Raw genomic sequence first — 288,358 nt, 5'->3', positions numbered from 1 at the left:
CAAACACACACTCACACACACTCACAAGCCCTCACAAATAAAAACAAGAAATCAATGTAACCTGTAATTTTTACAGGGCTGATTTGAGTGTGTGTGACAGGCCAAATCCAATAGCTGCAGCCGGGCTGACAGGCCTGACATGAGTCTTGCCTGGCTGGCCCCTCAATTATGCATGGCCCAATGTTTCCCCGGATCTTAATTGAATCACACTGTCTCAAACTTGTTATTTCTAATTTGTTGCATTTGATTTCTGACATCAGCGCTGCTGTGTCATGAATTATGCAAACAGGAGGACCTTTAATTGTGAGTGTTATTAAAACAAAACTAATTGCAGATGATTAAAATGTGACTAGGAAGCAGGATGTTGGGGCCTTCACCCTGACATGGTTTTGCTACTGCTGCCAACTAATGATTAGGTCTCGCGGCTGTCTGAGCTGTTGGTGTTTTGTGGTTGTGACTGTAACCTTGGGTGGAACATGGTTTAATGGAGGGACATGATAGAGTCTGCTGCTGGACTGCCTGCTGTAGTGATAGAATGCACGATGATGAGACACTGCATATGCTCATTTAACAACACACTCTGTATGTGAATGATGGAAGGTGGAAACACACATGCAGGATTATGCAGTATCCACACAATGGGAGAAAACTGAATTGGTACAATTTATCATTCTGGTCGTATCACACAAGTTCTCTCGTTTTTATTGATTATAGCCCATGCATTCTGATAAGTTCTTCTTCCAGAAATCGGTTGACTGGCCCCTAAATACAAGGAAAATTGCTTTCAATATTGCCATCTTTAAGGCTGACACCATACAGGCATTGGCATAAAATGAGAACCCCTTGGAATTCATTCTTTTAAGTGTATTTTCGGGTAAAAGTAAAAAGGCTTTTTGATTTGATACATGAAGGCGTAATGGAAAAAGCCACATAAAAGTCAAATAAGTCAATAAGGCGTTTGCCTGTAGCATTCCTGTATGATTACCAAATAATGAGCACTTGGTGTAAACAAACAAAGAATTTAAAATAGTCAGTTACCTTCTCCGGGGCGAGCAAGAACCTTTTTTTTTCTTACAATAAAATAATCTTTCTCGTTTATCCCCTGTTTATGCAACTATGAGCGGTTTAAGCAGAGCGTGATTACAAAGTGAGACGCCGTGTAAAATAATTGTGCAATTATTCCAATAAAGTCAAAAACATGCATGTGTGAGATTGTAAGTGGTAAGTTGAACCCTCCTGCTCGACTCATAAGAGATTTAACAATTGAATTGTGCCTGCAGGGCAACAGCTCAGCACCTGACTGTAAGGTAGGGATCCTCACGGCTGTGTTCCACACGGGACGCTGGAGATGTCTGGAAGTCATTTCCACATGTGAGGAGGCGGGAGGAAGGGCACACTTTAGTTTCATGAATGTTCAATCAATTCAATAGGACAGCTTAACTTTCTCTTTCCCTCTCAGAGCACATTTATAGGGCCACAGGCGTTCGCAGGCTGCATTCAAAGGCTGACTGTGCCTCATACAAAAGAAGGGTAATTTCACCTCTGGGGGGGCAACAGCTGAAATCTGTAGTAAAGGGAGAGGAATGAAAGCAGCAAAGCGAGTCAAAAGGTGCAGTATAACTACAGGGATCGTACTTCATTCTGATAGGTGAGCCATACATCACATAGGTTTTATCTAAAGCTGTTTGAGGAGATCAGTGTCGGTCTGTCCAACACAATTTTATTCACACATTCGTGGTCCCCAGAGGATGGAGCCCCCCGAGTGGTACTCTGACTTTTCCCCCCAAGTGCCACCATGAGTTTGACATTTTATGTTTTTAATGACATGTCTCATCAACTATATAATGGATTGCTATGAGATTAAGTTGACGTTCATGTTCTCCGCAGGATGAATCACATTCACTTTGGTGAATACCTGTTTTTTTCTCTTGTAGCTTCATCAGGTAAATATGTTGTATTTTTATATTATCTAGAATATTTGTGCAATACCATACCACCTGTAAAGCTAATGGGATTCCCATCAGATGGGATTTCTTTGTTGTTATTATCACCAAATGTTGGCGCCATGGCCAGGGTGTACCCAGCCTCTCGCCCAAGGTCACCTGGGTTTGGCTCCAGCCGACCTTTGACCCTCAAGTGGAAACCCACCTTGATGTCACTCATTGGTTTTGGTTTTGTTTTAAAGCCTCAAATTTGATATTTGGTCTAGTGTTATCATTTTTTGAAACCAGAAGTAACCAGATCTGGATGAGCAGGCGGGGGAGCCTGACTGAGAGCTTGAGGACACAACACACATGTTATATTGAAGAAGATAGAAACCATAAACTTCTTTGGAAAATATTTACTAAAGTAGTAAATTGAGACGTTGGGTCATTTCCTCAGAGTTCTTTATAGAATTCTTTTTGCAGCGAATGTAGTGGCCCTCTACTGGTCATTTGAGAGAACACAGGTTTCAGGCACGTCTGGCTTCACTTTACGGTACTGGGGTCTAGGTCCATTTTTAAAAACAGTCTATGCCCCTAACAGATACATGTTATTGATAATGGATAGCTGGATAGTAATTTGCTTTACATCGAGAAATTAAATGGGTTTTTTTGTACGTTAGCACGCCTTATTAGATACCATGTCGTGGTTTGCTCATAACGCCCTCTTTTCCGTGACAAAACAGACATTGAGCTCCGATAGGCTCCATTAGCAGAGAGCTGTGTACAATACCATTAAAATGACACAGCATCAGCCTTAAACTAATGCCATCCAGCACTGAACATTTGGTAAAAAGCTCCACTCCGAGCTAACACAATCATCTCTAACCAGCCCAGGTTCAGAAGATGAGGCAGGGAATACACACTTTTCCTTGAACTCTCCAAACCCTACCTGTCAGATGCTTGCGTCTCAGCCAGGGCCTAAAAAGCTTTGCTCTCATTATGTATGCATGCTAAGCAGTGGGTGACGTGACCTGCCAATTCAAAAATTCTATCTTTGCATAAAAGTCTATGTCAATAAGCTGCCTCCGTGGTTGGGTTCTGTCTATATGATAAAGTAGCTAAGTATATTTTGCCCGTGCCTCCAGGATGGCTGCAGAACCTTGTCTGCGGAGATGACAATTAGAGTCACTTTCCACCCAGGTTAGGCCAGACAGGCCCTGTCAACCACCAGAGGAAGAGAATGGAGGGAGACAGAGAGTAATATGTGTACCACTCTGATTCTGCTTCACCTCTGCTTCATCCTTGCGCTGACCACCGAGGGGAGGGCGGAGGCTGAGTCTGGGAGACGGGAGGAAAACACAGGAAAATAGAAGCAAATACACCTCAGCAGTTGCTATGGATCTATTTCCAGTTTTAAAATGGTTATGAGCTGTCAGTGAGTCATTCTTATATTTCTCCGTTGCCATGTTTCTCATATCAGCTTTCATGGACTCTCAACGTCCTCTGACCAATAAAAGTCCCACAGGAATAATCTCTGAGATTTTAAGCACCCCTAATAAATGATACACTAGAAAATGATCTGGTGCGGTGTGTGAGAGACACACTCTGATGCACGCTGTGTAAATTAAACATCCAATGGGCAAAAGAGCTTTTTACTGCCGTGCAGTCCAGCCAATCAGCCTCTGCAGTTGATGTGCAAGACACATGGCAATGATCTCAGATCAGCTTTTGAATACGACTCACACTCACCCCAATGTCTCCTTAACAAATCATAAGTAGAGCAGGCTGTCAAACGTTTTGGCACAGCAGTACAACTGTCAGGTTGGAGTGTGTACGAGATGTGCTGCATGCCTCTGTGTTGCAACTTCCCCCTGAAAGAATTAATAATTTACATGGGATTGCTCTAAAATTCCACCATTTGCCACAAACCTGTGTAACATTGATTTGTTGAACTGTCATAATAGCACATCACTCAAAGTAAACAATCATCGCCTCGCCAAGAGCTGGATGTAAATGTCTCTTTCTCAGTGAGTGCGATGGAAGAGGGGCGGTTTTCATTCCTTTCTGGTGGTTTTTCCCATCAAGTGGCTCTCTCCTCTCGCTGAGAGGGAGAGGGGGAAAGAGAGAGGAAGCTGTAATTGCTGTCAGTCTCTCCTGAGCACAGCCTTAAAGGCAGCTGCTGTTTCACAGCTGAGGAGTGAAAGGAGTTTGGGCTGTGTGGCATCCAGGCCTCTGGAGGATTTGGTGAGTTCGCTCCCCCTTCTTGTTTACCTCTCATTGTCAACAGCGTCACACCGGTTGTTTCGGGTGCGGGGGGGAATCAGAAGGCTAAGAGCCGATCACGCTCAGAAACACAGAGACGGGTAATTGAAAAGATTATCCTCAACGTGCCAGCTGTGATTTAGGACGTTTTCAAGTGGTGAAAGTTTCCCCCTCAAAATATTGCACACAAATATCAAAACAACAAAAGGCTTTCCCAAAAACATCAGTGCACAGAGTTTGACATGTCTGTGTTTACTCCAGATGCCTTGTCAACCACTTTGGCAGATATATATTCATCCAAGCTCCTCCACTTTTCCAGAATGGAGCTTCCAACCTGACAGACAGTATCATCACTTTATGTGCATTTAGAACATGTCCCATATACGAGGACTGAGCCGTCCCAACCTCCCAACTGCACCCAGACTTCCATAAATGCTTTTATATCTCTCTTTTTATCTATTAATACATTTTTATATAAGTAATGAGCTTCTACATAATAATGACTTATTCATCAACAACCATGTTTATGATTCTTAATTCAAAAAGAACACATTCACATTCTCGCCTGCACTCTCTGGCTGACTTAATCCCTGCTTATTGGCAAACATTAGAATTCGTTTTAAGTGTTGCCCACAGAGGTCAAATTCCCTCTTAAGGTGAAAAGCTGCAGGAAATTGCCTGCATTAGGGAGATGTATTGGTGTGAAAAGATCCCATGACATGCTGCCGAACAGGTCAGCCCTGTGCTATTTGTTCCGCCCTGCATTCCCCTGCATGGTCTGCTATGGAAGAATAGAATATTGTCTAATTTGTATTTTTATATGAAACCATACTTTATCGATTGGGGACATTTACCAAGTTCCTACAAAATGCTGTCTCAGATCAGGGTGTTGGTGCTGTCATGGTCTGGAGATACCTGAAAGAGGATGGATCTATGGGTCATCTGTTTTTTACTACAGATTAGAATTATTTCAAGCATTGACCAGTTTTAGTAATAACTTTGCTGTTGTTTTGTCTGTGGTTGGCATGCACGTTTAACATGATGCTGTGACATTTTAGTTTAGAGCATCTATGGTATAGTTATGCACCTTTAAAGGTCCACTGTTCTCATCCCACAGGACCTTCTCATCAGTGTCTGCGCTGTTGTCTGCACCAAAGTTGAATGGCTTCCTTCCTGACCCATAAGGCATCCCCTCCACCAAGTTTCATGCTAATCAGTCAAGTAGTGTTTGCATGATCCTGCCAACCAACAAAGAAACTGAGGTTATAAGTTAGTTATTACCTCACTTAGGATAAAATAGAGAAATTTTACTAACGTAAGCAACTATTACATATGTATAGTTATTTTCTCCAGTGTCAAATTAGCTCTGGGTTTGTTGATTTAAGTTTTCTGGCTTAGTGTTTCAAAACAATGTCCATGATCCATCCCGATGATAACAAATCTATAAAGCACTGTAACACACTGTTGGCGCTCAGTGATGCCAGGATCCTTGGTGATGTGCATTTTTTATGGTAAATAACTAAATATCTTTACGTTTAAGTGAAATTGCTGAGGTTAAATAATATATGTAGTTACTGCACTTCAATGCAAAGATGATTCATCCTTCCATTCCATTCCATAAATATTATTATAACCAGTATTAATGTGATTTTGTGTTTGACATACATGTAAAGCAAAAATCCTAATACAATCCTGGACAACCCACTCGTCCGGTACAGCCGTACATTTCAGGTGAGTTGGTGTGATTTTGACCATGAGCTTGCATTCTAAATACTAAATACCTTTGACGTTTGGGAAGTTGATGATTTGGCAGAAGTTTGTAACCAAGACAACTGGTTCTGTTCTACCTGCTGTTTGCACTCAGCTCTTGATGTTTCTGAACCACGCATCATTCTGCCGAGCCCTGGATCCATCCAGCATCCCCTGCATCAGTATTTACAGTAACTCAGTGCAGCAGAATGTTAAGGTTTATTCGTCTGACAATTCAAAGAAATGTTATTTTTTTGTATCTGAAAAAGGAAGGACTAGATACAAGATACAGCAGAATACAGTTCAATATCTGTGTCTTTGGCGAATATCGTGCGAGACGTCTCCTTAATTTGACATTTTAGACAGCTCAGATACAGAGGTTGGGATGTGGCAAATCAAAATCATATTTAAAACAGCTTTTCTAAGCAGACAGTACGTCTGCAAATCCAAAAACACTGGACCAAAAAAAAAAATCATTAATAGACAGTAAGATAAAAAAAAAAAACTCCTCAGATGTTAATCAGAGCGTTTGAATTAGTTTTGAAAGTTAATGAGTTTTTAAGGCGCCTCTGGGACTTCCCGTCAATAAACTACAAGCTCATTTCATTTTCTCTTTCAAATTCCAATAAAGAGTACTTCCCCTCCAATCGCCGCAACGCTTAACTTTGAAATGCCTTCACTTTGATAAGAAATGAATTAACGCTCTGGAGAAAGGCACAGTGGTAGCGGGATGTGATGGGCTCCTCTGCCTCTTCGTCTGATACATATTCTAATTGCTGAGTGCTGACCCCTACTCCCGCTGATGAGCAGCCGGAGAGATTTTGACCTTGTGGTGTGTGTGAATCGATGGGAAGTTGATAAAGCCAAGTTCATTGCTGCCTAACATAAAACAAAGCTGATTTGTTTACCTAGCTAAGCCTGCGCGTGTCAATCCCATTACGGAATGATTTATAGACCAGCACCCAATGAAATTGTTTAAAGCAGATTAGGTAGAGCCAACGATCACCACTAATATGACAAGCTGATATGCTGTGACAGGTAACCAAGCAAACAAGTTCCTGAAATTCAGATTGAATTAGAAATCTAATAATCCTACAGGGAGCAGCAGATTTAATCAGGAGAGGAGGAGGAGGAGGAGGAGGAGGAAGAAGAAAAGAAAAGAGAAGAGGTGTGGGATGAAGAATGCTGGTTCTTCAGCCACATGGGGGAACACCACCTCTTATGTGATTTACTTGTCAGGCAGCATCATTCAGCACGTGTGAAAGGGAGCGAGCGAGTAGAAAGCGGGAGATATTAAGTGAGGAAGAGCTGTCTCCATATCGATAAAGGAGATTATTACCTTAAATTCCCACAATCCCTCACTCCCACTGTATACATCCATCTGTTTGAGTGCGTTTCAGAAATTAATTCAGTTAAAGATTGTATCACGCTATCAAATATCCCGAGAGAAGATATGTGTTTTTAAGCGTTATGCATGTGCAGTATTGTGTTACATACGAACGTGGTGCCATAAATAGAGATATTCATGTAATTCAATGTAACGAGTCTCCACTCAGGGATCCGAGGACCCGGTGTCCCTCTCAGAATGATAAAAGACTCCCTTAATGGTATGGATATTGTGCTCCAATAAAATCTCGTTTAAGGTCACAGTACAACTGGAGCGTCAAGTATTTACAAGCAGAAAAGTAATCACAGGATGTAGTTTAAACCCCACTAATATCCCTGAGACTTTCTGCATATTCATCATGTGTCGGCCGCAGTCCCCTCCTCTCCACACACACTGTCCTGTTTATTTGAAAATAATGAGAGCAAAATGAGGAATAATGCATCTTTTCTTGGACACATTAAACCGATTGTATCTAGATTACGGTATTAATGTTTAACTAAGGTGTATTGTTTGGACATTTGAATATGCATGATAATCATTACGATTTGGGGGGACAGAGATTCTCCAGATCTTGCCGCAGATATATATATTATGCATGTTTAATAATATCTGGTTGCTCGCAGAACGCAATTAAAAACTTTTGATAGATATTATTCTCTCAGTTGAATATTGGTTACCACGACGCGGCCGGATTAATGTGCTCTGCAGCTCCTGTGTGTTTTAATGCGAGCGTGATAATGATTGCAGAGCGAGAAGAGGGACGAATCAAATGGAGAATTTCCTGCAGCTGAGTTCTTGAGACATTTGCAACGGAATTTTCATAAAAGCGCCAAATCTGGACGGGACAAAAGAGGCATCGCTCCATCTCTTTCAGAAATGCTAAAAGGGATGCGTTCCCTTTGCACAGACATATCACAGACACAACGTGTTATCAAAACTTTCCCTTATATCCCCCCGCCACATACAGCTGATTAAACTTGCTTCCATAAATGTCATCATTCGCTTTTTGTTTCCCCCTGTGATGAAGGGACACGGAGGTGGGGCGGGGGGGGGGGGGGGGGGGGCGGAGGGAAAGATAGGAAAGTTTCAGATTGGGACCTAATTAGGGAGCACATAGCCCAGTTCTCTCTCCCCACTCCTAATGAGGGGTTTGTTATGGCGCGGGTGAGCACTCCGTGTCACAGCGAGGCCGAAGAGGAAGAGTGCGGAAGAGCGCGGGCGCGACCGGCAAGTCGATCCCCCCCCCGCCACCCCCCCCGCGCCCGCAGTGTGATTCTACACCTGCAAATCCCCAACACATTGAAACCAGGCCTTCGTTTGATGTGCTATTCTTTTCATGTTTAGAAACAGGAGGGACCGAGGAGCCGGGACCTAGTTGAAAAGAGGCAGGGGGCCTGTGAGGAGTAGCAGGGTCTATTAGACGTTTTAATAATGTTAATTAATGAATAATAGGGTTTGTAATGAGCTACCGGCTGCATTTTATTCATGTGATTATCTCACCCGCGCTCTCTAATTCTCTCTATGAGCACTGTCAAGGGAAAGGCAGCGATCAAGCGAAACACAAACAGACACGCACACTTTTTTTTTCACACACACACAAAGTTGCGCGGGAAATACCCAAGAGTTCACCGGCAAAAATCCACATTTTACCACATGGGCCAAAACGAAAACTCTTTTCACGCAGAGATGTGGAGGTTTGGTTCAGATTAGAGAGGTAGTGGTTTGGTCAAGCGGCGTTTGAAGCCCCAGAGGGAGCCAGCCGCTCCCCGGTGACTTATGGACCTCCTCCACAGGAAATGAGAGCATTATCAGCCACCAATTAGGCCAAGGGGGTGATTTACACACGCACACACACACACACACACATGCACACACATACACACACACCAGCTCACACGTGCATGGAGAGATACAAATACATGCAGATGCTCACAACACCCACAGACTGACACGTGTGACTTATAGGAGTTAAACAGGTGGGTCTGACTTTTTTCACCATTATCTCTCCTCCCTGTGGTGTGAGATTTGTCCAGAGTGAGGGAGGAAGCACTGTGAGCATGTGGATCTACTCACTCTCTCCCTCTCTCTCTCTCTCTCTCTCTCTCTCTCTCTCTCTCTCTCTCTCTCTCTCTCTCTCTCTCTCTCGCTCTCTTCCTCTCTCTCTCACCGAGTCTTTAATCTGTCTTTTCTCCTTGTGGTTGTTCTCGGCCTCATCCGTCAGCCGGAGTGGCTGAAGAGGCGAGGAGCAACCACTAGTGGGCCCCGCAAAGTAATTTTCACTCCTCCCCATTATCTCACTATAGCACATCCACAGATCTCCTGCCACCTCCACATCCCTCTCTCTCTCTTGGTGGTGGAAGGTGCAGACGGGGCCTGTTGCCAGCGACGATTGAATACAAACGCAAGCGGATGACAAGTCAGAAATTAGAAAGATTTTGGGAAAACATAACAAAGGTTTTGGACCGAATCAGTATTTATTGATCTTTAAGTCTGGAGGAATGAATCTAAGGAAATAAAAGAGAAGAACACGTTGAGATTTCAGAAATGAGTAAATATTTCATCCATGAAAACCCAAAATGCTTATGATCATAAAACTTTGACGTTGACATTTGACACAAAACATGATACACACACACACTCACACACACACACACACACTCACACACACCTGCAGCACCTGACACTTTCCTGGCCGACCCAATTCCAAGCCATTTCCACTCCATCTCCTTTAACTTTCTATTGATTTTAAAATCAATAGCTGCTCCACCGGAGCTGTCTGTATGAAATAGCGTTGCACGGGAGTTTCTCTTTGTGGTGGGAAGAATCTCAAACTACACCTGGGTTTCTGGATCCTCGTACTTCCAGCTATGCAATGATGGAAATAAATTAATGAGGTGAGTCTGGAAACATCATCTGCGGTGACTAAGAAAGGAAATCAAGTGAGAACTAAAAGCAATCACAGAGCTCTTCCTTCAGATGGAAGATTCCCAACGCCGGCTCCATCTGTTTTTTTCTCGTGGTCGTAATGAACTTATCAGTGGGCGTCGGACTTCTATAAACCCCCATCCAGGTCTGTAAAGATTCTCATTAGGCCCATCCTCATTGTCAGCTTCAACACAAAGTCGGCCAACATTGTTTCCGCTCCTTTCTTCCTCGTCTACTCTTTCCCTCTCCTCCTCTTTCCGGGACAGTAGAACAAAAGGCGGCCCGCGTCCCAATCAGTGCCTCATGAAGGGGGATCCCACTCAGGTCTTAATCAGTGCTCCGCTTAATAGAGCAACACTTCCCAAATATTATTAACCTCATCTGTCTGCATTAGGCCCTAATGGCCTCCCTCCCTGTGTATTGTCTTTGCAGCAGCTGGTAATGTACATATATATTAATCCACTTTCTCCTCTCCTCCGCCGAGAGATTGCGCGGCGCTCTCAGAACAAACGGTGCCCTTCAGAGAGCGAGGCAGACACAGGTTAGGAAGCCACTAATTAAATGTCAGACTTGACAGATTAAAATTATGAAATTTAAAATCTGCAAGTGGCTCTTTGTCATTGTCAAATTAAGGGGTGCACTGTGTGATGAAGGGGAAGGGGACGGTGAGCTCTAATGGATTGAAAGGGAATGTGCTTGAGCAGCAAGCAGCTCCCAGTGAATAAAGATTCGCCCGCTTTTGCCTTAGGTAGCATGGCTGCATGTTCAATTCCTCCATATTCTCCAAAGTGTGGCGGTGGAGAGGTCACCGCAATGCTGCCAAGCCCATCCTGACCACTCCATTTAGATTTTTCATTCCTCTGGCAACACGAATAACTGGCCGCGAAGCCAACGCTCCAGAAAAAGCTATTCCACCTTTAGCTTCACCGCATCACAGCGTTAAGCACAACGTATGGGGACGTCAGCGCTCATTGTTATCTCCTTCGTGACCCATCAAATCAATGAGTTCTGTGAGAAAATAGCCGAGAGGAAGTGGAAAACATGCTTTTAAAAAGTCATTAAAACCAGGCCTCGGGGATTCATATGCAGCAGTCACAAACATTTTTGAAATTATCGAAATGCAACGTATTTGTCAAAAGCAGTAATAATGCAAATGCTCACAGCGCGTTTGATTTAACCACCTACTCACAGACAAAGTGCACCATTGATTTGATAATGTCTTTATTTCAACCTGTTTCCAACTCCTCCACTGTGAAGCCCAGCACATGATCGGGGCAGCGGTATTTACAGATATGAACGAGACACGCTGACGAAATAGAAATAATGATCTACTGTCAAATTACTTCTTCACACCGATCAGGGTTCAAAGCATTTCTCAGCTTTGACCGGGTCTGAAAGAATTTGGTCTGGAAGAGGCTGAGGCCACGGACTGTAATAAAGCTCGGTACAAAGCGGAGGCAGCAACCACTCAACGAGGATCAAAACACCGCCAGCACACGAAGTGACAAGATCCAATTAAATTTAATTACTCAAGCTGTAGTTTCATTTTAAGTGACAATTTTGATTAAGGTAGCTACGCGCACTTAAAACTAAAAGCAGAGGCCTAATTGTATCAGAGTAACAGTATTAGTGTGCACACAACCTTGACTAGCTAATTGGATTTAATTAAAGCAGGGCCGAGATGACGAGGACAAGTTCAACAAGACAGGAGAACAGGTCGGAGTCATGGCTCAGTTCTGGTTTGAGTTGGTGCTCGTCGTCAACTAACAAACTAAGTAAACCATTAATAACTTAATATTTAACTTTATGTATAAGTTCAAGTTATTAATTTGAACTTAAATTGTCTTTTCTTTGTACGTTTGTTGTATACTTTCCTCCTGTCTGGCAAGAAATATGATTATTAACACTGTGTGTAATCATGTTTTTCGTTCATCCCTTCCAAAAATCTGTAGAGATTTAATTTGATCAGTTTAATCATTGACACAAGTAGATTCATTATAATTACAATAAATAAGTCTGCATCATCTGAAGCACCTGGCTTTATAAACATACTTCTCAGATACAAACCGCCGCTGCTCAGAAGAAGGATCTTGAATGAGATCTATCCAGATTGAGCTCGGGTCAAACAGAGGCAGATTTCAAATCTCTGGATGCACCTGAAACGTTTCTCAAGTGAGCGTTCATGATCAGATTTTCCTTCCCACTAATTTGATTTATTCTGTTGGGAAACTACGACCACTTCTAAACAGGAAAAATAAAGATTTGTTTTCAACCACATGCCTGAGAACTGGATTGTGGCAGCTGTTTGGTTTAGGTACCTCAAGTATTAAACATGGTCCCATGACCTCAAATAAATTGGATCCTGGTGCGTCCCGTCTGGTACGGTGGCCCTGAGAGTAGAATAGATCGCACTACAATTTAAGAAAGCACATGCAAATAGACTAAACACGTGCAAATGGAGAAAACATCAATTTGACAACACGTGCACGGAACAACAATGAAAAGCCCAATGTACACCTTCAGAAATAGGGTGGACAGGTGCAAAGGAGAAAAAGCACATGAAGGTGAGAGAAGAGGAATACCGCACACTGTCCTGTACAGGAAAGTATAGAAAAACTGCACGCAAATAGTCAACACTACTAGATACTCTCTACACAACTTAATTCCAACAACGCAAATGGAAGTATTTCCAGGGGACACAAACAAATTATAAACACAGCAAAATACACTTTTACAATAAATACACATATTTAATTAAGATTTTATTTAGAATCTGATAAACAGGTGATATATTAATAATGTAAATGTTAAATATATTCTATTTAAAAACTAAGTCTTATTGAAAAGGTTCAAATGAATGATAAAATGTCAAAGAATTGATTTACACGGTTTAAAAGCTTAAAAATAAAATACCTGTCAAGAATTGCCTGTGATCTGTGATCTACCTGTTCAGCCTTAGCTCGTGGTTGATTGGTGATGCCTGCAGAGTCCGGAAGGGGGAGCTCTCGGTCACACTGTTTCTCGGTGGGACCACAGAGGAAGTGTCGTGTTTTCAGATACGTTATGAAGATATTAGCGGTTGAACTTGTGAACATATTCTCCATGTTGATTTATCTGTGTTGTATTGAAACACTGACTGAGTGTTGAGGTTGTTTTGAGGCGGTATTTTACTTTGTTATTTGTTAAATAGCATTTAGTTAAGCAGCTAGCTAAAACTCCTCCCTATAGCTGCCACAGAAAGTTAGCATGTTTTGTGTATTTTGATCGTGTTCATCCCAGTAAGAGACACACACACGCAATAGACTTATGCTGTGTTTGTTTGTTAAATAACAGCCGATGACAAGAAACAGGTAATAGGAAATGTTTTAAACCACATTGTTGATTGTTTACAGTACATGTTACCTTCTCAATTTGAGTTTATTTATTAATTGATTGATTGAGGAAAAAGTGAGAAATTACAATGTTTACTCACCTGTGAAAGAAAAAGATCTGAAATTGAACATTTATTTTTATTGTGTACTGTATCCTGAAGGTAGAGTATCGTGAACGGGGTATAACAGGCTAATGCCACATTTTCTGGCAGTATAACTGAACTACATTAATATCAGATCAGCACGTGTGGTTGTTACTGTTGCGTTCTTTTTGTTGGCCTAATTTGTCCTCCATTGTCCGAGGAACCTTTCACACCTGTTTCCGTTCAGGTGTGGAAGCGCACCCCCTCACTAAAAAGTTGAGCCCCCTAGCAGCCGCAAAAGAAAATCTCTGGCCCCTCCACTGACTCAGTTATTCTGCACTAACATCCCGTGACTCTGCTTGTTTGCTTTGGGGTTAGAGGTTTTGCCCCTGCTTCTGAACTACTTCAACATACCATTATAGAAACATATGTACTGTGGTGGGGTTCTACATTGGTGTCTGTGCTATGAGGCTCTTTAGCGCAAAGTGCTACTTGATCGTGCAATGCTACTTCATTGCTTTTCTAATTTTAGAAAGTACAGGAGACATCACCAAGAGACTGAAAATGGCAGCATGTTTAAAAACTGGCGTGAAATGGTAATTTTTTCAATAATAACATTAGATCACGTTTCAAATTTCATACACTATTTAGCTGTAAAGCTTTACATGTGGTATGGAGTGAGATAACGTGTGAGGTTAAAGGGAAATCAAAAGCAAAAGTGTTCACTCTCTGCTGACCCTACACCCGAAGCCTCTCATATCAAAGATTGTTCAAAAGGTATCAACATAGTATGAGTTTTCATTACCCAGAGTTTTTTTTATTGGTGGATTCCCCGGCACGTCTCGAAATTCTCAATCCAAATATAATTTAACGAAAAAAGACAAAACATCTGCATTTACAACAGGATGTTTCATGAATAATTTTGAAAAAACTACTTTTTGAAAGTAACGGTGTAGGAACTGATTTCCTCTTCCTTCCTGTAAACTGAGGGTTTCAGATCTACAGTTCTGTGAAATTTTTTTCTGTTTTAAGACATGAACTCCAAAAGATATTAGCATTCTTCCAGTTTCCTGTCCTTCACGTGTTATAAATGTCAACAACACGCCCACTTGCTTGAATTTTAAGGACAGGTTACAGTTGTATTCTCACATGGGATCAACCAAATGTTTTCAGAACCTTTAGGATAGATCTGGCTGGAAAAGTTTCAATAAACGTACTATTTTGAAAAAATTAGAATTATTAAAATATAAGAAATTTGAATTAGCTGTACTACTCATCATCAAGCTGAATTACCCCCAAATGTGAGATGACACCTTTAAGACTGGATGGTGTGTGTGTTTGAGGGGTTACTGCGGAGTGTGAGTGGCAGGAACAGTAGTTGGCCTAGGGTGCTTCACTTTTATAGTCACATGCTCTGCTCCAAGCGCAGACGCACACTCTCACCTTTACACAAAGAGAGACACGTCCTCCTCGGGGATGAGGCTCATCTGCCTGCCCTCTGGTGCTGCACACAGTTTTCAAAGCACCCGCAGCATTTGTTTTCTTACTGTGTGTCTGTCAATGAAAGATGCTCCAGCCTATTTGTCAACTTACCCTTGAGCGGGTTTGTTCTTCTGGTTGAGAGTTTTCCTGTCATAAAGATTCCTGAAATGAAGACGACTGACTCCGCTCGAACATTAAAGACTCTTACTCAAGGAAATAATCATGTCAATAAGTCAGGTATAATATGTAACAATTTTTCATTTAAATGTCTAGAACGACTTGACCTATGTTATATTTATTTCCTGGACTCGTGTAGTTACATTATCCAAATTTTAACAACCATTATCCAGACCTAGATAAATCCACAATTACATCCAAGGTAGCAGGGCGTTTCAGTTTTGGGTTTCCTATGTCTTTGCCCGTCTCTACAGTGAATTCTGGGCTAAACGCTCTATGGCGAGGGAGAAACACGCTGCTAGCCAGTTAGCACGTCAGCTGGTTTCCCCTCCACTGTTTGTATTGGTCACTCAAAATGCAACACGATTACTCATCGCTGTTTTCTGCATAACGTGAATAAAACTTTAATACATGACCTCATCCATGAACACGATTTGCACCTGTGTCACTTCCGATAGATTTTTCATATACAAGATACAACAACTACCAGGATCCCACGCTGCCTCACGAATATATTAAGTTAGTTATTTTATTATTGTTTTGTTTGAGAGACCCCTAGTGGCCAAAGTTACATTTTGTAAATTTAAATCTTCTGTAACAGCTGCTCTAAAATCTGCCCAAAAGGCTAAAAATATGAATAAAAATCTCTTTGTTTCATGGGTTTCTAGAAGATTCATAAAAAGGAGGAACTTGGATGTCACAGAAAATATTGTTAATTTCTTTGCATGGGCACAATAACCTCTACTCGTGGAAATGAAGTACTTTAGTATTGAAAGGCCAGATATACTGACACTGATGTTTTTACATCATATCCATGTGTCTGAATGTGTCTATCAGAGAGTCCTTGCTCGTATGTGTGAATGTAAATGTTGTTAATCTATGTGTTAATCCCTTCCCATCTGTGCAAGCTCCACTACTGCTCTGTGGCAGTGGTGTGTGTCTGTGTGTGTGTGTGTGTCTGTGTGTGTGTGTGTAGGAGGGTCAGCCAGGTCAGGCCTGACACCATCTTTAACTGTTATTTACTGTGATTCCACGACAAGACAGATACCAGCTCCTACGACTCCACTGATGTATGTTAAGCGCGCTCCAAATTACCCGCCTGATGGATCTATTGATGGCCCATTCCAACCTGTCACCTAGTCTCCATCAGCCTCTCAGTTATCCCCCTGCTCCTCCTCCTCTCCCCCCCTTCCTCCCCCTCACCCTCCTCACCCTCTGTCCCTGTGGGTCGGAATAAGAAATGAGGAAGCAGGCAGATAGAGACCTTTGTAACCCATCGTTGCAGCCCGCTACAAGACAATGGCCACCGCTGACGCCATAGCAAAAGTTAAGCGTGGTCTGTGTGAGAGCACAGCTGGAGCACACACACACACACACACACGCACACACACATACATTGATGCATGCACAAAGACACGCGCATGCTCACGTCCCTGGAGAGACAAGAGGGGCAATGTAGACCATGACCGTGCCTGCTAACAGCCTCGTCTTATCACACCCTGTCATTTATTATTCTCTGTACAGGCTCCTGCTCCAGATAGCAGATCCTGTCATAGGGGAGATGAAGATCCCAGAGGTATCTGTTACAGGTCCTGTAATATGCTGTCACCTGCGTGCTACACTGATAATATCCTGCCAGCATTGATTGAGGCAAATCCAGATTAACTCGCTCATAACATCACAAACTGAAATGATCAGGGCAGGGAAAAATTGACTCTTAAAAGACTTGTTAGTTGTGCAAATCAACAGCTACTCAATTTCAAAACTCCCTACAGGCTTTTCAACAAAAAAAAAGAAAAGATACTAACGCTGTATTTTAGAGCGGAGTTGATGATGGGCCCTGTGGTCCCATTAGCCGAAAGATAAGATGAAGATGGTCAATATGGTGTGTGTGTGTGTGTGTGTGTGTGTGTGTATGTGTGTGTTCTGGTGTGTGTAGTTGCTCTATCAGATAAATACCACACTGAATCTAGTTGCGCTAATTGACTCTCGCAGGCATTACTGGGATTAAGTTAGCTAGCGTCCAAAGTTCATTACACAGATAAATGCATCTCTTAGTCTGCTAAAGAGCCTGGATGCAAACTCCCACACAATGCAGGCTACAGAGAACAGGTTTCTGATGCCGTGGTGTTTTATTCAAATAAAGTACTTTAATATAGCATTGTCATTTGGATTGGGGTTATCTTATAAAATATGATTCATTACGAATATAATAATTATTATTAGTAAAAGTAGTCGTAGTGTTAGTATTATTTATAGCATCTTTCATGACACAGTTGCACGGTGCTTTACAAGTTAAAAATTAGGTATTAAAGGTAACCATGAGTAAACAAAATTTAAAGAATATAAGATAACTCAACATAGGAAAAAATAAAAGAATAAAATGTTACAGATTAACAAGATTATTATTATTATACCTACCTTGACTTTGCCATTTTTAAATCATGTTTACAAGTAAATTATTTCACAATAATAACCCACAGAAACTAGAAAACAGTTTTACATTACATCCCACTATATGTGTGTGCTAATAATACTGTATGCCCACCACAGCAAAGCATATAGAATTCCCACTTGTGTATTCTAAATCACAATGTACACTTGCTTAATGCACAGATTGTTGTGGGAAAGAAACAGAGATGTCTCACACCCCTCTATAGCTGTTGAATATCTTGATGTTATTATACATCCATGACAAAAGCCACTGCAATGACATCTTAGTTTGTTATGGCAAAGCAGTTTAGCATGTGATCCTCCATAGTAGGTGAAACACTTGCTCTCTCTCTCACTCTCTCTCTCCCTCCGTCTCGCTCTCAGTATCTGCAGTGATGAGTGACACAACAGCAGGTGCTCAGAGAACCGTGGAGAGTGCTTTCATTTTGCCACTTATACGACAAATTACCCAGACAATGGACCTGGCGAGCCGGGACCCTAATTCAATTCCAACTGTTGACTCTGGGCATTCGCCTGCCCGCATTCACCAGCCTTGGGAAAGGAGATTCCCCCCTTTACAGAAAGAAAGAAGGAAGGGGGCGGGGGGGGAAGCCAGCGTGAACACAGTCAAAGAAAATGAAAGGTAATATTCTTTATCTGGCCAAAGATAGCAGCAGATGAACTGCCCTAATATGAGCACAAATATGATTTAGGGATTCCATGCTTCAGACCGCCTTCAACTCAAAGTGATTTGGATCGATAGTGTTTGCTAGGCACAGCAGAAACCGAGAGAAAGAGAGGACAAGAGAAAGGTAGAAAAGGGATGGAAAGAGGAGAAGCAGATGCAGCTCACGACGGAGGGGAGCAGGAGAGCCGAGGACCGGGGCTGTAGTCAAATTTCGCTGGTGTCAAATTAATTTCCGTGTTATCTGGGAATTCAATTAGAAAGGGCCACCCCCCCCTCTCCCTCCTCCCTCCTCTCCTCCTTTGTGAGTAAGAGAGTGTCGGACATCCCGGCGTGACAGATTACACTGCTCAGAGTGCATATCAGGCCGAAGTGTTGAGGCCCACTAATCCGCCCTCTAATTCTCAATTAGTGTAAAATGAGGCCATAAATCACGCAGACAGGCCGATCGATGGAAACGTTGTTTTAGGAGTGATTGGCAGCCTCCCCAAAGGTTACTGTTTAAGTTGGTTTAAGGTTACAGCTCTCTCCAGGCTGAAGGCGGGCTGGGCGTGTGTGTGTGTGTGTGTGTGTGTGGGTGGGTGTGTGCACGTGTTGGCTTGGCTTGTGGTTGGGAGGGCTGGGGGGGTCGAACTCAATCTATATGATGCAGGGCCTTGGTCCTCTGGGGATACAGCAGAGGGACAGCACCAATTTTTAGCCCATCAGCCGTCCAATTTTTCTCCTTTTCATACCTGCTGTAGTAAATGAGAAACAAATTAAATTTCACCCCACTATCTCCACAGAAACCATTTAAATCCTTTATGGAAACCAAATTGTCCCCAGACAAATCGCCCCTGGTTCTGTGGAAATACACTATGGCGCTGCAACCGAAATAAATTTGTGTCACTCTGGATATGGCATTGTCTGTAATGCCATTCATTGGAAGATACTGTTGAAAGAGAGAGGGGAATAAAATAAGGGGGGCACTTTTGGAGGAACAAAAAGGTTGAAAAGGGCCCCGGCTCTGCATTCTCTTTCTTACTCTCCTCTCCATCTCTCTGTCTTTCCATCCCCTCTCTCCCTTTGCGCCCACTTTTCCCTGGCGCGGTGTTATTAATTTTCGGCCAGAGTTTTTTGCATTCATGAGGTTGAGATTGAAATGGAAATGAGGGCTGGCTGAGTGAGCAGCCTCAGCAGTGGCCACAGCCAAACGAGGCCCCCAGCGCGGCACGGCGCACCGGCACTCAGCCGACACGTGTCAGAGACAGAGGGGACTCGACTGCCACCATCCAGCCTCTCATTCCCCCAGATTACCAGCCCCTGACATCAATCACTGCATCAGGGAAACAATGCATAAAACGGCCCCAACAAGGGCGATGAAAAATCACTGACAGTGCAGGAGTGGAGCGTGCGGAGGGAGGGAGGGGAGGGAGGGAGGAGATCAAGTGCCATTTTACCTTCACCGAGCGAGATGATTAGTCACATTCACAAGGGAGAAAGGAAAGAAAGGCGCAGAGAATGGAACAGCGAAAAACGGACATTAAGCTATAATGAAAACTAAAAAAATATTAAAAAAAACAGTAGAAAACAAATATGAGGGAGAGAAATTATTGCAAATAAGTGCCTCATATGGTTAAAATTTCTGAAATGTAGAGATTACGATTTGTTGCCTCTTAGCAATGGTTAATCTCATTTATGCAACAGAAGGAAACATTGTTGGAAAGGATGACGGTTTTTTTTCAACCATATCAGCTTCCAGATAGATTAACATGTGTAATATGAGAGTATTTTGTAGTTAATCCTGCATTTACCACATAAAACTGGTCAAACATTTTTTCTCAAAAGATTACTGTTAACCCCGAAATTCACACGTTACCTTAAACCTTTAAAGAGTTGTTGGGGAGGTGTATAGCTTAACTTGTAGAGCTGCTATGCCTCACCCGTATAGACCCAGGTTCGATCAGGACCCGCGGCCCTGTACTGCTTGTCTTCCTCCACTCTCTGTTTGCCCACTTTACAGCTTGCTCTCTGTCCTCTCCAGTAAAAACTATTTAAAAAAAATATATATATATATAAATATATAAATATTTTTTAAAAATTGCTAAAATAAAATGTTTTGTGAATTACCAGTTGCCTATCCACTTCTTAACTGTGACGTCGCTCATGCTGTCGCTAACGTTTGCATAGATCTGCAAGAGACAAACTTTGTTTCCACAATCTGAGATCCACAATGACAGTTGTGCTGCATCTTGAAAATACGAGAGCTAGGACCCACAAACGGATAAATCCAGTCACAACTTAACAACCACATTAACAGTCCAAAGCACTCTTCATTATTTTCATTAGTTTAAAGTCTTGTTTCTGGCCACCAAACAAATAGGACTAATATTAATCTAATTGTACCCCTGTTTGGTCTCTACCTGCTCCTGAGGGAAAGATCTGGCTCCACTCTGTCCACCTGCTGGTTACAAACCTTCCTTCCATTTGTGCAGTGAATTATCTGATTTATTTTACTTTAAACAACTTCCTATATCTAAAAATTCTACAAAACTCAACCAAATTGTTAAAGCTGTGGCCCAGAAATCCAAAGGAGTGATCTGAAAGACAATAAAAAGCTTCATGAGGCTGAAGGGAACTTCAGAGAACTTTTTTGTTGGTTCAACATCACAGACAACATCTCTCACATTGCTGTTGGATCTATTGTTAATAGAAAAATGAATTTCCGAATTTTTTAACAAAAAACTTAAATCCCAGACCAGTTGAAAATATCAGCTGCTTCATTGAAAACTGTATTGAAAGATCATTTAATTGGGGTTAGGTTGTCAGCAGGGTCCATGTCTTTGAATATTGGTAATGAGAAGAGACTGGAGACCCGTTTGTTTACATTTGGATCCTGGATTTTGGTTTTCAACAAAGCTTTAAGGCTGCCCTGTCACATGTGTGTTGACTTTATCCAGTTAACTCTTTTCATGGCTTTTCCCTGAAAGGCCAAGACTCTGGCTTTGCCACGGGGGGGGTCACCTCTTTACGACAGCATCACCTCAGGTTCACGTCTAACCCAATCAGGGCCATTATTGATGACATCACCACTTCAGGGGCCATTTTGGGGGCAGTGGAATTCCATTTCAGCGGTGCCAGACTGGTCTATTATTATGATCCTTATTAACTGTGTGTTCTTTTCTTTCTTTCTCTCCCCCCGCAGTGGCTCGGTGTCTGCTTTGTGTCCTCTGCAGCAGAAAAGCTAATGTGCTGAAAGGCTGGTTCTTGTCTCCCCGAGCTTATTGAAATCATGTGAATGCCATTTGTGCTTAATCCTTCTGGGTGTGCCATAAAGAGAAGAGAGTCGGCAGCTCCTGAAGAGAGATGAGAGGACCTCAGGGGATTCACTTTGCTTCGCCTCGTCTGCGGAGGAAGAGGGAGAGAGGTAGACAGAGCCTTAGACAACTGACAGCCCAACCAAAATACGTCTCATAATTTGATTAGGGTACAATGACAATCTTTATTTATAGTCGGTCTCAGATGCAGGTAGGGGGGTGGGTTTTTTTTGTGGCGTCAAATTCGTAGTAAGTGGTGCTGGTTTCATGGCGGCAATCTAAATAAAAACAAGCAATGCTCATGTAGCTAGAGGCTATTAACAGACAATAGCGTGTCCATCCGACGCCGGCTCCGAATGCTCGTTTGCCTCATTAGGTTTGTGATAGCTCGTTTTATTTAGTGAGCGGTTGGGTCACCTTCTCCTCAAAACCAGGGAATCAAGTCACTGGAACACCTTCCATATGCATGAGAATTACATCAGAGACGGAGCTGTTGTCAGAGCTTTTGAAATAATAATGCGGCAAATGATAACGCCTCAGGACGCTACAACACCTCATTACAGCTCAGAGTCGTTCTTGTGAGGGAGAAAACAGGCTGGAAATGAATAGGCAACATGGCGGCGCTTGAACAACAGTGGTATTTATATTCATACGTTTACATCAAATTGTTGCTTCCCCACAAAAGCCTGAAACAGCAGCGGGGTTTGAACTCGGGGTTAATGAAAAAGTCCCCGGCGTCAAGTTACCTGCTCGTCTGCAGGCGAACCCGTCTGTCGAAACAAACATTTCATTTGTGCGCCACATGTTTCTCAGACAAGACCCTAGTAAAAGTTGTTCAATAAATTTCACCGTCTGTTTCACAGACCTCCCCTTTCCCCCCTTGTGTCATTTTTTAATTGAAAGTAGATTCTAACTCGGCTATAAACATCATTCCACCCAATCAGAGCTGGTTTAGATCAAATGGTTGTTTCAGTGGGCCGCGTGCTTACAGATGCCTTCAACCTCGCCTTGTCTCCCAGGCTCTCATACTGTTAAACACTCTGGCACTCTTTTAAGGCTGGGAGATGGCTGTCACTGTATTTTGTCAGCAAAGCATAATATTTCTTCAGGAGTTCTGAACCTGGCACTCAGCGGGGTGGAAATGAAAATAAGGCAGTACATAAACGGAGGGAGTCAGCCGTAAATCACCTAACACGCCGAGGAGGCAGCAGGTAGAGGCGCTGCTGGCTGTCACAGCGCTCCCCTGGAAAGCAGATTGGACACCAGCCATCATGCTTTAATCAAACTGCACATAATAGACATGTCCCTGCTCTTTATGACACGCACAATGCGGCACACACACACAGACACACACACACAGACACACACACACAAAGACACACACACACGCACTGAGCGAGCTTTCAGATTTTTCCAGCTTGTGCTATTTAAATGTGGCTTATGTTTATTTGTTTGGGGGTCAGAGGTTATTCTTTTGTGGTATCCTAAAAGCAATCTTTGAAGCTTTAAAATCAGCAGTTGACACACACACATGCACACGCAAACACACAGAGACACACACATTCTTCAAAGGTCGGTTCTCTTTGCTGTGATATGAAGCTGGCGTTTTTTTGACATGCTGCGTGTCAAACGATAATGTTATTGTTGGCAAAACTCTTTTATAGCCGCATAATTTTATTCTGACTTTTCTTTTCTTTTTCTTTTTTTTAATTAAACAGTAGATGTCTCGCATGGCTGTGGGTTTGTAGCTAAGTGCGGTTTGCGAGCTAACGCCAAACAGATGGGGATGTATTCATATTCTTATGAGAGCACAATTACGCCGACCACTGAAACAACAGAGAAGCTTATCATAAACCGAATAATAAATTGTCCCATGGAGCAGAGACACTATGGAGTAAGACAGAGGGAAGTCTGATGGACTCCTTTCAGGTCATTATGTTGCTCTAAATTCTTTTTTAGTTACATGTTTCAAAAAAGTCTAAATTAACATCCTAAATCATGAGCATTATTGTTTTTATTATAAAATCTGCTTTTTAGATTAAGCCAGTGCTTGTATTCCTCCACTGAATGATATGATTCAAAACTAGCTGCCAATGAAATGGTGTGATATTTCAGTTAATTCAAACCAGGTTATATTTAAGACAGGATTCAAAAAGGGGTTCGGGTTCAGTAACATGTCTCATAACAGATAGGGTTTCAAAATCATCACCCATTATGTGCATTATTATTATTTAAAAAATCTGCTTTTAACTTAAATCACTGTTCATATTCCTCCACTGGATGACACAACTTTAAAAATGTCCAAAAATAATAGCATCCTATAACAAGGTATGGTAAAGTCTAATTTGGTAATATTTAAGATGAGAAATATGATTTAAACGAAGGTTATAAACGGTTTGGTTAGGAGGTTATGGGCGGGGCTAGGTAGGTTTGGGTTAGTTACATGTTTCATAATTGATAAGGTTTAGAAGTCATCACACATCTTGTTTACCATTATAATTATCATAGAATCAGAATCGGGTGTTCAGCTCCTAAACCAGAGCTCGTGTTCCTCCACTGAAAGATAGGAAAGAAATATAAAGAGACCAGCAGCTAATGAAAAGAAATATTATTATAGACAAAAATAGTGTTATAAAAAAAAGGTGAAGGGTTTGTCATGAGTTGCCTGTTTCATAACTGATCTCACAGTGCATTGTTATTATTGCTACATATTGAATCTGCATTTCAGCTTCTAAACCTCATATATTCCTTCACTGGATGATATGACTTTAAAAGCTGTCAAAAACTAGCAGCCTATAAAAAGGTCTGACATTTCCCTTGTAAAGTCAAACAAGGCAATATCATTTTAGTCAAAAATAGGATTCAAAAAAAAATTCCTGATCTGCGACACCTCCTGACTTTTCTGACTCCGGCAAATCATGTAGGGACGTGACTAATGATGCTCTCATTATGTGGGTGGTTCACTCCAAGGCACTCGAAGGTTGTCAAGCAAATGATTATTGTATTCACTTCAAAAAAGCAGCGTTGATTGTGCGGCGGCTCTTCAGGAGCAGCGAGTGTGCTCAGAGGCCCCACAGGTCAAACCATCACGTCTGACTTTGAACCGCCTGGTTTTGTTCTTCCTTGTTTCAAATCCTCCACCTGCTTCCACTTTTCCTGCTGCATCTACTTGACTGTAAGAGCCTGAGATCAGATTGAGAGGACAGCGCAATTACGAGGGAAGCGAAGGAAACAAAATGAAATCAGATCAACTAATCCGGCTTTTTTTTCACCCCGACGCTTGTTAATGAAGTGCTATTGTGATGTCGCGTCACCTGAAAAGTGACAATGGCTCGGCGGGCGATGCAATGGTTCCCGAGGGGAGGGGGAGACAGATGCAAGCCGATTTGAGAGCCGGCACCGGGGGGACGGTAAACCAAAGCCAATTGAATTACAGCTTCATTACATAAAGCCGGGCGAAGGTGGTTTAAAGTGTATGAATGATAACCCAATATATTGGACATTAGCGGCACAGATTGACATGTGACAGAGGGAGCGTGGTGGAGAGAGGAGCAGATGGCTCGCCCTCTCCGTGCCTCCGCTGTAACATGGTATATCTTGTCGAGGGTTGAACTTTTATTGATTGAATTCCTCCTCCTCAGACGCGGGTCCTATAGCGGAACGTCTCGGCGCTGCCACTGGCTGTCGGGGAACCCAACACCGGAGCACAGGTTGTGCAGCAGGGCCCGGGAGTGGCCCATTACAAGAGTCACACAGTCAGTCCCATCTGTCATCTGAAATAGTGCTTTCCTGTTGTCAGGGTCCCGCGGAACAGGGCCTCATTATCGCTAACAAATAAAGGGTGGGTGGAGGATATTAGCAAAAACAAAAACAAAAAAAACATCTCCCCAAAATCGTCTTTGTACTCGTGAGCTTCTTGAATTTTGTTTTGTAGCTTTCATCAAATTACAATCGCGATTTATTTATTTATTTTTTCATGATTCGGCGTCTTAAAAAGGAATTCAAAGCCTCATAAGATGAAGAGGTGGTCGTGTTGTTTGTGTTTGTGTTTTGTTTTTCCTGATAGGAGGGTAATTGCTGCGGTTGCGATAGATTAAGGCGCCACGAGAGAACAGGAGCATTGAGTGGACGCAGTTATGCAGCTGACCGCGGTTTAATCACACGCTGACCCCCCCTCTGACCCCCCCACTCGCTGCAAACACCCTACACTTAATTGCATACAGAAGGCGGCTCGTCACTCGGTGCAAACTATGAAACGATGTTATATAATGATAACCATCGCCGGTGATCCAGTGCACCCAAAGACCTTTCTCATCAATTATCTGTTATTGGAGCCTCTGTATCCTGTGTATTGTGATATTCGTTTACGTTTGATGAATGTTGCGCTCGGCGGGTGTTTTGGTCCCCGGGATATCTTTCTCCCACTGATGTACTTATTAATAATAAATTGAGCGAGGAATGTGTGAGTTCTGCCTCCCTCCTCTGTGATTATAGAGACAAAAGAGCGTTTGAAGTATCCATCTTAATACAAAGACACTTTATTAGATAAAGCTAACTCGCCCAAGACAAATAGTGACGCCTAGACACTGGAGTAACAGCGGCGCTCTCATTCTTTCTTTGCCTTTCCGCCGTCTCTTTTTTCTGCCTCTCACCTTTTTTTTCACCCCCACCCCCCCCCGACAAATGATTTTTTTCAGCAGTAATTTCATCATAGAGTGATCGTTGTGAGGCGGACATGAAGGTGGGATGTGGTCTGAGGAGGGATAAATACGCTTCTGGCTGAGGTTGTCCGCACAGTCATATATGTCATTCATTCATATTACCACGCTTGCCACTGCCCGTCCCTAATTCCCCCACACCCCCCCCACCCCCCACCCCCCTTGCCGCTCTAACACTAACAATATATAATCTTCACGTGTCACACATTCAAATGAAAACACAGAGAGTGTTATTTATGCCTTCATCGCACCCTCTTGGATATGTGTTTTTTCTCTCCCGCTCTATCAAAGAGCAGTCAGTCACCTCGGCCTTATAAATCACCCTCAACCTGCACTTTGTGAAAACATGCCGATTAAGTTTGTGCAGCGTGGTCGGCCGGGGAGGCAGTAAATTTCCCTGGTAACAAAGTTAACATTGATTCAGATATAAGCACTTGTCCGCGTGTAACAACGATAACCTTTTAGTAGATTTGGAAAACATATTTGACACCCATTAAAGTAACGAATGATTTTTCTCCTCCCCAGAGGAAAGCAGAGAAGGTGTGTTTGGACAGGAACGGAGGCGGGGGGGTGGGGGGGGGGGGTGACAGGCGGACTTCTACGTCCTCTGCCGCAGCCTGGAGTAAACCGCCCGTTAAATTGAAAAATCGTGTTGGTATTTCACGTTATTGGGAAGCAATTAGGTAGACAAAGTGATCCCTCTCGTTTACTTGTAAATAAACATCTGCTTCTCAGTTTATGATGCATGTAGCTCAGCAATAACTCAACAGAGTTCAAACTTTGAACATTAGTTACCTCTGCCAAGGAGGTTGTGTTTGCATTGCTGTTTGTCTGTTTGTTTGTGTGCAGCAACTTGACACTGACCTTAGCCCTTTGGTGTTCTCTTCATGTGTGGCTCCTCATTTTCATCCCATCCGAGATATTAGTATTTTTTTTGTTAGTTTCAGTTTTGTATCCCTCACATGTTAGAAACGTCACCAACAGGACGTCTTTGTGTTGCATTCTCACTTGGACTCAGTCAGACTTTATCCTGACAATATACTGGGGGGGAGATTTTGTAAATTTTGGGGAAGATGAAGGGCTTCAGTTCATGTCTATGGGCGGCTTTTTGTTCGTCTGTCTTTTAGCAGGATTACGTAACTGACTGGATTTTATTGAAACTTGGTGTAAGAGTTGGGTTATGGGCCAAGGAAGTACACATTGACTTTTGGAGCAGAATCAAGAAAAAATCCAAAGTTCCACTTTCTTTTACTCTCGCCATTACAGAATTAATTTGCTTTCAAAGTGCTCTTCTGGATGTCTTTTTTTTCTGCATTCCTATAGGTTTGTTAAATACAGGAAAATGTTCAACCTTATAACAGAAACATATGATACAAAATCCCAGTTGGACAAGAAAAATGAATTCCATCAGACTTGTCATGTTGGATTCATTACTCAGCACAGTTTCTTCATGGTGCCTTTAGACAACTGCAATGCTGCAAATGATGTGTCTTCTGATATTTACACATACAAATAGAAAATTATACATTGCAGCAGCCAACAAACTGTTAAAAGATATTTACTGACCATCAACGAATAGTTTAACATGAACCTTGGTGATAATTAAGGTTGGGGTTACTGTGAAATGCATGTCTTCTCTGCTCTGACTCCACAGAGAGCCTCTGGCAAGACAGCACTGAATCCTTAAACAAGGAAAACAGATGTTTAACTCTCAATCAAACTTCATGTAAAAAGCAAAGAAGCTGATCTTCTATCTGACAGCTGCAGTATTTACTACAGAAGCACAGTCGTGAGTACTGCATTACTGTGGTTCTACTTCCACATTAATAAAATGCACTGTTGCTTCCCAAGTTGGCTCCTCACCACCATGATTTATGGCAGCTTCAAAATAAACTCTAAATAAAGCTCTGATTAACAGGAACCTTATTAACCGCAGCAATTTACACTTCATGGGTTTAATTAGACACACCTGAGCTCTGTTTTTTCACACTGCACTGCCTTTGTGTGTGTGTGTGTGTGTGTGTGTGTGTGTGTGCGTGTGTGTGTGTGTGTGTGTGTCTGTCTGTCTGACGTAGCTTTAAACATTTTTTAATTATTTCCCCGAGCAGAGAAACCAAACTCGATTGAAACTTCTTTTCATGATTCAGGTATTCAGTCAGTAGTTTTCCATTTTAAGTGTATACATAAGAGAATATGTACGCGTGTCCATTCTTTTAGAGTTGATTTAGTAAGGAATGTATTTTCATAATGTCACATTCAGGTTAGTTTCGACTTCAATGAGTTATGACAAGTAAAGCTCATAGTCTTGAATTTGTAAAAGTATCAAAGAACAAAAGAAAGAACAAGTATGCCTCTCTTATTTTCTCTCTCCCAAAAAGCAGGAACACATGTCAGCTGGTTGTGTGTTCTTCCCAAGGTAAAATATTTTTCTTAGCAAAAGCACCAAAGTGACAACTCCATCACTGAAAGTAGTTTGTCCTCTGCAGTTCAGTGAAAATATTATGAGAAGCTGAAGAAGCAGAACTAAGGAGGAGGGGGCTGGGATGAGTGACGGACAGCTTTGACACACCGGAGCACTTAGACAATTACTAACAGTTTCTGCCAGTCACCACATCTGACACAACACAAACACGGCGAGGATAATTTTACATTACACTCCCAGGCATGGGTCACTTTAAAGGAACACAGGGAAGCCCGTTTCAGCTTGCATTTCAAGGCCAATCATCCAAATTGGCCCCACAACAGAACCGGCTGCCTGAGACTCTCTCTACTCGCCACACAACTCCCATAACAGATGATAACCAGGAGGAGGGGGCAGATCTTTGAAGTGCAGCTGTCAGTCAACGGCTTTCCAGAGTGGGAACCAGGAGGGTGAAATGGTGTACAGGTGTGGGAGCAGACACAGCTGGACCCCACCGGGTCAGAGGCGTGCAGAGAGGAGGGACCAGGGAGCTGGTGGTTATGGTGGGAACGAGATTGTAGAGCAAGAGAGGAATTATATATATATATATATATATATATATTTTTTTTTTTTTTGTCATATATGTTTATTAGTTTTCCAACAGGTAATACAACACAAAACAAAACAAAATCAAGACAAACATTTGGCTCACACACATATTCAAATCCATACAGGCAGAAGATTCAGGGGTCACGTCCTATACAAGTAAGAAAAAATTAAAAACAGATAAGTAAAATAAAAGTATACAGAAATAAAAGTAAATCGATTAAATGGTAAAACAGAGTGCCTCTTTTGAGGCAGAGCATTCTGAGCTATGATACAAACCCTCTTGTGAGAATGGTGGAAACATTCAGACCAACATATGGAATTATATATATTTAAAAATATATATTGCATATATATAAGCAAACTTAGATTTGACTAGAATGGCACTCCGAGCACAACTTCATCATTTTATTTCTTTTTCATCAACATCCTTAAAATATTCCTTGGGAAAATTATGAAAAACATCCTGACTCATAATGTGAAAGAGAGTGAAAAAAAATAATCCTGACCCATAACGCATCCTTCTACCAAGTTTGGTGGGAATCCATTCAGTTGTTTTTGTGTGATCGCGTGCTTGAAAACAAACAAACCAACAACAGACACCGTAAGTATTCCCCTGAACACGTCAGGTTAAAACAACAGTTTGACATTTTTGGAAATAGCCCACACCGGATTCTTTACATGAGAAGATTGATACGGTAACTTCCAACAACTACTTAGCTTTTTTAATCTGATGTAATGTGTTAATTAGGGAGCTTTAGTGTTATAAGGGGATTTTGTATTAGCTTTGAAAAGAGCCAGACTCGCTTTTTCCCACCATGTCCACTCCGTATGCTAAGCTAAGATGCTAAGGGCTACATCTTTATGTTTACTGGGCAGATATGAGTGTAGCAGCAATCTACTCAGCTGACTCCTGGCAACAAAGAAAAGAAGAAAATATTCCAATTTGTCAAACTTTTGCTTAAAGTTGTGGTCACTATGGACAGTTTTGTACACGCTGACTTGTTTTTTTGCAACAGGCTGGTGAGCAAATATTTATTTGTTTCATAACCCAAGAGCTAAGAGACTAAAACATCTGTCTCTTTAGCCCGTCTCTAAGTGTCTGCCTGTGGTCTGCTGCTGAGCCGATGGTGTACACAGGGTTCATCAGAGCGTGTTCCTTTAAACAAAGTGGTGGAAATGAATGAAAAGAGAACAGTTGCTGGTTCTAAAACCAAAACAATAAGCTATAGATAGTAAAAACGTCACTAAACAGCTTTTGAGAGCTAAAGGGAACCGCTGAGTTTGGTGGATTTGTTTTTCCAAGTTGACCCTTTCACATCATATGAACTCATTTCCTCCATTGTTAAATGAAGCATCTTTAAAATAGCCGCCTCATTTCCATCTTAGAGAAGGATCTGCTGACAAAAACTATGTGGACAGAAATAGAGTTGAGGAGTCACATATGTTAATTCTTATTGTTGGATGTGCTTGAAAGACAATACTGGCATTTTCTCCTCTTTCATTAATTCACTATCTCTCATCCACAGCATGTTTGTGAAGTTACGCACTTCAAAAAGTGTTTTGCTTTCCAGCGCTCTCGGCCTCTCATTCAGTTCGAGCCCGCATCAAACGTCCAATTGACAGACGTCCTCGTCATTTCATCACCGGCAATTCACTGGTGTCCACTTTCTGCAGAGCAACGATTTCCTTTCAATTTGCACACTACAGCTTTGATAACAAGTAGTAAGTCTTAAAAAGAGAGGCCATTAAATCAGTGTATGCAAGAAGCCATATCATTTCTGGAGGATATTTTACCCACAGTAGGAACTGGTGCAAATGATGCCAGGGGGTTTCAGGTGAAACTTTTCTTGCCCATCCCCTTCAGTAAATGTCAGTCAGCCCATGTGGGAAGATGTCCGGAAAAGTCACAGTGAGCGAGAAGTCGTGCTGATGACGTTTCCAACTGTGGTACTGGAAGAACAGGAGGTGCCATGAACTTAGAGGACGCCAACGACTATAAGATTCAAAAGTTTATGGGGAAACAGACCAACGCTGGTGTTGCTGTGCTGTAAACAAAAAAACACGGTGGAAGTTATACGTGGGGTCCTGCTTCCTGCTGCTCTTTCCAGGTGACATCCGTCTCCAGAGTGTTCTGGAAATGGTCCTGCTCTTATGAACGCGTCTGACCAGAACAATCTCCTTCTTCACTCTTCATTTGTGAAAGGCAAACTGGAAAACAACTCGAGTCCACCTTCCCCAGGCCTTTTCAGACTGAGCGTGCCTAGACTGAATCCAAGTGCCGTATGTGGTGGGAATTTTGTATTTAATTCCCTGGTGAGGAAATAAACAATCAGACTGAGTGATCAATTCAATGATCTCAAAGTATTTAATTAATGGTGAAGAAACAATTTACACAGAATAGATTTGAACACAGACAGAGTTACTGAGCAAACACCACTGCAGGTATCAAGGATCTGACAAAGGGCGAGATTAGATGTGCCGGCTTTTATGCACAGCTCAAGGTTTCCACGTCATCCTTTGATATCATGCATGCAGGACGTGTCCAGTGGTCAGACTTTGTCAGAGAAGGGGCAAAATACCCCCCCTCTCTCCTGAGTGTAATTAGACACTGGGCAGAACATCAAATAGTCACAAGGACATTTAGTCCAAACTAACTAACATTTCCTGATATCAGGCGGATGCAAACATTAGTAGAATTTATAGAATGATGTTTCTTCAGGTCAATCCATCTGAAGTTTGAGCAAAGCTATGTCAGGACAGGAGGATCTGTTACATTTCAGAAGTGGACAGTTAGATTCAATAATTTCCATGACACCGTACATCCAGAATTACAGTAAGCCTTTCCTGTAACTACATAGGAGTTGCATAAGGGTCACACCTAGGGTTGCAAAGGGGCAGAAAGTTTCCGGTAAATTTCCGGAAACTTTCCGGAAACTTTCCGTGGGAAGTTTAGCTCGGGAATTTTGGGAAAAAAATTAAATATGCAAATTGAAACGCTGAGCAATAAAAACATCATTCAAAACTCTATTTTAAAGATGTATAGAAAACAGCACACGCTGCACATTGAGTTTCAACCCTCCACTGTGCATTCTTCCATCACATGCACAGATAACTCCCAGCATCCTTCACTCTACAGCAGGGCTATTGAGACCTGCTGTAGTGTGCAGGACTAGTCAGGTAAGTTGCGATGATATTACTGGGGAAAACATATTAGCATGCTGATTGAGGATTGTTCATCTGTTCATCTAGCCTATTTCCATTCATTTATCCATCAATTGTAAAATATGTTTACAGAAGATTCCAATTGTTTGGCTAACTATTTATATCTCTGGCATTGCATTAGTGTTTTTTTACAAACTTTTTTTGACATTTAACCCTAAACAATGTAGAAGGAAAGGCTGTGTACATTTGCAAATACTGTGCAAAGACCTATGTTAAGAATGCCACAACGATTTAGAAGCATATAGTCAAGTGCACAAAGTTTCCTCAGGGCTCAAATCAGCCTTTAACAAAACAAAATGTTTAAATTTATGTCTGTATATGACAAGGTAAATACAGTTAGTATAAATTACCCACAACATTTCCAGTTTATTCCCGTTAATTCCCGTTAATTCCCGTATATTCCCGTATATTCCCGTTTATTGCCGTTTATTCCCGTATATTCCCGTTAATTCCCGTTAATTCCCATGGCAAGTTTCCAACTTTGAATATTCCCGGCACACCAACTGGACACTATGGAATCAGCATCCTCCTACAGAGTTGGTGTAAGTCTATGACAAATTTGTGAGTATCATCATTCATTAGTCATGTATTAGCAAAATTCACACCAACCAGGAGCTTTCTTGAATATGTACAGGGTCCAAACGAGAATGCGATTTACATTTATTACAGCTCGTTTACGTGTTCTTGTGAGGTGACGGAGGTTCCAAAGACAGAGTGACCCTCTTCACTATGCATTTCTTTGACCCCATTTCACCCCCCCCCCCCCCGTGTAACTTCAATGGCTCTAAATTTGGAACAACTCAAGTCACTTGTCAAAATATGACAACGCTGTCACTTTTGTTCACTCCAGCTCGGCCGTGCATCCGGGCTAATCGTTCCCCTGATGTGAACATCCGCCGCCATCTAATCACACTCCATTGTGATGCGTGTGTCGGAGTCCAGGTTAATCTGAACTGAGCGTGAATTTCATGAAAAATCAAAAACATCCTGATTGGCTGACAGTCCCGGTTAGCTGTGTGATTTCAGAGTGACTACACCATCTCCAATGGACCTGGACCTCCTACTGATGACTGCTCAATGGGAATTTGTTTGAAAGACACTCCTGAGAGATCTTAGACACACACAAACACACACACACACACAAATGCATGCACAGAGAGAGAGAGAGAGTCCAAACTCATAACTGTCAATGATGGACAGGTTGATGCTGAGACTTTTTGAAGTGACAGCACGGGCTAGGTTTCCGCTGCAGACCCCTTTCAGATTGTTTTGCATTTTTTTCCTCTGTTTGGATAAACTCGGATGTTCACTGGGAAATCACAATATATTTTCTATTGTTGGTATTTTTACACAGTGTCTGTCTGGATTGTGTGGCTGGGCAAATTAACAGATCTGATGGTTGGAATAATTAGGAGGGGGCAATGTTTTGTTCCAACAAGCACTCTGCCAAACAGCTGAAAGGAAAAGGTAAGAAGCAATTCCCTCCCCGCGTACACATGCCAACACATGAAAGTCATTTAGCCGCACTTATCTGTCGAAAAACAATTAGGGCAAAGCATAACAACATCTGCATGCTCGACTCCTGTAACACGTTTCCCTGCATCCTCCCTCTTTGCCGGCAGAACAAGTATTGGCAATCCTCAAATGCTAGGTACACTTCATGAATTTTACATTACTCCCTGATCATTACCATAACGATGCTATCAAAGATATTAGGAGCCTTCATCGCTGTTTTTTCTCTTACACAGGGATCTCTCTCAGATCTCTTGTCAGGAAGGTATCATCCAGCATCATCCAGCCCGGGCGCCACGCACGAGCCCCCTCCGCTAATGAGCGTGCGTGCATGTCTGAGTGTAAAGTATGTAAATCCTTGCATTGAGTGATAGAGAGGAGGATTGACACCGTCTGTGGGTGTGCGAGCATGTGTGTCATAAATCTTTATAAAAGAGGCAGCATTGTCTCCGCCGCCGTGTTGTCTGATTTATCTCGAAATCAGCGACTGCTTTTCTTGCTATTACCACTTATTTTTTCCCCGACGCTGTTCAGTCTAACAAAAATTTGCTTCTTGTTTCTTTTTTTTTATTAGTTTGGACAAAACACATCATTCCAGACGTGTGGGAGCAAGAAACTCTGAGACGTAACGTACCTGTGCGAGCCCACTTGTGAAGTGTGGGTTACAGTAAGAACAGAACATTTGGATTTATTATGAGAAGTGGGCGGTGTGACAGACGTGCAAAAGGAGGTGGAGTAATTAGCATTCTCAAGTTATGGTCTCCTCTCTCTCTCTCTCTCTCTCTCTCTCTCTCTCTCTCTCTCTCTCTGTCTCTCTCTCTTCTGCTATTGTCTCCCCCTCTCCTCGCCCCTTCCTGGGCGACGTGGCGTCCTCTGAAGCGGTGACACGAGGCAGGTTTCTGTGTTGTCCCCCCCCCCACCGACTCAGCGGCTCACAAACACGACTGTAATTATTTTCTGCTGGGGACAGGATCAGTGTGGAGAACAAAGTGCACGCAAAACACCCTTGTGACAATTGGACTGGTTTGTTCAAAAATATGAGCCGCACACACACACACACACACACACACACACACACGCCGATGGATAAACGAACACATGATCACAAGCGGACAGGCGTGTTTCCTCCGACACGTAAACACACAAACATAGCAGATGAACACACACGTTGAACCAGCCCAACATTCTCCCCCTAGTTGTCTTGTTATGCTGTGATTTTTTTTCCCAGAGAGAAACAGATTTGCTTATTAATGCAACAAATGCCACCGGTTTCCTGGTGATATTCAAAATGTTGTTTACATCGAAACCACATGTTCTGCTGATATTAACAACCGCAGAGCGAGACGTGCACGTGCAGAGTCCCACACACACACACACGTGCACAGAAACCAGCTATCTAACAATCCCTTCCTTCTATCTGCTGGCAGCAAATTGGATGATCTCCTATACATATTTTCATATGCTGATGGTCACACTACTGGTGCAGGCCTCCCGCTGAAGTGATTTGTGGTGCTCATTTGAAAGTGATAGGACGCAGGCAGCCACTGAACTCCTACTCAGCGGTGGCTCGGATCAGGCTGTCTTTATTGCTTTACAGCCAGCGCAGTAACCTGGGCACACTGATAATGGGCTGTTGTGCTAATAGGCAGATAACACATCCAATCCATCAGCAACTTCTCGGGGAATGTCTGTGTGTTGTTTGCTTTTAAGTAACAAACACGGGGCCTGTAGCCACTGAAATAGAGCCGGCCATTTGTAAGGAGCCGTCGGTAAGTGAACAATGGATCCATTAGATTGTGCCAAGTTCGTTTTAACTACGGGTAACAGTCGTTTTAAAAAAGCAAGAGCACACAGCTGCTATACTGACAAATGATGCAGCACATAAAGTCACGAGTGCTATGCACAAAGTTGCTCATTATTCACTCTGAACTCTTTCTCTTATCAAACTGTCAGACTCTGTGGTTGTTATACAATGTGATTACCTCCCTGTCTCTCCTTACCCCCCCCCCCCCCCATATCCCCCCCTATGCTGCCTTTCCCCTGCTCTCCTCCATGATTACCACACCGCCTCGAGCTAGTGAATTTGAATTGGGGCCACCTATTATTTTCCCCACCCATGTGATAGTAATTATTTACAAATTTGTGAGTGTTCATTTGAAATACAGGATGTTCTATTAGAAGTTGTGTGTAACAGTGGGGGGAAGGTGGCACGGTCCTGATATTTTTTTTTTTAATATGCTATTAGTGCAATCGGATTAAAACACAGCCACAGGTAGTTGAGGAGTCAGGGTGGAGGAGCCCTGAGACACAGTTAACCCAATCAGATTAATATTACAGATTGTCGTGACTGCCTTTGTTTTCCATTTGGGAGAAGCTCAGGCTCTCAGGGCCTGGAACTTGGTGAATGTGATTAGCCGCAACATACAATAGGGTACAAAGAGCGCATCGCTTTGGGCGCTGCTGTATTCAATAACCAGGAGAACGGGCCGGATTCTCGCCCATTATATTTCTCAATTTGGCGAATCTTCACGCAAATTACTCAGGCTGGTCTCATTTGGGTGGAAGTACAGATTACAGAGGGAGGATGTAATTGCAGGAGACGTGGGGCCGCTCTCTGGGAAAGTGGAGAGGCTGATTGCACAGGAAGAAGTATTATTGGCCGTGCATAAGGAGCCGCACTAATGTGGGACTGCTGACGTTTCTGCAGGAATCAACCAATGAATCTTCGCAGATCTAATCTCATCAATAAATACTGTCAAGCGTGTGAACTTTTGAGGGATGCACCACTTCAGTGTATGTCCTATAACCCCTATGTAGCTTTTACTGCTCTGTGGAACCCAGCAGTGAAGATTGTGGCCTGATGGACGTCACACGACAAACTCTTATTCTTTGATTTATTTTCCTAAAATCAAAATCCATGTTGCATTTCCTGGGAAATCTGTGAAAATGTTTGAAAACACTGCATCACGGAATATTGAAGGAAGTGATAGAATAAATTCCTCGATCTGCCCCTTTGTCCAGATCCACATCAGAGGTCAATGGCTTCTTTCCTGGCCCATTTCTCATCCTTCCACTAAGTTCCATGTCATGTTTGAGAAGTAAAATGATGTCATGTGATCCAGAAAATGTGTTGCCCTTACTCCAGATCATCAGATCTACAGATTCTACTTTGGTTTTACAGAAGAAATACGTCCTACCAAATATTAAAGCACATTCTAGAATTTATCTAGAATAAGGTGGACATTGTGTCAAATGAAATTCAGTGGAAATCAGTTTAAACAAACAAAAAAACTAACGGACAGGGGTGGAAACAAAACCCATTTGATGGTGGTAAGAATAATGGCAGATGCATAGGATCAAACAATGGAGAAACCAAAAGCCAAAAATATCCATCACTGCACCATTCTGGATAGATTGATAGAGATCAGGAGTCTTTGACGCTCTTCACAGAAATCCCTTCCTGGTCAGTATTTACGTGGATTGATGTAGAGCGTCCTAAGATCACCCCGACATCCATCCATCCTTCATCTAAACTGCTTCTCTACCACTTCTCCTTTGAGGGTCGCAGGGGAGTTAGCTGGAGTCAATCCCAGCGGACATTTGGCGAGCGTAGAGAGACAATCAAGTGTCACTCACATTGTCGAATTAATCTAACCTCAATCTGCATGTCATTGGACTGTGGGAGGAATCCGGGGTCCCTGCCGAAAACCCACTTACTAACTTACTTCACAAATTCTCAAACTACTCCTTTAATCATCCTGTGGGAGAATTTTTTTTAGGATGTACAAGCACACAGTTCCTTTCCATTCGGCCCCTTCTTATTAAATCTCTAACATCTCTCTGCTCTCTCTGTCGCTCTCTCTCTCTCATATACAGTAATAAATGCATATTTACACCAATGAAACCTTTTTTAATTGAATAATTGTACCCAATCCACCATAAGGAAGAAACACTACTTTGCTCTGAATGAAAGTTGTGATTCAGGGCCGGCATATCCTCCTCTTTCTGACTCTTATTTATCCATCTCTTTTTCCTCCAGCGTATGTAAGCAGCAGCTGCTGTGGCCAACATGCTGAAGGGTGTAGAAAGGGCTTGTGTGAAGTCGATTCGATATCACACACACTACACCTTAAAACAAAGCCAAAAAAAAGCACATTGTTATTGCCTGAAAACATCCAATAATAGCCAATTAGATCTTCAAAACTCCTATTCCCAGCAATACAACCTCACAAATACACACAGCCGGGGATAGAGAGAGAGAAAAAACCGCAGAGGAACCCTACGGCTGTTCAACTTTAAAGCTCCTGCTTCAAAAAGTACATAAAATAAATAATCTGACTAAAACCATAACCCTGGGAGACCTCGCTCACTGCCTGATAATTGTCTCCTTTCATGACACCATCCATCCAGAACATTAGGCCTCTGTTCTCAGGCCTGCTGGGTCCTATCACATAGGGCAATCGCAAATGATGGAGGGGGGGGGGGCTTCAGCGAGGCCGACCTCCGCAGGGAGCTCTACAGCCCCGTGCTCATCCGACCGTAGGGATGTGGGCCCACATAAACAATTTCAAAGACGAGGCGAGCAAACAGCCCGGTTTCCCGGCTGGGGCACGGTACTGTACACACACACACACATGATGAACCGTGCGCACACAAACACGCAAGCGAGCGAACGCACACACACTGTGACTTTGGTTCCTGCTCTTTGGTTCTTCACTCAGTCTTTCTTTGAGGCAATTGCTGCTTTCAAACCGGATCTATAAAAGATGAAACAACCTTTGCACTCGTCTCCCTCTGATGTTGGGAGACATACCTGCAGCCGGGCGTTATTAGCCGCTGCTCGTATTGATATGCACCATGCCAAGTGCAGCGTGTTGGCGGGTGAGACCACTGTGCGTTTCTCCCACGCCTCTTCCCTTCGGACAAAAACCGACGCACTCTGGCCTCCAGCCGCAGCCTTGTTTGGGATATGTACGTCTAATTGGGTCTCAGAACAGCAGCAGAGAGGAGGCAGGGTTTGCCAAGTTTCGCATCCCGAACAACACGGATTCAAAGTGTGGACAAACATGCATTTGATTGAATATACGCATTAGAGAGTATATATAACCACTTAGTTGCTGTATCTAAAGTGCCCGGGTGTGATGATAAAGTCGACCCAAACTGATATGCTGCCGAGCATTCATCACAACGAGCACAACTCAATTTAGCACGGGGCCAATTTCCTGCCTCCCATTGAAAGTCGTCTGGTGTGGGTGGCGCTATTACAGTCCCAATTGAATTCATCTTTCATGGCTTCATCTAATAGACGTTCTCTAGTCAAATCCAACTCTGTTAATTTGCTCATCAATATAGCATATGCACGCCTGTAGGGACAGACGCTACAGTAACTTAACAGGGACGATTGTTTTTCATCAGCGTTATGTACCTGCGACAGTTATTTTCTGTGCACAGAGGAGCAGTCTTCAAGCTCAGCCGGGCGGAAATAAAACACTTTCTAAAGATGATTACAACGGCACATTCATTTTTCTCGGGCGCATTAATGTGTGTATGTGTCGTCCCTGTGGGTTTGCAGGCGTCAATAACACTCTATAAGTTCCTCCGACACATCCATAATAACTCTCGATAGGGTTCTCTGCCCTTTACTTGAAAGATGTATTTGTGTGCGTGGATATCTGATTGCCGGCGGAAATCAGCGATATCCACGAGGCGAAGCTGCAGAAGTGAAAGTCCTAATGATCATATCTATTAGGCAAGTGAAGCTGTCACAGCGAGATAATATGATGCTTTACTCAGAAGCATCCTGTAAATAAGGGTAATTAGGTACTCTGTTCTCTTCAAAGCAAACAGCAGCCTTGCTGGATTTACTGATGTATCTTTCACTGGTAGATAATCATCACTGCAGTGTCTGAAATCCAGGGTGTCCACACAAACGCCTGTAAACACCTGGAGAATAGTGTTGTTCAAAGCTGACAAGCCTGGCTTCATGTTTTACACTGCAATGGTTCTATTTTCATTCACTAGTATGGCTTTCTATTTCGATGTAATCTATAGTTTTATAAATGTTTAATGTTTACGTCCTCATTGATCAGTTATGAGCGAATCAGACATATTTTAAGTAAGTAAACAAACGCTCTAAATGGGTCAATAGTCAGGTGCCCAGATGAAGACTGAAGTCAGTTTAACTTACTACAACTCTTCTTTTCATCAAATCAGGTGGACATCTTCCAAGGTTACAGCCTTTTTTAATACAATTTTGGACATCCGAGTATTGTTTTTAGACCTGACAAATAGCAAATCTGTCCTAGTTTTTATTTTCCCCAAGCTATTTTTCGGCATAGGACAATACAAGCATGAAATGGAGAGAAAGAGTGGGGGGTGGACATGCAGCAAAGGGCCGGGTGAGAACCAAATCCACAGCGGCTGCAGGAGGACTCAAGCGTCTACTTATACAGGCACCTGTGCCACCATGTGAACCAGCATCCTTGCTTATTTAAGATTACGTGTCTCAATATCTCTAGAAAAAAGAAAGTAGATAAGTAAAAAAAGACAGGATGATAATGTAAAACCCATCTTTAAAACAATTTTCAGAAGCAATCATCAGTGAAAGGCAGCATTTATACTCTTGGTGATATTTATCCTTTAATTTTTTCATTTTTTTTGTTGTTTTTTTGTAACCAGCTCTTTACTGCATCAGGATGACACAGTCCAAGACACCTTTCTTCATTGGCCTTAGACTAGAGTATCCTTAGAGGACCAAATTATGTAATCGGTGGTGAGGTGTCTGATGTCAGATGGTACTGTTGATGATGATAATAACAAAAAAAATACTTTATTTATATTTATGACTTGGCGTGGTTGTACCAGGATCAAAACATTTCACCGTGCCATTAAAATAACAACTATAATAGAATTATATGTTAGACGTTCACCTAACCCGCAAAAGACCATTTGACTAAATAACTATAAAGTGGCTGCCAATAATCCAAATCTCTCTATTATTAATTTTACATTACCTATTGTAAAAACCCTTGCTTAATTGTTTAAAAACGTATATATAACTGTAGACATAATAACCAGCTAAATTGAAATAAATATTATTATTATTAATTGCCTAAAGGGATAGTTCATCCAAAAAACACCACACGAGCAGTATGGAGGCACGTCGTGTTTTTTATGTTGTTGTTTGATTAGATAAGTCACTAATCAGCTACACTGTTACAGGCCCCCCCCCCCCCCCCCCATCGGCATAGGGGTGAGAAGATAATGAGTGAATCTTCATTTCTTGGTGAACTATTCCTTTAACTCTACAGTAAATGACTTATTGACCATTGATGCATCAATTAGTCTCAACTGTATAAAGAAATGAATCTTTATAAAAACGTATCTACAAAGCAGTATAATCCATACGATTTCTTACATGGCACATTTCTACAACCCACAACAGAAGAGTGAAACAAGATGGCTATTTGGTCTTTGGCGTTTCACAATTGACAGGAAGAGCATCCATCTGTCCACATGTAGCCTCAGTCTATTTATAAGGCTGCCATTGACTGACAACTACTCCTTAGGCCTACTATAAAAGGCCAGTGCTGGCTGAGAGGCTGCATGTGTAGCTATTGATTACCAGTCAGAGGAGCATAAAACATTTGGGAAACTGCGAGATGAGTAGCAATCAGAAAAGCTAGCTTTCCTTCGGGCAATTTATAGACCCATTTGCCTTTAACGTATGAAAGATTCTCCTCTTCTTCACCTTGAGGGAAGAGGATAAGTAACCCATTGAGCGGTGAGTTTATGTGCTGGAAGCCCCGGTGCCCCCCTGAAGGCGTTGCTGTTTGCCTGATAGAATCCTCGCAGGTTGAGAGGTCAGATGTGTTTGGATGACATATTGCTATTTCACATGGCTGATAATGACCCCGGTGGGCCCTCCATGGGAATTGTTTGGTTGTCTTGAATGTATTTTGTCCCATTTGTATTCATATTTACCTCATTATGCTGCATACTATAAGCTGCATTCAGCCGTAAACCAGAGATAGGACTGAGGCACTATAGTGTTAAGGGCCTTGATTCATCTGTGAGGTCACAAAGTCATGTGGAAGTGTGTGATGTGCATGTGGTGCGATATGCATACACAGCACTGATTATCTCCAATGCATATTTATTGATTTTTAATTTCAATTTCATTAGTATTTAACTTTTAATTATGCAGGATCATTCCAACATGCATATGAAACCAAAGATCATCTCATAGACCAACTAATCATTATTTACGTCAATATAATTCAAGTGTGGTATTGTCAGTTTAGTAGAATATGCATCTCAATATAGCCTAAGTTGCATGAAATCATTATCTGACGCAAACTGTCTGAGTTAATTCAGCTCCCCAAGAGGGAAAATCTGCATATTTTCCTAATCTTAATTATCTTTCATTTATAACGTCATCTATCTTCATTTACTCCGACCTGGTAACATCAAAACCGATGCTTACACCTCTGCAGAAATCTCACAAGTGTTACGTCTATATAGATACTAGGATTATTCATATAGACTTTGTAGCTGTAGATATATTCATATATCTACAGCATATATGTAAATATTCAAGCAGGGGGCCAGATTTATAAGAGGTTAAAACACAAACTGGTTGTCAAACAACATAGGTTCATCTAAGAAGTTGAGCTTTAACACGTGGATATTTTGACAGTGAAGTCACTGCTCTTATTTTGGTAACGACCACGACAGAGATGACGAGTCACTGTGTTGAACTTTGATATGATTAGAGAGGAGCACCGACCCGTCTGCTCAAATGAGATCATTTTTCCAGAGCGGGCCCTGGGCCAAGCCTGATTAATTTGCTACACATTGTGTTGGCTTATTGTACCAGTTGCATTACTTGCTCTCATTTTGTTGTTGATCATGATGGATCACCGGGAAAGTGACCAAAGAAGGGAGATTTCTCAACCAAAGTCTATAAAATAACTATATGTTTTTCCTCAAATAAAATGTTTGATTTGTCCAGATCTAGGTATTTGGCGAGTGTATTTAAATTACATGGGTGAATTGGGTGAGGGAAAAGTGTGGGACATGTATTTATTTTTTCTTTCTGACGAAAAGAGGCTACTTGCTTGTGTTTTGTCAATTCTCATGGTTTCTTGAGTTCAGAGCGTTGAGTTCTCACGGCCACCGTACTTCCAAAGAAAATATTAACAACAATGGAGTGGGTAGATTCCCCTGATATATCTGCTTGATTTTCACATTGGTGCATTTTGAGCTAAACTGCAGCTGAATATTAGTTAAACATTTAGGATAATTGTTCAGACGTTGCCATTCACCCTGAAGGTCACTCTTTGTAAAGTGATACAGTTGATTCTGTCAGTGAGGCCCATTGTACAGACAATGTTTGTCTATGTCTCAGTGTTTAAAGTAGAACTGAAAATTATTGGCGCAGCTTTCTCAAATTTCAGCAATTTCTGTCACAGGCGCAGTTGATGGAAAGGGAATAATTTTATTATTAAAAACAGAGATTTCTTCAAGTCCCACAGTTTTTTAGATATTAATACCAATAACCAGATCAGGCTGATGTGCACGCCTGGAAGCTACGGTACGATATGATACTATACGATATGATACGATATGATACGATTCAAGACAATACAATATGAGATGATACGATATGATACGATATGATTCGAGACATACCACAACGCAATAAGATGAGATGATACAATACGATATTATTCAAGACGATACAAAATATAACTTAGCGATTCAAGACGGTGCAATATGATACAATAAATGAGACAAGGTAACAAGATGAGACATGACGCACCATAACAAGACAAGGCAATAAGAGACTATACGATACAAGACTATATCATATCAAACAAGATGATACGATGTGATCAAGGAGAAACAAGTTTTTTCTCCAGAAATAACCGTAACATTAAAACGTGTACTCTGGTAATCAAGGTAGATAATGGAGATACAAGGCACTTTGACTCCAGATAGCAGATTCACATTCTAAAAACTTTCGTGTGGTTTGGTTTAGGCAACAAAAAACTCTGAGGTTAAGCGGAACCGGAAAAGATTGTGGTTTTTCCAAAACAAACTTCACGATGGTTACTGTGCGTATCAAGACTGTAATTATGCAAAGAGAAGTAAAAAAACAATGTAAGGTTGAAAGAGGACACAAAACCATAATTTCATGCAACATTAACGGCAGGAGTAAACCCAAACCAGTTTTTTATAGTTCACTAGACAGGCACACTAATAATATTGCTTACAGCCGGGGCAAGGGTAGCCAAGGTAATTAAGAAAAAACAATCTGAACCAAAGTATGAGAGGTGTGATCCGTTATTTTGTGGGATTACATGAAATATCCTCACACTCACAGCCCAGAACGGCCATCAGCAGTGTAATCCTTTCACAAGGTGCACAGACTCTTTATCTGTCTCTGGAAACGTATCAGAGCCCCCTCTCTGCCAAACAGATGTTTCGCTGCGCCACATCAAAACAAAGAGCTTCTGAGAGATCTCCGAGCCGAGTGTTGAAAAGGAGAAATCATTGCGATGACCTTTGCTCCGCTTTGGTCCAGATTAGCATAAACCACTCTGGGTGACTGACTGTGAAGGCAAGCTGCAAAATAAAGACGTGGAAAAAGTTGTTCTCCGCCGGCGAGCGTTCACACTGAAGTTTGGAACCTTTTTAAAGGGGAAGTCCTGCATCATATGTTTACTCAAGAGCTCGGTTTTCCTTTGCTTTGGATTCTCTCTCGCCGCGAGTGTTTAATGGCTAACGTCAGCGCTCCTCTTGATCCACTCGCTGTGACAAATGCCATTAAGACATCACTGCGGACCACCTGCTTCTCCACTGTACGACTCAGCGAACATGCACTAAGACGGGGAATGTGAATTTGAGACCTCCTGGCAATCGGAGCTAACTAAAGCTAATAGCCCAGGAATTTACTCTGATGGTCTGTGGGGATGTTTCGCAAACGTTTACTGTTGACATCTGTTTCAATTTCTTAATTTAATCACATTTGCGTTCCCATTCAGATCCATTTTTTTGTAAATAAGAACACAACCTTAAAAATGTTTGCACTCACAAGGCCGGCAGCGTCGACTACGTGTGTGTCTGTGTGTGTCTGTGTGTGTGTGTGTGTGTCTGTGTGTCTGTGTGTCTGTTTCTGCATTGAAGTGCAGCTCAGATAAACAGGCAGCCCGGCTGGAAATAAAACTGCTGTTTGGTTGAGATTATTGATCACATTAATATGCAATGATTATTTTCTCAGGGTGAATTTGTTGTCTAAACACTGGTTTGAAGTTGTGTAATTAAAAAAAATAAGTACGACTTTGAAGAAAACTCCAGTAAAGAGATTTGACATTTTGAGAAACATATTTTTGAAAACAGCTCTAAGTGAAGTGTTTGTTACTCAGCACTTCAATGGAGGACGTTTCAAAATGAATTATGGTTTTAAGCCGCTGCTGAATGTTTATTCGCAGCAAACGCATGTAGCAGTCAAAAAAGAAGGAAAAAACACCAAGAGAAAAAAGTGAAAGAAAAACAATGATGCATCATTTATCAAGGATGGGATTTTTTTCTTCTCTTCAAAATGAAGCGGTTTTATTCTTGAAGGAAAAGTCACTTGACAATAAAGTTCATGTGTTGTCAAGTGACTGTGGGCAGTTCAAAGAGGTGAGGAACATGAATAACTGTCAGTGAGAACAATACAGACTCACATGTTCAATGTTATTGCACCGAATCCCACACCACCCACACAATAAAGATATTTTCATTTGAACTATATGTGAATCAAAATGTCCTTTACTTCTTATTCTTTATAACTAAAATCACGTCAGGAAGTTTGTATGGGCTGTTTGCTTGGCCTGCAGTGATGCTCCAGAGCTACGACAGAATTAGTCCTTGTCATTAGCGAGTCATCCTTAAAAGGTTCTACAATATACTGTCAGTTTTTATTGTTTCTGTGCCGGACGTTCTGTGCAGAGCTTTTTATGAACAGTCTAAGTGAAGTTAGAAAAACTGTGTTCATCCTACCTGGTTTGTCTGCAGTGAAGATTGTACAGATTGTCAAATGTTTCTAATTAAATGAAACAGAATATTCAGATCCAAGTTCATAACTTTTAGAGTCAGGGGTCTGATTCCATTTAGAAATAAATATAAGCTATTTATCTGTTTAGTTAAATAATGAGTGTATTTGTATGATCTTAATGTCAACAGAGCAAAATAAAACAGGAAGAATACATTTTATTTTTACCTCCACTATAGGGCAAATTTTTTCATCCGTTTTATTTTGTTATTTTGAAGGATTATGCTAAAACTCATTGCATGAAAAGATATCTATGAAATTAAGTGGAAGGATGTGAGGTATGGGCAAAGGACAAAACACATATTTTGGTGCAGATCAGGATCGGGGTGAATTTCTATTTCACTTTCTTTTACATTGCGAGTTTTTGTGGATTTCTAAAGAAATAATGCCTTTATGAAAAATAATGTGGACATGTATAGTGAGTTCTACTCAGTGACATTCTCGTTGCTTAAAATAATCAAGTCACAGTAGTTGTGTAAAGCAAAGTACAGATTTTGTATTTCAGCACTAAAATACAATGATGTTAACAACATGTCGACTTTATCCTTTTCAGTTCAAACGTTCTTAAAATGTGGATAATAATACAAGCTGCGTATTAGATGTATTTTGAATCATTTCAATGAACCTTGGAAGTCAGCCATGGTTAACTGTTTTTCCTTGTGCTTTCCCTACTGTGATATTTTAAAATGTCTTCTACATAAAAAGGCTTATTCACATCTGAAATTTCCTCACGTGACTGTTTTATTCAGCCTTCTTTCATAAGTACGACTTAAATAAATCCATTGTTGACACAGATACTTTACATGAACCTGTCTGATCATTTTTCGAGTGATTACATGTGGAACAACTTTGACTTGGCTGCTATGTGACACTGCGTCTCGAATATCGTGGCTGTATCTTCCAGGCAGAGAGAGAAAGAGAGATGAAAATGAAAAAGAAAAAGAAGAAAAAAAAGGTTATGGTCAGAATTACTGTGAGCCCACTGGATGGAGCTGCAACGACACTCGGCAACAGAGAAACCCACTTTAACTAGAACAAACCAGAAGATTGAAGAACAAACCGAGACAAGTTAAACACAGCCGCCATGCACCGTTTCCATATCTCATGCTACATCTGTCTTTTAAGTGACTACTGTTAGTGCAAAAGTTAAATAAATGTGTGTGTGTGTGTGTGTGTGTGTGTGTGTGTGTGTGTGTGTGTGTGTGTGTGTGTGTGTGTGTGTGTGTGTGTGTGTGTGTGTGTGTGTGTGTGTGTGTGTGTGTGTTATCCTGACCTGAGCAAGATCAAGCCTCAACTTAAATAATTATATTAGTCACATTTTACTTTTCTTTTTTTTTTCTGGCTGCAGTATTAACAGATTGAGCTGATTCTTTTCCACTAATGACTCCAAATTGATGGGACATTACGCTGCAACAGGACAGAAAATATTGTGTTTTTTATCAACTGATAACTGACTTGGATTAGAACAACACAAGCCAAAACATTGAACTGAATATAAACTGCTAATGACTGCAACATAAACGGCTGAACGCGACGTGAACTTAATGCTCTTCTATTTTTCTTTCTTTCCTCAATTTTCCAAAGTTTCATTTCTTGACACTCTCCACCTCTTCTGCTGAAAAAAAAAAAGAAATCTTGAGTGTTGACCCAGACTTAAAATGTTAGTTTTAATATAGTTTTGCACTGTTGATGACTCCAGATACATTTATGAGCATTAGCCAACAAAGCAAACCCAAGTCTAGCCCAAACAAACTGGGATGAAAGGCGTCCTTTGATCCGCTGCCGACCGTAGTGACTTCAGCACTTCAGCTCAATTGTTTTCAGCTGAGGTTTCTCTGGGTGGCTTCACTTCAAGCTCCAAACTGAAGCTGCCGGAACAGAACCCCGAAAGAAAAAAAGAACTCTCAGCTAAACCAAACACAAGACAGTTATTTTCAGAGCTGTTGCAAGTAGCTCCTCGAGGTATTGTGATACAGTTACAACGACTAAACGCTCCGGCTCCGTGTCTTTGAGCTAAATATTCACTGTCTTCTCAGGCCTATAAGCTCTGTCGTGTCATTTCACACCACTGCCAGATTTGCGTTAAGGCTGCGACAGCTCACATTCCGTCTGATCATAGTTGTGTGTGACATTTCAAAGAGGATTATGAGAATGAAATGTGATAAAAACTATTTCCACGTGACCCCTGAGCACTTGACCGCTGATGAGCTGTAGCGCAGCAGCATACCACCGCGGCTCAGACCTCTGGGACTCGCATGTTTTGTAGAATGGGACATTTTCCGGAGATCAAAACAGTCACTGTTACAGTTTAGTAGGTACTCATTGAACTCCATCCCATAATACAGAGCATGTCAGTTGTTTTATAATAAATGTTTCAACGAATTCGGGCTCAGCTGCACACTTCTCTTAAAACAACAAGGAAATTCAGACACAAGAAAAAGTGAAGCTCATTAACGATTATCCAGATGTAAATTTAATAGTGAGCACAGCTGTCCACTAATTTCCACACACACACACACACACACACACTTTCCTCCCCCTCTCTATTAATATATTATTGTGTATTGGTTACCTGTGGCCAACATAAATAGCTTTATGTGCCTGAACATGTTGACAAAGCAGCCATGGCTCATTGGTGTTTGATGGATGGCCGAGTGTGCCTTTGCTAATTATTAGTACACATAAAAGGATGCTGTTATTTCCAGAGCCGGCCCAGCAGGCCCCAGCCGGAGGGGTCACTGGGTAAATACGGAGCCATCAGTCTGCGACTATATCACTCAATCTTGATGTATGAGCAAAGAGGTACAAATTAAACGCGCGGCGACCTTCTAGGGGGTACCGCACTCAACAGGACGCCATTTGGACTAATTCCTGTATGGGGTTCAGACAATAGGCCACTATTCCACATGGTCTAATTACTCTGTGTACACACATCTGGAATTAAGGTCCCGGGGGAAGCTGATATACTTATAAAAAGGCAGACCCATGATTTGAGCATTTTAGATGTGCAAAATTGAGGATGTGTGGGTCGGACAAATGGAGGGAGAGAGCAATAATCCATAAAAGTGTGTGTGTGTGTGTGTCGTGGGGAGTCTGAATTCCAATGCAGACGCTGATGAACACATGGCCACTCCTGACCTTCACACATCATCTGCTCAAAGTTAATCAACGCCGTTGGAGCAAGGAGGAAAAGATCCCGTCTGAGCTCAGAGCACATTACAAGTCACGTGTCCACTATCCCACACGTCTCTCGTTTGCTGTCTATTTCCCTACGCTGCACTTCCAGGCTCCGGTTACAGCCATCTTGCTTCTATTTGACGACGTCCCAGCGCCGCTTTTTCCACGCACAAACGCTATCTATGTCATTTTGACGATCACAGGCAGAGAGTCGTCCCCGGCACGAGGCTCCACGCTCGTGGGGGTGCATCTGGGTTTTATAGCAGCTCAATTTTCTCTGTCGCTGTGAGGCTCATATTGGATGTGATGAGCTGGGCCGGCTAACGCGGAGTCTGTGTGAATGCCAACTTTTGAACGATATTGATATTGATCCACAGGTTGAGACAGTTGATGAGCATCAGCTCCAACACGGTGTGAGGCGTGGAGAGAGCAGGAACGTGCATGAGGGTCGAGAATATTTGAGATGTTAAAGGAGAGGGGATCATCTGGAGACTTGTTGCCATCTTTAAAATGTGATCAGTTGTGTCTTTAATTTATGATTTTGTCTTTTTTGTGTTCTTGTACACAAAGTACGTTGCTGAGTGAAACCGGATGTTTCTTGTGCAGTTTAACAAGTCAAATTTTAAAGCTTGAGTACAAATATTTATAACTTTATTGATAGTTTACTTGTACAAGATGTACATTCATAATTTGTGAATCAAACGGGGGAAAAAAACAAACTGTACGATGATTCATGTTTAGGCATGCTTGCATATGAAATGATGAATCATTTAAATGGGTACAACAAATTCCATGGAGTATTATTAAATTCAACCATCCCTGAAATGTTTGTAAACTTGGACACGCTACATTTTTTTAGGCAAACAATGCACTACAGCCACACCTCCTAATTCAAACACTTAAAAAAAAAGGAAAAAAACATACAAAAATAAATGCAAAGCCATGTAAAAATGTACACTTGTAGTTCAACTATTTCATCTTTCATAAACCTTTTTGACAAAATAATAAATAAAACACCCATATGTTTAATTTAAAAATGGAGACATAGATAAAACGATTCTAAATGGAGGTCTGTGAACAGAGAGAATCTGGTTTGGAGACTGTTCGAGGTACGCAGGCCGTAAGCGGGTCTGCACGTGTGTCGCCGCTCTGACCGCAGCGTTGAAAAGGTTGTCAAAATAATCTTTGAGTTTTCAAAAACAATCCACATGTCGCGATTTTGTCCGGAGGAATTTGTGAAATACAGTCTGGATTAGGTGGAAATCAACGATGAAATGTCACATATAACATGCAGAATTAAGCGAATCATATTGTAAACAACTGCTTGGTTTTGGATTACAATGCTGATTTGTTGATTCTAGTATGAACATTTTTCCAAAAATCCATCAGTAAGTGGATTTTTTCTCTCGTGTTAGTAGAGTAGCGAAGATCATTTTTTTTAATTCACCCCTTATTTCTGCAGCTTAGAAAAATGTGCTCATGTCTTCCTCAACAAGTGACAACTGTACCTGATGTATACAAAACCGCTTGGATACATAAGAGGGTCGGCGGGATATGGCACCTGGTTTTTCGAGTGACTTTTCTTCAACTCAACAAAATATACACTGCCGTAGAAGAGACTGGTGTGTTTTGGCAAAGAAATTCAAAACTCCAACAGTGCACGGAAAGCAACAGAAAATCATTGGGTCTCTTTATCGTTGAGAGCTAACTCGCTAGCTGTTTTTACTTCTTTTTTTCTTTTTTTTTGCTATTTACAGTATTGCACTTAAACTGCACACCATTGCATTTCAGTTAGACTGATGCTTTCTTCATATTTTCAGAATTTCAAAAGAAAAGAAGAAAAAGATCGCATTTATACCCTTTGTCCAAGATGATGTCCATTTTGCTGATCACATGACGATATCAAATTCCCCTCCCCCCCCTTTTTAATTAGTAAAGTAGTATCTGCTTGTAAGTGCCATTTGTCAACACCCACATACAAGACCCGAAGTGCAAAGGCATATCACCACTTCTTTACCCAGGATACAACACAATAAACAGAAAAAAAGAAGGACAGAGGGAGCACGCTGTGAGGAGAAAAGCAAACCGAACCTCGCCGACACATGCCCGGCGACACAGAGAAAATGTCTCTCCCCTCTGCGGCCAAGGAAAAAGGAGTTGTTGCTTTTTTTTTGCTATAGCACAAGTCCAGAAGAAGAGGGATATCAAACCGTAATGGAGACCTTTCACTTTGTAGATGTGGGGGGGGGGGCTGCCGGCGTGTTGAATGGCAGTGTTAAAAACAGTTGTCGAGCGATTGTGTCAGGTGTGGATGGAGGCCAGTCCCAGAATGGTCCTCCATTAGAGCTCATGCACTCGGCAGCAGCATGGAACACAGTGGTTGGAGACAAATATGGCCTTTTTTTTAAAGTTTTTTTTTCCTTCATTTTTTCTATGGGGGTTGGGGGTGGGGGGGTGTAAAGGTGAGAGCTTGTTCCAATGCTTCGGTGAGGTGGTGTGTGAGTCTGTTTCCCACATGCTCAACCTGTTCGCATTGTCAACAGCCAGCGTCAGCGAGGCTCTGCGTTAGGCCCTGCCGCTGCCTGCCCAGTTTGCTTTGTTCTAACGTCCTCTGGTCTGACGGGCGCCGGCCCGAACCTCAGACCGACATCCACATGTGTTTGTACGGTCCTTGGGATGTGATCTGTGCCTGGAGTGGACTGAGCCACTGGCCCCGCAGAAGTCCTGCCTGTTGGGGCGAAAAGTAAAAGGTGATTTCATTGGTATTTAATTACCGTTCTCTACAAGTGGTTTGTTTTGGCAGCTGGTTTTGTGACAATTTTCTCACTCCCTCCTCCTTTTTTTTATTTTCCTCCTCCACTGTTCTCCCCCCTTTCTCTCCCACACACACTCTCTCTCCCCCTCTCTGTATGTGTTCCTCTCTTTTTCATTCTCACTCAGTGTTTTTGTTTAGTTTAGTTTTAGCTGTGAGTGTCACGGCCCCCCTTTCACAAGCCCAGTCTTGTGTGAGAGGCGATTATGGGCATCAGGCGAGCGGAGGGGCAGCCCGGTGGGGTCAGAGTCCCAGAGCCTCGGTGTGTTTTCTTGCCTTGAGTCGCAGGTCGGCGATGCTCGAGTTCTTGCTGTTGCTTTTGGCAGCCGCCGCCACTGCCGCCGCTGCAGAGGCTGAATCGGCGAGAGATGCGATTGGTAGTCCGAAGGGAGGGGGCGGGAACATCAGGTAGGGAGCGTGAGCGGCCAGGTGAGGGTGCAGGTGGGGGTGTGAGTGGGCGACGCCGTCCAACTGGAGCTGGGCTTGGACCTGCAGGATAGCGAAATATAAAATTAGTCGGCATCGGAGCCTCGGGCCGTGTGTCTGTGTGTGTGTGTGTGTGTGTGAAGAGGGTCTAGGATTCGGGTTTCACATTCTGACACTATTAAATACCCCCTCAGATTTGACCCCCTCAAAGCTGTTGCTTACACTGTGTTTTCTAAGAAAATATTTAAGGGCTGCACTCTCCACTTGAGCCCTTTCTTCATGTCAGCTATTCAAAAAGTTAATGAATCATACACTGCTCTCAGACACCACATCCAATTTAATCATCCAGAATCAAAGTCTTTCTAGGACCCAGAACAGATTTGTTTAATTCAGACTGAGGACGCCGTTATACCCTTGGAAATATGCGAGTCTTGTTATCCTGATTATGTATTCAATTGCATAAATAAACAATTTTGCACTAAAAAGACATTCACATATTTGGAGTTATAAATATTTATCCAGACATATTCCTGAGTCAAGGGAAAAAAAGAAACCATAAGGAGCATAGAATATCAGTTTTCACATTCTTGGCAATTATTTTATAAGAAGTAGGTGAAAATTAAGCATCCGCTCACTTCAGAGGGAGCGAACTGAGCCTGTTGCCATTTCTCATGTGTTTCAAACACCACAGGAAGAAGTGGGAAAACTCAACTATTTCATGCTTTCTTCTCCAACCAAAATAGAATGATATAAAGTCAGAGTTTGAACTTGACAAAAAAATTATTTTTCGCCGCTTTGCTGCCTTTCATATTTGGCCCTAAAAATACTGAGAATGACTGGAGCTGAAGTTGGTTAATGAAAGGGGAAACTCAATAGAACCACAGATTTATCGTTGCTCGGCAGCTCGGCGATCGTATCCAAACAAAACCTCCCGCACACTGCGTCTCCACGAATCTCATTTACCAACAACCAGGTAACAAACTGCAGCTGGGACCGATAATTCCCAGACTTCGGATGAAATCGCAGAAGGACTCGTGGAAAACTGAGACTGGATTTTCTGGAGGAGACGACAGAGACAAATGCAACCCTAACAAAACAGGTGGTGGAGGTTTGACGTGTGTGTTCACTGATATATCTTCACACACACACGTGAATGTACATGTGTCACCCACTCCCGGCTTGCATAAGTATTTTAGCTTATTTTATGTGAGATGATTGTGGCAGTTTTTCTTCCTGGATCCTGAGGATGGATGCAAAGGTTTCCGGCCTCATTTAACCCTCACACCTTGCAATGTCAAGTCATCACCCAACCCCACACCAAGACTGTCCATTCAGTTGTTTTATATGTGTATGCTGCATTGTAAAATAAAAACTGTGCAGCCTGTGTGCACTGCCTGTTTCACCCTCATACAGTGCGCCTCTCTCTCAGTATGCAGGCCTCAAGCCTCCACCCCTGCCAGTGCAGCTCAACGCCAATATCCATAAGAGCCCGACTCCATTCCCCCTGCTTTCATCCTCTCTTTTATGTGCCACGCTGTTGGCTTAATTAGGCCGCTGCTTTTTTCACCGGGGTCAAGCAGACAACAAAGCAGCCAGGACACAGAAGCAGATAGCAGCAGATCAAATGTCCGTCCACCTAGCTCCCCTCTGCCTGCACAGGCCGAGCCTCTCCACGCAGCCACGAGGTGAAAGGTGCACTGAGGTCTGAGCTGCCCCCCCCCCCCCCCCCTCCAACACACATCCCTTCCATCTAATAGCTATACTCGTGGCCTAGATTCATGCGGATGTACAAATATAGAAAAGCCTACTTTGACTCTGAGAATCCCACACGTAGCTCCATTACAGATTCCTCAGTCGCCACCCCTGCATCACAAGATGCTGAGTAATCATCTTTTTTTAATTTTACTGCAACCCTGCCTGCTTCTTTTTGACTTTTCTAAATTTAATTCAACCTGAGCTCGATTTTAATTTTTCAAGCTTCGTCAGCTAATAAGGAGAAGGAGGCCTACCTGCTGGAAGGGCATCCGGAGAGCGCCCATGTTGACGTAGGGTGCTACTCTGCAGGCGTCCAGGTGACTGCCGCCGCCCAGAATAACACCTGGAGAGAAGGGAAAGATGTCTGTCAGACGGCCAGACAGTCGTTGTTATGTGAGATGAGAAAGTCAGAGTTTTTTTTTTTCACGTGCAGTGAAAAAGAAATATTGAAATAGTGTCAAAGAGTTAAAGTAAAATAACCAAAAAAAAAGGAGTATACAAATTAGAAGAAGAGATATTTACCTTTGTGCATCTGATTTTCTTGTTTTCGACATTTCGCTCTTCTGTTCTGAAACCAAACCTGCGAATGAAAAAGTAAATCATATGGTTAAGACAAAGACATCAAAACAAAAATGTATTTTTTATTTTATGTCAGATGTTATTTTAATAAAGTTGCAATATGTAGACAGGCCACTCATTTTAACAAATAAAGGAAAAGCACATCTAGTTTATATCAGTTAAAATGAAATCTTATGTCAGTTGGTAAAAAATAAACTATGAAATACTCCTATAATAAAAACATTTATGGGACACTAATAAGATTTATGGAGGCAAGTGGAAAATAACCCACACTAAAAAAATGATATAGGTGAATAAAAAAAACGTTATAAACTTATTATTGGGCTTCACAGTTCATTATTATGAGAACACAGTGGTTTTATAGGTCATAAAAAACAACTAAGTTCACTGTAAACTCAGCAGTGAATAATCCACCACAGGCTCACAGAGGCTGGGGGAACATTATGGGAATTATACTGTGACATTTGGTTTAAAAGGATATTTTTTTTGAAATGAGAAATAATCCTCGTTAAGCACCCTGCAGTGTGCCGAGTGTCTGTGGAGCTGCAGGCTTCAGGCTCCGGCCTATTGTTAATCATCATCAGCCTAATTTGCCTCCGTGAATAACATTATCCCCCCTCCCTCCTCCCCCCCACCCACCGACCCCGCACTGATTATCATTTACAGATGCGAAATTACACAAAGGGCACAGACTGACGAGGAGGACGAGGATGAAGATAATGAGGAGGAGGAGGATGAGTCAAGGTGCCGTGGAGCCATTTTAAGTTTGCGTGGCGCGACGATCGACGTCGTGTGGATGAGGCAGCAGCAGCAGCAGCAACGCGGTCGATAGCGTTTTCCAATAATGAAAAAGTGAAGTGAAAATAGAAATATATTGTTTCGCTCTTTATAATTAAATCTAAAGATTGTACGTCCACACATTACAGGGACGTTAAAGTAATATGTTCCAGCCTAAGATTTAATAAGCATAAATATATTATACTAATTTAATTAAATTATTATAATTATTATTACTACTATTGTTGTTGTTATCATTATGATTAGTGTTGTTGTTGTCATCATTACAGTGGTTGTTATTATGATAGTGGCCCACACTGCATTGTGATGGATGTGTTGGGGCGCTGAGCTGTGAGCTGCTCAGCGGTTAAATGATGGTAGAAAAGGTGTTTATGAAAATCCCAGGTGATTTTGCATAGACGCACAGTAAACCCCTCAGATAAATCAAGGCTAATATTAGACGGGCACCGAGATCAATTCCAATTACGCGCCAGTATGTTAAGCAAAGTGAACTACACTGGTTCAGACAGTTATTTCTTCATTAAGGACCACTCAATGATGCGCTTCACAAATACCCTAATCTCATTTCCTTTTTGATTTTTTATTAGAGACAGTGAATAATGACATTTAATTTAGCAGCGCGCCAGAAACCCAAAGATATTAGTCCTAACCGAATTACTGCCTGCTCCTCACCAAGCTCTCATAACTTTCAATTAGATTCATTGACAGCTGCTCGGAGCGCAGGTTCTCATGGCTGCAATTCACTCGAACACACAGGGAGTGTGTGTGTGTGCGAGCGAGTGTGAGGAGGGAGCGTGTCCCCAAAAGTGTCCAAAACATGGAGGGTTTTAAAAAAATGCTTTATTTTCCAATAAGAGACGAACGACGTCTCCTGTGCGTCCAAATCCACTTTACGCACAGGAAACGCAAACTTGGGCTCTTTACCAAGCAAATTTACACCATCAATTATTTTTAATTCACACTTTATTAGTGATAACTGCAAGTGTGGCCCTGCAAGTCCGACCGTGTTTGACTCAAACCGGTAGTCGACGGGCTTATAAAGCTCCGTGATGGCTTTTTATTCATCCGATTAGATGGTGAACAGCAGCGAGAGTTGGGCCAGAATCGAGTTATTTCTAATGTGTTTTTATGGCGACACTACATCAAGCCTATGGCAGATATTACAAAGAAAATGAGGAGGGATACGAGTTGACATAAGAGCGCGTCCCCTGAAGCAGCCATTCAGGCTCTTCATTCATTTTAATCATTGCTGGGGATTTTTTTCTTCCTCACTGCTCCTCATCCTCCTCTTCCTCCTCCAAGGATCGTAGGAGTGGAGGCTGCAGGCCTGCTGATGGACGCCCTTACATCCCGGGTGATTTACAGCAGATTACACTTGTTTGATATCTATAATAACAAACCACTGCCTTTATAAATACTGAATTTCTGTTTCTGTTTTTTTTTTTTGCTATTTAGCTCCTTGTTAATTACATCACAGGAAACACATGCTGGACAAATATGGTTAAATATTCAGCCTAAATTTGAATTATTTGAATCCCAAAGCATCCAGTCAATGATTTGCAGAATTTTACACAAATGTCAGAGTAGCAGAGTTAAAAGTCTCTGCAGGAATATTGTAAAAAATATTTCAGACTTGGAGCTTTTGTGGGGAACAGAGGCTGCGTCATTAATCTCAGAGGTCTGTGGGGTCAACCAGCCTGGAGACTGATGGGCTTTTAATTTTATTGCATGTTGCAGGACACGTGGTGTATTGACATCACAGAAGATACAGGAGAAAAACGCTGCACTATTTTGTTTTGTAATTTTTAACACATTTTATAATTATTGAAACAAGACCTGAGGCTCACCCATTATTTCGTTTTGTAGCATTTTTTGCAAGGTTGAAAACATGATCAACATGAACTCGAACCCGGCTAACTGAATTATTTAGAATGAAAGAGGAGAGAAAAATGGCAACAAACTTCCCCTCTAGCCTTTTCTTTTTACAACATTAATTATTATACGGGTAAATAAGTTTAAGAGGAAACCATGGAATTTATTGTTTCCCATATGGGGAGCAATATTTTGATTTCTTCTCAATTGTTTTGGAACGATGGCTGTATTTTGGGCGGTAGAATAAAATGTGATCATGAATACAACGCCTAGAACATCTCACTCACATATTGTAAGAAATATATCAGCCAATGCATCGTCTTACAATAATATCCCTCAAAGCAGCAATACCACTGTCTCTAGTGGAGCAGGAGGCTGTGATCGCTGCAGATGAACGTGGTTTCCTGTGTTGTGGCTCGGTCTGCACCTCCGTGTTTTAACAGACACATGGGACAGATAGAAAAAAGGGGGAAGCATCAGGCCGAGGGGTCCTCACCTGCACCCGGGCCTCGGACAGCCCCAGCCGCTGACTCAGCTCCTCTCTCATGAACGCGTCCGGGTAGTGCGTCTCGTCGAAGAGCCGCTCCAGCTCGTTCAGCTGCTCCAGGGTGAAGTTCGTGCGACTCCTCCGCTGCTTCAGTTTGCCTTGTGCGTCCTCGTCCTCCGACTTCACGTCCTCCTTCTTCTCCTTGCACTCGTATATCCCTGTTACGCGACCAAGGGGTTAAGGGGGGAAGAGGGGAAGAGGAGAGGACGCGTTCAGTACTGGACATTACAGCCTCCTGAGGGAGACGCGTAAATGCGCACTCATCACCGGCCTTTCTCTTACTGTTACGCACACATAGCTTACAGAACTGGCCCCCCATAGCCAACATTGGGCCCCCTGCTTTAGGCATGGTTGGCTGTAACACACACACACACACACATATACATATACACTCTAATTCTTCCAGAGAGGGCCCTGTGGCTGCACATTTCCAGCCTCCATAAGTCAGTGAGCTGTGTCAGTGCAGTTGTAAAGGTAAATCAGTCAATACATGCCATGTCACATTAATAAGCCATTTAAAGTCCAGACTGAAGCTGAGAAAGATTTAGGCCCATTACCTGCGTCAGTGAAACACAAGAGGAGTTACTCCAGACTATAAATAAAAAATATGTGGAGCAATTTATTCTTTTTTTTTCATTTAAACTTTAAATACTCGTGTTTTTTGTAGGTTGTCAGTATATAGGCTTTATTGTATTTTAATTGGACTATATACTGCACCATTAGCTGTTATGTGTGTCGTTATTATTAGTAACAGACTTGTCAACTGCTGCAATTACTTCAATGTTCTTGTCGCGTTTTGTTGTTTGTAGTTTGTTGACGTGAAAGTGTGTTTTTTTTTCCCCCACAGCTGAGAAACATTTGATTTTATATAAATATCAAATGAAGCACACACACTCACACACACATTCACACTCTCTCACACACACTCACTCACTCAAGCACACAGAGCGAAGCAGACTTCCTCTCTGTGGTCTGGATTTAATGAAAAAGTAAAAGGGAAGAATAGAGAGAAGTGCAGAGACTTATTTGCACTTCTGCTACATGATAAATATAGAAACAAGTTAAAGAACACTTACTAAATGTCTGAAAGTCTCTTCACTGCACATCGGCCTGTCTAACTGTCTCAATGCACTTAAATATTTCATAAATGTGAGGGGTTTTTAAAGGTGAATCCATTTTTCATTTGTTTAGTGGCAGGTTGATCAAATTATAAATAGCTGAAATTAGATTTTGGGTACATATTGTAATAAATATTGCACGTCATAAAAAAGGGAAACTACAACAAAACAGCATTGCAGTTATACTTTTAAATAAAGCCACATTTAATATAGAGGCTTTGTTAAATACTAACAGAGAAACAAGTTAAGTAAATTGGAAATGTTGAGGGTTTATTTTGGATTATTGACAGATGTTTATTTGTTTTGGCAAACAATGTTAAATTTGTCATTACATAAGGTTAAATATAATTTATAAACACCACGGAAAAAACGGGTAATAATTATTTTGTTAGAATTATAAGAAAAACCAGGGTATTTTTTTTTTTCGTTTGACCCGAGGCTGAATGTCTGAAAACAATCCTCAAATAGTTAAAACGACGGTCAGACCATGGGCCCGCCTCCTGCTCTGTGAAAATAACGGTTTTAATAAAGAGAATAATACGTAAACTTTATCCGTGTGCGAAGTGAAGGCGCACGACGGTGGAATTAAAAACCGTTTTTACGCACGGATTCGCAATGGGTTGTAAAAGAACGAAAAGAAACCGCCTCGCTGCCGATTCTAGACAACTGAACTTGAGACATTTTCCCCGACACAATCGGTTTGTTCAAATGACAAAAAAAACAAAACCAGATCTTACCATCTGTCCCTCTGGAAACATTAAAGTCCTTGAGCTTCTCCTTCTCCAGCTCGACGTGGTCCTTGAACAGATGCACCGGGCAGTGGGTGCCCTCCGCTAGGTCCTGCAGGTTTGTCTCCGGGCTGCCCAGCTCCCTCGCCCGGTTCAAGCCGCTCTCCAAAACTTCCCTGTACGTGATACTCTCTTTGGTGCTCTCCTTGGTCTTCTGATCGAACGACTTCGACACGAATGCCGTGAGCTCTTCCATGGTGGCTGCCGTCGCTCAGGATATAGTGGGGTCCTGGTCAGGGAAGAAGGGGAGAAATCCACCGTGGACCGCCAGGAATCGAACAAGGCACCGGTCTCTCTGTCTCTGTCTCCTGTCTCTGTGCGCACACGCCACCACACACCACACCAGCGGAACACACCACTGCTCCCGGGAACGTAGCGCTGTGTGTGTGTGTGTGTGTTTTTTTTGGGGGGGGGTGGGGGGTGCTGAGGCTGGCAGCAGCAGCAGCGGCAGATAGGAAAGGGGTGGAGAGGAGGTGAGATCACTCCTGCTGTTGTGACTGTGTATTTGAGAGCTCACTATTTATACACGGCCACCTCAGCCCGGCCCCCCCCCCCACCCCTACCCCACCCACCCACCCCCCTCTTTCTCTCCGATCTGTGTCTTGAGCAATTACAGGCCGCCTCGACTTTGCAGAATTCAACTTTCAGCAGCTTCTTTTTTTTTTTCTTCTTCTTCTTCCTCCTTCTCTCTCTCTCTCTTTCTCCTTCTTCCTCCACAAATCAATGACGGAGCTGATGGATGCGGTTAATTGAATTACGGGGTCATTAAAAATGCCCACGGTGGATCGGCCCCATGCGTGGAGGCTGTGTATGGCTGCTGGCCTCTGCGTGTCTAATTAATTCGACGAAAAATTTAATTAACGCGATTATGGGAGGTATAAATGTTTGTGAGGGGGAGGGAGGTGGGGGTTGTTCCGTCACTTGATTTCTTTTTTTTTTTTTTTTTTTGCGTTTGTTGAGTTGGCAAATTAGTTTGAAAGATATATAATCTGAGCAGAACTCCACCTATAACCTGTGGTGCGTCAGCTGATGGGATTTATATAGTCTCTTTATGTGGGGTCTGCATGGTGCGGATTTAAAATAATGTCAGAGCTTAAAAGTGATAAATTAATTTTAAATTATTTTTTTAAGAGACATACGTTCGGCTCTGTTAATTTTAGAAAAAAATATTAGGCCTCAAACTTTTATTTCCCCCCTAATTTTACTGCAGGAGAATTCACGTTTTTATTGTGTGAAGTTATTTACCAGCTGCAAACAAGTGCATTACCAGGACTGTAGATCAAAATGAAAAGAGAGAGAGAAGCCAACGATCCACACGCAACACATATTTAATTACGGGATAATGTTGTAATTAATATTTGGCTGCTTGTAAACTCGCCTCCCATCTGAGTATTCACTCGTGATCCTCTGTGGTTTACGGTTACAAATATGGGCTGCGAATCAATAGGAATCAGCAGTGGGGAAAAAAAAAAAGATGTTCCCTCTATTTACAGGCTTTTCATGGGAATAAGTGAGCCCATAATGGCTTAACGTTATCTAAGTCGTTCATCAGTCCAGCACACAAACACAAAAGGCCGGGAGAGGAGTGGGATCCCCTGGGTGCGCCGCCCAGAGCGGCCCGCCACTGTGAAAGTCTCATATCTCAGCTCCATAATGACTCGGTTTGATGTCTCTCCATTTATCAGCGCGCCGGCTCCACATCAGTGCGCCTGACGCACACGTCGAGGTCTCTCCCTGGTGCCATGAACTGCGCCTTTTGTTGTTAATAGACCTAAATCCTCTTTAAGACGCAAATCTGCGCTCCCAGTCGCGTGCCCCGTTGTACCATCCCACAATAAAGTGGCGTTTACAAAAAAGGCGCTTCTTAATGTGCGTGCGTGCGTGTGTGTTTGTGTGTGTGTGTGTGTGCGTGTGAAACGAAATAATTCACCAACAGGGGCTTCCTTAAAAAATCAAAAAAATCAAGGTGTTATAAGATATTTACGCACAGGGGGTTCAGAGTGGGCCAAATGAACTGTGAAAGATGTAAAAGATAACAGATGGGATATTTCTGTTCACTGGTCATTTTAATGCGTAATGTAATGTAATATAGAGTGGATGAGACCACGTGCACGTACATACAAAATCTAAAAAAATGTCAGCCAATCAGTGGGAATGAAGATGCAACTATATTTATTGTTAAGATTAAAAATGTCCACAGCAAAATAATGAAGGAAATCATAAAGACGTACAGGCAGTGTGTGTTTATTATGGCGATCACAGTGGTAGGTTAATTAATCAGTGTTTATGTTTTTGTTTATAAAGGCAATAATTGTATCCATTTTACTCTGTTTTTCAGGACATCACACAGCAGATGCAGTATAAGAGCAGAGCTTCTCCATAAAGATTAAAAATCTCGACGCGTGTAATCTCGTTGACTGGAGGCTGGTGTTGTCCAATGAGCGGCCGCCTGCAGGACTACAGAGTGGATCCAGGAGGGAAGCTCCTCGCTGTCGCTTCACTTCCAGTGGCCACAAACTCTTAAAGGGGCCTCCATCATATTTCCACCGCGCGTTCATTTCCCCCCCACGAACCCAGCGCCCCGCCTTTCCTGCTGCACGTGAACAATTACAACACACACACACACACACACACACGTCGTGTTATTTTTGAATTATTCACTAACTTATTTATCATCAGTGTTACGGTTGTTATTCTATCCAGTGTGGACGACCACAGCACAAAGTGTGTGGTGTCAGCTCCATAGATATGTGGCCTGAGAGTACACTAGTAATCACTACAGCTATCATTTTTATTCTTATTAATAGTCACAATATTATTATTTATAATAATAACATTATTATTATTATTCAGAACGAGTGTTGTTGTTTTTTTCTTCATTGTATTCAAATTGTAAAAGTTAAATGTATTTCCTATAAAAAAAAATCAGGGCAAATGTCATTTTTTTGAATTTTCTAATTTAAATGTTTTTTATTCATCACTGTTGATCTTAGTCCCAGTCTACATTATAAGTCACCTTATAATATTAATTATATATATTTATATATATATATATATATAACATTTTACATTTAATATTTTCATTTAGGCTACTTAGATCCATTGTACAGAGATAGATAGATAGATAGATAGATAGATAGATAGATAGATAGATAGATAGATAGATAGATAGATAGATAGATAGATAGATAGATAGATAGATAGATAGATAGATAGATAGATAGATAGATAGATAGATAGATAGATAGATAGATAGATAGATAGATAGATAGATAGATAGCTAGATAGATAGATAGAAAGAAAGAAAGATAGATAGATATTCCTCTGTTAAGTAAGGTTTTACGCAAACAACACAAAAAAATAAGTAAAGTAAAAAAATATGTAAAATATAATATCAAAACTACAACCTATAAAGAATTAAAAAAAAATGTATATATAGATATAGATATATAAGAATATATGTATATGTGTATATATTTAAGTATATTTGTATATATGTATAAGTGTGTATATGTGTATATATTTAAGTATATTTGTATATATGTATATATATATTTAATTGATCAGTCCAGTCTTTGTCACCTAATTTGTCTTTGAAAATACAGTGTTGAATCCTCCTCACGTGTTCCTCTGTAGGTACCAGTGAAATATAGTCGTCACCGAGTTGCAGCGGGTGCCAAGCACCCAAGCACTTTCTTTTACTGTCCACAAAGCTACTCATGTCGTGATCGTCCATTTACTGCTCATTAGCCAGCTGAGGAATTCCTCCTCTACCTGCTAGTGATGGCTTTGGAACATTATCAAGACATCAGCAGACTTAAATGAGTCTGTGCCGGCTGGATGAGAGCAGAGAGAGAGAGGGGGAGAGAGAGAGAGGGAGAGGGAGGGAGAGGGAGGGAGGGAGAGGGAGAGGGAGACAGAGAGAGAGAGGGAGGGAGGTAGGAGGAGGGAGAAAGAGACAGTGTGGAAGAGTGGGAGAGAGGAAGTGGGGGACGTACTGGAGCAATGCAAAGCAGTCAACAGAGTGGGGTTGTGTTGCTCTTCCTGACTGAACATCACGATTTACACTGAAGGTTTAATATCATTAATGAGCTGTAGGCCTATGAGTGTGAATACTGAGAGATGAGGGTGAAGATACACAGGAAGAGTCTGAGCCTGGACACAAGACCTCACTCCAACAAATACCACAACGCTGGTTCGACCTGTTCCCTTTTCCAGACTAATCCCTCATGTGAGACCGGGAAGGATCATCCCAAATACAGGTCTCAGCTTCTGGAAGATTGCCAACATTTCTCCCTCTCTCTTTTTTTCCACTCATGAGGGAAGTTATTGACTAAATGGTTTACTAACTCCAAATATGGGAATTAAAAACAAAGACAGAGTGAGAGTACAAACTTCTCTCTGCGAGTAAAAGAGACAGAAAGATATCAGAATATGTTTCTAACGCGCACCAGTGCTCATCTCTCTGCACCACACTTCACTAGAATCATAATGGATGACAGATGTGATTGTCTAAATGTTTTACTCGCCCCCGAGACAGTGAAGGAGTGAGTTTTGAGAATTCAACTTAAAAAGCAACTACTGCACCTCCGTCTTCTAATATCATTTCCATGACCATAAAAGCTTATTTTCTTAGAGCGGCGCTTATCTCCAAATATCATCATCTCATTCTATAGGGAACAGTGGAGCAGCAGTAAAATGCAATAAAGCGGTGCACTTGAATCTGATTCAGCTTCGCCGAGATGCTGTACAGATGTGGTGCCGAGCAGAAAGCGGAAAATTGGATTCTTCCCCCCTGGTACGGAAAAAAATTGAAACCTTTTTCTTTGTGAGGAAGAGGAGGATTATGACTCACAGTCGCGTTAATGATGGCGGCTGTGTGTTTGTTTATTAGAGTCCTCTGGCTTGTCTGTGGGGTGCAGGGACCTCTTGGTTTGTTGCATTGTCTGGTGCCTTCATTTACGTCCTCCTTCCAGAGCTGCAGCGGTCCACAGAGACTTCAGGCTGCTCTGCGCTCAAAAGACTCGTCTGCCATCTAAATGAGGCTTTCAGGGCAAGAAAATAAGAAAGAAAAGAAAGAAAAAAAAATTCAACATGAAAATACCACAATGTGCTGAACATTAGCTCGCACTCAACTGGGATGTTTTGGGAATATGTTGGTTCTCCGCTCTGGAGTGTTATTATTTTTCCCTGTGTATTCTCTAACTGCGATCTACCCACAGGGCACCGGGGGCCTCTTGTTGAAGAAAGAGAAAAAGGCATGAAATTGACATTATACCCTTAAATGCAGAGCAGATTTGCAGGGAAAACACAGTAATCCACTGACAATGCTGGAGAATCAAACATATTCTTCTTCTCTCTCGTTCCCTTTCTCTTCTTAACAAGGCACCGTTTGCTCTTCGCGTTAAATCTACTCGGTAATTATACAAGCGGTTTGCTTCAAATCGTTTCCTTTCATTCGTGCCAAAAATAAAATGAGAGTATTTTTCCTCAAAGTCCCCCCGCGAAGATACTGTTGTTCTCGGTCAAACGCTCTGGGGAAATGCAACGATTTATACAAATCAATACTGCTCAAATAATTCATGACTGATCACATGGTGTTTTAGCTCCTTATTTGCAGTAGAAACCCCATGTTTTGTTTGGCTCCCAGAGGGCAACATGAAAGACCTGGGGAGAGGCGGGGGGGGAGAGTTGGGGATGGAGCTGCAGAGAGTGCATGAGGATAATAGGAGGACATTGATCATTTGGTGCACGAGAAGACAACTGAACCTGCGAGTCCGAGCTAACAAGACGTATCATTTATACATTATTTAGATGTGTCTGGGCGCCTCGTTCACATTGTGTTACAACAGGTTTGCATCACCAGCGTCACAGGGGACACTGAAACGAGAACAAGAAAACGCCACTTACGTAATTTTATAATCACTATGATACGTCCAGCAGAAGTGGAGAAAAGGATGAACTGTTACAGAAAGCAAGAACCAGCCCAGCAATCAGTTTGATGGGGATTTCAGTGCAATCTCTCAGTGCTGTCCATCTGAAATTCCTGTTACCGTTTGGACAGCGTGAGTCAGTCACAGCTTGTTATAGAAATTAATTTTTTGCAAATGTGGATCAAGTTGCCTCTTGGCAGGGGAACCATCCCACAGACATGTTAACAATGTCTTCGGAGACCAATGAGGCCCATTTACAATAAGTGTCTGTTTTATGTCGCTCGCTTTGTGTGCCAATGTGCGCGTCTCGCCACAGCAGGCGATAAGGGGTCCCTCATGGTGTCCGCCGGATTGTGGCCATTTGAGGCAGAGCAGCTTTTAAGGAGTGAAGCTGCGCGTTCTCAATCACACAATTAAAGGCTGGTCTGGAGAGAGAGAGAGAGAGGGAGAGAGAGAGAGAAAGAGAGAGAGAGAGAGGGTCTGTCTTCTTCTGTTCACAGGGCGATGGACAAAGAGGGATCGTCTCTTTTACAGAGAGTGATTTATGTTGTGGTGTTGAGAAAAGAGGAGTCCTTGATAGATGACTTCATTAGAATTAATTAACAGAACCGAAGGGCCCCGACGCAGACAGAGGACGGAGGTGAGACAGGAGGGGAGAGGGTGGATTTGAGGGTATCAAAAAAAAGTGAAGACAACACAGAGAAGGGGTCCACTCCAAAAAACTGAGCCGAGGGAGACAAGGGGTGGACGGGTGAATGGAGGACAGATGCCAAAAGATTAGGAAGGAGAATGGTGATGCATGAAGAAGAGGATCAGAGTTTAATGTGTCATCAGACGGGTTCAACCCTCCACGAATAAAGCTCTTCGGCCTGATTGGGAGACGAAGCACATAGCTCGTACACGCCGCGGCTGTGACACAACCGCAAACCCACGTGTACGTGTATGTGGGAGTGTTGGTGTGTCAGAAGCGGGTTCGACGTCAGACCGACTCCGGCATGTGCCGCAGGCTGTGTCTGTTGGCTGAAGGCAAGTTACGAACGAGCTCAAATCACTGCCTCTCTCCCATCAGACGTGTCTATCATCTCATCCCTTTGAATTCCTCGGCTCTCCTCCGCAGAGACAGAGGCCACAACTCCAGTGACTGCAATCAAACTCAAGTCCACTTACTGTCGGCCTGGAAGCCAGTTTGACGTCTTTAAATGTGGCGTTTAGATGCCAAGCACAGGTAAGAGCGGGGTGCAATATTTTTGACTTTTCTCAGCTTTGAGATTTTGAGGCGTTGGGTCACGACATAAGACTTTTTAGCAGTGAAATAAAAGGAATTAATAGAAAGGAATTAAGGCATCCGAAATGTCATCTTTTCATGCTCCATCACTTAATATACTCCAATGATACTTTGTACATAGGTGTTAAGATCATAGTTAATGAGAAAGCCACAGATAGGACATCATTAGTAATACCCTGTGTTCTAAGTATTCTACTACATTTTTAATTGTGTGTTTCTCAAATGTTGTTTCATATGTTAATGAAGTGGGCAGTGGTATGCCCCATCTCCAGACAGTCATTATGAGCTGCTGGTTGATAGCTCAGCGAGCTGCTGTAGGCAGGGAGCACCTGTCACTGCTCATCCATCCATCCTGGTCTGCTCCAACTCAGGTCGGATGGAAGGAAGACCACAGCCGCCCCACGAGCAAGCAGAGACAGCTAATTCATTAAAAACCTAATCTATAGGTGCCAATGCAGATGTTACACTGAAAGAATGTTGAATCCAATATAAAATATACCAACTTTGCAAATTAATTTTTTCTCTTCATAACATCACATCCCTCCTTCCCTTCCTTCTATCCCCTCATCCAGTCCATCCATCCACCTCAGCTCAGATGATTTTAGGGCAACAAACACGTGGGCACATTACATGAAGGTCTAATCAGTAGGTATTAGTGCGTGTTAACAACCCCTGAGCTGGAAGACGATTCCCCTCTCGATATTAAAGAGATAACACAGCAGAGGAGCAAAAAGCAAATGGCCCAAAGCCTCCAGCTATACTCCCCTCCAAAGTTGTTTTCCTGGAAAATTAGGCGATTGACTAATGGCGTAAATGCTGTTAATTACCAGCACCAGCACCCCAAACAGTCGTCTGTGCCTGTAACTAATAAGAAATCAATTAGCTAATGAATTGGTCATTAAGTGAAAAGCTAATCTTGGCCGAGGTATTTTTTAATGATTATTTTTCGCCTATGATCCTGGCTAATTGCCGTTGTCATACGGCGCTCTCCGCTTTCAGCATGCCTAATGAAGCTTCATTAGATCATAACTGGCACTCTTGGAAGATTCACAGGCAAACCTGCTTCCCAATTATTTTTAATTGCCAGACATTCTGCACAAACAAGTGCTGCAGCACCTTTTGGAACAGGAGAGCTCGGGCTGGCTGTGCCGCGGTTCCTTCATGACTTCATTTGAAGCGATTAGAGCATGGAGCAGGATCGTCAACCGGGCTGCTGTTGTCTGTGGTGGATTTAAAGAGCCCATCAGCTCAAACCGCTGGGTTCATTGTTACGCTCCCGTCCTCGCTTTGATTTGGACCGTGGAGAAAAGCGTCTGCTTCCAACCAGGCTGAATGGCTCCGTGTCGCCTACGTGCACGGACGCTGATGGACACGTTCTGTCTGCTTCAAAACCCACACTGATGCATTTAACTGGCATTTCAGTGCAATTACAAAAACACAGACAGAGACAAACACAAATATATTAACACAAACACACACACACACAGACACACACACAGACAAACTGCCTGCACCACCGTACCTGTACATGTGTCAGCTGACAAAAACAAAGGAGAGAGAGCATCCCTCCCGGGCATGAATAATTACGAAAAGACAAAAGAGCCTTGTTTTTTTTTTTTCCTCCTGTATCTCCTTCTTTTGTGTGTCTAGTAAACCCCAGTGTAGTGTACTCTGAGTTCTCCACTAATAAGATGGAGGATCATTCTCTCTATGGTGCTCACACAACACATGTTTCCATTCTGACCCCGTGCAAGGATCTCTCTCTAACGTGGAGAGGCTTGCGGTGAAAACAGAACTGTTCGAAACTCTGTCAATCCCGCTGATGCGTTTCGACAGCTTATCCTGAATTTGCCTTTCGCTCAAACATCAGGTCTCTTCCTCTCTCATTGCTCCTGATGACAAACACAAACAATGCAGCTTCAATGGAGCAGGACCGAGACGCTGTTGTGTTTTTTCGCTGGAAGCAGCGAGGAGACAAAGGAAAATGGATCCGAAATCAATCGCTCGGTCTCAAAACAATATTTGTGAAGCTTAGACTCACTTTACTTAAGCAAGGAGCAAAACAATCTTATTACCACCTGCGTGTGTCAGGATTCTGTGACGAATACAGTTGTCAAGCACAGACACATTCACCCAATCACAGTAGCGATTCTTTTGGCCTTTGAGAAGGAAGCCAATCTTTTTAAATTCCAGGGGCTTGATTTTGTGGCCAAGGCCTTTGATTTGCCACGAAGCCAAACACTTCACCCCAGGTGCCTTTGTGTACACGCGTGTCTGCCCGCACATGTGTGTGTATGACACGTTGAGAGGAGGGCTGTGCCTACTTCACTGGCACGCTGAAGTTTGATGGTGGATGAATAGCACCCCAGATGTCTATCAATATTTAGCAGTAAACATCGCAGGCAGGCGGGGAAGCGTGGCAGCTGAGAACATGAGGTGGTGCAGAGATGAACTGTTGACTTTTAGTTTAACTGGTTAACTGTTCGGTTTTTTCCCTTTCCTGATTTGCACAGAGAAATATGCTGAAATATGGATTTGTAAAAGGTGCAAGTTTTCTTGAAGCTAATTGAATTTTAAATTAATTTAACCTTTAAGTTGTCTTCCCTTTTATGCAAGATATTTTTTGGCATTACAAATTTAATAATAGGAAAGAGTCAAAAGTGAAAGAGAGCAGGGAAGACATGAAGCAAAGGGCCGGGTCGGAATCGAACCTGCAGCCACTGCAGGACTTAAGTCGTAAATGGAGCCGCTCAAGTTGAGGGATTATATACTGTGGTCCTTTGTTTAACCATTGATCAGGACAAGCAAATATACTTTTGGGAATAAAGATAAGTCGGAATTTGTGATTATGGTTTTTCCAATGTATAATTTTTTCCCATCAAACTTTTATTTTCATGTTTTTTGGTTATCAAAATAAACACAGACACATTTCTTGTGTGTTAATTAACCTCCTTCAAATGAGGCACGAAACTAAGTGAGTGCAAAAGGTCCCGAAATTGCAATCTACATTTATGTCATTAATCTCCATCCCGTCCTCGTCCTGCATTTATTTAAAGTTTCAATCTATAAATGTGTGAAAATGTCATAAACTAACCAGGTAGTGTTAATGTTAACAATTTCATGAAATCAGTACTGAATCGTCACCTTGGACCAAACAGGTGCAACCTGACAAACCTGATCAATGATTCTCAATAGGAGAGCACCAGTTTTAATATTTCACCACATGGGGATGAAGATATTGACTTTACACTGAATTTAGATTCACCATGAAATAAAAAAAATTCACCAAGATATTTAGGGGACATTAAACTTTCATTTCCTGAAGATTTATTTAGTCTGTTGTTGAATATTGTTTGTATTCCTGTTTGGTCTGTTGTTATTGTTGGTTATCTGTTTTTATTTTGATTATTTCTACATGTAGGGGGTCCTTGAGTGTCGTGAAAGGCATTATAGATTAAATGTATTTTTATTATTATTAATATTATTTAAATCTAGGCTTAAACTAGGCTACACATTGCCAACCTTATCTTAATCGTAACCTTAGATTAAGATTAAAACTTTAAACTTGTCTTCATCTTGAAATTGAATTAGTTGTGTTATGTTCCCCTTGAGGAAGATGTGTAAACAGATACAGGTCCCTGGAACATGAGAACTACCTTGACCGCACTCACACACACTCACACACTCAATTACATTACAACACATCTAATTGAACTTTATGATGCAGTGGAGAGCATATGCTCATTCAGCCAATTGAATCATTAGAAAAGCACACAGTAGGCCGAGGACCTGCCAGAACTGCAGCTGAGGAGAATATGTGAGGGCCTGGGCTCCTTGTCCAAGAACGTTACCGAGATGAAACATGTAAACGCATTGACACACACGCACACACACACACACACACATTTCACATCAGTGTGACATGTCTCCCGTTATGCAAATCTAACACTAGCTTGTTGTGCAGGCTGCATCGAGGTCCGTGCCTCGGTTTCTCCTCACTCCACACTCGCCCCTCTCCCTGAGCTCTCTGACATGCACACACACGTCCACACGTTCTGTCTGACATCGGGCCCTGTGGTGAGAAGCTCCTTGACCGGCCTTGATCCGCCGAGGAGAGGGTAAGTGGAGGGGAAGTTAGAGAGACAGGAGCAAAGACAACCCGTCAGATTTAAAGGCAAACAGACATTAGGCTTTCCACAGCTGCAGTTGCTCTCTGTGTCTCTTCCCCCCCCGCTCCGCGCTTTATAAAATTTACATGACGCATCAGAAAGGCCACAAGAGCCTCTTTGATTGTGGAACTATGCCTGAAAAATACATCAGTCGCCATCTTTTCTGCGGCGGAGAAGCCGGGAGACAAAATGAAAAATACGCACTTGGCATGTCCACCGATCTCTGACGTTCACATTTCTTCTGCGTACAACACAGTGCAGACAAAGGCGAACGATGGAGAGAGAGTCCTAGGCGCAGCACACAGAGAGACACATTGACTCTCACGCAGACTTCACCCTGAGCGTCTCTGAAACAGCGGGATGTAGCTCCTCAGTGTCACCTCCAATCGCTGTGATCTAAATGTATAAGAATTGATGGTGCCTTCCACCAAATGCTGTTAAGGGGGACCTGGTTTGTTTATTTAATGAAGCCGGTGTCAGAGTGGATCTGCGTCCTTGCCTTTGGAAGCGGTGGCAGGTGTTGGTGGCAGATTTCCCTCAAACAGGGCCACTGAATTAACAAATCAAATTAACATAACACTGGCGTCAAATCTGGGGGCCTGCTTCTCTGGCACTGCTGTCCCTGTAGTTTGCCTGTGCGGACGCTCCCCTCTTGTGACCAGATGTCCCCCACAGTGCCAGCTTCCTCTGCCCAGAATCCACTGAACTGGGCCCAGCCTGGAACTGAAACAAACCCACGGACAAGGACAGAGCACTTCACTCGCGACGTGAACAAAAGTTTTTTCCTGTCTGACAGCTTAACGGCCACACAACCCATCACCAAACGCTTCACTTGTTGAGGTTAACCATATGTTTTCTGTGTGTGTGTTTATAACACACAGATGGCGTGTGGTGGGTTTTAGGGGTGATAATGTTCGCGCCATTAGAAGTGAGAATGCTGGCTAACCACTGAGAGAACGAGGGATGTCGAATGATTACTCGATTGGATTTGGTTTCATTGACAAACTTCCCAGTGGCTCCGCGGACGTTGGACTGTGAGAATGTAAGATTACATGGAGTCACTTCTCTAAAAAGGGATATGTGGATTTAAATGCAATAGAATAAACAAGTAGAAACTGTAATTGAATGAAAAGCAGTGGGATTAGAGCAACAAATGCACCAATCTGAATGGAGGTGAATGGAGAGTTTGAAATTACACTGGGATACAGTTTTAACGCACACTATTTCCTGGAAACGCAGCTCAGTTATTCTTATTTCCTACGATAACAGAAAATAACATGAAATCATAGAATAACATGTCATTCAGGATGGTACCTATCGTTGCTGTTTGTCTCTCAGGTCAAGGTCAGGGTGAATGAAACACCGACGTAGCTATCACATGTCATCACAGAAAAGCATCATGGCGACTGTCAATAAAACGACGCAGAACGTTGTGTTAAAGAGAAGCCAGTGAGTCTCATTTGCAGATACGCACTTGTAGTGATGATGAAGGCCATTCTGGAACATCATTACAGCTGGAAACATGCAGCTAAACAAGATCAGTTTCAAGGACAAACGCATTTGGACAAAGTTATCGCTCTTCAGCAGAGTTTGGGAGCCAAGTTTTCACAAGACTCCATGACAGGGACGCTGTTATGCAGGCAAGTTTGTGGAGAGCGAGCTATAAGTTTGTAGCAACCACAAATACAATCTTGCCTTTACATTAACTATATCAACCCAGTCTCATCAGGAAACGTTCAGTGGGAACGTTGGTCCACTTGGACAAACGTTTCCATCTCACAATCTGGCCTATCAGATTGTGAGATGGAAACGTTTGGTCCGCCCATTGTTTTGCATTGACGTGTTTTCACGTCACGTGACTCCCGAGTTCCCGTCTACGGAAAGGAAAACATGGCGGACAGTCCTTGTTTTTTCAGATAAAAATATGATTTTGTAACTTAGTCTGGGCATAAAAATACATTCTGACACCATTTCTAGCGAGAAATGTGGTCTTTGCTTCCACAGTCTTCAGCCAGTTCGTGCTTATGATATATATTTTAATAGTTGTCACGAATTTTTTTTTCATTGCTATGATGGTTGCTATGGACGCTGCCATGCCGAGAACCACGTCGTAGTGTGCTGTTTAAATCACCGTCCCTGCGTGGTGTCGTTCAGTGCTCGTGAATGTTATTCATGTTAAATAATATTAATATTTGAGGCTAGATTACACCTCTAATGCGAAGGATCTTGCGAGTCTGTTCAGAGGCGGACATGAGTGTGACACCGGACCGAGTCCGCCACCGGACCGAGTCCGCCACCGGAAATAACGTGTGGCTGTCAACATCCGCTCCCTTTAACTAGAAGCTGCGTCATACACACGGAGCATTTGGGAGACCACGATGTCGTCTTCCTTCTGTCAGGTAAGTAGTTTATTGTTTTTAAAGATCGTTACGATCTAGGTTCACAGTCCGAGTGCTGAGACAGCGGATGTGGAGTCCGTCGATACCCACAATGGATGCTTTTCTTCAGCTAATATGCCATTGTTAGCCACATGCTTCAGCCCACGGTAGCATGTGATTACCTGGGAGGTGAAAACATGGTTATTCAAACAAGTTCAAGATGCTTAGCTCATCATTGAGGGACGCTACAATATAAATATAAACATGAATTTGATTTATGAATGCTTTAGATTAATAAGGAGCGTATTTCTCTACCAATACTTCACAATAACAGATCAATTTGGTTTAATGTATAGAATGTAATATGACAATAATGTTTTCATGTTATGGAGTTGCGATTCATTTTATAAAACAATTCCTATGTTCTGTTTTTTAATCAAGGAGGATCCAAGTGAAGCTACAGGAGTATGATGAAGAGCAAGAAGGGCAGCCTGGAGAGAAAGAGGAGCCGGGTTGAGCCCACTACTCTCATCCACGTACCACGAGGAAGATGAGGGAGAGAAATTATCCTACCATTAAAGAGGTACTTTTAAGTTACATACCAGAAACACCATTTTATATAATGTGCCAAATATACATTTTTATTAAATCCCCAAAGTACGCTGGCTGAAATACAAGTTAATATCACACTGAAAGAGTTTTGATCAATCATGCTTCCCTGCTGTGGTTGTTCAACTGGGAAAACAACTTTTTCCACAGGAAGGCAAGTAAATTTAAGGAATGCTTGTGCAAAGTTTTCCTCTGTTATGTATAATGATGACCCCCATCAGACATTATGTTAGCAATATTTACACCTTTTCATTTATACTGTTTATTTCTGTCTACATGTGTGAATTTGCCTTCATTAGTTTCAGAAAAGAGCGATCATGTATCGGTCAGTGGGCGGCAGCCCAAGACTCCGCAAACTAGTCTTTAAGCAAAGTAGACGAAGGCATTGAGGTTGCGGCCTGCCATCATTATTATTTTGCTTAAGGGACTGAATATGTTTCATGCAGAAATATTAGCATTTCCCTTATATCTACCAAAACTGCTTGTTTCACAGACTGCAGATTTGTTTTGATCCGATGTGGTGTGCAAATACCAACTGTATCTGCAATGGGTTGTTGGGCATTAATATTTGTAACTCTAATTTTGTTTTGACAGACTGTGCAAAGAATGTTGAGAACATCACCACTCTACAGGAATACACAGTCCAGTAATGTGTGTCAGAAGTTCAGTAGTGAACGACAAGTACTGTGGAAAAATGTGTGTCATTGTTGTACAATGTCCTTTGACTCTGTTTACACAAGGTCAACACAAAAAGGTTTGATTGTAAACTGATATTGGTATGAATTCATGTTATACTCCTCTTCACAAGAAACAAACAATTTACAAAAAAAAACACTAGAATTACCGCACTGCGTTGTATGACTCCGCTAACCAGTGCAGTGTCCGTCTACATATTTCTACATATTTTCTCTCATATAAATGTCACTGTAACCTCTTGACAACTGAAACCATAACATGAGGTCAGTGTGGCCTTGACCTTTTGACTTTAAGACAAATACACAGTTAGACAACCCGAAAACATGCAGTAATGCCTCCGGCGACTCGCTATTACAGAGGCATTAAAATGTTAAGTGTAGTAGACTGGATTTTATTGGTGTTACATTGGACATCTTGTATTGGTACACAAAAAATATATTTGGTTTCACATTTTAGATGGCATAAGCAGAGACATCAACTCAGGAAATGGATTTCTGCAGAAAATTAAGCCTTGTATGTGTGTATATATACATACAAACGCACTTTTAAAACGTTTTGTTTTTTATCATATATTCTCAGGTAGTACTGACGCATTTACGGAGATGGGACATGAGGGCCTTGTCTGCGTGCCCAAGAGAAGATTCCACAGAGTTCAAGCTGAGCAGGCTGCAGCAGGTTTGGAGGAATCCTCCTCTGAAGAGGAAACATGGCGAGGTTCTTCTCCACTGATGAAGAAATGTGAGTGCTGTGATTAGGTCAAATCTGCTAAAATGCTACTGTGGCTCCTGGGCCCTGCTATTAGCTTGGTGTATGGTAGCTGTTAGCTTTAGCATATTTATTTTTTAGGGGCCTGTCTGACGTTTATGTTTTAAAAAAAAAATCAGAGGGAACCATCTTCATAATTTAACACTATGGTTTCTTTGTGTCCTTCAGATCTTCTCAAGAGAAGCTGCCTCAGCTCCACGGTCCCTCCTGCAGCCTCCACTCCTGATGCTAACCCCCGGTCTCCATCACACCATCCGGGCAGACCTGGAGTCACAGAACTTTGTCCAGAGCTGCCGTCTGAGAATTGTTGATCATATAATTTTCAGCAGATGCCTTAATGTAATGTTTGTGCACAATAAATGACATTGATCATAACATATTGGTATTTCCTTGCAGTTATACACCATGATATTGGCAGATAAGATGTTGATTACATTAAAGCAGTGAATGCTCTGCTTTAAGCAACATAAACACACAATGATCCAATGGATTTGAAGTAGAATGGGCACGTTACATTCTGTAGAGAGTAACTCAGTAACGGAAGTCAGAAAATAACTTTATCTGAGGTTCAGTCAGTAATAGTAACAGCAAAGCACACAGGTCTTGTTGTCTAAGTGGCAACCATATCATATTGTTTAAGATGTGTAACATCAAGCTTGTGTATCAGTGCTAAATACATCCAGTCATAAGTAAGTTCACCCTCTTGTTAACACTAAAAGTAGGTGACCCAGATGTTTCACAATGCAATCTGATAAGGTCTTATGAGAAAAATTCTTAACATTAAAGAAATGAACACAGAGGATAGCAATAGATGTTTCACTTTAAATCAGTAGCTGGTAATCGGCAGACTGACTTATTCAAACACATTAATACTACAATGAATGAGGCAGGTGCTTCCTATCAGAAATCAACTATATCGTCACATTAGGTTTCTCTTGAGCTCATGGAAATGACCTTCACCTTCCACTTACTGTCACCTGAACCATACTGTTGTTTCTGTATCTACAATGACTTAGGAAAACATATACTAGAGGGCAATGTATAAACAATAATACATCTTATTTATATAGAGCTTTTCAAGAAGTGCAAGTACTTCACTGAGGGACAGCTAATACAAACAATATATATATCTTAAATCCATGAGATGGGACAGCCTCTCACTTGGATGTAAACCAATTTTAGAACACATTTGCTTATACTGGAGATCTTTTAAATTAATGTCCCAGAAATAATTTCTGATAGCAAACCCCTGCCTCATTCATTGTAGTATTAATGTGTTTGAATAAGTCAGTCTGCCGATTACCAGCTACTGATTTAAAGTGAAACATCTATTGCTATCCTCTGTGTTCATTTCTTTAATGTTAAGAATGTTTCTCATAAGACCTTATCAGATTGCATTGTGAAACATCTGGGTCACCTACTTTTAGTGTTAACAAGAGGGTGAACTTACTTATGACTGGATGTATTTAGCCCTGATACACAAGCTTGATGTTACACATCTTAAACAATATGATATGGTTGCCACTTAGACAACAAGACCTGTGTGCTTTGCTGTGACTATAACTGACTGAACCTCAGATAAAGTTATTTTCTGACTTCCGTTACTGAGTTACTCTCTACAGAATGTAACGTGCCCATTCTACTTCAAATCCATTGGATCATTGTGTGTTTATGTTGCTTAAAGCAGAGCATTCACTGCTTTAATGTAATCAACATCTTATCTGCCAATATCATGGTGTATGACTGCAAGGAAATACCAATATGTTATGATCAATGTCATTTATTGTCCACAAACATTACATTAAGGCATCTGCTGAAAATTATATGATCAACAATTCTCAGACGGCAGCTCTGGACAAAGTTCTGTGACTCCAGGTCTGCCCGGATGGTGTGATGGAGACCGGGGGTTAGCATCAGGAGTGGAGGCTGCAGGAGGGACCGTGGAGCTGAGGCAGCTTCTCTTGAGAAGATCTGAAGGACACAAAGAAACCATAGTGTTAAATTATGAAGATGGTTCCCTCTGATTTTTTTTTTAAAACATAAACGTCAGACAGGCCCCTAAAAAATAAATATGCTAAAGCTAACAGCTACCATACACCAAGCTAATAGCAGGGCCCAGGAGCCACAGTAGCATTTTAGCAGATTTGACCTAATCACAGCACTCACATTTCTTCATCAGTGGAGAAGAACCTCGCCATGTTTCCTCTTCAGAGGAGGATTCCTCCAAACCTGCTGCAGCCTGCTCAGCTTGAACTCTGTGGAATCTTCTCTTGGGCACGCAGACAAGGCCCTCATGTCCCATCTCCGTAAATGCGTCAGTACTACCTGAGAATATATGATAAAAAACAAAACGTTTTAAAAGTGCGTTTGTATGTATATATACACACATACAAGGCTTAATTTTCTGCAGAAATCCATTTCCTGAGTTGATGTCTCTGCTTATGCCATCTAAAATGTGAAACCAAATATATTTTTTGTGTACCAATACAAGATGTCCAATGTAACACCAATAAAATCCAGTCTACTACACTTAACATTTTAATGCCTCTGTAATAGCGAGTCGCCGGAGGCATTACTGCATGTTTTCGGGTTGTCTAACTGTGTATTTGTCTTAAAGTCAAAAGGTCAAGGCCACACTGACCTCATGTTATGGTTTCAGTTGTCAAGAGGCTACAGTGACATTTATATGAGAGAAAATATGTAGAAATATGTAGACGGACACTGCACTGGTTAGCGGAGTCATACAACGCAGTGCGGTAATTCTAGTGTTTTTTTTTGTAAATTGTTTGTTTCTTGTGAAGAGGAGTATAACATGAATTCATACCAATATCAGTTTACAATCAAACCTTTTTGTGTTGACCTTGTGTAAACAGAGTCAAAGGACATTGTACAACAATGACACACATTTTTCCACAGTACCTGTCGTTCACTACTGAACTTCTGACACACATTACTGGACTGTGTATTCCTGTAGAGTGGTGATGTTCTCAACATTCTTTGCACAGTCTGTCAAAACAAAATTAGAGTTACAAATATTAATGCCCAACAACCCATTGCAGATACAGTTGGTATTTGCACACCACATCGGATCAAAACAACACTGCAGTCTGTGAAACAAGCAGTTTTGGTAGATATAAGGGAAATGCTAATATTTCTGCATGAAACATATTCAGTCCCTTAAGCAAAATAATAATGATGGCAGGCCGCAACCTCAATGCCTTCGTCTACTTTGCTTAAAGACTAGTTTGCGGAGTCTTGGGCTGCCGCCCACTGACCGATACATGATCGCTCTTTTCTGAAACTAATGAAGGCAAATTCACACATGTAGACAGAAATAAACAGTATAAATGAAAAGGTGTAAATATTGCTAACATAATGTCTGATGGGGGTCATCATTATACATAACAGAGGAAAACTTTGCACAAGCATTCCTTAAATTTACTTGCCTTCCTGTGGAAAAAGTTGTTTTCCCAGTTGAACAACCACAGCAGGGAAGCATGATTGATCAAAACTCTTTCAGTGTGATATTAACTTGTATTTCAGCCAGCGTACTTTGGGGATTTAATAAAAATGTATATTTGGCACATTATATAAAATGGTGTTTCTGGTATGTAACTTAAAAGTACCTCTTTAATGGTAGGATAATTTCTCTCCCTCATCTTCCTCGTGGTACGTGGATGAGAGTAGTGGGCTCAACCCGGCTCCTCTTTCTCTCCAGGCTGCCCTTCTTGCTCTTCATCATACTCCTGTAGCTTCACTTGGATCCTCCTTGATTAAAAAACAGAACATAGGAATTGTTTTATAAAATGAATCGCAACTCCATAACATGAAAACATTATTGTCATATTACATTCTATACATTAAACCAAATTGATCTGTTATTGTGAAGTATTGGTAGAGAAATACGCTCCTTATTAATCTAAAGCATTCATAAATCAAATTCATGTTTATATTTATATTGTAGCGTCCCTCAATGATGAGCTAAGCATCTTGAACTGGTTTGAATAACCATGTTTTCACCTCCCAGGAAATCACGTGCTACCGTGGGCTGAAGCATGTGGCTAACAATGGCATATTAGCTGAAGAAAAGCATCCATTGTGGGTATCGACGGACTCCACATCCGCTGTCTCAGCACTCGGACTGTGAACCTAGATCGTAACGATCTTTAAAAACAATAAACTACTTACCTGACAGAAGGAAGACGACATCGTGGTCTCCCAAATGCTCCGTGTGTATGACGCAGCTTCTAGTTAAAGGGAGCGGATGTTGACAGCCACACGTTATTTCCGGTGGCGGACTCGGTCCGGTGGCGGACTCGGTCCGGTGTCACACTCATGTCCGCCTCTGAACAGACTCGCAAGATCCTTCGCATTAGAGGTGTAATCTAGCCTCAAATATTAATATTATTTAACATGAATAACATTCACGAGCCCTGAACGACACCACGCAGGGACGGTGATTTAAACAGCACGCTACGACGTGGTTCTCGGCATGGCAGCGTCCATAGCAACCATCATAGCAACAAAAAAAAAATTCGTGATAACTATTAAAATATATATCATAAGCACGAACTGGCTGAAGACTGTGGAAGCAAAGACCACATTTCTCGCTAGAAATGGTGTCAGAATGTATTTTTATGCCCAGACTAAGTTACAAAATCATATTTTTATCTGAAAAAACAAGGACTGTCCGCCATGTTTTCCTTTCCGTAGACGGGAACTCGGGAGTCACGTGACGTGAAAACACGTCAATGCAAAACAATGGGCGGACCAAACGTTTCCATCTCACAATCTGATAGGCCAGATTGTGAGATGGAAACGTTTGTCCAAGTGGACCAACGTTCCCACTGAACGTTTCCTGATGAGACTGGGTTGACTATATAGTGGTTGCCACACGCCGCTACTGAAAGTATTTTAAAAACATAAGCATTGGATATATAAAATTTGACATTAAATTACTTTATAGAATTGGCGAGACCAGATTAGAATTAGGGTTAGAGTTAGGGGATAGGGTTAACCCTAACCCCTAACCCAGACTGAATTGTCATTTTGTTTTCACTGTATTATTCATTTTCATTCTGAGGCCAGTTTCTGTTTCAGAAGGGTTTGTTATTTTGCTCTCACCGATCAGCAGGGCCAGAAAAACAGTATTACTTCTGTCAACTCCATTTTCAAATTTCGTTGAGACTGAAGGAACTGTCACACATGCAGGAGTGAACTTTATGTTTGTCACGTCGGTAAAAGACATGACAAAATAACCATCCTGCTTCTTGTCAGGTTTGTGATTGATCAACTGGTATTATAAAAACCGATAAGAGCAGCATCACTTCCAATTAAATGTAAGAGGTTTTCAAGAAAAAATAGCCTACTATTAAGAATGTTAATTATTGATGCGTTTAAGTGTAAGTAGCCTTTAAAAATTGTAGTTGGTTTATGGTGCTTAATCTATATGTTTTATTAACTGTTGGGTAATTTAATCCAGAGCAATGCATCATCTTTTAAAAGCAAAAGTCTGCAAAGTAACAATCCCCCTGAATGTATTGTGAAGCAAAACACACTGTTGGGCAAGGCCCAGTGATCCGACTTAGAACAAAGGGTCGTAAAACCTTAGGCCAGGCTCGGGTAACCCCTTACATTTAAAAACCCAGCATGGACCCTTATCTCCATGTGGCAAAAGATCACGTCCTGGTCCCCCACGGTAAGCCCGCCCCTGGGGGCCAAATCCTGACAACTCAATTGGCTGGAGGGCCACACTGACCCCTGACCCCTCCTCCCAGGGGGGAGTCACCTGAGACATGACTTAAAAGGGCCGAACTCACAGACTGACCTCTCTCTTCACTCAGATGCCCAAGCGACAACAGAACCCCTCCGGGGTTCTACTAGTTAACTCGGTATTTTTAAGAGACTCTCTTTGTCATCTTCCTTTCCACGCTGCTCAAGTTGTTTTCTGACCTCAAGAGGTCTAACCACACGACTCAGTAACTAAGGAGGCGACTAGACGTTTGTTTTATTCATTTCAATTCATTTCATTCATTCATTCTTTTATCTTAGTTGACGTTTTTATTTTGAAAAGGACTTTTCCTGTTTTTAACTTGGAAAGATCAAAACAGGAAATTGCTCGCTGGACGATCTCAGACTGTTTCCTTATCCACACGGACTTTACTTTATTCTTTCTCCACACGATCTACAACGGCTACAAGCAGCCGAACGTCCCTGTGAGGCAGCACGATCTCCGCTGCTGCAGAAGAAGACGAAACCTCATCTCGCCACGGAGCACAACGGATCGGCTCCGGCCCAGCTGCGGTGCTCACGAGAGCCCGTCTGAGAAACTTCAAGCGATTCACTGAACCTCCGGGGATTCGCGCCAAGTCGCATGCAACCCACGAAATCACGGTCACAGTAAGAGGCTTATGTTGTCTGGGCAGATGTTAGTTTTAATATGTAGCATATTATTTAATACTTGAGTGTATTTTGTTGATGGAACTTCCGTGTTCCATTGTTTTAGCCGGCCACTACTCCGAGCCGCTACTTCCGGTTTCCGGTTGGATCGCAATGTTTTGTGTTGCAGTAAATAGGGCCGCGAGAAGCGCCTCCGCCCGCACTGTTAACGTCTGTGTGCGTCTGCAGTGATTTCACCGATCAGAACCTCGGCCCACAACGCTCGCTTGAGGGCTGAGGGGTGAATCACTGTTAACTCATCTCAGACGTATTTTTAAGAGCTTCTTTGGACTCTCCTTACATGTTTTCTCATGTTCTCTCTCTCTCTCTCTCTCTCTCCTTCTAAACCGACCTATACACACTCCTGACCTGTATTTATAATACAGGTCATGTCACATAGTTAAATCTATGCTTAGAGAGGCTGAACACATCTGGAAACCATTCGGCCCCAAAGCCAAGCAGAGATAAGAATTCTCTTTGTCTAAAATTTCCTTGGTGTAATTCATGTGACGACCACCAGTGTGCGCTCCGGCCACATGGTGTCATTAACATATTCTCCATTTTGGATAACGTTAAGTTAAACCCACCATTTTGAGTCTATTATTGCCACGCCTCCGCTCTCTCTCTCCTCCCATCCTGGCTCTAAATTCATAACGGCTCCGCCATCTTGTTTTGTAGTCAATCCGCCATTTTGAGAGTTTTTAGGCCTTGATTCCACGAATCATGATCGGCCTCCATCTTAGATGTGATGTCACTACGCGTCATCGCCACCCCCCTTCTTTTTCTCTCTCTCGCACACACACACACACACACACACACACACACACACACATTGATAGACACAGACAGACACACACACACACAGAGACACATAGATGGACCAGAGGTTACATGCGTGTTCTAAATTGTGATAAGCTGCTGTTGTTATCTTTGAAATATGGGAGTTTGTTAAGATGATGAATCATTAAATAACACTAACTTTATTTCACACACACACACATAGACACACACACACAGAGAGACACTTTGACACAGACACACACACACATAGAGACAGACATACATAGGTAGACCGCAGGTTGTCCATGTATTTTCTGAATTGTGATAAGTGCTGCTGCTGTGTTTACCTTTGAAATATTGGAGCTTGTTAAAATGATAAATCATTGAATAACATTATAACTTTATTTCCCCTTTTTAATAAATACTTTTGTAATTAAAGTATCTGTAGTCTGTGATTATTTGTGCATATGTATGTGATTGCAGCTGGATTATGATCGCCTGTGCTCGAACTTAGAAGCCTTCACTGTTTATTAAGTAATCGTTAATATTAAAATATTGACATTATTAATTTGACATTTATCATTATGAGACTGATAATTATAGCTTGACATCGTTGGTCCCTGGTAACCAGGGTGGTGCCCCCCTTTCTCAATTATTAATATAGATAGTATTATTCTTAAATTGATAATTTTATTGTTTTAGACTAATTATTTTCATTATTCTTGGTTGATAACCTTATCATTGTTAATTGACAGCTTGTACTTTCTAATTGATAATTCCTATTTTCTCATTAGTGGTTTTATTGTTATTTGATTACTGATCATCTTCAATTAATAATTTAATTATTTTTGATAGATAATTTTTATTATTTTAATAATCCTATTTCATGATTATTAATAATTAGCCAACGTCAAGTCTACTCCTATTGCACAACATAAATGGTGCCCCCTGTGAGGCGATCTAACTCCAGCTGTATCATAATACTGTGTACAATAATCCAGATTCTTTTTTTTTTTCCAGAAATTTAATTTTTTTGAAAAATCTAAATTTTTTTGAAAATTTGATTTTTTCAAAACTTTTCCTTTCTCTCATTTGGTATTGATCATGATTCGTTGTTGAAGAAGAAAATAATTTTGGAAATTTATTCTTCTTTGCAAAGTTTTATTTTTAATTCATTTGAACTTTTACCAAACCGGTATACCGGTGCCTGGTGTATCCGTAATTGGCTGCAGATTGCAATCGGTGGTTGTGTTCTCGAGGCACAAGAATCATAAATAATTTAAGAAAAGAGAAAAATGATTCTAGGAATTTATTTCTCTTTGAAAATTTTTATTGTAATCCCTTTGCACCTGTCCCAAGCAGGTATACTAGTGCCTTGTGTATCCGTGGGTGGTTGCTTCTAGCATATAAGTGGTTGTGTCATCTCAATGCACAATAATTATGATTACATTTTTGAAGAGAGACATAGGTTCGAAACTAATTTCTCTTTGAATTTTCTTTATTCTTAATTCCCTTTGCTAAGCAGACTTTTGTGTAACTTTGGTTGGTTGCTGACTGCGTTTCAGTAGTTGGTAATTTTTATTGGAGATTTTCTGCATGCTTTTTGATCTTAAGGAGACAAACTAGATTTGAGAGACTAGTTTTGAGAAGACTAGTTGTTGAACAACTAGGTCTTAAGGATTGAGCCACCGAGCTATCCTTCATTGACACTTTATAGACACAGGGTGAAGCTCACCTGTGCATCTTGTTGTGTAGTTTTTTTAATTAAGTGTTTTACCCACTTTTTCTAAGCAAGCGTGAGCAGTCCACCAGGTGCCTTTTCGCACTCAGAACATGAGTAGCATGTACCACCATGGGGCAAGCGCTCCCTCAGGACCAGACGTCCTATTAGAGACTGTAGCCAGTCTGATTAATTTTTTCTAATGATGCGGTGAGTGAATTGAGTGAGTATGATTAAAGTACCTGCGATCGAAAGATCAAGAACTGTCCATGCACTCATCAACCCCACTGGCCCGCATCTGAAAATACCCCATGCTCTGGGTCAACTGACACTCCTCTACCAGCAGAGAGCCGAGCTGCAGACCCAAGAACATGCGAAGGCGCTCAGAGCCATGCAAGCAGCATGTCGAGCGGAGCAGGAGAAAAACTCCTACCTGCGGCATATCGAGACCCGCAAAGAACAGGACCAGGCGGTGCAGGAGCACACGCAGGTCAAAGGTCAGCAGAAAGGGGGGCACAGTCAAACAGAGCTGTCCCCCCCTCCAGCTGAGATCCCTGATGACAGGGCCAGGAGCTGACGTCATTCCCGGTGGAGCCAGCAGAGCAGAGACACTGGGAGAACAGCTGCGAGCACAGCTCCACAACCCTCATGCAGAGGGAGCTTTGCTCTGGAGAGCCAGACACCCCCAGCAGTCAACCGCTCCGACCCACTCAACACCAAAGGGGGAGCAGGACTCAACCCCTAGACGTGCAGTGACCTGGGACCGCTATGAGGCAACATCAAATGCCTGTCCAGCGGACACACAGCATCCACTCCAGCCAGAAGGAACACATCCTGCGCGGAGCCATGCTGATCCACATCACGACGACGGAAGGAATCCGTCCTGGAGGGCTGAAAGAGATTCCCAGTCTGTCACTCAGGCAGAGGCGCACCATGACTCACGGTCGCGTCCTGGATGGTCCTCCAACCCCGGTGCAAGAGATGGTGGCCACGAAGATGAGTACCGTGGCACATTCGAGTCAAAAGACACTGATGACTCAGCACCCCCTCAAAGAGAGGAAATCCGCAACCGGCGGCAAGAGCCCCTTGAAAAGACATTTATCGCTTCGACCCAGACAACCGAGGGTGTAACGAAGACGACACCGTGGTTCTGGCAGTTCAAGTCCAACTCAATGTGGACCCGGCGCTGGAAGATGACAACTTTCCCCACGCCAGGATGAACCCCAGCAAAGAGAACCAGAAACAACGACCCTTCCAACAGGGTGCCCCTCAAAACCAAGGGGGTGAGGATTTCAACCAGCCCCACAAACAGTTTCGACCTCAGCACCTGAATCCCTCTCAACAGAGAAGTAGGGGCTGTAACCAAAGGAAACCCCATCAATACCAGGAGTATAGATATGGTGACCGAAATCCAACACATGGGATGCATCCTGGCACAGAGGAATTAATACGGAGATGTGTGGATGAAGCAATGAGAGACATTGTGCCACGTGTTCCTCCAGGCTCCCCTAAGAGACCAGACACTGAACCCCGTTGGCGAAACTAGAAGCAGTTGCCCTCCTTCTCCACTCCTAAAGATGACTTCAATGACTGGGAAGGACCGAGGCGCTGCCAGAAACCCCCTCTCACCTCCACACCTGAAAGGGGGGGGGGAAGAAATCCCAATTTTAAAACAAAGACCGCTCAAACCACTCACTCCATCAATAGCTGCATGTTTTAGACCCTCTGTCAGTAAATTGTATAACGTATGTTCAGGTAGTGAACTCCTTAGACCTCGTTGAGGATTTTGAAGTCGTTACCACTACGGTTGTGCAGCCCTCACGGGTACAGTTGGCAATTCAGTCTTGGCAGAAAAATCTCAATATCTGTAGATTTGCAAACCTAGAAATAGGATTTACCATATATTCACAGGTTAGCGAACAACAGAACGTGACTCGCCGTTCTAAATGTTTTGGTTTGACAGAATAACACACATGATTACCTCAAAACACCAGCACCTACTCAAACATTTTCTTCTGTTCCTTTTTCCACTTTTCTTTCATTTCACTCTTCACCGAAATTCATCAGTATGTTAACAATAACTGCCGATAAGCATTATGTGAAATTGAAATGTGCGCCGTGTTTTAGAATATATGTTGTTTAGCCTCTGTCTGCCCAGACAATTACCTCTCTCTGTTTAGACTCATGCCTCAAAGACATTTATGCCTCATGATGAACTAACTTTCAATGCTTCAACTCCACTCAAGGATTACCTCTCATGGATTATCACTGGACTCTCGACCCTAGCGTGCCCTGGAAACTGGGTAACGACCCACTTCCCAGGTCAAAGGGGGACTGTTGGGCAAGGCCCAGTGATCCGACTTAGAACAAAGGGTCGTAAAACCTTAGGCCAGGCTCGGGTAACCCCTTACATTTAAAAACCCAGCATGGACCCTTATCTCCATGTGGCAAAAGATCACGTCCTGGTCCCCCACGGTAAGCCCGCCCCTGGGGGCCAAATCCTGACAACTCAATTGGCTGGAGGGCCACACTGACCCCTGACCCCTCCTCCCAGGGGGGAGTCACCTGAGACATGACTTAAAAGGGCCGAACTCACAGACTGACCTCTCTCTTCACTCAGATGCCCAAGCGACAACAGAACCCCTCCGGGGTTCTACTAGTTAACTCGGTATTTTTAAGAGACTCTCTTTGTCATCTTCCTTTCCACGCTGCTCAAGTTGTTTTCTGACCTCAAGAGGTCTAACCACACGACTCAGTAACTAAGGAGGCGACTAGACGTTTGTTTTATTCATTTCAATTCATTTCATTCATTCATTCTTTTATCTTAGTTGACGTTTTTATTTTGAAAAGGACTTTTCCTGTTTTTAACTTGGAAAGATCAAAACAGGAAATTGCTCGCTGGACGATCTCAGACTGTTTCCTTATCCACACGGACTTTACTTTATTCTTTCTCCACACGATCTACAACGGCTACAAGCAGCCGAACGTCCCTGTGAGGCAGCACGATCTCCGCTGCTGCAGAAGAAGACGAAACCTCATCTCGCCACGGAGCACAACGGATCGGCTCCGGCCCAGCTGCGGTGCTCACGAGAGCCCGTCTGAGAAACTTCAAGCGATTCACTGAACCTCCGGGGATTCGCGCCAAGTCGCATGCAACCCACGAAATCACGGTCACAGTAAGAGGCTTATGTTGTCTGGGCAGATGTTAGTTTTAATATGTAGCATATTATTTAATACTTGAGTGTATTTTGTTGATGGAACTTCCGTGTTCCATTGTTTTAGCCGGCCACTACTCCGAGCCGCTACTTCCGGTTTCCGGTTGGATCGCAATGTTTTGTGTTGCAGTAAATAGGGCCGCGAGAAGCGCCTCCGCCCGCACTGTTAACGTCTGTGTGCGTCTGCAGTGATTTCACCGATCAGAACCTCGGCCCACAACGCTCGCTTGAGGGCTGAGGGGTGAATCACTGTTAACTCATCTCAGACGTATTTTTAAGAGCTTCTTTGGACTCTCCTTACATGTTTTCTCATGTTCTCTCTCTCTCTCTCTCTCTCTCCTTCTAAACCGACCTATACACACTCCTGACCTGTATTTATAATACAGGTCATGTCACATAGTTAAATCTATGCTTAGAGAGGCTGAACACATCTGGAAACCATTCGGCCCCAAAGCCAAGCAGAGATAAGAATTCTCTTTGTCTAAAATTTCCTTGGTGTAATTCATGTGACGACCACCAGTGTGCGCTCCGGCCACATGGTGTCATTAACATATTCTCCATTTTGGATAACGTTAAGTTAAACCCACCATTTTGAGTCTATTATTGCCACGCCTCCGCTCTCTCTCTCCTCCCATCCTGGCTCTAAATTCATAACGGCTCCGCCATCTTGTTTTGTAGTCAATCCGCCATTTTGAGAGTTTTTAGGCCTTGATTCCACGAATCATGATCGGCCTCCATCTTAGATGTGATGTCACTACGCGTCATCGCCACCCCCCTTCTTTTTCTCTCTCTCGCACACACACACACACACACACACACACACACACACACATTGATAGACACAGACAGACACACACACACACAGAGACACATAGATGGACCAGAGGTTACATGCGTGTTCTAAATTGTGATAAGCTGCTGTTGTTATCTTTGAAATATGGGAGTTTGTTAAGATGATGAATCATTAAATAACACTAACTTTATTTCACACACACACACATAGACACACACACACAGAGAGACACTTTGACACAGACACACACACACATAGAGACAGACATACATAGGTAGACCGCAGGTTGTCCATGTATTTTCTGAATTGTGATAAGTGCTGCTGCTGTGTTTACCTTTGAAATATTGGAGCTTGTTAAAATGATAAATCATTGAATAACATTATAACTTTATTTCCCCTTTTTAATAAATACTTTTGTAATTAAAGTATCTGTAGTCTGTGATTATTTGTGCATATGTATGTGATTGCAGCTGGATTATGATCGCCTGTGCTCGAACTTAGAAGCCTTCACTGTTTATTAAGTAATCGTTAATATTAAAATATTGACATTATTAATTTGACATTTATCATTATGAGACTGATAATTATAGCTTGACATCGTTGGTCCCTGGTAACCAGGGTGGTGCCCCCCTTTCTCAATTATTAATATAGATAGTATTATTCTTAAATTGATAATTTTATTGTTTTAGACTAATTATTTTCATTATTCTTGGTTGATAACCTTATCATTGTTAATTGACAGCTTGTACTTTCTAATTGATAATTCCTATTTTCTCATTAGTGGTTTTATTGTTATTTGATTACTGATCATCTTCAATTAATAATTTAATTATTTTTGATAGATAATTTTTATTATTTTAATAATCCTATTTCATGATTATTAATAATTAGCCAACGTCAAGTCTACTCCTATTGCACAACAACACCATATTACCCCGGTACAGACTTTAGCTGTACAGGACTTTTCAGTTGAGCGAGTCTGAATCCTGCTGCTCGCAGAAGTAATGGAGTTTTATGGAAAAGTCGAGGCGTCTAAGTTGACTGTAAACTGGCTGTCACAGTCGTTTATGGCCTCCAGATCCATTGACCTGATGTTGTGGATGTGCTGGCAGCACAAACACAGACAGCCCAGAGACTGTCTCCGAGTGCTAAAAACAGTTAACAGCATTTAGCCATATTAAACAGAATATTAATGGATTTGGAATGAGACCACCGAGCGCCATTAAAAGCTCAAAGTGAGCTGTTATGCAGATATAGCTCCCATTACCTCCATTTACCTAGCCTTTTATTCACCCGCTGACAGTGGTAAACAAAAAGCAAAGGGCTTTAAATCAACGCCACCCGCCTCCTGCGAGCTTTACAAAACATTGATGATTACAGGTAAAAGTGAGTGTGACGTTACATTTTCTAATCACCTCATCTCGCGGCAGACTGCCGGTGCCAGCAGCACTTCAATGACACTACCTGTCCCGAGGAAAACATTTAGAGTGAAGGCACACGTCCGACTGACTCAGTGTCACGCACGGCATCGCGAAATGAAGCTGGACACCGGAGCTCCAGTTTGCTGTGGTATGAATGACACGAGTTCTGATAGAATGCAAGAAGAGGAGTTTATTTTCTTATTCATAATTACTGGTTTCAATCTTCTTCACAGCGCGCCTGTACAGTACTAGGATAAACAGTGACAGCTCGGAGAGTTATGCTAATGGGTGTGTACAGTGACAGAGGATGGCTCAGTCAATCATAAACACCTCTCATCTCCTAATCACAAGCCAGAAGCAGGCCGGGGATGCCTGCTGGATACACTACGGCACAACACTGACAAACATAATGATCAACAACCGCTGACGTTCTGCAGCAAATATGCAGGCGCAACACTTTCAGATCAACAAACTTAAGAGCGGATTCAAACTCTTGAACGCGTCGTCACCGCAGCTTCGGCCGCATCTTATTTTAGAGGTGTGCAAATAGAGGAATATCGGCCACAGTTAATGACAAAAAGAAATCCCAAATCAGGTGGAAAATGAAAGTTTGCCGGTCCGTTTAACAAAGGGATACCCAGGTCTGTCAGAGTACTCTCCGATTCCTCGCTGTTGGGAGTTTGGGGGAAAACACAGCAGCAGCCACAGCGGCTCCCTCAGCTCTGTCCATTTCCATAAACGCTGCTGGCTGTCTCACCTACACCAGGAACACTGCTAGGCTAAATGCCCTGGCATATAATTTCCCTCCTTGCCTCTCTCACCTATTCCGAAACCAAATGTTCATTACCATGCAGCCTGCCTCGGAGGAAGAGAAGGAGAAAACGACGACGAGTACAGAGCTGAGATCATTGACAGCTTGATGTGACGAAGGTCAATTGAAATAACAGGTTTTTGTGTGTTTATATTCTAAATGGGCCACTTGTGCTTGGCTCCCTGCAGAAGGGGAGGTTATGTTTAAAGTCTGAGGCCGAGACACACACACACACACACACACACACACACACACACACACACACACACACACACACACTGCAAGCAATGAATGGCATTCATTTCCTGAAGACTTACTCTAACCTGAACCATAACTACTTCTTGCCTTACCCTAACCCTTAAAACTTGTTCTCACTTTAAAATTCAATGTCGTCATGGAGACTTGCATGAGGAAGTCCTGAAATGTGAGTGTGAGGTCCCATCAGCATGAGTATTATCTGACCCACAGACACACAAACACACAGGTTTGTGCAGCTATTCTCATTAAGACTTTGCATTGACTTCCACTCATTGTGGAAAGCCAAACCAAAACCTTATCCCTAACCTTCACCAGGACCAATTCCTGCTGAATCCCTAGTCTTAACCTCACCACAAATCACATCTCACCCCTAACCTTAACCAGGACTTCAGAAATTATGTTAAGCCTAATTAGGAACAGGTTTCCATAAGATCTACAGTTCCTGCCAAGGTTTGCGTTTATGCTGGAAAAGGTCCTGAAGAGGTAACTACAACGAGCACACACACACACACACACACACACACACACTTTCACTCACTGTAATGAGCAGGTTATGCTAAGGCACAGGCTGCTAAAATCTGAAATTATAATCAACCCTCTCTCTCCCCACCCCCTCTGTCTCCCCCTCGTCTCCATCTCCCTTCCCTCCTTCACTAAGCACCGGAGGTAACGAGTTTATTGATAACATGCAGAGAAGAAGCGCCTCTCTCAAATTAGTGTTGTTCTACATTATTAGATGGACTCGGGCACTTCAGACCGCTACAAGACCATTACCTCATTTCTGTCCCAAACCGCACATAAGTGTTAAAACCTATTACTCAACATTAAGTAGAAAACCTTTCCTGAAGCTGTGTTGTTCACACCCAAATAGTTTCGACTACAAAGTTCAGAGGTAGGGTTCTGATGAGTGCCGCTCTGCGTTCTTTGTGCCTTTGTTTTCGTATGCAGGCTGGGTGTACGGCCTGTCAGACGACTGGCAGCTCTGCATCTGGCAAACCATCTGGATGAGGAAGAGCACATGTGACCCACATACCTGGAGTGTGACCCCACTCTGTGACATACAGTAAAAATACACCCGAAAGTTGTAGGAGGCAGCAAGTGATTACTGGGATTTACGATGGAGGTGTATTAAGGACTAATCCAGTTATACACATTTTTACAGAAAAAACGTAATGTTTACATTGTTTATCAATAAATACTTTCTTCTCTTAACTCAAACTTTATATTTTTGGTTGTATACTGTGAAATATCTAGCCTCAATTAATGTTTTTTGTCAAAAGGGTTTGATAACGACATCTTAGGAGTTTTTTATTAACATATATATATATATATATATATATTGGCCAATATATTGGTATCTAAATGTCTTTACTTCAATTTTTGGGGGCATCAGTGTGGACTCTATTCAACAGTATGGCAGGATTACACTAAAACTCCTCAAAGGATAACCACAAACCTTAGTGGAAGGATGTGACATGGGCCAAGGGAGAATCCATTACATTTTAGGGTGGATCTGGACAAAGGGGCAAATGCAGGAATTTTGCTTTGTGTAACTTTCATTAACTGTGTGATATTTTTTGACATTTTACGAGGGAATATTTTATTTATCTTGGTAAAAAAATCGGTCATATAGACTGATATGAGGACTGATATTTATGAGTGTGTGTAATTGCGGTGCTGCAGTTTGTTTGCAATTAATTGTTGGGCCTTGCCGGAAGTATGTGCCCATTGTGCTGTTCTATAGTTTACAACTGGCTCACATACATTTCCATAGATAGATGAATAAGAGCATGACAGTGCCAGGAAAGTGACACAGCATTTGATGAGAATCATTTAAACTGTTATTTAATGAAATGTCTATTTCTTCTTATCCTGAAAGCCAAACACAGGAAAAAAGTCATCTGCCACATGACCCTCCACCCGTTTCTCAAAACCAACCTCCTCCCCTTACGTCAACGACACAAACACATGAACACAAATCCATTTAAACAGCCTGTCATGTACTCTCAGCGTATCACACAGTCATCCTCCAGGAAAGGTTACCCACACTCACCACTCAGCCAGAGGGGAGTCCCTCAAGTCAGGCTTCCCCCTTTTACCACCTGGATACTCCCTCTGAAGGTTCCTGGTGCGCCGTGTGTCAGAGGCGCTATGAAGATACCAGCGAAAATGGCAGAGCAAAGCAGTGGCGTCAATCTCTCACTGCCGGTGCCTCTCTCGCGCCACTTTGATGTGATGGCTGCTCTTTGCTTTGTGATGTGGAGGAGCTGTCAGATTAGTGGGCCTGTCATGGCTCTGTCTGCTCGTCTGTTGGGCTTGACAGAGCCTGTGATGGAGCTCAGACTAAACAAAAGGGTTATCACCTTGCCTGTGCTCGACCACACTACTCTTTCATATACAGGGGGGGGGGTGAAGGCTTCCATCCTCTGTGCAGAGGGGAGAGGAGGAGGAGAGCGTGTCACCCTTCAGCCACCATCAAAAAAAAGATGTGAGCAGCAGGAAAAACCGAGCGATTACTAAACCGCTCTGTATCTGTCTGCATCTGCTAATCTATTCTATCATCTCCTATCTGAAACTGTGGACGTGTGTATATACAGTAAAGATGTGTATATATATATATATATATATATATATATTACACTCTTGTGTGTGTAAAGCACATATTCACAGCTACCTCACAGGTATGACAGAGGATTTGTAGTGTAAGCTCCATGCATCCTTCTACAGGAAGTCCCTACTTCCTCCAGAGCACAGCTGTTTCTTGAAATGAGGCATAGAGGAAAATGATCCATTCACCTGGTGCCCAAAGTCTACAGGTGCTGTGTGTGTGTGTGTGTGTGTGTGTGTGTGTGTGTGTGTGTGTGTGTGTGTGTGTGTGTGTGTGTGTGTGTGTGTGTGTGTGTGTGTGTGTGTGTGTGTGTGTGTGTGTTTAAATGAGGTGTAATGCCACACTAATGAGGAGAGAGTGATCACTGCTGACACAGCCCGGCTCACTCGGTAATATGAACTTCCTGTTTCAAGTAATTCTTATTTCCTGTTCTACTTGTACTGTAATTAAGAGGCCGGGGCCTTGACTACAGTCCCGGCAGCCTGTGTGACTGTGTTCAGTACAGAGCTGCACTGTCCAGACTACACACATCACCACCTGCACATAGAAACAAATGATTGGAGAGATTGCCTCAAGCAACATTCAAATCCAGGGGTACTTTTCCACTTTTTACAAAGGATTACACTGTCAATTAATAACTATTACTGCTGCAAAATTATTTATTATTACCCTTCAACAGTTTGTTGACATGGTCACAGCCAAGTTAGAGAAATGAAACACAGAGTCTGAGTTTCAGCTTCCGGGCTCTAGTAATATACTTTATTTAAAAATGGACAACATGACAGCAGCTAAAAGTGAAGCTAAATAATCCTGATCGCCCCCTTGTGGCTCGCTGCAGTATACAGGGTTGACCATACTTCCCACACTTTGTGTCAGCAGTCGTTGTGTACTTCCTGTTACACGTACATGCCCACAATCCCTTTTATACTAAAATGAGGGCCTAAATCCTGACTGCAGTATAAGGCCTCCTCCATGTTAGCAGATAGGACATGAACAAGTACATGTCAATTAAATGTTAGGCAGTTCTCATTACACTGCAAATATTTCTGGTAAGTTTGGTTTAAGGCAGTTTCTTAATTGTACAAAAACAGGGGAAACGTCTGAAAGTGACAAGCGATTGGTCGAGCTCATGTATCTGTCCCCATTACTATTGTGCAGAATCTGGCTACAAATTAAGTCAATCGCACCAGATGGCAGCCCCCATCATTTCTGTCTTCAGCTTGAGACCTGTGTGCAGGGACATTCCTGAGGAAATGTCTGGTCTGCCACTGCCTGACGGGCACCTGAAGGCTTGATGAAGATTGTTAAAGCTGCTCATTGCAGAGGTCCTCATCACCTGACAGATTATGAAAGGATTTATTAGTGCAAGTGCACTGCTTTCTTCTCCTGTCCTCCGCTGGCCGAGACATCTGTTATTTAAATAACGCTTTCAAACGAGAAGGAGGAAATTGTTACCCAGCGCTGTCTCAGCGGCTCCTGACAGAGACGGCAGAGCGAGAAAAAGAGGGAGACAAACAGAGTGAGAGAGCGAGGGAGCATATTGAGGTGGTTAATAGTAAAAAAAAAAAAAACAGTTTGAATTCCAATGAGAGAGGAGGAGATAATGAGGTGTTTTGATGTGACACAAAAGACAGAGTGATCTAACAGAGGTAGTCAGCCAGTGCTGCGCCGCTGCACTACAGGTCAGCTCGCTCACACACACACACACGTACACAGACGTACACACACAAATTAACACACAGCCACTACAAACTGATAGCTCTCTCACACATGAAATACACGTGCGAACACACACACACACACACACACACAACACAGACGTGTGGAGGTGTCTGTCACATTGTCATGCCTCTGTTTCCTAAATTGACCCACTGATCTGAAACAGTTCACATTCATCACCCCACTAACACAGATTGTACATTAATTGAGTTTGCATCACTATTCTCAGATCATTAAACACTAGAGTTAATCTAGTAACGTGTGTGTGTGTGTGTGTGTGTGTGTGTATTCATTTTGGTTACTTCTTTAGGACAGTTATCTGGGCCAGTAGACCTCATGGGGACTAAATCCTGGTCCTGAGGCAAAACATAATTTCTAAGGTCCTGGTTAAGATTAGGGCAAAAGGTTTTGGTTAGGCTGTGCACAATGCAAAGTTCTTAAAAGGATAGCTGTGCAAATCTCTGTATATATATGTATGTGTAAGTGGGTGCGCACATATGATTTTATATTTTTCTAAAACCGGTGCATCAATGTGTATGTCTATCTCTGCAGAATGCTTAGTGCCTCTCTCTCTCACACACACACGCAGACACACACACACACACACAATATAAAACATATATGTGGGTGCATGTGTCAGTATGCACAGGCCTGCACATACACATCTGTAGCATTTGATGGCGTCCATCTTAGCAGAGATAATAAGGAGCGGTGTGTGAGTCTCTCCCCAGAGGAGCGAGTGACAGTCTGAGGAAGCGTGGCGATACACTTATTCACACTGATGGAGAGATCAGAGTGAAACATGGCAGACGTTGTCATTGCAGCCTCACACCAGAGAAAGGAACGCTTCCCAACACTGATGCTACAGTCCTGTCTGGCAGACAGCGGCGCTCTGAAGACAAACAATCACACAGGACAGCTCAGAAGTGGCAGGAGGACGGATGAGCGTCAGGGAGAAGAGGAAGGGAGGATTGATCCCACCTTAAGCTCCTCCCTTTCTACTCCAATTTTGCACCTTTCACTTTTTCTCTCCTTTTTTGTACAGCGTGTCATCCATCTATCTTCATGGCCTTCTGAGGCTATCACCGCTCCAACCCAGCCTTTATATGTGCATGTGTATGATTAATATTTCATGGCAACAGTCTTTTCACCTTCATTCTATGACAAAAAGCAACTGGGCTTTGAGTGGTGGGTATCAAATGGATCAAATGCTTGAAACGTTTAGTGTATTGACTTAAATTTGAAGTAGTGGAGGAGAGTGCAGATGAATAGTACACAATGGCAGAGAGATTTTTTTCCAGCCAATATCTATTGAACAGGTTATGAGGGTCTTAATCCAGCCATTTTAAATTGAATAATTTCTCTTTTTATTCAGGTTCATGTTCCACGCGTGCAGCACTGTGATGCTAATGTAAGTGCACTAAAATGTTCACCACAGCATGATAACATTTTCAGATTAGGCCTAAACTTTAAGTGCAGCTGAGACTAAGGGTAATGCTGTGAGTTTTGATGAGTAATGCATTGGACAAAGTCAAAGGGCCTCATCCTCTCGGGACAACATATGTTTATTTAAAATGTCACAGCAATATATCCAATAGCTGTTGAGATATTCCAGAATGGTACAATGTGTCGGACAGACTGACAGACTAACATAACTATTCCATGAGTTACATGCACTGCTAGTGTAGCTATAAAGAACAAGCCAGCGGCTGTAGATAGTAAAAACATACAGAAAGACCTGATCACAATAAAAAAAACTTCATCATGTAATAGTTTGACGAGCCCTTGTAGGCCACATTACATATTTAAAATGATGCTCTTGGTGTAAAAAAAGGGTTAGGTTTAACAACTGGAACCAGGTTGGTTTAACAGGAACATTAGCAGTGAGTATTCAGTGCACCTGAGAGTCTGAATGCAAGTGATAATTTGCTACCTATGCGAAGGAGATTATATTTTCATCCCTGTGTCTGTTTGTCAGCACGATAACACAAAAAGTACAGAACCGATTTCCCACGAAACTCGGAAGAATGATGGGAGATGGGCCGAAAAAGAATCATGTTGTTTCTGAGTGTTGATATGAAACAGGGGTGGGTCCAGGAATTTTTCTTTTACTTTCTTTAATATTGAAAAATATGGTGTTCACCATTTTCCCAGTGAATTGATCATATATCATTGACATTGATATATAAAAAAAAATCTGGCATATTTAGGGGACTGGTATCTAAAACTGTGTGAAATTGTTCTGCAGCCTGATTAAATTTAAGTTTAAATTAAATTTACTGCTGGGCCTTGGTGGAAATATGTGCTCTGCTGAGTCCCATTCAAGTGTTTGGACTATTTATGTAGGATTTAATACAAGTAGTCACAATTGTTCAGACAGATGATGATAGAAAACGTTAAAAACTGAAGGTATGGAGGAGTTTATTCACCAGAGGCCCATGCCGGGTGTTGATGTTTTCATCATTAAATAGGGGAGCTGACCAACAGGCCATTGTTCTCCCTCCTCTCCTCCTTCTGTTTCTCCATTCATCCCCGCTTTCGGCCGTGTGATTAGCATTGACATGTTCCATCAGGGACACTGGGCTGCTCCCATGACTGTGTTAGGTAGCAATCTAATAGGGGTCTAATGGGGTCAAGCTTTAAATTGACAGTCTATTCATAAGAATCAATAAATACACTATGCATGACGGCATGGTGCACGTATACACAGATACCTGTTGGGTAAAAAAGGGAAGTGAGACGGAGGCAGAGAGAGGAAGGAAGAAGACGGGAGAAAGGAGGAAAGGAGGGCAGGGACGGATGGAGATTAGGCTTCAGGGGATGCAGGGCACAGCAGAGGCAACAGCACTGTCTCCGGTTGTCGTGGCAATAGGACTTTAGTTCTCAGCTGTGTAATTGTAAGCATTACAGCCTGATGACAATAAACTGTTTAATCCTGGGGGTTTAATGTCTGGGTTTCCCAAGAGGTTCGGTCCAAATTCTGCGACTGACAAAGGAAAAAATATCTTGACAATGTAACGGCTACAACAATATGCGCAAATCTATGGAGAAAAACGTGTGTATGTGTGTGTGATTGTAAGAGGTATAGAGAGAGCGAGAGCGAGAGAGACAGAGAGAGAGAGAGAGCAAGCGTGCATGCATGCCTTAATTCCAGGCTGCAGTGGGACAGTGAAATAAATCAGGCCCAGCTGATGTGTGTTTACCTTCCCTAAACCCCAGGAGACTTTGGGTAATTGAGCATGAGCAGATCAGCAATAGAAACCCTAGGAAACCTCATTTTACACACACACACACACACACACACACACACCTTTATAATTACACACACCCTTGTTGCTCATTGACACGAGCGCTGCCCTAGAAGGAAGTGTTATTAGTTTAGTTATGTTTTTGTGAACGGCAGTAAAGATTTCTGTGTTGTGTTTGTGATGGACGTGTATAATATGATTCCAGTAACGTTGTGGGAGCAAGTAAGACCAGACTCTTGATGTGAACGACAGCGTGTCATGGTACTTAGGCATTTATATTACAAATGTAAAACAACGGTTGATATTTTGGAAAAAGTGTTATTTGCTTGCTATAGCATAACGAGTAGAAACAGAAGACACAGCTAAATCTGCAATGTTTTATTTCTTAGTTGATTGAATTGTCTCTTTTCAAACAAAAATGTTTTGTACATTCGATACTTCCAGGGTTGAGCGTTGAGGTTTCTGGGTTCGAGTCTTTGTTTCATTGTCCTTTCCTCGCATCACAATAAACTGAAAAAACGTTTCTTTGAACAAACAAACCAAGACCATTTATGACATTGCCTTAGTCTTAAGGAAATTGTAACCACAAATTGTATTTTCCACAGTTTTTTTGATGCTCTGGGGTCCAAAAAATCATCGATTAATAGAAATAAATCTTTGAAAAATCGGCAAATTGATAAGTAATGAAAGTAGCTAATAGTTTGCCTCTAAAACTCTTTATGTACAACATTGTAATTATTGAACTTTAATGTGCTGGTATTTTGTATACCAGTTTCAAGTCTGTGGTAAATTAAGCTAAGCTGTATTTGTATTTCTGTAATTATTCTAGTCATATTGATCACTCAAAGATCTTAACAGTACAAGCCACATCCATCCATTCACACACACTCACACACACACACGTTCATACAGGGACACTTTGGCATTCTGAAAGGAAGAGCCAGGAATTGTACCACCGACCTTCTGGTTAATGGATGTTAATGTTACTACACAAAGCTAACTGGATCCTGGCTGTGGCTTCATATTCATTGAACAGATATGAGTGTGGTATCCAACTAAATCCAAGTAAGAAACTGGATATATAGAACAATTTCTTTAAAGCCACGTCTCTGTACAATTACCAGTAATGTAAAATGGTTGTGTCCGAGAAAGCTATATCTCACATACACATAATATGATCAGCATTTTAACTAGTTAACTGTATTTAATGCTGATTGGTAGAAGACTATGGCTGCATCTCTCGGTATGCATCTGAATAAATGCATGGGTTTATGTCCATCTAGGATTTCTGTGTGTGTGTGTGTGTGTGTTTCTGTCAATGTGTGCATGTTGATGGCATCCCTGTAGTCGCAGCTCCCCTGCTCTTGTAACGTACCCATGTAATGGTGTAATGAAAATTCATGATGAGAGCATGTTAACTGCATTAGCCAGTCTCCCGAGTTCCAGCACATGAATAAAACGAACAAGGGGAGGAAAAAAAAAACAGGGAAACTCATTTTGATGCCTAATTATTTTTGGACTTGACAGCCTGGCAGCGGCCTGGCCTGTGCATGTATGTGTGTGTGTGCGAGTGTGTGTGTAGGTCGTCACTGTTGCTGAGTAGATGCACAGCGGTAAGCAGGGCCCTTCATTATGGGCCATAATGAGAACATCCACCCCAGATACAACAGCCTGGGAACCTTTGTTGCATTGTTTTGTTCCAACACCTTGAGCAACAAATCAACACATTTTACATGGCTCAAGTACCTGTATTCCTCTAAATATGTAACAGGGGCAGATCTCGCCTTGGTGTATGGCTTTTTTCCCCGCGCACTTTCCTTTCATTATGTTTGCACACACACAGTTTGACATGCAGAGATCATTATCACCAGAGTATAGTGCTGTGAAACCATCAAATTACTGTAAAAAATGTGTTTTATAATATCCTTTGCAAATATACACATGTAGGGATTCCTGCTGCCTGGAGTCAACAACACATTGTTTTAATTGTACATGTAACCGCATGACAGAATGGTATAAACAGGTATTTCCAATTTGCGGAGCTAGTTAGGTGCTATTTTACTGCTCCTATAAGTCTTTTATGGCCTCAGTGTTCGTGCTTTACAGCTTTTTTTAGCCTCTAATATCATCATGAGTGCATAAGCGGAAGACTGTTAACTTAAGGGTTGAGCTGCATTCAAGCGTAGCGGGTATTTCTTTGTGGTAACCGACGCCGATCTCTGTAATCCGCGCACAGTTGTTGTTAGTTTAGCGGAGTCAGATGTTATCCTAACTTCTTTCACTCATAACAAAAATAGATTCTCCTGGATACTGTGGTTTGTTTGATTTTGCGAGCGTCGTCTCAGAGAGAGAGAACCAAAAAGGCAAAGAGCTGAATATGAATGCTCAGTGAGGACGGGGAGTGCTTTTTTTCTTCTTCTTCTTTTTTAATAAAATAAATCTCTTGATGCTCCGTTGCTCTTTTATAGTCTTGGAAAGGCAAATGCCCATCCTAAGTTTAATTTCAAGCTGACCAAAGGTTTCCTACCTTCAATAATCAAAAGCACCTGTGTGTGTGTGTGTGTGTGTGTGTGTGTGTGTGTGTGTGTGTGTGTGTGTGTGTGTGTGTGTGTGTGTGTGTGTAATCAACCCTAGGGGTCTGACTGAATCCTTCCTGCCCATGATAGAGACGCGCTCCACTGCAACGGATGTAGCGCAAGCTTCCCAAAAATCACCATCTTCCAGGATTAGAGGATGCAATGAAAGAGCAGCGGAGCATCTGGATGGCCTTTATTGGTTTAAGATTGCCCTTATCCTAACCACATTAACCTCCTGATTGCTTGAACAGACATTATTAGATGCTTCCACTGGAACAAAAAAGGGAAAAGAGGAGAAAATAGAGGCTAACAGGCAATCATGCCCACCGGCCCATGTAGGGAATTTAAGGCCAAGGACACAAAGACGCACAGAGAGAGAGAGAGTAGCAGAAATGAAAAGGAGGAGAGAGAGAGAGAGGAGAGGAAGAGGGGGGGAAGGGGGGGAGAGGGTGTTCGATCGTCGATTAAAGTGCAATTGTGCAATTTCATTCCTGTTCCAGCACAATGAGGAATGAGATTAAGCTCAATTTGGAGCTGTTCAAGAGATCTCCTCACCTCTGTCTGAGGTGCACAGTGCAACACACACACACACACAGATGTTAGGAGGCACGCACATGCACACACTCACACACACACACACACCTACACACCCCTGGAGCCCCTCACCATGTCAGCACCCCTCCAGGGAAATCAGGCGTCTGGAGACAGGTCAGCCCTGGCCCATGTATATATTCATGGGCTTAATCTGGCATCATTTCTCTCTGCTGCCGGAAAAAGAAATGTATTTAATTTACACAATCCCCATTTGGCCTCCTCACCGAGGAGAAATACATAGGGAAAGTAGGCCCACAGTCAGGGGCTTCACCCCTTCAGCATAAACTAGTTTGCAGCAGTGTGTGAATATACAAGTTTGTGCATGTTTGCGCGTGTCTATATACTGTATGTCAGCACACATAGTAGTATTCTGTCTGTGTACTGCAGAGGAGGAGGAAAAAAAACATCTTATCATATTCCAGACCTGTACAGTACACCCCAACAGTGGCAGCTGTGCTAGTCAGTTTGAATGGGAGGATGGGAGTTGTACCCAGCAGATGCTGTGTGTGTGTATTAAACAGATTAATTATTAAAACATGCTTGACAGATGAAAAGTGGGTCCTCGGGCTATAAAGGAAAATGTTTATTCTTCTGCCATAGACTGTAGTACACTTAGCTTCTGCTCTCAACTTATCCAGTGCCTCAATGAAGAGAGTAAACACTTTCTCTACTCTGTGTGGTTGGAATCACATACATAATAATTTGAAATGGCCGCCTGGGATAAACCTTCAAATATGAATGTGTGTTTAGTGATTGGGGTGAAATATGATTCGTGTGTAGTGCTAGCATGTGTGTGTGTGTGTGTGTGTGTGTGTGTGTGTGTGTGTGTGTGTGTGTGGAGTTAGCCGGAGGACAAACCCAGTCACCTTTTTTTTTCAACCGTGCAGCTAATTAAATCAAGTAATGTTATCCCTGTTCACGCTGCCCTCATGTTAACTTTCTTCTTCTTCATCTGTTCCACTTTTAAAACTAGCAATTATCCTCACTACCGCAGTAAATATTTGACTCTAATATATTTTAAAGGGTGTGGGGAGTGGCTGTTGTGATTATCAATTATGCTCAGTAAAGTTGGTTCAAATCAAGAGCTCAACTGAGAGATAAACTGTTCTTACAACACAATCACTGCACATTTCCATGCCATAAACACACAGTAAAAGCTGAGAGGTTGTCGCTCAGTTTTACGAACCCGTTACTGTGATGGGTTCGAGCAGTTGGACATGTGTGATTATGGGTTTTACTGTTGGGCCTGTTTAGAAAAGTCTGAGGGAAGCTCGGGGCATCTGTCTTAGTTTTTTTCTATTTATTCTGAAGCTGCATGGTTTAAGCCACACTCTTGTGTATATTGCTAATTTTGTGTAATGCATTAATAGAGATGCCAGTTCATCTTCATGTTACATGTTGTTGTAATCAAGTTGTGCAATGAACAGCATCTGTTCATTGAGGCTAACATCAGAAATTGTTTAGATTTTCTTAAATTGCTTTTTATATTATTATATGTTATAAGCTATAAACGTATGAAGATGGTGACATGACAGCTCTTCATAAGTGAAATCAAAGAGTCTTTATCAGCATTGGCAAAAATTCTATCTCTTTTATGTAGAACATGGGACATGGACCAGACTACAAAGTCAAAGTACAAATCAAATAAACCTTTAACAAAGATTTTTCTGGAAAGTTTGGTTAAATTTTGCGTTAAAATAAATGATTAACAGCGGAGACTGACTCACGATTGGTCGAGCCTATGTATTGGCAGAACAGCGCACTCCAAATGCACATTTGTATCTGGAATATTTTGGCTTCATTTCACTGGGGATTAGCACTGGGAAAAGTATCAGCCAGAAGTCTTTTTCATGACTTTTGTCTAAAAACTGCAGGTATTATTATTAAGGTAAAGTTGGTCTGAAGTGTTCATGATGAAATAAAAAGCTATAATATATTACCTGTTATGTATAGAAAAAAATCAAAAAATATATTATAATAGCAAACTGGACCATACCACTTTTTTAGATCATGCATGCACTAAGTGTAGGACCAAATTAAGATGAGGTTAGTTCTTGGTGTCTGTGAAAGCTATGAGAGAGAAGGGTTTCATCACATCAGAAACACAATGCCTCTCCATATAAACATCCCCAAGTTTTACTGTAAAGACAAAGTCTAAACATTGTTTCCTTTACTTATTTTAGACAACAAGAGTGTATGCATCAAAAGATCATCCCCGGAGTAGAGGACAGGATGGGGTGGTGGGGGGTGGGGGTGGTTTCTGCAGCCAGACACATCTGTCTATGGCACAGGGAAGAGGGGGTGAGACTCACCACCTGCTCGTGCCATTTCTCCACTCCTCATTTCTCCATGTAAATAGCTGACAAATTATTCCGTCTAGGATCTGAGCTTTCCAGCCTTTCGGAAGGTGGAAGCCAAGGAAAGCGGACCAGTTACCCTCCCAGCATCCTTTAGAGATAGCTCCACCCTCGCCTGCGCTCCCATGTACACACACATAAACACTCGTCAACGGAATGAAATCATTTCCCCCACCCCCATGCTACACACACACACACACACAAGCACAGACACGGGTTGCTGGCCCCCCTGTTGCCTCATCTGTCAGCCACCTCCAGCCAGACACACCAGCAGCACGTGCACTCACACACACACACACACACACACACACACACACACACACACACACATCCTTTCTCCCGGGGGACAGGGTCTCAGATGCAGATCATCAGTATTAGCGAGCGGCTGAGGGATTAGCATCCCCCTGCGCTGACCTACAGGTGTAGCCCTGGGATAGAGCAGACACTTATCTTCCCGAGCATCACAAGGCCCTGACCCCCGGCCCTCACCGAAACCACCTCACAGGAGGAAACAGCCCAGACTGACAGCTGGGGGAGGTGTTGCAGGGTGAGGGGTAAGCAGCTATAGGGAATGTGGGGAGATGTCCATTGACAGGTAAACATGGATGAGTAATAGAAAGCGGGCAGAGTCATCCCAGGCTGGGAAGAGTTATGAGGTTAAATGTGATACCACTTGAGCTCAGATTGAGACGATGCAGGTGGTGAAGAGAGTGAATGTGACTTTAAATAGATGTTGAATTAATTTTTGTTTAATATACTGTAAGTATCGTCACCTCCTTTCTCCTTTATTTTGACTGTGAATAATACACGCAGAGACACAGATGTCAAAAGTCTTTGTTTATGATGCAGATTCTAAATGTTGGCAAATGGCAAACCATTATTAAATTCTCATGAGTTTCCTTCTTTCAAATAAATCATCAAATCTGTAGTCATAAATGCTGATGAGTAATTTATAAGGGTTTTTTAATCATCCTGTCTGCAGTTGTGAGCATGCAACATTTTAAAAAGATTTATAGAAGTTGTCCTAATATAACTTATAACTGATCCATGAAGCTCAGTAAATTATTAAATAAGCATTAAAAAGCCACTGGTTACAACTTATACACTATTTCTAATGGGTGGCTGATCGAAATGGGCCATTTTTCCTTAAAATGTCTAAAAACAACTAGACCCACATTATCTATTTTGTAGACTTGTTTAAATACATTATCCAAAATATTTCCGAAATGTTCAAACCCAGAGAACTCCTTAATTTTATTTGTCAGGGACGCTTTATTTTGGCATCATATCCGCTTTACCTGTAAAGCACAAACACAACGGGGATACAAGCAATGCAAGAAGATTACGGGACAACAAATGGCTGTGAAGGCAACAACTCCCATGATCCCTCACTGCTTTACCACGTCATCACACTAGGTGTTTTGTTTTGGTTTGGTTAAGAGACCCCTGGCGGCTGAGGTAACATTTTGTATGTCTAAAGGCTCCTCAGTGAAATAATCTCCATGCAATTCTCTGTGAAAATGAATACCGAAGATTGAATTATATTGGGAGAAGTTTAAATAAAGTATCATGTCTATCTTATTGTGCACAACAGAGTACATTACGTGAAAAAATGTTTCGATGCACTCATGAGCCGTGTAGTCTCCTAGTTTCCCAAATAGTGACGAGCTTAGAAGAAAACCCCAAAAGCAGCGAGCAATAAAACTTCTCTCATGACAAAAACATTTAATATACATACAAATATTTTCTTGCATAAAATTCAGCAGTGTGACTTTTGACCTTTGCAAAAATGGTACATTACGAAAACAGGGAGCATCTTTGGCTTTTTCTTTTCATTACTATTGCAAACATTGCTAAAATCCCACTTCTTCTCACTGGCTTTCAATTCCGATTGAAGTATGAGACCTTTAATTTGTCATGCAATATTTTATTCTGAAATATTTATGATGTTTAATGTTTTGTTGCTTTTGCATTTTCCATCTTGTTTCAGTTTTTTGAAATATGTTAACACAATTTAAGCCTGTTCAGAACTGTGGTTGTTTTAAACATTCTACTTAAATAAACTTTGACTTCACCATCACAATATGGATATTTTTCCACTTTTATTTGTGTAAGGAGTTATTTAGCATTTTATTAAAAAGTATTTCTTGTTGCATGGCAGGTGTCTTCACCACCAGACCTGTTTTATTATAGGGGAAACCCTGATGAAACCTCAGTTGACTCATGTGACTTCGCAGTGACAAGAACTCAGCTTGAGGAAAATTGAGCGATCCATAAACGGATAAATCATTTTTGCAGATAAATGGAAAATTACCGTGTTAACGAAAGTATTTCTTTATTTCTCTTTTCCCTGGTGTGTTTCCTTTTTCATATTCCTGTGGGTTATCAGATTGTTTGATTGAACACGGGAGAAAAGGACGGTTTGATAAACAAGCAAAGTGAAAACAATGTGAAGACGGAGTTCGACAGACGAAGGGCCTTTGGTGGTTGACACTCGTGTTTTGTTCACCGTAATCTCATCTGAACTTGGCTTGTGTTGTTGCCTCCCGTCGGACTCGCCTCGTTCTGTTGACATTTTGCTGTTATTTGTACACTGCAAAGCGGTCCATTTTCCCCGCATCAAAAGTGCTTTTACGTGCGTGTGTCAGGATGTCTTTGGTGCTTACCTTCAGCTCCTGTCAGACAGCGAGAGCAGGGCCTGTGCTCAGGAGCAGGGGGGGCTGCTTTGTGCCCTGAGCGTTTTTAGTTAAGGCGAGAACTGGCTCAAAGGCTGTCAATGCACACACAAACACACATCAACACACACACACACATACACAAACACACACACGCCAACAAGCAGTGTTTTTCGCTCTCAGCTGCACTCCCAGTAAGAACCAAGTGTTTGAAATGAACTGGGATCCATAAAGCGCACATACACACGAGCGCGAACAATGTGCTCATTACACAGGTTTTCCAGCCCGTGTTTGTCTTTCTCAAAGGCTATAGAAACGTGAGGGTGGTGAACGCAGCCCTGATCAAAGCCTGTAGAGTCAGGACTTAGGACCTGACAAAGGAAAACAACCCACTGGGTGAAACAATGTGCGTGCAGCGAGAGCAGAGAAACAAATGAAACCGCCGTTCTTTATGAAACCACAATAACGAAAACGATGTTCACACGTCTTCCTGTGTCACATGACCCATCCGCCAGATGGAAACTGCAATCTGGTGCTGAATGGTCTCTTGGTTTTAGCTTGTTACCGTGGAGAGGACAACAGGGTCAAACTGGCACTGTGAACTCTGCCTACGCAGGGAATTCATTTCATTAGTGGGCTGTTTGAATGATTGTACCCTCATGTCACATAGTAATTATCTAATATGCAGCCCTGATGAGAAAAATCACAACTGCTGCTCTTTTTTTAGCAGGAGAATTGTATTTAAATCTGAATTCAAGATGTGTGGATAGCAGTTTGTTTTCTTCATATCTGTGTTGTGAAGATTCCGGCACTATCTACTTAGAGAGGAAAGCTGAGTTTCTCAGACCAGCATCAGGTGAAGTCTATGCACAAACTGTAGCAGAACGATCACTACATACACAAAGAGAAATTAACCATCAGAGGATACAAGTACTACAAGTTCGTTCACAGAGTATCTGATCTCGCGCTCCTTTCTTTCTTTCACGGGTTAACAATGTAAAATGCATGATATTGTTGACGTGTTCAATACCTCTGCCAAGGTGGTTTTTTTTTTTTTGTTTGTTTGCAGGATTACACAAAACTGCGAGACGGATTACCACAAAATTTGATGTAGGGATGCTGGTCACGGATGAACCCATTTAATTTTTTGGGCCAATTCCAGGAATTTCCTTTCACTTTCCTCAGCATTGTTGGGAGTTTTTTGGGATATTTTACTAATTTCCCAGGGAATAATTTAGACATCTGATGAAAAGATCAGGCACTGATAAGAGTTAGTGGAAGATGGTGCAGCTTGATTGAATTTATCCGGACTTTTGGGCTTTGGTGGAGGTATGCACCTGAGTGCCTTTTTAGGTTTTATATTGTGTTTCCCAATTTGAACAAGTCCAGTAAGGAGGCCTCATCTTTATGTCTTCATCAATTATTCACATATTGTGTCCTCCAAATTTGGTCAACACGTCCTCCTGCAGAAAGCAGCAGTTCAGTAAAACATGCTGCTCTGGAATAAACAACCTGACATCAGGTGCTTAAAGGAGCAGGTGCGGTGCTTTCGAAACCTTTGAAGAACAATATTCAGATTCGCTCGAGAAAATAATTTCACATTCTCTCTGTTAGTCCAACCACTCAGCCCGGAGTGTATGAAGTGTGTTTTCCCACTTCTTTTGTAGATTTCGGTCAGAAACCAGCACCTTCCGACTGTCATCATCTAAGCCCAACATTACATATGCAAACTGGGGGAATAATTTACCCTCTTCATTCCAAGTAACATGTGCCCTGTCAGTGAAATTTGGGATCTCAAGCATTTCTTCCCAGCAAATGACAGCAGTGTACCCCTGGTGTGTTGAGGCTGCCAACCACTTAGCAGTCCTGGCATTCTGCAGACAGGCCAGACTTGTGGTTGTTGTTTTGCTCGCTCCTTCTCGGTCTTTGGCTGCAGGCTATATGCAGAACACAGACAGCTAGCCTGTTCCCACACCAGGACTCAGCGCTGGAGGTGCTCGACCCCATACTTCGCTCTGGGTACATTAGAAGCAAAGAGCGGGTGTGCAACGTGTGGAGGAGAAACAGAAAGAAAGACTTGAGGAAGAGGGAAACAAATGAAATGAAGAAGTAAGACATCAAACGAAGACCGATGCGCTTATTTGAACTCGAGCCGAATCTGTATTTAAAGACTAAAGCTTTTTAACATAGCATCAGTCTCGAAAGTTCACTTTCCCTCCCTCTGCATTTTTTTCTCTGCTTCCCTCCCTGTTTTGGTTCCTGCCATCATAGAAAATGGCTGACCACAACCTCACGTTGACTCATGTCATTCTCCGCAAAAATAACGTTCTGGACTATGTTTGGGTTTCCTCGGTGAGCCAAGGGCAATTGTGACTTAGGCTAACCACCCCCCTGCCATACTCTTTCAATAAGACATGACACAGAAGCCAGGGTATTGTGTCAAATGCAGTATTTGTAGTAGCGACCCACTGTTTCTCTGTCCAGCTGCTTGTACAGTCCTAAACCCGGCATGCATTTTAGATGAACATTGAAATATCAAAGCTAGAATTTCAGGTTTGATATTTCATTATTTTTCTTCACATGGTGCAACCTTTAATCTCCCTGTAATATCTGGCAATTATTTATCAGGACTCCAGCTGGTATATTATGTCTCTTCATGTCACAAACACGAACACACTTCTGATTAGTTAGTGGGCCATAAGCTCATGTTCATCCTGATCAGTCAGTGTTTTCATGTCCCACTGTGGCCTCCCTCTCTCCCTCCTGGCACAACTGTTCGGTCACTAAGTTCAGACAGTCTGAGGCCTCTCCAGGCCAGGCCTGCTCATATATGCAGTTTTAATTGAGTGATAATGAAGAGAGCTCGTCTGAGATGAGGTTAAAAGGAGTGTATTAATTTGAATAGGGCCCTCTGGATTATCCCTGGCTCCCCAGCCTCTCCCGGCTCTGCAAACGGGCCACAGTGCTGTCCACACTGAGAAGCCAAAGCGGACTGCATTTCTTAATGGACCACAGGGCAACATAAGGGTCATTAGCATGAGATTCAGACCAAGTGTTTAGGTGTGCATGTGTCATGGATCCTGCGTGACCCGTGCACACGTCCACCACGACACAAACTTTGACAGAAACGTGCTGGAGGTAATGTTTGAAAAGTAGAGCTAATAACCAGAGGGCAAAGATAAAAATCTATATCTCTCAATCACAATGTAGATTTCTATCTTTCTTCCTATTTCTCTCTCCGTCTGTCCCTCTCCCTTTCTCTCTCTATCCTCCACCATTGTTGTTATCAAATGATACAGTTGCTCAAGCGCAGCGTTTGAATCCTAAGGACCTCTGGGAGCGGATTTGTCTCAACCAAGCCCCTTCTAACGGGGATTAAGAGGATTAAAAACCATAAAATGACCCCAGCTCCATGTCCCCAGAGCCCAGCCCAGCTTGCTTCAGCCGGGCCCGGCCAGGAACGGAGCACAGGCCGCAGGCCTTCTTTACCAACGGCTCCTTAAAGCTCCCCGTTAGCATGACAAAGGGGAGAGCAGTCCCCAGATCCGCCAAGGAGGCAGTACAATGGAGTGGCTGCTTTCTCCACTGCTCATTTTCATGGAGACAAACAGCATTACACTTGGCAGTGACATTGTTCTAAACTCCAACATGGAGCCCCTCTTTCTCTGCGGAGCTCAAGGTGTCATATTAATTATTTAAATCTGATGTGGATTTTCAGCGAGGGATCCCTCCAAGGCCTTACCCGCAGCCAGAAGGTCTGGGATCTGCATTCGTTTGGTTAATTAGACCTGAAACCGAGCTTTGATCTCATCCAAAATCGGAAAAAAGGGAAACTTCCAGAATGAATTATTTTAGCCTTAACCTATTTTTTTCATTATAGATCTTTCCTACTCGATTTCACCCCTTTTGTAATGTTGAGAACACAAATGTGTGTTTGTTGCTCTGTATGTGTGTTGGACCGAATTAGAGCGCACAATGACGGAGTTTAGGGTTAAGGATTTTGCAGTTAACCAGCTTCATGAGGTCAATGATGAAGGTAATTGAAGGCCACTTTAATCCACTCAGGAGGCCTGACAGAAGCATTTACTCATGTCGTCTCACAGAGAAGGTACAGTTGGACTCAGATGAAAGGGAAAAAATAGACGGAAGGATAGAGAGAACAAGACAGCAGAGGCCGGGGTGGTCTCTCTCTCACCGTCTCATTTAAACATGAAGCGAGAAGTGAAGACATAGAAAGAGAAAAGATGCAAATCCAATAAAGCTCGGAGCAAAACATATTGATCCAAACAATTTGCACCACAATAATAACATGAAAACAAAGCTTTGATGGCTGTTGAGTGTGGGGGTTCACCGCACTGAAGACCCTTTAGATAATGTTGATTTGAACAGGCTGAAAGAAAATCGGAGGTCAAGAAAAGTCCTGCAGGCAGCTTCACTCAGGCTCGACTAATGATGGAGCCCAGCAGCGCCAGAGTTGGCAGATGTAAAATGATATCATGGGGGTGTATCGTGGCATTTCAGATGCTGGCTACACTAAAGTTCCAGCGAGTGTGTTTAATTGTGTGATTGTGAGGATGGGTCACACAGGAGTGAGTGGGAGAGACACTCACAGAGACATGCATTAAAGTTCACAGAAAAATTTAAATTCACTCATTAGCCACTCACCACTGTGCGGATGGAGGGGTGGGTGGGGTGTTTGAGTCCACAAAACGCTTTTGGAGTTTCAGGACTAAAAAAAAAAAGATGGTGTAAATGTCATTTCTCTTTGAATGGCCAAAATTGAAAGAATCCTGCATATACGAGGCTTTTTTTATGAAAAGCAGAATGAAGGGAGCGTCTGTCTTGCTCCCGACTGTGAAAGAAGATGGAGAGAAAGGAGTAGGTAGCAGAGACACCTGGATCTCCTCACCAAGCAGGTCTAAACCCCTTTCCCCTAACCTCCGAGGCCGAGCTGCAATGAGGTCGGGGCAGTGTAAGTGAATTAAGCCCTCTGGTCTACACGGTAAATTAATTTGCTCTCTCAGTAGAGCTCACAGCTCAGAGAGACTCTCCATATAATAATTCTGCGACAGATGTTAAAGAGGAAGTACTCGTGGGAAAAATGAACAGGTCTTTGACTCTGATGAGGGAAAACTGTGTCCTCTTTGTTTCAATATATCAGAAAATGCAGAATAATCAAGATAACTGATTGACATTTAAAGTGACTCTGAATCAGATCAGGGGATCCTAGTTTCTTTAAGTGTCAGTTCACTAAGATAAAATCTTAGTACATGGATAAAATTTTGGTTTTATCTGACCATGTTTTGAGTTTTATTTCCCTGAGCTTTCCAAGGCAACGGGAATAAATGGGACTTAATTTACAACTACAACAGTACTCAGTTGACCCTTGACCCTTCAATTCTGCATCAAGTTCACCATGTTTGTTTGGACAAAGTTCTAAAACTTTTGAAGATACTTAAAAACAGTTAATTCCAGACTGAATCCACATAATCTCACATGGTAGCCGTTACAGGCTTGTAGTCATATTTGTTGCCCTACCTGTTACCACACAATCACAAAGAAAAATCTGCTAGATCCAACTTTTCATTTAATCTCAGAGCATCACAGTGCACCTCCTAAATGATGCAAAAGAAGGCAAAGAAAAGTCTCACATGGATGGATGAATGCAGCGAGTCCGACGGCGCAGCGGGGGGGGGTCGACACAGGGGGCTCCAGCAAAACATCATAGGGTCATCTGGCAAAGTGTTGTGTTAGTTAATCACATGCATGCAAACCTCATTTCTGTTAGATTACTTTATATCGTGAACTGTTTTCGTCAGATAAGCCTTAAATGCATTAATGTGTTACTGTTGGGCTTCACGGATCATATTACATTGTTACAACAACCTCCTGTTTCAACACAGGATTTTTTTTTTTTTTGTCGGAATCCCCACTTTGCTGCAGTAATATTTGTCTTTAGTTATCACAATATAAATGGGAAATAAATCATTTTCGTTCCTGAGAATATTCAGGATTAAAATAAATGTCCGTAGTCCGACAATGCCAATAAAAAATAATTATTTCTGAAAATGTCTGTGTTGAATACAATGATAGATGTTACAGGGAGGTAACGAATCCTGAAATAACACCATGAAATTCAATCTGACAGGTCACCGTGGGCCCCTTCTTGTCAGTTTTCTTGCCATCATTCCATCCCCTCGTGTACGTGGCCAATTTGACTTCTCCTCTTTGCTCGGATTCTCAGATGTAGATCAAACTCGCACAACAAACTGGTCTCACTCTAATCTCCCATTTATGTACAAGGCATACCCCGTAACCCACGTGCGCACACACTCACACACACGTGCGTGTCCCCACACACAGAGTCACAAACGAAGACTTAATGACAGTGAGTGAAATAATCACCCGCCTCGCCTGTAGCACTGTGGGCTTGAAGTTGACCCCCTGCCCTCCGACGCACACACCCATACACACACACACGAGCAGCGGGGCCCTCTCCTCAGGCCCATACTACCAGCCCTCAATGAATACAAAGGATTGTGAGGATTAGCCAGACATTTGGTCGGGCATTGTTCTGGGCCTACTAAATGAGGTTTGGCTGGTGGCAGCCGGCACGGGGGCCAGGTCCTCCGCGAAGCTGAGGCGGAGGCAGCGGCCGCCCCTCGGAGGAAGAGTGATAATTACCTCTTCCTGAGAGAGATGACAGCTTTGGCCTCTGCGTCCCTGAATCTTGGACATTAGCAACTGAATAGAGAGCTTTCATACTGTATATCATTTTAATCTTTCATGTTCAGATCCAGCAGATGGCTTATTACTGGCCTGGGTGAGGAGGCAGCTAGGGAGACAAATGGCCCGTGTCTCTTTTAAGGAGGGATGCAGGGGAAATGGCATTCATATAGGGCAGGAGCAGCGGATAATTGTATATCTGGCTGTTTGGAGGTGCGGTGCTGCTCACACACTGCCAGCCTATAAATCATAAAACTATTAATCTTAGACAAATCCCACTCGGAAGGCTTGACGGAGGGCAGTGAGTTTGGAGAAATGAGATCCATCCAAAATATGAAGGATTCTTATATGACATGCATGTTAAGTCGGCTGCCATACTCACGCAGCCACATGCACTGAATTTGTTTACATTTGCATTTAACCTTCGTCCGTATTAAAAAGCAAATCTGATGAAGGAGATATCCCACAATGCAGCGATTAAAGGGTCATCTTATTAGACACCGCAAATATAAATGATCCACTTTTTTGAATCCCCTTCTGTTTGGTTTTTCATGAATTCAGATGTGATGTTTGATTTATTCATATTTCTTGAGTTATTCATTATTTGATAATACATTTTAACTGTGCAGATTTCTGTGTGCGGCCACACTGCAGGACACGACTTCTGATATGATCCTCAGAGAAAGTCAGAGGTTTAAATCATCAGAAACTGGCCAGAGAAAAAAAAAGTAACAAAAGTTCCAAACTGCCTTATTTTCTATTATTTAGGAAGGTGTTTGTGAGAAGATGCTGAACATCGGATTTTTATTACATTTCAATGTAGTTTGCATTTAGAGAACATACTACATCTACCTTCCTTTCCCTCTCTCTCTCGCTCTCTCTCCATCCCTCCATCCCTCTCTCTCTATATATCTCTCTTTCTCTCTCTCTCTCTCTGCAGCCGGCTGTCTCTCCACTGACATTGCCCATCCAAAGAGAAACAATGCAGTTTCATCTCCTGCGCTGACAATGATGCATGAGCCTGATGGAAAACACTTTTCAGGTGTTGTCATTATAAAGCCATTTTTCCCCATAGGCCCCCGTGTGAAAGAAATACAAAGACAGGGCCCAAAGTGTAATACTCTAATATCTCTGAAGCTTTTCATTGGCATCTGTGGAGCCCTGGCTGCTGGATTGTCTCCTTTTCAATTACCTGATCTTTTCAACTCGGCGGGAAATGAAAAATGTGCAGCGCAGTTGGAGCTCTGGAGCAAAAAAAAAAAAAGCCTCTCTCTTTCTTTCTTCCTCTCTTTCATTCTCTCTCTCCGCACTGTTAGTGTGCTATGTGTTTGCTAGAGAGTAGATACAGTATGGATTCACAATTATGCCTAACTTTTAACTTTAAACAGTAAAAAACAAAACACCCCAGTGTCACATTAATTTACAGTTGATGCTAACCACGGGTCACAGTTGCCGTTAATATACGAGCATCCAAACATTTTGATGGATGATTTCACTCATTCGCTGTGACGTCTTCTGCTTTCAACATGGACTGGGACACCTCCAATTTCTGACTTCACTCTTCTGTCCTGCTGCGTTGCTAAAGACATTGTGCAGTTCTATATTTATCAGCACAAGATGTTAGAAAAGTTCTTCAGTGACGGAGGAGGGGAAGCTGGTTGCTAGTAAAACTATTTCTCGAATGAGTCACGTTAGAGAGACGACTTGACGGAAGCCAAAACCACATCGGATTTGAGCTCATCCTAATATCCTGATTGCAGCAGTTACATCATGTGGAGTCATGCTCAACACTGTGATAAAACATCCGGGCTCCTGGTGCCTTCACTTTATCAGAATGACTGGGAGATATAATAATACACAGTTGACTCAGTAAGTCTTAATTTACCATATTTACAAATCATTCTCCACCCACAGCCACAGTTGCTACTTTAATACTCCATAGTTGCACAGGAGGTAAGAGATCCATTCATACGGCCTCATATAAAAAGGCACATTATGTGAGCATATCAAGGTTTTCCGATTTCAAAGCACAGGAAACGCTTAACAAATATTTGGCATCAGATCAAAATGAAACATATAGGTTTGTGAAAATAAACTGCGGTCGTTTTTCTAATACTTGCTGTCGCTTTTTTCTCTTTTGTTTTTGAAAGCCGCAAAGTACAAAAAATCGTGGCCCTTTTTGAAAGCTACGCAACAACGTACAGGGAGAGAGAGAGCACGGTTTACACCTCTGCAATCCACCACCAAAGCAGCTGCATGCTGATTAGGGGCAAATAAAGAGAGCGGCGCCTTTTGATTTTTCGAACGGAAAAACAAAACCGCAAGAAAGGGAGCCGCGCTCTCTCTGTCTCGTCAGTGCTCCCTTCAGAAACAGAGAACGATTTGAGTTTTTCAAAGTCACATGCAATCGCGACTGCATTGTCTTTCAACCGCGGTTGGAGTTCAAAACCTTGCAGCGGCTGCGATCGCGACAAAGTGAATTCGCTACACAGGGCGAACACGAGCAGATGTGAGGAAAGAGCAGCTTGGCCTACTCTCCGTGGAACTGCCGGAGTGGGATGAGAAAAAAAAAAAAATACAGCTTGCTCGCAATAAATAGCAACATCTGATAAATATGGTACAATCATTATTTTGTTTGTGAATTTCTAATGATCCCAATAGCCTTGTTGTATCTAACCAGGAAGAAGATACACGATGAGATCTGCTTTAAACAAAACAAAACAGGCCTGGAATAATCACATCAGTCATTTTTTTTTCATATCGATAACATTCTTTTGCTTTTGTTGTTTGGCTGCTGAGGCTCCTGCAACCGTTCATGTTAATTCAACACCAAAGAAGTCGTTTTATTTTTACTATGGACTGTCCCTTGTGACTAATTACTATTGAACTCTAGCGCTAAGTGATGTTTCGCCCTAGACATAAAGAGGGACGTGCTGCTTTCACACAATAAGCCACTGGATCCAGCCAGTATCAAAAAAGAAAAAAAATCCTGTTGCAGTGATCTGGTCGACAAATCAGTGAGCACGTGAGTCAGTTATTCAGATCACAGTGTGTGAAGGTTACCTCCCACTGCGCAGCTTTAAGGAGATCTGAGGGACGAGAGAGCATGAAGCCGGCTGGTGGTCGGCCCGCTCGCCGGCCGGGGGGGCTGCCGGCTGAGTTTCCAGTTCCCTGTGTGGCGAGTCATTAGAGAGTTGCAGCGGTGCGAGTTGTAGGGTGACCCGGGTCCACGGGGTGATCCGGCAACGTCTCTGAAACAGAGCAGGACCATGAGAATACAACAGATGGAAAAAAGACAGAGAGGAATACAGGAAGAGGGAGAGTGCGAGGCGAGGAACACCTCATTAGCACTATCCCAGAGGTGAGGGGAAGGGGCAGGGCGGCCTTCCCACTGGCCTCTCCGTGACTGGTGATGTCATCAAACTGTTCCCATTTGTGACGGGAACTGTGCGCGGATTGAAGGGGAACAGCTGGAGCGGGGTTTGAGCCAGTGACCCTCTAATCATGAAGCTGCAGGCCCACCACCTAAAGGTCACAGCGAACTGCTCCATCACACTCACACAGGAAGAACACCGCATGGCTGGCGTGCTACAGTGAGACACGTGTGCAGGCACAATCATACCTTTAAAGTATAGTGGGCTCTGCAACACACCGCCTCAAACAAACCCACACACACACACACGCTTGCACACACCCCTTTCGCTTATGAAACGTCAAACATCCAACAGATCAGAACCAGTCGAGCTACGAGAACGATATCAAAGCAAGGATCGGATTATGACACTCCGTCACTGTGGAAACTGTGTCAGGAATATCCCTAATTGAGCCATGGTCAAAAAAAGCTGCACAAAAGGACAATAGCTGAAAGATGAAACACAAACATCCACGTATTTGTATGTATATATATATACGTGTGTGTGTGTGTGTGTGTGTGTGTGTGTGTGTGTTTACAGTTTACACACTCACATTATGGCACTTGTCTTCTTTATGGGGACAATAAAATGACATAAATCATGACATAAATCCTGAAATATAAAGGTGAAGACATGTTATGTTATGGTTAAGGTAAAGGCAAGGGTAAGGGTAAGGGTAAGGGTTAAGCAAGGAGCAATGGTTAAGGTAAGTGTGTTTGTGTGTGTGTGTGTCAGTGTGTGTGTGTGTGGTCCAGGTATAACTTGTGTTGTGGGGACCTACACACAGAAACAATATAAAGGTGACGACATATGTTATGTAATGGTAAGGGTAAGGGTAAGGGTAAGGGTAAGGGTAAGGGTAAGGTAAGGGTTAAGCAAGTAGTTATGGTTAAGGTAAGTGTGTTTGTGTGTGTGTGTCAGTGTGTGTGTGTGTGGTCCAGGTATAACTTGTGTTGTGGGGACCTACACACAGAAACAATATAAAGGTGAAGACATATGTTATGTAATGGTTAAGGTAAGGGTAAGGGTAAGGTAAGGGTTAAGAAAGTAGTAATGGTTAAGGTAAGTGTGTTTGTGTGTGTGTGTGTCAGTGTGTGTGTGTGTGTGTGTGGTCCAGGTATAACTTGTGTTGTGGGGACCTACACACAGAAACAATATAAAGGTGAAGACATATGTTATGTAATGGTAAGGGTAAGGGTAAGGGTAAGGGTAAGGGTAAGGGTAAGGAAAGGGTTAAGCAAGTAGTAATGGTTAAGGTAAGTGTGTTTGTGTGTGTGTGTGTCAGTGTGTGTGCGTGTGTGATCCAGGTATAACTTGTGTTGTGGGGACCTACACACAGAAACAATATAAAGGTGAAGACATATGTTATGTAATGGTTAAGGTAAGGGTAAGGATAGGGTAAGGGTAAGGGTAAGGGTAAGGGTAAGGGTAAGGGTAAGGGTAAGGTAAGGGTTAAGCAAGTAGTAATGGTTAAGGTAAGTGTGTTTGTGTGTGTGTGTGTGTCAGTGTGTGTGTGTGTGGTCCAGGTATAACTTGTGTTGTGGGGACCTACACACAGAAACAATATAAAGGTGAAGACATATGTAATGTAATGGTTAAGGTAAGGGTAAGGGTAAGGTAAAGGTTAAGCAAGTAGTAATGGTTAAGGTAAGTGTGTTTGTGTGTGTGTGTGTGTGTCAGTGTGTGTGTGTGGTCCAGGTATAACTTGTGTTGTAGGGACCTACACACAGAAACAATATAAAGGTGAAGACATATGTTATGTAATGGTTAAGGTAAGGGTAAGGGTAAGGGTTAGGGTAAGGGTAAGGGTAAGGGTAAGGGTAAGTGTAAGGTAAGGGTTAAGCAAGTAGTAATGGTTAAGGTAAGTGTGTTTGTGTGTGTGTGTCAGTGTGTGTGTGTGTGTGGTCCAGGTATAACTTGTGTTGTGGGGACCTACACACAGAAACAATATAAAGGTGAAGACATATGTTATGTAATGGTTAAGGTAAGGGTAAGGTAAGGGTTAAGCAAGTAGTAATGGTTAAGGTAAGTGTGTTTGTGTGTGTGTGTCTCAGTATGTGTGTGTGTGTGGTCCAGGTATAACTCGTGTTGTGGGGACCTACACACGGAAACAATATAAAGGTGAAGACATATGTTATGTAATGGTTAGGGTAAGGTAAGGGTTAGGCAAGTAGTAATGGTTAAGGTAAGTGTTTTTGTGTGTGTGAATACATATGTCTCATACCAGTCCATACAGGCTTTTCCAGAGTGATCATGAGACAGACAGGGGGCCACATGTTACCATAAGAATTGAACAGGTGTTCTAATAACTGTCCTCAGATCAGCTGACAACTGTTGCTCTCAAAGCACCACAGCTCGTGAAACCAACGCGGCGTGTCCTTTTAAGTATTCCAGCCGTCACGCTCGCCTCCGTCTCGCAGCATCTGCAGCTGACAGTTGCCGGTGATAGAAGACAAGTGAGTAACATTTTAAGAGCCGGCTAAAGCTAAAAAAGAAAACACACACACACACACAACGCCCCGATGAACCCCTTCCCACAGGTGAAGAGCGATCAGGGTCAGAGGGTTGGAGCGGCCGAACGTTTGAAGGCTGCGGCTCTCTGGCGAGCGTCAACTCCTCCATTATTCACGGCGCTCACCTCTCCGCCCGTGGCCCCGGCTCCACGCACTGACAGCGCTAAACGCAGCTGCCGTAATTGCATTTGATTGAGCCGTGCCAACTGTCCCATTTGATACGGGCCCAGACTGAGAGCTCTCACTCAGCTCCCCCGGGGGTCACGAGGTCGACCGACGCAGACAGACACGCACAAACTGTCCCCAGAGCGCGGCCAGGTGACGGAGAGATGACGCCAGATGAGAAACATGGACGCAGTGAGTCGGACGGAGGGGAGAGGAGGAGAGCTGCAGAGAGGGAAGGAGAGAGGACGGGTCACAAGGTCGTAGAGGTGATAGTGATTGATTGGAATACATCACAAGGTGGCTATTTTAGGTTTTAATCAACACACACACACACACACACACACACACACACACACACACAGGCAACCAGATATATGCACAGTAGGGCATGAATGGCACAGCAGAGGACGAAGAATTACTTTCAGCTATATTTGGATCCGAGCAGGGCGTGTTTTTCAGTCATTAATCAATCCAGCTGTCTCCATACGCTGCGTAACAGCTCCAGCTTTACTAATCCTGTAAATGTGACCCGAAGCATATTTTTACACATCAAGTTCACTTTCTTTCTTTCCGTGTGTGAAGCCACAGATGACGAGCATTGGGCTGTGAACACCTCTCAAATGTAGGTGACCTACGACTCAATGCTGTGCCGGAGGTCATACAATGCACACAAGGCACTGAAACTACTGCTGCTCGACTAAAGGCCGGCGCATGCTTATGCGTTGTCAGGGAAAGTGCTTACGTATCCCTTCTTACGTGCTTGCGTGAGTCGCCCAATTTTTCTAACTATACGACAAAGCTATGCAAGCCTCACGCAGCCCGCAAGGCTGTGATTGGTCGGCTAACTACATCCTTACTGGAGTCATATTTCCGGTTTCATGCCCCATATTACCGGCACAAACCACGGAAGATATAGAAGAACCAATATGGACCAAATAGAAGAGCGTTTGGCAGAAGAGATCCGAAAGTATGACCACCTGTATAACGGAAGACAAGAGATAAATTTGTCCGCCAGAAGTGGCGATGTAAATAAACAGTTGACGACGACTGCCACACACAAAGAAGGCGTCTCTAAGGTCGTCTTCGACAAAAAACATTACTCCCCCTAGTGTTCTAGCAGTGAATTGCTTTGCAACACACGCAACCCTTGGAGAACCATGAATTAAAACGAGTCCGTTGACACAACTGCGTGAAAAGCCGCAGCCGCAGTTGCAGAAGCATGCGCCGGCCTTAATGTTCCGCTCATGCTAGTACGATCAGTGTCAGGCCACTAGGGACATGTCTCTGACTACATTTACACTTGGCATTAAAATTGGTCTCATATCCAGATTATAGGTTTTAACATGATTACTATGTGTCTTCAGTGTTCAGTGTGAAAACTGCTTATAGTAATCATGTTTGTCTTGGGCCAAATTAATCACTGTAAAATAATTGTATAGTTTCTGTATGAGAGTCCCAGAACTTGAGGGAAAGGTAACGGCGGCATACACAAACAGTGTCATTGGACACATGTCTAAACTCAGACTGGGTAAAGGCTGAAATATGCTACTCCGACTCTGTTAAGGACGGACGGATACGACGGACTCTTTTTCATTTATGGTTCTGAAGTCTGTGGGTGCTGAAAAACAATTCACCGCCAGAACAGTAGGTGGCGCAACGTTTTTGTCTAAGACGAGCTTAGAGAAGCCTACCTCATGACGTCTTTGTATGTAGAAGTCGTTGATTGTTTATTTACCTCCTCCCGGCTTTCCTCAAACAGTGAACAATGGCAACTCAAGGTTGAAATATGCTACTCCATCTCCGTTACGGCGGTATTGTGATATAGGGAATGAAACAAGAAGTGTGAGGTCTGGAAATGTGAGATTCCGGAAATGATGTTGTTGGGCTGGATTGGGTTGGCGGTTAGTACGAATGATAGAAACAAAAGGAAGAGCAGTAAATTAATGATAGAAAGAGAAGCCAAATCATCTCCATCACCCTTTGGTGGCTGGCTACTGAACTCCATCTCATCCAAAGTCCTATTCTGTCTGTTTAGGGTAATTCTTGTCAGACTGATGTATGGCTGCTGAGCCTTTAGTTTTTCAGTATGTTTGGTTTACATTTTTACATTTTATTAAATTAATTGGTCAAGCATTACTTAAAAGTATATTTGCAGTTTCGGGGTAATCTCTCCTAGTTTTAGAATTGGATTTTACAATTTAGTCGTCTTTTCAGATTAGTTTTTTGTCAACTGTATCTGGAAAAAGCGTCAAATACCTTACAAGACGTTTATTATAGTAAATCACATTATAACATTAATCATTATTATCATCATAAATAACAGAAAATAACATTTGATGAGCTTCATAGCTTTGAACCACCCATTCTACAGTGCATCAGACAATAAAACTAATCCCAATAGCTACAAGATAAAAAAAAAAGCACATTGAGACACAAGAGGTCCTCATGTTAGCCTCTAGTCAAATGCCTCTCTGTTGCACTGATGGGGTCAAGTGTCCTGTTTGATAAATTAATTTCAGCTTTAAAGCTCCGACTATCATCCAATTAAGTTTCAGATAATGTGTTTGTGTTATGGTTATGAGATGTAAATATAATCAGGAGCTTATCTGTTGTTTATAAATCAACAGTGTAGAAAGCAGGCTTTTGTTGTAGCTCTTTGACACACAAACAAGCACTCACAGACACACACACACAGACACACACACACACACACACACACACACACACACTTCAGCCAGTATTGCATTGCTTCAGGAGGCAGGTTGGACACATCTTACTGTGCATCTTTATCAAAACAGAGGGGCATTAACATAATTGTCAGCTTTTGCTGTATCTTGTCTCTTTAACATCATTTTGGTTGTATTTTTAGATCTGCAGCCTGCTTGAGATTCAACGCCGCTAATTAAATAGACAGAGGCGCTCACCATGCCAAATAAACTGATGTATTTCCCTGGTTCAGACTGTCGGAGGAAGCTGAACACACACGCTCGCACACAAACGCTCCTGCCATGGAAGCGGCGCAGGATCCGTCCTGATTGTCATGAGCTGACCAGCCGAGTTGTGAGGAGGCTTAAAGGGATGACTACTGAAACGATAAGAATTTACCTGTCGGATAAATAAAGACAGAGGCAGAAAGTGAGAGGAATGTTAAGTGTTTGTAATTGAGTGTGTTTCAATGTGTGCATGGATGTGTGTGTGTGAGAGAGAGAGTAAGAGAGATAATGACCTACATGATTGATAATCAATGGCCTCCCTCTCCCCTTGTCTCCTGTTTCTGTTCTTGGGTTGTGTTTTAATGTCGCTGTGCTGCTCGCTGACCTCATTAAAGGATCTGGTTACCCTCAAACAGCTTTTTAATTTAGCCTAATGATTTTTTGCATAATAGATCAGATACTTGGTAAGCCCCAGGGACCGGCCCTCTTCTTCAAGGTGCCTTTATAGTGAGAGGAGCTGAGGTTTGGGAGGGTGTTATTGTGCTATACGTGTTTTTGTTGAATTCTGGGAATTTTTTTTTCTTTAGCTTGTTATCTTCTTATGTATCTGTCTTTGTTGGTGAATGATTGCGTCTATGAATTCTTGAAGCTGATGGGGTAAAAAGGCTGAAAAATCAGACAGCATTTTTTTTCAAGATGTCTGGTGAAATTCTTTATGTTTTGTGTTGAGAAAACTAAAATAAACAATTAAATGATCCTTCTTAAAATGTATGCCTGCAGCTCATTCTTCTGCACCAGTCCAAAATGACCAAAAAAACATCAGTGGGGTTAATGGCTGCATTATGGGTGTTTATTCCTTAGCCAGCCTTTTGGTGCTTTAAATATTAACTAAAAAAAGTCCCCGGTAAATGTATGTAGTTAGTAATCCAGCATGTTTTTAATGAATGAATGTAAAGTACTTTTATTGTATATCTTCACTTAAAACAGTAGAATGCCACACTGAAGACCTCAACCAAGACTAAACAGTTCCCTTAAATTCAAGTTCCACAGTTCCCTAAATGTGCCTGATATTTTTTCATCTAGATCCATTAATTATACCCATGAGAAAATGCCATAAAATGCCAAATCACCTTAATATGCACATATTGCAATGCTTCCTGTGGTGCTGTAAACTGACCTGCTGCAACTGATACTGTTGCAAATCTGTTGAAATAAGTGATCACCTCTGGAGTCACGTGGAAACAAATAAAATCTGAAGGCTGATGATTATCTGCATGGTTTATTCTAAACAGAACAGGGGATCATGACCCCTCGTTTGGGAACCACCACAGTGAAAGACCCGCTTTACTGAACCAAACACAGTAATATAAAAACAAAGACACAAAATACTATCCCTTAAATCAGATTTCACTAGGATTGTGTTATTGTTTTTTGTGTTTGAATTTCATTTGTTACTATAAAGTAAAAACAAATAGTAAAAAAACTGAATAATTAGCCCTATTAGCTGCAGTCCTGAGCATTCTCTATTTGGTGATGTAGCACAGAAGCACAAAGCCGTCATGAACGACTATATCATCAGTGACAAAATTATGCACAGCACTTAATCTCAAGTTCATATGCATTTCTCATTGAAATGTCTTGGGAACTCAGAGTATGCAGAGCTCATAGTTTCCTTGTATACGCAGTGAATGAACTGTCACACACTAAACCCGAGTGATGAATGGAACTCCAAATCAATTTTCGACAAATGTCTTGGGAGGGATCCATCCACTCCGCGTACAGCAGAGTGAACTGTAATCTGTGTTGCTGCCTGCACACACCAACACAAACATATTCCCTTCCCACACCCACAACATAGCCAAGCCCACAGCTACACACACGCACGCACACACACACACACACACACACACACACACACACACAGTAGCAGTGAGCGTGAGCAGAAGAGACAGGCACTGTCCCTGATCAGCAGTCACCCAGGCCTCTTCGTCTCGACATGATCACTGCCTGTCATTAGTCAGTTACGCTGTAAATTATTTAACCATGCACATGTTTGGAACTGTCTAAACACACCAGACACAACGCCACGCAAAGTGCTTTCATGCGCCGAGCGACGCGCTGACACACTCTCAGAAAATCGGACTCTTGGAATGAATGAATAAGTAAGGCGGTAAATAAATAAATAAGCGAAACAAACAAAAAACAAGCTCGGGCTGGGCCGGGGAGGGGGGAGCCTGTGTTGGGGGGGATGACGGCGTAATTTAGCGCTCGACTTCAATCCCAGTCAAATTAAAAGGGAATCTTAATGCATGTGTCTCTCCCAGCACTGATGTGTTGGCGCTCTGTGATATGCTGCTGTGAGATGGTAGACGCAATATGCCTGACAATCTATTCCCACACTGGCCCTCGCTGCCACTCAAACTAAGCAGAGCGCTACTGTAGCTATTAGACGGGTCCTTTTGGGGAACTGATGGATTTCCAGTGGAGAGAAAACCATCAGGGTTGTTGTGTGTGTGTGTATTTTTGTAAATATGTGCCTGTCCTGCAAGTGCACGAACATGGCCATTTATTGTTCACACATGTCGGGGCCTAGAATTGGGTGTGTTTCTCTGTGCGCGTGCATGTGTCTATGCACTGATGTATATACGGTTTTCAGTGCTAACTCCAGGGCCTTATAATCAGCTCCGAGCAAGCGCTTGACAAGGCTGTTCCCCACCACTGAGCATTGTGAGGCCTCAGCAGCCAGAACTTAAGACAACATTGCGCACAAAGTGGGTAAACAGTGTTTGACATGTTTTCAATATGGTTACATTAGAACAAGCTGCGTTTGATTGAAAAGCTAATATTCAAGCCATGCAAATCATCAATCATGGGAAAAGGCCCATTAATTATTCACTAAAACAGTCTAATTCAAGAATCAATGTAGAGAAGCGGGAGAGGGGGATGAGGGGGCTCCCAGCAGAGAGGGAGAAGGAGAGAGAGAGAGCGGGTAATATAAAGGAATAGGGAATTACCCCCTCTCTCTCTGAGCTGTGGCCCATCTCGTCCCGAGCTGTCAAAAACAACTGCCGCTCCCGCGTTTCATCTCGCCAAGTTTAAAGACGACTTTGGAAACACTTCATTTTCCTCGCGAAACTCGTTAGGTCTTTGTTCCTCATTAGTTCATCTTCTTTTCCCTGGCTCTGTCTCAGTTACCCTTCCTCTGTTACCCCCCCCCGCCCTCCAACACACCCTCCGATATCACTTTCTTCATTTTTTTCTTCGAAGTCATCGTTACGGCTTTTACGACCGCCTGGGTCAGGCGTTTTGAAGTTCGGTATTGTGCCCTCTGATCTCCAGCAATTACAACTGGGCCAAATCTCTTCCTTGGGAATTCATTATTTACGTTCAATTAAACAAATTCATCAGCAGTCTCCTCAGTAGAATTCGGGGTGTGTAAGTGGTTGGCTGTAACGAAGCTGGGGCCCAGACCGGCTCAATCAGCTCTAATACAAAGACTTGTACTGTTTCCTCCAGTCAGGCCTCCCGGCCCCCAGCGCCTCAAAGGTGTTTCCACAGGCTTCATTACTCACTGGGGACTTTTAAAGTCCAACACTACACCCACTTCAAAGCTCATTAGTATCTATTATTAATGGATTAATATCCAATATCTTTGATAGACCTAGGCTATCGTTAAAAGTTCTGGGCCGAGAGTTAAATTGATTCAAACCTCATTTGGGTGCAAGCATCTGAACTTCCACTCTACTGACTTTCTGCAGATAATTTGGGCTTCGCAGGTTCTGAGCAGCGCTCTCAGTTGCAGCTCTGTGAACTCTTTATCCTCTCACACTCATAAAGATCATGGGGTGTCTATGAGGCGTTTAAAGTCCCTCAACCACATACCCACAGCTGGCCTATCTGATTAACAAGTGTGTGGTTCAAGAACAGAGGAAAAGTCAATAGAAAGTGGTCGTGGGGGATTCTGGGAAATGCTGGGTGGAACAGTGAGTTGAAGAAGAGGATTTCTGTATAACCAAAGCCACACAAAAAGTAAAAAGACTTACATGCAAGATGTGGAAACCACAAGTCAGAAAGCTGGAAAACTTTCCATTAAAATAATTGAATGTTCAAAATAACGGTCAATTATGAACACTAAATTTACTTACGACGAATGAACTATATTTTTTTTGCATTTCGCTGTTTTTAGTGATAGGACGGGTTGTAACTGTTAGCATCAAATGGACAAGACTGAACCTTTGGCCACTGTAGAAGGACTCAAGCCTTTATATGTTGTGACCAACTCAACCAAGTAAGCTGGTGGGCCCCTGATTAAAAATGTTATTAATGGGTAAAAAAAAATCTCTGTGGCAGTGGCTGAAGGTATTCTATATTTGTTTTATTGTCAACAAATTAAATAAGCCTCAGTGTTGCATTGAGTGACATGTTCCTTGCCGCCGTAGTCTATTTTAAGCAAATCAAACATTTGCCATCCTGGTGCCACAAATACTCTATATGGAGGCAAACACACATTACTACATGGCTGAAATTACTCCAAATGAACTGCACTATTTAAAAAGGGTGGGTAAGGAAGTTGGGAAATCTTAAGACACAAACTAATACATCACTGGATACTTCAGGTACCAGTGAGACAACACAACATGATCCAGGTAATCGATCTGTCTGATCAGATGCCAGAACACTGCCAATGAGAAAGGAATGTCTGAATGTTTGGAAAATCTGAAAAAAGCATTTCCCCTTTTCCATTCAAAGTGGCTGCATAATATATAGTTTGAGATAAATAAGGACTTTTTTAAATATCTGAATCATGCAAAAAAGAAAGACAATATAGAGTAGGAGACAAATCAAAGAATGATTCCCCTTTTAAATTGGCGTTAGCCCAAAGTGTTGTCAATAAGAAAAGTCGAGACATACAGGTCAGACACACACAGATTAGACAGAATTTGTTTACTGAAACTTTTAACCAGCAGGGTCACACACAGAGAGGATAATCACAGAAAACAAGGGTGCACTGAGCAACCCCCCCACCCCTCTCTCTATCTCACACACACACACACACACACACACGTACAAGGAGGATCATGAAACACAACACCAAGGGCCCTCTCTGTGCATGTTAAACAATACTCTGACTGTCAACAATCAGGCATAAATTAGCAGCCATGGCCTCTACTGTATTTATTCTGGTAATTACCTCCCAAGAGGGCGCGCACGCACACACACACACACACACACACACACACACACACACACACACACACACACACACACTTGCAGACACCACAGCATGGCACGACACAGTGCACCAGCCCGTCGCCTCAGAGTGTGTGAGGGAGGGGTGTGTAGACATCTCATCAACACCAAGTGCAATTGTGTGTATGTGCGTGTGTGTGTGTGTGTGTGTGTGTGTGTGTGTGTGTGTGTGTGTGGGAGAGAGTGCACAGAAACGTATGCGTGCAAGAAGATTGCTTATTTGTCCCTTTGATTGTGAAGAGCTTTAAACCTTATAAATGAGAGAGCAGATAAAAGCTAATGATTCTCTTCCATTAGGGGGCAGCAACCTCAGACAGATAGTGAGTGACTGATTGACAGTTCTGAAAACATGACAGATTTGGATATCAGAGTTCAATAAAAAAACTGACAAAGAAGAGTGAAGCAGCGAGACAGACAGGGAGCGAGACAGGAAAGAGGAGGGAAAGAGGAGGGAAAGAGACACGAGAGCTGGAGAGAGAGAGAGAGAGAGAGAGAGAGAGAGAGAGAGAGAGAGAGAGAGAGAGAGAGAGAGAGAGAGAGAGAGAGAGAGAGAGAGACAGGGACGCAGGCAATGACAGCCACATGAAATCTCATCTCCATTTTTGACAATGGGGGGAACCATCTGAAGAGCAGAGAACAGAGGGAGGAATTTAACTGCTTTCATCTTGTCATAATTATCTCCAAGAAGCCACATGAAAGAGAAAATCTGTGTTTTTTGTTTATAAATTAGAGAACAAGGACATTTTGTGTGACAACTTTGATGGCATTTTTCCTCTGTGCATGGTTGAACAGTCCTGGGCTAATGATCCCTTCTCGTCTTAAAGCGGAGGGGGGAAAAAAAGCACTGATGAAAATTGCAATAAAAACGACACCAAACACAATTTGGCAAATGAACGGAGAGCCAACGTGTCATAATTCAGAGAGCTTCATTATCAAAATTGCTACAGTTGTTGCGCGATCATTCATGTGTCTGTGAATTGTGCGGTTTCCCAATTTCCCAGCGTCACCGCTCAGTGGAACTCACAGGAAAAAACAAACAGGACCGTGTCCATGTGGGTAGAAAATGCAGCGTGGCTCGCAGCCTGACTGTTAGTGGGAGCAGCAGGTTTTTTCTCAGAGGCTCAAACATCATTAAAAAGAGCTGGGGTCATTTCTACGGTATGATCCATGTAGTTGGGCTTTCATGGGCAGATCAACAAATGGAGGCTGAAACCAATGGCAGCAGCGATCAATAGTTCCCTTCAAGACACACAGGAGCACTCTGAGTATCCATCAATCTCCACAGGAAGTTAACCACAAACTGGAAATAATAACTGCGTGTGTTCGTTGGCGCCTTGTTGCCACAACAACTCTTCCTAGCGATAATTTACATGTTGTATTGCCCACCCTTATTTATTCTACTGAAAAGAGGCATTGATTACACTTACACATCTAATAAACGGCCATTATGGGTGGGGGTTTGGGCGGAGGAGATGAACCATTAAAGACATGCATATTCATTAACACACACCACACGGTCGTCACAGTTTTCCTTATTTTTTTTTACCATGAATGTTTGTATCAAGCTTTAAAGTAATTTGAATGGGCCGAAATGATGTAGTTTGACTTGTTTAAATTGTGAAGAAGCATCTTTTTGGCTTCGGCGTAAAGGGTGGGTTAAATGTTGACAAGTGTGTTGGGCATAAAGCTTCATATCACAGGTTTTTTTGCACAGGAGTTATAGGAAAGCTTGAAATAGCTTGGCAGCTGCAGACATGGAATGAGCCTTAGTAACGTGTGGCTTTTTTTAAATGTTTAAAAATCAAACTGTAGAACTCTAAGTTAAGATTGTAAGAAGCACCGATACTGAGACATCAGTTCTTCATTTAATCTTTCTGAATTATTTCCTTATTTAATAAATTGGAGGCACTGTAGTAGTTGGTTTCAAGAGAATATGGCACCAGAAAGTGGAATTTTTATTCGAAACAATAAATAAATATACCTATTAGTCCCCCTTTTAAAACACCTTTGTAACACTGAACTACTGTTTCCACTGTATATTTCGGTTCCACTATTTAAATATCTTTACATTTATCATATTTACCTTCCTCAGAACAAACAGTGAGTTATTTCTTTATTTGTAGTTATCAGATCATTCATTATTTTATTGACCTCTTTTTGGCCATTTTTGTGAATGTGAGCTGACAGGCGTGCAGCGTTAGACCTGATACTTACCAAGCGGAGCCAATGCTAACTGGCTGGATCCCCTTCAGCCTGCCAACTGCTGCACCATAGCTAAAGAAGATATCAAAGAAACGCTTCATAAAAACGTCTATCATCTATCACCTAAATAGCCCACAAACATTTCCTGTTTTTTGACTGGTTTCCAGTGCTAATGCTGTGAACTGAGGCCGTTTTTGCTCGTACAGCTGAGGCGTTGTGAGTACCGCAATCAGTGGCTGCAAGAACGGCCTAATGTGGCCAAAGAGGATGTGAAGCTGAGCCAAAACATGCAGAAGGTCGACCGAATCTAATTAATGTTCATTAAAAAGTTAAAGCCAGGGGAAACGGCCGGGTCAGTTTCTGCTACTGGGATCGTACGGCCTGACGACTCACACACTACCATGCTCGCCTCTGTTTTGAGCCTGCTGTGGTGATGCTCTTACGTTAAAAGAGAAGACAAACCAAACTGAGGGCAGGAAAATCTCTGGTCATTTATCACTGCTTTGTTAGAGAGGAGGGAAACAGAGGAGTGGGCAACATATTGCAACCACATATTGTAGGAATACCATCACACAGACAAATAGGCCAAACTTATATCTTTGTATGTCAGACTCAAATATCATTTAGTCGCTCCTTTGTGGCATTGTGAAATGTCTGCACCCTGTCCCTCTGTCCTCCCTGACCCGGCTGGCCATCTCCAACCATCTGTGGCCCCTCTCACCTCTGACCTTTGGCCGGGGGTCAGCACAGGTCAGGCGTCTCACGTTTGGCAATTGTTTCAGATAACAGACAGCGGCTGTCTCATTCTCAGAAACACATGCAAAAATATGCACAGCTTTATCCCCACGTCCACAGCACAGTCTGCAGAATAAACTTTTTCCTGGATGGTTTGATCTGTACTCCACAAAAAAGTCTGTTCCATCCTGACCAAAGTAAATACACGGAGAGAGCAAGAAAGGATTTCAAAGTGCAAGTGGAACTATCAGGAGACATCATGCAATATGTTAATCACTCTACAAGAGGGAGGGAGAGGGGCCAAGAAATCCGTGGTGTTATACAACCAAACAGAAGCCAAAACAACTCAGCAAAATACCACGGGAAAGTTGTCTCTGAAAATTAGACAAACTAGAAGCCATAAAGCAGCGAGGGGAAAACGCTCAAGGTTTTCCTCTGCACTCGGCGGTCACACACATTTCGTTTCTGCATCACCTCTCTGCCGCCTTTTCCTTTTTAGCCTTAATTTAAGGTTTACAAGGAAAGGCTAATCACTTGTGAAACAGGGCGTGTTATTTTCTTGCCCAGAGTGTGAATCCTAAGCAGGCCAATCGCCCGCTCTATCGCTCCATCTCTCCGCTGGCTGAATCCTAATGGCTGGATGGAGAGAAGGAGCGCAGGGAGCGGGGAGAGAGAGAAAGGCTGACAGCGGGGCTTGACATGGGCATTAAATCATGCCCCGAGGAATCCTCCATCCACAGGCTCCTGACAGCCGCGCTGTCATCACGACCAGGCCACTTCCTATGCCTCTTGACAACACTGGAGCAGAATTAGTCAGAGCATCAGATGTAAATTGGCGCTGTTCAAGGATGATAATGAGCACCAAGATACATGTCGGTGTCACTGACGGGACGCCATCATGATTGGCTGTCCCTCACACCGCGCTCCATTAGGCCTAATGGTATTCAGGCCAGGTATGGGCGGAAGGCGCGAGCAGAGGGGAGCGGGGACGGACAGGGAGAAAAGTTTTGTGTCGTGATCGGTTTGTTGCATGTGTGCGTCGGGTGCTATAGGACCCTGTGGCCAGAGAGGGGGACATTTGCACTGGTTCACTTTTTTCCACACACTCACCTATCATGCACCTCTTACACAGTGTGAATATACAAAACTAATGTGAAATAAAACTTGATTAGCTACTGGTTAAGGCTTGAGATAGTTGAGGTTAGGTTAAGATCGAAAATGGTTATACTTATGTTAAAAGTTCAGTGTTTAGGTACTGTACATTTTAATGTATTTTTTTACTTTTACTATACTATATATTTTTTACAAAGCACTGCGTTACATGTTCAGAACGTTTTTATAACTAAAAGGGGATTGAAACAGACACTCAGCCATAATGATGTAATTGAGGAAACACGTTACACTTAGCAGGTACCTTTACTTAAAACACATTGAGTATATTTAAAAGCAATTCATTTTACGCAAGCATAAAAGTTATTGAGGTACTTTTACTTCTACTTGAGTACGTTTTGTCTACTTATTTGTACTTTCAGTGGAGTGAAATGATTAAATACTTCCAACACCACTACCTTCAGTGAATATTATAAAGGTCCTCTCTAAAACCAAAGTTGGGTTAGTCCTCCATGTGTTGTACTGTAGAAACATACTGTGTTCTTTCTCGTCATATGCTATATATTTTTTTTTGTATAATGCTGCCACATCCTACAAACCGCCTGTCCAAGAGTGGCACAAGTCTCATCCCAGTCAGAACTTGTGAAAGAAATCCACACGTAGGCTACACCAGAGTAACACGTTTTTTTTTCCCCCAGCCCATTCAGTAAAAACTCTTGGCTCGCTAGTTTCCTGTCTCTCAGTGCAGTGTGTGTGCATGCGGTGTGTACAGCTTGCTAACATAATGCAGTAATAGTTGCCAGTGTGCCATTTCCCCTGCCCATGCAGAGGATGAGCCAGAGCCTGCCCTAGATGCATACATTTCCCATAATGAGGCAGGTGGCCTCGACAGACGGCTCGGTCGTGTGGGTGACACCATGTACACCGCAGCTCTGGGCATCTGACTGACAGACAGTGCCAGTCCCCTTCTTTCCTCTCCCTCTTTCTCACTACATCTCTCTCCTGCTTTCCTTTCCCTCTCTCTGTCTCTTTTTCTCTCTCTCTCCCCCTTGTTCAGTTTCTTTTTCTGAGTTTGTGCAAGTCTGTGTGTGTGTGTGTGTGTGTGTGTGTGTGTGTGTGTGTGTGTGTGTGTGTGTGTGTGTGTGTGTGTGTGTGTGTGTGTGTGTGTGTGTGTGTGTGTGTGCCTGTGTGTTTGTGTTTCTCCAGCTTTGTTTCACTGTGGGGTTTGGGTAAATTCCTCCGCTCCACAGCAATTTCAAATGAAGATAGCTGAAGGTCATTAATTGAACTGCCGCTGTTGTAACAGGGTAAAAACTCACTGTAATTAAGAGCGAATAAATAATTGATTATGTATATTTTTCTTTTAATTGGCTCCTCGTTACCCTTCCACGCGCCGAATGCTAATTGATACTGGGAGTTAATTATCATTTCGCTATGAAGTTCGCAGTATATCCGGAGAATCGTTCAAGATTAAGCGCCAAGGTCCCAGCGTGACCATTCCAAGGTCAGGCCTCGCCCCTCCTTTCCAAAAAATTACCAGAAAAAAAAAGAGAGGAGTGGTCAGGACACAAATGCCCCGCCAGCCACCTAATTTAGAGTATTTAGCAAACCAGCATAGGAAGTGGTAAATGGCAAGGATTAAGCCAGAGGCCCTAAGCAAGAGGATCTATTAACAAGGATTCCCCAAGGCCTAACTAAAGACTAAAGATTAAGACTCCAATCTGAATGGAAGTCTAGCAAAAGAAGCCCGCTAGCTGGTTTGAAAAAAAAATCACATATTTTTCTTCTGATAAAATGACTGCAAGCAAGACACACAGTTAGTTATATTGATCAAAAGTCAATTTGAAGAAAGCAATTAGTGACTATTAAGGCTAAAAATATGTTCTCTTAAGTTATTCATGTATTAAAGTCATACAGTCAAAATCTTCAAAAATGAATAAAAAATCTTTCGGACATATTTGTGGAAACAGAAACTAAGATTGAAACCTCAGAGTGTTCTTTGCATGGACGCTGTTGATTGATGTTTACGGCCTGATTATTACTGGGAGAGGCCTTTTCATTGATATGCTACTGGATGGACAACTTTGTATAGACTCCTATAGTAGTATCAGTTGTGTAACGTTGGAATTCAAAAAAGCCGTTAATTTACATGTAATTGTTTCTAGTTAGCAAGACTCCCACTTGGAAATCCTAAGTTATCTTTTGCTAATGTTAGTGTTGATTTCCCATTGATGTTACTTCATGTTATCTCATCACTTGCTCATGCACAAGCAGTACCATGGTTTTAGAATAACAGGGATGGGTTCTAGATTCTAGTTGTGTCTGCTACACGAGTCCAAATATTTTGACCACACATTTTCCTCAAATTTGTTGACATGTATTCCCTTCCATGAGCACCAGTGGTTTGAGGGACACCAGTAGCAGTCCTTCCAACTCTTTCAATCACACACAGTAACTGAAAGAGTTGTGGCCTCTTAAATCAGCTACATCAGCTCACAGCCAGTCCACGGTCTATAGATGGGTTTTTCCTAGCGACGTCATCAGCATGCACAGGCAGGGGGCAGAAAACATCCCGTAAGACTCAAAGATTATGAGAAGATCAAATGGAAATGTTGTTTTTGTGCCTGAAACTGTTTATCACAAAAATAATGAGTAGAAAATGTTCATTATCCCAAGAAGGATATAAGAGCTCAAACGATCTGACCGCAGCACAGGATTTTCTGAAATCTGTGGATGGATATACAAACTGTAGGCAACATTTTAATGGTAAGACAGTGTCTAACAATGATTAGTAAATATATTTTTGACCGGTGTTTGTTTGTCAATCTGTGATCCGAAACAACTGATGGTTTTGGATGGAGATTGTGTCACATTGGCATGTGTAGGCATACAGAGTCTATTTTTCATGATGCTGTTTTAGCTGATCTATAATGCTCTGCCTGTTTACACTGCAGTCATCTCCAATATGAGCTTTTGCATTCATGCAACACAGCTGGCATATATCCAGCCCCTGGTGCAGCAGGGAAACAGCAGCATTAGTTATTTTTATGCTAACGTTGTACTTTTAAGTTTAACCCGTGCTGTCAGTTGATGTTTTTGGATACATGGGTCAATCCCTCCATCGTGTGGAGCCAACTCTGTAAATAGCCTCGTGTAGCATCCCTGCAGCTGGCTGCTGTTTCTCACTGGGACATAAAACTGCCCGAGCTGACAGATGTTTTTTTAAAGATAACTTGTAGGTTTGCAATACACCAATATTGCACCAACTTAACACAGAATAATGTGAAAATAACTCCAATGAAATCACTAATAGAGGAAATACAAATTAAAGGAGTCAACACAAAAACCATGCTTATAAACTTATAATCCGGAAAGAACAGATGCATATTTCATTTGAAATAAATGTTGCTGTGTGAGTTTCTATGACAGAGTAAAAAAGAGCAGAAGTCCCAGACTTTTAATAAGTTGCTTGCTCAGGCAGAACAGAGACAGCCGTCGCCTTGTGTGTCAGGCTTCCTTAATGGAGTCTTAACGTGTCCAGCAGTGAACAAAGACCAGAGACTCCAGTCCTTTTCACACTGCCTGCCTTACAGGACCCCAATCTGTCTGTCTGTCTCGCTGACTGAGGTGTCCTCTGGCTTGCCTGAATTAATTTTCTACAACAGGCCAAGCCTAGGGCAGCTGTGTCAGCATTTCATGAGCATGGTGAGGACTGCGGATTTTAGCACGTCTGGTCTATAGGCCCGAATGTACTCTGACAGTCCTGTCAGGGAACTAGAAGGCGGAGATGCTCCTCTGCTCCACTTACAAAAGCCTGTGTGATCAGCTGCCTCTCTGGAACAGCTTTCAGAGTATAGAAAAGCCAAGAAATGCTCACTTTTGCAACGTCAAACATTGCCAGGACATTTCGGAGATACAGAACTAGATTCACAAGGCAGCTGGAAAATAACAGAGGATACTGTGTTGAGTAACAAATAGGCTATGAAACAGTCTGATTGCAATCATTTCTTCATTACGGCATGTCGAATGAAAATCCTGACTGTATTCCTGGAAAGACTAGGTTTCCATGTTGGTGCTAGTTTGCTGCACCAGACACCTGTGTTGTGTTGTCTTGTAGTGTACTGAGCAACATATTTTTTTTGTTTTGGGATGCGTTGTTTTTGTCTTTGAACGCTCCTTCCCTAGTGTCCTCCCGCTGCTTTCTGCATGTTTAATGTATCAGTCATTCAGGTGGGGAGTGACTGGTATGGCATTGTCTTTTAGAAGCGAAGAACTCTCTGTTTTCCAGCTGCTGCGCCAGGTGTAACTGAAATTGACACGTCTTTCGATACACGCAGGAAATATGTTATTGGAAGAGACATCTTTTATTCTCCAGAACTTTACATCACACACGGTCTCGGCCAAGTGCTCTGATCTGGATCCCTCTGTAAATAAATAAAGGGGAGGAGAGGGGGGCACATGTATGTGTGCGAGTGAGTGTATTAAATAAATAAGTCCAAAGACAAATCGATTAACACAGAAGAGCAGAAGTTCACTGAGGAAACTAAGCAAGAATAAAGAAAAGGCTATGGAGCAAATACAATAGAAACACTATATTAAATACAGGACTATATTTGTGCATACTGCTACTGTATGTAACATACAGCAAATTAAGTTCAAAGTTCACACAGTAGGAGGCAATGAGATTCGTATAATTCAATATTATCCTGGGATTTAAAGAAAGATATGCGGGAAGAAAGCAGGTGAGGAAAAGCCTGATCCGAATATAGGTAATGATGGATTTGGAAGAAATGTTGCAAAGGGTCAAAAGGCAGAAAGAGAAAGTGTCAAGGAATAATTAGCTGTGCCAGAGAGTTCTCCCTACAAACTCTATCTATACGTTATATTCGGAATAACTTTTCTCGTTTCATGTGACCACCCACCCTGATGTGCAGCGGCCCTGGAGGTGGTTCTCTGGGCATCGACAGCTTCAGCGCCCCGGGCTCTGGATGCAGCCTGGCAAACACCTGGGCTGCAGAGGGGCAGGCAGGTGAAGCAGGCAGGAAATGAGAGGACGCTGGCCCTGGAAGACGGACAATACTTGGATCCACACACTGGTTTTCATCCCAGGATGTTTGAACATAATGTCATTCAGTGAAGGCACACTGGCTTCAATTACAGGCACGTCCCTGTTGGAATGTATCAGAGCTCTTCCGGATGTTTCCTGGCCCTGATCATCTTGCTTAGATGTATTCTCTCTGGCCTGGTGAGTGTGAATTTATCTTGGACCAGCTTGATACATTTGAACGCAGGCTGCCGTGTTTGAACTTGAGTGCAGTTTGGCTTTGTCCAAGGTCTCAACTCAGTGTCATACAAGTACACACACACACGCACACACACACACACACATTAGATTTTACTTTCTCTCCTGGTCTCCCTCCCTTGCGGCCCTTCATCCCTTTGTTGGAGTATGCATAGCCGTTGAGGGAGTGCCAAACTGAGCTGAGCCTGAGATGCTGATACAGTAGAATCCTGCTATATCCCTTTAATGAGTACACACACACACACATACACAGACACACACACTCGGACGCACACACATTTTATACTGCTTGGCTATTAGGCACCAAGAACAGGAGGAAAACTATTTGAAAGTGAATTTTAGATTTCCGGTCGTGGAGCTTTGCCTAGGAGTGGCAGCCGAGCAGAGGTGCAAGCAGTGCAGACACACACACACACACCTCATACACCTTACTGTTTCGGCTCCAGTTGCTCTCGCACACAGCATGGATGATCAAAAGAGGCCAACGGCTGCCGACCATTATGCCAATGACACTTTGAGTAAGAGTCCAGAGAGCACAGCGACATGACAGCCATTAGGGATTGAAAGTGGGACTTTAAAGGAGGGCTGAAGGATAACTGTCAGTGCAGAATCAAAGGCAGAAAGTGAAATCTTCATAATGTATTGCACTGGAAAATTCCTGCTCGGGCTGTCTCTCTCAACCAGCCGCTCAAAAGTATCCCATACACAGCTTTGCCACTCAGCTCCCCCAAAAAACATGAAACAGTCAGGAACAAAGGGCTGATGAGGGGAGTACAGAGACTGGCACTCTGTAAATGAAAGCGAACAGCGGTGTGGGCCATTGTGCGGGTGGTAGACAGATAGATCATTAAGGACTGGACTGGGTTACAATCAGAGCAGAGGACTACTTGCTGGCAACTCCAGCACTGCATCTCTGTTTCCCCCTATCTTAGATCCAGCTGACAAATGTGACTGAACCAGTATGGCAGCACAATTACGGCTAATGGATCACACTGTGTGACAGTTACAAAGCGGACTCAAACTTTTCTCAAAAGTGCCAGCAGACGCTTTTAGTCACCTCGCTTCCAAAAAATGGAGCTCTGGGGGTTTCAAATTGCTACAATAATTGAAAATCAATAAACTGAGACCAGACAGGTTCTCTGACTTCCAACTTTGATTTGTCCACTCGTCCTTAAAATTGACCAAACGGAGGGCAGCTTTGCCTGCGCTGATTTAGTGCTTTCCACTGGTGAAATCAAGGCCTGCAGCTGGCACCAACATTCTGCTGCTCAGCTTGGCAGTAAACCTCCTCTAATGTGTCTCTCTGTCACATAATCAAGGATTTCACACTCTAAATCTTTGATCTGGGAGAACCCTCTCTGATGGGAGAACCCTCAAACCACACACGCAGACACGCACGTACACACATAGACACACACACACACGCACATGCACACACACACACACACACACACACACACACACACACACACACACACACACACACACACACACACACACACACACACACACACACACACACACACTCTGTACCCCACACCCCTCTCAGATCTCTGATCTCCCTCCAATTAATGATGTCAAATGAGTGTGTTTACAGGCTCATTAGATTACTGCAGCAGAAGTAGAGCACCGCCCTGCATCACCCAGCACACACATACACACACACACACACACACACACACACACAGACACACACACACACACACACACACACACACACACACACACACACACACACACAAACACTAAATGTCCAACCCAGCACACACATACACACATACACACACACACACACACACACACACACACACACACACACACACACACACAAACACTAAATGTCCAACCCAGCACACACATACACACATACACACACACACACACACACTAAATGTCCAACCCACACACACCAAGACTCTCTCGGTCTTGACACAGCCCTTGGACGCCCGCCTGATGGCAAAGCACCAAAGCAATATAGCCACCACAGCAATAGCTGTTGATGTGTGGTTACTGAGCCATGGTGGTGCAACTGCTCGCACAAACACACACACACACGAACACACACACACACACACGCACACACACACACAGACACACACACACGCACTAAATGTCCCACCCAGCTGGACAAGTTGGAGGCTGTTCAGGGACAGTGAGGCTGCAGCCAAGCAAATCCCCTGAAGAGCTCCAGGAGCCCAGGGACACAAGCCGAGGCTAAGGCCCAGGGACATACTGACAGGTGTGTGACTCGTATAGTGGAGTCCCAAAAATGGAGGAAACGTGGTGGGTGGATGGACGGACAGATCCAACAATTCCTCATGTTTAATTTTGCTCTTCATAACAGCTCGTTACCATGCAAAGCAGCAGGCAGCCTTTAAAACAGCCCTGATGTGCAGAGCTGTGGACACCACGCAGGCTGGGTTCAGTACATCTCCACTGCCCCCTACTGGGTTGGAGGTTAGCCTCAACCCCCCCAACTGAGAGTGCCACAGGGCCCGCACTCTCACCTTGACGCTTGCCGGGGGGCTCGCTCAGGCTCTTGCTTTTCAACCATTGGTAATTAGAACACTAATGAGAAGAGCGCGAATCAGAGGGTTACACAGAGCCAGGAAGACGGCTTTGACATGCTGCTTCAATTACAGAACAGCCCATCTTTGTAGAGCCAAAAGACGAAAGGAGTAAAAAGGATGAGAGAATGAGGAGAGGAGGGGGGCAGATACGGCCTCTGTAATTCATATTTAATATCTGCATCTGTCTTTCACAGCACCTAGCAGGCCACTGGTGACGTAACCACCCCCTTAATTGGGTAGTAATGATTGTTAATGCATGAATCATGTGCAGCCGCATTTCCCATTAGTGAAGAAAGCACAAGTGAGTTTACCAAAAACATAGAATAGACCAGAATACAAACCCTGCTGTAAAAATAAAAGAAAAATACCAGCCACACTGTGTGTTGTTATTTATGGTCGCGGTGGACATCTTCTACGAGCCGCGTGAGTTTGGCAGGTTTTCTCCTGGAGGAATTCAGCTACAGAAAGCATTTCCTGACAGTGTGTGTGACACGGTGACCTCAGCTAGAGTGACATAACCTGTGGCTGAGAGTGCTGGCTCAGCAAACACGGCTGCACACAGTCACTCAAAACATCAGAGCACTCACACGCCCTGAGGAAAACACTCACACACACACACACACACGCACCAAGAGGTGACACTGACACTGACAAATACCTCTTTTGGATTTCACACTCAACTGGTCTACACTTACTCGAATCCACACTGGGGGGAATTACACTAACAGGCGGAAGGTGGCAGAAACACACACACACACACACAAGCACGCACGCTGGGGCTGGTACATTACTATTCTATTGAGGTTTTAGCAATACTACCTTCTCGTCCCACTGGGAATTCGACAAGCAGGAAAATCACTGCATTTTCCTCATTGCCACACACACACACACAAATCCATGATTCTCCTCCTCTGGTACCTTCCATGTTCCTGTCCCGTCCCCATAATGTCCCCTTCCAGCTGTGGTAAGAGTCCTCTCAGGCTTGATCATATTAGAGCCATTACTGCTGAGGCTTTTTTTTTGGGGGGGCCTGTATATGTTTTAACGCGGGCATCCTTTTTCTATCCTCTGGTCCTCTCTTATCTCGTTACACACTCTTCAGGCTTTGTGGTTAAATTATGTATTAAGGTCAATGTCAAAACACGGAAGATGTGTAATCTGCAGGGAGTTTCCTTTTATTCATTATTACAGTGAAGGCTGAGCACAACTGTCAGCCAGCCACGGTTGTGCTCAGCATGGAAGCTTATGTGCTCAGCGGGGCCCCACCGAGCCTCTCTCCCTCACTCTCCTCTCCCCCTTCTCCAACTCTCCCTTGACTTCCTCCTCCACGCACACCCTCTTCATCCCTCCCCCCCCCCTTCTCCTCCCTCTTTCTCCTCCTCCCTGACGGACCCCTGATAGATTTACGCGGCTCACCCGTCTCACTTCGGGATCTCCCTCTTCGGCAGCGCCAATCTGAGAGCTGTCAAGCGCACCTATACGGCGGTGTCATACATCTGAAGGAGAAAAATGTGCATGCAGGAGACCAAGGGGGAGAGAGGAGGTAGAGGAGGGTAGCAGGGAGAGGAGGAGGAGGAGGAGGGGGAGGAGGAGGGCGAGGAGGAGGGGGAGTGTTGGGGAAAAGGAAGGTGCCATGCCATCCGCTTGTAGTTTGGGGAATTTGTCTAATCTGGAATCATGTCAGGATACAGCAAGGCTACGCCAGGCACTCTGTCTCTCCCTCCCATGTGTACCCATGCTTGTACAGGAATGAATGAGAGGAAGAGGGAGAAATAAAACGGTAGAAGAAAACAGAAAGAGAAGTACAGAGCGAGAGGTTGTCGATGTCTCCTGCTCTTTGTTTTTAATTCAAGGTAAACTGACATTATGTGTTGACATCGGGGTTGCAAAGGGGCAGAAAGTTTCCAGTAAATTTCCGGAAACTTTCCGAAAGCTCGGGAGTTTTGGGAATTTTGAAAAAAAAAAAAAAAAACTACGCAAATTAAACGTTGATCAATACAAACATCATTCAAAACTCTATTTTAAAGATGTATGGAATGCATCACACGCTGCACGTTGAATTTCAACCCTCCACTGTGCATTCTTCCATCACATGCATAGATAACTCCCAGCATCCTGCACACTACAGCAGGGCTATTGAGGCCTGCTGTATTGTGCAGGACTAGTCAGGTAAGTTTCAATGATATTACTGGGGAAAATATATTAGCATGCTGATTGAGGATTGTTCATCTGTTCATCTAGCCTATTTCCATTAATTTATCCATCAATTGTAAAATATGTTTACAGATGATTCTAATTGTTTGGCTAACTATTTATATCTCTGGCATTGCATTAGTGTTTTTCTACAAACTTTTCTCTCATCTTATTCTACAGAACAATGTCACGTGCACTATCTCATGTGTGGAGACATTTCACCCCATCCAATGTAGAAGGAAAGGCTGTGTACATCTGCAAATACTGTGCAAAGACCTATGTTAAGAATGAAACAACGATGCAGAAGCATATAGTCAAGTGCCCAAAGTTTCCTCAGGGCTCAAATCAGCAACAAAACAAAATGTTTATATTTATGTCTGTATATGACAAGGTAAATACAGTTAGTATAAATTACCCACAACATTTCCAGTTTATTCCCGTTTATTCCCGTATATTCCCGTTAATTCCTGTTAATTCCCATGGAAAGTTTCCAACTTTGAATATTCCCGGAATTTTGCAACCCTAGTTGACATCATTATCATCTCCTTGGATTCTGCCGCCCTCCACTGGGATTTGGATTTGGGGGGGGTTCGCGCCTTCTCTTCTCCTGTCTCGCAGCAGCTCAACGCTTGACCCCTTGTTTTCTCAATTGCTGTCAGTCAACGTCAACACTCCTGGTCCGTGTCAGATGCGTACTGACAGCTGTGGCACAGCCAGCTTTGAGGTGTGCCGGACGCCTTTAACCTCGCCAAGCTCGTAGATATCTCCCTTTATCGGCTCACAGGGCAGAAAGCTGTTTGATAAATCTGGTCCGGCTTTGTTTCAGCCAGCGTAATTATCTTCCTATTAGATTAATTCAGTTAGTCCTGCAACACTAACAGCATTCCTAGGAGGTGACCACTCCGTCATGTTAACCATTACACAATTAGGTTTGCGAGTGAGAATAACTGTTGTTGTAAATCAACCAAGCAACCTGCTAAGACCCACGTATATGCACATAAACCAAAAAGGCAAAACACGTAAGATGGAAACAGACTGTGTGCATATTAAGGTGAGGTTTGGTAGGGGGAAGACAATTTAAACAAAAAGCTTCAAAGAAAAGTAAAAAAAACAGAAAAGGAGAAAAGGGAACAGACAAAGAAACAAAGCAGAGGACCAAGGTTATCCCCGATTTCTACCGCTGATGAGGTGAGCGGTGGCAAGAGGTCACGATGCTCAACAGAACCCAGACGGGGGAAAAACAGGGAGAGCAAGGTTAGCTTTCTTTTGAAAAAACCTCCACCCTCTCACAGCGTCCCTCATCTCTCGCTCCCTCTCTCTCTGCATGCCTCTCTCCTGGCGGTTGCATCTTCCCTCTCTCAACCTCATGTGTTGTACTTAGGAAAATGCCTCCTGACTGGTGGGCCTAATTACTGGCTCTTCGCTGACCCACGCCGGGCCGAGGCCGCGTCAGAACACTGATTCAACATGAGCCTCGCACCGGCCAGCACCTCACACTAATGAATACTAATGAATAATTATCACTGGCTGGCTGGCTCGCCGGCCCACCGCAGGGACACATGTTAACACACCAGCTTGTGGAGCTGCAGGAGAAGTGTGGAGGCCGCTCAGTCCATGCACAAGACTATGAAGGAATATGAAAGACTCCCTGAAAGGGTGCAGAGGAAGCACAGGGGCCTTCAAGGTTAGTTAAAAGTAACACTGACCCCGGCGAGGACTGTTTTGATTGTCACAACCTGTATACATTTTAATGTGTATCAGGGCATGGTGGGGCACTTGATACAGGTTAAGCAGACACTCAGAGACTGTAAGAAGTGACTCGTTTGTGATGATGAAAGATGTCAGCTCAGGTGTAGTGTCAACGACAGGTGCAATGTAAACCTCTGCTCTGCTTCCTCCGGCTGGACAGTAGAAAAACTATTCTTCAATACGACTCTGAGGGGACTGGGTCCTGGATTTCAACCATGGGACAAAGTGACGAATAAAAAGGTTGGCAACCTAAGACCTCCAGTCAAAAATTATCATAAAAACATCACACAGCACCTTGTGTTGAAGAACTGCTCTCAGTAATTCATTCAGTGACATTTTTTTACCCTCTGCATTATAGAACGCTAATAATACTGTAATAAATAACTAAATTAATACTTCAATAACTTATTTTTTAGCGCTTAATATTATTTATAACAAACTGTCCTCTCATTGCTTTACTTAAAATAACATTAACACTTTGTCAACCCCATTAGAGGAACCTTTGTAATGGGATAGTCTAGTCCAGCTGCCAGTCACCACAACAGCATGTTACAAAATGATGGGGAGTTGCTTGGAGCAACAGGTTGGTCAGCAGAATGAAACTAGTCTGCCAGCTTAATCAATTTAAAATGATCTTTATTGCTTTATGTTATAATATGTGAAGCTATAGTTCCTAGGAAGCTGTGCAGCTCTCATTTTCTCTTGGACTCCAAAAACACTGATACACATGTGACTATTTTCGAGAAGTACAAATTCCTTTCTACAGGTACAAATACTATTGTCAAAGGTGCTCAGTTTCTTTACCCCGAATACTGTATACCTTCATAGTTTCCAAAGCAAACATTGACTGTACTGGTCTATGACAGTTTATTTTTCCTCACCAAGTGTTATACCAACATTTCAGTCTATCTACTTCCACACTCAAATGGGAGTCATTGATATTGTTGTGGCTGAGTTGCACCTTGTTGTTGTTTGTACTTGTGTTTGCAGATTAAACTGAATGGGAATGAGCTATCTGGTGTCAGCTTATAACAACAGATTGTCGCTTGTTACAAAGCATTTCCTTCTCTTATGGTTTTATCAATGACGTCATCAAGTATTAGTCTATGTTGACTCGACTTTCATCACATAACGAGTTTAATAAAATCTCAAGTTGTGCATACCCTAGTGCGTGTTTGTGTGTTTGCAATATGCAGGCGCAGGAGTGTACACACCCTGGTTTCCCCCCATGTGAGGAAATGTAAAACTTCTTGGTGTGTTATTTTTCTCCCCACCGTTTGTTCTTTTGATCTGCGTGTACATTATCTCCAGCTCTTTGAATTTCAATTTCACTGTCATGTAAGCTCTTTTCATCACAGCCGACGGTTGCAGCTCTAATAATATTCAACTTTTAGGTCACAGTGGAATGCTAATTAGATTGCTATTTTAATTAATATGTCCCTGCAGGTTTCCATATCAAATCAGCTTTAACACTGTGCCGTGCACTTTGAGCCAATAAATTACAATGAAAACCCCAAAATAAAACCACTTCAAAAAAGGAGGATTTTTTTTTAAGGTGTACAGGAGCAGAGCTCGTTTGAACTGTGTTTACATAAATTTCTTATTGTAGTTTAATACACTGCATAATATTAACCACATTGTGGTGTGCTTGAAACGGTCTCAATATGCCGTAATAGATGTTTCTATTTTCTGTTAATAAATCCATACATGAACCTGCTCACGGGATAAAAGCATCAATTTAGCCAGTTGTTTTCAGGGGCAGTGCAGAATTAAATGTGTTTTCAACAGAGGGAGATTAGTGAAGCCACTGTGATGTTACAGAGTGTGTGTGTAAGTGCTGCTGCTGGTGGAGGCATTTAGGGACTTTAAAGTGCTTCACTTACCATCAGAGTATCATTTGTCTGTCACCATTTCAATGTGGGTGTGTACATGCATGTACGTGTGTGTATGTGTGTGTGTGTGTGTGTGTGTGTGTGTGTGTGTGTGTGTGTGTGTGTGTGTGTGTGTGTGTGTGTGTGTGTATGTGTGTGTGTGTGTGGTCTTGGTATTACTCATGTCATGGGGAATTTAAGTTTAGGTTAAACTCTAGGTAAGTGATTGGTCATTGGTTGAAGTAAGTCTCCAGGAAATTAATTAGTGAAAAGGGAGACACAACTATGTTTGTGTGTGTGTGTGTGTGTGTGTGTGTGTGTGTGTGTGTGTGTGTGTGTGTGTGTGTGTGTGTGTGTGTGTGTGTGTGTGTGTGTGTGTGTGTGTGTGTGTGTGTGTGTGTGTGTGTGTGTGTGTGTGTGTGTGTGTGTGGTCTATATATTACCGACAGTAACGTGTTAACATTACGTAAGGACTAGTCTACGTAACTCATTAAATTCTATTAGGAAGACATTCTTCAAATTTAAGTCAAAGTAAGGGTTAGGTAAGTAGCACTTGTTATTTAAGGTTAAAGTAAGACTGCAAGAAATTAATGATTAAACGTAAGTCAATGTTAAGTCCTCTGAAGTCTTTGAGACATGATTGCATGCGTGTGTGCATGTGTGTGTGCGTGCCATGGATATTCAAATGGTTCTTTCATTAATGTCATCCATTATGTTGAGAGGGAATGAAGAGGCCTGGGATATATGAGCACCGCTGTCTTCCTCTCATAATCAAAGGTCACACTGGTGTCCAGTGTTCAAATTGCTTTACTCCTCTGAGAAGCAGGCACTCAGACACACAACCGCACACACACATACTGCTGTGTTAAGGTATTTAGTTGCTTTATTTGGTAAATAGATTGTGTTATGCTCATAACACCCTGGAAATGTGGTGTTAATTTAAGAACTATCTTCAGCTTTAACCCTCCACATTTTTCTAAAAAACTAAGATTAAATCTGGGCTTTTGTCAGATGTTGTTCCCGTTAATTATACTCACAAGAAATCTCTGTTATTGTAAACCTCTGTTTGGACCACATTCATAAACCTGGTACTTTGTGCACAACAGAGCAGGAGGGCTTTTGCACACTAACAAAAATTGATATTCATGGATGGGGAGGAGGGGGGTGGTACTATTTGGATGTTTATTATACTTTAAAATGAAGTGATTCGCATTTCACTGCCTGCGAGGTAATTAATGTGGGGAAATCTTGAATTAAAGATGTAAATCCTGACACTTTGGCAGGGGGGCCGGTAAGGGACAGTGGTCTCCAAGGCCTAGATTATTCTTAGCGTATACCAATTAACACCATGTATCTTCTTTTATGTTCACTTCAATTAAGGGCCTTTACAATTTTTAAGTTCTTTTCTTCTCAGTAGTTAGAGAATGTCAGAGAGGCTGATCAAAGGCATTAGCTGCCGTACGCGCACCATAGGTAATGCTGCTTTGCATAAAGAAATCTGCATATTGCTAAGAAGGTTTTCATTTCGGTTTGCATGAATTACAGAGCCAGAGATGCTGTGGTAGATGGAGGTGGGGAGGCGTGACTGCACACATGTACACAAACATGCCATTCAGCACTGAATCATCAATCTCTTAGAGGATTTAGAGTTTGGCACCATGGTGACGATATCAAGATAAAACAGGAAAACACCCGTTGACTGAATCTGACTTTGTTGACGTCCTGTTTTCACCCTGTCTGTTTCTTTGTTTGTTGGTTGGTTGGTTGATTTGTTTGTTTGTTTTTTCTCGGCAAGATTACACAAAAACAACTGAACAAATTTACATGAAACTTGGTAGAAGGAATGAGGGAAGAAGCCACTAAATGTTGATCTGGATTTAGCAAGGGATCACTTTGTTTAATACTGTGATCAAAATGTCCCTCGGAAATAATTCATGGATCTTAATGAAAAACCGGACTCATATCTAAGAGTGTGTGAATTTGTGTACAGCTTGATTGAATGTAAGTAGCCTATTGGGCCTTGACGGAGGTATGTGCTCTATACAGGGCTACTCCAGTTGTTTCAGCTCTCTGGATTGTTAAAGGGGGGATCGAGGTTACAGAAGGTTTCTGTTACCAGCTGTCACTCACTATTAAGATGCTTAATAACGTTACTGAGTGAGCGGAGCAACGTTACCACCCAGTAACTCCAGCTCCTGAAGTAATCACACCCTGAGTTATGTGGGTGATTATACTAAAACTGTCTTTTTTATAGATCCCCATCCTTTAATAGGCCTAAACATCAGGCTGGGACTAACAGCCTTCTCCTGGAGTGCACTGCTCCCTTTATTTGATTTTTTTTTTCTGCTTTCCTTCCTTATTCTTACATATTACATGTTTTTTTAGCCGCAGGACCTTCTGTCTTCAGTGGACGGTCAAATTAGAAATTAGACAACACGCCCTGCACTTAAGAATCTTTCTCATTTTCTCCTTCTTCTTCCTCTACATGAATGTGTGAATGCATTACAGATCGCCTACCTCTAAACAACCCGTGTTGAAACTCTCAGATGCAGAAAAAAAAAAAAAAACCTGTTTGTTCGCGATAATCACTGCCGCTTAATCCCATTACACTGTCAGCTACCAATAAATCAATGGGCAAATGAACTGTCCGGCTTTTAGGAGAATAGCCATCCACCGCGTGTCTGCTGCGTTCTATTGATGTTCCACCGACGAGAGTTCTTGAGATATTGAATGCTCTTTAAGCAAAGTGCTGACATCATAATAAAAGGCCACCGCGAACTGGCCGGCTGTGCGGTTTGGGAGCTTAGGGCTAAAGAGACGAACGGCCTCTGAAGATGAAAAAGAAAGGCAATTTTCAAAGTCAATACTGGAACCAAGTGCTCTATGTGGTTGCATTAACTACAAATAATGAACATACAAATGGCCTACTATATAAAATACTGTGGGTATACTAATATGGGAATGGCATGTTGCTGTAGTCAGAATAATTACACAATAACTGTGATAATGATAAACGATGTGTTCAGTGTTTTCTTCCACACAAATAGTCTCTGACTTGTTTTGAAATCTGTCAGTTGAATTGAAGTCTTTCCTGATCTACGAACAAAAAACGGATTTGTGGACTATATATTCAAATTGACATTGCATAGAGTTTATTTTTAAATCTACTCGAATGCACTTTCACCTCAGCGAGTGTGTAGCTGCACCTGACAGTATATTTAATCCCATTGTTCATGACTTCACAAAAAAAGACGAGAGTTGGCAAATTCGAACATCAAAACATTAAGTCGGGTGCTATGTCTGTGTACCTGTGTGTTTTCATAACCTGAGTGTCTCAAAGCATTATTAACAAAAAAAAAATCTCAGCCTTGCATTTCCAGGGCCAAGAACGAGCAGCATGAAGAGGCTGCACTTTAGCTGATACAAAGCTAACACAGCACAGACAGCCATCTAGTGTTGAAAGTGAGCAGACTCATGAACCCAGGAAAAGGGGGAAACAGAAACTTCATCGTCACCTGTAAAGCGCCTTCAGATCATCACCTGGTTTTTAAGGACCACAAGCGAGGAATGATGTAGTTGGAACAGGAAAATATCACAATAAACTAACAAAGCCTAGATTAAGCCCTGAATTTGTTCTTGTGAGTCATAATTATACACATAAATTGGCAGGAAAAAAAATTCTCATGCACTTTAAATGTGTGGAATGAGGCACAGGAGGAAGGCTAATGGTCAGAGCTGTGTCTTTTCAACCCACACACAACACAACGCACCCTGGTTTAGCTTAATAGCTAGCCTGCTGCAAGAGCTTAACCTCTCCCTGGGATGTGAAATAACAAGGCACTGGCTCCTGGAGACTGTGTGCACCTCTTTTTTTACTGGAAACCTTTCTCCACTATTACCTGGTAGTACCGTTTGCATCACAAACGCAAAAAATATAATGTTTCGGTTAATGTATGCAACCCAAATAAACAAATATTATAAACAAATGTGTGCACATTGGAAACATGAATATGTATTTGCTGAGTGTTCAAACGAAGACACAAAGGGAGGCCCGACCTGTTGTCGGCTCAGCCCCTTTTTTCCCTGCTGTGAAAACCCTGCTCCCTTAATAATCACACATCATTATGACAATAGATGTTAGGCAAAACACATAAGCCACGCGCAAATCACACAAGGAGACAGAAGCACGGGAAGACAAACACACATAAATACTGTACACGCATGCATACAATCACAGACTGCTTCATCTCGTGTGTGAATAACTAATTCCATCCTGTTTAAGATCTAAAACAAAAAGGGAATACGACATTTTTCGAGTTTACCCTCTCATTCCCCTTGCTGCTGTAAAGGTCTCTCCCCTTGCAGTCACACACACGTGCAGGCCTGCCTCCACAGACTTATCATCTAATTGCTTTTCATTGATCCTGTCCGATCAGGTGCCTTATGTTCATCCTTTTCTGACACTCCCTTTCGAGCACTTCTGCCACTCCTAATCTGAGAAGTGTGCATCCTTTTCAGTGCATACAAAATGCCCCGGCATTAAAAAAACTGTGCGACAGCAGAGAATTGTTTCCACATTGTGTGAAAAGGTTCGATCGAATGACGAGGGGAACATTTTGTGGGTTTATGTGCTCACACGTGCATGGAACAGGTTATCTCCTGGCCTGTTGTCTGCGCCCATGCAGAGCAAATGACATTTTCTGGCTAAGCAGAAAATATGTTTAATGCATCCTGGACAGGCTGTAAAGCAAAGAAGCATCATTACCTAAAGAGGGGAGACGGATTGTGAGTCTTGGACAAGAAAGCACAATAATGAGTCTGTTTATTTTGGAGAATAGTCAAATCGTGTCAGGTGAACCAGACAAAGGATTTGGGACAGAAATTCCCAGCTCAACCTAAAGATTAAATTATGCCAGGATCCGAAGTGAAGGTTGGCAGACGCTGAACTGGACTTCTCAAAGATATTTTATGATTATCAGTGGTCTGCATATATCTCTGAATACAATTTCTTTCTATTTTTGTAATACCCTGAACCTGAACTGCAGCCATGAGCGTGCACGCTGAAACACACACACAAAATTCACCCGTCTCCGAGGAGCTGTATCCCAGCGTCGGTTTAATATGCAGGCCAGTTCTTGGTGGTATCAGATCAATGGAGAGTTTCAAATCAGACACAGCCGCTGAAACAGACAGAAGAAACCATCTTTGGCTCACATTAAGAGAACACTTTCTTTCCCCTCAAGATCACAGTTATTCTTTTCTTTTTTTTGAAGGAACTATTGAGTAAGACTCATCTGTCATGTGATGCTTATTAAAATTATTAACTGTAAATGTCAAGAGGTTTTTTTTCTTTTGTTCCGAATGGTGGGATTGGGTTACTTTGAAAGTAATGGCCTAATTACAGCAACTTAAAGTATTATTATACTAACCCATCTCTGCAAAGATCTTAAATGGTAACCTTGACTGATTTGTTTCCCATCACATTGCATGGCTGAAGCTCTTACAAGAAAAATAAGATGTAAAAAATGTGCTTTTAATACTTCTCATTGTTCCAAGAGTAGCTTTGGGAATCCGGTACAAAACAGCAAGGCAGTTCAGTCAGCTCACATTTTGTTCACATTATCTTCTTGATCTACAGATCGTTTTGTTGTGGCTGTAATAACAAAACTAAGGAAATTAAAGCTTTTATATTCAACAATTTCCCTGCTTTTTACCATATATAAAAATGGAATCTCAATCAAGGAGCTTTTATCCTGAAACTGTCATCGTCGGTTGCCCTAAAACAACTCCCCTACACTCTGGTTTATCTTGTAGTCTGGTGATGCAAAAAAAAAAAAAAAAACAATCCAAGAAGCTCCTGATCTATTTATCTCACTTCATGTTCTCTGTTTCATATATGTGGTTTAAGGAGGCAATCATCCGTGCTGATGCCGACTCCCTTCGAGCCTTTCCCTGCTTTTACCCGTACATTATTCAGTCTTTTCCTGAAGTAAAAGCCATCCTCTACATGCAGACACGGCAACCACTAACACACCACACTAATGTGATGTAAAAATGAATGATGAAATTCAAGGAAGCCAAATGAAAGAGAGACCGATGTGTGTTTATGTGTGTTCGGTGTGTGTGAGCCTGTGTGTGTGCGTATGAGCTACGTTGGTCCTGGTGTAAGCTTGTGAGTGTGTGTGTGTGTGTGTGTGTGTGTGTGTGTGTGTGTGTGTGTGTGTGTGTGTGTGTGTGTGTGTGTGTGTGTGTGTGTGTGTGTGTTCAAAGGTGAGGCCTTGGGTGATGGAGAATAGGATTCCCTTACCTCCTATACGTACAGAGGAGGATAAAAGTCAGCCGTAATGACCTTGGTATAATGAAGGCCTCACTGATTTCCATGATTTTCTTGCTTTCATGCCACAAATCTGCTATTCCATAGGAGGGGCAGGAGAAAAAAAAGGGGGAGCGTTGTCTGGCCAAACATTAACAGCCGAAAACATTTGCCCAGAATCCAACACAAAACCTTGTTCCCATGTTCAAGTCATTATGTAAACGATGATTATCTTGAGGCAAATTAATACATGAAACGCACTTTTCTTGATGGGATAGTAGGTTTTTTTAGGGGGGCAATTTACGTGCAATTTCCTTAACTCACAAAGTTATTTACAAAGTGATGTAATGCTTGTTTCTTTTTATCTTGAAAGCGCAGTTATCGAGATGTCTGAGGGCTGCTCAGTGCAGCTAATATGGCACAACGAAATGAAAGGCTTCAAAAGAGCTTTTCCACTTGGAGCTGATGTAGCGCTGTGGCCGACCTCCAAATATGATTAGACTGCAGTAAAAACAACAATAGCAAACAATAAACAACTGGTAATTGGTGTCATCCTCTGTTCCGACAAAAATCTCTCTTGATTCACCCATGAATTATGAGCATTAATGTTTCTGTGCACCGTGATCCTTATGAGGATATCAAAAAGCTTGCGCTCACTCTTGATGGGCCTGTCTCATTAAAGCAGAAATGGAGGCAAACGTGGGGAATTGATGCACAGAGCAAGCATCTGAATAACTGTACGTGTGTGTGATATAAGATGATTATCCTCAGGTGAATATTGCTTATGTGCCTGTGTGTGCAGGGAGAGGAAGTGGGAAAGGTGTAGCCCTGAAGCATCCCAGGTGAAGTGTGCCCTCTGCAGGCAGCTCTTACACATTCTTCCTTCCTGTGTACTGCCTAAAGTGAGGAAAATGTGCTGGTTTTGTAAAGCGCATCATTGATAAGGTTAAGATTTCTTCAGAAACATTATATACCGTGTCACTTATACACAATATATGAGTCTGTCATATATCTGTGAACATGAAGGCGTTCTCTCTCACCACCAGGTTTTTCCTGCCTGAGCTCTCCAACTCCATATATGCCACCTCTTTCATTAATATGTGATGAGAGAGAAAATCTCCAAAGACCCCAATAGGCAGAGGCATTGTTTCTCCTTTAAAGTCATCTCAGATGGAAGGAGCAAACTTCAGAGCCTCAGTGAAGTGTCTAATGAAAAAAGTCTCCTCCTCTGCGGCACCATTTCGCACAGCGTATTAAGAATCTAAATGTTGACTGAAGACAGTTTGATTCTCTGTCTGTGATTTTCTCAAGGAATGAAAACAGTGTAGCTTGTTTACAACGTAGCCATGAAAGAGCTGTGAGAAGGCTCGTCACTACCCGATGCCATTTCGGGAGGCGGAGAGTGAGGTTCATACCACAGTTCATTTGAAAGCCATATCAAACGGAGGATGTTTAAGACCAAGATCAAAGGAATTTCTGGTCAAAAATATCGCAAGACCAGCAAAATTCTTGTAAAATCGCTGCTTTATGTTCGCAGCTACTTCCACAATGTCTGGCTATTATTGGAAATCAGACAAAGAGGAGAAATATCGACAAATCTCTTCTTTCTGTTCACTTTGGTAGAAGCGGTGTGCACTGATGCTGAGTTAGGCAATGGGAAAGAAATTTGAAGCCATATCTCAGGGCCACATCTCCGGCTCTGGTACCTCAGGTGTATAACATGCAAGTGATATCCGAGAGTTTAATGCAGCCTGTAACAGCTAACAGGATGTTATAATTTTTCTTTTCCAGTGTTATGTTGTTCTGAGCTCAACAACAAAGCAAAGACAGCCTCAAAATAATCTTTCACAGACATGGAAAGGTGTAAAGTTTATATAGATAACAGATTTTCTTTTTATTTATTTTGTATCGGGGAATGTGAATACCCTGATAGATAATAATGTATAGTAACTTTGCAGTTGACAATTGGGAAAATGTCCCTAAAATGTCAAATACATTCTATTTTTCTTTTTCTACTAAGTTTCTGTCTTTGTCGTTTAGAAACAAACAAAACAAGTGGTGTTTTGTATGTGGACAATTACAACAAGTATTATTATGTACGATATTAATATACTAATAGGGCTAGATATATAACATAAATACAATAAGTTTTAATTAAAAATTGTAATGTTGTATTGATAGTAGTAAATGAGCGAGTCAATATAACTTTCTGGTAAAATGTTATTTTTAAGTATTTTAATGGGGTGTGTTGCTTTAAGAGTTAACATACAGATAAATTGCAGTGGTATAAATGCACCTGAAACTAATTAGAAATATGTATTTTAGTTATTAGTTTCTCTCTGTCTTTCAATGTAAAGTATAAATCAACACCAAAAGGGGGAAAAACATACTCACCCCCTAAGGTCTTTATAGAATAGCCATTATGCAAAGACTAACATTAAATTCATGTTACTTTCAAACCCCACTAATGATTTTCAATCCTCATTGTAAGTATTTTATTTTGACTAAAACTCCCAGTATTTTACAGAGTTTGTGGAAACCTGCAAAGACCATGAGAGTAATTGTAGAATGTTCTGAAAAGACAGGGTGGTGGTGTGTCTTGTCTGTGACACAGTGAGCTCAATCACTGTTATCATCATTGTGTCAAATCTAAACAGAAGTTTGGATTATAAAAGTACCTTTTATATGAAAAGCTAAATTATAGCTCAGTCTAGGTTTTAGTTTAGCAACAGCAGAATCCCCAGGTTCACATGAAAATATAAATCCTTGCATAGAAATCAGAGATGACAACAAGATACATATGAAAGTTGGTTTGAATGTAAAAATTTGACATGTTGATGTGGAAGTCAAATTGAATAAGAAACAAAGTTTATAAAGTTACCTACACTTCCACAATATGAAACCAACTTCAGCCTGAAAATAACCATGGCCTATTGCCTTATTTACTATGCGCATAGAACATGGCATCCAAATAACTCTCTATAGCGCACAGATACAACACAACACTTTCAACTTTATTCACTCTCCTTATTAGAGCAGATTGCTTATCGCCCACTTCACAGAGCACCCATATAACATTGCTGACAGCAGTAAGGGAGAGCTGCACACATGAACTCCTCACTAACACTTTCCTACGCTAACCAGCTGTCCCCCTGTGGTTTCAGCCTCGGCCAAACCTTTGAAATGTCCTTCAAGGCGTGAGAAAACAACATGCACATTGCTTTGGGTAAAATCCTATTTGTACACTGTAATTACACTTTGAAAAGTTGCAAAGATTCAAGTTTCAGGACCTTCACTTTTTTACGTTGGCTGTTGTAAAGAGCAAAATGGTTTCTCATTACAATCTGCGCCTTAGACAACTTTGAATGTTTCAGATCTGACTTGCTGGCGTTATCAAGGGAAGCAATCAGGAGAGCTCAGGAGAACACAGTCAATAATGTTCACCACCGTGCAACCGCCATTAATTTACTCTTTACAGCAAGGCTACAGGCACTTTGAGGTGCGGTTATTAACGAGACAGCAATTTGGAGCGATAGGTGTCCCTAATGTCCTTCATGCTGAAAACACAAAGAAACATTTCAATGAAGTGGTCAGGTAAATAATTTGGAATCAGTCTACAACTGTGCGATGTCTTCATGAAGAATTTTCTTTGTTCGCTACAGAACTATCTTCAAAAACACCATCCACCATGTAACATCTCATTAGTTATGCTGATGAAAAATAAAAAGTAGAAATAATACAAGAAATAATTAGATAACATGTGACACAAAAAACGTACAATACTGAAAGAAAATTTAGCTAAATATTTTCAGAACTACTATAATGCATTATTGCCAAACACAAAAAAAGTTGGTAGAAATTAATAATTATCCTGCTGCAATGTATTCACAGAAAACATATAGTTATTTGTCATAGTAATGTGTCTTCAAGTGAACATAATTCCAAGTAGATTTGTTAGTATACCATTCACATTGGACCCTGTGAACATGGAATCTGTTTCAGCAGTTTTCATGCTACATGTTTACCACTCAGGTGCAGCTAAAATGTGTTTCCTCGTCTCCTAAATATGCATTAAATTTATATTTTGGTGGTCTGTTTGGGTCTGGTATAAAATGCAGAGCTAGAAAGTCCCTTCCTGATGAAAACAATCCACCTCGTTTTTGCTCCGAGTGTTAAATATGGTGCCAATTATTTAGACTGACCTTTCCTTGAGTTGCTTGCTTTCTATGCTGGGGATGCAGCGAGGGAGCCTCGACGTCTCCGACCACTCCTCCCTACAGTAATCAATAAATATGTCCAACTCCATACATACCAGGTGCTCAGCCCAGCTGCTTTTAAGAGCGCTGCTATGTGGAGAGAAAGGAGAGTGGAATCAGGCACAGATGTATCATTGTTGTTCATGCAAAGACAGTCAGGATCAAGTTCATAAGAGGCTAAATTGAACACGCGGGACTGGTTTCCTGGAAATGAGTATTGCAGAGATGACCAGCTTGACTCTGGATTGTGCATTGCATGAGGAAAGTCAATCATGAATTAACTAAAAACAATGAGGATGGTAGTCAGATGTAATGTAACATGTAATCATATATGGGGAAAACTGTGTATAAATATAATAGTGTAAAACAAGTATGCATCAGCCTCAACAATCACATTATATATTTTATTAGGACTCCAGCTAAATTATTATTTTCATTAATGAACTTCAGATTAATTATAATTACAATTATAATTTCCAACAGGCCAATGTAATAGTCTTCATTCTATGTGTCCAAACCTCAAACTGATTCTGTTTATTATAATATCAGAGAAATAAATGCACTTCATCCTCACATTTGAGCAGCTAGAACCAGCAAATCTGCAGATTTTTTGCATTATCAATGTGTATCTTGTATACACTGGGAAAAAATACATGAATATGCTGCCACAAGCACATCACAGGTGGTTGTACAGCTTTCCTATATTTTTTTGCACAGCTGTTATTTTGTGTCAAACTTTTTCTTTACAGTTCTATTTTATTCTATTGAATTTTTTATTATACGCTTTTTACCAGTCAATACATTTCAATTACTACCAATCAATTAATAAAAGGATTATCTTGTGTTTATAGATTGCTTGATTGTAGAAGCATTGCAGCTCTACAGTGTGTCCTGTAACTTGGCATATGCAGATGTGGAATGTAACTAAGTACACATAGAGTACTACAGTACAATTATGAGGTAATTCACAGTTGTTTTTTCTCAACATTTAATGTCTTTATTATTCAGAGAGTAAAATTGTACTTTTAAATCTGCTACACTTATTTGTGGGTCACATTTAGTCATTTATATACTTTGATTTGACATTCAACATGTAAAAGCTTTCTACAGTATGTTAATTGGTGATGATTAGCTCCACCAAGCAACATAGGCTTCTCACAAGTAAAATACACTGAGGCAATAGTAAATACACCACAGGGGGTAATTTCTCTAAGTAGTAATATAGAAGTAATAGTTTCAGCTCTACATTTTACACCGGTTTCTCATGAGGAAATGAAAGTTATTGGGACAAGAATAGGTGAAATATAGAGTAATTGGGTACCTAAGTACTTTTTCCATTCAACTTCATATAATTTTAGAGGAAATGCTTTCACTTTTAACTTAACTTTACTTATTTGATGGTAATAATTTACAAATGCATTATGTACATGTATTAATAATGATACATATGAGCTTTTAACAGCATACTAAGTTAATTAGTTAATTTACAAATGACATGTTAAATCAACAATACAATAGAAGAAGGTAATAGTAATTGAACATGATTGGGGTATTTGTGTAAGAAAGTACTTTGTTCAACAGAATACTTAGTTGATAATACTTACTTGCTAGGAGTGGCATCTAAACGCTCGGAATACTTCTTTCACTACTTCTACTAGGATGTGTACTCACGGAAAGTGTAGTACATTATATTATAGATTAGGTAAATAAATGTATACACCACAGTGGGTAAAAGCAGCGGAGTTTGACGGTGACAGGTATCCGCTGAAGGAAGCTCTTCTCCGGGAGGGGAAGCGCTGCTGCTCCCGGTGTCATGAACTCTCACCCCCGCGGGAAATCTCGCGTTAGTACCGCAGCGGTTACCAGGGGAACGTGATCGTGAAAAGTTGGCCAGCGGCGACATGAGCACCGGGGAGGAGACACCGGAGAGGAGACCCCGCTTCCCTGCTTCTTTCACCGGGGAGCAGTCTGTGTGACACCGCCTCGCTCATGGAGGAGGCGACGTAGAGTCACGTAAACACACCCGGCGACTTTCTCCATTCACTCCGAGGTGTGTAGCTTGTTTAAGTCGGTGGGCTAACGTTAGCTTGCTAATGCTATCCTAGCTAACACACTGTTGTTGTTGTTGCCTTGCTGCTCCAACTCAAACCACCCCGGGCTACTCGAAAGCAGCTTCAGGTGGATTCTGCTCTTTGTTTACCGACTTTAAGCTTCTGTGTTTGCGACAGTGTTGTAATAAGAGAGCTAACGTTGAATGGCTGTTGAGTTAGTTCACTCTTGCCTGTGGGCTAAAGGTATTGATGGTTCGCGCTAAAAGCCAATGGGGTCAGTGGGTGTGTTGGTGTCAGACTCGTACTGTGAGTGTTAGTTCATATCCGAGCTGTCTGTGCATTGGTAGAAAGGTGGTCAGCTCCACGCCTGTGCAGAAATACAGGATGAGACTGAACAGGGCTGGAGGATAGCGTCAAAGATGGTATCACAATAACAACGTTCATATCAGTCGATATTGATAATCATCAGGATAAATGTCTCATTACTACTTCTTTTATGTTTTTAGAAAATGCTCCAGGGTAAAGGCTGTTACACTGCAGAGAATTACAAACTTTATACAAATCTCAGGTAGATCAGTGATGTGATATACTACTTCACTCTGCTTATAACCCTGGATCTTTATAATAACGACTGTACAGTTTCTCCCCCGAAATTATATTATATTATATATAATATATATTATGATTATATTTAATTATGGTTATCTTATTTCACTTCACTGTATAACCGTAATACACATACCGTGTTATACCTGCACTTCTTTTCTTAGACTGTCGCACTGTTTGTATTTTGTATTGTTTTGTGACTGTTCGTATTGTACTGTTTTGTTTTGTGATGTGTATTCTGTGTAAGCACACTGAGAGCCACTTTACCGAGTCAAATTCCCTGTTTGTGCAAACTTACTTGGCCAATAAACCTGATTCTGAATTACACAATGCATAATCAAGTTATTGGTATTTATTCAATGTTTGATATATCGTTAGTGATGGAAACTGCATTACTTATTGATATATTGTTTTACTGCCCTGCCCCAGGATTGAAGTGCCCTGTCGTCTTGTTTTTTTACACAGGTGCTTTTATCGGCGAACTTAATAAGTTAAACTCGGCAAAATGCCGTCACCACAAGTCCTCCAGCCGGTCCTCAAAATGAAGGTTGACGAGCTCTTCCTCAACTGGTTGAGTGATCCTGCATCCCAGTCACTACTTAAAGATTACCTTGACCTAATTAAACGCGGACAAAACATTGATCTGAACGGCGGAGATGACCAGGACAAAGGGTCACTGAGCTTCAAGGAGAACAACAACGTGGCATCCCAAAGGAACCTGGCAGAGAAGAGGCCCGCTGCCCTCAGCACCCCCTCCAGCCCTCCGCCTGCCAGTACCCTGCCCTCTGGCAGCAGCAGTAACACCAGGGTGACAGGACCCAATGGCAGAGTACTACGGAGGTCTGTCAGCACAAAAAAGGTAGATTATTTATCGAAACGTATGAGAAGATTGAGCAACATTTAAGTGGATTTTATCAGATGTTCTCAAGGCATGCTGCTGATTGACCATCACTCTCAATATCCAAACAGTTCTGAAAAAGTTTCACAGGTTTTAACAAGATTTACTGTGTCTTAAGATGGCCTGCCACACGGCTTTCATCTTAGGTTGCTGGCAATAACATCCCAAACTAGGTGTGGCCTTCTGTTTCTGCCTTCATCTTGATCAACCTTAAGTAGCTCTTACTTAAGGGTGTGTCGCAAAACACATTCTATAAGCCTGGAATGAATTCCATGATTAGTTTTATCAAGGAGGTGAGGATTTGTCAAACTTTTAAAAAGGTGTCTGAACTCTGATTGTTTTGTTGTTGTTTTTTTAAGAGTTTATTGTAAACATTAGAAACCATGAAGTAAACCTACATATATTATTTTGCAACACAATGTTACAAAAACACATGGCAATGCCAATTTGCTTTTTGCATGGAAGATATTTCTACATATCACCCCCTGGAAAAGCACAAGCGTAAATAATAAAATAAACGGCTCATTTCAATTTAGCTACTTTAATTTCAGGGTCCTGGTATGGTGCCTATGCTGGCTCATTGTCACAGCTCATTGGGACACTTGACGAGTATTCGTGTCACTACTATTACATGTTCTCATGCTACTTCCACAAATCAAAATATCTGCTATGAAAAAGGCAGAAATGTGAACACTGTTTGAGATTATATTGAGGCTAGTTATGCTTTTATGGGTTTTGTATGGTCAAAAGTTACACATCATCAGATGCAACATCCAACAATCTAGTTTGAAATTACCAAGTTAATAACTAAACTCTAAATTTGTGTATTTGTTTATGATTGAGCAGTTTTCATGTGAATAGCAACTACTGTCTCACATGGTCTCCAATGGGTTTATTAACTCATTACTGAATGTTCATAGATTTCCATGGTTACTCTCTTCAACCTGACCGTGCCGTGTCCGTTTGGGATCTTTTTTTCTAGGCTGGCCACAAGAGGCTGCTGAGCAGCCTGCAGCATCAAAAGCATTGGGGGGTCTGTCCACTCTGCACTGTCATAGTGGAGCCTCCATGTCTATAAGCATATGTAGCAATTATTAGTCGAATACTTTCCAAATGTTCAGGCCTCACCCATGAATTAATGTGGTATGAGAGGGGGGAGTGTCTGAACCTAGCCTTTCACTGGCACTATGGTTCCTCCTGTCGGGATGTGGTTTAGAACACATTGTGATGTGACTGGAGTCTGTAGAGATGTAGGAATGTTGCTTTGGGCTGTTTGATTATAGAAGAAATCAAGCTGCTCAAAACTGTTAAAAGGTTCAACAGGGTTTTGAAAATCTGTTGAAGGAACTCCCACCCCGGCAGTCTAGGAAAAACAACATGACAGCCAGCAATTGTGGTAGATTGTGTATATTAGTGATTGTGATGACAGTGAGGCAGCCAGACAGCTGGGGGCACGTGCTCTTAGAGTCTCCGCCTTCCACATGTTGTTGACACGCTCAAGACATTCATGAGGAAGCGTCCAAGTGGTCAGTGGTGCAACGTCTGTTCTCTCTAAACACCAACACTGGAGAAGTAGACTCAGAACAAAGCATTTGTTTCTTTAAGACGATGAAGTGCTTTACATATTGTTTTGTGTACATAACACTGAACTGCCCATATAGAAACAAATTAAAGTCAGTATACCAACGGAGACGATCAGATTTTTATATCCTCTTGTCCACAGCAAACTTTATAAATTACTCATAAAGCATATATATTTTAGCTGACAAGGAAAATGGACAGAATGATGATATAGAATAAGTTTATTAAGATTTTGTTCCCTTTCTTTTCAGACAAACACAGCTATAGAGGCTTAATCAAAATTAAACACTCATAATAGTTAGATCTTCTTTACATCGGGATATAACAGGTCAAGGTCAAGTTACAAACATAGTCTTACACAGTATTTTTGAGATGTAGTTTGTTGCTAAAATAACCTGACCACAGGATGAAGACGTTTGTCACAAGAATAACAAAGAATGCTTTGAATCTACCACCCTCTTATTGTCTATGTAACCCAATTTTTTTTAATGGGTCTATAAAGAGGCTGGACAGATTGTTGTGAGCCTTCTCATTCTCACATTCATGTCTGTTTCCCTCTCCTGACCTTTTCCCCCTAAAGCCACCCCCTCACCCCAGATTAATAAAGCAACTGCTGCACAGTTTGTGTACTCTGCTGTGATGTTTCATGGCATGTGGCCTCGCCGTGTCACTCAATATTAAAAGGATTGTGAGGTTGTATAAAGCAATAGTTCTATATTTAGACAACAGAATGAATTCCTGCATACAGATGCATTCTTCGAAGGATTACTCAAAAATTCAATTTATGTCACACTGATGCTGCCTGGAACAGCTGGTCTGACTTTGACATCAGACACTGATATAGATAGCCTTGGTTCCCTTGCGTTTGGCATTAGATACCATGAACTCTGCCAGTGGGATGAGATGTGGCAGCACATTCATCCTCTGTGTAATTTACTGTGAAACTGCTACTATTGGATGCTTCCCATTATCAGAATATGTGGTCTCAGATCTGTTATTGCCCACTATAAATGTTTGGCTTTCGGGTTCCGCTCTGCCTTCATATTGTGAGTGCAGTAGGTGACAAGCACAGACCTGGCCGTATTTATATAGAGCTACAGAAATAAGTTTCCTTTGAGTGTTTACTTTTTCTTCTGTTCTCGATGTCTACGTATAGGATCACCGGTTATTTCTCAAGACGTCTTTTTATAACATGCTTAGTTGAGCTCAGTAACATAGAAGCTATTTGAAGCAGGGGTCCAGGGTCACGTTTTCAGTTGCCTGACCTGTCAAATAGTGTTAGACTGTTTCCCACAAGTGCTTTTATTTTGGAGTCATGGCAACTTGTCAAATGTTTGTTTAAAAAGTTTCAGTTCCGGTTAAGACTAGGTTATTTTAGGCCTATTTGAGATAGCACAAAGAAATACAAAGTGTGTGTCAACTGATGAATTTTCAAAATGTTTGTTGAGCTCAGTGGCAAATTCTACCAATATATGATTTGTTACATAACTGTGCTAAATTAATATACTGTATATATTAGTGGTCTGATAATTAAAAGATTTAATTTCCTTACCCTACTTAAATCATTTGTCTGAAGTCTATACTGGAATGAAGTCAATATTGATATAGCAGTAAACTAAATGCTATATTGTCCAGTTTGCTTATTGTATTGCTACATTATTCAGCAGTAGTGAAATTCCATGAAACTAAAAGGTTGTTTTTCCATATTAATTTGGGTAATATCTTAAGTTAAATTTTCATTTTTTCGAACAGTACTTAATAAAAGAATAAGTTAAAAGTTTTTGTATAACAACTAATTGCTGTAAACTATAATCCTCTACAATACCCACAATAAAACAATATTTACATAGCAGGCGCTCTAACAATGTTGTTTAGTTTTTGTGGTGTGCTGTCCCTCTTATCTTTGCAGCTTATTTCCTTAGCGATCAGACCCTTTGCTCCACTTGTTGTGACATGTAAACCACACAGGTTTTTGGTAACTGATAGGCTCTGCTTGAGCATTATAACTATTATGCAAGCTAGCTGATCCACGCACATCATGTCCTACTTGTAGGTCTTCCCTGAACCCAATGCGATGTCAGTCAGGCCTATTTTTGGCCCGCATTCACATGTATCCCAAAATTCCCCTGTCAGACATCCGATTGTGGTGGTTTGAGTTGGTGCTTTTTGGGATTTCACAGCAGCATTGGTTCTGTTCACTCGTCGTGAATTGGTTGTAGTTATACCACCGTGGTTGTGATAGGTTGAGTCACCTCTGTGTGGCCATACTGTGGCACACGTCATTGGTTCAATAAAGTTAGTACTACACACATTGAAGCCGAACATAGTTAATGTGGGACACCATGTATGCCTGTATTGACTGGTTGAGAGAGTGGCCCTCAGGGGAATTTTGATCAGGTTTCCCACCCTTCTCTTATGCATAACTCTCTCCGGTTGCAGATCTGCTATGCTTGTTGACACTCGAATATCACAGTTTCAAATCAAAAGTGCTGAATGCCACATTTGTTGAAGCTCAACTGAAAATACAACCTCAACAAATTATCATCTGACTGCAGGAAACCCTAACATCCAGACCGACCCGTGGTCACTAACATCAGACAGTGTGTTCGGTAATCTCATCCCTTATGTAATAAATGGAACATGACCGGACACATGTTTCTGTACAAATCAGATTTAGCACCTTAGAGATTAGACATACTGTGGGGTCAGTCTGAGTTCTTGTGTTTTTTTTCCCTTTTTGTCACAATGACCCGTTACAGTGTGGATGTAACACTGCAGCAGCCTGTGTGACCGACAGTTGCTTCTGAGGGTGGTGGTGTTTGTAGGACAATCTGCCTGCAGTGGTCATAAGACGATTTGGTTAGTATTAATGCTTGCTGGACTTTGTCCATTCGGGTTATTTAAAAGTCATTCACAGTCAATTTCTGAGGCATTATACTTTCTGCTTGTATGTCTGTCCATATCTCTCAATGAAGGACTCATTCAATTTTTAGAAGTCAAGGTCACAGTAACCTGACATCCATCCCATTCTGATGATGTTTATCTCTGGTACACCTTGAAAGTCATTACATCTAGCACAGATATACGAATACCTGAAATGATAAGCATTTGGTTTCACTTTGAGCTCATATAACACTTTTTTGATCATAACTCAGGAGAATTCATATTCTGCTTACGACAAAATACACTTGATACATTTTAGTTAGCGTTCACTTATATTTTATGTTGTCCGTGAAAGCCGGACACTTCATACACTTGTGGGTTTGTTGTATCTTCATTCCCGGCTGCTGTTCCCACTACATGTACTCTAGTGAGAAAAACAACAGAGCTGTTTCCACATATGTAAAACAACACATCATTATTCCTGCTGTGTCCTGCCTCTGTTTGTGGAACAGAATCCAGATTTTTTTTTGCTCAAACACAAATGACAAAAAAACGGACAGAACAGTGTTCCATGTGAGATGACAGTTTCATGTGATCTACCGGGTTTTATTTTGGTCTTGGCACAAACAGCTTATCAAGCCTGTGCAGTGTCCTGTGTGGCTGATAACAGGAACTGGGTTTGAGCAAAAACCAGTGGAAAACTGAACTTTGTGATCCTGTCAACTAAAAATACTGTGGGTGTGCTTTCAAGACTACAATAACATACAAATAAATGTTTATATACGTAGTCCACTAATGCAGACACAGGTGTACCATTTGTATTTGATTAGCATTTCCATCAGTAATATACATGTACATGTGTTGGGCTTTCCCTGTGTATGGTCACTGTTGTGAAGGCAATCCTAGAGCTGTTAGATCAGCACATTTCTGGAGAATTGATGTAATTGCAGCAGCAGCAACCGGATGCAGATGTTTGTTTGAGGACTAAAGATACACTCTTGTTTCTCCGGTGCTAGTTTCTTGACTTGCCCCAATCGGTGCTCGCTAGTGCTTTTAATAGGCGCAGACTGGTTCAGTCATCATTCTTTGAATTTGACATGTGCCCCCCCCCCCCCCCCCCCCCCCACCTCCTCCACCTCTCCTCCCACTGCCCATCAACTATAATAAGATAAGGAATGGCTGGCAGCCCAAGCTTGCAAAGGGAAGGCAAAACAAAGACCACCATAAGATAGGATGCAGAATTTTTGAATATATGTATGTAGTTACCTCTGCCAAGGAGGATATGTTTTCACCCCTGTCCATTTATTTGTTGGTTTGTTTGTTTTTGAGCAAGACAACAGAAAGAAACTGAGCAGATTTCCTCAAATCTGGGTGGAAGGATGCAGTATGGGTCACGGAAGAACCCAATCAATTTTGGTTTGGATCCAGATTTTTCTTTAGAAGCTCAAGATAGAGAGTTTTTTCCTCAACATTTTCCCAGGGAAATAATTCATGGATCTTAATGGATACAAATCAGCCACATTTAGGGAATTGATGAGAGTGAGTCTATTTGTGTTTGCAATATGGTGCAGCTTGGGCCCTGGTAGAGGTATGTACTCTACTGAGTGCCATTCTACTTGTCCCTATATCAATCTGGTGATTTGACACTCTGGTTATCTATTATTAAGTATCATACCTTGATTGATTTTGATTTATTTGCACATGCCTAATGAAGTTAATTTAGTCTGTTTCCTGTTGTTTTGAAACTTCCAGTTAGATTTAGTAGACAGATTTGGTAAAGTAACATGTGGCTTTCATTATATTCCATCACTTCGAGTGTCTGGGATGTATGGTCCAAGAGAGGGGACGTCCAAATTCAGGGTTCACAGCACAAACAAACATTCTCTGCTTTTTAGAAATGATGCCAGTGATCGAAAGCACCATGTCATTGTGGTATAGAGGTGCATCCTTCACTTGGCCTCTGTGGTTGCTGCAAGCTGCAACAACAGGTCTGTCTCTTTGCATAACCTTCCATGAGCACAGAGGAATGCAAACTGGAAAGGGCAGATCCTTTGCGCACACCCCTCCCATCCAACACTTACACTAAGTGACTCCCACACACATACAGTCCGTCACTCCTTATCTCTTCAGCAACTTTGGGGCAAGGGCTCCCTGACCCTGTGCACTGTGTGTGTGTGTGGTGTGTAGACACCGGGACAGAGCAGCAGTCAGAGCTGAGATTGTGCGACCCGATCTGGAATGGGAGAGAGAGTCACAGTTGCAGCTGCTCAGTTGCATTAAGAGGCTCTCCCTCTGACAGAGGACAATCACAGGGACAGAGGACTTCCACGGCTGCCATTGCCTTTTGCCCTCAGCCGTGACTTCAACTGAGAGATTTCCACGGTGAAGGGGATACCTGGACTAAGTACTATTGTGCTTGATTATATGAATTCCCCATCCTGTATGGGTCGAGGATGAGGATGAAGGAGCTGTCTTTGCGTCAGGACCCTGACCTGAGGAAGGAGTTGGCTCTGCTGGCACGTGGCTGTGACTTTGTTCTGCCATCTCGCTTCAAGAAGAGGCTCCGAGCTTTCCAACAAGGACAGGCAGGTGTTTGTTTGAGTGTACCCTTCACTGACAGGCTTTGCCGGCCTGTCAGCCAGTGGGCAGGTCTATTAATGTAGAGTAGTATGTGTTGGCTTGATGTCTTGGTATTCAGATTGCATTGTATTACAACTCTGCTATAATACAAGCAACATATTCCTCACTGTTTACAATCGTTCATTACAAGGTGGAGCTGTATGTATTTTGGAGAAGTGAGGACAAATGAGCAGTTGCATTAGACATATTTACACAACTGTGAATTGCAACATTTGTGCAATCATGTCCGGCGCTCATCAGTCAATAACATACAAAGAGACACGGGCAAGAGCCTTGGTTATAATGATGGAAGGACATTTCATCATTTGTGGTACGATGTGCTCATATGCTTCACTGTCCTCTTTCAGGACATCCTTGTCAATGTGCAAAATGTCATGTGGCTTACCAGTTGTGCTCAAGAGCTCTGCGAGTGGGTAGCATGACGAGACAGAGAGGGAGGGGGAGAGAGAGAGAGAGGGGACAGTGCGGGCAACAGGAGATGTTTATGTCCTTTTATAGCCATGACTGACACCAACACACAGGACAGGGAAGAACAGAGGATCAGCAGCCTTTATTAAAAATTAGCAGATTACCTCTGAGCGAATACTGTAAAACATTTGCACTCCATAATGACACAAATACATGTAGAAAGGACACAGATTGATAAATCCCAATAATGTCCATATATATATAGAGAGAGAGAGAGAGATTTATATATATATACGGGGTTTTTGTAAGTTCTGTTGTCGCAGACCCTAATGTTTATATGTAGAATCTGTCAACTATGAGCAGAGGTGTGAACAATGAGTAGAATGTGTCAGGCTAAAATAAACAGCAAGACGGTATTTTTATCTGTTATCAGGGCAACGTGTGGGTGTTTTAAAAGCCACAGAGAATGATCATGTTGTGTGAATAGTCTTTAAATACAACATGACTTTTGATTGAAGTGTGCTATACTCGAGCTGTTTTTAATAACTGTTTTTAATAACACAATTAGATCCTGAGGCATTCTGGCTTTTTATATGTGGCTATGGAAATATCTTGACCGATTCATGTCCTCCATTGCACCGTCTTCAACAAGCCGCACACAAGAGAATATGTCAATTCCCATGAACTTGTCTTAGAACGTCAGCTGTGCTTGGTTGCTGTGGTAAATCATACTGGTTAGAAATCAGATTTAACTTGACACAAAGGCTTGGGAACAATGTTACACAATGTTGTTGTTGTCAGATGTTGAAAGAGAAACTGGTGTCCACTATCATGACTGGAGCTTTATGTTTATAGCACTAACTGCAAAGCAATGACACACAAAACTTTTATTTTAAGGTCGTAGGGAGAAGTTGTTGAAGGACACAAATACACAAGTGTGTCCAGGCTCATATATTGGAGGGTTTCTGTTTTGAATGTTTTGAAGAGGTGTGGCACTATTAAATAACATCCATTGGAGCTGGTTAGAAATGAATCAGTTTGCAGATATAAGGAAATTGAGCATAACATTGTGGCTTATATTAACTCTAAACTAACAGACCCACAACCCCTACTGTACAGTTAAAACCTAACACACACACATCACATGCCAGCCCCAGCTCTGCCTCCAGACTCTAAACTTTAGAAAGGCCCCCCTGCTTATTGTACCTGCTCAGCTGCTTTTTTAATTGTACGCATTTATTGTAGCTCTTCCCCAGGGAATATAATCTTATATGACTTCTAGTGATAAAACTAACCGGAACTACCTTTTCCAGCAAACATTTGGCACAAGTTACCAGTAGCACCATTGGTATAATTAAGAGTTACTCCATTAAAGTGTATTAGTTGTTGGGTCCTGATACCGTGCATGCTGGATCACTGCTGTGGTTACTGGAGCACTTATATGGTTTTTGATAATATTACTATTGACATGTCTTTCCTGCTTTGTCAAGTCAAAATATCTGAAGTGTTAAAAGATTGTCTGGTTTGACTCCAGATAAATGGAGAACTGTTAAAAAGCATTTCTTACATTACATTAAAGCTAATTGGGTTGAATCAACGATCGTTATCATGACCAATTATCTTCTTAATTAATCATTTGGGCTGTACATTGTTGGCAAATGTTAAAAACAACTGACATTGGTTGTAATTTTCAACAGTCCAAGTTGACCTCTTCAATTAATGTATTTTTCAAGAATCCCTAATTCTTGTTCACTTTCATATGTCGCAAAGAACAGCAGTAAATCATCAAATCTGAAAAGAAGCCCCAACCACAAACATTTTTTCATTTTCATTTTCAAAATATAAAGCACTTTGCAACTGATGACTGTAAATATTGGTTGGTTTGAAACATTACTGACACAAACAGTGTTATTTTCATGTGTTAACATGAGTAAAAGTAGTCGTTTTGTATAACCACATCTTTTTTTGTTATCATTTTGTCTTGCTACAGTAAGAGCACAGAGTGTGTAGTGAAGACCAAAATTACAAGTTGTAAATAAGTATTCAATTAATGGATGTTCTTGTATTTTTCAAGGAGAAATAAGATTATCCTCCGTCAGTGGATTATCACATGCAAATGTTATTCATGATTGATTTGCTCTGTCATGTCATCTTTATCTTGTTATATACATCCCTCAGATTAGACATGATTTGATAAACAGATGCCACTAACAAGTTACTAACAATACTAGGTCAATTGAGGCCTTTAGCAGCTCTTTATCAGGCCAAACATTCAGCACCTGTTAATGTCAGTTTATACATCTTAATTGAAATCTATTACAGCGTTACAATCCTGCAACGGGTAATGTGTATCACAGGCGGATCTATTACAGATAAATGGATGGGATTGCAGAGTAGTAACAACTCTTCCCTTTGGGCTGCTGAGAGGTGTGGTTACACGAATGCCAGCAGTTCAGAGTTTGTGTTAAGACAAGCCTCAGCACATGGACTGCTTGAACTGAGAAGTGTTTGCAAGCATTATTGGCTAACAGTTTATTTCTGTGTGTCCGTCTCAGGCCCAGGTGAGGACAGAGGAGCCCGTCACCACAGCGCTCAGCGAAAGCATTCCAAAGTTTTACTTCCCACTAGGCCGACCCCAGGCCAACCTCAACATCGACAGCCTCATTTCCAAAATTGAGAAAATATTTTCCCAATTCCCAAATGAAAGGGCCACCATTGAGGACATGGGGCAGGTTGCCAAGGTGAGAATGTGATATGTAGCCCGGCGGTTCAGCTGCCACCCAGTAAATTATTTTCATTTGTGCCATTTAGCTCCTGACTTTTCAAATGTTTACTGATTATTATTTTTTTTTTAATACCCCACGGAAAAAATTATCTTCCTCTCCCAGGGGAATGTGAGCATTGGCCTGAAGGGAACCTGAGTAAAGAGAGAAATGACAAGTAGATTTCCTCAGGGAAGTCTGCAAGTGATGCAGCACTGCTTTTGAAACCAAACAGAGTCATGTGTCATGTGCTGTTCTTTCCTGCATGAAATGTCATGTGTAAAATTAAAGCGCACTTTTTTTTTAACATTCATATTTCTCCTTTATATCCTCACCACACACAACCCCATCCTTCCCTCCCTGTCTCCTCAGGCCTGTGAGTGCCCCGTCTACTGGAAAGTGCCATTGTTCAACTCCGCTGGAGGCGACAGGACGGGCTTCGTGTCCGTTCACAAATTCGTGGCTATGTGGAGAAAGTAAGACAATAGCTCCTCTTATTCTCACCCGACTACTGGTTCCCTCACTCTCAGCCAAATGGCTCACACTGTCTCCTCTGGACAATGATGACGACTCGCGAGGGATCACAGATGCTGCATGCAGTATCTGCTATTATCACATTTTCCTTTTCATTTCTTCACAGAAATCATTGATCACAAAGCCCTTGTAAAACACTCAAAGGGGACAGTCTCTTTGCATATACAGTATATAAATGAAAACATCCATTCAGTGTCTTTCTGTGTGAAATTGAAAGGAATACCATTGCTCTTTTGTAATGGTGGCCGCTCGCTGTCTGCTGAACACGATTGCATGCAGTAGGCATGGTCTTGTATTAATGTATGAGCCTCCAGAGAACTGCACAGACCTGGCCTTTGACTTGAGCTCATGACTGAGGCCTTCTCAGATGAGAGGCCACACCACACGCTTGCATTATTTTTCCGCCGCTACCAGAACTCTCCACGCTTATAATCACCAGGCAGCGATTCAGAATTCTAATTTCAGAATGTATTATACCTGCGCTTGCACTATTATGTGGAACTCTTCAAAACCTGTGTTGCAAAAAGAAGGATAAAACGCATGGAGAGAACATGAGAGTGAAGGAGGGAGAAACCTTGACACCATCTGTTCTCTCTTTTCTTCTCCAGAATTCTGCAGACCTGTCACAATGACGCGTCTAAATTCGTGCACCTCTTGGCCAAGCCTGGCTGCAATTACCTGGAACAAGACGACTTTATTCCATTCCTGCAGGTACGGGCCGCAGCACACCCAGGGAGAGGGCTGAACTTGGCAATGTAGGATGGCAAAAAATGCATTGGGTTGAGTGGTGTGAACAGAACATTTCATGTGGTTTAGGACTAATTTAGGGATATGACTGTATGCCAGTAATATGGTGGTGGAGTGTCTCCACAAGAGGAGATTCCATTGGTGCAGGATTCAGGCTCAGCCAAAATTAACCAAGTGGATATGGAGGTAAAAATGGATTTGATGTAATCAGGTGTCTTAAAAAATGTCATAATATGAAATTTAAAGCTTTAAAAGGCCTTAAATACAGTAAAATATTACATTCTAGGTCTAAATTATTTTCAGGTAGGTCTTAATCTTAACATCCATTTAAAAGCTACTTCAGTTGTGCTTTTCAATTAGCTCGATTTTTTTTAAGGCAAATGTTTTGATGGTGTGAATAGTTTGTAATTTCTCAGTGTGTCGTAGTTTTTTCTCAACAATGTTTTATTAGCACAATGTAATAAAACTTCAAACAAGATCATTGTGGAGCTGATAACAGACACCTTGGTCAAAAAGATACAGTACATTCTCTCTCTGCCTGTAGTTAACGTAAGATCATGTAGTGTATAAGTTACTTCACCTTATCTTCAATTATAGGTAAGTCATGGTAATTCTGAGACTCTGACATTCCTTCATATCTGTCGCACTTGACATGGGTCTTAATTTTCATTCATTATGGTTTGGAAGAGTTGTTGAAACCTGCAGAAATCCTGGTAAAGCATCGAGACAATCCAAGAAAACAGGCTTTCATATTTATCAAATCTTTCCCTGAGAATCATAAAATTGACTGTTTGGCCAGTCTCACCATGTGGACCTGCTGTGCTGGCTGTTTGTGTTCTCACTCCACCTGACAAGCTGTTGCTGCTCCGTGCTGGCCCCACCCTACACCTGATTCATTTTCATGCTGGCAGGAGCAGCTGGGCTGTGCCGAGCAGCCGTTAGCATACCGGCAGAGATGCCTTGTGGCACTCGCAGTTTAATTTGTAAGGTTCGGCACAGCGAATCGCCTTTGACTGTTTTGATGAATGAAACGCGGATTGCACTGGAGTAGATTTGACTGTCCCCGCCTGTTTCCTGTGCCCGGTGATTTATGTGTTTCTCTATGATTTAATTTCTCACCGTAAGAGTCAAAGAGGCACGACGGCTGCCCTGAAATAAGGCCTTTTAATTTCATTGCCGCCTTCGCATTTATGTCAACAATTCTTTCCTCCAGCAGAGGAGAAGGGGGGAGAATGAAGAAACGACAGGGTTTGATGGCAGGAATATAGCTACAGTGCGTTTGAAATGCAGCATACCCCCTCTGTGACTTTATGGCACAAGGAAGGGGAGAAGGTTAAGAGCAGTCACCAGCAAACGTCTTTTACCCGGCCTTCCCACCACTTTCCTAAAATGTAAGCTCATCCTAAAAGTGGTTGACCCAGGGATTTCTGACTTCAAAGAAGCATTTGAATTCGTGGTCTCTCTCCGAACAAGGCCTGGAGCCTTTTCTTTTCGTAGCACAATTTATAAAGCATATGGTATGACAGAGTGATGTCGATTGACATTAACGACTTCTGATGTTTGCTTTTAAATCCCCCCTCTGAATGTCATGTGTTCTGCCTCGCAAAAAAAAGAAAGACAGATGTGGTTTTCCATGTAACTCATCTGTAAGTGTAACTGCAGAATTCAGCTGAACATGTGTATTTGTAATTGTCGATCAGCATGTCACAGAGTTGTTATTTTTGCATTTGTGTTCATTAGTTTTGTGAGGTATGTTTTGGAATTGAAGCAGATGTGCAGGAGAAATAAAAGGGAGCTAACTTCTCTTTATATTTCCAGGATGTGGTGAACACTCATGCAGGCCTGGCTTTTCTGAAGGACGCAACGGACTTTCACTCACGATACATTACCACGGTATGCCGCCATGCTAAAAATACTGCAGCTAGGGAAACATTAAAACCAGATTGAATTGAATAAGATTTGTTTATGTGTTATTACGCATGATAACCCTGTCTACTTTTTTTCAGGTGGTTCAGAGGATATTTTACAATGTGAACCGGTCATGGAATGGAAAAATAACAGGTCATGAGCTCAGGAAAAGTAACTTTCTTCAGGTAAATTGCCTTTTCATGCTTTGTCCCATTTTGTTTGTATTTATACAAAAAAAGCATTTTAAAGTATTTTCCTAAAGATGTCTGTAGGTTTAAAAACTTAATTCAAATATTCTATACAAACAATGTTCTTTAGTTGCACTTATAATAATTTGAGTCCTGACACTTACTTCTATGCTATACCTTGTATTTTGTCTAAAATAAAACTGGTGTTAAACAGGTTAAAGTGTTTAGCCAGATTATTCAAACCGCTTTATTTGAAGGTAAAACTGAAAAACTAAATATATCACAGTGTTAGTATGATACAATCAGCAAGAGTAGTGTAGAAGTCGTCTTTAACCTTTGAGGGGTATTTAAAAGGCAAGTCTGTTTAATAATTGTACCCATAATTAAAAAGTAAGTAAAAACATTTCCTTTTTGTACTGTGGCAGAATGTGATGTTGCTGGAGCAGGAAGAAGACGTGAACCAGCTGACAGAGTATTTCTCCTATGAACATTTCTACGTTATCTACTGCAAATTCTGGGAGCTAGACACAGACCATGACCTCAACATAGACCAGAAGGACATGGCACGACACAACGACCAAGGTGAATTAACACACCTGACTTTCACCAAGATATTTACACCAGCCCGGAATCAAATATTTACAAATATGATTGTAGAATTGTTTTACGCCTCTAGGCCGGCGACAGCCAGTGGACGGAGTAATTATGCTTTGATGTTGTGCGCTTGTCCCATTCTTGGGAACATGATATCTCAAGAAGTGTTCAGCTGGATTCAAAGATAACATTTTTATATTTTTGTTGTCGCAAATAAGAGGTCCAGGTCACTGTGACCTCACAAAACCCTTTTCCCTCGAAAATGCTTTGTATTAAGAACACATCAAGAGAATTTGGAACAAATATTTACTTGGTTTAACTGATTGGCCTCTTGAACAGGTCGGCATTAAGGGAATTTATTCATATTTACCTACTTGGCATCTGGAGTCAAACATTTATTGATTCAATTTCAATTGTCAAAAGTTAGGATGACCTTATAAGAATCTCTTTATATGAGGACTGAAACTGAACAAAAGCAGAATGTGTACGGAACCTTGTCCGAGCACAATAAAGTAATTTTCCTGTAACCTGTCTCCCACTTTTGGGAACAGTCAATAGTTCAAAACTATATTAAACAATAAAAAGTATTAGTAAATGGTATTTTGGTCCAGGTTTACTGCTCACAAAATACTCAACGCTTCTTCCACTCACACTTCACAACACATGCTCTCGGCTGATGGCCTGTGAGTGAGGCAGGGGAAATGAGACACAAGATCAATGAGGGAGCAGCATATAGTATACTCTGCTCCAATGACGCCATGTCTGGAACAATTTCTTCCACTATATGGTCAAAATTATGACTGGAGGATTTATAGTATTGTCAAGATATAAGAAAGAAAGAGCCATACTATCGAGTCTGGATTTACTGTCTGTGGGAATGGATTGCATGTGTTGTGAAAAAAATGTACATTAACTGAGAGCGCTTTTGTCTAAAGAGAGAAACAATGATGTTTCTAACTAATCTTTTTTTCTCATTTTTTCAGCCATCTCGCATAAGATGATTGAAAGAATATTCTCAGGAACAGTAACAAGGCAAGTCAAACATATCTTGAGTTAAAATGAAGCTCATTAAAAGTAGCAAAAATTGTAATGAGCATGTTTTCGATCCATTGCTGGTTTTTAATCGTGGGTTTTATTCATTCAGGGACAGACGGGTGCATAAGGAGGGCAAGCTGAGTTATGCCGATTTCGTCTGGTTCCTCATCTCTGAGGAAGACAAGAAGACCGACACCAGGTATGAAGACACACGCTGCATCCTAAATCACTCCCTTTTACTATAAAGCGCTTTACGTATGCGGCCCAACGTTTTATATTACGTTATGTGAAAATTCTGAGCGTGAAAGATATGCTCCATATAACCAACATTTCCAACTTTCCCTCTACTGCAATACACTTATTGAGGATATGGAAATTAGAGACAGGTGCCACTAAAAGTAGAGGTGGTGAAACAAAATGACTGCGATTCATGAATATCCAGAAAAAGTAATTTACTGCTCGCTACAGAGTCAACTATCAGGTCTCTACAGACTGTTTTTAATGCGGATATTTTAACCGGGCACTGTAGGAGAAGCCCAGATGTAAAAGATCAAATCGACGATGACTGAATAGTATTTTGCTGCTGCAGTTCCAGATTCTGATGTGTTGCTATGTGAACTCACTCACTGTCAAACTGTCATGGCGTACAGGGACGTTTGAACCATTAATGTTATTACTAACACCTGTCAGAATGTCGCTGGCGAAACCGCCTTCTTCTCCACCAATTACGTCCTCGGTCGCTTTACAGCTTTTTACGTCTAACACGGCACCACTGCCTGCTGCTCTTTTCCCTTTCATCCGCGTCCAGTATAGAGTACTGGTTCCGCTGCATGGACCTGGACGGGGACGGGGTGCTCAGCATGTACGAGCTGGAGCACTTCTACGAGGAGCAGTGTCAGAAGCTGGAGACCATGGCCATCGAGCCCCTTCCCTTCGAGGACTGCCTCTGCCAAATGCTCGACCTCGTCAAGCCGGAGGTCGAAGGTTGGAGCCTTTTTTTACTTTATCACACACTCTCAGATGTTCACGCACCGAGTCAGGCGACCTCCACTGTTTCCGCCATGACAATGACACACGTTCAAAATGTCCAGGCCGGGTCATTGACCGTTAGCTGAGGGAACAGTTATACATAGATGAGAAGCGGAGGGACCGGTCTGGACTGCCTGTTGCCAGCTGCTCGTGTCCTCTTCACTGTCAACAAGTTCTCCCCTCAGCACTTAGCTTTACCAATAGGACACGAAGAAGACACTGGTCAATGTTAAGGGCATATTTAGTATTGAAAGGCACAGCAGGAATGTGACCCTAAGTCGACCTTGTGGGTGAGCGGCGGCGGTGCGGCTGTGTAATATAACATGTAATATGAGATGTAACAACTTCTCTACTGATGTATTCCTCAAAGGTTGTGTAACTTCCAAACAAAACAACCCTCACATTTACAACCGATTTGAAAGCCTGTTAAAATTTCACATTTAATTAGACGTCCTCTGCGAGATTTGGGGCATGTGGAATTTGAAGTTGTTACATTTGATGACAAGGAGCAAGACATAATATGCAGATCAGAAGAGTCTGATGGCGTTTTCATAAACAAACCAGAGAGTGTCTAAAATGCCACCGTCGAGGGACGCACAACTTCATTCTCTCATCAAGCACAAGTCTCTTTTCTGCTCTTTCAAAAGTCGACACTAGGATGTTTGGCTGCTACAAAGATATCAAAATTACATCACTTCATTTCAGACGTCGCAGAGCAAGTTATGGGTTTGGAGAGGATATTGTGCATCAGTTTGAAAACACATTGTTGTGTTACTGTTAGACAAGTGCATTTTGTATTAACTACATGGCAACATGAACACATTAGGCTCTTGGGTTGCATTTGAAGAAAAGGCGATTTTCTCTCATGAGAAGGTTATTGCTGTCGGAGTTGGTATATTGTGTAAAATCAGACTTTTTGTAGTCAAATGTTTTACACAGGTCTAAACTATTTTGTCAGTTTTTTGTGATATGACTGTTTTGATTAGCAGTTCATAATTTCATGGCATAAATTTAAAACACTCTGCTTCATACATCTGAAAAGTTTTCTGATTCTCATCTCTCATTTCAATAAATTTGAGTATTTAAGCAAAATAAACCATTTCTAATAACTTGATATCCTGTCACAGATGATTAAGTTAATCGGAAAAATGACTGACAGATGAATGAATAATAAAAAATCGTAAATCATGAAAGCGATCATTAGTCTCCGCAGTAGCTTCAAAAACTGTGACTATATTGCTTCATAGTTTGATGAGATGGACCCTTTATGATTTTTCTCTTAAGATTGGATGGAACAGCCAGATGGAAAAGTCTGAAATAGTTTAATGATTTACATACATAAATGATGATGATTGTATTTGGGAAGCTGACAAAAGTGACTTACTTTCCCCTGCCCAGGTAAGATCACGCTGCGGGACCTGAAGAGATGCAAGTTGTCCCACATCTTCTTCGACACTTTCTTCAACATCGAGAAATACCTGGACCACGAGCAGAGGGACCCGTTCGCTGCTATAAGGGTAAGGAAGGTTCAACCCTGATCGGACGTCACCACATGGGAAAAAGATTTGCGAAGTGAAGTTGATGATGTAATTTGTCGTGGGTTTAAGGAGCTGGAAACAGACGGACAGGAGATAACAGACTGGGAGAAATACGCTGCAGAGGAGTACGACATCCTGGTGGCAGAGGAGGCAGCCAACGATCAGTGCAACGATGTGTAAGTCTGAATCTTCTCAAATGTGGCTGCTGCTACAAACCAACAAAACAACAGCTCGATGACGCAGATCAGAAAACATGGATGTGCACACAACCTCTGATGCATGTTTTGAAGTGATTGTAAAAAATATAGACAATCGGTCACAATGAATAATATGTGACCTGAAGCAATACTTGGAGGTTTTAGTTTACTATTTTCATTCAAACATTTGATACGATGTTAAACCGCGACATCTCAGAGAACCATAAAAATAGGGTGAACAGTTTAGATTGGTTGGTTAACTATCCCACCTTCTTCTCTTCCTTTATCAAATAGAATTTATTTATTTAATTTATTTATTTTATCAAATAGAGAAGAAAGTTAACAGAATTTATTCACTTAGCTCCCGCCAGCTTTTTCACTTTTTAACCTACAACAGTTCTTACTGGTACAATTAGGAGAGGAATTAGAATTAGGAGACTTAATCTTGTCTCAGTGAATAATGTACAAATAAGATTTGCTGTGTACTTAATTTTAAAAGTAGTTCATAACTTAAATGGACGTTTTGAAATGAGTGCTTGCAGTTGTTTGAGCAAATCGTATTTGTATTCCTACAGAATGAATGACTAATAATTACTTACCTATGTCATTATTTAACATATTATAAATGTATTTATATGTGGTGCCGCAGTGGAATCGATTGCTCCAGAGGACAGAGGGGAATTGTGTTAATAAAGTAGTTGATGAGTTTAGAGCCAGAGACACGGAGACTTCCTGCTGTCAGCTCAGTTACAGACTGAGGAATAAACTACAGCTCTCACACACATCAGGACAGCAAACACGAGGGAGGAAGCTGGTGACCATTTTCTTCACTCTCACTTTTCATGCACCTTCTTTTGTCTTTGTCTAATTTTCCAAGCAGATTGCAAATTTACAAGCAGCCGGAGTTCTTTTTCTCTATATTAATTTCAGCCAATGTTAAATCTTTAAATCCCTGTTGTTTATACTGTTTAATCAAATTATTAATTTATCTTAATCATTGCTACTCAAAATAGAAATAATGTAAGATAAATAAAATTAACCTTATAACAACAATACAGAAAATAATAACAATTTATTTCACCTCATCTTATTAAATATACAGGAAAATATTCATATGACCAAAGAAGAAAAGTGTGTCCCCTTCACTTTTAGCAAAGATCATTTTTTCATTTGTACAATTTTAAATTACATTTAGCTGACGCTTTTATCCAAAGCGACTTACAATAAGTGCATTCAACCCCGAGGGTACAAACCAAGAACAACAAGTATCAAGAAAGTACACGTTCTTCAAAAATAGAGCAAAACTACAAAATGCTATAAGTAAGTGCCATTTAGTAAGTGCCATTTTAGTGCCATAATAAGTAAGTTACAATTTGTAGTTATAGTTCTAGCTGTCATAAATACAAATATATATTATGGGTATCAGTGCTGCAGGACCAATTTCAATTGTTTATCAGGTGTTAAAAGACATTTAGATAAAGCTAGGTCTGGTTTTTCATAGGTCTGTGACGTCCAAGTACAAATTTAATTTACACACAGATTATAATCCTCACACATTTTTGTAAGTAACTACAGTAGATTCCTTTGTTTATCAGACCATCAGAGTTTGGATGGGCTCATGTCTAGGACAGAGGATCCAGTAGTGGATCCCCTGTGGGATGTGGGGGGGTTGGTGATAGATGAGGCTGTTGACAGGCGTGTTGTGTGGCGGTTTTAGGAGCACCACTGACTTCTAAAGACAGGATGCTAACCAGAGCAGGTAAGACTCTCAGAGTTACCAGCAGGGACTAAGTGTTCTCCACCTCTCTCCCTTTACTCTGGGACGAGTTTGATCCTTAACCCACTCCAAACCCTCAGCCCCCCCCCCCCCCCCCCCAGTCTGAGCCGTACTGCTGACAGCAGAGAGTCGTTTTATCAGTCAGCTCAGTATCGTGTCTGTGTCTGACCAACTTGTGTTTTTATCCTCCCTCTTCTCCATTACTGCTCCCTCTCAGTCCATGCCTGACATATGGTGCCCCTCCGTCATTTCTCTAAAGCAACTGGTTTGTTTAAGAGCTCCCGTCTGTTTAAAGGAATAGTTTGATCGTTTAGGAACTTCATAAAATTCTTCTCCCACTTTCTCAACAAGAGATCATTAGGGAAGAAATGATATCAGAATGTAAAAAATGATCCTAGTCCAAGTTCATCTGACTTTTTTACCAACTGTGTTTGTATTCAGTTTTTCTTTGGTTAGCAACTTTGAAACTGTCCATTCCTCATAAGCATGGAATCCTTTTGACAGCATACATAGTTTTATAATTAAATTACCACCTTTAAAAATTCTAATCACTTAAAATATAAGTGTAGAACACTTGCCTGGTGTAAATATTTTATTTCACAATTAATAAAAAAAAATGCAACTGACTAATGTAAGATAAAAAAAAAATCAAACACATAAATAAGAAACTTTTTTTCCCACGATTAGGGAGACTCACAGAAAAGAGACAGGTAAAACGTAATTTTTAATATTTTTAATAAAAATAGACAAATCATTATAATATAAATATATTTGTAAGTATGTAAGAGATATGTAAATCCAGATTTAAAATGTTACATTTTTTAAATGCTTCATTGTATATAGGCTTAAATTAAATATGTGAAGTCCAACACCAGCTCTTTAAAAGTAAAGTAAATTTTAAAGTTATGTTACTGTAAATCATGTTGTGTAGATTCGTCCATGAACAAACTCCAGAGGGCTTTTAAATTAGAAGTAACATTATTTCATGGGTTTTAATTAGGACAAAAACATTTACTGTCGTTTTGCTAAGTTAACCAGCGACTGGTTGTAGCGTCACATTCTTCTAATCTCACTCTCCGCAATAAAATAAACAAGAAAATTTCCCAAATGTCCAACTATTCCTTTAACATGTGTTTCCTTTAATACATTCACCAGAGTAAAGAGAACTCTTGAATGTGCCTTAATGATCCTATCAGCGTCTTTGTTTGAAAATCAACACTTATTTAATTCATATCGAGTCTTAACACAACACTGACATCTCTATATAAACATGGGAAAGGTTTTTGTTTGCTGTAATTATTCCCTCAGTTCATACCGACCGGTACAACAAGATTTGAAATGAGAGACACAGGCCATGTTCTGTCGTTCATGTGAAGTAAATCAGAGTTTGACAAATCAAGTGGGTATTTTGTTTCCGTTCGTTATGTCTCCACTGACGGATTTTTCTTACTGGGCTGCGGAGAGATGGTAACTAAAGAGAAGGATTTATTTTTATTAAAATGACTCCAACTCTCTCTTGATTTGTGCTGCTCGTACAGTGAACTTCACATCAACTTTGGCACAGATTTCGCTACAGACTGAGCTCTGGATTTAATCCCTGGTACTTACACTGAAAAAAAAGAGAGGAAGGGATTTGTATCCAGTGGTCAGTATGAACAGAGAGAATGATTACAGCTGGTAAAGCCGGCTCCAGTGTTCAAGTGAGACTGTTGTTTTATTCAGTTTAACGTTGTGAGTGGCTGATCTCTTTTCTCCGTGTGTGTTCAGGTATGACAACCCGCTGAGCCCCTTAGGGCAGCACATCTCCACGGATCTGGGTCTGACAAAGAGACACTTCTTCGAGATTCCCAGTCCACACTGCAATCTGGACCTGGACGAGTACGAGTATGAGGATGACCTCGAATGACCTTCGATCCCGGGTGCGTTTTCTCACGCTCCTGCTGCAGCGACCCGAGCTTCCGGAAGCAGGTCTCAAACAGTCTCTCTGCTCACAAGGACACGCTTACAAAACAGAGCAAAAACCGAGGACACAGTCGGAGCACTGGTGGAGGTCGGACCTGCTGCAGGAACAGACACGTGGGAGGAAGAGGAGATGTGAAGTGGCCGTTCTTCATAATACTGTACCAGATGGTTTATTATTCTCAGCTGTTATTTAAAAAAAACTTGCCAAACTTGTCATAGGAGGAAAGATTTGAGAGCTTTCGGTGACACGTGCTGAACCATGGTGGCGATGTGCTGTGACCGAAAAAACACATGATCTCCACAAAGGAATAAATAATAATTAATAAGTCCAGCACACGTTTGGCAGAACCTGAAAAGGGGTTTTTAGTGAATGTAAAAAATAAAGGCCGCTGTAAAGGGAGCTCTTCTACCCCACAGCTCCTGAAACACCTCGTCAGCAGTGAATGTTAACTGGTCTGTATTTATACCGAGTTTTTCTAGTCCTGATCACCACTCAAAGTGCTTTACAGTGTATTGCCATTCACCCATTCACATTCATACAGTGCCTCTAGGGGCAGCACTTTTCTTTCTATGAGGGGCAATTTGGGGTTCAGTGTGTTTCCCAAAGACATTTGGGCATGCGGGTGGGGAAGACTGGGATCAAACCACCGATCTTCTGGTTAGAGGATGAACGCTCTACCCCCTCACCTGATACTTCCAGGAAATTGTGATGTCACCCCTAACAAAGCGAGAACAGAGGCCGACATTTTGATAATGACCCGGAAGTTGTTGACCGATCCCAGCAGAACCAGCCGGTCAATCAGAGCAGACTGGGCTTTATTGGGAGGGGAGGCCTTAAAGGGACGGGAGCTAAAACAGACAGAGGCTGAAGAGAGGAGCTGCAGCAGTGGACAGTATGAGGATGTGTTTTCTGAAGATTAGAGCATGTGAACAAGTATTAACCCAAATTAAAATCGTGAACCTGAATATGAGCAGAATATGTCTCCGTGGAAACAGGAAAAGTTGCATGTAAAAGTTTTGTACCAGTATTGTTTGGAGCGAGTGACGTTTTATCCGACCACCTGCATTATGTTTTCACATGAGCTACTTCCCCTTCTTTACACACTGGACGGTCCGGAATCTGATTCAGGCTTTTAAATAATCATCATCTGCAGTCATCGGCTAATTTTACATTCCAGTGATCATAACTGAATGTTTTCTATGAGGCTGTTAATTCATTCATGGTTCGTTTGAGGTGAACGAGCCGCCACCGAGCCCGCTGCGTGCACACACACACACACACACGTTGTTCAGACGGCCAAACACACTGTATGTTGTACAGCTCTGTATTTACTATGACTTACTGTATGTGTGAGATGGGGTTTTAAATTATTATAGATGAATTTATAAATAACTGTAAATATGTATCTGGTGCTTGCCGTGTTGTAAATGATTTGGACGAATGTTATAGACAGATTCTTTTTTCTATGTTTTAAAGTACTGAGTTGTACTTTGACAGAACAAAAGGAACCAATTTTAAAATGTTTTGTTTTTCTTTAAATTAATAATAAAGCCTTGGTTAATGGAAGAGTTGAGAAAACAGAGTCTGAAGTTTTATTTGATTAATGTAGTAAAAACTTGTTGTATGTTGACTGTTACATTTCCAGAAGATTCTGTCCCCAAACAGTAAGTGCTGCTGCTGGAGACAAGTGTAATGATGCAAGAAAAGCGAAATGAAAAGCTTTACAAAATGTCTCACTTTGTAAAATGTATTTATTTTTTTTTATTTTTTTACTTTATAATACATAGGTAGTTTTAAGGGAACTTAAACCCAGCATTTCCTATAAGGAGCCATAATAAAGTGACAGGTAGTAGAGGCATAATTCTTAACATACCCTTAGATAATAAACAAAGACCAATCATGGACCTGAGTTTGATCCAAATGAACAAATAAATCACTTGGTCTCAGCAGTAGCTTTCACATACAATCGACATGTGAAGCCATAAAGGAAAATCTGTACACACAGATAAAAGTTGCTTCTCAAGTCCAACTGCAAAATGTTAAATTCAACTCGTACTTAGCATTATTTATTGTTGAGAGTAAAGCCGGTGTTTTCCTGTTTATTATTTTCAATAAATATCATAAATATAAAAAGACTAAAACCAACAATGTTTAAGCGCCTCTCAAAACTTTACAGCTTCCCTCCTAACAGACCCAAACACGTTTAAACCGTCATCCTTATATTGCACATTTTTGAATATATATGTATATGTGGAATTTCTATTTTTGTTTCATATTTTTATTCTCACTATATATTCAGTAGTGCTGCTGTGTCATTTGGGAATTTCCTCTACGGAGGATCAATAAAGGTCCATCTTATCTTATAATACATGATTTTGAATAGGGCAACTTGTTGTCTATAACAGCTGAGCACTAAAATGCTTAACAAATGTTACTTGAACATGATTCAATTATCCAGGGCCTACTTTCAGGGTCGGGTTATTGCACATTCGGAGTTCTACAGAGTGTTTATCACAGGACGACACATGGGTCTCCCATGTTTGTGATAGTTAGGGAACATTGACTATTGATGTGTTTTCAATACTTTCTAGACGACAATACAACACAATGGCAAAGATATCAAATATTTAGAGTCATTTGAATTGGCTGTGACTCAGGAGATAGAGGGTTGTCCACTAACCAGAGAGCGCTGGTTCAATCCCAAGCTTCTCCAGTCTGCATTCTGAAGTTGGCCAAATAATGAGCCCCTAATTGCCCCTGAAGCGCTGCGTTAATGTGCAAATGGAACTTTTACTGTAAACCTTTTTGTGTGGTCCATAAGACTAGAAAAGCTCCTTATAAATAGAGTCCATTTACCAATTCATTGGTCTGTTCTGGGGCTTTGGAGACAGAATATCACCACATTAATCCGTAAAGCTGGTCTCCTCTTAAATAACATAATATACAAGATGCTTAGGAACTTTGGATGCTGGTAGGTCTGGACGTCTGAACACAGAAGACAAAAAATAAACTAAAGAAACTCGTCGATGTTCCTCAACCTCCTCGAATTCAAAGCTCGATCTCCACAGTGTCGTCCTCCGCCTCGTTGCTGGAGCTGAGGACGAACCCCTCTGGGTGCAGACTTCGTGCAGCAGGTTCCAGTGGAATAGAAAAGGGATCCAGGTCTGTTGTTTTCTCCTGATGACTGAGGAGTTCACCATCGTTAATATGAGTGAGATGAGGGGGATTTTATTTTTGTTCAAATGTAAATCAGAATGTGAGAAATCAGCGTTGGCCTCACCTTGGACTGAATTTAGATCTGTGACCTTTGCTGACCTTGGAGTCGACAGGGCTGAACAGGCAGGGAGACTTACTTCCTGAGAAACAAAAAAAATGCACACGTGACATAGCTCGTAAACGATTTTGATGTAACTCTGTTCTGTGTGGTGCGATACCTTCTAGTTTCTGTTTGGAGAAGGGAGAGCGATTGGGCGGGGGGGGCTTCCTGTCGGAGCTGACACCGGACACAGCGTCCTCCCCTTCAGCTGCGGTCAGCAGGGAAGCCCGATAGTAGACGAGCGGCTGCCAGCACTCGTCTCGGAGGTTTATGAAAAGCTCCGCTGTGTGTTTCTGCAGGTACATGAACCTGCACAGACAAACACAGTCATCGGAAAACGCCACATTTATCAGATTTCAAATGCACTGTTTGCAAGGGCAGCACTTACACCAGGGGTCTTCACCGTTTTTCAGGCCAAGGACTCCCAAACTGATGGAGAGATAGAGCAGGGACCTCCTACTATATATATTGTAGGGAATTGTGTTTTTTATTAAACTGGGCCAAGTGCCATGTATAAACATAGCTACCCTGTTATTGTGCAATCAATACTAAGCTATTCAAATAATACACAGAAAGATAATGTCTTCTGCTTCCATTTATCTGTTCGCTATAATATGTTGGATTCATGTTAATGTGTATTTAAAGACATTCAATTTAGTTTCTTTTCGATCTAACTCCTGAAGGCATGTACACAAGAGACCAAGAGCACTTGTTACATATATTCTTGATGACTGCTAGGAAAATGGTGACAATAAAATGGTTGAATCCACAGCCACCTACAGTGGCACAGTGGAAACAGGAGCAGAGGGAGGTGTATGGAATGGAGGCTTTAACTGCTCAATTACAATTAAGGTCTGATGTTTTTGTGAGGAGTAGGCTACCTATTGCAGGATACCTCTCTAACTGAGGGGAATCCTGTGGTACGATGGAATGTCTTAACTGTCCATTTATTTATTTATTATTTTTCACTAATCAGTCTGTCATATATAATTTGTGATGTTGTCAAGGAATGTTTGTGTTTCTCTTCAATAAAGTTCTAAAAAAAAAATAAAGACATTCAATTTGTTGGAAAAAAATTGGTTGAAAAAAAAAGTATTGTCTAATCCAGTGGTTCTCAACCTTTATTCAGTGATGTACCCCCTGTGAATTTTTTTTTCAGCCGAGTACCCCCTAACCAGCGCAAAGCATTTTTTTTGTTTCGCTGTGTCTGATTTATTAAACTTTGTAACTACAGTTTCAAATTTCAAACATTTGAGAATACATCAACAAAACATTTAAAACTCCATCCATGTGCATAACATTGCTCATTTGTAGTGGTCTCTCTTGAACTACTCTGAAATAAAAATATTTAATGGGTCTTGGTTTGTTAGGATAATGAAAATGAATAGCCTACTCAATATACTATTCAGTTTATGAACTTACACTTATATTTTATTGAATATTTATTAAATAACTATTTTAAAAGGATTTTTCAATGGATGCTAATTTTAAATATATATATTTTTAAATCTCAAGTACCCCCTGGAGTGCCTTCACGTACCCCCAGTGGTACAAGTACCCCCATTTGAGAACCACTGGTCTCATCAACCAAACATTTCGCGACCCCCCTGCAGTACCTCTGCGGACCCCCCGTTGAAGACCTCTGACTTACACTGTCTTCTTGTCTGGTTTGAGCAGTTTGCTGGAGAACTCGCTGAGGATGGTGAGGTACGAGAGGAGCGCTGGCGTCGGGGTCTCCGGGGTCTGGCTAAACTCTTGGAACACAAACTCGATCCCCGTCCTGAATGAATTCACACAAAGACAAAAGACGTTGAGGCACAAAAACCTGCAAATACTGACTCCAGATCGTGAGAACCCGCGCTCTTACCTGTGCATCATGACGACGCACTCCCGAAACTTGACCGTGTCCCCGAAGGTGAGGGCGAAGCGCCGGGCCAGCTCCTTGATGCTGGTGAAGGTCTGGACTCCGGCTTCAGCCCTGCCACCGCTCTCCTGCTGCTTCTTTAGTCGCACAAACAGCTGAGGAGCGCAGAAGAAATGCCGAATCAGCATCTATCCGCTTGTGAGTGGTTAACGATCATTATTTTGGATGCATTAAGTGACCTTACCTGTTGCAAACAGAGGACTAGTGTGCGAGAGCTCTCTATCTTATCCGTCTGTCTGGCCCTGTACATGGTCTCCTTGATGATGTCTCCAAAGTCGTTATAATACTGAGGGGAAAAAGAGAGAGAAAATACTATTTGAGAAAGTTATTCGGCAAAAAACTAGTTAATTTAGAGTGGACACTGTGTGATCACCTAACCTCACTGACCAACACTTTGTATCACATTTGTGTAATCCATAAAAAACACAAATTATTAGAGCAAATATTTATAGTTTTACAGGGAGTTGAACTACATGTCCGACTATTTGTTGGTCAAGTGCAGAGATGTTCTGGAGTTGCCCCAAAACAAGAAGCATACACACAAAACCTTGTTAAAACACATCCTAGCAAACTTTGTGGTGTGTTTAACTTTAAACTCAACATAGATGCACGGTTGCACAATGGAATGATATCAGGACACTTGAGGATGTGTCCAGTAAGCTTATTTGCTGTTTGGATCCAGGAGACAAACTTCGGAGGTGCTGAGGGTCAGATTTTTTCACCTTTGGACCGAGTCATAGCGACTGTTTCCCCTTGTTTAGTGCCTTTTTCCCCAAACTGTTGAACTCTCCCTTTAAGGAGTTGCCCCTTTACCTTCGTGTAATACATGAAGACCTCAGCTGCCGTGCTCATCTCCAGCACCCCGTGCACTATCAGTTTGCAGAAGGCCGCCAGCAGATTTCTCCGTCTGTGAAGGTCCTCCAGCCTCTCCACCTCGGAGCCTTCGCTGACTGACGGAGCCAGACGGGAGGGGAAGCGTGCGGTCGGATGTGAAGTGGTGGAGAGCGGGGGGGGGGGGAAAGGAGAGGAGAGGAGAGGAGGAGGGGGTGAAGTTAGAGGAGTGATTAATCATGAGAAATCATATAACAGAAAGGAAAAGAACAAAGCGCGAGGGGGAAAGAGTGTTCCAGTTTGTTTCGGGACAATGGCTTTAGCAGGTGGAAATCAAAGATAACATAAGAGCAGAGTTATGGTTGTGACACCATGTGGCTTCAATCTTTTCGCAGGGCTAATAAAACAGACGCGGAGGTGAGCCAGAGTTAATGGAATTTTCTCACGGGAAAAGATTGCCCTGATTTTATGATTTAACTCGGTGGCCTTGCCCTTCGAGTGATCTCTGATCCAGCAACTAATCGAAAACACTGTCCATACAACAAAACTGTTACCAGGCAAATCCAATAAAACCACGACTTTTTATTACATGTTCAAAAACCAATAATCCTGTATTGTATTTGGTTGAACATTTAAGAAATTCCCACCAGGACATTTATTGACTTCTGCGGACTTCTCCCGTATTTGGATGCAATATGTTTCTGGAAGTAGAAGCCGTCATGAAAGTTAATAAAGAAATGTTTTTTGCGTTACAGTGGAGCCGTGAATGAATTCCTGGGTTTACCTGCAGGACTTCACAAAGAGAAAACCCCCGTATGTATTTCCAACATGTCAATCTTGTTTTCCTCATTTTAGATCACACAGAGGCATACTGTCCTCATCAATTTACAAGCTGCATCACTTTGCATAACAAAGTCGAACATCCTTTCATACAAATTAGTCGGCCCTGTTTCAGTCTGAAGGTATTAACAGGTTTTCCTTTGTAATTGAGGGTCAATTGTCAGGTCAGGTTGCAAATCAGGCCCCATTTGCAGTCGGCAGGCGGCTCTGCAGTGAGTTATTACGCCAAACGCGTGGCCGTGCATTTAATATCTGCATGTTGTTACCGCGGCTCTGAACCGAGGCGTCGCTCAGAGCAGCAGGCGGACGCTCGGGCAGAGTGACAGTGCCATCTACTGGGCAAGTACAGCACCTCGTTTTCTCCTGGGAGTCCTCAGACGCTGCCTGAACACAAGTTTGTCAAACACACAAATATGAAGCAGAAACTCTTATCTGAAAAGTTTACAGAGAAAATAAAACCTATTCTCAGTTTTGTAGAAGTCCTGGAACTTGAATGTTTCAAATGCATTGGATGTAAAGCTAGAAGGCACACAGTCGGGCCAAGGCCCAACATCAGACCACAATTAAATTCACTCGATCTGTCTTTGTATTTGGATCTGCACTCAATTCCACATACATCACAGTCCACCTGATTCTTTTCATCAAGATCCATGAATTATTCTCTGGAAAATTAGAGAAAGTGATGATAAGTGCCCTACCTGGGAAGAAATTCAATTCAATTACTTTGTTTAGGTTACATTACAATAAAGTTGTAGTTATTTAGTGGTTCTATATTCTACATTTTCCACCTAGTTTTCTTGAAACCTTACTTATAATTTTCCTCATTTTTATAAAAATTTGTGAAGACTAGTTCCTAGTGTCCATCAGAGCTTCCACAAATGTGCTACATCTTGTTTTACAGGTCTGATCTCATCAGTTTGAAAGACCAACATTAAGAATTTCAACCTACATACAGCATTAATGTCAATGTAATTATTGTTTACTGATTATCAAACCTATCTATAATGAATGGTAGTTCAAAGTCATAAAATAGCAAAATTAAGAATTTAGAATAATGGATATTTGTATGAGTCTATGCACTATTTTTAATTTATCTACAAATAAAATAAACAAATGCATTTTAGTGTCCTTAAAAACTGTAGAAACTTCCATTTTTAGCTATTTCCTTTATAATTATAACCACATTTTTATTTTGGCAACATCTTAATTTAAAGTTTAAAACAAACCATTTTCAGATGGATAATACATAACCCGTAAAATCACTTGTTACTGCTGCATCAACTCCTTCTCAGGCATTGATTTAAAATAAATCCAGTTTCTATCTCATTTGTATAAGCTACTGAATTAACCAAACTATTTGTCACAAAATAATTCTCATCTGCTGATTTATTGTGAGCACAGAGATGAATGTGAAATCATCCGTCTACTCTACAGTGAAGGTGAAGGAAACAGTCTCACCTCTACTCTGACTGTCACAGTCTGGGCCAACGAAGACGTGCATGCATACAAAGGTCGACAGCGCCCTCTGCAGTTTGGGACTGGGCGTGTGGAGCAGCGGACCGAAGGAGGTGGGATCCCACACGTGGGTCTGGTAGGAATGAGCCACCAGGACGTCACACACACCCAGGAAAGCCTACAAACAGAGAAATGACAGAACTATTAGAAAAGGCTCAAATAAAAGAGTAAACGGCGCCAAAACCGAAACCTGACGTCTGCTGCTCACCTGATGTCGGACGCTGTGGTCGGAGTGAGAGAGAGAGTGATGACTCCGCTCACAGAACAGACGCAGCTGGAGCCTCTGGGCCACAGCCTTCTCCTTAAATACACACACACACACACATACTATTGTGACAAATATTGTGTTTTCAAGTTTTCAAAAAGGAAAATAGAAGAGCAGCTGAAGTTGTGCAAAAAATAGTGTCACTTACCTCATAGGCCTCTCTAGAAATGCAATCACACTAAAAAAAACTTACGTAAGTCAGATATTCAAATTTTCTGAAATGTCGAAAAACAAACGTGGAGGAGGTGGACGCATTTGTGTAAACCGAAGGAACTGGTAATGGACAAATGCACCAATATGAATGGTTCCACCAAGCAGAGGAGTTGACTTACGACTTATCCGTATTCTTACAAAGAACCCTAAATCCATACATTTAACAGATAGGGTTTTTAAGCAATAGATATATTGTATATAATGGATTTTCACTTATGTAAAAGAACACCAGCATTTTATATCTTTACATTTACACTAACTACGGTTATGAGCTTATCAAATCAGATGTAACTCACTCTGGATGTCAGAGTTCCACTGCTCCCGTTGAGGGACCAGATCAGGAAGAAACACAGACACTGCAGAACCTCCAACAGCACCTTCACACACCAGGGAAGAGACAATAAAGAAAATATAAACGAAGAGGATAAATAGATTAATCTGGGGAGGTTCAACTCATCTTTCAGAGGGAAATGATGGTACCTCGGGTGGAGCTCCTCCTGCTGACAGGAGAGGAGAGAGCAGCTGGAACAGACTCCACCGAGAGAGGTCGTGACAGCTACAGCGACACAGAGAGAAGCACAAACACATGCTCATCACTCTCAGACCAGGATCAGGATCAGGACCAGGACATCAGAGGCTCACACTTCAATCAGATCTTACCTGTGGAAAGCTCTCAGTTTCCTCAGTGTGGATAAAATGTCTCCGGTTTTCTCCTCATCAGCAGAGAAACAGTCGCCCTGTAACAGATAAACAGGAAGTAGTGAGTTGTTTTCTTCACACAGGCTCATTGTTCTTTGCCAGTAAGGGAGTCCGACTGTTGGTGCTGGCTGCCAAACATCACCCGTCATCATCTGTGATCTTAGATTTACGAAATTACACAAAAAGATGGATTTTCCCTCTTTAATCCTGTCTGAAGGATTTGAGGCCTCCCACCTGCAATGAGTCCTCCAGCAGAACTGTCAGTTTGTCCACCCAGGTCTGGACCAGAGAGTCTCTGGCGTCCCGTGCCACAGAGCCACAGGACGTCTCCCCCCCACACAGACTCAGGTAGGTGCGAGCCGCGGCCTCCACAACAGCCGGGCCCGAGTGGAAGTCCAACACAGCTCCCAGCTCCGCCACCAGGCTGGAAACCGCCTGAGGTGGAAGACCAGAACAGAACCAGTTGGTTGTAGAATCTGCAGACTGTGACGTTCTGAGACATTTTCCCGTTTGTGAAAGTTGAATGTCCGGACCTGTGTGTTTTCAGCCTCAGGACACTCAGGGATGAAGAACTGAGGAATCCTCAACAGGGAGGCAACGACATCTGCGCTACTTGAAAACTGTCAAAACGACATCACACAACAGACATGATGGTGTAACGTAGAGAGAGAAGAATGATCTCCACTGAATTAAATGTCACAACTATGTGAGGAATAAAAACCTTATTCAGTAGCTTTGGAAGAACAGTGAGGAGATGTTGGGTGAGTTTAGTGCAGTCATCGGTCTGAAGCTTCTTTTCTCTGGCGTTCATTGCCTGGAATTTGAATATACCACAGTACACGTGTTGATTTTTATAGATGCCTCAGTCCTGTAAAATTCAATTCCGGATTGTTTTTCAAATTTGGAATACTTTCCCTCACTGACCTTCTTCGCTCCACTTCTACCGGCCAGGGCTGGTCCCTCTGAGGCCTGACGCACCGACGCCACCAGGATCTCTGCGAGCAGCGCTTGCTCTGCCAGTGTAAGACCTACATACACACACAGTCAATATATGGTAAAGTATGCTGCTAACTACACACAACATATTATTAATAGGCAATAATAACCAGATAAAAGATGTTGAATATAAAACAATAATAAAAGTGCTCTTAAAATTACATGGAGAGAAAACAAGGACAAAATACATTTCATTCTTTAGAACATTGTTACTCTACAAAACATCCTGTAGACTAGAACAAGGTATTTAGATGATGAGACAGTATTTAGATGTACAGCTGCTCTCACTAATCACTATACACTTTAGTGGGTTAGGTGATGACACTAGTCATCAATGGGTTTAAACAAATCTTCTCAGATGACGAATCGTTATCCATTATAAATAAAAAACGATTCATTGCCTGTTCCACCACTCACACAGAACCACACACATTGACACACACAGTTTTTCTCACCTGGACCGTGTGAGGACGGTTCCTGCAGCAGTATGGACGTGAGGGCAGCCCAGTCCTTCAGCAGAGCTCCGCCACAGTCCCACAGGCTGTCCACCAGGTACACTACGTGCTTGTGCAGCTGGATACACACACACACACACATACACAGCTATGTCAGTTCATGTATGGGAACATGGTCCATTAAAAAACACACAACATCATGATGTGAAAATAAACGGAAACCCTCAAAGAGCCGACAGATTTCACCTCAGACTCCTGGTGAAACTGCAGCAGAGACTTCAGTCTGGCAGATGTTTGGAGTTTATGCGCCTCCTCCTCATTTATATCATCCTGGGAATCAGACGTATGAGCTCCAGAGCTGAGAAGCCTGAGAGGAACCAACAATATCCAGCTAAACATGAATTAACTGTTTTTTGATGTTTTGTTTTATTTTCTTCTCAGGTTCAACTCACCTCGAGTAGAGCAGCTCCCCTGCGGCGGCTGCTAGAGGTCGCTGTGAGGAGTAAACGAACTGGAGCAGCTGCTTGTAGTCGTCTGGACTCAGCACATCATCACATGTTCTGCAAAAGTATTGCAAGTTAAGCAAATAGCGGGAAAACATGCAGGATGGATGGAAAATAAAGGATAAGAACAACAAACATGTTGGTGACTGACCTGGAGATGAGAAGCAGCAGCTTCATGGTCTGTAAGGACACTTCATTGTCCTTGTCCAGCGTCATGGAGATCAACCGCTCCTAAAACACAAACAGTAAACACCACACATATTTATGTTTGACCCTTATTCATCAAAGCTTCTGATAAAGTCCATGGACTGTAAACAAACATGAACATGTAACTTGTGTTGCTTGAAGTGTCAAAAACACAGATTTATCACCCATCTCTTGAGCTCTTTAGACTTTGTGGCCTATTTTGGTTCTATCTTTGGTTCTTTACTCCCCTCTAGTGGCTATGGTTCAGTGATGCAGCTTTAAGCAGGTTGGGTTACCTTGAAGCGGCTGGTGAACAGGTCCAGTTTGGGGAGAAGCAGAGGATCCTCAAACAAACGCTGCAAACCTAACACACACTTGAGACGCACATCTGGTATCTAAAAGAAAGAAAGATGATATGCACAGCAGCACATTTGGTTTATAAACACAGGGAATCGCTTGTTTTCTAACATTTCTAATCATTTCATTGGACAAGATTAAAATAATATTGTGACTTTGCTGTTATTTACTTTGTCGTACATCATCCAGCCCATGTATTTGAGGTAGGTGTCGTTCAGGAATTCAGAACTGTAGAGCTTCATCCACAAACCCAACTCCTCCACGCAGATGGAGCGAATTTCTGGAAGCACATCGCTGCACGGAAACACACACACACACACACACACACACACACACACACACACACACACGCTGACTCAATAGTGATGATGATGCACATTAAACGTTCAGCTACGACCAGCGTACTCAATGAAGTTAATTTACCGATATCTCTTGAGAAAAACCCCTTTAAAGACGATGTCCATCATGCTCTCTATCTCCGCCCTCTTCCCCTGCAGCTGGAGGAGCGAGAGGAAGGAAAGATGTGAAACAGAGCAAAGTTTAAAATCATCTACATTCTCCTCTTCCCAGCCAGGCACAGGGTGACATGTCTCACCTCTGCGATCTTCTTCTGTATTCTCTCCAGCTGCGGCGTGACTTTCTGTCGCGTGGTCTTTGTCTTCTGCACCTTGCACAGTTTCTGACTGTTTTCAATCCCGACACTTAGGCTCAGAGCCACGCCCACCAGAGCACTCAACAGCTTCACCGCTTATTAGAGAAAACAAGAGAACGATCGGTTTACTCACATTACTGTGTGTGTGTGTGTGTGTGTGTGTGTGTGTGTGTGTGTGTGTGTGTGTGTGTGTGTGTGTGTGTGTGTGTGTGTGTGTGTGTGTGTGTGTGTGTGTGTGTGTGTGTGCGTGTGTGTGTTAGGTGTGTGTGTGTGTGTCAGGGTTCATACACGTTTTGACCAATGGATTTCCAGGACTTTCCATGACTTTTCAATTACCCTAAACCAAATTTCCATGACCAAATATTTTGTGAAATCTCTGTGTTTACATGAAAAGGTGACAACATTTAGTATTTCAGCTAACAATGAGAATTCCAAAGCATACAGTATACCTTAAATGACACAAATGAATGAAGTATTTGGTTGTAACCCATGGCATGTACTTTTCCTTTTGTAGCCAAGCATGGTTAAATCTACACGTCCCTGGCATAGTGCATTATCCCGCCTGCTTCCCCACCAAACTTTTCAATTAGTATTAGCGTATGCCTGGTTATATTTTGAGCGTATTTCTTTTAAAAGCATATGAATTATTTAAAACTCAGCGTAAATGAAGGACATGAAAACATGAATGTAACAAATTTCCATGACTTGATTTAATTTTTTTCAAGCACCTTTCCAGGCCTGGAAATATACATTGTACAATTCCATGACTTTTCCAGGTATTTCATGACCGTGGGAACCCTGATGTGTGTGTGTCTGATGTGTTTACTGATCCTCACCTGCGAGAGTACAGGTGTGTCTGAAGGCCCGTATGTAAGAGTTGGACAGCTCCGTGAGCAGCGAGATCAGCGTGTGCATCAGGTAGCTGTCGAAGACGACGCTGTGCTGACACTGAGCCACCAGCACCGACACAAAGTCACAGAACTCAGAGTGGAACCAGCGACCGTACGGACCTGACTGTGTGAGGGGATACTCCACACTGTCCTACAGCAGAGAGGAGGGGGAAATAGGGAGAAGTAAATCACTCAATAGCCTAAATCAGAGGTCTTCAACAGGGGGGTCGCGAAATGTTTGGTTGAGACCATTTTTTTTTTTTCTAATTAATTTTTCATTTATTTTCCAACCAATTTTTTTCCCACAAATTTAAATCTCTTAAAGTACACATTAACATGCAACCAACATATTGTGAGGCTGATCTGAACCTCTGCCTGACAACCTCCATCCATCCAAGATTAGATAAGTTATGTGCTACCTATCAAGGTCCGACATCTCACTAATGTGGGAGTATGTGTGCCATCCACAGATAGCTTGAGGATTCACTGTCTCTTCAACATTTTTAAAATAAAAACCTGAATCTGTGAATTACTTTAATAGCTCAGTGTTGTATTCAAGATATATGTTTATAAATGGCAGTGACATGGCCATCCTGTACCTGGCACATGTTTAAATTAAAAACATGAATATATGAACCCGTGTAATATTTGAGTAGCTTAGTATTGAATTCACAGGGTAGCTATGTTTATATATGGCACTAGGCCCAGTTTAATATAAAACACAATTTTATACAATATATATAGTACAGGGTCCCTGCTCCATCTCTTCACAAGTTTGGGGGTCCTTGGCCTGAAAAACGTTGAAGACCCCTGGCCTAAATTGTTTTCTCTACCTCCCTAATGTGAAGGATGGGAAAGAGAAAAAGTGCAGAAAGGAGTTGTGTTGAACTGACTGTGTCCATGGGCCACGTCACTGTGAGGATCCACGGGAAGGCCAGAAACTTTTTATACTGCATGCTCGCCACCTGAAACCCACACAGTCACACAGTGTCAGTTCAGAATGTCGTCACTGAGGGTTTCAAGACGCCGTTGAGGCAGATTCAAGACGTCGCACCTCGTCCAGCTCCTCCACCATCTTACTCATCACATCACTGTCCTCTTTGCTCTGACACATCTCTGCTGTGACCACACCTGATGAAGACAGAAGGGAAACAGAGACATGAATCGGTGTGTTCTGCCCTGGTGTCGGTGTGTGTGTGTGTGTGTTTGTTTGTGTGTGTGCTCACCTTTGCACCCACAGCACTGGATGAAGAAGCTGATGAGATCGAGGAGAGACGAGTCTCTGTCCGTCACGTAAGCCTGAATCCAGTCGTCTATCACCGCCTGTTTCACACAAGAGTCACAGTGAGTCTATGTTAATGTCTTGAAAATATTATAAATAATGAAAATTCCTCCAGAATACGTACATTTTCACCACTTTCTAATTTTCTGCAAATTTTGGTAAGAATTTGAGCATGTGAAAGACCTCAAAAAGCCAATTCATTTCCCTGACAAATAATAATAATAATCCTTACAATTTCAATAGGGCCTCACTGTCTGTCAGTGCTCGGGCCCTAATAATCAGTTCATCCTCGCTGGTTTCTTCAGGTGTTTTTAAGTATAGACACTTTCTGTTTTTATAACTGTAAATGTTGTTCGCACGCAACTAAATGAGAAATTTCAGTGTGTAATGCTGTTAACACTGAATTACGTTTATGCTGTCTATATTCAATAGTATCTAGTATATACTTCCTTATTGGCTACAGAGGAAAGTTATCCTACCCGCATGGCACTCCTGCCCATAGTGAGAACCTCGAACAGGGTGACGTTCTCCACATGTCTCCGTTTACCGCGGCCGCCTCTCGCTCTGCCGACACGGCTGCAGCCGGCTCGGGCACTTTTGCGTTGGACATTCTCTGAGCCTTTGTGAGGTCTTTTCCGTCTTCTCTGAAAATGCAACATGTGAGAAAGAAATGCAGAAAAATCTCACATGGGAGAAGCTAAAATAAATATTTTCCTTTTGGGCTTTAAAGAAATTACGACTTTTTTTAAATGCAAATCGAAAGTGTTGCAGGTTTCATTTCTAAATTTGATTTACAACAATGCAGATCATCATAATTGCATCATGGGATTGTGCATTGTGTGTGTGTTTTACTCAATGTGCACATCCCTCCTCTGTTCATATTACTGCTCTTTTACAACAGTTAGCGAGTTGAAGAATCTGTCGTCAGTACAAAAACATGTACCACGTTCTTTTGTTGATTCTCGTTTCCCGACTCGTCCTCAGAATGATTGACAGCACCAGAGGAGTTAGCCTCATCATGCGATTTCTTACTGGGAATCATAAAAAACATGAAATTAGATGACGTTAATTATAAACTAAATTATTCAAGGGAACACACTGTCAGTAAACCAGGTGAAGTAGATGCTCACGTCTGCTCTGAGGACCTGGACTCAGGGATCATCTCACTCCTCAGGTCTTTACACAGGACTCAGGTGAGTGTGTATGTTTGTAGTTCTCTGCATCTGGAAACACAACATGATCAGTGTCTGAGACTTATGGTTAAAAGAAGTTGTACAATCACAATAATGGATACTTGATCAGTATCAAGCCAAGGTTGACATAATTATGAATATCTGACTGATAACCTGATATCCAGTAATGTTAGGTTGCTTGATCCCCGAAGTATTGATACTATTAATATTGCACCTTAATCAGAGAATCAATACCAGTGTCAATGGGATTTGTACCAAAAGAGGAAAGGAACACGACAATGTCATCACATGTTGAATCACATCCCCCGGCACATGAACTCTTCTTAGTTCTCTTCGGTGCATTTACACAAATAATCAGTCTACAATTGTCCCTAGAATAAGACAGAGAACAGTTCAAAATCAAACAATATTTAGTTAAGACTCTAGATGCACAAATATAAGAAGTTTTATTTTACAGATTAAAAATACAGAAAAGATCTGCATTTATACACTTTACATAAATACATAGTTTATTATCTAAATTCAATTTTACATGTTTGGCTGTATTTACATATTCTCTTTATTAAGAGTTAGTCATAATAAAGTTCATGGTTAAACTGTAAAAAAAAAAAATTAAGATTCAATTACATGTATTTGTCTTAATGTTTTTATTATAACATATCAAGAATCATTACCGCATAGCTTTAGATATGTATTAAAAATCCATATCAGCCAGGCTCTTATTCAGTTTACTAACAAAGATCATGACATTTGAGAAGCTAGAAATTACAAATATTTTATATTTTTACTCAAACATAATAACCTAATCCATGGGTTTTCAACGAAAGTCTTAGAGCTCTCCTAAGAAATTGTTTCTCAACCAGCGAACGTGGTAAAGTTGACTGTTATTGCAATCAATTGTTTTGGCTATTATGCCAATTTATTTTTCACATTACAAAATATTTGTTTTTCGCTCTTTTGTTATATTTAATATTTTCATTATTAATTCTGCCCTTTTGGTCGTCTTTTTGGGACAATAAAAATTCCCATCATACAAACTACATCTCCAAGACCTCCTGAGAGTTTTTCTACCAAGTTCAAACGCTCTTCTACATCTACCTTTAACACGCATGGACAGGGGAAAACTACTGGCAGTAATCTGGAAATGTGTTGAAATATCAAATCGAATTTCGCGGACCCCTGCAATGCCTTCGCGGACCACCAGGGGGACGCGGACCCCCGGTTGAAAACCCCTGACCTAATCGATTATTCATTGCATCAATCAATCATGACGTAGTTCTGGCTGATTCTCATGATATAAGATATACGCTAAAAAGATAATTGTATTCTAAGATAATAATAAGACTGTTATTTGTTGAATTGGAACCAAACTAAATGTTGCGGACTAACACGCCTCCTCTGCTGAGTGACAGGCGGGTAACATGATGTGTTTCACGCCCTTCGCCGCTGGGCGGAGCTGCTTGTTGCACCAGGACACTTCGGCAGAGTAGAAGCAGGTTGTGATCTCGATTAAAGACAAAACAACCCTGTGTATACATGTGTGTATGTGTCGAGCGCCTACTTGTTTAGCTAACACGTGGTTTGATGCACAGAAAGATGTCAGCGGTCATTTCCTGGACTCGCCCTCAGCTTGAATGTGATTGGCGGATAAACTCACAGCTCGCTGGGTCTCAAACTTACCTCTTTCACATGTTTTCATTCTTCTGCCACTTTCACCGAAGCTTTGTTTTCAAACCTGAAGGATGTTGGAATGAAAGAATTCAACTCCCTCCATGAGAATCCTCCTCCTCAGCCCGGCAGCTCTCACAGTCAAGCTGCCGGACAGCCTACCCGCTTCTGATTGGCTGGTACGTCAGCGGGAACGGATGTGATTGGGTGTTCAGACACGTCACTCACAGGTAAGTCCCGCCTTAGGGTTGTTTCCCCTGTGCGCACCACGCAGCAGGGGAAACATCTGGAGGGGGCATCTCTAGGAAACATCTGTAGGAGACATCTTTAGGACACATCTGCTGGAGACATCTTTAGGACACATCTGTAGGAGACATATGTAGGAAGCATCCCTAGGAAACACCCCTTGGAAACATCCCTAGTAAACAACTGTACGTGAAGAAGAGGAAGAGAAACAATAACACAAACAACATGTTGTTTCCTCAGTAGAATATAAACAACATATCAGACCCTGAATGTGTTTTTTAATCATGGACTGTATATCATATATTAATTAACTTGCTGCTTTCATTCAGGTGAAACTACTTTGCCATCTTACTCAACTTTATTTGTGCAGTAAATAAACCAAAGGCGAACAAACTGATGTACAATGAAATCATAAAGACAAGTACTGCTATAAAATAGAATACAACAAAATGAAAAGATACGGGGCAATAAACTTTTAATTATTACAAGTCTATTTTTTGTATAGAGCACATTTCAAACACACCAGAGCCCTAAACAATACAAAGGAGAAGTACAAGAGTAAGATCAAATAAAATAAAGGGCATATACCTTTACTTATGTCAATTTATAACTTATATTTATTTATAGAGCACATTTAAAAGACCAGAGTTGACGAAAGTGCTCTACAACAAAAAGAGATATCAAGGCGTACAACAGTAAAAGAAAAGAAAGTAGAAGAAGAAACGTCATGAAGATTTGCTCACTTTGGGTTCTCCATAATTGTGATTCTCACTATTTTCATTATTTTACAAACCAAACTGTTTCTTCTCCCAGACATCAGTCGAGGTGACAAGAGACCAAATAATCAATAATCAGTTGATTTGGATTCCATCTTTCAGCTGACAAAATTGATGTGCAAATATTTTTGAACTGAAAAGGGAAAACATGGAGTTGGTTAAAGCTTCTCAAATGTGATTATATGCAGCTGATCTTTTTCATATCTCATCACAAATGGAATAATCTGGTTGAATGTTATGGTTGAATCCAACAAGAAATCTGAATACATCATATAGACAAAATTATTTATTTATTGATCCATCCATTATCTATTATCTGAGCCAATCCCAGCTGACATTAGGTGAGAGCTGGGGTCCACCCTGGTCAGGTTCAAACCCAGAACCCACTGCACCACCATGCCATGATGAAAAAGACCATGTAAAAATGTGTGTCATTATGATCACATCGACTCGATGAAGCAAACACGCCCCATAACAGACAAACACACCTTTCTTTTCATTTACTTTTTTTTTATTTCACTTTAGGTTAAAAAAGAACAACAGTAGTTTTTATTAACAGTAGTGCAAGGAATTATTCCTCAAGCTTTCATTCATTTCCAAACAGCTGACTCTCCAAATGTAAATACACAAGTCACATTCAGGAGGGAAATATAAAAAACCTAGATGATTTGTAAATTAATTATAGGCTTTCCAATCCACTCATGTAGCACCTCTTCACAGTCGTACCATCATCAGTTCATTTAGAAGCAGGAGACTCCCGGAGACGCTGCATCAGGACGCCAGGGCTCGTAGATACAGAGTCAGGACAGGAGCTGGGACACGAAGGTCACGGCCTGGTGGAGGTCGTCCGTCAGCTCCTCCGGCAGCGACAGCACCGCCGACGTTAAGCTCTGAGTTATTTCTAATATCCTACGAAGAGAACAATACGTGGTTGTTATCAGTCTCCTGCGTTAATCATCATCATCATCATCATCATCATCATCATCATCATCATCATCATCATCATCATCATCATCATCATCATCATCATCCTCTCCAGCAGCTGAACGTTTGCTTTGTGACCCACCAGTTGATGTAGTGAGCAGCCAGCTGAGGCTCGTGCCTGGAGCCTTCGTCGTTCACCAGAGACTGTTTCATCTGTTTGAAGTTGGCCTCAATATCTTTCTTTATTTCAGAGAAGACCTGAATTCCCCTGAAAGAGCTGACGACTTGCTGCGAAAACAAAAAAATAGACGGTTGGGGAATCACACAGCAACTTTTGGTGGAGTGGAAACATTAAGGATCTAAGAGAAGAACAAAAGTGAATCTGTCTCCTCACATATATGACCGAGAGCTGGTGGGCGATGTATTTATGACTTCCAAGGTGTCGAATATCTTCTTCCAGCTGCTGACTCAGCACCAAGAGTTGGTTCAGTTTGGCGATGTGGTAGAAGTAATCTGCAACAGAAGCATCAACCAACATGAATTTTACCATTTTGATCGTGTAACTAACCAGGATAGAGGCAATGACGGATTATAGCCTGGGCAAAGGGGCCTGGAGCCAATGGGGGGCTGTTGAATTTAAGATTTATTATAAGGCTATTCTCTGTTTTTAAAATACTCGAATAAAGGTGATTTTGAAAATGTTTAAAAGTTTTGTAAATCTGCAGATTTATCCAATGATGTTGTGCATTAGGACTGTATCAATTCATTTTTTTCATATTTTGTATTTGCCTTACACTTAAGTATTGCATGTTACTTATTATTAACTGATGCCTATTTTGACTGAAAGATGTCAAATTAAAATAATCTAACATGTAAAAATCAAGAAGTTATATATGCTGTTCGGTTGTAAATTGCCTCCAAGCACACACAGTGCATGTGAACTATTTGCTTGTGTGGGTGGCAGGTTTGTGTCCAGAGTTAATCGTCATGACATTCCATCCATGCATATTGATATAGGCAATGAAAAGATTGTAAAATATGACTGTGCTATATCTAGAGCTGTTGTTGTATCTCCTCTCTCACCGTCCATCGGCGGCCTCTCCAACATTTCCACGGGGCTGCCTTGAATAAGGAACACCTCCACACGAGGAAACATGGCTGAGAGGCCCAACATGTCCAGGTAGTCCTGAGGTAACAGAGGGGAACAATAATGTATTTCACAAATCCTCGTTGGTAATGATTTATTTTACCTGATTATAAAGACTTAATATTGTCAGATGTGATACCTCCAGCTGTGGCATAGGCTTTGGTAGATGTTCAAGGCACTGCAGCATCTGGTCGAGAATATCTGATCCTTTAAGAATGAAGCACAAAAACTGTCATACATTAAAATACAGGTGCTACATCCAAGTCTCATTACACTCTGTGAGTCTTCGTACCTTGAGCCTGGAAAGTGTCTGATTCCTCTGGACTGCAGCCTTGTCCCAACTGCTCCTGGAACTGTGACACACAAACTGTGAACCACAGGATACAGGATACAGAATGATGTCTGTACTGAATGATGTGAAATGACGAAGACACAGGCTGGACCTGAAATGATATATATGTTTGTGTGAATGTAACTTGGCTGATACACAATACTACTGAACGAAAGATTGGAAATGATTCCTAGGTTGTCATTATTAAACCCTTATGAGAAATGCAAGTGAGCCTTGATATATCACACCCTTAAACTGTATCCTAAATAACTATAAATACAAATTAAATTGAGAAAATAAAACGATTTTTGTAAATTGCAAACGTACTGTAAATAAATCTATTTTTTGCATTGTTTACTCTGTAAAATGAGCATGAAGATACTGATCTGTCTGTGAGAGGCTCCTATCGGACAGATTACAAAAGCAGGCCCGTCCACACTCAATGAACACAAGGTGCTGAACAGAAGTCAGAAAATCAGAAGATGAGAAAGTCATCGCACCAGTTGCTACTCCCAGAAAAGTTAGTGTTGGGCTGAGAGCAGGAAGGTTTAAGAATATACTGGGAATGAATACCATATAAGCTTGGTTGGGTTATAACTATTCAGCACGAATGCAGTACTGATGATTTAATACAGTCGCTTGGAAACTCAGTCAAACACACGATCCAGCTAGAAGAATCATTTAGAAGCAGACGATGATTAAAGGCATATATAACGCCTTCAAATAAAATCATACAATCTATTTCCAGTTTAGTTTATATCTCCTAATGATAACTTTAAGATGACAGTGAAAACTATGTACTAATAACTACTAATAATCTAATAATAGTAATAAAAATATTAGAATTATTATTGAAAATCTAGCTACTTTGATAATATTGGTTTGGACACAGCCCTCTGTTCAGACAAGACGTCACCAAGCATGTCATGTGACCACCCTCTTATATTTCTTTGTCTGAAAAGTGCCCAAAATGTCACACACCTGGGGGCGAAATAATTTTTTAAAAAGTTTGTGGAACTGGAAAGGTTCAAATCGCCCATTTCTTATCATTAAATCAGTCAGTCTCTGGTTTTAGTTACTTCCTAGATATCAGTTAATTTGTTTTGGTTCAGTTCATGGAGATGCACTGGATAAATTACATTTATTTTGATGAAAAATGGGGCTTTTACTTAAATTCCTACTTTCCCAGTTACATGGAAATTGGTGCAAACTGAGAAGACAGTGGATCAGGTGGGTGGAAGCTGTGTCTGCAGTGTTGGCGATGATGCAATCGTTGTCCTGTAATTCTATACCTGCTGCATCTGTGCCCTGATGAGGAGGTCCAGCTGCCCACAGAGACACAGCATCTCCAGGCCCACCTGCTCCGGACCCAGCTGCACCGGCATCAGAGGTCTCCTCACCTGTAGCTCCACTGAGCACAAAGCAAATGCACATCAGCACCTTCTGCAGGACCTGACTGACACACACTCACCTTCTATCAATACACACAAAGCACATCCTGTATGAGACAAAATGCATGTGTCATATCTCCTGCAGGTCCAGGTTGGGGCTGGAGGATGGGAGCTGAAGGGGAGTGGTCAGCGGGTCTGCAGGGCGCACACCCTCCATGAGGGAATCGCACAGCAGACATTTCAAAATAAAATCAAACACAATGAGAGTGTCTTACCTTTGAAAGCTTCGTGGTAAACACAGGGCTGACAAAGCGGCTCTGATGTGCGAGCTGCCATGTCTGACTGGAGCAGATGATGATCACAGCTTTTCACCTGAAGCTGATCCGCGGGTAAAAAGCCACATGAAGCCGGGGGGAGCGCAGGGTTAAAGCCCGGTGGAGGCTGAGTTAAATAAAGTCTGACTTATTCATTTAAATGGATCTGATCGGATCTGTCTGTCTCCGAGTGGTGCGTTCAAGTGCCGGGCTGCAAGAGGGAGTGCTGCACGGAGACAGGGCTGCTTCCTTATCCGTGAAGTGTCGTCTCCATGCGGGAGGTGGTGATGAGCGGATCCGGTTCTGAAGCAGGGGGATCCATGGAGCCGAGGAAGACAGAGGAAGATAATAAAACACACATACACACACACACACACTCAGACACAATGCCCACGCCCTTAGCAACAACAGTCGTGCACGTACACACACACACACATAAAGGATGATGTCATGTCTCTGAGATGAGCTGCAGCATCACTTCTTCGGGATGCACCTCAAAGCAAAATGTGTTTTCCAGTCCAACCCATGGAAAGCAACAAAGAGCATTTACTCTTTACTCTAAATTAGGTCATTTTTATGTGCTCATTCATTTAATTATAAACTGCTTCATATTGTGAAAAATCTTGCGCTCTATTCTCCCATACGTTTATTTCTAGGATTGATAACTCATTGTCAATTATTCAACCTATTACTTTATATATAAAAACCCATTTACCACATTCTTTATTTAGCACATTATTATTTGTTAAATCCACATAACATAATAAATACTGAGCTTTAAAGGTGTGTTTCTTACCTTCGTACCTGTTTCCTCTTGTTTCCAGTCCTTTGCAGAGTTAAACTATGCTTAACTAACTGGATGCTGGATTAACATGTATTTATCTGACAAAGAACTAGAATAGCACTCAGAACAGTCGCCTTAAATTCAATCAAGCTGCACCAAATGTCACACACTCATAGATATCAGTCCCCGAATTATGCCGGTTTCTTTTTTTTAGTCAAGATCCACAAATTATTCCCAGGGAAATCCGTGAAAATGTAATAAAAAAACACAATTTTGCAAAATGCCTGGATCCGGACCTAAATTGAATAAGTTAGTCATTGATCCATGTCCCACTCCTACTCAGTTTCACTAAAAGTGGTTCGGAATTTTTTGCATAATCCTGACAACAGTCAAATTGCAACGAATATACAACCTCCTTGGTGGAAGTAATAAAACAGGATTAAGAGTCAGACAGTAGAAAATGTTTGAAAATTACTTTAAAAGATTGTTTCTGTACATGACAGTACTACCCATACAAATAACTGTTCTGTCAATCCACTCATTACGTAATTATTCTGGAATCATTTCACATATTTTAGAATTAAGATCGGTTTTTAAAATATGATTATAATTTATTACAAATTAAACTGCCAAAACCTGAAATAAGAGCCAAAAGTCTCCATCCTTACAGAAAAATGTTTAAATGTTAATGCATCAATAATAAATTTAGGTTAAAAAAAATGAGTTGAAATTCAAGTGTTCAGGTCACTAAAAAAATTTGGAGGTGAAATTGTCAGTTCATTTTAAAAATTAACACTGAATGAGGTTGAGGCTGTGTAGGTGGAGCAGCTGAAATGAAGGTGCTGAGAAAAGTCAGGGTGTTGAAAGCAGTGGTATAATAATCATGAAATAATATTATTATATAACTCAGAATCAACTTATTGTGCATGAGTAGTTTTACCTTTGATTTTATATAATCTACATTTTTTGGGAAAAAATTCTATACTTTTGCTTGAGCAGGACTTGAATGTATTTGCATGTTTTTATTGTGTCGTATGGTATATTTGACTTGAATAAATGTTCAAATTATTTTAGTACTGCTGCCAGTGGAAGATCCTCAAAGCACAAACCAGCTGTGGGCTTGGTTTATTAAATAGCAAAGTCAGACAAGAAGTCTCAAATCTTTCAATTGAGACTCAAAATGCATCTTAATAAAATACAACTGGCGTATAAAGTCTGTCACAGTTTTACAGTATCCAAAGGGAGAGTTTGAAATAAAAATCCAGAGGTCTCGACAGTGTAAAGGCAAGAAAGCATTTAAATAGTGTGCTGAGGAATATATCTGATACTACAATAATATCAGTATAGCATAGTAAAAAAAGAAAAACTGAAGACAGGCTCTAGCAAAATTCTAACTCACCTGATTCATTTCAACACTGAAATATACAATAATGTACATATTTTCGTAAACAACCATATTTCAATAGATAATCTTGTTTACAAGTGCACCTGGAGGAAAAAATAACATTTATATCCCTTTGCGTGATCCTCTTCTTGGATCCACCTGAACAGCAAATCTTCTTTCTAAGCTTCTCTCAAGAATAAAGACTGTGTTCCATGACTTTACATATTTTACTCCCTTGCATGACAGCGGTTACACATCAGGTCAGAAGTCCAGTGGCTGAAGCAGAGAGGACACATGCTGGGGTTTTTGACGTCTCTGGACCATAAGTGTTACTCTGAGCTGTTTTCTCTTCAGCTCAGGGGTGGACCCTTGCGCGGTCTCAAAGGGATTCCAGTTGAGTTGCAGTGCAGTTTCTGAGTTTGTTGTTACTACTGACGAGTGCCGGGCGGCAGCGTCAGGTTGGCCATCAGCTCGTGAACAGAAGCGAATATTGTACACTCACCTGAAATAAGAGAAAAGAGAAATTGTGAGGAGAGGAAAGAAAACAGAATGTGATATAATTTCTGCTCTCTGTCGCCTCTCACCCTGTCTTGCCGGGTGCATCTCATTGAACCTCTTCAGGATGCTAGAGACCATGAGTGCTGCAGCCCCAGAGGAGCTGTGCTGTCTGGGGATGTCAGCCTGCTGAGTGAGGCCTGTGGCCATGTCGTACACAATGGGAACAATTATGGTCACTGGCTCCTGAGACACTGGGATACGCTGGGTCAGCTGCAACTGTGAGCCAAGACAGACATGAGGTAAGGTCGGTTAATGCGTTTCAGATGATGCTTCACAGGTAGAAGTGTATAAACCCTGTCCTGTTTTTGCAGAGCTAGCTGCTGAGACTTACAAAGAAGAGCATCTTGGACTTGAGCACCACAGCAATGGTCCCTGGCGGAGCGATGGGAGGAGCACTGGGAGGGATGGTGAGACAGAACTGGACGTTCCACTTCAGCTGAGCGGCCTGGTCGGGGTACTGAGGAGAGACACCAGGAAAGTTTATAAATGCAGCATTTTTAAAACACAGATGCAATTTAAAGTGGTTTACATAAAACAAAGAAGAAATACATCAAAAAGGTAACTGATGTTTCCTTATTTTTTCTTTAGTAAGCTGTACAGTACAACAACAAAAGAAGTCAGACATTATATCATCCATATATTTCCGTACATGTACATTATGAAAAGTGGTGAAGGGATCTCTAGACAGCACTAATTAATTTGTAACACACTAAGTGATATGCTTAAACTGTCATAAAGGACAGTGCAATACATTTTTTCAGTATTGCATTGTGCAATGTGGTCACACTTTCACACACTGTACTGCAGACAGTTATATCAGGACATATGCTGTACTTGTTCTATATATTGTTGCCATGTTTGCATATTCATATATTTAATGAATTTTGATGCTAAACATTTTTTTCATGTTTTAAATTTTGTGGGAAAATCTATAATCAATATTTTCACAGATAATAAAACTAATTAATAAATAAACGAGCACGTCTTGCACCCAATCATAATATGTGAATACATGAAACAACCGTTGATATAAAAACTGCTACCCACCAATTCCAGCTTCATGATGCGCACACAGTCCCGCAGGATGTTAGTGGGGGCCCCCAGCAGCTTTGTGAAGGCATTCAAAGTGTTGTATTTAAAGGGAGGACCAGCAACCTAAAACAGAAGAAGAAAAGTATGGAAAAATGTAATATGTGAGACAATGACTGAGCATTTGTTCCTACGTCAGTGGCCTTAAAGGCACAGCCCATCACACGAATATAAAGGAATAGATTTTATCATTATTTTTAAATCAAATGCAAAGGGGACCATATATCTCTGAGAGATGAATATACCTAACTTTAATTATGAGTAGCAGAGAAATTATTTTCTGTACTATCTAAGAATATACTTATAAATTGGACCTTTAAGTTCATGCTGCATTTACATACCCGTGTCTCAAAGAACTTCTCCAGCACCTGAAGCTCCTCCTGCGACCAGGGACCTGCGTTTTCTGGAGTGACTTTGAGCTGCAGCGTTTGATAGTTCTTTGGGTTGAGAGCAACCCGGCACTTGAGCACGTCTGTCTTGAACATGATCACTCCAGGCTCATTGGAGTTCACAATGGACAACTGGAGGAGAATTGACAGAGTAGAAGTGAGAAGAGAGTTGAACAGATAAGAAAATGTATGGGGAAACGAACAAGTAATCATCGAACGGCGACACTCACGTTGGCTTCCTGCTGGATGATCCTCTGCAGGTGTCGTCTCATGATCACTGAACCCAGGAAGCGCTCCAGCGGTGAGCAGAGGTAGCTTCCTGCCAGGCCTGGCACCAGGCAGGGCGTGGGTGAGGGTAGCAGAAGCACATGCAAGGCATTGTGGGTGAGAATGGTAGGAATGGAGGCAGCCCAGGGGCGCTGAGGTAGCTTGCGGGGTGGAGGCATACTGGTAGGCATGACTTGGGAACCTAAAAAAAAAGAGATAGACATAATGAGTAAACAGCATGTTCTTGGTAGTAACTGAACTGGTTAAATTCTTTAATATGAGGCAAAACTGAGAAAGTGGATCTTACTGGTCGCAGCACGTGGAGAATGAGGATCAGGGATTGGTGAGTGCAGGGACGGGTTACCAGGAGACATTCCAGGGATCCTTGCTCCAGGAGAGGGGCCTGACACCTGGGGGGAACCTGGCCATTGACCCCTATGGCTGGGAGACACCATGGCATATGGAGAGCTGGGGTCCAGAGCGCCTAGATTGAACCAGAGACAGCCATCAGCGACACACTCAGACCAAATACACCACTGTGTGCCCACTGTATGCCCGTACCCTACAGGCTATTTGTGATTTATGTTTGCAGCCTAGTGTCTTAAAAAGGTGTTAAGTTCAGCCCGTTCCAGCCCTTGCCCAGCAGACCCAAATTTCCACCGGGCCAGGGTAATAGGACACCTTCCTGCTTACCGTGGGGACTCGCAAAGCTGGTCTGGCTCATGGCTATACCCAGGGAAGATGGAGACGGGGTGGGCCCAAAAGGAGAGGGGGCCCTCAGAGCCCCACTAGGGGAGCCAGAGGCATGGATGTTCCCTGCATACACACACACACATGCACACACCAAAGGGCTCGTCAGACTCAAAGGTTGACAAGTTCTCCTCACACACACACACATACACACACACACACACACACACACTGACACACACACTAGAGCTGGGCGGAAGGGCCGTAGTCTCTGACTGGCAGGCTGAGATGGCGAGGAATGGAAGGAGCAGGACTGAATGCATGCTTTGTTCCCTCTCGGCTGCGCAGTGTGTGCATGTTGCATGAAGAACACAACAGATCTCATGGTTTCACAAAATGAAAAATGGGCACACATGGTTGCGCTTCCTCATTCTCTCTGACACACACACAACGAAAGCTCAAGTCAGCAGAAAGGTTGGCGGCAGTAATGTGAAATATACCAAAATAATGGTTTGTTGGTCATAAAGGTCTATGGCAGCATGAGAAGCCACGATGACACAAACACATCATCAGTCACACGCTTTCTCTCACACACTCACTCACACACACACGCAAAGCAAGCACCATTACCTGGTGACTGGGTGGGCATCATGGATGCTGAAGGAGTTACATTAGCGTGGTAATTTGGTGGCGGTGAAGTTAGAGGAGGATAGACACCTCCCGCAGCCCCTCTCATCGGCTGTGGCTGCTGCTGCTGCTGCTGCTGCTGAGCGTGCAGCTGGTTCATTAGACTGTCCATCACGTCCACACCGACCGGCGAGGGCGGGTTATCGTCTTCGTTGACGGAGCGTCTGCGAGCATCCTGATTGCTGTCCACAAACATGTTCAGGAATGTCTAGAAAGAGGGAAAGAGTGGAAGGACGGTGGTTGATTTAAAACACTGCATGTACTACAATTGTTGAACATCAAACTGATTTACTGTTGGAATCCGATTGTATTATTTAACTAGAAAGAGTAAAGATAGAGCTTGTTATACCTTGAGTCCTGGAGCCGGGTGGAAGCCCTCTACAATCTTAGAGTTGTCAAAGAGACTGTAGGCTCCATCTCTGATTGCCACCACTCCGCGGCTGCGACAGTAGATGTCGATGCAGTACATGTTTCGGAACGCCAGGCGGATGTGGGTGGGTGACTGTGGTAGAATGGAGAAGCACTGGTAGGCAGTGTTGGTGCGCTGGGTCAGGCCCAGCATGGGCACTGTTGGTAGCTTGTTGATTGCATTTAGAGGGGCAAGTGTGTCAGAAAGTAGCTGAGGAAGACAATCAAATAGAAAGATGGTCAGAAAATTACACGGGAAAAAGTACCAATGTAAAAATAAAGAACATGAAAGAAAGCAATGTTTGAAAGTAGCATGAAGAGAGAGTAAAAGAATGTGAAACATATGAAATGATAAGTTGATCCGGATCAAACAAGTTCACATGCATGTCGTGATCACACTTTTGCTTCTGCACCTGCAACAGCTGCATCACATTGGGGCTCTTGTTGAACATCTCCTGTAGCTGGTGGAGGATGATATTGTGGCAGTTTGAGCAGCCAGAGTTGGGTCCCACGGTGCCCAGGGCAAGGTGGAAACGTTGACTGCTGGAGTTCCACTGCACGGTGACAGAGCTGCCTTTGGTGATGCCGTAGCACAGCACCAGCTTACGGTAGTTATACAGCCGCACCTCTGAAAACTGGCTCAGGGAAGATGGCATCTCTGGAAGGAAGAAGTCACAACATGCCGCTGGATTAGATGGGTGTGGTTCTTTTGCAAAGAATTAGGTCAGCACTGGTGACACAAAGCCTGGGATTACACCTAACTATATGCACAGTAGTGTTGTAAATTGAAAAAATAAACATGGTCAATATGCCAATGTTTGTTTTAAACAAAATTAACAAATTGTCACATCATTGATTTTAAATGGAAGTGCAATCGGATTTTCAGATGAGCAAGTTTATACCTGGCAGGGCACGAGCAAAGTTGAGAACACACTGGTAGAGCTGACTGATGGCGTTCCAGTCATTCAGGAACATCTCTACAACCTTCCGTCCACCCACCGGCTCTGACAGAGGGTTTTCATAGGTCAGATAAACGTGCCGTGTAGACGCTGAAGGGGAACAGATGGGTTCAATTAGAGGAGGATGCAGAGTTCCCTTATTCACATTAAGCCATATGTTTAGCAAAACTCTCATGGCTCATCTTTTAACATCAATACAGGGTGTGATCCTATTTTCCTAGGTAAACAAAGGTAAAATAAATAAAATCGTGTGTACGTGTTGTGTACCTTGCTCCTTGCTGTGTGTGCTGTTGAGAGGACAGTTTGCCAGCATCAGTTCAGCCACCCAGGTGCGGTTGTTCCTGCCCTGCAGTCGGAAGGTGCAGTCCAGTAGAGAACGCTCTAAAGCCCTCCTGGTCTCTTCTCCTACTCCTTTACATTGAGGAATCCTGCCGCACAAAACCAATATTTTGTATAGTCACAATGATTGCGATAAAAGTTGATCATACTGAGAAATGTACACTTGGCTGTGAGTATTACTTAAGCAGACGTATTGCATGACTGCTGCTGTCTCCCTCCACTTGGACGCCCTGGTTGGGAATTTCCATGTTGGACAGCTACACAAACACAGACAGACAGAGACACGCCGAATTAACCAGAAAACCCATGACTGTGATTGCCATACTTGATGGGTTTAAAGCAGGACATGGAACACAGAATGATTTGCACTGTGGGTTACCTCTGTTCTGAGGCCAATAAAAGGCATGTTGGTGTCGCACATCGCTACCAGGTGAGCCAGCTCCTTGTTGAACGCACACATTTCCCCGGACCGCTTCGGCTTTTTGGGCTCTGGGTCCCCCTGATCACATGTCTACACAGAGACAAGGAATGAAAGAAAAACACATGAACAGGAGACATGGTTTTTCATATCGAGCAGGGCACATATATTCAAAGAGGGTTGCTGCATTGCTGTAAGAATGCGGCCTACACATACAGTATATCTGCCTTAGATACACCAGCGCTGGAGCATTTTGTAATGTTTGTCTTGGTCAGCTGTGCCTTGTGGACAGCATTTGAGGGAGGACTTGGCATTATTATTCAATTTTCCCAACCACATTTTCTTAGCTGGTCAAACCTGTCTAGAATTGACATCTACACAAACACCATGTAGATTAAAGAAACACAGCGAAAACCCATTAATTTAAGTATGATGAAATTTTGTATGACTACCTTTCTCTTAGTCCCAGGTCGGGCCCCTTTCACTGCTGAAGTGTCCTGGACAAGGTGTTCTAGGTTGGGCTTGAAATGCTGCAGTAGTTGAGCACACATGGGCCCATCCTCTCCGTCCAACTGAGACACAGAAAGGAAGGAGTACTTGTACTGCAAGGCTGTGGGACTACTGGGCACTTCAAGCATTTCCACCACCTACAAGGAAGAGATAAAAAAATACAAGATGGTGAATGAGAGTGACATAATAAACTGTGCTGTGCAATTTCCTTCAAGTTATTTTAGTTCAGCTCTTTTCAGGGATATATTTGGTTATGAACTCACAATGTAGTACTGCGGAAGACGTGTGAGCTTTATGAAGAGTCTGTGTTTGAACAAGTTCCCGACAGGGTGAGAGGCTGAGTTGGAGAGGTGGAGGACATCAGTACACACAGTGGGAAGGTGCTTCACAGACTGTCGACAGCGCTGCTCTCCCAACCAGAACCTGGCCAGAGTAAGGAAGAGTTAGTCTCTTGATTAAAGTCAAACTGCAAAAAGTCCAGAGTTCTTGGATTATACTCATGCACAAAGGATTCACACTGCTGAGTACTGCAGGACTCTAACAGCCCTGGCAATTCATCTCAACACCCATCTTGCCACCTGCTTAGCCAAGTGTTGCTTCAAACAGCTCCTGCTATTCACTGCAGTTAGTCAATTTGACATGCTATAATCTGGTGTCAGACTGTGGCTCCTACTTTTGACAGTTTGCTCTCAATCACTGCTGTTTACCAAACTGCTACTACTCTCACCAGCTAAAAAAGTTAACAGTGATATTTATATATAATATTCTATGTGTGGAGGTGGACTTACTTCAGCTGCTTCAGCCAAGAAAGGATGCGCTTCATATCGTCGTTGACGGTCTTCTCAATGTCATCCAGCATGGACTGATCTTTAGAAAGAGCAGTTTTATGAGCTGGCAAGCAAAACAGTCGCAGTTGAATCATAAGACTAGAAATCATTCGAATTAATCACCAGCTAAATTGATTGATTGATTGAAACCCCTATGATATGATATCTGCTCCTACTTACCTAGTCCATACAACATGGGCTGGAACATGCCAGAGTGCAGGTCTACAAAGATGTGTAAGCACTCTGAACGACCACAGGGCTCCAGGATTGGAATAACGAGTGTTGGTAAAGCAGTCTCGATGAATGCTGAAAGAAACACACACTTGTAAGCATCTACAATGCAGCAGATGGTTCAAACCCATATTTTAAGTCCATTAACCAAGATCAAAAGTTAAAATGATGAGCAATGGACTCTTTTTTGTACATTGTTTCGCTAATTGGCACATGGGTACAGCTGCAGTCGTAAATAACACTGATTTCTATGGTTTTGCTCTAATACCTAAAAAATATGTTTAACAGTGAAATGAGAAGGTTAATACATACAGTTGTCACTGGGATTGCTGGCCTTTAGAATGGCCTTCAGTTCCTGTAGCTTCTGATTAGAGCGTGCATGCACACTGTCAATCAAAAGTTTCTCCACGGACAGATGGTCAATCTAGAGAATGAGTGAAAGAAAACCAACGTCATTCAATGATGAGATGTTTGAATAATAAGCCAAACTGACTTTTACGTTAATGTCCGCCTCACCTTCATCGCTCTCTCCATTAACCTGGGGTCACAGGCCGGGAGAGGTGGTTCATGAGAGATTTGCAATGGCTTGGATCCATCTGACTCGTCAATCCTAATGGTGACTTTATGTACTGATGCTGTGCCTGTTTTCCTACCCAAAACCTGTTGGCTGAAGAAACAAAACAAAGGGTTAGCAGCAGTCATTCCATACATTCTGGTATGTATTTGAAAACATTGCATAAGTTCAAGAATTAGCATTTAAAAAGGCAGGTATGAGAGTGAATACATGTGTACATATCCAGTCATGTGCTGCAATCTGAGTCTTACTTCCAGACAGTGAGTGTGAGGTATTTCGCGGGCATATATCTCTCCTCCTGCACCAGGTCGCCCCATCGCTCTCTGATCAGCATCATAGTCTGAGAGTGAAGCACCTCTAGCTGCAGTGACAGACAAAAGGAGTCTGGAAACAGTGTGGTTAAAGGAAACAGCCCCCAGGTGAATAGAGATTACAAGTAGACACATCTTCCCATTAACATTCACTACACATTCACATCCTTGAGACGCATACACTTTCTTGGTAAAAGGGCTAATTGTGCCCCACACAGACCGCTCTTTGACACATTACACTGCGCTGCTAGCATTGGTGGGGGAAAGGCAGAGGCGAGCGCTGATTAGCATTGTGATTAGCGGGGCTGTGCACAGCTCGCATGCTTGATTTGGGTCTTTGATGTTAGCATGAATGCTAACAAGCTGTTGTTTGTCTATACATTTTACCACAGACTGATGAGTGCCAGGCCTCAGTCTGTCTGATCAGAACAAATCTGCTCCTTTCTTCTTATATGGATGGATAACAACAGTTTGAAGAAGGGCTGCTCGATTAATCGAATTCTAATCGTGATTTTATTTATGGGGTCAAACAATCTCAAAACTACTATAATCGAGTTGAAATGATTATTTGGCATTTTTTTCGAAAGAGTAGCGCATGAGCAATTCAGCCCTTCCCCCAAGGCATTCGACGCTGCACAGCTGACTGGCACTCACTCTCAAGCAGCCGTGAAGTGAAGGAGGCGAGTTGTGTGTGTGTGTGGTGACCGGCGGTATTTAAAAAACAGCGCAAGTGGAAAATGGCAGAGGGAGGGCAGCCCCCGTTTAATCGACAAAAAGGGTCGAAAAAGTTCTCTTGTATGGGAATCTGTCGAGGAGCAGCACCACACAATGTAGCGGCCGCGCAGCATCCATTCGTCCCATGTAGTGGGGGGGTGCAGATTGGGACATTTTGGCAATGAGAGGAAATTTCAAAGTTCTCAGATACAAAGTGGTTTTTTGGAGATTGGTAGGGTTGCCATCATTAAGGGTTTGAATAACCGGGCACCGATATCCTGGTTTCACGGAGGAATAAGACACGCAGCCGTCATCGGTGTTTACCTGAACCGGAAGTGAGTGAAACTTCTGGTTACAGTCATTTAAAGAATAAAGCATAGACTTCAGAATAAGGGCACATAATAATCGTCTGAATAATCGTGATTACGATATTGTCCAAAATAATCGTTATTGTGATTTTTTCCATAATCGAGAAGCCCTAGGTTTTGTTGTTGATATGACGTGACAATAATTCTTCATAGAAAATGTGATTTTGCTGCAGCGAGGACACATGAAAAACATAAAAGTCCAAGTAAAATATCAACGGGTGCTGAAATTCACATCTGAACAAGGAATTAATAACACCTCACATAACATAGCTGGGTGACACGCTCAGTAAAAAAAAAAAAAAGCACTGCACATTCCCTGCCTGTAAAACTGGACATTGTAGTATTTGAGAATGATTTAATAAAGAGAGGGTAATGAAAGGATGCCATTCTGCAGCTGTGTTTCTTATTGGAATGCTGCACTCGTCTGCTTGACCAGTCAATATTCTGGTATATGCTCTGATACCCACACACACCCCTACGCTACTGCAGTAGTTCACAGACTGGGACAAAAGCCAAGTGGTTGCAGGAAAGACATACACAAAAAACCTGTGTATGGGTCCAGACAAAGAAAGGATACGCAAGCAGTTGTACATGTCCTGCAGGGGTTTTTCATCGGCACAAAGACGTGCCTGAACCAACTCATGGATGAAGTTCACCTGCAAACTGTGGACCAAGGCTCGGCCATCTGTCGATATGGACAGGGAGGGGGAATAGATGGAGGGTGGGATTGAGGAGACAGACAAACAAGTTGAGCGAAAGGAAAAAGGTCAGCAATGAAATTTACTGGCTAATTGCTTGCTTATGGTGCCCACCGTGAGTGAGTGCCTTACCTCCAGTTTCTTTGTCCTCCACTAGAATGTCCAGCTTCAGCAGCCTCCAGGGAATATCTGGGTCGTCTCCCATCACGGTCAAAGTAGCCTCAAATTCTCCTTCCACACGAAACTTAACACGCCCATTAGCTACACAAATAAAGACACAATCATACTCATGAGATCTTCTCTTTTCACAAGAACTGCTAAATGAGTGACAAAAATGGCTAGCGGTCAATATATACCATTGACAGTTCACACAAGTTGCTTACCAACTGTGAGGTTTGCTAGCTGGGGTGGTAAGTCTGTGGTGACAAGGCGGTGTCGGAGAATCTGATTCAGCTGGTTCAGAGTGGTCTGCTTCTCAACCTTAGTAATGGGGTCTGGAGGAATGATCTTATCCTACACAGATGGACACAGACATAGAAACACAGACGTTAAGTTTGATCTCCTAAAATCTTTTCACAAATGGCTCTTGATTAACAAGCACACAATTTAAACAAACTTACTCGTATGCATGTGGGCAAGCGTGGGTATGATCCTGTGGTGAGCACATCGATGGCAAAGGGGATAGCAAAGCTGGGCAACCGTGCATGAACCAGTGCATCTCTGGCCAGTGATGCCAGCCTATCCGCTGTGTCCACAAACAAGATGGTCTGCTGATCCAGGAAGCTGGAGATCATCTGTTACCATGGAGAACATGACAGATAAGTCAGTATATTTGCAGTGTACTGTCAAAATCTGCTGATATGAGAGGTACAATTAAACAGTACAGTTTACTAAAAATAGATTATATATATATTATTATATATGGCTTTTTGATTTTATAGCAATTCAATATTTCCTCTTGATTTTCAGATAAGAAATTACGTTACAAACCATACAGATTGGAATATAATCAAAAATGCTCCAACGAACATGGAAATTTACTTTATTAATATAACTAAACATCAATTACCCAGTAAAAAGCATGTTTCCCATATATACAGAAATATGTTACTGGATACATCAGAAAACACTTTTTATATTAAAAACAAATGGGAGCTGGAGTTAAATATTATAATTGAGGATGGGAAACAGGTGGGAAACGATGTGCATTGGATGTCATAAAGGTATCAATAGTAACATGTGGAAGGAGTTTAATTGGAAGATGAAGACTAGGGTCTTTAAGACGCCCTCCGTGGTCTCTAAATTTGCAGATAATCCAGCGGTAATATACTGCTGGAGACGATGTAGAATGGTTAGCGACCACTCACATATATTTTGGGATTGCCCAATGATGCTTCCTTTCTGGAAGGGGATAAACAGCGAGATAGATAAAGTTTTGGGAATTAATATACTATTCACCCCAAGTCAGTTTCTTTTCGATCTAACTCCTGAAGGCATGTACACAAGAGACCAAGAGCACTTGTTACATATATTCTTGATGACTGCTAGGAAAATGGTGACAATAAAATGGTTGAATCCACAGCCACCTACAGTGGCACAGTGGAAACAGAAGCTGAGGGAGGTGTATGGAATGGAGGCTTCACTGCTCAATTACAATTAAGGTCTGATGTTTTTGTGAGGAGTAGGCTACCTATTGCAGGATACCTCTCTAACTGAGGGGAATCCTGTGGTACGATGGAATGTCTTGACTGTCCATTTATTTATTTATTTATTATTTTTCACTAATCAGTCTGTCATATATAATTTGTGATGTTGTCAAGGAATGTTTGTGTTTCTCTTCAATAAAGTTCTAAAAAAAAAATATATATTTCCTCTAGTTTCTAACAAATCCCAGACGAGACAATTTAGATGGATAGTCTTAAGTTTCCCGAGACAAAGTTGAAGTGTTTACTTACTGTGAACACTTTGAGAAATATTTGAGAAAAAAGTCGAAAAACACTGCCATCATGTCAAGAGTTCAAGCGTCACATTAAAAAAATGTATTCCCTGTCTCTCAAACCTTGTGTAATAACGTAATATGATCGCTGTTAATGTGTATGCTTACATTACCATGTTATAGTTATCTTGTATGCCAATTGGGCCATATCTTGGAAAAGCAACATCTAGGCAAATTTGTTAAAGATGTAATAGATGAAGAATAAATAAAGAACAACATACCGCACACTTCTCAACTTTCCCTGCATTGCTCGCCCACTTCACCAGGGAAAGCAGACGCACGAATAACTGCCTGGTTCGACTGGCGAACTGGACAATCTCGATTTTCCTAAACACAACCATGACAAAATGAAACCAAAACAGAAGCTCGTCAGAATGAGACGCCACGACAGTGAGTGGTGAAGGACTTTCAGAATAAAATTTGAAGACACATACCTCTCCATGTCAGTCTTTCTGGGGAGTCTGCGAAAAACATAAAGAGAAAACATTGAATTGCTGTCATTATCACATATCTAAATAAAAATGTAAATGAGTTTGAATAGATTATTAGTCAGTTCGCAGCAGGGACAAAAACTAGCTTTGGCTTTTGGAAAGCAGACAGATGAAGTGAATCTGGTGTCTCACATGTAAACAACCCAACGCAAACTCTGAAGCTGGGACTAAAAAACATGAGCTGCCTCTGACATCTGGAGCTGGGATGTGTTGTTTACCTGTGCGACCCCTCACTTCACATTAGATACCCCTGCTATCTGCTTTGGATAGACCACCCATGTGAACACACTCTTCTAGCTTCACTCCCACCCCCCCACATATATGCACTTTTCTCCCGTTGGCGTTTGTTTTGGTGTCGGGGGTGAAGAGCATCCTCAGGGGCTCACTGACGTTAGCTCATTAGCCCGCCAGCTAGCCGGGTTAGCTCAGAGGCCTAGAATGCTAACACACTACTTACAGCTCCGCCAGCAGGGTGATTTCATGGTAGGTCCTCTGGAGCAGGAACTCGATCAGCAGGCTCAGTCGGATGCCGTGCGTGGCCGGAGCCCCGGGCGGCGGCGGCTGCGGACCGGACACCACGGGTCCTCCGAGCGGGACGAGCTGCCCGTCTGACCCGATCTGCACCGGAGCCATTTTACAATGACGCTACAGGCGAGCTAGCTACGGCGACGCACACCCAGCGCTGCACCGGGGCTAAACTATCGGGCTTGCGGTGGCTCGACTCCGGGAGGAAAAAAATGGGTTTTCTTCAAGGTCTCACAACATTTTCTGAGTTCCTCGGCTGGGACTTGTTTTCACGGCGCAGCAGAAAAGTCAACGCTTACAAGGAAGGTGGCGAACCATAACGGAGAAGTCTCAACGCCGCTCGGCCGCCATCTTTGCTATCGGGGGTGATTAGCATAGATCCGGTGGGAGAGAAAACCCGGAGCGGAGCCCGGAGGAGCGAGGAGCTGTTTGACCATCGGGCTGAAGAGGGTAAGTGAAATATTTGTTAAATGTCATTCTTTATGTTTATGTAGACAGTCAAGAGTGTTTACTGGCTTAGTTTATATCATTCTGGACTTTTTCAAATGAACACTATCTAATCTGATGCCCTGGTAACAGATGGCAGCAGATAGTAACCACAGTGATGGAGAAAGTGTTCACTTAAATAAACTAATATCATATCAATATTTATATATTTTAAAATATTACTCAGGGAAATTGACCGTGTGAGTGTATATATGGTGTAGTATACAAAGTACTTTAGGAATACTTTATAGTCATAGTATGAGTTACATGCATTTGTACGGAAGAGGATTAGGGCCACTGTGGAAAAAACAAGTGAGTTCTGAGGTTAAACTCAGAATTCTGACTTTAATCTCAGAATTCTGACTTTAAACTCAGAATTCTGACTTTAAACTCTGAGAAAAAAGTCAGAATTCTGAGTTCTGACTTTAATCTCAGACAGAATTCTGAGTAAAAAGTCAGAATTCTGAGGAAAAAGTCAGAATTCTGGGTTTAAAGTCAGAATTCTGAGAAAAAAGTCAGAATTCTGAGTTTAACCTCAGAACTCACTTGTTTTTTCCACAGTGGCCCTAATCCTCTTCCGTACATTTGGCAGTTTATTTTGGTACACCTGGATAAAACAGATACAGTCTAATACAACAGTTCCATAATTAAATCCTAACCAAATGAGGGTTATAATGATCAGTTTTTATTGTCTTAGAAAGGTGTTGATTAAACTGTATGATTATTGTGGAGGATTTAATTTGTGTTGCCTGCATCCTAGAGAGGTCATATTGTTACTTCAGATATCCCAAGAAGCATATATTTTTTGAAATACAAAACATTAAAAATTAAGTGAAATACAAACATTGCCACCCTGCCACCCATCAGCTGTTATCAATTAATTGTACCCCTTCTAGCCCTTATTCCTAAATACCCTCTTTTTAAATTTGTATTTTGAGGGCTTTGGGTGTTGATTGGGTTCAAGTTTGAAGCCTTACTTTGTGGTGTTTCTCATATAGCAAATTCCTAACCACCTGTCCACATTCTCAACTGAAACCAAACATTTTAAGTTTGGTTGTTTTTACTGCAATAACTGTATTTTTAATAAATAGTTAGCCTCTATTGAGCATAAGTCCTTACATTTTCTTGGTTGACTCTCATCCAAAGCCCTTTACTATATACCGATAGTCACCTAAAGCATAACCCTGGATATGTACAGATACCACAAGTCTTTAACCATACCCATTCGCTGAACTACAAATGGGAAAAGTAGCCAACTTCCCTTGGGCCCCACATTCAAAAGTCTTCAAAGCCCCAAGCTCACTTGGCCAAACAAGTTAGGTAAGGATAGGTTTAAAGTTTCCAAGTCTGTCTTAAAGGAGACATATTATGCCCATTTTACCACAAGTTGATATGGTTCCTTGGGGTCTTAATGAAATGTCTGTAACATATTTTGGTCAAAATACCACAAGGATTGACGTTTCTGACATAGAGAAACAGTAACATAACAAATTGCGTGAGTTGATTTTATCCAGAGTTTTTGGGACGGTAGACATGCCAAATACCAAAATTAACGTGTAGAAACACAACAAAAGTGGAATTTTCATAATATGTCCCATTTAAAACAACACTTTTGTGCAAATTTGGCTTGCTGTCATATTCATGTTGTGTTTTTTTCTCTGTTTGCATGGACAATTGCGCGTGAGAGGGCGGAAAGGGACCAGGCAAAACAGCTCTGTGTTACTTGCGTTTTATGCACCGCGGGAAGGATAAATGCTTAATTTCCTGTATCCGTAACCCTGAACCACGCCGAATAATCATGCATTACGGTCCACGGCATCAAGTGCAGACCACAAGGTGAAAATGTCATGTAAATCGAATTTATGATCTAAATCGAGGCTTACTTCCTATTGCCAGTAGGTGGCGCTATCACTATCACTACATATAGACTGATAGATCTGTTCGTGTTGGGGCTTTGATACAGTATGGCTAATTTTGGGCCTATAAGACAATAGACAGTGGAGATACAAAAACGTAATTTTCGCGCTGATCAGTAGGTGGTGCTACGGATCTAACTTCGCCCCAACACAATGTTTACACGGTTTGAGGAAATGTCACAATTCCGACCATGGTCTTGTGGTATGACGGAGCTCATTTGAGTTGTCAATTGTAAAGCAGCCAGGAGCAGTGCATCAAAGTATACAAAATTACACTTACTGTCCCAGAAGGTGCATGGCACTGTGATAATGAGTCAATATCGACATATGGACCTGATCAGGGCGGGACTGTGATCGTGTGAAAGAGGTTTGAGGCTGATTGGACACTGCAGAGGAATCATCAACCTTAGACGCCATGCAACGTTACACCGTGTGACATATACTAAAACTTACATTTTTATCTCCGTGGAGTTGAGATAACAATCACTGAATTTAAAGTTGATCTGGTGAGAGCTTTAGGAGGAGTTCAAATGCAACATGTGTTAATGGTGAAAGATGGCCACTTAATTCAAAATGGACGACTTCCTGTTTGGTCTAGCACACTGCTTTACAAAGTGGGGGACGCCAGGGGGGTCGCGGAAACTGTAAGGGAAAAGGGGGGGGAAATGTGTCGATGAACATAAAATGATTAATTATTAACTTAAATTTTTTTTTAGATGTCAATCACTGCATATTGAAATCTATGTCCTTGGATGCCAATCTTTTTTTTTGTCTAATGCCAATCTTTTAATTAAAAAACCCCAGACACCACTCAAACCAATCAGAATGAAGATCACCCTTGGCATCTAAAACTGTGAGGTATGAGATATCTTCTTTCATTTGCCACCATATACCTATGCAAGTCTGGCTTTTCTACATTGACGGTATTGAAAACGAAGTAGAGAGCATGTATGCAAGTTGAGAATCACATTCGACTGGCACTGACAGCCGTAAAACCTAGGATAGATAAACTGTGTAGGAGCCACCAAGCCCACCCCTCCCACTAGTGAGGGACCAGGTCAGACAAACATACTTAAATGACAAGCACTGTTTATAACGGAAGAGAGACACTGGATGTAATGAATAAATAACTAAATAGAAAGACTAGAATATATATGTATATTTAGTATACATATGTTTACATATATATATGTTTATGGTTAATATTGCTGTACAGACAAGGAATGCTTGTAACAGATATAAGACAGATTATTAGTTATTAATAAAACTATGCCATCATATTGCACACGTCATTTAAAAAACGTTTGCAACTGGGGGGGTCACCGCCAGAGGCTTATGCTATATGGGGGTCCTTGGAATGGAAAAGTTTGTCAATCCCTGGTCTGGCATATCGATCCAAGAGAGTTTTTTGATCATTATGAATACAACCTACCGATTTTAGTACATGTCAGTCAATTGTGGTGCCGGGTTGCTCTTAAGTGGGCGCTATCAGCTATTTGGCCGCCTCCATTCCTTAAAACCATATGAATGTCTTGGGCTGTTGTTACACACGTGTAGTTTGAGGGAGATTGAAGAAAATACACTGAAGTTACAGCAATTTAGTGTCTCATAGCGATTTGTTGAAATTTGATTCCAAGCCACTAAAACAGTTTTCGATAAAAACTCACAATTGATATAAGACTATATCATCAATGTATTGATGCACTTCTGAACAAGTTTGACATGGTTGTGGTCAATGGACGAGGAGGAGTACATCAAAGTGTAAGATGTGCATAAAACAAGACATTTCCTGTTGCCACCAGGGGGCGCTGTGATTTTGGGTCATGATTCCTATGTAGATGTCATCAAGTTGGAGCTCTTGTAATGTATGTCCAGTTTGGAGTCAATTGGACTATGTATGTCTGAGATACAACAACCTTGTGTTTTGATGGTGATTCATAAAATTTGATACCACGCCCCAGTCACACCATGTGACAAAAACTCACAATCTGAATTAGTTTTAATCTCCATCCTGTTAAGATGACACTCACTGAATTTGAAGTTGATCTGAGTTAAGCTGTAGGAGGAGTTTGTTAAAATACCCAACGTGTAAAATGGCTAATAGGCCACAAAATCCCAAACGGCAGAATTCCTGTTGCGTTAATCATATTAGTGCTGGGGACTTATTTCCCTTACAGTCATGATACACGTGTTTACCGAATTTCGTGATGGTCGGTTAAACCAGACGAAATTACTTACTGTTGAGCAAACAAAAAGCAATAGGGCCTTTGCAATGTTGGTGCTCGGGCCCTAATTATGATTTTTGCCCATTTATATATTACAGATCATGGTCTGATTATGCCACGCCAACATTACGTCCTAGTACTTGTTTGAACATGAACCTAAGGCATGCATTATCAATCAGTTGGTAACTCGATGTTGCAAAATGCAGTAAAAACATATGCATGTCTACATAATGCAACTAAGGTCGGAATTCTACATAATGGCTGTACAACTTATTCCAAGTCTGACCTTATTTGGATCAAGGCATACAGAAAATACTGTTCACATGGTACACATGACTATTGACTTAAACTGGTTAATATTGGAGTATTGTTGTCCATGTTTACATGTCTGGTGTAAATGATGGGGCGGTAAATCTGCAGTCCTTGTACTGGGCAGAAATACATCAGTCTATTTTAAACTAATATAAGGCTTCACTGTTAAAAGACAACCATTTCAACTGAACAATTTTTAATGTAAATTTTTTTTTTTTTATATGTCTTACATTACTTTACATTTAATTTAGCTGACGCTTTTATCCAACTCAACTTACAATAAGTGCATTCAACCGTGAGGGTACAAACCCAGAAGCAAGTACAATTTGCTTAAAAAAAAGCCAAACTACAAGTGCTATAGGTAGGTGGCATATAAGTGCAACTACATTTTTTTTAATATAAAAACCAGAGTTGAGAGTGGTTTATAAAACATCATCTTCCAGGGTTAGGCAAAAGAAATGTGTCTCTAGTCTGCGGAGGAAGATTTGTAGACTTTCTGATGTCCTGATGTCAATGGTGAGCTCGTTTCCAACGTTTGGGAGCCAGGACAGCAAATTGTCGTGATTTTGTTGAGTGGCTAGCTGTCCATCGAAGTGAGGGAGCTGCAACCCAATAAATAAAATATCTGTACGTTCGGCAAAGTTTTGGGATTCTCAATTAATGTATGTTATGCTGCTTGAAAAAGATGAAATGTTTCACCTTTGCAACTGTCTATGCATACCCCAGTTTGGGAACCAATGTCTTAGACCACAGGTCTTCAACAGGGGGTCCGCGACCCCTATGGGGTCCGCGGAAGTACTGCAGGGGGGTCCACGAATTTAAATGTCTTTAAATAAACATTAACATGAATGCAACATATTGTAGCGAATGGATAAATGGAGGCAGAAGACGTTATCTCACCCGAAAATATACAGATAATTATCTGAAGTTTTGATTTACATTCAAGGAGACAGATTGCATTGAATTACCAATGTGTGTCATTTGCTCTACTGTGCTGTCAAACAAATCTATGAAGCCATCAAAACTGCAGTGTTACTTGGAGACAATCCACAGCCACTTATTAGAAAAAACTTTTGAATACTTCCAAACTAGTTTTAAAATCCATCCAAGGTCAACAGACATTGATGAGAAAATTTGCCAAAGTTGGAGAGCTAGCTTTGAAATGCTCTTTGGATTGCCCAGAAGAAACCGCCATACACACTTGGAGAGGGTTTAATATTGCCTTCAGTAACTGACATCTGTAAAACAATGTATGGGAATGATATTGACATTAATAAACTGAAAACGAACCCAGTGTCGGACACAACCTTTGCTCGCCGTATTGACGAGATGGCATCTGATGTGAGGGTGCAACTGATAGAGTAGAGAACTAATTCTGAAATCTTCAAAGTGATTGATGATTCTATTGATGTATTGCGCTGTGCACCGACGGTGAGAGAGCCATGGTTGGTTTAAAAAGTGGACTAATCGCGCTTGGAAGGGATGTGGCTCCGCAGGTGATTTGGATGCACTACATGCTACACAGTGAGTCATTTGTTGTCAAAGATATGAGCACTGAATTGTTAGATGCCATGGACTCAGTCGTGAAAGTTGTTAATATAGTCAAGAGGAGTGCTGTGCAAACGAGTCTCTTCTCTAATCTCTGTGCTGCTGAGGGAGAAGAACACACTACTGTATCATCTGAGGTTCGATGGCTATCACTTGGAACAGTGTTGTCACATGTGTTGGAATTCTGCACGTCTATTCGTGAGTATTAACTTCTCAAAAAGTGCATAGAGCTGGCTGCACTTTTCAGTGACAATGTCTTGGTCACCAAACTTGCATATCTTGCTGTTATGTTCACTGAGCGGAACAAACTTAAGATTGAGGGAGCGCGTCGGGAAGGGAATATGTTTCCACCAGTGGATGACCTGGGGAATTCTGCTGGCTCAGAGACAAGAGACAACGAAGCAGACGGCCCACGCCTGACTTTGACAGAGGAGGATCAGCTCATTTAACTATCCACTGACAGTATGTCCAGAAGCATATATGACACTAAACCACTCACCCAGTTCTTGCCAGAAAGACTTTCCACATTTGGCAGCAAAAGCCATGATGAGCCTTTTGCCCTTTGCGACAACATATTTTTGCGAAAGTGGATTTTCCTCACCCACCTACCTGGGGAAAAAAACAGGTTGAGACTGTAGCCTGAGGCTGATATGACCCTCGGCCTGACAACCTCCATCCATCCAAGGTCAGATAAATTGTGTGCTACTCATCAGGGTCAGACATCTCCCTAATGTGGGAGTATGTATGCCATCCACAGATGGCTTGAGGATTCAATGGCCCTTCTACATTGCTGTTTAAAATAAAAACATGAATCTGTGAATTATTTGAATAGCTTAGTTTTGTATGCAAAATGTATGTTTATAAATGGCATTGGCATAGCCACCCTGTACCTTGCACATGTTTAAAATAAAAACATTAATATATGAACATGTGTATTATTTGAATAGCTTAGTATTGAATGTACAATAACAGGGTAGCTGTGTTTATACATGGCACTAGGCCCAGTTTAATATAAAACAGGGGGTCCCTGCTCCATCTCTCCATCAGTTTGGGGGTCCTTGGCCTGAAAACCATTGAAGACCCCTGTCCTAGACAGTTGCAAAAGTGAAAGATTTCACCTTTTTCAAGCGGGCCAGTAGCCCCATTAGTATCTCATTCTCTCTCTCTCACTTTCTTTCTCTCTCTCTCTCTCGAACTGAAACAGTCTCTGGACCCGGCAGGAAGCATGCTGCACACATTCAAAATTTCTTGGGAGGAATTTTCTAGTTATAATGTTTGCAGTAATGCAAATGCTATTATTCTCCATACTTCTTATCATCATTATTATTATTCTTTGTTCTTCTGCCTTAAATTTCGTCCCACTACTCCTCCTGCAGTTTTTGTCGCACATGCACAAAACATACATCTGAATTTTGTCCTAACGGTTAACTCATAAATTACGAATAACAGCGGGAAAAACTTTAATGGGAGTCAATGGGAGCCGTCATCGAAGGAATGTGTCACAGTGTCAGTTGTCATAAATCGAAGGAACCTTTGATGTATTAGACAGATCCCAGGTGAAACATTTCACCTTTTTCAAGCGAGCAAATAGAGCCGCTCAGCATCTCATTCCCTTTCTCTCTGTGTGTCTTAAACAAGCCAGGTAGGAATAGTCTAGTTATGAGTGCTGTAATGCAATGAATGCACCTATAGGCCTACTAACTAAGACTTTCGCCAAACGGTTTGCTCATAAATTGTGGAAAACAGCTTAGATTATTTTTAATGGGAATAACACCTGGAAAATAGTTCCTTTGTTGGGAGCCGTCATCAAAAGAAAGAGGGACAGTGTCATTGACAATAGATAAAAGGAATCTTTGATGTCTTAGAGGAGTTGCATAAGGTGAAAGATTTCAACTTTCTTCAGTAGCTTTATTCTTTTTTAAACCAGCCAGTCTGTGTGTCTCTCTTTCTCAATCTAGAGCAAGTAAGTATGTTTCTTTCTCTCTCTCTCTCAAACTGAAACAGTCTCTGGACCCGGAAGGAACTGCGTTTATATCAAATATTGCACATGCATTTTATGACCACCCCGGGCGACAGGGGGCGATATAACCAGGTGCGTGGGGTCGCTCAGCCTTTTCTCCCCCTGGTTTTATCCAAGCTACGGATGTAACCTATCCGCTGGAGCCGGAGTCACTTATCGGAATTCAGGGTTTTAAGCCTTTCCATTCAGCAGCCCTTGTGTTTTCCCGACTGCGCTCGGTTGCGGTGCAAACGAGCTCGGTGACAACGCAGCGCGCCGGAGTTCACACACTCGCCTGTCCCGCTTTTACTGAGCTGCATCTGGGTCTGACTGCGCTTCCGCCATGTTGAACCGAGTCAAGTTGTGAGTGACTGCTGGGACCGAAGTGACAAGCCCTAGAAATCGGACTAGACAGAGTTAGGGGGCTGTTACCGCGCCGGTGACGCAGGAAAAACACCCAGAAGCAGAGGGAAAAACCGTAGGAATTAGACCTTTCCGGTAACAGCTTTGTGTCCTGCGAAACTGTCACCGATATAGGCCACGTTTATGTAATATACGACGACACCATCGTTGAAGGCTGGACGGAGCCCGTGGATAGAGGGGCAAGTCATATCAAATTCCTGGTGAGTTGTTAGCTAACTAGCTCGCTGCGCTGCCTGCTGATTGTTAGCTGGCTACCGCTAGCGTCAGCTGGGAGTGGATGCAAGGGAACATAACTGCGTCTGGGTTTCCTGTGTGATTCAGCCGCTGGTGGGTTTTTCTCTGTTTGCTGCTGTTCGCTGAGACTTGGACAATGTCAATGCTACTAAACTGCAGTTCGTGATATTAACAGTGCGGTTTCATTAGCTCGCCCAGCTACATTCCCTGAAGCCAAGCTAGCGCTAGCTACCCGCAGATTGTCCTCGGCACTGTCTACAGACAGAGGAGGAACATTTCCTTTAAACCTGGTATGTTTACAAGTTATTGCAATTTATTCCCCCCTTTGCCACCATTTTTATAATTCACGAATAATGGCTTTGCATAATATACATTGCTGTTAACATTTTATTTCACCCAGGCTTCCCATATTTTATTTTCGATTTGTTTGAGCTAAGTTATAAGTTAGCGTTAGTCGATGCAGGTCAGAACACTCTGTTACATTTCAGGAAATAGACGACTCCCCTGTCACTTGCATATTTATGGTTATCTAAGACGGCTATCTGTGTTAACTTATCCTGAGCGTTGTGATGACAGCTTCACGATATGAATCTTAATATCGCACTGTTGGCTTAATAGATGAGGAAATGAATTAGTTGTCGAGTCACATCAAGCAGCCGCTTGTCAAAATAGAAACGTTAGCTGAATGTACCTTCGGCTGCTCACTCGCACGTAAGCTAGCGGCTACATAACGACCACTGTTTATCTGGATGGCTTCTGGTTAGCACGGTCGATGCTCAGCTTGGTTGGCCAACAATAACGTTTGGGGAAGGGATTTTTAAATCGATCATGATTGAAGGCATCACCCAATTCCTCTGTGTGCTTAAGTTCACCAGTTATCTAGATAAGCTTTTGCTGGGCAAGTATAATGTCAGGCCCGACCGAATAATGAGGCCTCGGCGTAGCGGGCTGTGGACGAGGCCTTCCCCGCTGTCTGGGCGGATCGCCTTGCAGGCTAACCAAGCGGTAGTTGCCGCAGCTAGCTAGCTGCAGGCGCTAACTAACCCAACCAGCTGTTAACGACTGTAAAGCTGCCGTGTGTTATGAACCGTACCTGTCACCGTGTACTGTATGTGCACCTGCACTGTGTGAGATTCGAGGCTGATTCACGGCTTCACACATTATATTTAACGATGGTGATTTCACCGTCTGTACAATGGTTTTTAAATAACACTGACGTTAACGTTCTGAAGCCGGTTCAGCTTGAAAGGCCGCAGTTGTGCGTTTGTCCTAATGGCATCTGCAGTTAGCGTGTGCCTTTTTTACACTGATAACACATAACATGTTTTTGTGCGTCATAAAAGTAATCCACCCTTTCCTGCTCTAGTAGACAGTTCGCGACTGAGTGGTTTTACTGATAGTAGTTCCATACTGTGACATTCAGTTTCCTGCAAGGCAAAGACACTCGCCATACCATGTTTATAATGACTGTAATGAAGTATGCCTGAAGTAATGGCTGCAACCTTTATTGAACAAGGGTGTCTTGGTACCTGTGAAATAGGAAATAATGTGGTTTTACTACAGTAAACCCAAACTTAAAGCCTTAACCATTTATCTAATCTGTCTTATTAGAAATGTATAGATGCTCACTAAATATACTTATGGTCACCAAAAATCCAATCTTCTTATTCAGTTCTTACCCATGCTTACTTGCTGTTAGACACATGCTTGCAGTTTGTCTTTGGGGTTAATAACCATTATTATTTCCCAAAAGGACAGATCAGCAGCAGCATTTATTCTTCATATTCAGAATGTCATCTTATTTATATCTCAAACTTTTGCATAATCTGCATCCGCAAAGTCTATTTCAGTTCTCTTCTTATTACCAGTCAATTGTTTATCAGGTAAACTCTCAATTTTTCTGTGCTGACGACTTTGTGAAGATGGCCGAAGTAATAGGAATTGAGATCAGATAGAGTCTTGCAACTTAGTTACAATTATTGTGATTTTCCACTGAAGCTTCCAGTTTGTTAATTAGCATATAGTATGTCTTAACCTTCTTTCAAATGTTTTATTTCTTTTGCTCTGGTGTCAATGTCAGTTTATAGAGAATGCATTACTCTCCCACCCTGAATTGAAATTTGCAGAAACAGCGCCAACTCTATACCCTAAGTGTTAATTTTGATGACCGGAAGACTGAAGGTTGTGGTGAAGATTACCGTGATAATTTAATAGGCAAGCAACATATTGTGACATTACCATTTATCTAATTGATGGATTATAGCATATCACATGATTTGTGATAATTGTGGTTTTAACATGTTCAATTGTGAGCTTTGGCGACTGTAGAAAATGGGAACTAATTAACAACCCATAATTGATGTTTTCCTAATAGTTTTAAGCTTTGGCTTTTTCTTTTGTTGGTACTAAGAAATGTCTGCTCATAAGTTGTCCCCAAAAGTCATAGCTCCTTATCCATAGGTCTATCATTATACTATAATCCTATGTAATGGCAGTATTCATAGAATATTAGTATTATTTTATACTTTTTTGGATGCTGAAAAATGAATATACTTTTTGGAAATTAAGCTTTAAGATTGAAATGCAGTATATGGTTCTTTAAAAACGATTTATTTATCTTAAGGATTTGAGATTGATGAGGCAGTCAAGGCAAGATGTATCATATTTCACCAAATGTCATACAGACATTTAAAGGGCAGCTTCTGGGTTTTCTTCATCATCTCCATTGCTTTTGATTACATTACACTTTCCAAGTTATTTGGGGATGGCAAGGCATCACCGAAAGGAAGTCACACAAGGCGAGGACAACCAGACTATCATGCGTCCTTAATTTTTGTTTTAATTTTTATTTTTCAGATATGATCTTTGAGACGCAAACCTTGGGTGACAGATTTAGACGTTCATACCATTGAAATACAAACAACAAGAATTCAATGTCGTCTGATAAACATCCTTCACAGCTAGGGTTAACTTTGGCCTGCCTTACTAAGCATCCAAGTCATGCATGTACACACAGTTTTCCTGTGCCATTAGGGAATATTACATCACATAAAGTGGTTTAGATAATCTGGCAAAAGTGCTGCTGTTAATTTGACCACTTGTTCTGGCTAGGGATGCATCAATCCGATAACATATATTGGTCCTATCCTGACTCAAACTGCTTGATTGGTATCTTTGATAACAAGGCCAAGCTTATTTCATGTTAACGCAAACAATGTTTAAATCAAGCCTAGCGTTCCCTTACACATAAAAGAATGATCCCATTTTCTTTCACACGGTGAGGAATTTATCTTATTAATTTAACACTGGTAGAAAACTGGTTATCATTTTCCAGATCTCAGCAGTTACTTAGGCAAGCACAATTTCATAGTCAACAATAAAAGTTATGTCCCACACAATAAAAACAATACCCGGGTTCTGATAAACAGTCTGTGAAGACTAAGTTATTCAATTAGATCATAGAGCCCCTGAGGCAGATTTGTCACATTGAGCAATATAAATATAACTGGCTTGACAATAGATAACTGATTCAATGTGTCCTGTTATAATGCCGGTAATTATTATTATTATAATGGTGATCAATTCGCTCAGTTCAACAATAGGGATATGTCAGTGAATCCCGCGCTATTTAGAATCAAATGATGTGCAATATTAATGACTAAACTTATATACTTATCTGAGAAAATCCTCAAAATAAATGGAAAGCAGTGTTTTCACTTCACATAACTTATACAGCCTCCCTACATAAGGTTGGATGCACGCATCTAAACTCACACAAATTTGAGCTTGCACTGGATGTGGTGGGATTTCAGATTAATTTAGGTTGGCAGAATCATGTGGCTTCTAGTACATAATGCTGTATTACTGTTGTTGGTCTGTGTTAGCATGAAGCAACATAATGACAGCCTTACAAATGAAAACCCGAATAGTGATGATATTGTGCTGCCTTGAAGCACCTTATCCAGAATTGCATTGGCTGTGACAAAATGTATCTGTGACAAAGGATGCAACAAGTTTAGAGCCGCTTTGTTATTGTAGAGAGAGACTGGTATTGCCACCAGCTGCTGCAGTCTTGACCCCAGGTCGGTTAATGTACTTTGTCTCTGAAAGAGATGCAGAAATGTCTGTTAAGCTGTTGTCACATTTGAACTTTGGACAATGTCCAGTGTTGCCCTTTAACACATGCAGCACTGAACTGAAGATTTTCTGTGTGGGATCTGTGATACTGTTTAGTTTAGGCAAGGGGTCAGGGTAAAGTGTGCAGGGGGGAAGCCTAGAAATGTCCAAAAATGCCTACTCATACAGCTCTGTGAATACTCCGGACATGTACCTACTGTCCTCACGCTGGTTTATTCTGACTTTAAGCAGACTTTTCACTAGGGAGCTTAAGTCAAGTCAGTTTTAATGTCCGGTCCAACTTATTCGGACATTTGTGCTCACTCATAAAGCTCCTTTTATATCATGTGTAGAAATGTTCAGGGTTACACTACATTTGTGAAAGAAGCTTTACTAATACAATTTGTCATTTGACACTTCTCTAGGGTTATTTACTACAGCATGCTGTTGTGGGAGACCTATGTAGAATGTAAATGTGTTGCTGATTTTGGTGTAATTAAGATGTAATGAGGCAGGAAATAAAGTTTTGATTGTTACTGGATATTCTGAATCTAATTGCAAAGAAATCAGTGATCCATATCAGCCAGTTCAAAGCCTGGTTGCAGCATCCTAATTTATAACACTACACAATTTTAGTTAGTTAGCTAAGTAACAGGCTCACCCCAAGTCAGTTTGAGTTGATTTAAATGGTTATATCTGCCATACAAGATCATAACCATCTGTTAACCTATTTTGCATTTAGATGCCATTGGATCAAATCTGACCTTTTTCCCCTTTCCCATCTCCAGGTTATGCAATGGTCTCATCGGCACATCCAGATCTCCAGGTGCTTGTGTCCCTCTCTCGTGTGTTCGGGCTCTCTTCCCTCTGCTCTACAGCTGAGGTGGCTGTGATTTCCCTCCTGGCCAGCGCTCCCTAAGAGGCCAAGATTGCCAAGATCTGCCCTGTGGCGAGCATGACGGCCACCACTCGTGGCTCTCCGGTGGGGGGCAATGACAGTCAGGGCCAGGGCCAGGCACCTGACGCTCAAAGCCAACCCCCACTGCCACAGAACCAGGTCTGCATCCTTTTTCGAGATCAAACTCAAAATGCAGCCTTCATTTTTTTTGGCCTCTTCTTTGAAATGTTGTGATCTTGACTTCCTATTGCTAATGCTTTCATCTAAATCTGTCCTCTTGTATTTGTTTAAAATAGCCGTGCATTACACTTCGTATAAGACTCGTTATTATTTAATATAATATTATTTTATCAAACAATCTCTGGCAGTTCAGAGACTGCGGCGCAGTTATTTAACAGATCTATTGCTCGTACCTAACTGCACGCAGGTGCCCAAAGGGAGGGGAGGAGGGAGCGGAAAAGGGGGAGAAAGAGAGTGAAGGAGAGGCATCAATGAACAGAGCCTCTTGAGTGATGGATAAAGGATATGTGTGTGTGTCTTTGTGCATGTGCATTTGCAGGCCTGTGTTGGTTAGAGATGAGCCGTGGTAAGACGTGAGAGGCAAGCTGCCTATGTAGGTCAGCCAGGCAGAAGGAGTCTTCACCACACACCCCCACATTTCATATTTCTCAGTTGTGCATCTCTTTTCACTATGTGTATCCCTATTTTACTCTCCCACTACCACTGATGTTCAAGATGAGAACAGCAATAAAGAAAGGAATGGTCACATCAGTCCTAAAATACCGATCATAAATGCAGCTTGTGTGTTTCTCGGACAATCTTGCATCCAAATCTTCTATTTGTCAGCTGTAACAAAGATACACCCACATACTAACACATTTATTCTTCCTAAATAACCACGTCAATCTTCACGATTTGTTCTGTATATCCAGTAGTAAGAGATGAGAATATAAATGGATTTGTTTGTGCCCGTCAGGAGAGACACCTGCTTCTTTATACCTGCATGCATGTTCAGTTATCTACTAGAACAATAGAAACTCTACACCCATACAAAAGGGAGTCATGCCTTTTCACTGGCATATGTCTCTATGGAAAGAGGTTTATACAATTACATTAAAACGTTTATTTTAAAACATATTTTATCTACGAAAAAAGTCATTAATACAATTTAGAGTCATTCTTTTAGGGATATAAATAGTCTGTCTAATGCATTGAGATCTAGCCCATTCAGACTGTTTTACAACAGTGGATGGTACAATGGTGGATCGGTATCAGATACGTTAAGCTAACACTATGTGATCCTTTTGTTTATTTGCTCTTGGAACACCCATGATCAAAATTCCCCTCTATGCTCCATTAAAATGTACAATCACACAATTTTGATAATAAATGACCAGTGGAGCACGCAGATTAAATTAACAGCAGACTGGATTGTAATGAGTGTGTATAATGAGCATTAAAGCTTAAGTGGAACCTCTAGCTGCTCCATAAAGTTATAGTCTTGTTTGTTTATGAATTGATTAAAGAATATTGCTATCAAAGCATCAGTGCATATCTACTTATAACTTCACATTGTTCATATGTTTGATTTATATGTAAGTTACAAAAACGCACTGAGCACTGGATTCACTAAAGCTTGAGAAGCACAAAAGAATCTTATGATATTTATGTGAAATTTGCTTATTTTCTTGATGCTTGTTTTGAAAAAGTATGTCAGATTTTGTTTATATGATACATCCACAGAGATCAATATATGTTCTAAGAATTTGTCTTTTTTCTTTTAGACGTCATCTCCTAACTCATCTAATGAGAACTCTCCAGTGAGCCCACCAGATGAGCAGGCTCAGGAGGATGGGCCCCCTCAGCTGGAAGAGGAGGAGCCTGCTTTCCCTCAAACTGACCTAGCAAAGCTGGATGACATGATCAACAGGTATTTTACCCGCATGCTGAACCAAATTATGTCAAGCATCACACGTTCACATTTTCAAGCAGAGAATGTCAAATGCTACCCGATAAATTTGTTCGCCAAATTAGAATGCAGTATTCAGGTTGCAACACGGGTTAGGGTTGTTTTTCTGTGCTTCAGAACATAACTGCTGTGAAAAAATAAGAAAATTACGTTTTTTGTTTTCCTGTTTGTGTTTCTTTTGAGCACGCCTACTCTTCATTAAGCATGTGGGTCTCTCGACCCCTGTTTCTGTCTCTCTCTGCCTCTCTTTCTCTCTTGTTGAGTCTGGAAGAGACTTTAAAAGAGAGTGAAAATGTTACGTTGAAACCTCAAAGAATACTTGTGTATAGCTGATTTGCCATCCCCACAGCAGCATAACATCTATTGTGTGAACCTTAAGTTGATCCAGTAAACCGGGAAATGTAGAAGAATAATTGCTCCAGCATATTTTCTCATTATGTTCATACCACAGCGATGTTTTGCTGCTGATCCATGTGCAATCCCCTTAACACAGTTTGCAGCTAACAGTCTCTGTAGGGTTTAAAGCATTAATGTGTTCACACACTTTTCACGACTTGTCTCTGCTGTATCTTAGCGATGTTTGTCGCCGCCATTTTCAAACATTGACTCCAGAGAGGAGACGGCTAGGTCAAGTGAGGGAGACGCTGCCACATTGTGTGCCTTGCATTATAACAGACTAGACTAATCAATGACTAAATTAGTTGCCAGCTGTTTTTATTATCAATTCTAATCTATTAAATCAATAAGTTGTTGCAACCCTAATATCCATGCTCTGGGATTTTACCTGGTGCTGCGGAGGATGGGCAAAGCTGTAAACTGTTGACTGGCACAAATCACTAATTTGCAGAGCTTATGTTATTATGAGAAATATAATACAAATTTTCGTTCATTTTTAAACTAGCGTTTTTCAGTTTCTAACATTGGAGGCCAATTGCTGTTTTTGGTGAACCCAAAGTTTGTCAAATTGTGAATTGATTGTAGAGTTCAGGGATCATTTGGACAAAAGTTGTTGGTGTAGGTCAAGATGTTAAAGGATTTAGAGATGTTCTTGTTCCTTTTAAGATGTAAAATCTTTTGAGTGCAAGGTCAGTCCAAGTTTGCCTGGTACACTCATTTCTTCGGTGAATTGATAGCATAACAAATGTGAAGAACAGCAGTTTCCCCACAAATATTATTAGTATTATTTCTGTGATCCAGGTTGCTCAGCAGAATAGTTCTCAGCTCAAAACATTTCCATGGCTATTGCTAACTGTGAGAAATGAATCACATTACTTACTAATTAACCTACATTATGGGGCAGGCTACTCCTCCCAAAACGCATGTAGGCCAGGTCTATGCCTCATTTTCATTCCTATTTGGAACCAAACAGCACACCTGTCTTTGAATTGATTTCTTTCCAAAGGTGTTTTCTTGTCTTAATCTTGTTAATACTGTGAGAAGAGTTTGAGGGTGTATTGCTTTTTTTTTTTTTTTTTGATTGTTGCCATTTCTTTTAATTATTGTCTTAATTTTTTCTTCCAGGCCTCGTTGGGTTGTTCCAGTTTTGCCAAAAGGAGAGTTGGAAGTCCTCTTGGAAGCTGCTATAGACCTGAGTAAAAAAGGTAGGACTGTGCTGCATGATCTGCCATGTCTGAGATGTACTCTGTCAGTCATATACTACAGGCATTGCTTTTTAATGCTAATTAAATTTGTAATTTTGACCAAAAAACATTTACTTCTCGTACACAGCTATGTTTTCACAGCCCTGCCATAGACTTGTCTGCTAGCCTTGTTAAGCATACAAAACTGCTCTGCCTGATGACACTTCTTACATGCACGTGACCAGAACTAACAAAGACAATGCCCACAGACACTAGACTGAGGTACAGCAGAAATATTGCTAACGCTACTGCTGATTAACCGGGCACTAGTCAGACTGCGGCCCGTATAATTAAGCATATAAGAATGGCAAAGACTGAAAAACTAACTATGGCTGACGCAGCTGTCACAGAGCTCTAGGGCTGTTGCCAGTTTCCCCTCTATGCATTCATGTTACATGAGGATTATTATCTCCACTGGGTCTTTTGACATTCTACAAAGGAAAAGGTACTCTGACATCTTGAAAAGACAAACAGCCACTGGAGAAACTGTTGTCAGTCACAACAAATATTCATTTAAGGCCACATTGCAACTGTAAGTTAATGAATTGAATATTTTAGAAGACTCCTTGGCCTACATACATGGGTGACATCTGCATCTAGATGGAATACATCTTAATTGACAATTTCATTATCTTTTGGATTTGTAAAGTCTGCTCTTAAAAATGACGTTCATCCAAACATCACTGCATCCAGGCTATCTGCTGCCAACCTATGTCATGCTCTTGGGATGCCATACTCAAAGCAGATAAGCGTGTGGGTAAGCATGATGGACAGCGCAAACAGACAGACTGCCTGTATCTCTTTCCATCATCACCTGACCCTCTGCTCCACATCACCCAAAGCATTCAGAAAGTGTCTCTGTCCCAATCAAGCTCCTCCCCTTTAACCCACTCACCAATCAAAGGCCAGTTAAGCTATTGCGCTAAAGCCTGTCAAATGGATGAGCTTTTAAACAAAAGTCACAGACGGCATCACTCGGGTGTCTCCCAGGGATAAAAGAACACCCATACTGCGTCCTTAAAGAAACTAGTAAGCATTTGTTCCACAGAATACAATCCAATCTGGCCACAAAGAAGAGCGAAAAGTCAAAAGTTTCAGTGCTGACCTTGAATCTATGGCACTAACAGCCACACATTAGGCCAGAAATATCTGTAGTTTTGGACCAACCTCCTACCACTGTAAAAACATCACAAGGATCAAAGGTTTTCCGTATCAACAGTCATTTAAAAAACTTGATCATGTATTTATTTTGATGTAGTTCTATGCCTTTGCATTACTTTGTGTCTGAATGATACTGCATAAACAAGCTTGCCTCGCGTTTTGGCGTCTTTCTTCAGGCTAAATGTTTAACTGAAGAATGTCTTTCATTTCACATTGTTGCACATTTTATAAGAATGCTAAATGAGGGATGTCTTTCCTTGCAGGACTGGATGTGAAGTGTGAGGCATGTCAGAGGTTTTTCCGAGATGGTCTGACCATCTCTTTCACAAAGATCCTGACAGACGAGGCAGTCAGTGGCTGGAAATTTGAGATTCATGTGAGTCCTCATTTTTGCTCTGTATTTTGGTCAATGACACAAACGTTTCTTTAAGCCAAGGCATCCATTGTAATGGTCCACCCTGCTGGGCTTTTGACGAAGCGTACAACAACCGATAAGATAAATATGGTTTGCATATGTAAGGCACACAATCTCTATTTTAGAGGTAAGGCTGAAAACGGATAACCATCTTGGGAATTTGACCTGATTTCTGTTCCAACAGAGCACAACTATGACTCGTTACGAGTTATTAGTCAAACGAACAGAAAGTTGTAATGGTCAACATAAATCTATATTTTTGTGGGGTGGCATGGGTCAGCATAGTAATCTTATCTTTATTTGTAATTTAACATGTCTTATCTTATTGGATGCATATTGTTCAGATTGGGGTCTTGCCTATGAATTGAGTTTTCTGCTTAGTTTATGTGGAGCTGAGAGAAACAGGCAAAGGCAGCCGTGATCAATGATGTTTTTTGTAAGAAGTTGCTGAGGCTGGTCTTTTGTGCTGTATTAGCGATATTGATCTCTGGAACCTTTTCATGATAAACTAGTGAGACAGACAAGGAAGTTAAAGAGCAAAATGTTGATTTTTCTCCTGTCACCTTCACTTAAATCATGATGATTAGGTTTTTATCAAATTGTATTCTAGCACATTGTACGGGGTTGTTACTTAACCATAGGTGATCTGATTTATTCTCATCAATGACTCAAATGTTAAGGAAGAAAAAGCCCCCTCTGGATTTTTACTATGAGCCAGTCCCATATTGATTACACTTTTCTGGTTACTTCAGAGCTCCAAACCAGTGAGGCGTACAGGAGGAGCAGCTGATTTTAGTTGTAATGTTACTGGGTAGAGTCTTAAATTAATTTCTTTGGAAATTTTAAGTAGAAGCGTAGGTGATCTTTCCAAAAAAATTACACCATTGTTTTAACAAACAATCATGATCCACAATCTGAACTATGACCTTTATTCTCATTGTTAAAATGTGCTATATAGAATAATCAATAGTAAGTACTATTGACATATGTCACCAAGATGTTAATAAAGGCACCAAAATAAGACTTAGTAATCTATTTTAGGAGTTCTAGTCTGTATCAGCATCTCTGTCAAGACCTGCTTGACTGCAGAGCAGAATCCATGAATAATAAAATATATATAATATTCCAAGGTATAATGTACGTTATAAATATCAAGCGTTTAATTAACAAAATAAAGCACATAATACTTGTAAGCATTGACCAAAAGGTTAACTCAGCTCTAATTTAAGTTGTGAATTCTTATTTGGTTGCAGCTCTTATGTGTATATCATAGTATATGAATGGGCCATTTTCTCCCAAAAATATATTATAAAAAAAGGGTGTTATTTGGCTCATTTACTAATATGTACAAACTTGACATTTTCTTGACTTGATGGTTGCAGTTTTTGCCTCTTAAGTTCCACTGCGGTTAGCTGTTTTGGATTGCGTTGATTTATTGTTCTTCACATTGTTTGAATCTTATGAAGAAATAATTGTGCAAATATTTTTAACTAGCAAGAGGATCTGCTACATGAGCTGTACAATGTAATAACATTACCCTAATTGCAATTCTTCTTGTGTGTAAAACATATGTGTCATTAGACCAAACTGCAAAGTTGTTTTCATCAGCAAGGACCTTTTCCAGCTATCCTTGGGGTTCTCTCTGTCTTTCGATGTCTAATAGTCAATATGTGCATTTTCTCCCACCTGAAAACCTTCCTCTACAGAGGTGTATTATCAATAACACACACCGATTGGTGGAGTTGTGTGTGGCCAAGCTCTCTCAGGACTGGTTCCCTCTACTAGAGCTTCTGGCCATGGCCGCCAACCCTCACTGCAAGTTCCACATCTATAATGGCACAAGGCCCTCTGAGACGGTCCCCGCTGGAGCACAGCTGGCTGACGACGAGCTCTTTGCCCGACCACCAGACCCACGATCTCCCAAGGTGAATCACTGTGATGAGTGCCCAAACATAAGAATGGGAACTTTTGACTCCTGAACTTTTCTCTCAAAAATGTATCTCATAACTCTTTGTGTTACAAATTATGATCCAATTATTGGTGAAATACACTCTTAACAGTCTAGATTGTGCACGTTATTACTTGATTCATTTGAGATAAATACTCACTACTTCGTGTGTCGAAAAAAGTGTCGAGAGCAGTTTTTTTCCTCTGAATGACAGTCAGCCAGTCTCTCTTCCTTGTTAGCTAAATCCAGAGAGAAGTATTTTAGTTTAACCTTTGGGGCCCTGTGAGATTAAGACAGTCCTTGTGTGTAAAAGACAGAAAATAAAAAATAACTAACAGTCTATAATATGCACGCATAGTGTGTAAAAGAGGTGTACACTCAAGAGAATAGGAATTTTACAGTGAAAGAGTGATGAATGCAGCGTGGGCATGGGGTCAGTATGAACTTTACTGCAGCACTGCTCACTGTCTGCCTCTGCTGGCAGGGGGCCCATGGCTAAATAGGGCCTCACTGTGTTAGGGCAGATTTAGCTGTGTTTGTCTTTTCTATTTTATTAATAAGGTTTACATCCAATCAGTCACTCTAAAACATGTAACTACAACACAACTACTTTATAAACTTTACATCATTGATTTGCAAAAAACAGGCTTTTTAAAACGTCCCCCTTTAAAAACGATGTATTCCTAAAAGCCTGGGGGAAGGGGGAGTTGATCATTTATTTTACTTATTTCAAACTAATCCTTTTCTCTTGTTTCCTATTCACAGGGATGGTTGGTCGACCTAATAAACAAATTTGGCACGTTAAACGGGTTTCAAATGTTGCACGATCGCTTCATGAGCGGCCAAGCACTGAACGTCCAGATCATCGCTGCACTTATCAAGTGAGAATGAAAATGATGTCGGCGTGCTTTTGTGTAGTGGTCACGTTACAAGTTTTTGTTCACTGATTTTGTCTTCTTTTCCTTACAGGCCTTTTGGCCAGTGTTATGAGTTCCTCACATTGCACACGGTAAAGAAGTACTTCCTTCCAGTCATCGAGATGGTTCCTCAGTTTCTAGAGAATCTCACAGATGAGGAGCTGAAGAAAGAGGCAAAGAATGAAGCCAAAAACGACGCACTGTCCATGATAATCAAGTCTCTGAAGAATCTGGCTTCTCGTGTACCGGGGCAGGAGGAGACCGTGAAGAATTTAGAGATTTTTAGGTTAAAAATGATTCTTAGGTAAGTAAAGTCTTTATCTAAATTATTTTCATCTGATCAAGGTTTTCCATCAAATTGCTGTACAGTTATTATTCTGACTTGAACAAACTCTCATTCATCACCAGGTTATTGCAAATTTCTTCTTTTAATGGCAAAATGAATGCACTAAACGAAGTTAACAAGGTGATCTCCAGTGTGTCCTACTACACTCATCGGCATAACCCTGAGGAGGAGGAGTGGCTGACTGCAGAGCGCATGGCGGTAAACTCACCACAGCTCTTTACTATTATATTGCATCTTAACAACCTCTTTTTTCCTAAAAATCTATTTCTCCTTTATGTCGCTTCACTCTACATCAGGAGTGGATCCAGCAGAACCACATCCTGTCCATTGTGCTCAGGGACAGTTTGCACCAGCCGCAGTATGTCGAGAAACTGGAGAAGATCCTTCGCTTCGTTATCAAAGAGAAAGCTCTTACAATGCAGGATCTGGATAATATCTGGGCTGCACAGGTAAACTGCAGTGAACAGTTTGAGTGTTATTCTAATGATTAATTGATCGGCCTATAAAGTAGCAAATGCCAATTAAACGTGAACTGAGGATAAATGTTCAGAATGTTTTAAGATTTTATATGTAACATTTGAATGAACTGACAGAGGCATATGTTTGTTTTTCCCGATTCATGTATTTATTTAATGTTAAATTGTGTATTCTCACTTCTCATTCTATAATATATACTGACTGAAATTTGATAAAGCCTTAAATACAATAGAATACACATAGAAAAAGTGGGATTTGCAGGAGAAGATTACATTTAATGGGAAATGGTTGAATTAATGGCTCAATTTCTTGTAACTGAAGCACAACTGCATATTGTAAATTTCGAACACGACTCCTACTGCTAATCACCATTTGTCAACATTGCAACTGCAGCATAACCCTGCGTGGCTAAAATGTTGCGTGTATATTAGATCTATTTCATTAACGCAGCATGGTGGTTGTTGTCTGTGCATCTGCAGGCTGGTAAGCATGAGGCTATTGTGAAGAATGTCCATGACCTTCTGGCCAAGCTGGCATGGGACTTCTCACCTGAGCAGCTCGATCACCTCTTTGACTGTTTCAAGGTGAGTAAGAGTTGCAGTTATCAGTCACAGATTATAAAGACTTTTTGTACACAGCGTACTGAATGTCTGAACTCTGGTTTAATGACGTTGCAGTTTAATTCTTACATCACAACAGCGTTCGGCTGTAGCCTCAATTTTAACTTTTGGACTTGGTTCTTGGTCTTGTGCAGGCAAGCTGGACCAATGCCAGCAAGAAGCAGCGTGAAAAGCTGCTGGAACTTATCCGGCGCTTGGCTGAGGATGATAAGGATGGTGTGATGGCCCACAAGGTCCTCAACCTGCTGTGGAACCTGGCACACAGCGATGATGTGCCTGTAGACATCATGGACCAGGCTCTTAGTGCTCACATCAAGATTTTGGATTACAGTTGCTCACAGGTACATGTGGGGGTGATGTTGGTGAATGTGTTTAAACGCATGTAAAATAACAGGGAGCTTATTAAACTCCAATTACTGATGTTTAATTTTTACTTACAGGACAGAGACACACAGAAAATCCAATGGATAGATCGCTTCATAGAGGAACTACGGACCAACGATAAATGGGTGATCCCTGCCCTGAAGCAAATCAGAGAAATCTGTAGCCTCTTTGGTGAAGCTCCTCAAAACCTTAGGTAAGCTCATGATAGAAATCAATTTTATACTGCAGAAACATACAGGAGGTTTATCAGAATTTGGCAAGTATGAAGCATTTATTTTATTATCATTGTTTTAAGTGTTTACTCAGAATTTTTTGTATTTATTTTGTACATAATGCATGAAAACCCATGATAAAGACACTCATCATGTTTTAACTTTCTGACATTTCTTGCATTTATGACATTTGCGGCTGAGGCATGCCAACTTTTATGCTTTTATGTCCAGCACAGTAGGTTATGTGAGAAGTTAAGTGTCCTCAACAGATCAGCAAATTTTCCCAGTAAACAAATTAACCATCAGTGCTAACCACAGGGCCGAGCAGCACACTAAACATTTACTACATTTTCTCTCACTGAATTAAACTTTGCTCTTAACTACTAGACTTAATTGTTTTGGTATGCTCTTACAGAATCTCCCACTAAGTGTGGTCATGAGACCTCTTAAACCAAACATTAGAGATTGTTAGCCACAATTTTTTTTTTTTTTAGTTATGATTGTTTGGCCCAAGGGACGTTCATATTTCATTTGAGTACATTGAAAGGAGCTGAAAGGTGCAGATACATTGTTTGCTTTGAAACAAAGTAAACAATGTTGTAAACAGTTGAAAGAAGGTGCTGGAGTATGTTGATGGACTCAGCTTCGATCCTATACAATCAGAGTAGTTCTTTTTCTCGACAGTTAGCTAGCCTTTAAGTAATAGTTCAATAAACTCTAGAAGTTGTATAGTTTTTATTCAGAGGTAATTTTCCCAGCAGACATTTTCGCCAGAGTAAGAAAAGCCCAAGTGTAACTTGAAAAGATATCAGGGAAATTGTGTTAGCTGGACTGAAAGTTGTCAGGTTACTGAAATACTTAAACACAAGACATTTTAACTAGGGTTTACAGCCTGAGTAAATACATCATTTATTTTAACATTACTTTGAAAATATGTGAAACTAGTTTCAGATTTATTTGAGATCATTTTGTGCATCATAAAATTGTTTTGATTTAAAGTAGTGTTTTTCCTTATAGTCACTGTAGAAAATATGTAGCACACATGCCTGTTGTTTTTCAGAAAGAAAATGCCAATTAACATACAAACGAACTTAGTGGGGTAAGTTGAGCGCTAATTACAGGGTTCTACCTATTTCTGTGTTACGTCAAGTCTAACTTTCTCTTTGACATGTTAATAATGAACACTATACAAAATGTAAAACCTTTGCCATGAATCTGCCTAAGCAATTCTTTCTTGGGTTTCATCTCAAATGACTCCTTCCTCAGTCAAGCCCCTTTTTAAACTTCTACATTTGAGACTTAGTCAAGCATGAAACAAAACCTTCCCTAAAGGGATAGTCCACCCAGAAATGAAAATTCACTCACTTTTTACTCACCACTGTGCTGATTGGGGGTTGGGTCATGTGTTTGAGTCCACAAAACACTTTTGGAGTCTCAGGGGTAAACAGTGAAAGAACCTGAATCCCATATAATTGAAGACATTAGTGACTTATCTTCAAACGTAATAAACATCAGAAAAAACGTACATGCCTCCATACTGCTCGTGCGGTGTCTGCTTACACCAACATTCAAATTTGACTCGAAACAAGGTCATTTCCACTGTGTTTTGAGCCTAAAATTCCACCAGAAGTGTCTAAGATAGTGGACATTTCTGACGAAGTTTAGGCTTAAAGCTTGGTGCAAATGACTCCCTTTCGAGTCAAATTTGAATCCGGGGCTTCCGGACACTTTGATGACTCCACACGACCAGCATGGAGGCATGTTATGGTTTTTCTTTTTTATTACGTCTGAAGGACTCACCTTTTGACTTCCAATTGAAGTCAATGGTGTATTGTATTCTGCTCTAACTAAATTTGCCCCTGAGACTCCAGAAGTGTTTTGTGGACTCAATCAATTAGAAAATGCATTGAGATTCATTGTGAATTATTTTTTGTAAGATTCACACATACATGCATGCATTTCAGGTTAGATAAAGTAAAAAAACTATGTAGAAACCGTGGTTACATCCTTTATAAATAACAATTTCTCAGTACTGAATACAAGTTATAGTACATACACAGAAAGGTCCTTTAATAATGTTCATTACACAACTAAGTGAAAGGTCTTTTGAGATGGAGCCCCATTCTTCCTGATGCCAGCTCCTTTCAGCTCAAATCATTCAATGCAAGTCAATATCAGGGGTATTTCATGCCTTCGACCCACTTATTCAAACGTATTTCAAATTTGGACCTGAGAAATGAGTCGCGAATGTGAGTAGCAGTTGCACTGTGTAGCCACTGCTAATTAGTCCACTTGGCTCATAATATGACTAACTTCCTTTTTCCTTTCGTAAAATTGTCATCAGCAATCCAAAACATAGTTTATATGTTTCAGATTCCCATGTGGCTCTTTGTAATATGATAGTTAAAAATCAAATCAAGGTTATTTTCCCATTGTTTGATTTTCAAATCCCAAAACATAATTTCATGGTGGAGACAAGGCAGGAAATGTCCTTTATTGATATGACTTCTTCTGCTGGTTACTCTATGGCCCATATATACACACACATGCAAAACACCAAGAGCTGCTTTCTTTATGTCCCTGAAAGAAATTAAAAATCAGTCATTTTAAGTTTTCTTATCCAGAAATTATTACTAAAGGTATTTGATGTCAGCTTCATCACACTTTGTTTTTTCAGTCTTTTGCTTCCTGACTTCCTGTACGTTTTTGTCCCCCTTACATTCACCACTGCTCCTGCTACTCTCTCCTCAGTCAAACCCAGAGAAGTCCTCATGTGTTCTACCGACATGACCTGATCAACCAGCTGCAGCACAATCACGCTCTGGTGACCCTAGTGGCTGAGAATCTCTCAGCCTACATGGAGACCATGAGGCAGTTCTCCAAAGGTACTTTGTCATAGCCAGAAATGGCTCCTTGTGTTAGTCTCACATTTCATTTCCCACACATACAGCATTTGAATCAGGGGTGTGTACTATATGCAGTCTGACTGGTCATGTATGTGCTTTTACAGAAGAGCAAGCTGAGTTTGACCCCCAGACTGTCAGGCCAGGAAGCCGCTACAGCCATGTCCAGGAAGTACAGGAGCGGCTCAACTTCCTGAGGTACAACTTAAACCTTCTCACCCTTGAATGTATATAATCAACAAGGGTGTATAGTTTCCTGAAACCTATTTCCACAACTGGGAAAAGAAGAAATCTAATGTATAAACTTGCTTTTTAATTGCTGCAATTTATGTACACGTGGGGAAATAATTACTGCTCAGATCAGCTATAATAAATTGCTGATGTATTGCAACTAGATCCACCTAGTAACTATCCTACCCATTCAAAATCAAACTCTTAAGAGTAATCAGCTTGATGTATTTAGGCATACAGTATCCCTAGACGTTGTTGCCCAGTTGAAGTGCCATGTTCAAGGACAATTTTGGATAAATGGGTAGAAGCAGGCGTAATCCAGAAACTTCAGCCAAGCAGCAGTTATGATAAAAGTCTGGAACCAACTCTGTGACCTTCACAAGTACCTTTTCTTTTATGTTCAGGCCAACATTGATTTTTTTTCTTGTTCATTTTCTGTCAGGTTCTTGCTAAAGGATGGCCAGTTGTGGCTCTGTGCCCCTCAGGCCAAGCAGATCTGGAAGTGTCTGGCTGAGAATGCAGTGTTCCTTTGTGACCGTGAGGCCTGCTTCAAATGGTACTGTTCAATTTGATCTCTTCTCGCTTTTAGCATAAATTCAATCTCTTACCTTTGTTAATCAGCAGACATGTCTGGTCTGAATGCTTTGTTACTTTCCTGCCACCCAATAGGTACTCCAAGCTGATGGGTGATGAGCCAGACCTGGACCCGGACATCAATAAGGACTTCTTTGAGAACAACGTCCTGCAGTTGGACCCGTCTCTGCTGACGGAGAATGGCATGAAGTGCTTTGAGAGGTTCTTCAAGGCTGTCAACTGCAGGGAAGGCAAGCTGGTAGCAAAGCGCAGGGCCTACATGATGGATGACCTGGAACTAATAGGCTTGGACTACCTTTGGAGGGTGAGGAGATTTGGTGCAACAGGCACACAAATACAACAGTTTTAACTTTTATTGTAATAATGTAATAACTAATTGTAGCCTTGATGTAAGAATTAAATTATCAACAAAATAGGAGTTGTCAAGTGGTCAGAGTATGAGAATATTCCCATTTACTTGAGATCCTCTCTTCCCCCCAGATTTAGTTTGGTGCGACTGTAAGGATGAGGAGATTTACCACCATTTGTTTGTTTACAAATAAATTCTCTTGACAATATTGAGAATTCAATTTCTCTGGTAGCAGAGGGGAATTTGGAGAATCTAGATTGAAAATACTTACTGCTTGAAAAAACATGTGTATTCTTCTCTCTCCCAGGTGGTGATTCAAGGAAGTGATGATATCGCAAGCCGAGCAATAGACCTGCTAAAAGAGATTTATACCAACCTCGGACCCAAACTACAAGTTAATCAGGTACAGGTTAACTCTTCTGTTTCACAGAATTTCGTTTTTTCTTATCCCTTTCCTAGAAAATATTTAATATTGGGAGGTTAATTCAAATATAATTTGGTGTAATAATAATTTGTTTGTCTTCATTGCTGTACCCGTTCCCTCCCTGTAGGTTGAAATTCATGAAGATTTCATCCAGTCATGTTTTGACCGTCTGAAGGCCTCCTACGACACCCTGTGTGTGTTGGACGGAGACAAAGACAGCATCAATTGTGCCCGTCAGGAAGCCATCCGCATGGTGCGAGTTCTTACTGTGCTCAAAGAGTACATCAATGAGTGTGACAGTGACTACCACGAGGAGAGGACTATACTGCCCATGTCCAGGTACAATTACAATGAAACACAGTACTGCATTTATCATAACAAATTTAACCATATTGCTGCTGAACTGGCTGAAGCTTTCACAGGAAAATGTACTCCAATTCAACATATATACTTTACAGTTAATGACTCTGTATTATATAATGACTAGAATAAGCAAAATCATAATTACCCACTGTTTTTTAAAACATCACATAGAAATTGTCTAAAGGTATTAGTTTAACATAAATGAATACCTAGGTTTTCCATATTTAGTGTGTATGCTATCTTGCTTTATTCACAACACCTGGTTAGATAAAAAAAAAAGGTGCAATGATTTTACTGTTTCACTTAATCTCTTAAATCCATTTCTCTTGCAGAGCCTTCCGTGGGAAGCATATCACGTTGATCGTGCGTTTTCCCAACCAGGGGCGTCAGGTAGATGACCTGGATATCTGGTCACACACCAATGACACAATTGGCTCAGTTCGCCGTGGCATCCTGACTCGGATCAAGGCAAACGCTGCACATACCAAGATAGAGCTCTTTATTGGTGGCGAGGTGGTCGATCCGGCTGATGACAGGAAGTTAATTGGACAGCTCAACTTGAAGGACAAAACGGTAACAATATGGACTCCCCTGATACTCTGGTACTCTATTATGTCAATATAATGAATGATTCACTCACAATTCATAATGGATTCAAATAATAATCCTAGCCATTTTGTGCATATTAAGTCAGATCTTAAAGCCAGAAATGATCTGTGTGTTTCTTTGTGCTCCACACATAACATAAACATTAACTCAGACTTCCTGTTTTTTTATATAGTTGATCACGGCCAAGCTGACACAGGTGAGTGCCAACATGCCTTCAAGCCCAGACAGCTCCTCTGACTCATCCACTGGCTCTCCTGGTAACCACGGCAACCACTTCAGCGATGGGCCCAACCCTGAGGTTGAGGGCTGTCTTCCTGGTGTGGTGAGTTTACCGCACAGATATTGTAATACCTTCATACATGCAGACATTACTTCCAAACAGCCATGATAACGGTTACTATGAGGCTCCGTACACACCTGGTATTAAAGGGATAATTCACCCTCATTAATTAATCACCAGTATGTCAATGGAAGGGTGGGTGAAGTGTTTGAATCCACAAAACACTCTTGCAGTTTCAGGGATAAACAGAGTTACAGCCAAGTCCAATACAATTAAGTAAATGGTGACAGATTCTACCAGCCTAAAGAACAATACAGATATCTTAGGACGGCTGTTAATACCAGGTGTGTTCGGGGCCTTGGACAGATTTTGTGCATTAGCTATTTTTGTGAAAGCAAGAATTTGGACCAATCCCCAACTTACTGTTCGTTTCTAGGGATGCAATTCTTAAACAATGTCATTTTTAAAATTGAAAATGTTAATGTTGCCTTACCCTGATGTTGACCACAGTGTTTTGTTACATTTAATTTATGAGGTTTGTCATTGTGTGTTGAAGTGATAACAGCAGTTCTATATCAACGTATTATTAATATAATCTAATACATTATTTATTCTACAGATTATGTCGCTGCATCTGCGCTACATCTCCTTCCTGTGGCAGGTGGCTGACCTGGGCTGCAACCTCAAAATGCCCCTGCTTAGAGATGGCGCTCGAGTTCTTATGAAACTCATGCCGCCAGGTAAAGATGCACCTGTGCTGTTTTCAACCAATTAATTTGACTGAAACGTAAACCTTCACAAGTACACACAGGCAATGGTAGCTCAGTGCCATGTTTTTGTATCCTCAGATAATACAACAGTTGAGAATCTGAGAGCTGTGTGTCTGGACCACGCCAAACTTGGTGAGAACAGCCTCAGCCCCTCACTGGACTCCCGCTTCTTCGGCCCCTCCCCCTCACAAGTGCTCTACCTCATTGAGGTGAGTGATGATGTACCTTTTGCATCACAAACTGATTTATTATCTGCCCTGAAAACCAGATTTTTGCATTTTGAACCTGACTAGTCTAAGATATTCTTATGTATCATTGTTTGATAATTGGGATCTGAGCAACAATGCCACGACCCCAGTAGCAATCATAACAATTTAGTTGGAGCTATTAAGAGCAAAACATGGAATCCGAGTATTTTTTTTTTCTTGTGTCTCAATTTATACAATGTGGTCATGTTCCAGGTTGTGTATGCTTTACTGATGCCTGCCAGTGCCACTCTTGGCGAGGATGCCAGTGACTTCCAGTACAACTTCTTGAAGAGTGGTGGGCTACCCCTGGTGCTGAGCATGCTCACCAGGAACAACTTTCTACCAGCAGCAGATATGGAGACAAGACGTGGGGCGTACCTCAACGCTCTAAAGATTGCCAAGCTCCTCCTGACCTCTGTGGGCTTTGGTCATGTGAAGGCTGTGGCTGAGGCCTGCCAGCCCAATGCTGAGGGAAATATTCCTGTCTCTCCGGTTAGGCCACACACATAACTCACACTGAGCCATACCTGTATAACTAGTTCCTCTGTATGTGGCTGTCTTATTTCTGTTGACATGTCTGCATCTTTTGCCCCACTTATTAACTTCCTTTTTTACAGATAAACCAGGCCACTCATGACCAGGCCCTGGTCCTCCAGAGTGCCCTGCAAAACATCCCCAACCCTGCGTCAGAATGCATGCTGCGCAATGTAGCCATCCGCCTGGCCCAGCAGATTTCTGATGAGGTAACTAAAACAAGATATTATTATCATCCTTATAATAGACATTGTGTGACAAGTACTAATGTGGGTTGTACGCAAAGTTCAGTGGCACTGTTTGTTATAGTAGATTTTATGGGACCATTTTTTTTTCACCAGAATTTCTTCCAGGCATCAAAGTACATCCCAGACATTTGTGTGATCCGAGCAGTACAGAAAATTGTGTGGGCATCAGGCTGTGGTACGGTGCAGCTCGTCTTCAGCTCCAATGAAGAAATCAGCAAAATATACGAGAAGGTAAACGTTCTTTTGCAAATGAGTAAATGAGTTATGTTGACTGTAGTCCAAATATTTACTAAACATCAAAGCTATCATCATTTGAATAGGAAATAAGAGCACATTAGAGTAAAGGTTGTACAACCCTTACTGCACATCAGTTCATGTTAAAAGCCAAGCACAACCAAAAGACCAAATCAGTGAACTTAGTGGAGGAGTTTAAAAATTCCAATGCTGTATGTATGATTTCTCACTGTTATTCATTTTCCCTTTTCTCATCAGACAAATGCAGCTAAGGAGCCAGATGGGGAAGATGAGCAGGTGTGCTGCGAGGCCCTGGAAGTGATGACACTGTGTTTCGCCCTCATGCCCACGGCTCTGGACACACTCAGTAAGGAGAAGGCTTGGCAGACCTTCATCATAGACCTGCTGCTACACTGCCACAGCAAGTAAGTAAATCAGTATGATTTCAACTGACTGAAACAGATGGAACAGCCCCATCATCATCTGCCTTCTTATAGTTTAGAGTGTATATAATGATGCTGATGTTGTTATCTGACTCTGACAGATCTGTTCGTCAGATGGCTCAGGAGCAGTTTTTCCTGATGGCAACTCGGTGTTGTATGGGCCATCGACCCCTCCTCTTCTTCATCACCCTCCTCTTTACTGTGTTGGGGGTTAGTTACTATATGCCAAGTTTTGTTAAATAATATATCTGGCATCTTGTATGATGTTAATTATAATAAATTACGAGGATCTTAATTCCATTCAATTTCTTATGTCTCTGTTCAGAGTACAGCCAAGGAGCGAGCCAAACATGCTGGGGACTACTTCACGTTGCTCAGACATCTGCTGAACTATGCCTATAACAGTAACATCAACCTGCCAAATGCTGAGGTGCTGCTCAACAATGAGATTGACTGGCTGAAGAGGATAAGGGTAAAGCTTCCCATTTAACCTTATATTCATGATTATATTTTAATCCAATATTTTGTAATATCTCAACAAGATTATCTATAGTTTCACTTTCATTGTGATAGTGTGGCAGATTTGATGGTACATAATGTTTTGTTTTTCTAGGACGAGGTTAAGAGGACAGGGGAGACTGGTGTGGAGGAGACCATCCTGGAGGGACACCTTGGGGTCACCAAAGAACTTCTAGCCTTCCAGACACCAGAGAAGAAGTATTACATTGGCTGTGAGAAGGGAGGAGCGAACCTCATTAAGGTACAATAACCAGATCGTACATGAAACTGGTAAAATAAAAATCGTTTTTCTCTCTCATAGTGTGACTAAAATTATCTAATTTTCTTCTTGTTTAGGAGCTGATTGATGACTTCATTTTCCCAGCATCAAATGTTTACCTGCAGTACATGAAAAGCGGGGAATTTCCTACTGAGCAAGCCATCCCAGTGTGCAGCACCCCTGCTTCCATCAACGCAGGCTTTGAGCTCCTGGTAGCACTGGCGGTCGGCTGTGTTCGCAACCTCAAACAGATAGTCGACACTCTGACTGACATGTACTACTTAGGTAGGGAGAGTTTTACAGCTGGATCCCACTGTCAAATTGACAGTACAGTATATGTGAGTGTGTTTTTTTCATTCCCTCTCTCTCCAGGTTGTGAAACATTGACAGAGTGGGAGTACTTGCCTCCGGTGGGGCCACGGCCAAACAAAGGCTTTGTAGGACTGAAGAACGCTGGGGCCACCTGTTATATGAACTCTGTCATTCAGCAGCTGTACATGATCCCTCCCATCCGCAATGGCATCCTGGCCATCGAGGGCACAGGCACTGATGTGGACGATGACATGTCAGGGGATGAGAAGCAGGAGAATGAGGTAATGAGAGAGTTTGTGCTCCATTAAAGCTTTTGCCCGATGAAGATTTTCATCCTTTCTCAGCATTCAGTGACTGACAAAATGGCCGACTCCAGGCAGGTACGCCGTGTAGGCTGGGCTTGGAGCTGAGGGCATTATTACAAGAAAAGTTTAAAGTAATAATATTTTGCTTCATAGACTGAAGACATTCTACTCTTACATCTTAAATCCCTTCCCCAATTTTGATAGCACCATGACTTGGTAGCCAGAGTATACTTAACTGATGTGGATGCTGGGAGAAGTGGTTATTTGTCTCACTTATGCGTTTTGTCTCTACAGAGTAACGTGGATCCTCGTGATGAGGTTTTCAGCTACCACCATCAGTTTGATGATAAGCCCTCTAGTAAGTCAGAGGACAGGAAAGAGTACAACATTGGGGTCCTGCGCCACCTACAGGTCATCTTTGGCCATCTGGCTGCGTCCAGACTGCAGTATTATGTCCCTAGGGGATTCTGGAAACAGTTCAGGTAAATTAGAGATTCACTGTAACATTGGTTTGCACTGGTTTTTACTTGTTTTGCAGCTGATTATCTAATTGTCTTAATTGTTCCATCGTTTTTAGGTTATGGGGTGAGCCGGTGAACTTGAGAGAGCAACACGATGCTCTGGAGTTTTTCAACTCTTTGGTGGACAGTCTGGATGAAGCTCTGAAAGCTCTGGGTCACCCTGCCATGCTCAGCAAGGTGCTGGGAGGGTCCTTTGCTGACCAGAAGATCTGTCAGGGATGCCCCCACAGGTGAATTCAGAACTTTTCTTTGTGCTTGGTTACTGAAAACAATTACATATTTTCAGAAAGAAAAACTTAAATTGTCCTTTGGGTTCTTTGTGCTAAATAACTGTCTGTTTTTCCAGGTATGAGTGTGAGGAGTCATTCACAACACTCAACGTAGACATCAGAAACCACCAGAACCTGCTGGACTCCATGGAGCAGTATGTTAAAGGAGACCTGCTGGAGGGAGCCAACGCCTACCACTGTGAGAAGTGTAATAAGAAGGTAAGAATGGAAAACCCAACTGGTGGCCAGCCAATGTGCCACAGAAAAGCAGAGGCAACATTAATGGCTTTTAACACGGCTGATTAAAATGATATACCTCCACAGGCAATCTAAGAAATCGAGAAAAGGAAAGAAATCTTATGTTTGCTCTCCTTGTCAGGTGGACACGGTGAAACGCCTGCTGATTAAGAAGCTGCCGCCAGTCCTCGCCATCCAGCTGAAGCGCTTTGACTACGACTGGGAGCGGGAGTGTGCCATCAAGTTCAACGACTACTTTGAGTTCCCCAGGGAGCTGGACATGGAGCCTTACACGGTAGCGGGTGTGGCCAAGTTAGAGGGTGATGACGTTAATCCAGAGAACCAGGTGATCCAACAGAATGAGCCCTCTGAACCCACGCCCCCAGGCAGCTCCAAGTATCGCCTGGTGGGAGTGCTGGTCCACTCAGGCCAGGCCAGCGGCGGACACTACTACTCCTACATAATCCAAAGGAATGGGGGTGATGGTGAAAAGAACCGCTGGTATAAGTTTGACGATGGGGACGTGACTGAGTGTAAAATGGACGATGAGGAGGAGATGAAGAATCAGTGCTTTGGAGGAGAATACATGGGCGAGGTATTCGATCACATGATGAAAAGGATGTCTTACCGGAGGCAGAAGCGATGGTGGAATGCCTACATCCTATTCTATGAGCGTATGGACTCACTGGACAAGGACAGCGAGCTTGTCAAATACATCTCAGAGCTGACCATCTCCTCCACCAAGCCAAATCAGGTCAAGATGCCTGGTGTCATCGAGTGCAGCGTCCGCAAGCAGAACGTCCAATTCATGCACAACCGAATGCAATACAGCCTGGAATATTTCCAATTCATTAAGAAACTTCTGACCTGTAACAGTGTCTATTTAAACCCTCCTCCAGGTATGCATCCTTTGTGTCACCCGCTCTAAACCAATTCACTGGATCTTGTTTGTTTAAATATAGAAAACTAAATTAGTCTAGGTATGTCTGCTATTTTTGGTGTTTGTGTTGAAGCACTGTATAGATATATTTTTTTTGTTTATGTACACAATCCAATTTCCCAACACTCACACGCATGATAAAACCAATCAGACAACAGATAAATCAATAAAATGATCAGAATCTTATTTATGGCAAGGTAGGTTTAAACAAGAAGATAAAAACAGGAACTTAAAGAACAAAAGCAATGAGTTGAAATGAGTTGCAGGTTTGTGAACCTTTGTTCCAAACATGGGAAGGTTGTCTGGGATTAACAATGACCTGATAAATAATGTATAATAGATTTTGGGTGTGTATATATGACTGTTGGTGATGTAATGTGAGTAGGGTGATCAGTAAATGCTGCACAGTATCATATTATTCCTCCAGTAATAACTAAATATCTAATTTATCTTTTTAAAGTCCTCCTTGTATCTGCACTGTGGATTTCTAGCTTCTCAAAGTTATAGCAGCTGTCGTCATAGTTTTATTACAGATTTCTGACTCACTTGTCTAAAGAATTACATTTCAGAGTAATGCTTATATACAGCTTTTTTTTGTGGTCGATAGCATTTCGCTCCGGCTGCCGAGAACTGCGCCGCCTCTAAACTGGTCGTAAAAAATCATCAATGAATTATTAATGCAGGCAAAGCCCAATAATGTTTCACAGTGAAATAAAAAAAAAAAGTTTTAGGGAATTCATCAACAATGAAGCACTTGATCTGGACTGAATGGTTCAGATAATTATGATTACATCGTATAAGTCTGTTTGTGACTCTGTTGACAGGCAGTATCTCACTCTCTGACTCTTTCCTTGCAGCAGCAGGAAAATATGTATTTATCTTTTTAAATGAATAGTCTGAGAAAGTCCAGCTTTTGACCTAACAAACCAACAGTGTGATTGTCTGGATTTGTGATTTAATATACATTTCTCAGACCAGTTGACACATTGTTTTGTAGCTTGCGAAGCCCTGACGCTGCAGGCTCACATCCTGAGATGACTCCACAGCTGCTGTGTTGTTTATCTTACTTTATGCTGTTATACATAACACAAATGGTTTAAAAAAGAAGGGGAATGACTGTTCAATATCTTTCACATAATTAATAACAGACATTCACATTATTATTATTCATTGTGTTCGCCGAATCTTAGATTTAAATTAAATGCCTGTAAGGTTAACGTTCCAGTTATCAGCTTTAGTTTAAGGATGTTTGCAACCATGTGGAAACTGGTCAATTTTAATTTGTTGTCCCTAAATTAGTACTAACTCATAATGATCATTTTATTTGAAGTCCACTGTGCTCACTTTCACGTCCAAAACACTTATTTGCTGCATGTAGAGTGCAATGTTGTGTCGTCAACTTCTGTTACTGCATTGGAGACAAATGAATTTTCATATTTTAATAATTTTTCTAACATTTTTTTTTACCAGGACAAGACCATCTTCTGCCAGAGGCAGAGGAGATTGCTATGATAAGTGCTCAGCTGGCTGCTAGGTTTCTCTTCAGCACAGGTTTCCACACCAAGAAAGTAGTTCGGGGTCCTGCCAGTGACTGGTAAGCTCTGTCTAACTTGAGGGGGGGGACGTATTTTCTCTTTGTTGTGTCCCTCTCTAATAAAATATTCACCTCGTTCTCCAACCCCCTGTAGGTATGATGCCCTCTGCATCCTGCTGAGACACAGTAAGAATGTACGCTATTGGTTTGCACACAACGTTCTGTTTGCTTACCCTAACCGGTTCTCCGAGTACCTGCTTGAGTGCCCGAGTGCTGAGGTCCGTGGAGCATTCGCCAAGCTCATCGTCTTCATCGCTCACTTCTCCCTGCAAGATGGCCCCTGTCCCTCCCCCACCGCCTCGCCTGGACCCTCTACTCAGGTCGGTGTCAGACTAAAGCCGAGTGGAAAATGTCTTAAATAAGACTTAGAAGATCTGTGATTTCAATCACAGGTTGTCAACGAGTGGTCTCTCTTTTGTTTTTCCGTGTTTGTGTAACAGGGCTGTGATAACCTCAGTCTCAGTGACCACCTGTTAAGAGCTGTACTCAACCTGCTCAGAAGAGAGGTGTCTGAACACGGCCGTCACCTGCAGCAGTACTTCAACCTCTTTGTCATGTACGCCAACCTGGGTAAGGACTACAAACTCATCACCCACCTGTCTCGTGCATCTGTTCCTCTGTGAATTTGTATAAGTAAAGTTTATATAAAAATATGATTGATCGCTCTCACTACTCATACCCTCGTAGGTTTGGCAGAAAAGACTCAGCTGCTGAAACTTAACGTTCCTGCCACTTTCATGTTGGTCGCTCTGGACGAGGGTCCCGGCCCTCCCATTAAATACCAGTATGCTGAGCTGGGCAAGCTTTACACTGTGGTTTCCCAGCTGGTCCGCTGCTGTGATGTCTCAGCGCGCATGCAGTCCTCCATCAATGGTGAGTGTATCTGAGTTTTCAGCAGCAAAAATTGTGATATGAACTCAGCTGATGCGAGGCAGTAATAACGTGTGAAACAGCATCTGGGTAGTGCTGCTGAGAGTTGGAGCCCAATGACGATTCTCATCCTTGCTCAGGATCTAGTGACTGACAAAACCAGCCACTCTGAGCCTCTGTGTTGTCAGAACTTGGAGCTGAGGGCTTGGGAATGAAGAATGAAGGGAAAAAAATTGCTGTGAATCTCAAATTTGAATTTCTCTTAATTTCTTATCCTCTACCTTCTCCAGGTAACCCTGCTCTTCCTAACCCGTATGGGGACACCAACCTGACTACCCCAGTGATGCCTGTGCAGCAGCTGGTGGCAGAGATCCTTTTTGTGCGGACCAGCTACGTGAAGAAGATCATTGAAGACTGCAGCAACTCTGAGGAGACTGTGAAGCTGCTTCGCTTCAGCTGCTGGGAGAATCCTCAGTTCTCCTCCACTGTGCTCAGTGAACTGCTCTGGCAGGTAAATGCCTCATTTGCTCTTATGACAAACATCAATATTTCTGTTGGCAGTTCACTTGCATGTTCGTCAATGAGTCTACATTGAGTTATACATGTGTTGTGTGCAGGTGGCGTACTCCTACACCTATGAGCTGAGGCCTTACCTGGACTTGCTGCTACAGATCCTGCTCATCGAGGACTCGTGGCAGACACATAGGTCAGTGTGTCCATTGTTAGTGCTGGGTTGTTATGCCTCCACACTGGCTGCAGCTGCGGTCATAGTTTAGGTTCAGATTGTCCGTTCACGTGAATCTCACTGCAGAAATGTTAACTTAGACTCAAGGACAAGTTGATCAGGATTAAGTTGCAAACGGTTAAGATCAATGACCTCACAAAACTTGGTCTGGTGAACAGGATATATCAAGAAGGTTTAATGGAATTTCTCAAAACCTGCCCACTTTGCCAATTTGACTGGATTGCGTAGGTATAAACCCATGAGGCTGTAATTCTAAATGTCCTCTCTCTTTGGTTTGTGTAGGATCCACAATGTGCTGAAGGGAATTCCAGATGATCGAGATGGTCTTTTTGACACCATCCAGCGCTCCAAGAACCACTATCAGAAGCGAGCCTACCAGTGCATCAAGTGCATGGTGGCACTGTTCAGCAACTGCTCTGTCGCTTATCAGATCCTACAGGTACAATACTCACATGGACATGTCATGTGACTAAACATATGGCATGAAATGAGTGTCTGATTTAAGATTTGCTTGATAATTTAGGAACAATCCTGTTTTTAGAACCAGTTGTTTTTCCTTGAACACCATTCATTTAGTATTTTCCTATACTACATGCATCTCCACCATAAATGAGACCCAATGATCTCATGGCTCCTCATGTCATCCCAAGAATAAAACAGTCAAGAAACTGCCTGCTGCTTCATATGTGCTCATCACAATGTTCTCCGTGTGCACACAGAGTAATGGTGACCTGAAGCGAAAGTGGACGTGGGCAGTCGAGTGGTTAGGGGACGAGCTGGAGAGGAGGCCATACACAGGCAACCCCCAGTACACCTACAACAACTGGTCCCCACCAGTTCAGAGCAACGAGACCTCCAATGGATATTTCCTGGAGCGTTCGCACAGTGCACGCATGACACTGGCCAAGGCCTGTGAACTCTGTCCTGAAGAGGTAAAGCCATTGACATCATACCCTACACACGGTCTGATTAAACATCTGTCGGTGTTTATGATTTGTTCTTAGAGAACCAATCTACACCGGTATCTAAAGCTAAATGACACCATTTCTAGCTAAGGGACTATTTTCTTATCTTTGGGTAGGAATATTCGTGATGTACAGTGACAAACATAAGTATGGAAGGGGTCTTTCCGTTACATGCAAAGAACCACAAGAGACATGAATATTTAACATGATTTAAAAACACCACAGGAAAACGTACCCCATGTTTGCTTGGTAAAATGTAAACAACTGTGTACAGTGTTGACACTAACAGAAAAATTCCAGAGAAATACTGAATGACAGAGCTGATGAGCTTAAACAGCCTGAACCTGATGTGTAAACGCATCACGTCACCACACAACATTACATGACCAGTATCTAACTGGGTTGCATTTACATAAAGTATCACTGAGGGCACGAATTGACTTGTTCCAGAAAGTTTATTATCACAAATGTATTTATGATCATGTTATCATATTTGTATTTTTTGTCATAAGTGAAACGTTTGAATTTTTTTAAGCTGTTTTTTCTGACATTTGATGTGATTTTTATAAACCAAATTTTAAAAGTTGTCCGTAGATTAATGAATAGACTTAATGATTGATTGGTACATTTATTTGGACCCATTGACATGTTAACTATGCTAAAAATGTGTTGTATTGATTCATAGCTGCAGTTCATTATGCATTCAAATATTTGTAATTTTTTGTTTTGTTTTAACATGATAGAAGTTACTTGTATTTTTATGTTGACAAATCCAGTCAAATGACACACTTCTCCTGTAATATTCCATACACAGCTCAAGTGTACTCAGGAAAGCCCAGGGAAGGTCAGTATTGCAGGCACCACCACATTAAGGAAGGAAATGAAAAATAATTGATTGATAATTTGATTAAATAATTTGCAGTGAACAGTTGGCCAGTGTTTAGGCTTCCAGATTCCAGAAAAGGAACATGTGGAGCAAAGTTAAACTACCAGAAATCAACATGACAATTACTGAAAGCAAAATGTTATATAAGTTTTGGATGCAAATAATATACACAAAGTTAAGAACAGGAGGTCAGAGTGAGGCTGTTTATACAGACTGCCCTAAAAATGTATAAGTGTCTGTCCCGGGCACCATTCTGACACTTTAAAGCTTCACTGAGAACCAGGAATATTCTTGATTGGGGTGAGATGAGGACCAAAATAGGACTTCAACATTATATTTTGTTAGCATGCAGGTCATACGACCCTCAGCTGTCACTTACAGTTTTCAGGTGATTTGTCAAACCAATTATAGATGAAACGATGGCACATGACTTTTTGAAATCTTGCTACCCTTTAGTTGTAATCCTGTCTCATGGTCACGTGTAACCATCCCACTGTTTACGCTGGAGATGTTAGATAATACTTTAATAGCTATGGGCTACTTGGGATTTGTTAAATTACATATATAATGATAACAATAACATAATAATATATAAAACTGCATCTGTTATGTTGCCCAGTCCTAGTTATTCGCCAAAGTAACAGTACTGACGAAGCCAGTCCTCATGTCAGTCTCACTCAATATGGTTCTCCACCTGTCAGAGATAAAACAATAGCATATTCAGTCTTAAGCTAAATAATAAAGGATTGATTGATAAGACCGAGGTAAAACAACATGAGCTTTTATGAAGTCCATGTTACACACAAAACTGTGTACGTAACCACATACATATATGTAGAAATAAAACTTAACACTAGAAGTAGCATCAGGCTCTTGAATTTTGTAATCTTTTAAACTTCAAACAACATTAAAAATACAAGTTATCATTTGAACTGAAAGAACATCTCCGGTTGAGATTCCTGTGCGATTTGTGTTTAGCTCAGTTTCTAAATAACCAGCAGCTCTCTGCTGAGAGGAAGCTCTCGGGTGTAGAATCCACCCACACACTCATTCAAGCCTCATTTACTAGATAAAGTAACACAGTTTGAAATTTGACCATCCCACGCAACCGGTTCTCACTGAAATGACGAAGCTTGAAATCATACCCACTGCCTTGTTCACATAGATGAGGATTTCCTACTTTAAACATTTATATTGTTCAAAATTATTTCCTTTAAACATTCATCATAATTTGAGTTATTTTCCCCACATCCTCCAGGAGCCGGATGAACAGGAAGCACCTGATGATCAAGACTCCTCCCCACCCGAGGACACGTCTCTGTACCCACATTCTCCTGGAACCACCCAGTTTCAGCAGGTAGCGCCCTGACGCTGGGACGGTCTTATTTACCGTTTGGGTCTCACGCCGAAAAACAGCAGAGAGAAGGAACACAGGAAGCTGCGTCTATTCCCGTAGACAGTCTCACATATACCATGAACAGTGCCAGTAACCATGGCAACAAATGGTCTTTTCCTTCATGCTGAAGTGTTATATGGTGCACAAGTGCTCACAAAGTCAGTTTGTGGTTACACAACACACGACAGCAACTTTTAAATATTGAAGGAAGGCGTCACCCGCTCTTGTGTTTTAATGAAGTGCAGTTTTTAATAAAGAATAAGTTACAAATTTTATATAATGTTCATTTGTTCAGGGACGAGCATCAATTGATGCCACATATTTTCTGTCCCTAGGCGGCCAACACGTCACTAGTAACTGTTCGGATGCACACCCTTGTTACAGTTTATTGTTGGTGATATAATGTGACAATTCTACATTAAAGTGTCTGAAACCACTAGATCTATGTTATGCATGTCGATTTATTTCCAAAAATGTTCAAAGCCAAAGAAATCCACGATTTTCATTCAAGGACACAGGGCGTTCCATTTTGGTCGCCTTTTAATTGTCAGATCTGCTGAGCCCGTGGCTTTGTCTCTGCTGTATTTCAAACACTGTTTGTATTGGTCACTCGTAATGTATCACAATTATTCATTATATCATGAATACAACTTAAATACATCACCTCATCTGTGAACGTGATTGGTGAGTTACATCAGGTAGATTTTCATCAAATGGTGGTGAAGACGGCACTGAAACAGGATCACACTACAGCTGCTCTCAGACGTGCACTGAGCTCTGCAGATTCTCAGCAATTCTCATGTTTTTTACAGTTTGGTTGTTTTCTCGTTGCTGATTTTCTTTTCTCCTCCGGCACAGAACAACCATCCTCATGGTCAGCCGTATACCGGACCTGCTGCTCAGCACATGAACAACCCCCAGCGTCCTGGTCCTGCCTCTGCCCCGACTCCTGGCCCGACCCAGACCACCACCACCACCACCACCACCCCCACCCTCACCCCCGGCCCTGGACCATGCCCTGGATCTGGACCAGGCCCTGGACCCGGATCTGGACCCAGTCCTGGCCCAGGCCCGAGAGCACAAGAGAACTGGGAGAGCACTGAGGAGGTCACCCCTGCCCCTGCCCTAGCCCCAGCTCCAGCCCCTGCCTCCACCACCCCGGCACCTGCCCCGCCTAAGGAGTAACAATCCCTCCCCTCCTCTGCTGTGCCTCGAGCCTCCATCGTCTCGCTCTCCTTCCTCTCATCCTTTTGGTCGACAGAGCTCCTCATCGGGCCTCTCTCTCTCTCTTTCTCTCTCTCTGGGCCCCAGGACAGGGCAGAGCCGGGCCCACCACCCACTCCAGGGCGCGTCTGTCTCTCTCCCGTCAGCCTGAGGGAGGCGCTCTTCCCTGGCCTGGGGCTGCCTGACCGTGTGACAGGGGCCTGGCAGTTTGGCTGCAGAGGCGAGGGAGTGGACAAGAGTTCTAATAAAGAAAAACAAATTAAAGTCAGAGCTGACGATGCTGATGCGCTTGTCTACACGACGAAAAGGTGTACATAGTATCTTAATGTTTTTGACTGTTCAGGTCCCCCAGTAGCATAACTCTGTGTGGTTTGCTGTTGGGAGATGTTGCAGATATTATAAAAAACAAAAATGGATATTATAAATAAGAAAAAAGCCCAAAAAAACTGTAAGAAGACAACAACTCCTCTTTGTTTTATCACCCATGCTCGGCAGTAAAGTTTGTTCTACCATCGGACGGTTACTGGTCATTCAACTGTAGAAAGATGCATTGTTATTATCATAATTAATATTATTATTCTTAAGCTCCTTGGTGACTTTCTGTCCCAAATCAACTCACGAGCTGTGGTTGGTTTTATTGTGAGATATGGAATGGTTGGGTGGACTTCTACGGTGTTTGGTTGATGTGAAAAAGCAGTGATGCAACCTTGTTCTGAAACTCATTGCCTTTCTTTTTTTTTTTTTTTTCTTTGTTTTCTTTTCTTTTGTTCTGGTAATTAATTCAATCCTTTTTGAAGCTCTAGTTAATATGCTGTAACATTTAGCATGGCTTCTCACCAGAATAGTGTAGCCCAAGGGAAGACTTGTGATCATAACAACCTGAAGCTGTTCTTAATCCACATCTCCAGAGGGGTATCGTTACCCATAGGTTTTTTTTCTTTCCTTTTTTTTGTTTGTTTTTGTGTTATTTTTTTTTCTACTCATCTACCCGATCTACAATGAGGGCGATATTTTGAACCAATGTATGAATAAGTGGCTTTTCAATTGCTCATCATAATCCTACGACTTTACATTTGGCAGCCAGTTTTGATGGGATAGACAGCTTAGCTTTCATCTATAGGAATTCTGACAAATGAAAACACATATGCAACAGAATTGCTGCACTGGGCTGATCTGGTGTATAATAGACTGTGTGGTTTGCTTCTGTCTCTTCAATAGAGCCTAGTTGTAGACAGACTTGTTGCCCATCGGCTTCCTCTCCGCCATGGAGCCGGTCAGGCTTTTTCGCCGTCTGGCTGCGGTTCGGGATGAAGCGGCCGATCCTGAGCGCCAGCGAGACCCTCGTCCTCTCGCTCCATGGAGATTAGGTTCCACAGCGGGGTCCCTAATGTAAGAATAGCAGCTGGTTAGTCACGTTTCAACTCGAGCTAACTTGTAATTCTGTAGGAGTAAAAGGTAAACATCAGTAAATACTGTATTTAATTGGTAACTTGAATGCGTGTATTTTTTGATTTTTTTTTTCTTTTTTTTGTCTAAAACATACCAAATACTCCTGCAAATGAAAATATTCTGCCCACCGTATTATATTTAAATATTTTGCTCTTATTTTATAGAATTTATTTTGTTGTATTTCACTAAAAATAGAATTTGATTTAAGAGGAACATTTTTGTCCTTGTGTTATTTTTAAAGAAGATATTGACTGTACAGAGTTCTGCGCCCTGTTTTTTGCCGACTTTTGTTTTGGCCATGGTGTGACGTTGAATTCTGGAGCTACAGTCGCGATGTGGACTTTCACTTTGTGAGGTTTTTTGTGCACAGAAATATAACAAAAAAAAGCATTGCGCCCTTAGCAAATAAAGAACATGGAATCTTGCCTGTGTGTCATTTTTACTCGTGGAAATCCACCAACCAACTGTATAATAAAACACAAGCAGCAGCTGACGGTTCTTTTCATTACGGAGTCATTGTTGTGATGGAGAAAAATGCTGTTCAGTTTCAAAATGTCAATGTGTGTCTGCAACAAGAGGAGTTGCTGACTTATTGCTTGAAAAGTGCTATTTAAGTGAAAATGTTGTATTGTTTATTACTGTATCGCTCAAGTTGACATTCAATATACGTATGTGCAAAACCCAGAGATCTGAAGTTATTCTTTAGGTCCAAGGGAAAAACATGTTCTTGTTTGAGAAGCTTCAACCATTTTAATTTTTTTTTGGGCTTGCTAACTACCAAAAATACTTGTTAATTATTGTCAGTTCAATTCTAGGTAATTCCAGCTCTGATGAATAGCTCGGTGGATTATCTCTCATGGCTCCACATTTAAATTCATATTTACCTGCTTGTGACAGAAACTAGGTTTCAGGCTCTGTTATTAGACTGGATACAGCTGATGCTTTGGTTGGGACTGATCATTTTGGAGGTTACAGTTTGTGGTGGTGTTGAACTGTTATTTTGTCTGTCATTTTAGCAGCACCACAGACTCCCAAATGTCCGTAAAAGTGATTTTACATAAACTGAACCATATCACCTTCATGAAGATAGAATTTACTGCAGCACCATTGTATTAGGTGTCATTAGTTGGAGCTCAGTGTTCCCAATAAACTGCAAATTAAATGTGACGTCTGAAATCAGGGTTTAACGAAGGATAAAATGCATTAATGAGCATTTCTTTAAATGCGCCAGTTCAATCCCGAAATCCACACACTTATGGATTGCACCTAAACAAATCAAAGTCAAGCAGTCCTTTTTTTTTTAATTGTCTTAACTTTACAGAAATAATTTATTAAATGACTGGATTTTGTGTTTAATAGCCTGAACAAGAAAGAAATCAGCTTTCCTGCTACACAAATCATTATCAGTGAAGTCTCTTAAACTGCTTCATGTCTCAAAAAATCCTAATGACGTTGGGGACCATGGTCTGAGTCGATCCAGGATTCAATTTTATTTTATGAGCTTCCCCCAGTGTTCACACTCAGCCGGAGGTTTATTAGAAAGACAGTTAAAACTAATGCAGCTCTTCATTGCTGCAGTAAACTCTACTTCCCATACCTTTCCATGTTTGTGCGTCCATCACTGAAAAAGATTCAAGGGCTGATCCAATGGGAAAAGGTGAACTTGGTTACGAGTCATGGAAAAAGATACACTGAGCACTTTATTAGAAACACCTGCTCATTCAAGCAGAAGCAGCGCAATCATTTTATTTTTGAGTGTACCTAACTGTTCTCTAACATAGAGTAGATTTACACACCTCACAAACTCGAACTACAGCGACCACTGTCCACGAGGACAAATTCACCAACGCAATGAACTTGAAGTTTTTTTTCTACCTTTATTTTTTACTGTTGATTCTGTCTCGTTTGATTCCCTTCATAAACCAACTTTTACATACGTTTTGTCCTTTACTTTATAGTCTTAATATGCAAGTGCTATAAGTCGGGACCAGTGGTCCAATCCCAGTCTCCCGTCGGCTTAACAATGTCCTTCGGTTTATACTGGACCCCAAGCTACCTCCGACTGTGCTGCTAATGCTGTATGAATGTTTGACTGGGTGAAAAACGCTTTTGGGACAATTCACATTCAAACATGCTCCACACTAAATTGTACCTCATTAATGAGGTTCATAATTACAGGGATTTACAGCTTTATGGTCACCACCGAGTACAGAATATAAGGAACACGAGTGGTGGACGATAGCATCAGTGCAACACCCACTAAGTTATATTAAATCAATACTGTGCAGTTCTAAGCTACAGTGACATGAAATAAAGCACAGGAAACACAATGAGCCTTAACAGCAGCTCTAAAACAAACAAATTAAACACATCCTATGTTTTGGTGTGTGTGCAACCCCTGAATGAATCAAAGTGAAACAGATTCTTTTGGAACACGTTTTATTATCAAGAAACTCAGATTTAGTTCTCCTTCTCCTGGACGGTCTTGGTTCCGCGCAGTCTGCCTGTACGACGGGCAGCGATAAGACCGACCTTGCGACCAGCGGGTGCGTCTCTTCTGATAGTTGAGGGTTTACCAATATGTTGATGGTTACCACCACCGAAGGGATGCTCAACAGGCTGCAGGGGGGGAGAGAGAGCGTGTCAGTCTGATGAATCTCGTTATTTTACGGTGTAGCTGTACATTGGAAACATGACCCCGTGTCTTGGGTGGACAAATAACGTCTGACCTGCTGGATACATAATTCACTGACGCACAAACAAGCTACTGATATAACAAATGTCAAACCTGAGTACCCTTCACATTTTAAAGTCAAGGAATGAAAAATATTTTACAAAACCTCTTACAACTGTCTCAGCTGCAACAAATGATTTATGAGTGGCTTTGTCATTAAATTTCTGAAATTGAGGCAGATCATATGTCTCGTTCAGTAACTGATCAAACAGAAAAATCACTGTTCTGAGCTGATTAAAGAAGTTTAACTTTTACTGCTGGTGTGATCAATACATCTCATTGGACCAAAATAGCCATGTGACAGTTGTAAGAGTAAAACAGGTACTTTGACAATTTGATCATTTGAAACTAATATTTTCAATAGTTTGTCCAAACTTAAAATGGAATAATGTATCATCATACGATTTCAGAATCGTTAGTGAGGTACCAGGTGGAAACAAGATGTAGACAATGTATTATTAGCTCCTTGTTGAACATATATGCATCTCTCCTTCCTGCAGTGTCACTGTATTTCTTAAATTTATCAATTATTCAGGTCCCTCATTACCAAGCTTTTCTCCAGAATCTGCAAACACGGCAAAACATGACCTACAACTAATTCTAACCCACACAGTCACTTCTCTCAGCTCTGCCTCATCTCCAGTTGACAGAATCCCTTTCAACTGCCTGGCATCATGGGTAATTAGAGTTTCTGTGTGCTCCTGTTGACTTACGTTCATGGCCACACCACGGACACGAGGCCAGCAGTTCCTCTTGGCCTTGTACTTGTGGTAGGCACGACCGGCCTTCAGGATGGGTTTGTCAATACGACCACCTCCAGCAACCACACCTGAAACACACGGAGGGGCCGGTCAGACTTCTCTGGTAAAATGAAACACTACAGTTCAAACTGTTGAACCTTCCAGTCGTCGCTCTACAGATGTTAAGTAAGGCAGTGATGGATGTGTGGAAACATCAGCTCCAGCAGACACTCAAGCTTCTTACCAACAACAGCTCTGTTGGCAGAGTGGATGACTTTCTTGGAGCCTGATGGCAGCTTGACTCTGGACTTCCTGGTCTCGGGGTTGTGGGAGATGACTGTGGCGTAGTTTCCTGAAGCGCGGGCCAGCTTGCCTCTGTCTCCGGGTTTCTCCTCCACGCAGCAGATGATGGTTCCCTCAGGCATGGTGCCGACAGGCAGGACATTGCCGATGTTCAGCTGAGCTGTGGGAAAAAACATGTTGAGGCTCAAGCTTCACAATAACACACTATCCAGTACAGTCTTAAAGAACAAGCTGCTTTCTTAGGATTAATCAGTCGGTCTCCTGCTGCTTTTGATGCCACCTCTTATTGACAGACATGTTTATAACTTAGCTAAATTGACATGCAACTGATGATTGTCTCCATTTAAAAATCAATCTGCAAAATACTGAATCATACTATCCAAGTGCAAAGAGCGATGTCCTCAAATGTTTTGTCCAAGCATCAGTCCAATCAGCAAAACAAAAAGATGGCCACGCTTCACAGGACCGGTGAAGTAAAACCACTCACAGGTCAGTGTAGACCATTTAAAAGATCAGTAATATTGTGTCCTTTATCAAAATGCACATCAGAAGATAAAGTGCAACGCTTTAAGTTGAGCTTGGTAAACAGAATATAGTTCAATAACTGAAGTTTACAATGCTCATCTGGTTTCTTCCAATGAATCTAACAATGTCTAGTTTCAGCCTCTAACAGGTGTTTTATGTTCAATTGTATTATGTATAATACATCTGAGGTTATGAAAAAGCATATCTGAAAACGTGGCTTGTCGCCAGATCATCTCAGAGTCTACTTCTCTTACCCTTCTTGCCGCAGTAGATGAACTGTCCGGTGTGGATGCCCTCAGCAGCGATGAACAGCTCCGTCCTCTTCTTGAAGCGGTACGGGTCCCGGAACGCCACTTTGGCCAAGGGAGCACCACGGCCGGGGTCATGGATGATATCCTGAGGAGACCGCCAGAATAAAACAAGGTTTGTACACAAAAAATCCATCAGAGAGACAGCAACTCACTGCTACAAGTCACAAGACTCCTCGCTTACCTTCACAATCCCCTTGATGTAACCATGACGTTCAGCGAAGTCAATGTGGCGGAGTTTAGCGGCACCCTTCCTGTGCTTCACATGGGCTTTGAACACGGAGCCCGCACCTTTTCTCTGTCCCCTGATCACACGTCCCATCGTGTACTGAAACCAGACAACACAAAGTTAGGTTAAATACTTTTAAAAACACCCATTTAAAACCACATTAATAGAACCAAAGGCAGTGAGATAAGGGCTATAAGTTGGGTCCAAAGTGCATGAATTGATATTTTGCAGAAACAATTATGTTACAGCCTACTTTTAATGTCTCGGGGGCACAGGAAGTAAGAATATCAAGAAGGCTTACGCGTAACCCTCAAGACCATTTTTACAGCAAGATATTCAACAATTATATTGTCCAATTCAAAAGACTCAAACTGCAGGAAATGGAAGCAACTTCAAGCACCAGGGGCTCCAAGGCCCAATTAACAAACACAATACTTTTAATGTCTCGGGGGCACAGGAAGTAAGAATCTCAAGAAGGCTTAAGAGTTACCATCAAAACTATTTACAGCAAGATATTAAACATCTATTGTCCAATTCAAAAGACTCAAACTGCAGGAAATGGAAGCAACTTCAAGCACCAGGGGCTCCAAGGCCCAATTAACAAACACAATACTTTTAACACTAGCCTAATAAAGATTAAAATACAACACCAATCTCCCAGAGAAAGATAAGAACATAAACTGCAGAGAACGCCAATCATACTTCAGGCAACTTAACATTTAAGTGAAAAGTACAACTTAAATACCATTAAATACTTTAAAGACTGAACCAACAATTTAAGATGCATACCCTGACCTCCCAACGTTATATAATAATAATTCAACACAAGATTCAATTCATTCTGTGGTGACAGCATGAATTCATCCACATTCCACAACAATGTTTGTTTACTACACTGGTGTACAGAAAAGGCTGCTACTTCTCAAGTATTGTGAAGGAAGTGGTGTCAGTAGTTCCACACTTTCAGACATGCAGGCGACTCGTATGGGACAGTTCGACCTGATTCATTCACATTCAGGTCTTCAAGTACTATTACTCGATTTAAATACATAGTCACCATCAGACGCTTCACTTAGAAACGATTTGAAGTTCAGTTAAAACCCACATGTTCAAAGTAAATAGTACGTTTCCAGCTAGAGTTAGCCTACCAAGCTAGCATAGCCTAGCTTAGCTTGGTGTAAAACGTAACGGAACACGTTTGTTTTTAAGTGTTACATTCACCGAGTAGATTGAACCGATGTTAAATTAAAGACACAGTAGATGTGGTTGTCTCCAGCTTCACTCAGCGGCTCTTTCCACAGTCTGTGTCCGGTGCGAGGCGGCTCGGAGGCCGGGGCCGGCGGCCGCTTCACACCGCTGATGCTGCGCCATGTCACTAACATGCTCCTCTCAAAGAACCGCGTCACTAACACAACTCGGGTTAAAATACCGCACGGATCTGATTCGGGTTCATTCACTGCACATGTAAAAGTGAAGGTTTGTAGCGGATGATGCGAGGAAACAGAGATTTAACACAGATTGGCAGAAGAGATTCAGAATGTCGGTTCATACCTAAACTCCGCTGACGGAAAGAGGAAGCGCAGAGGCAAAGCACAGGTTTTCTTCCGGAGAAACTACCGATGGGCATGATGGGAGTTGGAGTCACACGAATGGTGGGACTGTTAAGAAAGAGCAGTATTTTAAAAACTACTTTTAGATGTACAAAACCGGAGAGGGACTTGTTTTTATTTTACACAAATAAGGTATATATAAATATATAAATAATATTATTCATATATACCTTATTAATTACAGTTCATGTATTATATACTATATATACTGTACTATTTTTATATACTGTCTAACAATAACATTACCATCATATCATCAGTACTATTACCATCATCTTGCCACTGCACCTTATCTACATATTTATCTTGTGTTTCTGTTTTTTATTCTTTCTACCTCAATATTTATTTTATTGTATTGTATTGTATTTTATTGTATTCATATATACCGGCTGCTATGACGACTTAATTTCCCTTCGGGGATGAATAAAGTAATCTATCTATCTATCTATCTATCTATCTATCTATCTATCTATCTATCTATCTATCTATCTATCTATCTATCTATCTATCTATCTATCTATCTATCTATCTATCTATCTATCTATCTATCTAAACAGTCTGTGATTTATATTTGAGTCACTTCATTGTAAAAATGCGCCAAGAAAATAGATACCCAAAACATCTGCCAATTTGATCATATAATTTTGGAATTATTTAATTATTATTTAAAACATCATGAGCAGTGACATCTTTAAAATGTTTACAGTGTTTGTTTGTTAATTTGCAGGAATTTCCAAAAACGACCGAATATCCATGAAACTTTGAAGGGTGTGATATGGGTCAGGATTGAATCCAGTTATTTCTGGTGCCGATCTGGATCTGAATCTTGATCCAGGATTTTCTTTCAATATTTCATTGATTCCTGAGAATAATTTGTGGATCTTGATAAATAAATTAGGCATCTCTGGGAGGAAGAAAGGAAGGAAGTTTATTTTCTGCAAGATAGCAAATCCATTTAGAATGGGCAAAATTTAAATGTACATGTGTGTAATTTCCTTGTACCAATAACAACATCACAGCTGCCTGAAAATGATTAATTTTCAATAAATAAACTAATTATGTTATATAAAAACAACTGATTTAAAATACTTGTGTTGGGTTGAAAATAAAATATTATTATTTAAACATATGTTTTGTTTGACCAAAAGTCAAATTCCTTTACCTTTTCAAATTTTTTTCTTTAAAAAATGATCTCAAAGATGAAGTGTTTGGTTTTGGTAGAACTACTTCACAGAGTTGTAGCACATCATATGTTACTTGAAATCTCCGGGTTCCTTCTTTGCAAAGTATTTTCAGGTCTGATTTCCCTGTAATGGCTTGTTGCGACTCGGACTCCAGAGTGAAGAGGACAGACGGGAAAATACTGAATAGAAGGACACTGTAGGAAGTAACTAATTCCAAAAGATGGCAGTAATGTCCCACTAAAGGAGGAGGGGCCTTTACAGTGTTAAACTAGACCCACTGATCTGAGTTCAGCCTTTATGTGGTCTTGCAGCGACCGGGGATGGATGAACAATCAATCAGACTACAAGTCTAAAAAATTACTATTTTGTTCATTAAATAAAAGATTTTACATTTTAACAATTTCATAGAACAAAGATAAAATCGATAGATGTATCTTCATAAAAATGCTGGGCGAGACCTGCTGGCGTATCCATGGACCAGCAGGCTAACTTGACTTGACTTGACTTGTCCCCACTTCCTCCAGAAATGAAGCTGAAATATCCGGGACACATGCATAGATTCCATCTTGAGCATTTGGACTCAGGGTCTATGCAGGTGGTACAGGGCGGTGGAGCAGAGGTTTTAAGAACCCACTGATGAACATGCTCGACCAATCATGAGTCAGTCTCAGCTGTCAATCATGTCGTTTTACCCTCAGTTTTGATAGTATTAAATAACTCCTCAAAACCAGAAAATTAACTCTTGAGCAAACATCAGATTGTTAAGATGACCTAAAACTACAGAAACCATCTTTGAGAAAAAAATACTTCAGGTGAACTTTGACCTTTTATTTTGGTCGATGTCCCATCCACTAACATGGAGAAGGCAACCATTAGGATCTATACTGCAGGCAGCCGCCACAGGCTGATCAACACAAAAATGAGCTTACTGTGCTTCTCACAGCAACTGCTTGCTGTATGTTCAAGTTATAGCGAACAGTGTGACTTTAAGTTTTACTTAAAAGTAAGAAAGTTATTTTGTCATTAGTGTTAAAACCCAAAAGGATCAGAAACTACATTTATTCATTTAATATTTACAAAACAACAAGTCCTGAAGATGTGTGGTGAAGATGTTCAGTGTTTTATTGTCTCTGGTGTTTAATGAGTTCAGCTTGGAGTGTGTGTGTGTGTGTGTGTGTGTGTGTGTGTGTGTGTGTGTGTGTGTGTGTGTGTGTGTGTGTGTGTGTGTGTGTGTGTGTGTGTGTATGTGTGTGCGTGTGTGTGTGTCTGTCTCTGTGTGTGTCATTTTACCACAGAAGAAGAAAAGGTGTTGCGCAACAGATGGTTTTCCTCCTGAGATCAGAGCGTCCCGCCGGAGCTGCAACACTGCTGTGATTAATGAGAGGACAGACACGCACACACACACACACACACACACACACACACACACACACACACACACACACACACACACACACACACACACACACACACACACACACACACACACACACACACACACACACACACACACACACACACACGGCTGACAACGCAGGTGATAAATATATGGTTCAGTTATTATGAGGCTGCATTGTTTAATGCAGTCCCATTGGTATAACATGCATACACACATATATCACACTTTTTTGCCATTTTTTAAATCCTTACATTTTTTATTATTATATTTTGGTGTGGATCTAAAGACACTCTTTCCCCTCAGAAGTTGGTGCAGAGTAAATGTTGGACTAACGTTTATTAGTTTATCCTTTAATGCCTACTTTTGTATAGGCATTAAAGTCGAATTACTATTAATTATCTCTTTTGGTACGTTTTTTTTATAGTCATATGTTTTACGATCTTAATTAGTATTAAAACCTTTTACAAATCTTTTTGGTATTTTTCCTTATTTTTTCCCTTTTAGTATTTTATCTCAATCTTTTTTCTAATCTTTTTAGTTGTTTATTATTTTATTCTCATTTTGTGCCTTTGTTTTGTTTTCATTTCACACTTTATTATTTACCAACCTTATGAGATGATGATATTGTATTTACAGCTTGTTTCTGTTACGCTCACGTGGTTGAAACTTAAGTGCTGGAAGACGACTTCTGTGACAAGATTTAAAGAATTTTTTGCTTAACAGTGGAAAGGAAGATGATCAGTGAAGTGTGTCGTCAGGGTAACACACTGTATATCCTGCTCAGTGTCATCTACGGACGTCTGCTCTTGGTTCCTGGTTTCTTCACAAAGAGGAACATAAAGTGCAGGTACTCTAAGAAAGTTTAAGCTTTAAGACGTCAGAGACTGAAGCACGGCTGTGGGACGAGGAGGAGGTGACCTGTGACCTCTGACCTCCCAGTGGTGGAATAACCTTGGACCTTTGTAAGAAGGAAAGTGCAGAGCTGCAGATGTGACAACAGAGCTCCATTCTGCTGTCCAACAGCTAAACATAAACCCTGTGTGTGTGTGTGTGTGTGTGTGTGTGTGTGTGTGTGTGTGTGTGTGTTAGCCTCTTTATCATTAATACAGTTGGCTTTGTCATAACTGGGACAAAACAGAACAATAGAGCTGGAACACTAACAACACACAGACACACACAATAAAACTCATTATAAACCTCTGTGAGGCCAAGTGAACCTGCAAATACAACGTTTTCACTACAAGTGACCACATTGTCAGACCGTTTCTATCTATCTATCTATCTATCTATCTATCTATCTATCTATCTATCTATCTATCTATTTATCTATCTATCTATCTATCTATCTATCTATCTATCTATCTATCTATCTATCTATCTATCTATCTATCTATCTATCTATCTATCTATCTATCTATCTATCTATCTATCTATCTATCTATCTATCTATCTATCTATCTATCTATCTATCTATCTATCTATCTATCTATCTATCTATCTATCTATCTATCTATCTATCTATCTATCTATCTATCTATCTATCTATCTATCTATCTGTCTGTCTGTCTGTCTGTCTGTCTGTCTGTCTATCTCTCTGTCTGTCTGTCTGTCTGTCTCTCTGTCTGTCTGTCTGTCTGTCTGTCTGTCTGTCTGTCTGTCTGTCTGTCTGTCTGTCTGTCTGTCTGTCTGTCTGTCTGTCTGTCTGTCTGTCTGTCTGTCTGTCTGTCTGTCTGTCTGTCTGTCTGTCTGTCTGTCTGTCTGTCTGTCTGTCTATCTATCTATTTCATACATGATCTTAAATGTATTGCTTATAGCTGCTTTTAGGGGTTCATCTATATTTAGAGAAATAAAATTCATACAAACAGTAAAAGTCCAAAAAATCAAAGATCCCTACTCTCTCTCCCATAAGATATGGTCTCTCCCACGGTCAACATGGGAACTACGAACAGGAAGGATAAATTTAAACTTTAATTAGGAATGGTACTTATGTACACATAAGTACCGCGCGCACACACACACCGATTTTCCTGATTCATATTTAACATTTGACCTCTGTGTTCATCCGTCTTTGTTTTTCTGTGAGCTCTAATGACTCAGCTGATTTATTGGAACTAGTTTTTCTGTCAGTGCGCATTGATCCATTTCTCAGCAACTGTGAGAAAATGTATACATTTTTTTGAAAACACCTAATGTTCATCTTTTGCATTGGCAGTTACAAACTGGAAACATTTTAGTACAGTTACCTAAGATGGGTTATTCCTATTTCCCACCAACTCCTGGCCTAAATATGGGCGGCTGTGGCTGAGGGGTAGAATGGTCGTCCTCCAACCTGAAGGTCGGCGGTTCGATCCCCAGTCTGACCCATCTGCATGTCGAAGTGTCCTTGGGCAAGATGCTGAACCCTGAATGGCCCCCCATAGAATAAGATGCACTGTATGAATGTGTGTGTGAATGGGTGAATGTAGAACTGTACTGTAAAGCGCTTTTAGTGGTCATCAAGACTAGAAAAGCGCTATATAAATACAAAGACAAATAGCCTCATTCTCAACCTGTCCACCAGGGGCCCACAGACGTCAACACCTGTCTGTCACCTGATGGTAATTTGTACATAAATTAATCCGAGCTACAAACACTGAATCAAGTCTGTGTATTTTTGAATCAAAAGGACCATATTGTGTAAAATAGATTTTCTGGGCGTTTACTATCCGTAATTCCTGGAAAGGAGTCAGTAGGGACCCTCAACGTATGAAAACAGTCACTCAGACTTTTCACTCAGTCCATTCCAAGAAATACGTAGACACTTTTTACCTGCTCTGTGCCTGTTAAGGGCTAGGGTTAGGGTTACGGATAAAAGAAGGTCTTAGACACTTGTGTTGCAATTAGGGTTAGGGTTAGGGGACAGGGCTAGGGTTTTTTTTTTCTTTTTTCTATTTCTGGGTATTTACACCTTTGCCTGCAGGAATTTGCATTATTCTCCCATTAGTGATCTGTATCATCTGACTGATTGTCTGCATTTTGCTTATTTTCCTTACTGCCTTGTTTCCATCCATGACCTCTTGAGCTGCCAGATGTCACAGCTGATAGTCACTGGTGCAAATTTGTAGTAAATTGGGGATTGATCAAATTGGACCAAACCTGGGGCTTTATGAGGCCCTCTTGGTCTCAGGGCCTCTGGGTAGTTAACAGCTTTGTGTGATTTGCTCTTAATTCGGCCTCAAATTCAACGTAACTCTCTCTCTCTCTCTCTCTCTCTCTCTCTCTCTCTCTCTCTCTCTCTCTCTCTCTCTCTCTCTCTCTCTGTATTTTTTTAGGTCTCTCGCCCCTGGACAGAACAGATGTTTTGCTCCAGAGACGCTGTGGGTCCGTGTTGCTGTGGCGATGCCTCCAGTTATGCCAGCTGCTCTTCTTCCTGATGTCAACATTGCTACGGGCAACCACGATGAAAACAACAAAATTGTCATTAATATCTTCTCTACAAGGGTTTGTAAAACCTTCATTTACATAAATACCAAATACAGGAAACTCTTATGTCTGTTTCTGTTCTTGGAAAGTAACAAAAAACATTTACTTCAACACTTGAGTCCAACTTTGAGTGATTTGATCTTCATTTTAGTTTATTCATTCAATGTCACGTCGGAAGTGCTCTAATCCACCAAAATTCACAAGACCTCTTAGTTACAGTTGCTATATTTAATGTACAAACATATATATGATAAGATTAAAATATCATATAAACTCACTTCTATGACAATCAGGATTAATCTATAATAAGGGTTAGTTGCATTAGTAATTTCATAATTCTTCTGTGATTGTTTTATTGATTCATATTTCTTCCGGCCTTGGTTAGTGGTGCTATTTTCTTTATAAAGATTTTTTGGATGCACAATAAGGCAACAAAATGATATTGTTCAAAGTCTTAAAATAATAACAATGATGATTATAGTACCTTGATCAATTAAAACAAAATGTATTAACATTGCTTTATCAGTAATAATCATCTGATATGATCAGAAGTAATTGCAATGTCTTTCTTTTTGTCGAAACATTTTGTGAGAACAACTTCGACCACTGTTGATGTTTCAGTCATCAGAATCTGAAACCTCACTTGCAGCAGGACTCACACAAAGCCGTTTTGTCAGCTACAGTTTTCTGAGTATCCACCTGGTGGCGCTAAGCCAATGGGAAGTAACTGTAACTTAGTTCACTGTAACTCTAGTCAGTCACTGGAGGTCATCGCTGTTGCCCTCTAACTCACAGGACGTCCCCTTCCTGCCTTTCTGCCTCACTCCTTGTTTGTTTATTTTAGACAAGAAAATAAACAACAGGATGGGGATTTTGGAAACTGGTTGTCATGGAGATCACACACACGCTCACACACACGGAACCATACATGGACACACACTCTGAGTGCAGCTGTCAGCTGGTTGAGAAGACTTCCTCCTTGTTGAGGATAGAGATGAATGAACAGTGGAGATGTTGACAAGAAAACATTCAACAAACATCACGTTTAACGTTATGGTCTGAGATGTTTTCAAAATAAAACAGGAAACCGAAACAAAATATGGTATAAAATAGGACAATTGCTATTTCCCTTTGCCTGTTTTTAGTGCTTTTCCTTCAATGGTGTTTGGAGAAAGTGACACATGAACGCACATTATAAACTTTGTATATTCAGTTCACATAATACAGTCATACACTTACAACAGTTCCGTCTTAAATCTCAAATTCATGAAGGTTATAATGTTCAGATTTTATTAGTGTTGGCTCAACTGCCTGCCATCATTGATATAAAGGGGTGGAAGGAATACAAGAAATACCAGCTGAGTGTATTATGCCAGAATAAAAACATAAAATATTCAAACTGACGACAGATGCAGTGGTGACCACATTTAACCATATTAGAGAAAATAAAACCTTAGATGGGTCTCTCCTCAGTAATGTCCCTCTATCTTGAGTTCAGACTTGGTTTTAGGGGTCAGGTTACACTTAGGTTTGGCTAAAGGTATGACATTGGGTTTTCAAACTCAAGGAGAAATTTTCTAGTAACACCCATAGACTGTATATATAATGTTACATAATGATGATATGTAGATACACATGTTCAACCAATCATGTCTCAGTCTTAGCGGTCAATCATAACTTTTCACCCCATTTTTATGGCCTATAACTAACATGAAAAAAGCCAACTTACATGTATTTGTTGTTTACTTGGACTTTTTAGTTTGACCCATGTCCTTTCCGCTAACATTGAGGTGGCAAGGTTTATAACTTACTTTACTAACTTACTATACTTTCAGCCGGCCACCAGGGGTTGATAGAGAGGATTTGGCTTCACTTTTCACCTGCAAACCTGCTTATTCATGCAACATTAGTTTAAAGGGCAAAGGAATGAGTGTCAATGAGTGTCCTCACAACTAAAGGTTTGTCTGTGTGTGTCTGTGTCTGTGCGAGTGTGTTTGTCCAGGATGTCGTTTCTCCCCTCCGACAGAGGTGAAGGACTAAACTCAGATTGTCACAGGAAGTTAGCATCTAGTACTTTTATTTTGACGTCCTGAAACCTAGGAGGCCTTGACAGAGGTGAACTTCCTGTGATGACTGGGAGAGGGAGTAGCGGAAACAGAAAGAGGAGTTCAAATCTGTCAACCGCTTCCCAAAGGCGAATTACAAGAGAAAGCTTGACTGTCAAAACACAAAGAGGAAGTTCAGTGCTATCGTCATGGTTACTGAGAGAATCATAACCAAAACCAGCTGAGAGGAAGCAACGGTCAGTGTGGTGACCTCTGACCTCAAACTGCCTCTGACTCAGCATAGATTTTATGTAAAAACTTATTTTTCCCACCACAGACACATTTCCTCAAACTTTCTAGTGAAAAACCAAAAAACACACAAGAACCTCATTCCCAGACGAGTTTGACCACATTAATTATTCATTCACTCATTGTCCCTGTGGACAGATGTGCCTGCCTGAATTATTGGGTTAATATCTTCCTTTATCTCGGGCTCCTCCCTCCAGCTTATCTTTGATGTTGGACATGATCAGAATTCTGAGGAGGTTGAAGTCGCTCTGTCCAGCCTCCCTCAGAGATGAATGGGCGACATGACTTTCCTCGTACAGATGGAAAGACTTAGATTCTTTTTAGATTCTGGGGGAACAATTTCTTGCCCACTTGGGAGAGGCCGGGGAGCATGAGTGACTCATACAGCTAAATTCTTAAGGCCCACGTGTTTATATGTACATGTTTAAATAATCGGCTTTAATGTCCTTTATGTTGCTGTTGTTTTTTCATATCTGAGGCCACCCCCTTCATCTGACCCTCAATGAATGAATATGAATGAATATCTATCATGTTTATTTCTTATTGTGTTTAGTATGAATTTTTAGTTAAAACCTAAATTGTACTGAAGTGCACTTCACTGTTTCCAGTTTATGCACTTTATACGTGCAGTCCATTCATTTAAAAGTTACTATTATACCTTTTACCTCACTGTAGTTATCTGACAGCTGTGAAGCCCTTGCTGTTTATTCTTTTGATTTGACATAAAATCTGTGTCTGTTGCTCAAATTTCCTATTTCAGAGTTATTAAAATTTTTACTGAAGATGTCCAAAGAGCTCCAAAATACCCCAACATCTAATCATATAGCAAAGATTTGATACAATTATCACCCCTGGTGGAGGAATCTCTGACCTAATTTACCTACCTGCAATTCAGGCACTTTTCTAACTTTTAAAACTCTAAAGGACATTTATTTTAAGATACTTATGTTGGTGTGAGTATTTTTTTTACATTTATCATTTGGTATTATTGCTCAAGTAAAGGATCAGACTACTTCCTCAACCACTGTATAAAAGAACATAACAGGATGTCACCGCTTACAGCTGCAGTTTTTTTATTTTTCATTTCTAGAAATACAGCTTTCACATGTTACTCTTTCATCTACCTGGGGTAATAAAGCTCTGGTTGTGTATCTGTGTGTGTGTGTGTATGTTTGTGTGTGTGTGTATGTGTGTGTGTGTGTGTGTGTGTGTGTGTGTGTGTGTGTGTGTGTGTGTGTGTGTGTGTGTGTGTGTGTGTGTGTGTGTGTGTGTGTGTCTGTGTGTGTGTGTGTGTGATTTGTGTGTGTGTCATGTGACAGTTGTGTTGCTTTCAGGTCACCATGTGATTCTGTGAATCCTGAAGGACAAACAGCAGAAAGACTGAGGTCACTTCACTGCTGAAAGGCTTCACAACGCTCTACAGTGAAGTACAGTCATGTGTTTAAAGTCCTGGAGTCAAATGACAGAAACACACACACACACAGAAACAACACCACACACACATATCAACACTCACACTGATTTACTCTGGAAATCATAGTAATGTTATACTGTGGATTGTGTGATAGTTCTGTGTGCGCGCAACTAGAGTGCAAATGAAAAGTAAACCTTTAACAATTCTGAAACTGTGAGTGAAACTGCATTACAAACTTCCACCACCTTGTGACGTGATTCACGACGGCGGATGGGCCCCACCCCTAATCTCGATAAACAGACTGTGCAGGTGAATGTGCAGAAAACAAAGTCCACAAAACACTTTCTGAGTTTCAGGGGTAAACCGTGTAGCTGATAAGTGACCTATATATTTTAGATATGTATATTTTATTTCTATTTACATTTTTTTTGTATTCTATTTTATCCTATTTTATTTTTTTGTCCGCTTTTAATATTCTGAGCATTGTCATAAGAGAGTCTGTGACCCAAGCATTTAATTGCAAGCGACTGCTAAATGTAATCGTTGTGTACATGACAATAAACTCTTGAATCTTGAATCTTGAATCAAACGTATTTAACAGAAAACATATAACCCTCCATACTGCTTGTGTGTAGTCATCCAAGTGTCAACTTCCATTGTATTGGATTCTGCTCTAACAATGTTTACCCCTGCGACTCCTACGAAAAAACCTGGATACTGAGATCATCCCTAAGTTCGACCATGAGGAGGAGGAGAGTCTCATTCCTATTGTGGAGGGCTTCTTGCTTTACACCTACAGACATTTGATGGATGTGCTGAACCAACCCCCCCGGCCTGTCCCATGGTCACATCAGGCCCATGTACTTGAAACACAAGATCATTCATTAGTCATATTCTGTCACTAGAAACACTAACTCATCATGTAAAGTCTCAGCTGATATTTCGTATGTATTTTCACACACAAGCCATTGAAGTCTGGATTTTATCTGACATGTGATCGCTCCACAGCAGTTTCCTTCATCATGTTGATCAACCACGTTGTTCTGAGGAGTTCAAACCACGCTCATTTTTTCCCCTCTGCACAGTTGGGCCTTAACAGCGTGAGGTGGGTGTGGACGTCAGCTTGTCAGGCCCAGAAACTGTCGACCCCTCTAATCTGAGAGAAGAAGAGAAAGGAGGGGGCGGAGGAGCTTTCCAAAGATGTAGAGTTTGAGCTGGACGTTGGTGTCCGGGGGAGCACGTCGATGATGTCACTTCCTCTGAGGAGTTTGGTCTCTATGATGAATGAATGATGAAATACATCTGCTTGCATCATTTTCGAGGACAGACAGGCAGAGGGGACCAACGATGGAGTTGTACCACAAAGCATCATGTCAGGAAAAAAAAGAACTGCACCTCCAGCTGAGTCTGTTAATGAATCATCAATAGTTGGAAACCAGTGAGAGCAGTGGGAGACAACACAGCTGCTAATGAGTGTGTGTGTGTGTGTGTGTGTGTGTGTGTGTGTGTCTTGCGTGTGTGTGTGTGTGTGTGTGTGTGTTGCAGATAAAGCCACAGTAAGACATCACACTGCAGTCTCTGTTTTACCACTGACATCATTTTCCATTGTAAATTAGGTTTTTTTTGGGAATGAATGGATAAAAGAGGATCTCAGGCCGAGAAAAGAACGTCTGAGAAGAGAAGGAAAATGGCAAACATCCGTTTTTAATTGTGTCTTCAGTTTTAAACATCGTGTTCTAGCTCCGCCCGATACAGTAACACAGTGAGCACATTAACTGCATGTTAACAAAAGTCTTTGTTGCAGAGACGCAGGGTGAGGACCAGAATGAACGGACGCTCCTCAGGGAGTTATTGCGTCAACAACTCCCTGAGAGAGAATTTTTATATGATCATGTGAACGGTTTTCTGTTTGTCCAAAGCCAAAACTCAATCAAAATAATTTTCACAGAAATAGAGAGCTCAGTGTTTTGCAACAGACTGGTGGTTGTTGTACAAATTGTAACCAGTGGATCTGCCTCGTGTTGTTGTGGACATTTGCTGGTGCATAAACAACTTCTAAGGCCTAATTTATTTCAGGTGCTGTAGATGCAAGTTTTTTAATCAATAATTTGATCCCTGATATTGTTTTAACTCATTACTTTTTTCCAAACAAGTGATTTGTTTATTTTTGTAGCTAGGACAGTTAAACACTTACCTCTGACCTAAAACACTTAAACTGTTTTAAATTGATTGTTATAAAACTAGTCATTGTCAGCAAATTAACACATCACTTAGTTCTTAATGTCTTTGACATTAATGGTTTGAATTTTGCTTTCGTCAACACAATGCTGACTTTGTTCTTCCCTACGTGCATGCAGGAACACTCAGGAGCCCCATTAGAGATGATTTGAGTGTGAATCCGTTAGCTCACACACACACACACACACACACACACACACACACACACACACACACACACACACGCACACACACACACACACACACACACACACACACACACACACACACACACACACACACACACACACAAACACACACACACATACACACACACACACACACACACTTACTACAGGAGGTCACAGATATGAAGCCAACAGCTGGATCCAACACACACACAACCTTGTCCCATACTGGTCTCCTGCCAGGAAAAGATTGTGTGTGTGTGTGTGTGTGTGTGTGTGTGTGTGTGTGTACTTGTCAGAGATAAGCAGGTCAGGACCACAGAGAGATATGAGGGAGGGAGGATGAAGTTCCCCCCCTCCGCAGACACACACTGGCTCTAACGGCTTTTGGAACCAATCAGATCGTCCGTCGTCCTGCAGCTCGTTAACAGACTTGGTCGTTATCAGTTTCCCTCCAGGAGAGACTTTATCTGCAGCTCATTAACATAATTAATTGAGGCTCGTTAGCTTAATGAAGCTGCAGGTTAACCGGCTGAGCACAGGCCCGGGTGTGCGTTCAGCAGCAGAGTTAATTTAACACTGAGTCACATCAGCTCAACGAGCACACTATTGAAATGAAAAACACTCATTAGAAATGTGACAGTATTAAAAACTGTTTTAACAACACAACCAGCAAACAATATCTCTCTGACAATACATGGCAACATAATGTATTTCCATTAATATCATTTTCAAAATATCTTATCTGACCTAGCCTCTTGTAAGGTGATGATAATAGAGGAAACACTTCTGTCCAGGGTGTCAACACCTTTCATTTGACTTGATCTACAGCCTAATAATAGTCTGGCCAATGTTTTGTCTATTTTCTCAGACAGCGAGCAGTGTCCGACAACTCCCTCCATTGTTCCTACTGCTGATAACCACCAAAACTCCACCGCAGAAAATGATACAGGGCTTGTTAACCCTGAACCCTACTCCTCTTAAGCAGCAGTTCAATAAACGCATCAATAGCCTGCTGTGTCCTCACATCGACTGCTCCTGGATTTCGGATGAAGTCCTCTGGAACCGTGGAGCGTCTCATTCGGACGTGATGTGGAGTATATGAACAAATAGCTCCTATAAATTGAAGAGCCAATAAGGAGAGAGCTGTGTGAGACACGTGAAATGTTACCAGACTCTCAGCAAAGACCCCCAACTTTTATCCGTTTAAAAAGCCATGTTAGTGGACAGTCTTTGGACTGTCGCAGTTGAACCATAAGATTTCATTGTAGCTGCTGCCACTGCCGGAGAAGATGATTCCAAATGTTTTGTAAGAATCATTTAACACACCCACATTCATAAAAAATAAGGCTACGGTTAAAAAATACTGGAATTCCCCATTAATTACATGGTGAAGTATAAATATTTATATAACTTTGCTGGGACAAAATTCATCTAAAAAAATGACGCACACACATTTTTCAGAGGATGAGGGCTGTGAGTGTGCTGCACCATATATCTACACACATAGTGAATCATCTTACAAGGTCAGAAACACACCTACTCCTGTTGTCTTCTTCTCTGACCTGGGCTGCTGTGAACAAGCTGTATCTTAACGTCACTGTGGATTTGTCTGATGACTCTTCCTGTTGAACCAGTACCAGAGTCAACGTGCACTGACTGACCCTGGTGGGGAGTAGCGGGCCGTCTGTGGGAAGTGCACTTCCTGGCGAGCACAATGGCAGTTGTTTCAAAGAGGATGTGACACGATCATCAAGGACACTGGGACAGGATGGAGCTGATGTGGGTGAAACACAGCGTCTCCTCCTGTAGTGGAAGGACGGAGCATTGTATCTGTACATGTCCACGTCCACATCGGCAGAGGTCAGAGATTGACCCGGAGCAGCAGCTGATTTTTCACTGTTGTAGCTCCACTGCAAACACAGATAGACGTGTCATACTTTATCGTGTCATGATTTGTTTTCAAGAGAAAGCCTGTTTCCATTCTTTATTTCACTGCATGGATGAAAAGGGACAATGAGGTTGAGAGTTAGGTTTGAGGAAAAGGTTTTACGGTTTGTAAGTATGGTGGCTCTAACGGGCAAAACACAACATTTCACAAAGGACATTTTCTGCGGTGTCTTGTAAATTGTTGATGTGTTTTGACCCCCAGGGCCACCGTATAGGGCTAATATGACCTACATAAATTACATGATGACATATAAAATCATAGACTCTACAGAAACATGGACGACATTACAACTCCCTAAAAAAATGAAGCCAAATAATCTAGTTTGCCTCCTGGTGAGTGGCTGCAGACAAATCAACCTGTTAGTTTATTGTATGTAAAACAGAATTGCTTATGTCATGTTGTTGTCTTGATATATTTATATACACATTGATATATGACATGTATTTATTAAACATGGGTCCTTTTGAAGTCCTACATCACCGAGTCCTTTTCGTGCTGCTTGTTCGAGTTCATTTGTCAAAGGAGACATGAAAGACGTGAGGAGGTCCCAGTTGACCGATCACAGGTCTCCTGCAGCTCTGAAGTGTTGTTACAGGTTTGACAACACACACCAGCCCCCATGAGCATAAATCCTCCTCTGTTTAGTTAAAAGTGTGACGGCTCAGGAGTCGTTCTCTGCTCGTCCATCCAGACCGAATACACACACAAGACATCAGACACACTCCAGACTCTATAAAGTCGTCATACCTTAGATGTTCAGACCGACAAGGGTTTGCTCAAAGTTTGAGACACCCAACTTTTTACTCAAAGACACATATTGGTCTTGTATCTGCAGAGACACAAAAGTCACAATTCGCGTTTGACTTCATCAGACCTGCAATATTTCTGTGAGAGAGTGAATTGTCATCACGGTAACACAAAGGATGCTGCAGCACAATGTTAATTATTCGAGATTAAAATCATCATATAATCAGTTTAATGAACTCTGTGAATGAGCCACTTTTACAAGGGATTAGTTCCCTGTAAGATCCGCCTCTAAAACTGTGGTTTCTTGTCGTGTGACACACACAAGAGCACAAAAAAGATGACCAATAAAGTGTTAAACCAAAATTTGGATCAGACTGGATGTTTTCCTCCTCAGGCAATTCTAACCATTAATAATGCCATTTCATAATGATGTAATCATGATGTCATTAATACCAATTAATGACTAATAATTGTTTAATCTAAACAAGCTGTATGTCTATAATTTCCTTGATTGCAAAAGTTAATGCCTTACTATATGAGGTCATGATAATGTCATTTTCACTTTTTTTATCTATAAGGTTTAGGTCATGTCGATTGGTGCTAAACGATAAATTGCAAAAATAATATTTTAATTATGTATGATATCATCATCTAGTTTTTATGTGACTTAGTATGATGGGGAATCCTTTTCTGATTAATACGCACTTTAGATTGTGTCGCCATAATTTGCAAAGATGTCTTGAAAATGTAATTTTTTAACCATGTTTTGTTGATCTCGAGCTTTGACATATCAGCTCCAAGCGTTAATCATTTCCCCCAACTCACTCATTCATTCATTCAAGCATTTCTCTCACTCACAGTGGTTTAATCATAAAGTATTCAAATGCAGGATAAGTTTTAAAATCCGGATCCAACAGAAAACGTTCGTCTTGGTTCATATCACCAGTCTGTTCCCTCCGCGAAAACAACAGCATCTGTAGTTTCAACTGTCACAAACAATGCAAGCATTTTGACACTGTCGACCACAGCTTCCTGTTCCTCTTTTCCTTCCGGCAGTCGCTGTGGGTTTCTTGTAACCATGACCACGATCTTAAACTTGATCAGGCGGTTGCTATTGTACCCATCGTGCCTGAACACTTTTTTTAACCCAGACCATGATCTTAACCAAACATAAGAAGTTCTGGTCATGGCTAAACCACACAAAAAATGCAATAATTGGCATTGTCACATCATGAAAACTGATTTTTTAAACAGTGATTTGTAGTGGTTTTTAAAGGGCAAAGAAAAATGCAGAGTGGGACATCCGATACCAGGAGCCAGATAATCATGTTGAACATGTGGCTCTTTCGCTAAATGGAATAAAGTTGTAACTTTTGGACGACTGCACACTTGAATGTTGAGAAATCGTCATGTCTGGAAGGATCTTTAGTTTGGAGCCTCATTGTTTGAACTCCTGAGATGTTTCTCTCTGTGCAGGTCCGTTCCTTTTCTACAACCTCACCTCGTGCCTTGATTGGTCAAAGTCATGTGATTTATTGAAGATATTTACCTTAAAAAATTGTTTTTATGCATGAAGGTGATTGAGAATCTGTTTTTCTGTGGAAGAGACTTTGACTGTGTACTGAACAGACTGAGGCCTGTCAGAGTCACTGTGTGTAGTTATTTTCTCTGCGTGTCCGAAGGCATCTTTCTCAGTAACAGCTTGTGCTGCCTGTGGGACAACACACACACAAACAGTGTAAGTGCTGCAGGCCTGTAGCTCATTACTGATTCAACATATGGCTACACACACACACACACACACACACACACACACACACACACACACACACACACACACACACACGCACACACGCACGCACACACAAACGCACGCACACATGCACGCACGCACGCACACACACACTGTAAACATTCTAATTCTGATCTTGTCAGTAATTACTGTTGCATTGAATTTAAAACACACTAATGATATGAACTCTTGCCCTGTTCACTGGA

The 288,358-nt window shown here is 41.6% G+C and overlaps 6 protein-coding genes and 4 long non-coding RNA genes across 13 annotated transcripts; 4 read left to right on the top strand and 6 right to left on the bottom strand.

Moving 5' to 3' along the window:
- Window positions 1-52,089: 52,089 nt before the first annotated feature.
- shox (shox homeobox) lies at window positions 52,090-60,692 on the bottom strand. 2 transcript variants are annotated; one of them, XM_061088693.1, is made up of 6 exons: window positions 60,159-60,692; window positions 58,253-58,461; window positions 55,030-55,087; window positions 54,762-54,871; window positions 52,603-52,815; window positions 52,090-52,242 (listed from the first exon to the last, which is right to left on the bottom strand). In XM_061088693.1, the coding sequence occupies exons 1-6, from the start codon at window positions 60,403-60,405 to the stop codon at window positions 52,153-52,155; spliced, it is 927 nt and encodes a 308-aa protein (XP_060944676.1). In that variant the 5' UTR covers window positions 60,406-60,692; the 3' UTR covers window positions 52,090-52,152. The 2 variants fall into 2 exon arrangements, with proteins under 2 accessions (XP_060944676.1, XP_060944677.1); XM_061088694.1 differs by having other exon boundaries at window positions 54,762-54,850.
- Window positions 60,693-64,145: 3,453 nt separating this feature from the next.
- LOC133021964 (uncharacterized) lies at window positions 64,146-158,330 on the bottom strand. 2 transcript variants are annotated; one of them, XR_009682993.1, is made up of 4 exons: window positions 158,163-158,330; window positions 156,505-156,648; window positions 117,047-117,234; window positions 64,146-65,254 (listed from the first exon to the last, which is right to left on the bottom strand). It is a non-coding gene; the product is annotated as an uncharacterized LOC133021964 (long non-coding RNA). The 2 variants fall into 2 exon arrangements; XR_009682992.1 differs by lacking the exons at window positions 64,146-65,254; window positions 117,047-117,234 and adding an exon at window positions 150,870-151,169.
- On the top strand, window positions 73,908-75,276 carry LOC133021726 (uncharacterized). The gene is made up of 3 exons (XR_009682974.1): window positions 73,908-73,995; window positions 74,416-74,557; window positions 75,178-75,276. It is a non-coding gene; the product is annotated as an uncharacterized LOC133021726 (long non-coding RNA).
- LOC133021727 (uncharacterized) lies at window positions 75,287-76,419 on the top strand. The gene is made up of 2 exons (XR_009682975.1): window positions 75,287-76,017; window positions 76,213-76,419. It is a non-coding gene; the product is annotated as an uncharacterized LOC133021727 (long non-coding RNA).
- LOC133021714 (uncharacterized) lies at window positions 77,809-80,320 on the bottom strand. Its single transcript, XR_009682972.1, has 5 exons — window positions 80,233-80,320; window positions 79,671-79,812; window positions 78,964-79,050; window positions 78,211-78,369; window positions 77,809-78,015 (listed from the first exon to the last, which is right to left on the bottom strand). It is a non-coding gene; the product is annotated as an uncharacterized LOC133021714 (long non-coding RNA).
- Window positions 158,331-158,461: 131 nt separating the features above from the next.
- Window positions 158,462-183,454, top strand: ppp2r3b (protein phosphatase 2, regulatory subunit B'', beta). Its single transcript, XM_061088569.1, has 14 exons — window positions 158,462-158,608; window positions 159,681-160,074; window positions 170,181-170,366; window positions 170,760-170,863; window positions 171,530-171,632; window positions 173,487-173,561; window positions 173,675-173,761; window positions 174,190-174,346; window positions 175,342-175,390; window positions 175,503-175,592; window positions 176,202-176,377; window positions 177,821-177,939; window positions 178,030-178,136; window positions 181,702-183,454. The coding sequence occupies exons 2-14, from the start codon at window positions 159,721-159,723 to the stop codon at window positions 181,838-181,840; spliced, it is 1,746 nt and encodes a 581-aa protein (XP_060944552.1). The 5' UTR covers window positions 158,462-158,608; window positions 159,681-159,720; the 3' UTR covers window positions 181,841-183,454.
- A 1,429-nt stretch (window positions 183,455-184,883) lies between these two features.
- Window positions 184,884-199,808, bottom strand: si:ch211-269e2.1 (cohesin subunit SA-2). Its single transcript, XM_061088437.1, has 32 exons — window positions 199,695-199,808; window positions 197,952-198,044; window positions 197,765-197,852; window positions 197,301-197,465; window positions 196,766-196,862; window positions 196,594-196,670; window positions 196,433-196,504; window positions 195,486-195,690; window positions 194,593-194,744; window positions 194,421-194,494; window positions 194,168-194,291; window positions 193,937-194,035; window positions 193,606-193,685; window positions 193,404-193,511; window positions 193,198-193,318; window positions 192,952-193,069; window positions 192,425-192,528; window positions 192,222-192,314; window positions 192,034-192,120; window positions 191,735-191,935; window positions 191,462-191,538; window positions 191,282-191,357; window positions 191,098-191,178; window positions 190,532-190,624; window positions 190,267-190,441; window positions 187,951-188,087; window positions 187,322-187,423; window positions 187,081-187,232; window positions 186,865-186,993; window positions 185,332-185,522; window positions 185,178-185,253; window positions 184,884-185,081 (listed from the first exon to the last, which is right to left on the bottom strand). The coding sequence occupies exons 2-32, from the start codon at window positions 197,981-197,983 to the stop codon at window positions 184,946-184,948; spliced, it is 3,522 nt and encodes a 1,173-aa protein (XP_060944420.1). The 5' UTR covers window positions 197,984-198,044; window positions 199,695-199,808; the 3' UTR covers window positions 184,884-184,945.
- Window positions 199,809-206,683: 6,875 nt separating this feature from the next.
- Window positions 206,684-220,379, bottom strand: med14 (mediator complex subunit 14). Of its 2 annotated transcripts, none has more exons than XM_061088835.1 (29): window positions 219,961-220,379; window positions 219,447-219,473; window positions 219,234-219,339; window positions 217,637-217,810; window positions 217,400-217,529; window positions 217,149-217,277; window positions 216,896-217,003; window positions 215,177-215,309; window positions 214,868-215,018; window positions 214,664-214,775; window positions 214,301-214,426; window positions 214,082-214,184; window positions 213,557-213,716; window positions 213,236-213,430; window positions 212,745-212,876; window positions 212,546-212,622; window positions 212,294-212,454; window positions 211,970-212,116; window positions 211,481-211,725; window positions 211,009-211,278; window positions 210,603-210,867; window positions 209,976-210,098; window positions 209,590-209,766; window positions 209,246-209,484; window positions 208,968-209,147; window positions 208,585-208,692; window positions 207,869-207,994; window positions 207,564-207,753; window positions 206,684-207,481 (listed from the first exon to the last, which is right to left on the bottom strand). In XM_061088835.1, exons 1-29 carry the CDS (start codon window positions 220,134-220,136, stop codon window positions 207,408-207,410), a joined length of 4,344 nt encoding a protein of 1,447 aa, XP_060944818.1. In that variant the 5' UTR covers window positions 220,137-220,379; the 3' UTR covers window positions 206,684-207,407. The 2 variants fall into 2 exon arrangements, with proteins under 2 accessions (XP_060944818.1, XP_060944819.1); XM_061088836.1 differs by having other exon boundaries at window positions 214,082-214,160.
- Window positions 220,380-228,673: 8,294 nt separating this feature from the next.
- Window positions 228,674-265,420, top strand: usp9 (ubiquitin specific peptidase 9). The gene is made up of 48 exons (XM_061087944.1): window positions 228,674-229,137; window positions 234,076-234,344; window positions 235,970-236,115; window positions 237,676-237,755; window positions 239,219-239,331; window positions 241,077-241,295; window positions 242,084-242,199; window positions 242,288-242,539; window positions 242,644-242,779; window positions 242,878-243,030; window positions 243,538-243,642; window positions 243,813-244,019; window positions 244,119-244,255; window positions 245,335-245,373; window positions 247,026-247,159; window positions 247,285-247,375; window positions 247,851-247,964; window positions 248,078-248,306; window positions 248,659-248,754; window positions 248,903-249,114; window positions 249,471-249,711; window positions 249,920-250,069; window positions 250,647-250,767; window positions 250,876-251,006; window positions 251,259-251,537; window positions 251,663-251,788; window positions 251,921-252,058; window positions 252,320-252,486; window positions 252,606-252,714; window positions 252,830-252,976; window positions 253,118-253,264; window positions 253,360-253,567; window positions 253,655-253,875; window positions 254,194-254,381; window positions 254,477-254,650; window positions 254,767-254,908; window positions 255,069-255,825; window positions 257,337-257,460; window positions 257,555-257,780; window positions 257,901-258,030; window positions 258,148-258,333; window positions 258,621-258,841; window positions 258,948-259,036; window positions 259,358-259,514; window positions 259,795-260,007; window positions 260,855-260,884; window positions 262,185-262,283; window positions 263,181-265,420. The coding sequence occupies exons 2-48, from the start codon at window positions 234,243-234,245 to the stop codon at window positions 263,505-263,507; spliced, it is 7,929 nt and encodes a 2,642-aa protein (XP_060943927.1). The 5' UTR covers window positions 228,674-229,137; window positions 234,076-234,242; the 3' UTR covers window positions 263,508-265,420.
- A 1,997-nt stretch (window positions 265,421-267,417) lies between these two features.
- Window positions 267,418-271,440, bottom strand: rpl8 (ribosomal protein L8). The gene is made up of 6 exons (XM_061088504.1): window positions 271,386-271,440; window positions 269,790-269,933; window positions 269,552-269,693; window positions 268,714-268,932; window positions 268,443-268,558; window positions 267,418-267,614 (listed from the first exon to the last, which is right to left on the bottom strand). The coding sequence occupies exons 2-6, from the start codon at window positions 269,925-269,927 to the stop codon at window positions 267,456-267,458; spliced, it is 774 nt and encodes a 257-aa protein (XP_060944487.1). The 5' UTR covers window positions 269,928-269,933; window positions 271,386-271,440; the 3' UTR covers window positions 267,418-267,455.
- Between the last annotated feature and the right edge of the window lie 16,918 nt (window positions 271,441-288,358).

Source organism: Limanda limanda, chromosome 16 (genome assembly GCF_963576545.1).
Source record: "Limanda limanda chromosome 16, fLimLim1.1, whole genome shotgun sequence".
NCBI classification, from domain to species: Eukaryota; Metazoa; Chordata; class Actinopteri; order Pleuronectiformes; family Pleuronectidae; genus Limanda; species Limanda limanda.
This window is presented reverse-complemented; position numbering and strand designations above follow the sequence as displayed.

Excerpts from the sequence above, each read along its gene's own strand:
- shox (XM_061088693.1), bottom strand. The coding sequence starts at position 60,405 with ATGGAAGAGCTCACGGCATTCGTGTCGAAGTCGTTCGATCAGAAGACC. Across the intron at positions 55,088-58,252 it reads TGTCCGAGGCCCGGGTGCAG|GTTTGGTTTCAGAACAGAAG; the intron begins GTGAGGACCCCT and ends TTTCATTCGCAG. Across the intron at positions 52,243-52,602 it reads TCGCCGACCTGCGACTCAAG|GCAGGACTTCTGCGGGGCCA; the intron begins GCAAGAAAACAC and ends TCGCCCCAACAG.
- ppp2r3b (XM_061088569.1), top strand. The coding sequence starts at position 159,721 with ATGCCGTCACCACAAGTCCTCCAGCCGGTCCTCAAAATGAAGGTTGAC. Across the intron at positions 160,075-170,180 it reads GGTCTGTCAGCACAAAAAAG|GCCCAGGTGAGGACAGAGGA; the intron begins GTAGATTATTTA and ends TGTCCGTCTCAG. Across the intron at positions 171,633-173,486 it reads ACTTTATTCCATTCCTGCAG|GATGTGGTGAACACTCATGC; the intron begins GTACGGGCCGCA and ends TTATATTTCCAG.
- si:ch211-269e2.1 (XM_061088437.1), bottom strand. The coding sequence starts at position 197,983 with ATGATCCCTGAGTCCAGGTCCTCAGAGCAGAC. Across the intron at positions 196,863-197,300 it reads TGGGCAGGAGTGCCATGCGG|GCGGTGATAGACGACTGGAT; the intron begins GTAGGATAACTT and ends TGTGTGAAACAG. Across the intron at positions 194,495-194,592 it reads TACAGAAGAAGATCGCAGAG|CTGCAGGGGAAGAGGGCGGA; the intron begins GTGAGACATGTC and ends TCGCTCCTCCAG.
- med14 (XM_061088835.1), bottom strand. The coding sequence starts at position 220,136 with ATGGCTCCGGTGCAGATCGGGTCAGACGGGCAGCTCGTCCCGCTCGGA. Across the intron at positions 217,004-217,148 it reads GGAGGACAAAGAAACTGGAG|ATGGCCGAGCCTTGGTCCAC; the intron begins GTAAGGCACTCA and ends CCATATCGACAG. Across the intron at positions 210,099-210,602 it reads GATGCCCACCCAGTCACCAG|GGAACATCCATGCCTCTGGC; the intron begins GTAATGGTGCTT and ends GTGTGTATGCAG.
- usp9 (XM_061087944.1), top strand. The coding sequence starts at position 234,243 with ATGACGGCCACCACTCGTGGCTCTCCGGTGGGGGGCAATGACAGTCAG. Across the intron at positions 254,382-254,476 it reads GGATTCTGGAAACAGTTCAG|GTTATGGGGTGAGCCGGTGA; the intron begins GTAAATTAGAGA and ends CATCGTTTTTAG. Across the intron at positions 254,909-255,068 it reads GTGAGAAGTGTAATAAGAAG|GTGGACACGGTGAAACGCCT; the intron begins GTAAGAATGGAA and ends TCTCCTTGTCAG.
- rpl8 (XM_061088504.1), bottom strand. The coding sequence starts at position 269,927 with ATGGGACGTGTGATCAGGGGACAGAGAAAAGGTGCGGGCTCCGTGTTC. Across the intron at positions 268,933-269,551 it reads CATCTACTGCGGCAAGAAGG|CTCAGCTGAACATCGGCAAT; the intron begins GTAAGAGAAGTA and ends TTTTTCCCACAG. Across the intron at positions 268,559-268,713 it reads TGCCAACAGAGCTGTTGTTG|GTGTGGTTGCTGGAGGTGGT; the intron begins GTAAGAAGCTTG and ends CGTGTGTTTCAG.